The following is a 286,270-nucleotide window of genomic DNA, read 5'->3' as shown; positions in this document are numbered from 1 at the left end:
GAGGCGGCGGATCCCTGGAAGCCTTGGGGTCCGCGGTGCAGCCGTTGTGCACGTGGTTCCCGGGAAGCAGCGCCGCCTGAGGAGGAGCGAAGGGGCCAGCGAGTGAGAGGCGAGCGGCCCCGCCCGGGCACAGGCGGCCGGCGGGTGCGGGCTGGCGGGCACGCACCTCCTCGCTGTGCGCCATGCCCGGGCGTGCGGCCGGCGACTCCCCGGGACAGCGGCCCAGCTGGCGGTAGTAGTCCCCCGTGCTGGGCTGCTTGCTGAAGGCGCGGGGCTTGCGGCCGGAGTTCTGCCTCCGCAGCTCGTCGGAGCCGGCCCGGGAGCTCAGCTGCGGGGGTGTTGGGGGGGAGACAGCGGGAGGGGAAAGCCTAAGTTTCTTTCTCTCTTAGGCTTCCAGCGTGCAGCCCCCTCCCACCTTCCCAAGGGGTCGTGGCCCATCGCCTTCCTAAACCTTGTGTTCTCACAGCTGGGTCGTGGGGTGGGGATGGGGGTTCCTGGTTGCAGGACGAACTCCCTCGGCCATGCAGGGAGGGGTCCTGGGCACCAGCCAAGGGGCGCAGGGGCCCTCCACAAAGGTCAGAAGGGGCGGGCCCAGGGGCGGAGTGGCCCAGTCCGGACGCCAGGGGGAGCCGGAGAAGGAAGGGGCAGCTCCCAGTTCTGCCAGCCTCGATCTCACCCTACTCCCTCCGCTGAACCGTCCCCAACGCTCCAAGCACCCTCTTCGGCGGGGGTCCCAGTCCCCAGGGAGCCCTCTGGAAGCCTGCGTCCTTGGGGACTCCTGCTTGCCCAGAGCCCTCAGCCGCCCGACCCGGGGCCGCTCCTACCTGCAGCCGTGCTGGTGGCCCCCCGCTGTGCACCTGGCAGCGGGGGCGACAGGGACTCGACACCTGCGTTACCTGATCCTTCCTCTCAGGTTACAGCCCAGCCCGTGCGCGCCCGAGCCTATGAGCTCCACTGGCCTGACATCACGCAGGGCCCACCAATCCCGGCCGCCCCCCCCCCCAGCAGAGATGCTACTGGGACGCTGAGCCCTCCCCCACATCTGACCGCAATGCCAGGCCCGCCCTGTCGGCCAGATGTGTCTCCGCCCCCTGCACCTCTCCTAGTGGATCTTCACTGGGCCTGTATCCCACCCCACTGGTCCCCTGCTTCTCCCGCCCCGACGGCGGGCAGCGAACCCCTCATGTTTGTCCAGCCTGGGTTCCGGGTCACGCCCCCACCCTTACCCTCCAGCATCTGGAAGCCATCCGCGAAAGCGACACCGACACCCGCGCCCCAGGTTCAGGTTTCAGGCAGGCTCAGGTGACAGCGATGGTCCGCCCTGTCGCAGCTGCCCCCCCACCCCCACGCGAAGGCCAGCCCCAGGAAGACTGGAGGCGGAGGGGCCAAAGGCCGAGTGCGGAGGCCGGCCCCTCTGCCACCCCTGTCCCCGTGGTGGCCCGGACCCCCCAGGCCCCACCTGACCCGGCTCACGTTGCAGGAAACGCGACACTGCAGGATTTGTTTTCTGGGCCATCTCGTCCCCTCCGCGCCCCCTGCACCCCTCCCCTCCCTCTGCGCTGACGCCAAGACCCGGCTCCCCACGATGGTCAGACCAAATGCCCAGTCCGGGCAGGGGGTGCAGCAGGCACATAAAGGACCCTTTGTGTAGCGACCCAGTGCCTGTGGCCCTGCACGCACACACCTTGAGGGGCGGTGCAATCTCTATGCTCTGTCTGAGGGGAGGGGTGCTGGCCCAGCCACCTGCCCTGTGGCTAGGGCTGGCCCTGGGCTCCCCTCAGGCCTCCTCTGGGCTCCTTCACCTCCTTGAGATTGAAAGGTTGGTCTAAGGTGGCATGGAGGGGATGGGGCTGCGTGTGAGTCAGTAGGAAGCCCGTGTCCCTTCCCTTCCAGACCCAATGGTCTTGAGCCCTGGGCCCCAGTGTCCCAGGCTTGGGAGAGGACTGCATATGACCAGGGTTCCCACGAGGGTGGGGTGGGGGGTGGCAGTAGGGGTGTGGCTCTAGGCAGCATTCAGTCACCTATAGTCTCAAGCTGCTCCTTCAGCTTTTCCAACATGGTTCTGTCCCTGGGCCTGTGCCCCAGGGTCCTGCCTCAGCCCTCCTGCAGGACTTTGCTCCATAATCTGACACAATCCTAGGAGCAACCAGTGTGTCCAGTTCAGACTTATCACTGCTTATGAACCAGCCTATCCCCAGGCTTTGCCTCACTGCAGTGCACCCCCTAACACACACCCCATACCCAGCTTTCACCCCTAAGAGGGCAAGCCCTAATCTGGGAACTGGCCCCTACTTCACCCCAACCCACTCCCCATCTCCTACTGCCAATCGTACCAAGTTTATTTAGTTCTCCCTCAACTTGCCTCCCACTTCTCCTGGTCCCCCAGCATCACAGCCACACTGCCTGGAGGCCATCTCTCTTGGGGAGCTAGAATTCCCAGCCAAGCCTAGGCAGTGGGCATATGTGTGCTTGTGGAGAGGCAGTTTATATAGTTTATGCTCCACCAACAGTGGAGCTCCACCCTGTGCCCTTCCACTTTGTGAAAGAAGTGTGTGTGGGTGGGGGGACTCAGCTTCCAGAGATGCAAGGCAATCTAACCAGATGTTCCTTCAACCATCTCCCCCCCCCCCAAAGGAGGGTGGCTTTATCCCCAAGGCCTGAACCTCAGTCCCCATGGAGCTAGTTGTTGGTCCGGTGACCCCCCCCCCCCCACAGGCCTCATCTGCAGCCCATCAGCCTAGTCCCAGCGCTGGGAAGTGGGAGAGCTCGGAGAGGAGAGGATTCACTACCTCCTTCTTGAAGGTCTCCACGTGGCGGAGTTTGTTCTTGGTCTCCATGTAGATGTCAGCTGCTTGAAGCCCCCTGGGGGGCTTGGGAGCTGGGTACCCTGGTGGGGGTGGAGGTACTTGGGTGCCTGGAGGTGGGGGTGGTGGAGGGAAGCTGGGTGGTGGTGGTGGAGTGGTTCTCTCTGCCTTGCTCCAGGGCAGGCCTAGCTCCGGGCTCAGCATGTCCATGTAGCTCTGTATATCTGTAGCTCTTGCGCTGGACAGCCCTGGGCAGGGAGGGAAGATTGGGTGGGGGAGCTTGCAGGGAGACTGAAACTCTTTACCCCCTGGAACCAACTTGCCAAGGGGCAAGGTAGGCTCAGGAGCACACCATAGGCCTTGGCAGAGGAGCCACCTTCTCCGCTGCCTTGTATGAGATAGGGGAAAGTCTATGTACTCAGGTTTGGAGGGGAGGCCTGGGTGCTCCAAGGGGGTATCTGCAGAGCAGGGACACCTGGAGGGCAGAGGGACAGTCTCTCAGGGCAGACCTGGTTGGGCAAGGTGACAACAGCAGGCCTGACCACACCCAGTCATTTTAGTGCACCCTGCCAATTCTGCAGGCCACCACCTACTGGCCAGAAACAACTACCACAGGCGATGGACATCTGTCTTTGGGGTACACTCCGTGCACACACACACATGCATGCCTAGCCCCTGCCTGAGCCTCTGTGCCCTCATATGTGTTTGTGGCATGTACAGATGCTTGTGTATGAGTGTGTTTGCATTAGTCTGTGGGTGCATTTTGTAGATGTATACATATTTCTGCATATGTTTGCACACATGGAGCTTGGAAATAGAGGACTGTGTGTGGTGTACCTTTATCTGCATAGTTCAGGATGTGTGGTCATGCAGTATTATCTAGACACTGTGTATACATGTGTGCAAATGTGCACTTTTTTTTTGTCCTCAATGGGATGCTTTTTTCAGATGTAGAAGAGACAGAGAGAGTCCACAGCACTGAAATTTCCTCCAATGTAGTGGGGTGGGAGGCTCAAACCTAGGTCACACACATGGCAAAGTAGTGTGCTATCCAGAAGAGCTATACTGCCAGCCCATGTAAATGTGCACCTTTTGCATGGCAGCCCAGGAGGTGGCAGAACGGATAGAATTTAGACCCTCATGTATAAGGTACTGAGTTTTACTCCCGGCATGAGATGCTCTGGCTATTTCTCTCCCTGTTCACTAATAAATTAATCTCTAAAACCATGTATGTGAGGGGTTGGGTAGATAGCATAATGGTTATGCAAAAAAAGACTTTCATGTTTTGAGGTCCCAAATTCAATCCCCAGCACCACCATAAGTCAGAGCTGAGCAGTGCTCTGGTCTCTGTGTATCTATTCCCTTCCCTCTCAAATTAAAATAAAAAATAAAAACTTGTATAAAATGGAAAAAACAAGGGGGCTGGGTGGTGGTACATGAGGTTAAGCACACATAGTCCTATACTCAGGGACCAGTGCAAATATTCAGGTTTGAGCCCCCACTCCTCACCTGTGAGGGGAGGGGTTAAGCAGGTCTGCAGGTATCTACCTTTCTCCCTCTATCTCCCCCTGCCCTCTCAATTTCTCTCTGTCCTATTGAACAAAATGGGAAAAAGAAAAAAAAATAACCACTAGGAGCAGTGGATTTATAGTGCTGGCACCATGCCCCAGTGATAACCCTGTAGGCAAAAATAAATAAATAAATAAATAAATAAATAAACACATTTGTGTGTGAGGGAGAAACCAGAGTACTGCCCTGCCATTCATGATGTTCTATTTGATTTTTCAACTTTCTTGTTTTTATGTGGTGCCAGAGACCAGCTCAAACCCAGGTCCTCACAATTGTAAGGTCTGTACTCTACCACCTCCCCAGCCCCAAGTGTGCACTGAGATTTGGTAGGTGTGGGAGTGCTTCCAGGAAGATGCTGTGTATATGCATGTGAAGACAAAGAACTGTGTGTGAGTACTTCTGGGCTTCAACGGGGAGAGTGCATGCGGCGGTGCAGGCATGTGTGTGATGAACTCATGAGGGTCACCTGTCCTTCCCATCATCAGCATCTACATCTGGGGACCTGGGTAGCTCCAGTGTCACATGTGGGTAGAGAGGCCCATGTCTGTTCTCTGGCCCTCCTCCTTGTCCCTTGCCCACTCACCATGCAGGGGGTGCCGGCCCTTGATGCTGGAGTGGCTGGAAGAGCAGGAGTCGTAGTTTGAGAGAGTGCTGGCGGGTGAGCTGAGGTCAAAGTTGGGCGGCTGGACAGACATGGTGGTGTTGGGTGAGGACATGCCCGAGTCAGGCTGCTTGGTCTCCAGCTCTGCTGATGGATCTCGGGACAGCACACGGTGCTCCACGCTCTAAACAGAAGAAGGGGGAGCCCCTGAGGACCACCCCCACCACCCCAGCATCCTGGGCAGTTGCCCCCCTCACTATGTGATCTCAGCTAACCGACTACCCTTTCTGATTTCCCTGTCCCACTGAGAGAAAATGTCTTTCAGGGTCTCTCTAGACTAAGGTTCTTATCAATCTCACCCTTTGGTGGCAAGACAACCCTCCCCATCCCTCCTTCCTCAGGGTAGCAGGGACCCTGTGCATCCTCAAGGGAAGAAAGTTGTGATCCCAGCATTCCTTCCTTTTTTTCTTTTTTTGACCATCATGCTTTCACTATGAATCCACTGCTCCCAGCGGCCATTTTTTTTCTTTTTTTCCCCTCTATTTTTATTTGATAGGACAGAAAGAAATTGAGGGGGGGAGGGGAGAGAGAGAAAGTGAGACACCTGCAGACCTGCTTCACTACTCATGAAGCTTCCCTCCTGCAGGTGGGGAGTGGGGGGGGGGTGCTCCAACTTGGGTCCTTGCGCCTGGAAATGTGTGTACCACCACCTCACTCTCGGCTCCTCCACCCAACCCCAGCATTCCTTCATTGGGCACAGAACCTACAGTCCAGGGGACCTGGGAGAAAAGTGGATCAGGTGTTGTGGCTGGGAATAGGGAAGGGTTACCGAGCCCTCCAACATGCATGTAAGACTGCTCCCCTTAACCTGGCCACCAACAACCCCTCTTTGCTCTTTGCCTGAATTTGGCAAATCCCAGCAGCACTCCAACCCTTTCTCCTAGTGGGGTTCAGGGAAAAAAGTGGGGCTCAGGGTGGCCCAGCAGAACTGGGGTGGGCAGCCCAATCTCAGCTGCCCTCTCTCACCACTGTCAGAGTCCCTGCCCAAAGGCTGACCCTCCTGGCGTGGGAGTGGGCCGGGGGGTGCTTACGTTGCCCATGTTGGCCCTGCTGCCGCCAGCCCGCCTGCTTGCTGTCTCCTGCCCAGGTCTTTGCTTCCCTGCCCCGTGCCCCCTCCCTGCTCGAAAAGTGTCACAGCCCCCTTGGGAGCATGAGGCAGGCCTGGCGCCAGGTAACCGCTCAGCAGCCATGCTCATTGGCCCTGTAATTAGGGGCTCTGTGGGAGTGTTTGCCTTTTCTGGGCCAGCGTCCTGGCTTGAAGTTGTCACGGCTGCAGCTGGGCCTGCATGTGTGTGTGTGTGTGTGTGTGTGTGTGTGTGTGTGTGTGTGTGGTGTGTGGTGATGTGTGGTGATGTGTGGTGTTGTGTGGTGTGGAGGGGGAGGTGGGGCAGGGTACCTGTATAGCACCCACTTCAGTGGGGCTAGACTAGGCTACTTACCCTCTGAGACAAGAAAAGCCTTAGGAATTGAATTGGAAGGATCAGCTAAAGATAAGCTTTTTCTGGCTGGTCCCCTACCCAGGACACTACCCAGGACACTGTATGTCCAGCTGAACCCCAGGACAGATTTTACCCAAGAAAGGACTATTGGGTGGTGAGCACCCTGTCACCAGAGTATACAAGCAGGGCTCTTTCCAGCCAGGACTCTGTGATATGAGGTAGTATATAGAATTAGCTCCCACTTCATCTCCTGTGAACTGCTGCTGCTGGCAAGAAATAAATGGTAAACTCTATCCCTTGACTTCAGATGCCAGCAGGTTCCCACCCAGTGCCTTATGATCTTGATCTCTCTTGATCATCACAGTAAACTGTTATCAATAGCTGTCACATGTGGCAGTTATGCAGCCCCACCCTGTCACCTCACTAACTGGTGGAGGGGGCAGTGGTGCCCTGGTTGAGAGCACACCTGTGTACAAGGACCCAGGTTCAAATGCCCAGTCCCCACATGCAGAGGGGGAGCTTCACAAGAAGTGAAGCAGCAGTGCCACAGGTATCTCTCTTTCTCTTTCTCTCTCTCTTTCCCCCACTCAATTTCTCTCTGTCCTATCAAATAAAATTAATTAAAAACTAAAATGTATTCCATAACTGAGGAAATAGTACAATGGTTGTGCAAAAAGAGTTTCATGCCTGAGGCATCGAAGTTCCCAGGTTCAATCCCCACACCACCATAAGCCAGAGTTGAGCAGTGTTCTGGTTAAAAATGATGATGATGATGATGATACTATGTAATAAAATAAAATCTATTTCACACCCTAATTGGAAAGGTAGTACTGCTTCCCCCACTTACAGATGAAAAAACTCAGGAGCATAAAGTAAAAGTGACTCATTCAAGATCACACACATAGCTGGTACCTAGGGGAAGTGACCTTTAAAAGCATCATCTAGGGAGCTGGGCGGTAGCGCAGCGGGTTAAGCGCACATGGTGCAAAGTGCAAGGACCGGAGTAAGGATCCCGGTTAGAGCCCCTGGCTCCCCACCTGCAGAGGAGTCACTTCACAGGCGGTGAAACAGGTCTGCAGGTGTCTATCTTTCTCTTCCCCTCTCTGTCTTCCCCTCCTCTCTCAATTTCTCTCTGTCCTATCCAACAACGACACCACCGATAAACAACAAGGGCAACAAAAGGGAAAAAATGGCCTCCAGGAGCAGTGGATTCCTAGTGCAGGCACCAAGTCCCAGCAATAACCCTGGAGGCAAAAAGAAAAAAAAGCATCATCTTAGCTACAGAGTTTGTGCCTCTGACTTTTGTTAGCTCTAAGGTCAGGGATAGGCATCCCAATGCTTCTGCCCCTGGAGCTGATCTACAGCCTTCTGAGAGGGCACCTGTGAGATCCATTCCTTCTTCCACTCCTGCCCCATAGCAGGCATAGAGTCAGCAAGGTGACGCCCTGGACTCCAAGCCACACACAACTGGGTTTAAGTCCCAGGTGGGTACAGGAGGCTGTGTAACTGTAATAAAACAATTTTAAAAGAATAACACAAGTTTTCAGTTATGAAGCAACTATAAGCAAACACAGCTTCCAGGCCCCACTAATAGTTCTGTACCCTTGGGCCTCCTTGAGACCCAATTTGCTCATCTGTGAAATGGGGACACTGAGAGTTCAATAAGTTAGTCAGAATGAGTGGTTGGGGGCCAGGTGGTTATGCATTCAGAAGAGCACATATCATGGTCCAGAAGGTGGCGCAGTGGATAAAGTGTTTGTATAACCTCAAGCAGTGGATAAAGCATTTGTATAACTCTCAAGCATAAGTTCCTGAGTTCAATCCCTGGCAGCACATGTACCAGAGTGATAGCTGGTTCTTTCTCTCTCCTCCTTTCTCATCAATCAATAAATTAATAAATCTTTAAAAAACAAGAGTGGGGGTAGATAGCATAATGGTTATGCAAACAGACTGTCATGCCTGAGGCTCCGGAGTCACAGGTTCAATCCCCAGCACCACCATAAACCAGAGCTGATCAGTGCTCTGGTAAAAAAAAAAAAAAAAAAAAAGAGGAGCACACATCACTATGCCTGAGGATTTGGGCGCAGGCACCAGGTCCCCACCTTTCTTTTTAAGATCTGTTTAGAGGCTCATCTGAAAGAGCACACATGTTATCAAGCCCAACAACCCAGCTTCAAATGCCCTTTCTCCACCTGCTTCTCTCTCTCTCCCTCTCTATCAAAAACAGAATGAAAAAAACAACAGTATTTATTTATATGGTATGCTTGTTTTGTTATGTATACAACTGAGGTTCAGGTCTGCCCCACTGTACTAAAGGAAGCTTTGGTGCTGTGGTGTCTTTCTGTCTGTTTCAGTCTTTTTATCTGAAAAAGTTGGCCTGGAATGGTGAGGCCATAGTGACAGAGAAAAAAAAATTTTTTTTAAACTAGAGAACTCAGTTCTGGCTTATGGTGATTTGGGTGGGTTGAACCTGGGACTTTGGAGCCTCAGGCATGAGAGTCCATTATGTTATCTCCCCCTGCCCCACTCTAAATTAGAGTGTAGAGCTAGTATAATGGTTAAGCAAAAACAACAACAACAACAACAACAAAAAACAACCTCATGCTTGGAGCTCTAAAGTCGGTTCAACCCTCAGGCACCACAGTATGCCAGAGCTGAGCAGTGCTGATAAAATAAAATAAAATAGGGCTGGGGAGATAGCATAATGGTTATACAAATAAGTTTAATGCTTAAGGCTCCAAGGTCCCAAGTTCAATATCCAGCACCACCATAAATCAGAGCTGAGCAGTACTCTAGTAAAATAAATAAATAGAGACCAGGCAGTAGCGAAGCGGGTTAAGCACACATGCATGAAGTTCACAACTGGTGCAAGGATCCCGGTTTGAGTCCCCCGGCTCTCCATTTGCAGGGGGGTCGCTTCACAAGTGGTGAAGCAGGTCTACAGGTTTCTATCTTTCTTTCCCCTCTCTGTCTTCCCCTACTCTTTGTCCTATCCAACAATAACAATAATAATAATAACAACAGGGGCAAAAAAAAAGGGAAAAAATGGTCTCCAGGAGCAGTGTATTCGTAGTGCAGGCATAGAACCCCAGGGATAACTCTAGAAGCAAAATAAATAAATAATAAATAAAATGATGAAAGAGAGACTAAAGCATGCAATTGGACTCAGGACCTCATACTTAAAAGTGCAAAGTCCTAGCCACTGCTCCACCTTGAGGCAGTAGTATGTAAATGATTTGTGATTTCTCCCCACCTTTATTCTTATTAGGTGGACACTAGTCCTCTTTCCCATCACTCTTCTCTTCCACCTCCTCCCTCCTCAGTAGTTCTGGGTTAATAAATCTCCTAGACTAGTGGTTTCGGAGAGGGGGCTTGCTTTTAAAAAAAATATTTGTTTATTTATTTATTCCCTTTTGTTGCCCTTGTTTTATTGTTGTAGTTATTATTGTTGTTGTTGGATAGGACAGAGAAATGGAGAGAGGAGGGGAAGACAGAGAAGGGGAGAGAAAGACGCCTGCAGACCTGCTTCACCGCCTGTGAAGCGATTCCCCTGCAGGTGGGGAGCCGGGGGCTGGAACTGGGATCCTTACAGCGGGTTAAACGCACGTGGCACCAAAGGCAAGGACTAGAGTAAGGATCCCGGTTCGAGCCCCTGGCTCCCCACCTGCAGGGGAGTCGCTTTACAGGCCGTGACGCAGGTCTGCAGGTGTCTTTCTCTCCCCCTCTCTGTCTTCCCCTCCTCTCTCCATTTCTCTCTGTCCTATCTAACAACGACGACATCAATAACAACAATAATAATAACTACAACAATAAAACAAGAGCAACAAAAGGGAAAATAAAAAAACAAAGATCCAGATGGGTACAGATGCGGGCGGGGTCGTACCAAGTTCTCCACAGTGCGCAAGTAGCGGGTGCAGTGGCTGTGGCCATTGTAGTCCGAGAGGTCCGCAGCGGTGTAGCCGTCGCGGTCACGCACGTCCAGCTCGGCGCCGTTCACTACCAGAATCTGGCAGCACTGCGAGGCATCGGGTGAAGATCATAGGCCCCAGCGGGGAGCCACCCCCACCTGACCCCTGCCGCAGCACCATCGGGGGCTCGCTAGGCCGGCTCCTGCCCCTCCCACCCTCACCTCCAACTCCCCGTTTTCGGCGGCGTCATGCAGCGGGGTCCCTCCCCACAGGTCAGCCGAAATCTCGCCGCCGTGTAGTAGGAGCCAGCTGAGCACTTTGGCGTGGCCGCGGCTGGCCGCGAAGTGCATGGCTGTGGCGCCGTCCTTGTCCTGCTCTGACAAGCTCACGTCGGTGCAGCTCACCTGGACCCGCCCGGCGGGAAAGAGAGGCGGGGGCTGGGCAGCAGGCACTTCCAGCCCCGCCCCCACAGACAAGACCACGCCCACTATAAGTACCGCCCCCGCGGTCTCCGCCCCGCCCAGTCCCCCAGTTTACCAGCCACACTATGACCGGGCAGTGGCCCATCTGCGCCGCGGCGTGCAGTGGAGTCATGCCGTCGTGGGCGCAAGTGTGCGGGTCCGCGCCGCACTCCTGCACCAGGTACTGTGTCGCCTCCAGGTGGCCTTCCTGGCACGCCAGGTACAGAGGTGTGGCACCATTCTTGGTTTGGGCATTCACTCCCCTGCGGAGACAGCACACCCAATTTGGACTCTCAGTGCCCAGCCCTCTAAATCCTTCTTAAGCCCCTCGCCCCAAACCTCAGAGGGCTGAAAGAGTGGGTCACAGTAGGTCTAGTCATTGGTTCCGACTGTCCCCACTCCTGAACTCTTAGTCCCACGTCAACCTCCCTCAGCTCCCCAGCCTCTCTCTCTGGGCTACTCCACCCCACCCAAACCTCTACAACTTCCTTCCTACATGTACTTGAGAGCTGGCCCATCCTCAGTTTTACAACTTTTTTTTGGGGGGGGTTGGGACGGGCGGGCAGCGGTGCACCAGGTTAAGGGCACATGTTGCTGTAAGCAAGGGCCCGTGCAGCCAGCTTCACAAATAAGTGAAGCAAATACTGCAGGTTTCTCTCGGTCTCTCTTCTTTCTCAATTTGTGTGCTATCAAATAAAGGGGAAAAAGAGGTCTTTTGTTGTTGTTGTTTTAATTAATTTATTTTCCCTTTTGCTGCCCTTGTTTTTTTATTGTTGTTGTAGTTATTGTTGCTGTGATTGATGTCGTCGTTGTTAGATAGGTCAGAGAGAAATGGAGAGAGGAGGGAAAGACAGAGAGGGGGAGAGAAAGATACCTCAGACCTGCTTCATCACCTGTGAAGTGACTCCCCTGCAGGTGTGGAGCCGGGTCAAATGGGGATCCTTGCGCGGGTCCTTGCTCTATGCTACCACTGGATTTCCTGCGTGTTGTTTTTTAATTGGAGGAAGAGAGAGAACTTGAGCATCACATGCTATGCTGAGAATGGGACTCTGGACCTTATGTTTTAGGGTCTAAAACTTCATCCACTGTGCCACCTTCTGGCCACTACTCCACCTTTTAACCAAGCTAATGAGGATGCAGTGATCTAGCCTTCCTCTCTCTCCCTCTCTCTCAGTTTTATTATATTTATTTATTGAATAGAGACAGCCAGAAATTGAGAGGGGAGGGGGGATAGAGACAGAGAGACACCTATAACATTGGTTCACCACTGGCAAAGCTTTCCTCCTACAGGTGAGGGCCGGGAGCTTGAACCCAGGTCCTTGCTCACTGTAACTTACGCTCTCAACCAGGCGTGCCACCACCTGGCCCCTGGCCTCTCTCTACTTTTTCAGTCACACTGACCTATTGACCTACAGCTTTCAGGTGCTATACTAATGTCAGCAGGCAGTTCATACTGAAGGTACTAACTTGGGTCCTGTCAGCATCCCCATTTTGGAAGGACAGTGAGGCTCTGACTTGCTGAAGATCACAAGCTAGTAAGTGGCTTCTGGGCCCCCCTCTCAGTAAAGCTGGGGCTGGTGCACAGTAGGCACACTGGGAGTGGAGCATGGAATGGGAAAGAGACTATCCATCTCTCCTCTGCTTTGGGTTGCCCTGGGGCCCAAGTGGAAGTTGTCATTGCTCTTCAGCTCCCACAGTTTTCCAGAAAAATGGCCAGGCCAGTTTCCCTGCTGCCCCACCCCAGGGGTTGGGTCTCAGTCCCCAGTTTAGACCCCTCTGTGGGAGCTGAGGGGCAAGGTGCAGTAACCTCTGATGGGCACCAGGTAGCACCACAGTGCAGGTCCAGACCCATGAGGCTCCCAGCGACCTCTCCAGTCCATCAGATATAAGGGGGTGGGAACCAACCTCAGCAGCCTCCCTCTCCCTGAAAGTGCAATCCATGCCATATCACCTCCTCCTGCCCAGCTCTGCCTACCTAGCCTGTTCAGGTTTATCTTCTTCACCCCCAACCAGCCACTCCTTGCCTCATCAACTCCGCTACTGGCTTGTACATCAACAAAGTTGCCAGGTCACAACCCCCCCCTCCACAAACCTGCTCACCCATCCTCTTGTCACCTCCCGTGTGATTTGGTCTCTCACTCTTACAGCTTCCTGGGACCCTCTCAGCTTACTTCTTTCTCTATCCCTAAATTCTGGTGTCTCTCTTAATATTTATCAGAGAGACAGAGAAGCCAATGTATCACTGGCACATGTGATACCATGTGGGATTAAACATGTGATACAGTAGGCTTAAACTCAAGACTTCTTGCTTGAGAGTCTAATGCTTAACCCACTGTGTCACCTCTAGGGCTGCAAACTCTGGTCTTAGTCTACACCCTGATCCCTGAACACCTGCAGGCTTAGCCTGTCCTTGGGGCAGGTACCCCTTCCCAGACACAAAGCTGTCATTTGCCAGGCTTGGTGGCAAGCCTGGCCCTTCATGTGTTCAGAGATGAGCAGGGACATCCATACCATGCTGCACCCCCCCACTCCCCGCCCACACTACTCACCCGTGTCAGGGCCTGAGCAGCACAAAGCCTCCCAGTCCACTGTGCTTAGGCAGGACATGCTGGCCCCAGGCCACTGGCCTCCACGCCTCAGTGCCACCATCACTCCCACACATCCATTCACATGCTGCTGCGTCAGTAACGGCCTATTTAATATTTCATGGCCAACACTCAGTGGCCTAAATTATTCACCCTGTAACCAAGGTGCAGCAAGTGTTGGGGTTCTGAGGGCTGAAGGCTGGAGGGGGCCATCATCCAGGGCCCCCTGGACTCCCTGTGGGGAGGCCCAAGGTAAGGTGCTCAAGTTGGGGCCCCAGATCCACTCGGAGCCTTGGCCTCCCAGCAACAGCCATTGGCAGGTATCCATGACCCAGGGGTGCCAGGTCAGCCTGAGGTCTGAAGAGCTGGCACAGAGTGGGGCCCAAGTGGGAGGGACAGTAAGGCCCGCCAGGCCACTTACTAGCACTCCCAACTGGGGACACTGGTTCAGGGTCAGTGCTCAGTATGCCCTAGTTCAAGTTCTAATTTGTCACCATTATTAGTAGCATTTTAGCCTCTGCATCCTGGGTTGCAAACCCCAGGACAGGGGTGAGAAATGCTGATGTGCCAGGAAGAAAACAGTTGCTAGGCTGTTCTACCTTGGCTTGAGGGTGAAGGTGGGTGGGTACCCTCCTCATGCTTACTGGAGGATTATACAAATAGCCTTGAGCATAAGAAAAGAAACACACTAACGTGATACAGATGAAGAAATGAATGTGAAAGCAACAGTAGTAGTGGATACTAAAGACAGCAGGTATCATTTAGTGGACATTATTCCCTTCCAAGCACATTCTCCCACCTGATCCTTGTGATGACCTCAGGAGAGGTGTTACCACTGTTCCCCTTTCACAGATGAGGAGACTGAGGCCTCAAGGGCCAATGTCAGCTGATGGGAGAGTGGCAGGTTCACATTTGGGGCCTGAGGCTTTGGCTGCAGAACCTGCTCTTCACCCAGCCCATGTGTGTGCACACCCTTCCTAATTTCTGTCTGTCTGTCCTTGCCACCCTGCCCCATGCTCACTACACAACTTCTCTAGAGGTCTGCCGGGGTAACCTGCTGAGGACACAGTCAGCTGCTTTGCCTACCTGCTCAGCTCTCCTGGGACTGGGGACAGCCAGGCAGCTCTGTGGGTGAAGAACTAATGCCCTGGGTCAGATGAACATGGGTGTGGGCTGGCAAAATAGCTCACTCGGCTAGTGTGCTGCTTTGCTATGTGTGTGAAGTCTAACCTCCACCTCATTGAAGAAAGCTTCAGTGCTGTGGTGTGCATATTCCTCTCCCCCCCTTTCTCTCTCTCCTTCTCTATCTCTTATCTTTTTCAGCTTACAGTGGTGAAGCCTTGGAAATGAGAAAAAAAAATGGATGAGAACTCCCCCAACTTGACTTTGCCTCTTGTCTTTATTCTTAAAGGTACCCAGACTGGGAGATGGCTCAGCAGGTAAAGTTCACACTTCAGTATGAAGTTGGGGCTTTGATCCCTGGTACCACATCGCACCAAAAAGGAGCAGCATTTAATTCTCTCTTTCACCTCCTTATAAAAAAATATATATGGGACTGGGTGGTGGCGCACCTGGTTTTAAGTGCACCTGCAGGAAGAAAGCTTTGCAAGTGGTGAAGCAGTGCTGCAGGTATCTCTCTGTCTCTCTCCCTCTCTATCTCCCCTTTCCCTCTTGATATCTGGCTGTCTCTATCCAATAAATAAATATAATAAAAATGTGTGTGTGTGTGTGTGTGTGTGTGTGTGTGTGTGTGTGTGTGTGTGTGTAATAAGGGCGTCAGGCTGTGGCACACCTAGTTAAATGCACAAGGACCCAGGTTCAAGCCCTATTCCCCACCTGCAGAGGGAAAGTTTCATGAATGGTGAAATAGTGCTGTAGGTCTCTCTCACTCCCTCTTTCCCTGTCTGTTTCTCTCTTGCCCCTCAAGTCCTCTATGTCCTATCAAATAAAATAAAGTTTAAACTTTTTAAAAGAAGATGGTTAAATCAAACCTAGAAAAAGAAATAATAATAATAATGAGTCGGGCAGTAGCATAGCAGGTTAAGCGCAGGTGGCGCAAAGCTCAAGGACCGGCGTAAGGATCCTGGTTCGAGCCCCCGGCTCCCCACCTGCAGGGGAGTCGCAAGCTGTGATGCAGGTCTGCAGGTGTCTTTCTCTTTCCCCCTCTCTGTCTTCCCCTCCTCTCTCCATTTCTTTTTGTCCTATCCGACAACAACAACAACAATAATAACTACAACAATAAAACAATAAGGGCAACAAAAGGGAATAAAAAAAGAAATAATAATAATAATAATAGCCACTGGGCCATGTGGTAAAGTCACCTTGCAGAAAATGAGCCCCAGCAATAATCATGGCAGGAAAAGAAAAAAAAATGAAATTAAGAGAGTAATAAGGGGGCTGGGCAGTAATGCAGTGGGTTAAGCAAACATGGTGCAAAGCGCAAGGACTGGTGTTAAGGATCCTGGTTTGAGCCCCTTGCGGCAGTTCGCTTTGCAAGCAGTGAAGCAGGTCTTCAGGTGTCTGTCTTTCTTTCCCCCTCTCTGTCTTCCCCTCCTCTCTCCATTTCTCTCTGTCTTATCCAACAACAGTGACAGCAATGACAACAACAACAATAAATAACAAGGGCAACAAAAGGGAAAAAACAACCTCCAGGAGTAGTGGATTTGTAGTGCAGACACCGAGTCCCAGCAATAACCCTGGAGGCAAAATGTGTGTGTGTGTGTGTGTGTGTGTGTGTGTGTGTGTGTGTGTGTGTATGTGTGTGTGTGTGTGTGTGTGAGAGAGAGAGAGAGAGAGAGAGAGAGAGAAAGAGATAAAAGGAGATAGCATAATGGTTATGTAAAGGTCCCAGGTTCAATCCCCAGCAGTGCTCTGGAAAATAAAGAAAAAAGGAACAAATAAATAAAAGCCAGGGCCAGAGAGATAGCTAGCTCACTGAGAAGGACCCATGGTTAGACTCAAGCCTGACACCAGATGAGAGCTACTATGGGGGACGCCCAGATGCTATGGTGTCTCCCTCAGTCTCTCAAACTGAAAGAAAAAGCATTCACGAGGTGGTGCAGTGGATAGTGCACCAGATATGTAAGCCCGAATTCTCAAGTTCAATCCCTCATACCACAGCTGGAGAAATGGCTCAACTAGGAGAGCATCTGACTCTTAGGCCTGAGGTTCCTGGTTTAATCCCTGGAAGTAGATGTACCAGAGTGATGTTCTGGCTTGTCTCACTCTCTCTCTTCCTCTCTGTCTCATGTAAATAAATTTCATGTAAAAAAAAAAAACCCTCTTTCTTTCATATGTAAGAAAATAAAAATTATTTTAAGTGATATATCTACATCACCTTTTTAAAAAACATTTTATTTTGGGAATCGGGAGGTAGCGCAGTGGGCTAAGGCACATGGCGCAAAGCACAATGACCGGCATAATGATCCCTGTTCGAGTCCCCGGCTCCCCACCTGCAGGGGAGTCACTTCACAGGCAGTGAAGCAGGTCTGAGGTGTCTATCTTTCTCTCCCCTCTCTCTGTCTTCCCCTCCTCTCTACATTTCTCTCTGTCCTATCCAACAACAAAGCAACGTCAACAATGGCAATAATAACCGCAAGGAGGCTGCAACAACTAGGGCAACAAAAAGGGGGAAAAATGACCTCCAGGAGAGGTGGATTCATGGTGCAGGCACCGAGCCCAGCAATAACCCTGGAGGAGAAAAAATAAAATAAAATAAAATAAATCCCCCCTGCTTAACACTGCATTCTATTTACATAACCACTGTATTCTATTTACATAACCACTGCCGTCTATTTACATAAATCACTTTTACATTTACATAAAGCACCACCTTCCCTCCAGGGCATTGGTGGTTAAGTGGTAGAATTCTCACCTGCTCCACCCCCTCTCCTTGTCACACCCTGATCCTCTCCTTGTCACACCCTGATTTTCACCAGTCACTTTTCTCTCCACCCTCTCTGCCTCACATCCTGTTCACACCCTACTTGGGAAGTATATATAAAGACAACATTGTTCGTTTTAGTTAGTTGTTAGTTTAGTCTAGCTTGGTATAGATTGCGCTGCATCCTGCATGAATAAAGAGATACTGTGTACAGCTCAACCATGAGTCCCTGGTCGTCTGTCTCCCATCAGTGAAGCTCAGCCCGACAGTTTTGATGCTCTTGTTGTTGGATAGGACAGAGAGAAATGGAGAGAGAAGGGGAAGACAGAGAGAGGGAGAGAAAGACAGACACCTGCAGACCTGCTTCACCGCCTGTGAAGCAACTCCCCTGCAGGTGGGGAGCCAGGGGCTCGAACCAGGATCCTCACGCTGGTCCTTGCGCTTGGCACCACCTGCGCTTAACCCGCTGCGCTACCGCCGACTCCCTAAAAAATAAATCTTAAAAAAAAAAATTCCTCATATAACATATACAAGAGTAATGCTCTAGCTCTTTTTCTTGTTAATTAATAAATAAATCCAGAAAAAAAAAAAAAGGTAGAGCACCAAATCTGTGAGCTGAATGAAAAAGAAGTCTGGAGCAGAGAAATTGTACATGTAAAAGTCTCCAGATATGAAAGAAGTAGGAGAAAGTAGAGGAGGAAATAGAGAAGGAGGAGGATCAAAGCTGGGCCTAGGATTTCATTCACACATGTTATTATGTGCAGAGACCTGGGTTTGAATCCCCACAACCACATGGAAGTACATGGGTGGTATGTTATAACTGGTGGGGAGGGTACAGTGTTGTCTCTTCTCTTTGTCTTTCTTTCTTCCTTCCTTCCTTTCTTTCTCTTAAGATTTTATTTATTAATAAGAAAGATAGGAAGAGACAGAGATATATATATAGAGAGAGAGAAAGAGAGAGAGAACCAGACATCACTCTGATACAAGTGCTAGCAGGGATTGAGCTCAGAACCTCATGACTGAGAGTCCAACACTTTATCCATTGTGCCATCTCCCGGGTCACTCTCTTTGTCTTTCTATTCTTCTCTCTCTGTCTCTTGTCCTCTTTCTAAAAAACAATGGCTGGGGCTGGGTGGTAAGGCACCCAGTAAAGTGCACACATTACCATGTTCAAAGACAAGGGATCAAGGACAAGTGGAGAAGCTTCACTAGTGATGAAGCAGTGCTGCAAGTGTCTCTCATTATCCATTTCTGTCTCCTCCTTTCCTTTTAATTTCTCTCTGCAGGCACTGAGCCCAAATGATAACCCTGGCAAAAACAAAATAACATAAAATAAATTTAGCTAACCAAGTGGGGCAATAATGGTTTTATTGACCATGACACATCTGGAGAGCCATTAGGCTATGCCTACCGCCAGGCTGTATTTAAGGAGCTGTTTCCTGTGCCTGTGTGAGGGCCCACTGGCCTGGGGGTGTCCAGATTCTGGAATTAGAATGAGTAGAGCCCAGCACCATTTCCTTGAGGAGACCAGACTCAAGCCCATGAATTCTAACACTTGTGATGGGTTGTGAAATGGTGCTAGTCTCAACCATGTCCCTTGCCATGGCCTCTGTTCACCACCCAACTTTTTGTAGCTCTCTGTGTAGGACCCCAGAGAGCCCCTTATCCTCTAGTCTTAGTTTCCACATATGGCCAATGGGCATCATAACTATCCAGCTTCTTGGTGCACTAAGAGACTGGAAATTTGTACATTTTGACCCCTGCTGGACATCCAAATGTTGGGGCACCACAAAGCCTCCTAAAATATACCCCCCAGGATCAAAGCCCACCTGTGGGATGGGTGCTAGTGCACCCAGTTGAAAATGCACATTATTATGTGCAAGGACTCAGGTTCAAGCCCCTGGTCCTCACCTGCAGGAGGGAGAAATTGAGAAATAGGGAGACATAAAGAGAGACACCTGCAACATTGTTTCATTTCTCCCTATCTCTCATTTTCTCTCTGTCCTATCAAATAAAAGAAAGAAAAAGAAAAAAATGGCCATGAGAAGTGTTAGATTTATAATACAGGCACCCTGCCCCTTGGTGGCAAACTAAAGAAATAAACAAACTTTTAAAAAATGTCCACCTGTACCAGGAGCTGGTCAGCTCTCTTCCTGGGACCTGGATTTCTGCATCCCACTGCCACCCAAGCCTTCTGGCTCATTTGTGCTCTGGGGTATTTCACACCTATAGCTCAACTCTCTAGCTCCTCCCTCTCACCTTCCCTATCACAGTCCATGCTCCAAGCCATCTGCCCACCTCCTTCCTGAGCCCAAGTTCTAGGGATCTTTGAAGACTAAAAGATGATGTGGACAAACTGTAACTATTAAGCAAGCCACCCTCCAACCACACAAAAGAAACACTGCATACCTGTAAAGGTTTGTGGGAAATTTCCGTCCAAGCCAGGTGCTAGCTGACATTGCCACAGGGAACAGAGAGTGATCCACCCTCGGGGCCAGACTCAGGTCACCAGCCTCCCCACTGCCAGTAATTTTTACCCCCAGGAAGGAGAGGACAAGTGAATGATCCCCACCAAGATTAGGGCTCCTTGTGGGGTCAGACTGCCCTGAATAGAATATCCTGGGACCCGCAGTGAATCCACCTCTGTGTCCTCTAACTACACTCTAGCTTGCCTTGTTTGAAAAGGTCCTACACAAGGCCTGGCTCAGGAAAAAAAAATGCAGCTCTGCTTTGAGGACAGTTGAAGCACCAAACCTTCCTCCAGGGCAGTAGGGAACCAAGCCTGAACCTGGGTTGCATGTGTGACAAATTGGGCACACTATCCTGATATGCTATCTTACCAGCTTCCTCTTCCCTGATTTTATTCAGAGATTCAGAGATATATCCTGCCACAAGATGCCATGTGTCATGATAGGTAGAGCAAGGAAGACAAAGGGGTCTGGTCCATAGGAACCAGCACACATAAAAAGTTAAGGGAAGGTGAGTAAGGTGGTAGTGCAACGGGTTAAGTGCTCGTGACGCAAAGCAAGGATCCCGGTTCGAGTCCCCGGCTCCCTACCTGCAGGGGGGTCGCTTCACAGGTGGTGAAGCAGGTCTGCAGGTGTCTGTCTTTCTCTCCCCCTCTCTGTCTTCCCCTCCTCTCTCCATTTCTCTCTGTCCTATCCAACAACAACAGAACAATAATAACTACAACAATAAAACAAGGCAACAAAAGGGAAAATAAATATATAAATTAATTAATTTTTTAAAAAAGTTAAGGGAGGGAGGCAGGTGGTAGCACAGTGGGTTAAGCACATGTGGCACAAAGTGCAAGGACCGGCCTAAAGATCCCAATTTGAGCCCCCGGCTCCCTGCTTGTAGGGGAGTCACTTCACCAGCAGTGAAGCAGGTTTGCAGGTGTCTATCTTTCTCTCCCCCTCTCTGTATTCCCCTCCTCTCTCCATTTCTCTCTGTCCTATCCAACAACGACGACATCAATAACAACAAAAATAATAACTACAACAATAAAACAACAAGGGCAAGAAAAGAGAATAAATAAATACATATTTTAAAAAAATGTTAAGAGAGTGTGGTCTGGGAGGTGGTGCAGTGGATAAAGCACTGGACTCTCAAGCATGAGCTTCTGAGTTCAATCCCTGGCAGCACATGTACCAGAGTAATGTCTAATGTTCTCTCTCTCTCTCCCTCTCTCTCTCCTCCTATCTTTCTCATTAATAAATAAATAAGATATTAAAAAAAAAAGTTAAGAGAGCCAGGTGGTTCACCTGGTAGAATGAATACATTACTATACTTCAGGACCTGGGTTTAAGCCTGCAGGATGGAAGATATATATATACATACATACATACATACATACATACATACATATATATATATATTTCCCCTTTTGTTGCCCTTGTTGTTTTTCATTGTTGTTGTAGTTATTATTGTTATTGATGTTATCATTGTTAGATAAGAAATAGATAAATGGAGAGAGGAGGGGAAGACAGAGAGGGGGAGAGAAAGACAGACACCTGAAGACTTGCTTCACCGCTTGTGAAGCGACTGGGATTCTTAAGCCAGTCCTTGCGCTTTGCGCCACGTGCACTACCGCCGGACTCCCTAGCATGGAAGCTTTATGAGCAGTGGAGCAATGTTATAGATGCTTCCCCTTGGCTCTGTCTCTCCCTCCCTATCTCTGTCTCTCAATGTGAAAAAATTATTGGGGGGAGTCGGGTGGTAGCACAGTGGGTTAAGTGCATGTGGTGCAAAGCACAAGGACTGGTGTAAGGATCCCAGTTCGAGCCCCCAGCTCCCCACCTGCAGGGGAATCGATTCACAGGCAGTGAAGCAGGTCCGCAGGTGTCTGTCTTTCTCTTCCCATCTCTGTCTTCCCCTCCTCTCTCCATTTCTCTCTGTCTTATCCAACAACAATGACAGCAATGACAACAACAATAAAGGGAAAATAAAATAAAATTTAAAAAAATCAAAAATAAATTATTGGGAATGGTGGAGTTCTATAGGCACTGAGTCCCAACAATAACCCTAGTGGCAAAAGAGAAGAGTCAGAAAAGGAAAAGACAAGCAAAAATGTCACCTGTGGCACATGCTTCCCATCTGCTCCAGACTGGCTTCACAAAATCTTGAGGGCTCCCAGCATCCTGATGCTGGCAGGGCTGGCCAGTCAGAGTGCCCCATTGCTAACTGCTGAGTGAGTGGACATGTGAGTCAGTGAGAAAGCCCATGGGCTCTGCGATTTTCCCTCACACACAGCTCTGGCTGCCAGAGTGGGGTAAGGCCACATGCCAGATGGATATATAGCCTCATGAAGGGCAGAGGAGACCTAGAAAGGAGTCTATCGAAGGTTACATTAGTGATTAGAAGCCAGGAGGGAAAGAACAGGGGTTCCAGATTCCTCATTCATTTAAAACATGTACACCACAAGGGTAGCACTGAGCAGTCAGAGTAGGGAAAACAGTGGAGGAGACAAATAATTAGATGCACACAGACTGTGCCACCACCTACTGAGAAGCCAGTGAGACGAGTGTGTGCATGTACTGGGAAAAAGTTTGCAATCTGAAGGACAGCAAGCTAGGGGAGCTAGAGCGATGACTTGAAGAAGGAGAGGTAGAAGCCATCTGGTTTCCTTTTTAATATTCATTTACTTATGATAGAAGAGTGAGACAGAACCAGGACATTGCTTTTTTACATGTGATGTCAGGGATAAAACGTGGGACCTCGTGCTTGTAAGTCTAGCAGTCTAGTCACTGTGGCATCTCCTGGGCTGCTGTTTTTTAAATATATTTTTAAATTTATTTTACTGGGACCAAGTGGTGGTCAACTGGATTGAGCACACATGTTACCATGTACAAGGGTCCAGGTTCTACCTGCAGGGAGAAAGCTTCACGGTGACTGCAAAGGAAGAGAGAGACCATATCACTGAAACCGGTGGGGGTTGTGGTCTCTCTGTCTGGAAGGAGAGAAGGAAGGAAGAAAGGAAGGAAGGAAGGAGGGAAGGAAAGAAAGAAGGGAAGGAGGGAGGGGGGAAGGATCTGGGGGATGGGAGATAGCTCACCTAGTGGAGCTCACTTTTTATCATGAGGCCCATAGATGGGGGCCAGGGTCTTGAACCTGGGTCCTTGCACATTACCATGTGCGCTGTACTGAATGTGCCACCACCACCTGACCCTGAGACATTGCTTCTGAATCAGTGAGGCAAGGCCATTTGCCAGTTGTTGTTTTCTTATTTGTTTGTTTTAAGATTTTTATTTACTTATTCATGAAGAAGATAGAAGGAGAGAGAGAGAAAGAACCAGACATCATTCTAGTACATGTGCTGCTGGAGATTGAACTCAGAACCTCACACTTGAGAATCTAATATTTTATCCACTGTGCCACCTCCCAGACCACTGATGTGTCCATCCCCATGCTAAGAAGACTGCCTGGCTCAGCGTGATGCTCAGCAGGAGGAGTACAGAGTCACTCTGTACAGGTGCTAACTCTAGCACCACTGCTTAGGTTAGGTGTGAGACTCAGTCAGCACTGAGTTGCCAGACACTCACCCACCCCCCAAGATTCCCCCCCAGCATTCATCAGGAAGGAGCTGTCCCCATTTCATCCTGACCCTGATTTGGCACTTTCTAATTTCTGTCCTCCATAAGGAAAGGCCAGAGGTAGAAGGAGGCACCTACAAGGAGCTGATACAGATATCTAAGCAGAGGGTCAGGGAGCTAGCTAGCATCGTCCATAGTGCCTGAGGCACGGGAGGCCCAGCACTACCATAAATCAGTGCTTTTTTTGTTGTTGTTGTTATTTTGATATGATAAAAAGAAATCAAGAGGGGTAGGGGAGAGAGACAGGGAGAGAGACAACTGCAGCACTGCTTCACCACTAGTGAAGCTTCCCCCCACTGGTGGGGACTGGGGGCTTGAACTCAGGTCCTCTGAATATTGTACTTTGTGTGCTCAACCAGGTGTGCCAGTACCAGTGTACTTCCCAGTACCAGTGTTCTAATTTAAAATATAAAAACCTGAACTGGAGAGAAAACATAATGGTTATACAAGAAAACTTTCATACCTGACACTCCCAAGTTCAATCCCCTGCACCACCATAAGCCAGAGCTGAGCAGTCGTCCTCTCTCTCTTATTTTTTAATAAAACAACTAAAAATAAAATAAATAAATAACATCTGGGCAAAGCTGTCTTCCAGTTGGCTATACAGGAGGCTATACAGAGACTCCTCCCTCCCCCTTCCCAAAATTCAAGCCCCACTTCAGCCACTTAGACACCCCCCCCCCCCCCCAGTGAATGACAGAGGCAGAGTCAGTGACAAGTAGATTCTGAACCTCAGGGCCCTGAGGCAGGGTGGGCAGGGGTTCCTCATTTCTTCTCAGTTTACCCCAACTGGGGACCAGGACACTGGTGTCTTCTCCCCCCAGTGAAAATGGACCTCACCTCCCTATTTCACCTTCTCAGTATCCAGGTACAGCCTTAGCCCAGCTCCTTCCAGCCTATTGCCAACTTGGACCCTCTATCCATGGGGTGCTCACAGGGCACTGTGTCTCAAGGTCACTGTGGCAACCTCCCTGCTTCTGGGACAATCTATCTCAGTGGCCTGGGATTGTAGCAGGAGCTGGATGTAGGGTTCTCCTGCCATTCCCAGACTCTTCTAACACTCTAAAGTGCAGTCAGCATTTGCTGGACCCTTCTCCAAAGTGTTCATCCTGTTTGTTTGTTTGTAGAAACCCAGGAGTGTGTGTGTGTGTATGTGTGTGTATGAGAGAGAGAGAGGGAATGACCCTGAAACTTCCTTCATTGCAATGGGGGCCAGGTCAAACCTGGATTATACACATGACAAAGCATTACACTGTCCAAGGGAACTATTCCACCAGCTCATGCCCAGCACTCTTGCTCTTCTGAAGCTGTCATTACCATGGCCCTATGGGTGCCCACTGTCTCCCAGGGCGGGATCAAGTTTCCTGCTAGTAGGCAGGGAGTCCTTCCTCCCTCACCTGCTGCCAGAGAGAGCTGAACCCTTGTGAATAATTCAGGGCCATTCACAGCAGGCCAGGCAGACTCACAGGAGAGCGAGGAACATAGGAGATGGGCTGCCCCATCCTGTGATTAGGCGCTGCAGCCTGGGGCAGTCTGAGCCTCTTCCCTCCCCAACTTCTATCCCAGGGACCTCAGTCTAGAGAGCAGGCATCTCAGCCTCCAAGGAAAGAGGCTAAGTGAGCATGGCATCTACCCTCTTGCTCCTGCAAGCAGGGCCCACTCCAGTTACCAGTCTCCCCCTTCAACTCCTGCCAGCCTGGCAACTACACAAAAGTGCTTTCTTATCAGCCTTGTCACAGGACTAGTCCTCTGTCCACCTCCCTGAGATTCATGGTGTTCCTGGGATTGGGGTGGGGGGAGAGGGCTGGTAGCTCATCAGCCCAGACCATCTGGCCACAAAGTGGCTTCTATGCCCAATCACAGTCAGCATCTGCCATGGCCCAGAAGGTACAGTGTACCCAAGGGCCTATGGGAGTGTCCCCAGCCATCTTCCTAAAGCTAGCATCTCAGTCCACAGAAAAATATGTATTAACATGAGATAGGCTGGGCTGTGGCACAACTGGTTACCATGAGCAGGGACCCAGATTCCAGCCCTCGGTCCCCATCTGTAGGGACGAAGCTTCAAGACCAGTGAAGCAGGTCTGCAAGTGTGTGTGTGTGTGTGTGTGTGTGTGTGTGTCTCCCTCTCTATCTCCTCCTCATCTATCTTTCTTTCTTTTTTTTTTTATTATTTATTTATTCCCTTTTGTTGCCCTTGCTGTTTTATTGTTGTAGTCACCATTGATGTCATTGTTGTTGGATAGGACAGAGAGAAATGGAGAGAGGAGGGGAAGACAGAGAAGGGAGAGACAGACAGACACCTGCAGACCTGCTTCACCGCCTGTGAAGCGACTTGCCTGCAGGTGGGGAGCTGGGGGCTTGAACCAGGATCTAAGCTTACGCTGGTCCCTGCGCTTTGCACCACCTGCGCTTAACCCGCTGCGCTACAGCCCACTCCCCTTTTTCTTTCTTTCTTTCTCTCTTTCTCTCTTTCTTTCTTTCTTCTTTTTGCCTCCAGGGTTATTGCTGGGGCTCAGTGCCTGCACCAAAGTCCACTGCTCCTGGAGGCCATCTTACCCCTTTTTTGTTGCCCCCCTTTTTATTGTTGTTGTGGTTATTATTGTTATTGTTGGGTAGGATAGAGAGAAATAGAGAGGGGAAGGGAAGACAGAGGGGGGAGAGAAAGACAGACACCCGCAGACCTGCTTCACCACCTGTGAAGGGACCCCCCAACCCTGCAGGTGGGGAGCTGGGGACTGGAACTGGGATCCTTACGCCAGTCCTTGCACTTTACACCATGTGCGCTTAACCCACTGTGCTACCACCAGACCCCCTACCTCCTCACCTTTCAATTTCTCTCTGTCCTATCAAATAAATAAGGAAAATGGCCTCTAGAAGTGATGGATTTGTTGTGCAGGCACTGAACTTCAGTGATAACCCTGGTAACAATTTGAAAAAAAAAAAAAAAAAAAAGAGAGATAGAGGGGGCTGGGCAGTGGCCACACCAGGGTAAGCATACATATTATTATGCACAAGGACCTGGGTTCAAGCCCCTGCCTCCCACTTGTGGGAGGAATGCTTCATGAACAGTTGAAGCAGGTCTGCAGGTGTCTATCTTTCTCTCTCCCTCTTTATTTCCCCTTCCTCTCTCAATTTCTCTCTGTTCTATTCAATAAAACAGAAAGAGATTTAAAAAAAAAAAAAGGAAAAATGACTGCTGGGAGTAGTAGATTTATAATGCCAGCACCGAACCCCAGTGATAGCCCTGGTGGCAGAAAGAAAAAAATAGGAGGAAGGAGGAGACAGTATAATGGTTACACTGTAGACTGAGACTGCAAAGTCCCAAGTTCAATTCTCCACACTACCAGAAGCTAGGGTACCAGTGCTTTGCTAATTAATTTAAAAATAAGCACAAGGATCAGCTTAAGAATCTGGGTTCGAGCCCCCGGCTCCCCACCTGCAGGGAGTTCATTCATTTCACAGGTGGTGAAGCAGGTCTGCAGGTGTCTATCTTTCTCTCCCCCTCTGTCTTCCCCTCCTCTCTCCATTTCTTTCTGTCTTATCCAACAATGACGACATCAATAACTACAGCAATAAAACAACAAGGGCAACAAAAGGGAATAAGTAAATATTAAAAAGAAAAAGAAATAAATTTAAAAATAATAATAAATCTTGTCACCTATTATTAATCACAAATAAAAATTAAAGGGAGAGAGAGAAGCAGAGCATCACTCAGACACATGCAATGCTAGGAATTATCCTCATGCTTGAGAGTCCAGTGCTTGATCCACTGCACAACTTCCCAGCTGGACCTAGTAGCTCATTCCTCAGGTGACTCAGAGGTTTTTTCCTGAACACTTCTAGAGGCCCTGAGGCCCTCTGAGTTCATCCAGTTGGGACTGCATTGACCTTGCCCTCAATCTGACTTTCTGGGCCACGTCATGTAGGAAGGGCCTGCTGGGCAGGAAGGGGACAGGAAGGTGATGGCAGCCCTGTCCTCCCCTCTCAAGACCTCAGTGACCTCTGCAGGACAGGATAATCAGATACAATGTGGTGGCAGTGTGTGTGGGGGGGTGGTATTTGTGAGGGTGTCACAAGTGTGGCTTCCCAACTCAGAAAGTAGAACTGGAAGTGTGGGAGTAGTCTCCCAAAAGTGCTAATGGAACAAGCTCCGGAGGGTCTTTTGGGCTCTCTGGCTCTAAATCCCACTGACATTGGTGTGACCAACCTTTGCTTGTTGGGAAGCAGGGAATACATGGCAAGGAAGCAGAACCTGGTTCGCTCTGCCTGGCCCGGTCTGCAGGGTGTCTGCAGCTTGGCCTGCCACCTTAGGGCCACCTTACAACCAGCCAGTGTGTCCCAACCCAACACTGCTGCCACGAAGTCATGATGCCTGATGGGCTTCCTGCCTCCTGCTTTCTGGGGACAAAGAGCCCCACAGGCCCCTCAGGAGTGAAGTCACTAGATGAAGCCTCTTGCCTCTAAGCTGCTATACTCCTTAGGCCAGGTACTCTGGGACTACAATGCCTGAGGCCCCCACTCAGACTGACAAAGGTCAGAGCACCCATCTGTCAGGTTGGGGGCGGTGCTCAGTGGGATTCCCTTCCTTCAGACAGTGACTGGGTAGCTTTTCCTCAGGTACATCTCAGCCCTGACTCTCTTCTTTCTCCCAGGACACTCCCACAACGCTTTGTTCTGCTCTGAACTCCAACTTTCCTCTAGTGTTCACTCCATTTGGGGTGCTCCCAGCTCACCGCTCAGCTTCTCTGTCAGTCACTTAGCCCCCTACTTCTGGCAATGGAGGAGAGCCTCTGGGGGTTTGAACAGGCAGCCTTCTCCCTTTATTGTTCATGTGGGATGTGGCACACCCCCCTTTAAAAAAATTTTTTGGCATCACTGGGACCTTGCATGTGTATGGTTCATCTCTCTGAGTTGACTTTTCAGACAGAGACAGAGATGGGGAGAGAAATGGCAGTACAGAAGCGTCCCTCAGTGCATAGTGCTTCCATGCAGGGCCAGGACTAGGCTGTACACACGGCAGGGCACAGACCCTACCTAGTGAGCTCTTGCTCCAGCCCCTTCCCTCTGCTTTTTTGATGTGGGGCACATGGAGTGTTCCTTCTCTTCATTCCCATTTAGGAAAACCTTTTAAAAATATTTATCTAGGAACCAGTTGGTGGTGAACCTGGTTAAGCACAAACATTACAGTGTACAAGGACCAGGGTTCGAGCCCCCAGTCCCCACCTGCAGAGGGAAAGCTTCAAAAAGTGGTGAAGCAGGGCTGCAGGTGTCTCTCTGTCTGTCTATCTGTCTCTCTCTCTCTCTCTCTCTCTATCACTCTCCCTTTCTTCTTGATTTCTGGCTGTCTCTATCAAACAAATAAAGGTGATAAAAAATTAAAAAATTATCTATTAGTGAGAGGAAGAGAGAGAACCAGAGGATCACTCTGGCACAGGTGATGCCGAAGCTTGAACTCAAGACTTCATGCTTGAGGAGAGTCCAATGCTTTATTCACTCTGCCACCTCCCAAGAAACTCATTGTAAAGTCTTGTCAACCAGCACAGACCCAGACAGAGAGGCCTGTTGCAGGCTGGCTGGCATCCTGGAAAGGGCGTGTGCTCTTGGCCTGTGAGGCTGGCTCTCCAAGTCTACTCACAAGCAGATAGGGGTGCTGAGGGGGCTGTGGGCATCAGGTGGCCACAGGCAGTGTGCTCCTGGAGGGGAGAAATTTCATACGGGGTAGGAGCTGCCTTGGGCTTGGTGCTCTGGCCCCTGGGATAGCCGATGATTGCCTTGGAGTGTCCCAGAGCAGTCTGAACCCCAACATACCCTATCCAGAAACCCTCCCACAAAGATGAATGGCCTTACTTAGGGTAATGCTCGACGAGAAGCCTCAGGGAGGGGAAGTCTCCTTTGGCGGCGGCATAGTGGACAGGCAGGGCGCCTGTGTCGGTGGTCACAGTGGGGTCCCCTCTGCCGTGACGCAGCAGCCAATCTACCACCTCAGGGTGGCCAAAACGGGCAGCCAGGTGCAGGACTGTGGCACCAGAACTGTCTTTGTCCTGTGGGAGGAGAGAATGTTCAAGTCCTGGAGACTTAATCCACCCATCCCCAGCTCAGACTCAGCCCCCTCCCTGCCCACCACATGGAAAGTGCCCCCCCCCATCTTGATCTATGAGTGGCCCCACCATGCTACCCTTGCTGGCTTTCTGCAGTCCACAGGCCCTGCTAACATGGCCACACACAGAAAGCACTGGAGACATGGCACCCAGATCGTCCTCAGAGCATGAGCCCTGGGTCCCATCTGAGAGTTACCCTACTTGTCACCAGGGTACTCAGGTTATGCCTGAATGAGTGAGCAAGAGCTGATGGGCCAGGAAGGGTGGGCTTCTGAGGCTGCACCAGGTTGGCATCAGGATTGTGGGGGCACCCCCTGAACCCTTGCTCTCCTTCTTTGTCACCCCAGGTTTTGTGTGTGGGAAAAATAATCTTCAGTCTGATGACCCCACCAATGTGTCCTGGAGCCCCAATTCCCCAGAGACCCACCCTACTAGGGAAAGAGAGAGGCAGACTGGGAGTATGGATCGACCTCTCAATGCCCATGTTCAGCGAGGAAGCAACTACAGAAGCCAGACCTTCCACCTTCTGCAACCCACAATGACCCTGGGTCCATGCTCCCAGAGGGATAGAGAATGGGAAAGCTATCAGGGGAGGGGATGGGATATGGAGATCAGGTGATGGGAATTGTGTGGAGTTGAACCCCTCCTATCCTACTGTTTTGTTAATGTTTCCTTTCTTAAATTAAAAAAGAAAAAAAAAAAAACTTCAGCCTGGGGCACCTCCAATATCCAACTCAAGATTGAAAACAGCCCTACCCCCACCCCCAGCAGACTCTCTGCTCCTGGCCTTGAGAACAATCTGTCTTCTTGCCCCATGTTCTTTCCCTGTAGATGAGGAAGCTTCCAGATACTGGCAGATAGGGTCTGTGCAGCCAACCAAGGGTGGTAGGTGTGGGCTGGAGGCAGATCCACCTCCCAGACACCCTCCCTCAACCCAGGTACCGTGTCAATGATTTGGGGCCCAGAGCCAGTGGCTGTGTCACTGATGACCAACCAAGTGTGTGTGTTTTAGGAGGAGGGGTGACAAGAGCTGCTTAATAGGACCAGAAGAGGCATCAAGAGCCCAGAGGTCTTGACTAAGAGGCTGACAGGTTTGGGAAAGTGGCCCCAGATTCTCAGGTAGAACAAACTCCTAGCACCAAGCATGTTGGACAAGTGACCTGGAGGGCAGATGGGGGCACCAGTGAGAGGTGGGCATGGTTTACTATGATTAGGTAAGTGAAGTTTCTCTGGCCAATGAGAGCAAATGAGGGGACAGGGATGACCAAGGGCCAGAAGAAGGTAAATAGGCAGGAAAACACCTGACGCTCCTGCAAAATATTTATTTAATTTTTTTTTTTTTCTCTTTCTTTTTTGAAAAGACAGAGAGAAACTGAGAGGGAATGGGGAGATCAAGAGGGATGGAGAGACATACCTCCAACATGGCTTCCATGTTTCTGAAGCCTCTTCCCTGCAAGTAGGGACTGGGGGGCTTGAAACGGAATCCAGTGCATGATAATGTGTGTGCTCTATCAGCTGTGCTACCACCCGGCCCCTCTTGCAAGATATTTGAAAGGAAAGGGGGCCAGAGGGAATGGGGACAGAGTATGGGGCACTTGACAAGATGTCTGTCAAGTATGTGAGTTAAGGAGAAAACAGACTAGTGAGCACACACATTATAGATGTGAAGCAGTGCTGCTTTTATATTTTATTTATTCATTTATTTATTTGACAGAGACAGAGAGAAATTGAGAGGGGATGAAGAAGTAGAGAGGGAAAGAGACAGAGAGAGACACTTGCAGCCCTGTTTCACCACTTGCGAAGCTTTCCCCCTGCAGGTGGGGACCAGGGGCTTGAACCTGGGCCCTTGTGCACTATAGTGTGTGCACTTAACCAGGTGGCCACTGCCTGGCCCCTAAATTTTTAAAAAAGAAACATCAAAGAGAGAGAAAACAGACTGGTTGCCCCACCAGCAAGGAGGCAGAAAAGTGATAAGTCCTAAGACTTATAATGACCATATGTTTACTGAAAGACTCAAAGTTTGATTCAGATTATCTCAAGCCCAGGGCCTGCTAGAGATGACTTAAATAGGACCATAGTGAAATATGCCCTGAACCTCAAATCCTGAGAAAGGCCTTGATTCTTTGGCTATGGATCTTTGGCACCAGGGGTCCTGCTGGGTTTTGGTCTGCAGGTGCGGTGGCAGTGAAGAGGGGACAACAGGCAGGCTTGGCCTGCCCAAAGATCTTACAGCTCAGTTGGCCCCAGTCTCCTGCTCTGTGGCCTCTACCTTAAAGCTGCTTATCTCCCTAGGATGAGCAGGGTTGGGGATCCAGGTCATCCTCTCTCTCTCTCTCTTTACACACACACACACACACACACACACACACACACACACACACACACACACACTTCTGCCCCCATGCCTGCTGGGGCTGGGGGGTGGGGCCCTGATAAGCTGGGCACAAGGCTGCCTGTTCTTCCAACTCCCCTGCAGTGGCCAGGGAGGCTTCCGGCCAACCCTAGATAGTAGATCAGAGAGGCATGCCACCTCCCAAAAGAGTGGGCATGGGACTCCTGACACAGGGCTAGCCAGAAGATGAGGGGCTGAGACTCCTTCCAGACAGGATAGGAAAGAGGGAGAACCGCTATTCTGAGTCACCCAGAGCACAGGGAATGATATCTGGCCACGCTTTGAGCATAAACAGCTCCTGCCTCCTATTTTACTTAGAGTCAACCCAGTGCTCTTGCTAAGTGAAGACTCAGTTGTGTTCCTTCTCCACCGGTACTGTCCTGCAACCAGAATACCACCCAGGCTCCTGCCCCAGTCTGCAGGACTGGCCCTTGTAGCTACCCCCACCCTTACCCCATCTAAACTCTCCCTGCTGTTCTGGCAATAAGACAGGAATGTGCATGCTCCAGGGCTTTGCACTGTTCGTTCCTGGTGTTCAGAACTCTCTGATTGTGCCCTAGTCACTTCCCTGATGTTCCCCACTGCATGTCCCCACAGCACCAACTGTTACCCAGTGGATGTTTCGGCCCATAGGTTTGCATCTGACCATCGCACCCCTAAGACCGCAGCTCCTGGAAAGTGGGAGCACAGCTGAGTCCTCAGGCCTGATATCTGCAGGATACTTTAATTGGGTCAGCAGCAAGCAGGAGGGATACTATGGTACCTGAGTTGTTTCTGTCTCCAGCTCAGACCAGCCTGGGGGCCACTGAGTTACCCACCAAGAAGACTCTGCTTGGACTAGAGAGGCAACCCAGAGCTGGGAGGGCAGAAGGTGCTCACGGTTCTGGGGTCAGCTCAGCTCTTGGAGAGGCCCTTATCTTCCAGGCCAACTGTCCCTCCCCATGTCCTGGCCTTATCTATATCACAGTTTTATTATTTATTTATTTATTTATTTATGGTAGGGGTGGGGTCGGGCGGGAACCTGCAGGGCTTTTCCCACCCTCTTCCATACCCCATCCCGGAAGGTGTAGACTTCTGATTCTGTTCCACTCACTCTCTCGGACTCCCCATTACTACCGGGGGAAGCGGGGGTGGGTGAGTAGCTTAAACACCAGCTTAGTTAAGCCCAGTTTCCCTCTGGTTTTCCCCATCACCAGGGTGCTTTAAACAAGTTGCTGTAACATCTCCTCTGGCGCCTTTTAACCCGGAACCCCCGCCTCAGCCCAAGCCCCTCTGGCAGCAGTTTTGAAATGGACTCAGTTTAGAGATGCCCAACCGCACTGCCCTCGAGCCACAGGTGAAAGCGGCTCCACTGAGCTGTGTGAGGGTTGAGTCTGGGGAGCTCCAGGTCAGAACTCTTTGCCGGAGGGGAAGCCCCGGGACACCCCGTGAGCCCGCGAACCCACCTGCACTCCGCAGCCACCGTGCGAGAGCAGCCACTGCAGGCAGGCGAGGTGGCCGGTGGCGGCGGCGTCGTGGGCCGCAGTGGCGCCGTTGCGGGCGCAGGCGGCGGCGGACAGGCCGGCCTCCTCCACCAGGAAGCGCAGGCAATGTAGCTTGCCAGCGCGGGCCGCGTGATGCACGGGCAGCGCATCGAGCGGGTCGCGCAGTGAGGGCACCAGCTGGCCGGCCGCGTGCAGGGACTTGAGCACGTCCAGCTCTCCCTGCCGCGCCGCCTGCAGAGCCTGCTCCAGGGCCATGGTGCCGCCCGTGGCGCCGCGACCCGTACTCAGCGCGAACCTTAGAGCGCCATGCGTGCGCGCTGCCGCCCCAGAGGGAGCGGCCGTCGAGGAGGGGCCTGCGCGGCAGGGAGGCGGAGTGGCTGCAGGTCTGGCTTCTGCTCCGCACCGCCGACCAGAGTGAGCTTGGTCTCTGTCGCTCTCGGGTGCCGGGGCTCCGCCCCCGCCCCCCGCCCCCCGCCGCCTCCGCCCCCCGCCGCCTCCGCCCCGCCCCGCCCCGCTCAGCCGCGATGTCCGCCCCCGCCCCGCACCTCCCCCCTTTGGCTGGATGAAAGGGCGAGCTAAGAACTTCATTCCAGGTTCACCCCCTCTGAAAACTGAGACCCAGAGGGCGGCCACACTGTGTTTGAATTCAAGCCGTCCAGGTGCTGGTGAACCGAGACCCTAGACGAATTGCTCACCAACCCATGCCCACTATGTTGCTCCAGTTGGTTGCCACATTTCCAGAGCATTAACTAGCACCATCAGAGCAGGAAAATGGGGTGATGGGAACAGAGTGGAAGGGGGCTAAGTAAGTGGTCAGTAAAGGAGAGAGGTGCATATGATTGTTCTGAGTGATTGGGAGGGACATTCCAGGCAACAGGCACTAGGAGGGCAAAGATCATGTGTAGGAAGAGCTCTAACAAGTCCTGGGGCGGGGGGGGGGGGGGGGGGGTGAGGTTTTTCTGTGCCCCAGTGCGTTCCAAGGGTGTTGGGCCCTCAGTACTCCAGGGACATTCCAGATTCCAAGAATTACCTTCAGAGACCGAAGGTGTGTGTGGGGGGGAACAGGGGCGTTCACTTATAAAGCACCCAGAGTGCTTATTTGGAATGAGGAAAGTTGACCATGAGCTTCATGGCCTGGAGCTGTAGAAGTGAGAGAAAAGAAAGCAGAGATGTGTATATAGCCTGGGAGGTGGTGCAGTGGGTAACATTTGGACCCTCAGACATGAGACTCTGAGTTCAGTCCCAGATATTACATGTGCCAGAGTGATACTCTAGTTCTCTCTCATAGACTAATAAATAAATTTTTTTAAAGATTTTTTTTTTTTAATTAATGAGAAAGATAGGAGAGGGTTATCACCATGGTACATGTGCTGCTGGGGCTTGAACTCAGGACCTTATGCTTGAGAGTTCAGTGCTTTATCCACTGAGCCATCTCCCAGACCACATAAATAAATTTATTAAAAGGAATTGGCGTATCACACCAAAGTAAAAGTGGGGGTGCATGGGTGGGGAGAATACAGGTCCAAGACCTAGTGGGGGTTGTATTGTTATATGGGAAACTGGGGAATGTTATGCATGTACAAACTATTGTATTTACTGTTGAATGTAAAACATTAATTCCCCAATAAAGAAAAAAAATGGTAGAGAAATGTTCTAACCTCTGAAGGGAGGCTAGACAATATACTCTATGCTACACCTGAAGAAGATGGGTCCTGATATTGGGGCAGCTTGGAACGTTCCTACTTATGACCACAGAATGTGAGCTCAGATCTACAGGGATGCAGAGGTTACAAAGGCTCCTAAGCTGAATATGGGCCGAGATCAGATCAAATCGATGGGGTTTACAGTCAACAATTTTTATACCCCTTTCCCATATTTGGGAGCTACTGTCTTCCCTCATCCAGCTTTCTGCTCCTTTTTCCAGCCATGACATCATCTCCCCAAACAATAACTTGGATCCACCTGCATATCATATTTCAGGCTCAGGGAAAAACAACAACAACAACAACAACAAAAATAAACTAGTATTGTCACAGGCCCTTTGGAATAGAACTAAAATATGCCTACTAGCTATCTACAAAAAGGAGGGCCTCCCAACTCTTCATCTGCACAATTCCAGCCTTCAGGTTCATGATTAATCAACAACTTGTTTGGCTTTGTATGTTAATTTTCTTATCAGCCACCAGGTTCCAGATGCTAGCATGATGCCAACCAGATTTCCCTGGACAGACAACCCCACCAGTGTGTCCTAGAACCCCACTTCCCCAGAGCCCTTCCCCACTAGGGAAAGAGAGAGACAGGCTGGGAGTATGGATCGACCTGTCAACACCCATGTTCAGTGGGGAAGCTACTACAGAAGCCAGACCTTCCTCCTTCTGCATCCCACAATGACCTTGGGTCCATACTCCCAGAGGGTTAAAGAATAGGAATGCTATCAGGGGAGGTGATGGGATACAGAGCTATGATGGGTCCATACTCCCAGAGGGTTAAAGAATAGGAATGCTATCAGGGGAGGGGATGGGATACAGAGCTATGATGGTGGGAACTGTGTGGAGTTGTCCCCCTCTTATCCTTATACTGGTCCTTGTGCTTCACGCCACATGTGATTAACATGTTGTGCTACCTCCCCACCCCGGTACCTCTCTTATCCTATGGCTTTGTCAGTTTCCTTCTTATAAATAAAAAAAATGGAGGGAAAAAAAGGGGGGAGGGAGAAAACACATCACACACACACACACACACACACACACACACACACACACACACACCCTGAGAAGTGGTTCAGTGGATAAAGCTTGGACTCTCAAGCCTGACGTCCTGAGTTCAATCCCCAGCATCAAGTGTGCCAGAGTGATGCTCTGGTTTTCTCTTCTCTCCATTTTCTCTAGAAATAAGTAAATAAAAAATTTAAGAGAAAGTATAGGGCCAGGTGGTGGCACGCCTGATTAAGTGCACATATTACAGTGCCCAAGGACCCAGGTTCAAGCTCCCGGTTCCCACCAAGGGGGTTCCAGCAAGGGGAAAGCTTCACAAGTGGTGAAGCAGGGCTGCAGGTGTCCCTCTGTCTCTCTCCATCTCTCTCTCCACCCCCTCCTTTCAATTTCTGGCTGTCTTTAATAAATAAATAAAGATAATAGAGAGGGGGGAGAGAGAGAGAGAGAGGGAGAGAGAGAGGAAGTAGGGATGCAAGGGCAGAGGGTAGTTGGCAGAGCCCCAGAGTCACCAGGAGAGTAGGGCCAAGATTCCTCAGGAGGGCGGGGGCTCGGAAGTACCTGTGCCCTAACTACCTGCTTTCATGGTCAGGAACTCATTGTAGGAGCTGGAGAGCAACAGAGCTTGTTAGACAACAGGAAGAGGTGGAGGCTGCGTAGCTGTGGGAGCACAGCACATCCAGAGACCTTGAAAGAGCCCTGTTCTTTCTTTCCCACGCCCATTCTTCCACTGAAGCTGTGTGAGGGCTGAGTCTGGATTGTTTCATCCAGCGCCTAGCCAGTAGAGCAGAGCTGCACTGGAAATGCAGAATGAAGCAGCTTCTAAGCATAGGTCTAGAACTGAACTGTGGATTGGCCATAGGTAACATTCCTTGGGGCCACCACCTGGTGGTGCCTTATGCAGGGGTCTCTTCCCCCCTCAGGCACTGCCTAAATGGCTGAATGGCTGAGAATGGCTGAGCCCATACCTGGGCTCATATCCAAGACACTCCCATCCACCCACATCAGCCTCCCTCCCTCCATTGGACCTGTGGGCTTTGGGCTCTGGGGCCCCTACCTATAGGTGTTGAGACAAAGTGGGGGGAGTCATCCTGGCATGCCTTGTATTTCTATCTCTTGCTGCAGGGTAGAGCAAACCTACTCCTCAACAAGGATTTACTCTAGCCCTGCCTAGTGTAGGAGTGTGCTGTGCGGGGACAAAGTACTAAAATGACTTCTCTGCAGTGCCCTTCCTCTGTGTCTTCTCCATGATGGAAAAATATCTTGCAGTTAATGTCTTTCCCAGGGAGGCTCCTCTGGTCATCTGTCACGTGGATTTGCCACTTGTCATTCGCAGGACTGGGTGGAAGTGATGTCCCGTTGCTATGGTAGTGGACAAGGCAGATATCCTGTTCTCCATTTCCACTGGGGATATTTAGACTCATGTGAGCTTTCAGTCCATTTCACACTTCTCTCAGGCCACAACTCAAACTCAGGCTGACACTCTCAGTGCCCTCATCATACCCCCAGATCCAGGACACCAGCTATATTGGTCAGTGTATTGGAGGGCATGTAGAACATCAACTAATGAAGCACAAAATCCTTTTTTTTTATTGGAAGGATTAATGGTAAATGAAGTTGTTATTACATGGAAATGGTGGAATTGCACAGGCATGAAGACCCAGAGAAGCCTTAGGATCAAAAAATTATAATAAATAAAATAAAGTGCAGGAGTCAGGTAGTGGTTCACCTGGTAAAGTCCACATGTTACCTTGCAGAAGGACCTGGGTTCAACCCCCTAATATCCATTTGCAAGGGCAAAGCTTCATGAGTGGTAGAGTAGTGATGCTGGTGTCTCTCACTCTCTTTCCTTTATTTATTTATTTATTTTTATATTACTGAATTACATGTTGACAGGGGTTTGAATCCATACCATTCCCACCACCAGAGTTCTGAGTCTTCATCCCCCCCACTGCAGTCCACCACAATTTCCCTAAAGTTGTAGACATGGGCCAACCATCATCTATACATCTATCTGTCCACATTTATACAGAGTTGCTCCCCTTTTTTTTTCTGATTCAATCTTCTCTTCCCCTCCATGCCACTTGTGACAACATAACTACCTCCACATGTCCCTCTCCTTTTCCTTCTCTCTCTCTGGGTACTGATGGAGCTGGAGTTCAGAGCCCTCTTATCTTCATCCTATCACTTTTCCCCCACTGGGGGTATCTTCCTACCTTTTTAAAAAATTTTATTTTATTATAAGATTTTATTTATTATTTATGAGAAAGATAGGAGAAGAGAGAAAGAACCAGACATCACTCTGGCACATGTGCTGCTGGGGATTGAACTCAGGACCTCATGCTTGAGAGTCCAAAGCTTTACCACTGTGCCATCTCCTGGACCACTCTTCCTTTCTTTCTGTTGCTCTGTTTTTCAACCTCTAGCAAGAAACAAAGAAAAAGAAAAAAATCACTATAGGGAATGGTGGAGTCATGTAGGCACTGAGTTCCAGTGATAACTCTGATGGCAAAAAAAGAAAGAAGTGTAGAGGGGGCTGGGTAGTAGTGCAGTGGGTTAAGCACACATGGCATGAAGCACAAGGCAAGGATCCCGGTTCAAGTCCCCGGCTCCCCACCTGCAGGTGGGTCATTTCATAAGCAGTGAAGCAGGTCTACAGGTGTCTATCTTTATTTCCCCCTTTCTGCCTTCCCCTCCTCTCTTCATTTCTCAATGACAGCAATAACAACAATAATAACAATGACAATAATAAACAATAAGGGTAACAAAAGAGGGTGAAAAAGCCTCCAGGAGCAGTGGATTTGTAGTGCAGGCACCAAACCCCAGTGATAACGTTGGAGGCAAAAAAAAAAAAGAAGAAGAAGAAGAAATGTAGGGTAGCTGGAGTTCAAAGGGAGATCCACTGGCATGGAAGGGGAGTGTTCTAGGAGAAAGCCTGGGAGCTAATGATGGGGTCTCTTGGCAAGGATGCAGATGTTGGAGGCCTGCTGGTTGACACATACAGAGAGCTATACTGTATTGAAGGGCATGTGGAGCATCAACTAGTGAGACACGATACTCTTTTTTATTGGCGGGATTAATGGTAAATACAGTTGTTGATATATGTGTAAAATTTCTGAGTTTTCTGCAAAACACTCTCGCCTAGGTCCTCCTCCATCATCATGTACTAGGACCTGAAAGTCCCCGTCCCTTCAGGGTCCTTTACTTGGTGCAATACACTAACACAAAATCCTTTTGTGAACTTGGTGTCAGAGTTCATAGTGCCCGTTGACTGGCTAGCTTCACGGCGGTAGACAGATGACCAGGGACACACGGCTGAGTGGAGAAGCTGTATTTTTTTATTCACGAGCCAATGATTCAAAAAGCTAATCTAATCTAATCTAATCACCACACCATTCCATCCTCCATCTTACTTCTCCAGCGGCAGCGTCAGGAACCCAGGAAGTACCTAGGGTAGGGGGTGGGGAGAAGGAAGAAGCGTGAAACTAGCAAGGGCTAAACCAAATCTCCCGGAAGCGGGGGGAGTGAGACCAAACCAATGTAACAGAATGATCATGTAAATAGACCACAATGTCAAGCAATGTAACAGAAGGGATCCCAGAAGCAGAACTAGAAGCATACCAACAATTCCCCCTTTTCTTTTTAACTAATTGACCATAGTATCAGGAATGTGGGGTGAACAGAAACCTATATCGTACAGGCATTTTTTTTTAAAAAAAGAAACTGGCACAAACATGGAGGAACAAGTAAGTGAGCAACAAGAACCAGTGTGATACCAAGAGAAGGCCTTAGGGGGGTGTTTCTTGCCTCTGTGGGCAAGGCTTTATCAAGCTAAAGGACATTTTCTTGCCTCTGTGGGCTTCTCTTGCCTCAACTGGCGTTTCCTACCTCTGTGGACATTATCTAGCATGAGGGGGGGTATGGCCTGTAGAGTCCCAAGGCAGCTGGCTGTAGTCAGACTTTGAGAAACCCAGCAGCATAAAGGAAAGCTACTGTAGAGTTGTGTACCAGTAAGTCCAATAGAAGTGCCAGTTCAAAGCAGGTGTCCACGGAAGAATTGCCAGGGAGTGAAGTGTTGCATGAGGAAGGTCTGCCGCTGGAATTCTGCTTTTCTGTAAAGAACTTGACAGCTGCAATTCACTTATGAAACAAAACTTGTAGCAGGTTAGAAGTTTACCACAATTGATTACTCGATGATTGGTTTAAGTATCTTTATAAATTTGGAAGGTCTTTCTCGGTTCATTTTAAGGCTCCTTAACCAATCTAAGCGCAATAAAATGTGGTGAGGCAAAGAACCACTGCTAGAGCCTCAGGCATGAGAGTCATGAACATAACCATGTGCAGTCTATCTTACACCTGGGCTGGTTCTAACTCTTAATGAGAAGGTATTTGAGAGTTTCACATATCAATAACGTCTTATTTAACCTTTTGTTACACCCACTCAAGATGGAGACACACTCTAGATGTGCGCAGGTTTTTTGGATCAACTTAGTTAAAATATATTGATTTTTAACTAATTTTTACCTCAGACTTTAAATGTAAGTTAATTTTACCTTTATGAGAATTATGTTGAAAACCTTTTTCATTTAACTTTGCCTGGTAAGAATGTAGCCTTAAAGTTACATTTTAACCTTAAAGTTAATGTTTACCAAACTTCAAACACACACATAAACATGGTCTTCAATACACAGGGAGAAAAACTTTTGTTACGAAGACATGTCATTTTAAACACGAATCTAGATCTGCACTGTCCCAGCCATTGGGGGGGGGGGGGTGCCATCCGGAGGTGGCCTCCCGCAGCTCCACTTCTAGGAATTGTAGGTTGTCATCACTGCACAGATTTCTGCATATTCTAGCTCCTCTGCCTTCAGAGCCAAGCTGGGGATCTCGGCCAGGGGGCCCAGTCGCGGCAGGGAGCCCGTGGTCTCTGGGTGGTCTGGGATCTGACCAGACTTCATAGCAGGAGGGCGGGCTGGCAGTGCAGAAGGCACGGGCCGAGGTGCTCCAGGGCAATGGTCAAGGTGAGCTGCAGCTCTGCCTGCCATGTCTGCCGCCCTGTTCTCAGTGGCCGAGCAGTGTGGAGGGAGCCTGCGGCAAACGCCCCATATCCCGTGGAGGCGAGTAGGCTCCGGCAGGCCAGCGGTGGGCTGAAACCAAAGTGTGGCCCAAAACCAAAGTGTGGCCCAGAGCGAAATGTCCCAGAAACAGAGAAACAGTCTCATGAAGAAAGGGCAGAGGCCTCTGGAGACCTCTTCACAAGCAGAAAAGCAGCCCATAGTGGATAGTAGCCAAACATTTTGACTTATCTGGGGGATGGGCAGGTCAGGTCCCACGTTGGTGCGCCATATGTCGTCAGAGTTCAAGGCACCAGTATGCTGGGCTAGCTTCGCAGGCGGGAGACAGAGACCAGGGACACACGGCTGAGTGGAGAAGCTGTATTTCTTTATTCATGAGTGAATGATTCAAAAAACTAATCTAATCTAATCTAATCATAACCCAAATCTGTCCTGCATCCTTCTCCTCCGGAGGCAGCGTCAGGAACCCAGGAAGTACCTAGGGTAGGGGGCGGGGAGAGGGAAGAAGCCCAGAATTAGCAAGGGCTAAACCAAATCTCCTAGGGGCGGGGGGAGTGAGACCAAACCAATGTAACAGAAAGATCATGTAAATAGTCAAGCACAACGTCAAGCAATGTAATAGAAGGGATCCCAGAAGCAGAGCCAGAAGCATACCAACATGAACTCTTTTTAAAAATTGTATTTATTTATTTTAATATTATTTATTTATTTATTTATTATTGGATAGAGACAGAGAGAAATTGAGAGGGAAAATAGAGGAGAGAGGCAGAGAGACACCTGCAGCCCTGATTCACTACTTGTGAAGCTTTCCTTTGCAGGTGGGGACCAGGATTTTGAACGTGGGTCCTTCTGCACTGTAATGTGAGCACATAACCAGGTGTGCCACAGCCTGGCTCCCCCTTTTATGAACTCTTAACAAATGACTGCATCAGACGGGGCCAGCCCACAAGTGCTGTGGGCTCAGCATTGCAAGAGGAGCTTGCACCTATTGCACAGGTGCTCAAGCACCCCCAGGCTTTGCCAAGTTAAATGTGTGATACTGCTTATTCTTTTAAAAAATATATATATTTATTTATTATTGGATAGAGACATTGAGAAATTGAGATAGGAGGGGTGAGATAGGAAAAAAGACAGACACCTGCAACCCTGCTTCACCACTCATGAAGCTTTTCCTCTGCAGGTGGGGATCAGGGGCTTGAAACTTGGACCTTGCACACTGTAATGTGTATGCTTACCCAGTGTGTCACCTCTTGGCCCCTGGGACTACTTATTTTTTTTTTTTTTTTGCCTCTTTTGCCTCCAGGGTTATCACTGGCACTCGGTGCCTGTACTAGGAACCCACTGCTCCTGGAGGCTATTTTTTTCCCTTTTGTTGCCCTTGCTGTTTATCATTGTTGTTGTTATTGCTGTCCTTGTTGTTGGACAGGATAAAGAGAAATCAAGACAGGAGGGGAAGACCTGAAGACCTGCTTCACTGCCTGTGAAGTGACACCCCCCCACCCCCCAACCCCTACTGTAGGTGGGGACCCAGGGGCTCAAACCGAGATCCTTACTCCGGTCCTTGCTCTTTGTTCCATATGCGCTTAACCCGCTGTGCCACCACCCAGCCCCGGGACTACTTATTCTTATAGTCAGGACTGTAGTGAGGGCTAATGGAGGTGAGGACCACATTTTGCTTATTGTTCATCAAAATCAAAAGTAACTGGCACCAGAAAAAACGTTTTCAGGAGGTGTTCTTAAGTGAAGTCAGTTTGTCTTATGAGTGACATGGCAGGTACATGTGGCCAGAGTTCTCCTTGCCTAGGCTTTCCTGGCCTCTTCCTGTTGGGCAGGCTGATCTTTGGAGGGCTGCTGGAAGAGCAAGAGCCAGGGGACTTGGGGAGAGCTGCAGAACGTGGGGAGCTGGAAATGGGGTTTGTGTAAGGTGGGTAGGTTCCAGGACCCTGGACAGTGCTCGTGGGCTCTTAGCCAAGTTTCCTCCTCCCGGCCTGGGTGGGTCCAGGCTTCCATCCATCTGTGGGTCCTGGTGGCCAGTGGCCGTTGTTCAGCCAGCCAGCCGGCTGAGGAAGAACAGATGGGCCGGGGACGCTTTGCCAGTTTGCTGCAGCAACGGCCATGCAGCACTGAGGCGGGCCCAGAGGGCCCCAGGGGCAGGCAGGCAGCCCCCCCTCCATTCACCTATACTACTATGGACCTCCCACTTGTCACTTGAGCTGTCCCATGGTTGAGTGGTGGAACCAGGAGCCAGTTAAAATGAAAATGAGCCCAGAGGGCTCTTGAATTGCATTATTATCTCTAAGTCTCAGTTTCCTTATCCAAAATGGCAGAGGTGGGAGTGGGGATGCGGGTGGTGGGGTACCTGGCTGAGCACACATTTAAATGCATGAGGATCTGGGTTCAGCTCTTTGGTCCTCAACTAGCAGGGGATTAGCTCCGTTGGTGGTGAAACAGATTTGCAGGTGTCTCTTTCTCCCTCTCTATCTCCCTCTTTCTGTCTCAGCTTCTCTCAGTCTCTATCCAAAATAGCATAGTATAAATATAGATATATAGGGGGAAGCAATTACAGAAGCCAGACCTCCCACCTTCTGCAACCCACAACGACCCTGGGTCCATGCTCCCAGAGGGATAGAGAATGGGAAAGCTATTGGGGAGGGGATGGGATATGGTGGCGGGAATTGTGTGGAGTTGTACCCCCCCATCCTATGATTTTGTTAATGTCTCCGGTCTCAAATAAATAAATAAATAATATATAGATATTAAAACGGGAATGGGGGAAGATAGCATAATGGTAATGCAAAAAGACTGCCATGCCTGAGGCATTGAGGTCCCAAATTCAATCCCTCACCCCATTATAAGTCAGAGCTGAGCAGTGCTCTGGTAAAATAAATAAATAAACGCGAGTCAGGAAACCAGATGTCCCCTAATTTGATAACAGTTAGAAAGTTCTTTGGATTTCTCCCAGCAGGTCCTTGTGCTGCGTTAGTCAGTTCCCCCAGTGAGTAGGGCCTGAGTAAGCTGAGCCCAGGGAGACTGCCTCAGTTTCCCTTTCTAATTAATGCCTTCAGTCTGCAGAGCAACTGGTGGGAAAGGACCCCCTAGTGAACCCCTGTGGGAGGACACTGTAATCTCACCTGGGCGGTCCTGTGGGCCACTGGGTGACTCACCCCGGCCTAGTGTGGGATCCTGAAGGGCAGCTCTAGAAAGGAGAGGTCGGCGCTTTACTGCTGCCCCTCAGGCCTGCAAGTTCAGGGCAGGGAGTACTTCTACCCTGGCAGGTACTGGGGCGGGGGTGCTCCCGGGGCCAGGGACCCCGCCACTGGAGGGTCGCGAAGACCCAGAACGAATCCCTAGGGTTCCCCCCACACACCCAATGCGCCCACACTCTGTGCAGGAACAAAGGCGGGAGGAGGAACCTGCTGGCTGGCTGACTCCAGGAGGCGGGGTGGGGCGGGGCGGTCTACACCGCCTCGGAGGAGCGGAGCTGTGGTCTTGGCGCGCACTTCTAATGAGCCAGCGGGGACTGCGCACCCGCCCTCCCTCCCTGCATCACGCCACCAGTCAGATCATGGGGCTGCCCGGGAGAGCAGGGCACCCCGCGGAGCTGCGAAAGGTAGGCGCTTGAGACGAGAGGCGGGGTGGCCAGGTCGAGGGCTTGGACTGGGACCCGAGTAACCGCGGCCTCTGCATCCGTCCACAGAGCCTGAAGCCGCTGCTGGAGAAGCGCCGCCGAGCGCGCATGAACCAGAGTCTGAGCCAGCTCAAGGGGCTTATCCTGCCGCTGTTGGGCTGCGACGTGAGTGCTCTGGATGTGGGGGCTGGGCTCTGAGCTAGGAGGACGGGGGAGGAGGGTCGGTGTGAGCCTGCCTACACCGACCTTCATGCTCCTGGCACCCAATTTCTGGCGATAAATTAAAGTTATTTATTTGTGTGTGTGTGTGTGTGTGTGTGTGTGTGAGAGAGAGAGAGAGAGAGAGAGAGAGCGAGCCAGCCATGCGATCCCAGGAATCGAACTCAGAACATCATGCTTGAAGAGCACATCACTTTATCCACTGTGCCATCTTCCAGGTCCCCGATGGCATTTTCAAAACGAATTATTGGGAATCCGGCGGTAGCGCAGCGGGTTAAGCGCAAAGAGCACAGACCTGCGTAAGGATCCGGGTTTCAGTCCCCGCTCCCCACCCGCATGGGAGTCGCTTCACAGGCGGTGAAGCAGGTCTGCAGGTGTCTATCTCTCCCCCTCTCTGTCTTCCCCTCCTCTCTCCATTTCTTTCTGTCCTAACAACGACCACATCAATAACAACAATAATTACAACAACAATAAAAGGGCAACAAAAGGGAAAATAAATACATATAAAAATGAATTATCTATAAAGCTTACATATGAGAGAAAGTTTCACAGGAGAAAGAGAGAAAGGACGGAGAAGAGAAAGGAGGCAGAGTACACTCTGGTACTTGCGGTGCTAGGGACTGAACCAGGAACTTCTAGCACACAAGCCCAATACTCTATCAGCTGAACTATTACTCTTGTCTGTCGATTTCTCTGTCTCACCCAATGGTGCGCAGAACTCCCGCTGCTCAAAGCTGGAGAAGGCGGATATCCTGGAAATGACCGTGCGCTTCCTGCAGGAGTTGTCAGCCTCCTCCTGTCTGGCTGCAGAGCCCAGTGAGTCACCCCGCCCCGCCCAAGCCCAGCCTGACCCCCTAGCCCCACGTGTGACCTCACAGCCCCTCTCTGCCCACAGCACTCGCTGACAGCTACCTGGAGGGCTACAAGGCCTGCCTGTCGCGCCTGGGCCGAGTGCTGCCCGCCTGCCGGGTCCTGGAGCCCGCGGTGAGCACCCGCCTGCTGGAACACCTGCGGCAGAGAGCAGACGCCACCACCCTCGAAGGCCCACGAGCTGAGGGCCCCTGTCTGCCGCCGGCGACTTCCTCTCCACCTGCGCCCACGCCTCCCCACCGCCCTGGCCTCTGGCGACCGTGGTAGACCTCTGGCCTACGGACCCCCGCTAACTGTGAGGGACCAGCGATCAGCCCAGCACCCTGTATCAGACCGGAACCAGGATGTTTGTGTTAGGTGTGGCATACTAGAGAGCCAGGGCATCTGGAAGGAATAAGGACAGAGGCCCGCCTTGCTGCCAGGCAGGGAGGGAGAAGAAGAAAGGGCAGGAGGTTGTAGAAGGAGGAAGAAGTCTCTCTCCAGTTCTCCTCACCCCCTCCACCACATCTGGTGACTCTAGGACTGCGCCTGCCACACTTGCCCAGTGCTGGCACCAGACGTGCTTGGAAACCTCTGGACACATGCAGCAGCAATGGTCTGAAGATTCTGTAGCCTGTGAAGCTGTCACCTTCATCCTGGGTTCTTCTGCACTGCTGTCACCCACTACAGGAACAGAAGACACTCTGTGCTGCCAGGGCGTAGTACTCTGGTAGGTATCCCTGAGAAGGATCTTGTGGTACCTACATACCACACACCAGAGGCACAAAGAGGGGTGGAATGAAAACAAGGGTGCCTCTTTGCAAGCTTACCACTTTGGGGAACCTGGGCCCAGTAGACAGTGTAGGGAACAGGCCCAATGACCCAGCAAAACCCAAGAGCTACCAGCTGGTTAAGGTTTTCTCCTGCATGGGCTACTGGGACCAACTTGCTCTTCAGACCTTGCTTTCTTCCCCACAGGAGCCAGGAGAGCCTGTAGACTCCAGTAGTCGGTGCCCAAAGCTGCTGTTGGTTTTGTCCCCCACCCCATTTCATGGGAATTTGTTGAGCATTTGTGGCAGGTTGGGAGTATCTCCACCCTCCACTCCCTACCAGTTTTCAGTCCAGCAGCATGGGGTATGAGGGGTAAGAAGACAGAGCTGATCAGAGCTGGGGGTGCTATGCCACATAAACTTACTGTGTCCTGTGTACAGAGCTGGGTAGCAGGATGTGGGTAGCAGCTGCTAACGTTATTGAAGAAGTTATTAGCGTGGCCCAGAAGGTAGCCCAGTGGCTGGAGCTTCAGATTTTCCAGCATGAGGTCCCAAGTTTGATCCCTGGCAACACATGTGCCACAATGGTGCTCTGATTCTTTTTTTCCCCTCTCTCATGAATAAATGAATAAATTTTAAAAGAGTATTTATTTATTTGCTTCCAGGGTTATTGCTGGCATTCGGTGCCTGCACTACAAATCCACAGCTCCTGGCGGCTATTTTCCCCATTATGTTGCCCTTGTCATTATTATTATTGTTGCCATTGCTGTTGTTGTTGGATAGGACAGAGAGAAATCAAGAGAGGAGGGGAGATGGGGAGAGAAGGACAGACACCTCCAGATCTGCTTCACCACCCATGAAGCAACCCCCCTGTAGGTGGGGAGCCAGGGGCTTGAACTGGGATCTCTACGCTGGTCCATGTGCTTTGTTTCATGTGCACTTAACTCACTGTGCTACCGCTCGACCCCCAATAATTTTTTTAAATTAATGTTTTTTAATTTTTTTTCTTTTTTAAAAAATGTTATTTATTTATTAACGAGAATGATAGGAGAAGAGAGAGAAAGAACCAGACATCACACCGATATATGTGTTGCTGGGGGTTGAACTCGGGACCTCATGCTTGAGAGTTCAGTGCTTTATCCATTGCGCCACCTCCTGGATCACAATGTTTTTTAAATTTTTTAAAAAATATTTATTTATTCCTTTTTGTTGCCCTTGTAGTTATTATTGTTATTATTGATGTCGTTGTTGTTGGATAGGACAGAGAGAGATGGAGAGAGGAAAGGAAGATAGAGAGGGAGAGAGAAAGATAGACACCTGCAGACCTGCTTCACTGCTTGTGAGTGACTCCCCTGCAGGTGGGGAACTGGGGGCTTGAACCAGGATCCTTATGCCAGTCCTTGCGCTTTGCGCCATGTATGCTTAACCCGCTGCACTACCACCTGACTCCCCTCAATAATTTTTTTTTATATTTATTTATTTATTCCCCTTTGTTGCCCTTGTTTTACTGTTGTAGTTATTGATGTTGTTGTTGGACAGGACAGAGAGAAATGGAGAGAGGAGGGGAAGACAGAGAGGGTGAGAGAAAGATAGACACCTGCAGACCTGCTTCACTGCCTGTGAAGCGATTCCCCTGCAGGTGGGGAGCCGGGGGCTCAACCCGGGATCCTTACACCAGTCTTTGCACTTTGTGCCACCTGCGCTTAACCCGCTGTGCTACCGCCCGACTTCCTTCAATAAATTTTTTTAAAGAAGAAGAAATCAGGGTTGGTCTGGGAGTTAGTGTATTGGTAGATCTTTGGGCTTCTAAGCATGAAGTCTCAAGTTTAATTTCCAAACATCACACATGCCAGAGCACTGCTCTGACCTCTCCTGTCTCTCTACCTATCTCTATCTTATGAAGTAAATAAAACAAATTTTTATATTAAAAGATTTATGGGAGGCTGGGTAGTAACTTAGCAGGTTAAGAGGACAAGGCACGAAGTGCAAGGACTGTCTTAAGGACCCTGGTTCGAGCCCCTGGCTCCCCATCTGCAGGGGGAAGTTGCTTCACATGCAGTGAAGCAGGTCTGCAGGTGTCTGTCACTCTCTCCCCCTCTCTGTCTTCTCCTCCTCTCTCAGTTTCTCTCTGTCCTAACAACAACAACAACAGCAATAACGACAGCAACAAGGGCAACAACAAGAGCAACAAAGTGGGAAAAGTGGCATCCAGGAGCAGTGGATTCATAGTGCAGGCACCAAGCCCCAGTGATAACCCTGAAGACAAAAAATATATATATGTAAAGGAGTAGGCAGTGGTATACCCAATAGAGAGCACACATCACCTTGTGCAAGGACCCAGGTTCAAGTCCCGTCTCTACCTACAAGAAGTGGTAGAGCAGTGCTGCAGGTTTCTCTCCTCCTTTTTTTTTAAAAAGTATTATTTATGTGGTCCGGGAGGTGGTGAGGTAGCTAAGGCACTAGACTCTCAAGCATGAGGTCCTGAGCTCAATCCCTGGCACCACATATACCAGAGTGATATCTGGTTCTTTCTCTCTCTCTCTCTCCTGTCTTTCTCATTAATAAGTAAATAAAATCTAAAAAAAACCAAATAAAGATAATTAAAAATATATTATTTATTTATTTATTTATTTATTTATTAGATAGAGACAGAAATTGAGAGGGGAGGGAGAGATAAAGAGAGAGACCTGCAGCACTGCTCCACACTTATGAGTCTTCTCCCCACATACACACAGATGGGGACTGGGAGCTTGAGCCTAGGTCTTTGTGCTTTGTTGCCCGCACTCCCGTGTGGTGAAGCCCAGCAGGAAGGCAAACTGACTGGTTCTCCCTCGCTCGCTTAAGAGACGATGCGAAATAGAGACAAGAGAAACCAGGGAGAATGGAGGCACTCTCATTTAATGGCAGAAAAACGTGGGTTTAAATAGGAATTCAGACAAAGAACATATTTCAAACATGTCAGAAATTACAGGTTTCTTAAAGGTCAGCTTGCCCCTATGGTAGGGGGCTGTATGACAGGAATTGATGCGATACATAAAGGTCAAGACAATTATTCTCTGTGATGCAAGCAACTTAATTATCCAAAGGTATTTGAGAGAAACATAGGGGTTAAGTCAGCAGGGTGAGATTGGGTAAAGATAAACAGAGCATGGTAGGTATCAAAGCTATAAGGAAATAAAGTTTGGTGCTTCACTGACTGTTGTCAGAGCCGTGTGTGATGGAGTATGCTTTCTCTAGTGAACAAAAGTGAGGTGGTTGTGTGAACTCTGGGTGACTATGTGAACTTTGAATGAACCTTAAGGCAGGCAGCCATGTGGCCTGTGGTTAATGGAGAGAGGCAGTGAGGTCTCTGTGGGCTTGAGAGTCTGGAAGGGAAGAACTAAGTCTGAGAGACGGTTTCTCCCCTTTGCTCACCTTGGCAAGAGACTTATAAGAGGGTATCTTCTCAGACCTTCATTCAAGGATGGGGGGAATTCTCCCTAAGCTCTATCAAGCTTACAGATATCCCAACACTTTGTAACATGTGTGCTCAACCAGGCATGCCATCACTGGGCCCCAATGTCTCTCCTTTCTGTCTGTCTGTCTGTCTGTTTCTCTATCAAAATAAAAAAGGGGGACAAATAAGTTGATGTAAGATACTAGGGTAAATCCTCAGCAAGATGTATCCTGTCACCTCTGAGGTTTCACCTGACCAGACTGTGAGCCCCCTGAGAGCAGGGCTGAGACTGAGTACCTCTCCAAGCCCAGGGCACTGGGCGTACATGGACACTCAATGTATATCACAGGTAAATGAACTGACAATGTGATGGAACTTTGCTGTGCTAAGGCCTGGACTCTGCTGAAAGCCTGGCTATGCCTCAGCTCCCTAATGTTACTTGGAAGGCCTGCGAACCTAATAATAAGTTTGGGGAGTATTTGAAGAGCAGGGTGACCAATTCTCTTTGCTCTCTCTGGTTCCTGTAGATCCATGCTCAATGGTGCAAAGGGAGAGGCAGGGAATCCACAAATCCATGGCTGCCTTGTGAGCTGTAGCTTCTTCCTTGGGGCAAGGAAGCCTCATAGGCACAGGGGCACATACTGTGTAGGCACTTAGCCCTGTATTACTTATATTATATTATATATATATTACTTATATTATAGCCTCCCCACATTTTTTTTTTTTGTCACTGCTTGGCCTTCAACACTCTGGACCAACATCTTCAGACAGAAAAAGAAAGAGGGAGAGAGGGAAAGATACCACATCTCTGAAGTTTCCTCTCGTGCAGTGCGGACCAGGCTCAAACCTGGGTCAAGAGCCTGACAAAGTAAGAGCACTATCCAGGTGAGTTATTTTTGCCAGCCCAACTTTTCTTATTTTAAACTAAAATTTTTGTTTATTCTCTGCCAGCTGGCATCTTATTTGTTTATTTTTAAATACATATTTTAATTTTTTTAAATTTATTTTCCCTTGTTTTTTACTGTTGTCATTATTATTGTTTTTGTTATTGATGTTGTCATTGTTAGATAGAAGAGAGAGAAATGGAGAGAGAAGGGGGAGAGAAAGATAGACACCTGCAGACCTGCTTTACCACCTGTGAAGCGATTCTCCTGCAGGTGGGGATGTTTATTTATTTTATTTTTAATTTTTTATTTGCTTTTATCTATTATTGGATAGAGACAGAGACAAATTGAAAGGATAGGGGAAGACAGAGAAGGAGAGAGACAGAGATACACCTGCTGCCCTGCTTCACCATTCATGAAGCTTTCCCCTACAGATGGGGACCAGGGGCTTGAACCTGGATCCTTGTGCACTGTGATGTGAGTGTTTAACCAGGTGCTCCACCACCTGCCCCTCTAACATCTCTTTTGTTCTCTTTTTTTCAGATTGGGTGAGAGATGGGGGGAGAGAGAGAGGATGGATACCTCAGTGCAGATCCACCACTCATGAAACTCTCTTTTTTATTATTTATTTATATGCAAAGAGACAGTGAAAGAGATCACAAAACTGAAACTTCCTTCATTGCACTGGGGTCTAGGTTTGAGCCTGAACCTTGCACATGGCAAAGGAACACACTATCCAAATGAGCTATTTTGTTGGCTTCCTCCCTTTCTTTCTTTCTTCCTTTCTTTCTTTTCCCCAACAAGGTTTTTGCTCTCTAGAGTTTTTTTTTAAAAAAAATTAATTTGGTTTATTTTTTAATTTTTTAAATCTTTATCTGATAGAGACATCCAGAAATTGGGAGGAAGGGGGAGATAGAGAGAGAAGGATATGGAGAAACACCTGAAGCACTGCTTCACTTCTTGTGAAGCTTTCCTCTGCAGGTGGGGATGGGGGGCTCCAATCTGGGTCCTTGTGCACTATAATATGAGCACTCAACCAGGTGTACCACTACCTGGCCCCACTCTCTAAGGTTTTTGTTTGTTGGTTGGTTGGTTGCGATTTTGTTTGTTTTGTTTTTGGATGAAGACAGAGGGAGAAGAGAAAGAGACACACATACAGAGAAGCAAAAACAACTTGCTTGGTACTCCCATGTGGTGGCTGGGGGCTCGAACCTGGGTGCTCATGCCTGGTTAAGTGTGTGCTCTATGGGATGAGCTTTCTTCCTGCCTCTAAACTGTTAAAATGAACTACCAGGGGTTTGTCTTATCCTTCGAGCCTTGTCTACCACCTCTTGCTCCAAGCCCTATCTTGGACTCAGCTATGACTCTCCTGCAGGGCCTGTGTGAAGGCAATGCCTCACAGGGTCAGGTGGTCTGAGGAGTTAGCTGACAGTCAGCCAGTGCCTACGCAATGAGGTTCAAGGTTCATGGTGAGAAGCCAGTTTTCCAGACCTGCTTTGCCAGGGCTGCTGAAAGGACCCACTGGTCCTCTGAACTGGGCTTGTGAAATAGGGACATTAATATCCTCCTTCAAGGGGCTGGGTGGTGGCGCACCTGGTTAAGTGCACACATGATAGTGCGGCAAGGACCTGGGTTCGAGCCTCTGTCCCCACCTGCAGGGGGAAAGCTTTGCAAGTGATGAAAGAGGGCTGCAGGTGTCTGTCTGTCTCTCTCCCTCTTTACTGCCCCCTTCCCTCTTGATTTCTGGCTTTCTCTATCTGTTTCCGACTTGCCACTTCCCGGTCTGCCTTTTAAAAAGCCTGGGCTCTCTGATGACTAAATACATTGCATTGCCTTGCTGCCGCCACAAGCTTGGTTCATGAGTCATCACCCTTGCGTTGCTGAGTGAGTAGCAGCCCAGGTTGGCTCTGGTCATGTTCTCTCCAACCCAGAGAGTGCTTTTTCCCAGAGAGCCTGGGAAGAAGAGTCGGGCTGAGCTTCACTGACGGGAAACAGACGACCCGGGACTCATGGCTGGGTTGTACGCAGTATCTCTTTATTCATGCAGGACGCAGCACAATCAAAGCTGAGCTAGACTAAAACTAAAACTAACAATGCTGTCCTTCTTCTTCTTCTTCTAGCGTTTGCCCTTCTTCCGTAGCCAGTCAACAGCATTAGGTTGAAAGCTGTCAGGAGCTGCTTGTTGCTGGCTTTGAAAGTGACTGGGATCCATGTGGATTCAGTCGGCTAGGAAGGGTCGTCAGTTTCCCCAATGAATGCTGTCCTTATATATACTTTCCAAGTAGGGTGTGAACAGGATGTGACGTAGAGAGGGTGGAGAGAAAAGTGACTGGTGAAAATCAGGGTGTGACAAGGAGAGGGCGCGGTGGAGGTGAGAATTCTACCACTGAACCACCAATGCCCTGGAGGGAGGGTGGTGCTTTATGTAAATCTAAAAGTGATTTATGTAAATATACCGCAGCTTTGAGTGGGACCAAACCAATCCCATACAGGCATGCTGGTGCTTAGTTATGTAAATAGAATAGTGTTAAGCAGGGGGGATTAAACCAAATGAAACAGAAGGGGTTTTTAGAAGCAGAATTAGAAGCATACCAACAAGAAGCACCCCCACGCTGGCATTATTGGGGGCTGGGCAGTATAGCACAGCAGGTTAAGTGCCCATGGTGCAAGGACTGGCCATAAGGATCACGGTTCTAGCCCCCCAACTCCCCACCTGAAGGGGGGGGTCGCTTCACGAGCAGTGAAGCAGGTCTGTAGGTGTCTTTCTCTCTGTCTTCCCCTCCTCTCTTGATTTCTCTCTGTCCTATCCAACAGCAATAACAATGGCAAAAAACAATAAAAGGCTTCCAGGAATACTGGGTTCATAGTGCAGGCACTCAGCTCCAGTAATAACCCTGGAGGCAAAAAAGAAAAAATAAAGAAATACATTTTTATTATTTATTTCAAGGGAAATAGAAACTAGAGTATTGTTAGGTTATATGTGGAAAAGAGAATCAAACTAAGGGTTTCATGCATGTTCTTCATGTGTCTTTTACTGAGTCATCTCCCCAGCTGTGTTTGTCCACAGAAGAACTAAGATAGCACAGTGGTTATATAAAAAGACTTTCATGCCCATCACAGCTAATGAAATTGAAACAATTATCAAAAATCTTCCAAAAATAAAAGTCCTGGACCAGATGGTTTTACAAATGAATTCTACAAAACCTTCAAAGAAGAACTAATACCTCTACTTTTAAAAGTCTTCCAGAAGATTGAAGACACTGGAATACTCCCTTCCAGTTTCTATGAAGCCAACATCACTCTGATACCAAAAGCAGACAGGGACACAACCAAAAAAGAAAACTACAGACCAATATCTCTGATGAACATAGATGCGAAAATATTGAACAAAATTCTAGCCAACTGGACACAGCAGTATATCAAAAAGATTGTTCATCATGACCAAGTGGGGTTTATCCCAGGCACGCAAGATTGGTTTAATATACATAAATCAGTCAACGTGATCTACCACATCAACAAAAGCAAGACCAAAAACCACATCGTCATATCAATAGATGCGGAGAAAGCCTTTGACAAAATACAACATCCCTTTATGATCAAAACACTACAAAAAATGGGAATAGATGAAAAATTCCTGAAGATAGTGGAGTCTATATATAGCAAACCTACAGCCAACATCATACTCAATGGTGAAAAACTGGAAGCATTTCCCCTCAGATCAGGTACTAGACAGGGCTGCCCACTATCACCATTACTATTCAACATAGTGTTGGAAGTTCTTGCCATAGCAATCAGGCAGGAGCAAGGAATTAAAGGGATACAGATTGGAAGAGAAGAAATCAAACTCTCACTATTTGCAGATGACATGATAGTCTACATAGGAAAACCTAAGGAATCCAGCAAGAAGCTTTTGGATATCATCAGGCAATACAGTAAGGTGTCAGCTTACAAAATTAACATTCAAAAGTCAGTGGCATTCCTCTATGCAAACACTTAAGTCAGAAGAAATTGAAATCCAGAAATCAATTCCTTTTACTATAGCAACAAAAACAATAAAATATCTAGGAGTAAACCTAACCAAAGAAGTGAAAGATTTGTATACTGAAAATTATGAGTCACTACTCAAGGAAACTGAAAAAGACACAAAGAAGTGGAAAGATATTCCATGTTCATAGGTTGGTAGAATTAACATCATCAAAATGAATATACTACCCAGAGCCATCTACAAATTTAATGCTATCCCCATCAAGATCCCAAGCACATTTTTTAGGAGAATAGAACAAATGCTACAAATGTTTATTTGGAACCAGGAAAGACCTAGAATTGCCAAAACAATCTTGAGAAAAAAGAACAGAACCGGAGGCATCACACTCCCATATCTAAAATTGCATTATAGGGCCATTGTCATCAAAACTGCTTGGTACTGGAACATGAATAGACATACTGACCAGTAGAATAGAATTGAGAGCCCAGAAGTAAGCCCCCACACCTATGGACATCTAATCTTTGACAAAGGGGCCCAGACTATTAAATGGGGAAAGCAGAGTCTCTTCAACAAATGGTGTTGGAAACAATGGGTTGAAACATGCAGAAGAATGAAACCGAACCACTGTATTTCACCAAATACAAAAGTAAATTCCAAGTGGATCAAGGACTTGGATGTTAGACCACAAACTATCAGATACTTAGAGGAAAATATTGGCAGAACTCTTTTCCGCATAAATTTTAAAGACATCTTCAATGAAGCGAATCCAATTACAAAGAAGACTAAGACAAGCATAAACCTATGGGATTACATAAAATTAAAAAGCTTCTGCACAGCTAAAGAAACTACTACCCAAACCAAGAGACCCCTCACAGAATGGGAGAAGGTCTTGGCATGCCATACATCAGACAAGAGGCTAATAACCAGAATATATAAAGAACTTGCAAATTTCAACAACAAGACAACAAATAACCCCATCCACAAATGGGGGAGGACATGGACAGAATACTCACCACAGAAGAGATCCAAAAGGCCGAGAAACACATGAAAAAATACTCCGAGTCTCTGATTGTCAGAGAAATGCAAATAAAGACAAGGAGATACCACTTCACTCCTGTGAGAATGTCATATCAGAAAAGGTAACAGCAGCAAATGTTGGAGAGATTGTGGAGTCAAAGGAACCCTCCTACACTGCTGGTGGGAATGCAAATTGGTCCAACCTCTGTGGAGAACAGTCTGGAGAACTCTCAAAAGGCTAGAAATGGACCTAACCTATGATCATGCAATTCCTCTCCTGGGGATAGATCCTAAGGAACCCAACACACCCTTCCAAAAAGATCTGTGTACACATATGTTCTTGGCAGCACAATTTGTAATAGCCAAAACCTGGAAGCAACCCAGGTGTCCAACAACAGATGAGTGGCTGAGCAAGTTGTGGTATATATATACAATGGAATATTATTCAGCTATAAAAAATGGTGACTTCACCATTTTCAGCTGTTCTTGGATGGACCTTGAAAAATTCATGTTAAGTGAAATAAGTCAGAAACAGAAGGATGAGTATGGGATAATCTCACTCTCAGGCAGAAGTTGAAAAATAAGATCAGAAAAGAAAACACAAGTAGAACCTGAACTGCAATTGGCGTATTACACCAAAGTAAAAGACTGGGGTGGGGGGGGGAATACAGATCCAAGAAGGATGACAGAGGACCTAGTGGGGGTTGTATTGTTATATGGAAAACTGGGAAATGTTATGCATGTACAAACTATTGTATTTACTTACTGTTGAATGTAAAACATTAATTCCTCAATAAAGAAATTTAAAAAAAAAAGAATTTCATGTGGTCCGGGAGGTGGTGCAGTGGATAAAGCCTTTGACTCCTGAGCATAAGGTCCTGTGTTCGATCCCTGGCAGTGCATGTACCAGAGTAATGTCTGGTTATTTCTCTCTCTTCCTATCTTCTTCACAAATAAATAAAATTAACAATAAATAAATAAAAAGACTTTCACTTTCATGACTGAGGCTCCAACATCCCAGGTTTAATCACTAAAAGCCAGAGAAAAGCAGTGCTATAGCAAAAGAGAGAGAGAGACAGTCAGCCATCCAGCCAGTGTTACTATTGGCTTTTTTTTCTTTCTTTCCCACATTCCCTTTCTCCTACTCCTCATTTTTCTCCTTCTTCTTTGTAATTTTTATTAGTGATTTGACAGTGCTTTACAAAATTGTATAATTGTACAATTTACAAAACTGTATAATTGTATACACTATAGTGCACAAAAAAAAGCTTCTCAGGGAAAGCTTCTTGAGTGGTGAGGCAGGGCTGCAAGTGTCTCCCTCTCTACCTCCTCCCCCTCTCTCAATTTCTCTCTATATAATAATATATAAATACATCAAATATAATTCAAAATTGTAACATTTCATGGGAGTAGTTTCACTTCAATGTGTGTGTAACTGCACCTACCACCAAAGTCCTATGCCCTCCCCCTATAACCACTATAGTTGTCACAAAATCTGAGGCAGTTTGAATACTACTTTTTTGCAAATTATTTTGCTTTAGTTATCTATATTTCTCATATAAGTTAAACCATCTGATAGTTATCCTTTTTTTAATATTTATTTTATTTATTTATCCCTTTTTTGCCCTTGTTGTTTTCTTGTTGTAGTTATTGTTGTTGTCGTCGTTGTTGAATAGGACAGAGAGAAATGGAGAGAGATGGGGGAAGACAGAGAGAGGGAGAGAAAGATAGACACCTGCAGACCTGCTTCACCACTTGTGAAGTGACTCCCCTGCAGGTGGGGAGCTGGGGGCTCGAACCGGGATCCTTATGCCGGTCCTTGTGCTTTGCGCCACCTGCGCTTAACCCGCTGCGCTACATCCTGACTCCCTGATAGTTATCTTTTATTTCTTTACTTATTTCACTAAGAATAATCACCTTCATTTTGTCATAAGGATACAATGTCATCTTTTTAATTTGTAGAGTAGTATTCCATGGAATATATATATTCTCATAACTTTTTTCTTTCTAATTTATTGGGTAGGATAGAGAAAGAAATTGAGATAGGAGGGGAAGATAGATAGAAGGAGAGAGGGTGGAGGTAGATAGCTTAATGGTTATTCAAACAGACTTTCATGCCTGAAGCTCTGAAGTCCCAGGCTCAGTCCCACATACCACCATAAACCAGAGCTGATCAGTGCTTTAGTGTAAAAAAAAAAAAAAAAAAGAGGGAGAGAGAGATTGACACCTGCAGACCTGCCTCGTCACTAGTGAAGCAGACCCCCTGCAAGCAGGGAGCTGGGCCTCGAACCTGAGTCTTTGAACTTGGAAATATATGTGCTTAACCAGGTGTGCCCCCCAGCCTCACTATCCCATAACTTCTTTGATTTATTTATTTATGAGAGGGATAGGAGGAGAAAGGACCAGACATCACTCTGGTACATGTTCTGCCAAGAATGGAACTCAGGACCTCATGCTTGAGAGTCCAACCCTTGAGAGTCCACTGTGCCACCTCCCGGACCACTCCCATAACTTCTTTATCTAGTCATCTGTTGAACATGTAGGCTGCTTCCTTATTTTGGCTATTGTGAATAATATAGCTACTGAGCACAGGGGCACATATGTCCCTTTGAATTCCCTTTTTAAATTAATGCTGTCATGTCCTTTGGGCATATACCTAGTAGTGGTATTGCTGGATCATAGAGAATATTTCCATATTGCATCCCCACCCCCTGACTTCACCTCTTGTCTTGGCTCTTACCATTGTGGCCAGGCTCTGGGTGCTGAGAGAGTGAGCATGTGTGTCACAGTGCAGCTGGGTTGCCACCTTGTAGAGAGTTGCCTGGGCATGAGATGTTGGGAATCATCCACACACTGATGATTCTCAGTGAGCAGCTAGTTTCACTTTGAGTTTTGGAGGCCTTGGCAAAGCCACAGACACTTGAAACGGTTACAATAACACTTTGAATAGTTTTATGAGTGTGAGAAAAAGTGAGAGGGTCTAGTGGCAACTTCTCCCAGCACAGTATTGTTCCTGAGGCCCACTGGGGGGCAGCAGAGAGCCAGGCAGGTAGACTGCGCCCCCCCCCCCCACCAAACCCCCCAGCCCTGCACTGAGCCTGGGGGATGTGAACCAGGTGTTATAAACTGAATGTGTGCTGGCTTTATTGGAGAGGAGGCCTGAGACAGCTCTTGGCAACTGCTATATAAAAAACCTTGGAGCACAAAACAGAGTTTCTTTTTTCTTTCTTTTTTCTTACCTTTATTTATTTATTGAATAGAGACAGCCAGAAATCAAGAGGGAAGGAGGTGATAGAGAGGGAGAGAGACACCTGCAACACTGCTTCACCACCTGCAAAGCTTTCCCCCTGCAGGTGGAGACCAGGGGCTTGACCAGGGTCTTTGAGCATTGTTACGTGTGCACTCAACCAGGTGTGCCACCACCTCTTCCCCTCACAAGACAAGAGTTTCTAAAGAACAAAAAGAAAAAAGAAAAAAAAAACTCTTAGACCTCATGGATCAGAAGCAGATTCAGAATTTGTGGCACTGCACTCAGAGATCTTCTGTAAGGAAGCTAAAAAGTGGGGCTGGGTGGTGGTGCACCTGGCTAAGTGCTCATGTTACAGTGCACAAGAACCTGGGTTCAAGCCTTTGGTCCCCACCTGCAGGGGGAAGCTTCACAAGTGGTGAAACAGGGCTGTAGGTGTTTCTCTGTCTCTCTTTTCTTATTCTTATTCTTATTCTTATTCTTATTCTTATTCTTATTCTTATTCTTATTCTTATTCTTCTCCTTCTTCCTCCTCCTCCTCCTTCTCCTCCTCCTCCTCCTCCTTCTCCTCCTCCTCCTCCTCCTTCTTCTCCTCCTCCTCCTTCTCCTCCTCCTCCTCCTCCTTCTTCTTCTCCTCCTCCTCCTTCTTCTCCCCCCTTCCACCTCCTTCCCCTCCCTCAGTCCCCCCCTCTTCCCCCTTCTTCTTTTTAACCAGAGCACTGTTCCGCTCTGGATTATGATAGTGCAGGGGACTGAACCTGGTGCCCGGATAGTGTGGGGGTGCCTCTTCTCGGGCGCGTACTCTCTGGGTTGGAGAGATCATGACTGGAGCCAGCCTGGGCTGCTACTCAGTGACGCAAGAGAGATGACCCAGGAACAGAGTTGGTGGTGGTGAGGCAATTCAATTCTTTATTGATCAGAGAGCCAAGGCGTTTAAGTGTTGGACCCGGAAGTGGCAAGTTGGAAATGGAAGTAGCTTGACATGGTTTGGAAAGGGGCGGAGAAAGGCAAAAGGGGCTTGGAAAGGTAGAGACTTCCTTAGCAACTGTTTTGAGGGTTTTAACTAGTAGGATTAATAATACCCTGCAGGCAGGGAGGGTCTTGAGGGTAGAAAGAAGATAGATCAAAGGGTGGGGATCTTTCAGGCAAAACAATGATTATGTAGATAATAAGTAAGCAGACCATAGTATCAGGAATGCAGGGTGCTTTGTGAGACAGGGAGTCTGATAAGATGAGGCAAACCTTGGGGGGTTGTGTCCCTCCTCACTCGACCTCTCAGTAGAGAGAGACTGACAGGATGGATGTCCCTTCAAGTCAAGCCCTGCCAAGCTCAACCACATCCTCACAATTTCCCTACAACCTAGGACTTCAGAGCCTCAGGCATGAGAGTTTGTTTGCATAACCATTATGCTATCTACCCTCCACCCTGGTTTCTCTCTGTCTCTCTCCCTCCCTCCCTTCCTCTTCTCTCTGAATTTCCCAGTCTTATCAAATAAAATAAAGTTTAAAAAATAAATTATAAAAAATAACAAATCCTTTATTTAAAAAAGGAGGCTAAAAAGTAAATACAAAATGATGATTGGCTTAAGCACAACATTGAAAATTTTTTAAATTATTTATTTATTTATTCATAAGAAAGATAGGAGGAGAGAAAGAACCAGACATCATTCTGGTACATGTGCTGCCAGGGATTGAACTAGGGACCTCATAGTTGAGAATCCAATGCTTTATCCACTGAGCTACCTCCTGGACCACTGATTTTTTTCTTTTTTTTTCTTTTTTTAAATTTTAATTTATTTATAAAAAGGAAACATTGACAAAACCATAGGATAAGAGGGGTACAACTCTACACAATTCCCACCACCAGAACTCCATTGTTTTTTTTTTTTTAAGAGTGAAGAAATTAAACCACATTGGGGGCCGGGTGGAGGCTCACCTGATTGAGTGCACATGTTATAGTGCACAGGGACCCAAGTTTGAGCCCCTTGTCCCCACCTGCAGGGGGAAGTTTCATAATTGGTGAAGAGTGCTGCACGTGTCTTTCTGTCTCTCTATCACCCCCTCCCCTCTCAATTTCTGCTGTGTCTATCCAATAAATAAAGACAATTTGAAAACTTAAAAAAAAAAAAAAAGAAAAAGAAATTAAGCCACATCATACCACATCATACTTGTGGTGATGTCCCTTTTAGTTAATTTTGTTTCTCTATTTATTTATTTTGCTTTTTCCCCCTTTTGTTGCCCTTGCTTCTTTTTTTATCGTTGTTGTTATTGATGTCGTCGTTATTGGATAGGACAGAAAGAAATGGAGAGAGGAGGGGAAGACAGAGAGGGGGAGAGAAAGATAGACAGACATCTACAGACTTGCTTCACCGCCTGTGAAGCGATTCTCCTGCAGGTGTGGAGCTGGGGGCTCAACTGGAATTCTCATGCTGGTCCTTGAGCTTCGCACCATGTATGCTTAACCCACTGCACTACCGCCTGACCCCCTTTGTTTCTCTATTTAAACAATTGTAAATAATCACTGAATCTGGAAAGACAGCTTCCAGGGGAGGGTGCCTGCTTTACCATTCACACTTCAAGATCACCCAGTCTCCTTTATATGAAGGTGGTATGGTGAGAAAGCAAGCTTCAGCACTATGTTGTCTCAGTCTCTCTCTGAATGAAAAAAAAAAGTGAGACTAGTATTTCCTTGACCCCCACCTTCTACCTGTAAGGAAAAAAAAAAGGAGTAGTCTGGGAAGCTATGTAGTGGAAAATACACTGGGCACTCAATCATGAGCTCCTGATTTTAATCCCCAGTAAGTCATACATGTGCCAGAGTAATGCTTTGGTTGTTCCATCTCTCTCTCTCTCTTCTTATCTATCTCATTTTAAAGGAGGAGTAGCAAGACAGTTTACTTTCATAGAGCACTTGCTTTATCATAGGCACAAGCCAGACAGAGATTCAAGCTCAGCTCTCACTGCACTGAGGGAAGCTTTGGTGCTGTACTGTCTTTCTTTATGTCTTTTTATCTCTGTCTCAGTTTTTTTATTTGAAAATGTCAGCCTAGAGTGATGAAGCCTCAGTTATGACAACAATAACTAATAATAATAACCCACAGGGAGTGGTGGAATAGTGCAGGTATAAAACCCCCTTGAAAATGTCTACATTTAACAAAAGAGAAATAATTTTGCTCCTTTTTGGACCACTCTGACCCCATTATTGGGAGTGTATCATTTCCTAAATAAACTTATCCGTAACTCTTTTCTAATAAATTTTATATTAACATGTAAGAGAAAAGAAGGTAAGAAGGAAGGAAGGGGGAGTCGGGCTGTAGTGCAGCGGGCTAAAGGCAGGTGGCGCAAAGCACAAGGACCGGCATAAGGATCCCGGTTCGAACCCCAGCTCCCCACCTGCAGGGGAGTCGCTTCACAGGCGGTGAAGCAGGTCTGCAGGTGTCTATCTTTCTCTCCTCCTCTCTGTCTTCCCCTCCCTCTCTCCATTTCTCTCTGTCCTATCCAACAATGACAACAACAATAATAACTACAACAATAAAACAACAAGGGCAACAAAAGGGAATAAATAAATAAAATAAAATAAAAATAATAATAATAATAAATTTAAAAAAAAAAGAAGGAAGGAAGAAGATTTGAGAAAAGGAGGCCGAGTAGTGGCGCATCTGGTTGAATGCGCATGTGCAATGTGCAAGGACCCAGGTATAAGCCCCCAGTTCCCACCTGCAGGAGGAGAGCTTCACAAGTGGTGAAGCAGGGCTATAGGTATCTCTCTGTCTCTCTTCCTCTCTATCTCCCTCTTCCCTCTTAATTCCTGTCTCTATCCAATAAATAAATAAAGAGGAGGGGGAAAAGAGAAAAGTAGCTGGGAGCAGTGAAATCGAACACTGGCAGCCAAGTTCCACCTCTCAATTTCAAGAGTCACTAACTGTGCTTTACAGAAATGCTTCTTGATAGCAACCTATCTCTTGTCCCAGAACATTTTTTTAATCACTGGGGTTGCACCACTCTGGATGACTTTTTCAGATAGAGATAAGAGTTAGAGAAGGTCGGGCGGGATCGCAGGGGGTTAAGCGCATGTGGCGCAAAGCGCAAGGACCAGCGGAAGGATCCCAGTTCAAGCCCCCGGCTCCCCACCTGCAGGGGCGTCGCTTCATAGGCGGTGAAGCAGGTCTGCAGGTGTCTGTCTTTCTCCCTCTCTGTCTTCCCCTTCTTTCTCCATTTCTCTCTGTCCTATCCAACAACAAAGACATCAATAATAACTACAACAATGGTAAAAACAACCGGGGTAACAAAAGGGAATAAATGGCCCCCCAGAAGCAGTGGATCCGTGGTGCAGGCACCGAGCCCTGGCAATAACTCTGGAGGAAAAAAAAGAGAGAGAAAAGTCAGAGAGAGGGGCCAGGCAGCGGGTTAAGCGCACATGGTGCAAAATGCAAGGATCGGCATAATGATCCCGGTTGGAGCCCCGACTCCCCACCTGCAGGGGGGCCGTTTCACAGGCAGAGAAGCAGGTCTTCAGGTGTCTATCTTTCTCTCCCCCTCTGTGTCTTCCTCTCCTCTCTCCATTTCTCTCTGTCCTATGCAGCAACAACAACATCAATAACAACAGTAATAATAACCACAACAACAATAAAACAACAAAGGCAGCAAAAGGAAAAAAAATGGCCTCCAGGAGCAGTGGATTCGTGGTGCAGGCACCGAGCCCCAGCAATAACCCTGGAGGGGAAAAAAATAATAATGAAGAAAAAGAAAAAGAGAGAGAGGAGAGATCTCAGTACTAAAGCTTCCTTCAGTGTTGTGGGGGCTGAATCGCATACCTGGCACCACATTGCACTAAGTGAACTATTTTGCTGGCCCAACACTTTTTTTTTTTTTAATCCCAAAGCATTGTGACTCTATGTCCTTGCTTGTGGGTTAACTTACATCAGACCTCTTGAGTCCCATGGTAAGCCCATCTCTGCCCAGAGTGAACCCCAGCTCAGCTACAGTGACACAAAACTTCCTATAGTTACATAAAAATTGGCACCATTTATGGCACACACACACCCTCCTTATGCCTCTCTGGGAAGCCTGTAAAATGCAGATTCTAAGGTCCGCTTCTGAGGGTTTTGATTTCGAGTGTTAGCCAGCAGTCCATGTACCTGAGAATAGTTTGATCAGTTCTGAGAGACTCATGTCTGAAACAGGCAGGTGCCAGGGGCTAGGGAAGAGGGAGTTGGTGAGCTAGTGTTTAATGGGGACAGTTTCAGCTTTGCAAGATAAAAGAGTCCAGAACAGGCAAGGGGTGGTGCATGGGCTAGAGTGAAGACTTGCAGGTTTGAGGCCCTGAGTTTGATCCATGGTACTGCATGTACCAGAATGATTCTCTGATCCTCTCTCTTTAACAAATAAAATATAGAGTGGCTGGGAAGTGGCACACCAGATTAAGTGCACATAGTATGAAGTGCAAGAACTCACACAAGGATACAGGTTCAAGTCCCAGGCTCCTCACCTGCAGGGGGCACTTCATGAAGCACAGTGAAGCAGGTCTGCAGGTGTCTGTCTATCTTTCTGTCTCCCTCTCTCTTCCCCTCCTCTTTCAATTTCTTTCTGTCTTATCCAATGAAATGAAAAAAAAAATGGCCGTCAGGAGTAGTGGGTTCATAGTGCCAACACTGAGCCCCAGCAACAACCCTAGAGGCAATAAATAAATGAATAAATAAATAAAATATAAAATATGGTGGCAGTCTCCCTAATAGGGTGTACTTGCTATAAGGTGAAAGGACCTAAGTTCAAGTCCCCACCCCAATGTCCCTTCCTTCATGGGGAAAGCTTCATAAATGTTGACACAGTGTTATAGGTTTATCTTTCTTTTTCGCTCTCTAACTTCCTCTCCTCTATCCATTCCTTTCCATTTCTCCTCAAAATAAATAAAATAGGGCCAGGTAGATAGCATAATGATTATACAAAGAGATTCTCATGCCTGAGGTTCCAAAGTCCCAGGTTCGATCCCCCACACCAACATAAGCCAGAGCTGAGCAGTGCTCTGGTTAAAAAATAAGAGGGAGGGGAAGTCGGTTTAAAAAATAAGGGGAGGGGGGTCGGGCGGTGGTGCAGTGGGTTAAGCGCATATGGCGCAAAGCGCAGGGGGCGTAAGGATCCCGGTTCGAGCCCCCGGCTCCCCACCTGCAGGGAAGTCGCTTCACGGGTGGTGAAGCAGGTCTGCAGGTGTCTATCTTTCTCTCCCCTTCTCTGTCTTCCCCTCCTCTCTCCTTTTCTCTCTGTCCTATCCAACAACGAACATCAACAATGGCAATAATAATAATAACCATAACAAGGGCAACAAAAAAGGGGGGAAAATGGCCTCCAGGAGCGGTGGATTCATGGTGCAGGCACCGAGCTCAGCAATAACCCTGGAGGAAAATAAATAAATAAATAAAAAGCATTAAAAAAAAAAAAATAAATAAGGGGAGGGGTAGTCGGGCGGTAGCGCAGCAGGTTAAGCGCACATGGTGCAAAGCGCAAGGAACAGCATAAGAAGCACGGGTTCGAGCCCCTGGCTCTCTACCTGCAGGGGAGTCGCTTCACAGGCGGTGAAGCAGGTCTGCAGGTTTCTATCTTTCTCTCCCCCTCTCTGTCTCCCCCTTCTCTCTACATTTCTCTCTGTCCTATCCAGCAACGACATCAACAACAACAATAATAACTACAACAATAAAAAAACAAGGGAAACAAAAGGGAAAATATATAAACAAGTATTTTTTTTAAATAAGGGGGTGGGGGGAGAGGTAGCGCAGATAGCACATAGCACGAAACACAAGGACCCCGCGCATGGATCGGGTTTGGGTTGGAGGCCCGCTACCCAGCTGCAGGGAGCGACAGAGGACACTTCAGGACTGCGAAGCGCAGGTCTGCAGGAGTCTATCTTACTCTCTCCCTCTCCAGGAACAGTGAGTTTGTAGCGCTAGCATGCCCCAGCGATAACCCTGGAGGCAAAAACAAAAAACAAATAAAAACAAAACAAACAAACCCCACACCCAGCCAAACCTCAATGCAGTGGGGGCTAGGCTTGCGTATATAATACACCAAACCAGCACACTATTCAAATGAGCTGTTGTGCAGATCACAGACATGAAAATCTTTGTGACTTAATATTTACAAATTTTTAACAGGGGTGTAATTCCACACCATCCCTACCACCAGGGTTCTGTATCCCCATTCTCTCCATTGGAAGCTACAGTAGTCCTCCCAAGGTCACAGATGATTATTTCTATAACTGGGTGTTGTATCACCAACCCTCTAAGTTGTTTTGAGTTACTATCTTGGTGAAGGGTAGTGTAGAGTTTTGCACTTAAATGTGTTAGTGGGGCTGGGCGATAGTGCAGCAGGTTAAGCGCAAATGGCGCAAAGCACAAGGACCAGCGCAAGGATTGGATTTGAGCCCCAGCCTCCACCTGCAGGGGGGTGGCTTCACGGACAGTGAAGCAGATCTGCAGGTGTCTATCTTTCTCTCCCCCCTCTCTGTCTTCTTCTCCTCTCTCGATTTCTCTCTGTCCTATCCAACAACAATGACAGCAATAGCAATAATAATAACAACAATGATAACAACAAGGGCAACAAAGAGGGAAAAATCTTTTTAAAAAATGTGTTAGCATTACAGGGCGCGAGGACCTGGGTTCAAGCCTCTGGTCCGCACCTGCAGGGGCAAAGTTTCACGATTGGTGAAGCAGGGCTGCAGGTATCTGTCTCTCTCCCTCTTTATCTCCCCCCTTTTTTTTTAGTGTTTTTATTTATAAAAAGGAAACACTGACTAAATCATAGGATAAGAGGGGTACAACTTCACACAATTCCCACCACCAGAACTCCATATCCCATCCCCTCCCCTGATAGCTTTCCTATTCTTTATCCCTCTGGGAGTATGGACCCAAGGTCATTGTGAGATGCAGAAGGTGGAAGGTCTGGCTTCAGTAATTGCTTCCCCGCTGAACATGGGCGTTGACAGATCCATTCATACTCCCAGCCTGCCTCTTTTTTTCCATAGTAGGGTGGGGCTCTGGGGAAACAGAGCTCCAGGACACATTGGTGGGGTTGTCTGTCCAGGGAAGTCTGGTCGCATCCTGCTAGCATCTGGAACCTGGTGGCTGAAAAGAGAGTTAATATACAAAGCCAAACAAATTGTTGGACAATTATGGACCTAAAGGCTGGAATAGTGCAGGTGAAGCGTTGGGGGGAGGGGTCCCTCCATTTTGTAGATAGCTATTTTAGTTACCTAAAATAGCTATCTGGTTAGGCATATTTTAGTTATATTTCAAAGGGCCTGTGGCTATACTAGTGTTTTTTTTTTTTTTTTTTTTCTGCCTGAGTCTGAAATCTGATATGCAGGTAGATCCTAATTATTGTCTGGGGAGGTGATGTCATGGCTGGCAGAAGGACCAGAAAGCTGGATCAGGGAAGAGAGTAGCTCCCTAATATGGGAAAGGTGTATAAAAATTGTTGACTGTAAACCCCATCAATTTGATCTGATGTGGGGCCCAAATTCAGCTTAGGAGCCTCTGTGACTTCTGCATCCCTGTAGATCTGAGCTCATATTCTGTGGTCAAAAGTAGGAATGTTCCAAGCTGCCCCAATAACAGGACTCACCTTCCTCAGGTGTAGCATAGAGTATATTGTCCAGCCTCCCTTCGGAGGAACATTCTCTACCGTTGTTGATCCAAGTTGAGGGTAAGGTCCTATTGGGGCCCACAAAGGGGGCCTTGTGTTGTTCCTGATAGGAATGACGGTAACAATGGAGAGAGGAATTTATTTGAAGTCTAGGCCCATCACGTCTGTTTGGGAATCTCAGGACTCCCTGAATAGGGCCCCAGCCTCCCCCTTCTTTTTTAAAACATTTTTTATGTTTATTTATTTTCCCTTTTGTTGCCCTTGTTTTTTCTTTTTTCTTTTTAAATTGTTGTTGTAGTTATTATTGTTGTTGTTATTGATGTCGTCGTTGTTAGATAGGACAGAGAGAAATGGAGAGAAGAGGGGAAGACAGAGAGGGGGGAAAGAAAGATAGACACCGGGAGTTGGGCAGTAACGCAGTGAAGCAGGTCTGCAGGTGTCTATCTTTCTCTCCCCCTCTCTATCTTCCCCTCCTGTCTCCATTTCTCTTTGTCCTATCCAACAACAACATCAATCATAACTACAATAATAAGACAACAAGGGCAACAAAAGGGAATAAATAATAAATAATTTTTTTAAAAAAGATATAAACCTGCAGACCTGCTTCACCGCCTGTGAAGCAACTCCCCTGCAGGTGGGGAGCCGGAAGCTTGAACTGGGATCCTTACACCGTTCTTTGTGCTTCTTGCCACATGCGCTTAACCCACTGTGCTACAGCCTGACTCCCTCTATCTCCTCCTTCTTCCCGATTTCTGTCTCTATCCAATAATAAATTATATATATGTTATATAATATATATATAATGTGTTAGTAGGGGCCAGGTGGTGGTGCACCTGGTTGAGTGTACATGTTACACTGCACAAGGACCGAGGTTGAGCCCCCCCCCCATCCCACCTGCAGGGGGAAAACTTTGCAATTGGCAAAACAGTATTGCATGTGTCTCTCTGTCTCTCTCCCTCCCTATCACCCCTTTCCTCTCAATTTCTGGCTGTCTCTATCCAATAAATAAAGATAATAATTTTTTTTAATGTGTTAGTAATTTAACAGCTCTAAAAACCTGTTAATAGGGTCAGGCAGTAGGTCTCTCTTCCTCTCTATCACCCCTTCTCTCTCAATTTCTCTCTGTCTCTCTCCAATAACTAAAATAAAATAAAATAAAAAAGAAGGCATTAAAATAAATAAATAAAATAAATTTTAAAAAACAACCTGGTAATAGGGGCTGGGCAGTGGCACACCTGGTTGAGCGCACATGTTGCAATGTGCAAGGACCTGGAATTCGAGCCCCCAGTCCCCACCTACACGGGGAAAGCTTTGCGAGTGGTGAAACAGGGCTGCAGGTATCTCTCTATCTCTTGCCTTCTCTATCGCCTCTTTCCCTCTAGATTTCTGGCTGTCTCTATCCAATAAATAAATAAAGATTTAAAAATTATTTTAAAAAACCTGCTAATATACATGCTGTTAATTTGATAGATGCAAATTTCCCCCTTTCATTCCAAAATTAACACTGACTTGAAATTAATAGATGTTAGCATAGTAATAATGTAGTTAATCATTAAATATTGAGTATCATTATTACACATAAAATTATCAATAATCACTTTAATAGACATTCATGATAGTGCTCCACTACAAAGGGAAAATAAAAATTATTTTGTCAGAGCATACAAGACTCCATGGCTCCCAGCTGCTTTTTCATTCAGATAGAGAGAAAAGAGCAGGCCAGTCAGTGGCACACCTGGTTAAGTGCACACACACTCCACTGAGCAAGGACCCAGATTTTATCCCCTGCTCCTCATCTGGTAGGTCGAAGCTTCATGAGAAGTAAAGCAAGTATTACAGGTGTCTCTCTGCCTTTCTCCTTCTGTCTCCCACTCCCCTCTCAATTTCTCTCTGTCCTGTCAAATAAAGATGGGGGGAATAAAGAAGGAAAAAAATGGCTGTCAGAAATGATAGGTTTGTCATGCAGGCGCCAAGCTGCTGGGAAATTATGCAGATGCAGTCACAGCCACCATGTTGTCCCCTCAGGGCATTGTCAATTCCCCTCCATAGTTAGAGTGCCTTGTTTACTCCTCCCCCTTCCCATCCCTGCAAGAGCTATTATCCTATCCTGGAGTGTTTTGTTTACTCCTACCCCTTCCCATCCCTACGAGAGCTGTTATTCCATCCTGGAGTGCTTTGTTTACTCCTCCCCCTTCCCATTATACTATCCCCAAGTGCCTTGTTTCCTAGCCAATCATGTCCCGACTTTCTCCCATAAAAGCCCTTCTTCTTCTGCCCCTTGCTCTCTTGCCCACTATTCACCTTGGTGAACAGAAGGGTGCTGTGCGTAGCAGGAGGCAGACATTTTTGCTAGCTCCACGTGGCCCGAACTGCTGCGCTCTCACCCAACTCTGAGGTGCCCATGAGAATAAAGAATTGTGTTCCCTCTCCGCTCTGGATCTCCTCTCTCCTCCATGTCGCAGCCTGACATCTGGCACCGAACAGGGACTTGACCTGCCCAGACGCAGGTAAGTATACAGCCGCTTGACTCTCTGTGGCCTCGTCTTCCTCTGCACCATGGGAGACCTCTATGAAGAGGCTTCCCAAACCCTCTACTCTTTTCTCATGAGACAGGTTTTCTATCTCGGAGACGTTTTACTCGGGGCTGCACCATGGATCCTCTTGACCATGTTCGCAGCTTTCGGGGTACATATAGGGCGCCCTCCCAAAAAGTTAAGGGAACTTGAGGCTGAGATACAAGAGTTAAGGGATATTGTCTGGCTCTTACCCACCCTAGGCCCTCTGCATTTTGCCCCAAGAATTCCATTTTGGCAGACATGCATTCAGCTTCTCTGGCTGCTGTTGCTGCTCCTCGTGCGGCTTCTACTTCCATGACTCCTCCCCCCACTGCTACCTCGCTATCAAAGCAAGTCCACACCTTCCTGGTTAAATGTGGCCCCCAATAGACAAAACCCTCAGGCATGGCATCCATACTCCTCCAAAGATCTCTCTAAGCACTTTGTCAGGTAGTGAAGGAGGACGGAATTCATGCCCCATGGACCAAGTCCATTTTACGAGGCTTTCTCCAGCACCTTAATACCCCCCAAGATTGGAGGGATATAGCTCGTGCTACGCTCCCAGGCCCTCTCTTCCTGCAATGGGAGGCATTTTTTCGTGATGAATGCTTACAGCAATCCCAGAGAAATAGTCAGAATCAGCTGGAGTGGAATTTCGATGCACTGTTTGGAGCGGAAGATTTTGAAACCGGAATTCAGCAGGCAGAGGCCAAGTTTTCAGCCTGTTATTTTGAACAGGTATGCATCTGCGCATCCCAAGCATTGGGAGAGGTTAACACCACCCAAGGGAGTGGCCTCAGGCCCCATTCTCTCCCTTCACCAAGAACGCGATGAATACCTAGCTAACTTCATTACTAGGGTCCAGTCAAGCTTAGAGAGAAAGATTTATAATCCTGATGCCCATTTTCTCCTCCTGCGTTCTATTGTCTGGGATGGCATGATTCAGGAATTCCATCAGGGATGCCTCAGTCTTAAACACAAACACCCAGATGCCTGGATCTTAGACCAGGCTCTTATGAGTCACCCACTATGACACAGGCCTATGCAGATACCCCACATAAGCAAAAGGGGGCTTGCTTTCAGTGCAGTCACCAAGGGCATTGGCGTAACCAATGTCCAGAAAATAATCCACGACCCTGCCTCCAGTCAGGGCAACCTTGCCTCCAGTCAGGGAGCCAGAGACCACGAACACCTTGTCCTAGATGCCAGAAAGGTTTTCATTGGAAGAGAGATTGGTGGCCCAAATTTCATAAAAATGGCATGCCCCTGAATGGCACTAATTCAGAACCTGAGATTTTGTGGACCACTCCTGTTTTAGAATGAGGTCACCCTACTATGACAGTAAGGATTGGTAATATTCCTTTTAAGTGTTTGATTGACATGGGGGCAGAAAAGACGATTTTAAGGCAAGCAGAGTTTCCCCTGAGTTGGGAACTCCTCCCAGGACCCCATTTACACAGTGCTGGAGGGTTGACCCAAGTATTTCTCACATGAGATTCACTTATGTGGGAAGACCCGGAAGGGACTACCAGACACTTTCATCCTTTGGTAGCTGACATTAGCACCAACCTACTGGGGAGAGATCTGCTGGAATCTCTTGATGTTATAATATCCACAGATGCCTCTGCAGAGCACAACACCCACTCCTGTGAGACTTCTAGATCTAGCCAGCACCCCCAATACTAACTGCCACTGTTCATAACCAAACTCCCTGCTTAGATTGGCTTTCTAGTAACATACTATAGAAATGATCCCTGAAAGTATAGTCTTTAGAGTGGCTTTCTAAAGAGCCTGTCTGGGTAGAACAGTGGCCTTTGCCTAGGGAGAAGCTGGAAATTTTAAAAGAGCTCATCTGAGAGCAGTTGTCCTTGGGACACATTTGTCATTCCTGGAGCCCATGGAATCCTGTCTTTGTGATTAAAAAGCACTCAGGAAAATGGCACCTCCTCCAAGATCTCCGTGTGGTTAATAAAACCATGCAGGTCTGGGGCTCCCCCCAAAGGGGTTTGCCTCTTGCTTCTGCAATTACCACAGGAATTACAGTCACAGCTATTGATATACAGGATTGTTTTTTCTCTATTCCCTAGCACCCACAAGATTGTAAACATTTTGCCTTCTCTATTCCTTCTATTAATAATGCCAGCCCTGCCGATAGATATGAATGGGTGGTACTGCCCCAGGGCATGGCCAATAGTCCTACATGGAAAGACCCACTCGATAAAATTTGGAAAGGGCCTGACCTCCTATTGACTATGGGGAGGGGTTTTGCATGCGTCTTTCCACAGAATTACTCCAAACCTGTCTGGGTTCCTGCCCGCCATGTCCAGCAATACCCACGTGATGGAGCTGCTATCCCTGAGGAACAAGAAATACTGCAAGAGGACTAGATGCAGGATGCACCCCAGGACACATAATATGACATGGCAGAATCTGAAAAATATGGTTCACAGAGCCCTCTCTCTTACCCCTTCTCTGAGTATCTTATGCTATGACTGGCCAGTTGTGTTTTGTGAGTGAGTGTATTAGATGACCAAAAATTTTTGTATGACCCATTTTGCTCAGAGTACTCTGAAACTTAATTGACTTTATATAAAAATGCTGGACACAGCCAAGGTTTCTAGAGACGTCCAGAAACATTCCAAAAAATTTGTTTTTTTCCCTCTTTTGATTTTTTATATATAAGTCTTGGTATAAATGTAAAGTACTTAGTCTTAAATGCGTGAGTAAAGACAGATCTAAATTTGTTTTTAAAATGATATGCTTTCATAACAAAAGTTTTTCTCCTCCTGTGTGTTATAACTAAATGTTTATGGGTATGTTTCAAGTTTGGTAAACATTAACTTAATCGTTAAAAGTGTAACCTTGAAGCTACATTATTACCAGGCAAGGTAAAATTAATTTGCTAAAAGTAACTAACTATTTAAGGCAAAAGTCTAAATATTTAACGTGACAATACATCCCCAAAACTAAAAATACAAATTCTCTATACAGGATATTTTTGGAGGGCCCCCAAAAGTGCCCTGTAAACTAATCTTGTGGAAATTAATCCACAACAGATCTGGCATCAGTCTGACACGGTAAATGTTAAAAATCATTGTCACTAACATGCATTAACTCTCTAAGTAACCTGAGTCTGTTTATAGTCCAAAGTAAAAATAGTTGAAAAAATCAATATATATTTTAACTAAAATTGGTCTGAAGATCCTGCTGTAGAGACTGCCACAGGAGGTCACATTAGATGATTTTTAAACAAAATTATAAAGAGACTTAAACCAATTATAATCATTGAATTATCAATTATAGTAAACTTCTAACTTGTTCAAAGTTTTTTTTTCACAAGTAATTGACTACAACTATGTCAAAGCCTTCATATGAAGAAGCATCTGCTTATATGGTAAGGCATTAAACTATAAGAAGTTCCTCCATATACAACTTATGTAAATTAACAACATTCACATATTTTTCTACACTTAATTGGTGTATCTTGTTTTGCCACTATACGCCTGCCTTTATCAGCCAACAATTTAAAGATGTTTCCCTTTCATAACATCACCCATGCCACAGACATCCCTTAATACCCCCAAAGACAAATGGTTGTTGAGAAGGCCCGCCAAATGTCTAGGCTCAATTAAGGAAAGAAAGAAATAAGGGGAGATACATCCCCCCAATATTCAGTTGGCTAAGGCACCAAACCTCTTTTTCTATAAAAAATTCAAATCAGATACCCTGCTAACCACAGGAAGCAGATTGTTTGTGTTTCTTTCACAGGAATACTGAGAAAAAACATCTGGACCCCTGCACACTCTGACATCACCCCACTAGATGGCACAACTACAGTGGCACACCCCGTGAAACCCATGATATGACCTGGCACGACCTGAAGAAATTGATTCATAGACTCCAAAGCTTACTCTACAGAAAAGCAGAATTCTGGTGGCTGACCTTCCCCATTGAGACAGACGTGCAGCTTTTCATCCCCTGGCATTTCTCCCCTAGTCGCCTACTTTGGACTGACACTTCTATTGGACTTACTGGTATATCTCTTGGACACTTTACACAACTTTACAGCAGTTTCCCTTTACGCTGCTGGGTTTCTCAAAGACTGACCACAACAGTCCATGCACAACATTGTAGCCAGCTGCCTTGGGACTCTATAGGGAATGACCCCTCACCTGCAGGTCCTGCACCCAGAGGCAGGAAGCCCCCCCTTAATAGGTCCTGCTCCCAGAGGCAGGAAACGCCCTTTGAGGCATGACACACTCCCAGAGGCAAGAGATGCCCCCAGAGGCAAGAAATGCCCCCGGAGACAGGAAACGCCCCCCTGCCTAACATCCTTCCCTTGGCATCACACTGGCTCTTACTGCTCCCCTACTTGTCCCTTCCTGTTTTGTTATAGCATTCAGGTTTATTCCCAAAAGGTTTCTGCTCACCCCTACACTACTATTCCTCTGTTACAGATGGAGTCTTTTACAGACATTGACCCATCTTAATGCGATGACCAGAGAAAAAGATAGGGAAAGATGTAGAAATGTTGTGAGGAGATGGTGGAGCCTGGCAGAGCTTAACCTATGAGATGAGTCCCTCCAGGTAAGTCTCTCTCTCTCTACAGAGGGGTTGAGCACACAGGGGACACATAAATCTCACAAGGTTGGCGGCCATGTAAGTCTTCTCTCCCCCACAAAAACATCCTACATCTTCCCATCTGAGCATGGCACTCCTTAAAAAACATTTAAGCCTGTTCCACTCTAAATTTCCTATACTGTGGCCATTAGGTAAAAGGAAAGGGGGAGATGCTGGGAAATTGTGCAGATGCGGTCACAGCCGCCATGTTGTCCCCTCAGGGCATTGTCAGTTCCCCTCCATAGTTAGAGTGCCTTGTTTACTCCTCCCCCTTCCCATCCCTGCAAGAGCTATTATCCTATCCAGGAGTGCTTTGTTTACTCCTCCCCTTTCCTATCCCTGCGAGAGCTGTTATCCCATCCTGGAGTGCTTTGTTTACTCCTCCCCCTTCCCATTATACTATCCCCGAGTGCCTTGTTTCCTAGCCAATCATGTCCTGACTTTCTCCCATAAAAGCCCTTCTTCTTCTGCCCCTTGCTCTCTTGCCCACTTTTCACCTTGGTGAATGGAAGGGTGCTGTGCGTAGCGGGAGGCAGCCAATTTTGCTAGCTCCACGTGGCCTGAACTGCTGTGCTCTCACCCAACTCTGAAGTGCCCACGCGAATAAAGAATCGTGTTCCCTCTCTACGCCGGATCTCCTCTCTCTCTCCTCTGCATCACAGCCTGACACCAAGCTCCAGCAATAACCAGGGTGTCAAAAAAGAAAAGATAGAGAAAGAGAGAGAGGAGAGACATCATAGCAATGATGTTTCTTCTAGTGCTATAGTACTTCCCACATGGTGCTGGGGATCAAACTCAGGACTTCATGCTTCCAATTTTAGAGGCCTACTCACTGCACCACCTCCTCCCAGTTCTGGACTCCTGCATGACCTCTCTTTCGTCCTCATCTTCTCCTATTTCACATAAGTCATGTTAATTATTCTTATGCATATGGACTCAAGTCCTCTATCCTCTTGTTCTACTCCATCTATATCTAGCTAGCTAGCTATTTATGCAAGAGAGAGAGAGCTCCAGTACGCCAGATCATCATTCTGTGAGTGATTCCTCAGAAACCTCATGTTGAGGGTCCAAGACTTTATCACTGCACCACCTCCTAGGCCTCTTTGTACCTGTGTGAATGAGAAACCACAGCCCTGGTTAAATCAAATGTAAGCCCCTCTTGATCTCTGTAACCATGAAGTTGAATCTCTCTGGAGAAAAAACTGCATGGACCAGGTGGTGGCACACCTAGTTGAGTGCACATGTTACAATGTGCAAGGACCCAGGTTTGAGTCCCCAGTCTCCACCTGCAGGGAGAAAGCTTCACAAGTGGTGAAGCAGTGCTGCAGGTGTCTCTCTCTCTCTCTCCCCCCCTCACTTTAAAACATATTTTTATTTATTTTATCTTAATGAGAAAGAGTAGAGTGGTCTGGGAGGTGGCACAGTGGATAAGCATGAGGTGGATAAGCATGAGGTCCCAAGTTTAGGCTCCGGCAGCACGTGTACCAGAGTGATGTATGGTTCTTTCTCTCTCCTCCTATCTTTCTCATTAATAAATAAATAAAATATTTTAAAAAATAAAGAAAAAGAAAGAGTAGATACAGTAGGAAAGATACTGAGAGAGAAAAAGAGACCAGAACACTGCTCAGTTCTGGCTTATAGTGGTGCTGGGGATTGAACCTGGAACCTCAGAGTCTCAGACTTGAAAGGCTTTTGCATAGCCATTATACTGTCTCCCCATCCCTCTATCTCTCCTTCCCTCTCAATTTCTGGCTCTCCATCCAATAAATAAAGATACATATTTTTTAAAGTACTTCATCCTGCTTTGAAAAAACACACAGATGAGCCTAATTTTTTATATTTATGTAGCATCAAGGAATGACCTTGCACATTCTACAGAGAGGCCTCCCCAGGGCAACTCCTCCATTTTTGAGAGAGAGCTCAGAGAGAGGAAGACAGAAAAAGACCACAGAACCCTTTCACCATGTATGGCTTTTCTTAGCTCTGACTTGGCTGTGGAACACAGTGTATCACAGTGTGATACACAGCAAGTAATCTCTATGTATCTCTAGCTCTTCGAAGAGCAATGACTTGATGTGTGTGAAACCAACATTGTTTTTCTCCAGGACTTCTGAGAAACATATAATTACACTCTGGTTTTTATTATCATATGTGAGAAAAATAGAATTGCTGTGACTCTAAGGTTTTGTTTCAATTACAGAGTTCTTGCTACCTGTTTGAGCAAAAGAAACTTTATACTGATTTTTAGCATGTTAAGGGAAATAGTGGAACCCAACTCAGGCCTTGCAGAGTGGATGAAGTTTTTGGGAACTCATATGACCACAAGATGGAGAAACATAGCTTCAGACTCAGAGACCAGAGGAGACAGGGAGATAAGTGAAAAAGAGGAATTGGACCCCTTCCTGTTCCGGAGGCGGAGCTACGAGCAGCAGATCACTTTCTCTCCTCTCTTCTCCTCTCCTGGATCAACTAGGAATACAAAGGAGACCACCCGGACCGAAACAAGACAGGACTAGAATGACCACAGGAACCCAGTAAATCACCCGTGAGTACAAACACACATAGCTGGTGACAAAGAGGAGAAAGGGGCCTAAGGAGAGATTAAGTGACTGCTAACAGTTCAACAGTTTATCAGTGGAGACATCACCTCCAGTCTGCTCCACAACAAGGGGACAGCTGAAGGGAGGAAAGGACTCCCCAGAGACTCACCAAGTGCAACTCTGAGTCTCCATTGCTACTACCCTCAGAATCTGGAGCAGCAACAGGGAGGGACACCAGGGGACAGAGATCTAACCAGGAGACTCAGGAGAAGACCTATACCTCGGTGGCATAGCTGAGGGGCTGTGAAAGTCTCTTTGCATAACCACTGGATTATCTCTGCCACACCCTGCTTTATCTCTTGGTCAGGAGTCAGTGATTAAGCTAAGAAGCCTATTGACAGTTTAAAAGCCCTCAGGCTCCCATAGCCTACAGGGAAGAAAAAAAAAGAGGCTTTTACACCACTGAGCTCCAACTCAGGGATTGAAAAAACTGTTAACTTCCACCACGGTAAACCCTTTAATTAAATTACTTAGACACAAGTCAATCCAGGCAATAGTGATCAATAATTTGAAAAGTACTGATAAAGGGAACTCATAACATAATATATAAAATGGTTAAAACAACAAGAAAAAATATTGGAGACTCGAACCAGGACAAGAGACCAGCAAAAAGTCCTCCAGAGGGTGAAGCACAAAACGAGTTCAACATCCAAACATTAGCTAAGGAAATAATAACAGGAGTGAGTAAAGAATTTGAAAAAATTGTAATCAGAAATGCAGGAACAACAAATGAGAATATGGAAGAAAATTCTAATTATCTCATGGTTATTAGAGAGCTGAAAGCTGAAATCGCTGAGCTAAGAAGGCAACTAGCTGAACAAGCTAAAACAGTATCAGAGCAGGGCAACAAAATAGATGAACTCCAGAAAGCAGTAGAGAGCAGAGAGAATAGAATCTATGAGGCTGAAGACAGAATTAGCAAGATTGAGGATGAATTAGAGACAACTAAAAAAGAACTAAGAGATCTCAAAAAGAGATTAAGAGATGCTGAAAACAACAACAGAGTCCTATGGGATGACTTCAAAAGAAACAATATACGCATTATTGGCTTACCAGAGGAAGAAAGAGAAGGAGAGGAAGAAAGCATTCTCCAGGCCATAATAGCTGAAAATTTCTCTAGTCTAGACAACACCAAAGACATAAATATTCAAGAAGCCCAGAGGGTCCCAAACAGAATTAACCCAGACCTAAAGACACCAAGACATATCATACTTAGAATGGAAAGGAATAAGGATAAAGAAAGGATCCTGAAGGCTGCAAGAGAAAAACCAAGAGTCACCTACAAAGGAAAACCCATAAGATTAGCAGCAGACTTCTCCATACAAACACTACAGGCCAGAAGAGAATGGCAAGATATCTATCGAGTGCTCAATGAGAAAGGCTTTCAGCCAAGAATACTATATCCTGCTAGACTGTCATTCAGACTAGATGGAAGCATCAAAACCTTCTCAGACAAGCAACAGTTGGAGGAAGCAACCATCACCAAGCCTGCCCTGAAAGAAGTTCTGAAAGGTCTCCTATAAACAACCAGACCACCACAAATAGGACATATATCAAAACACTCTAAAACTCTACAAGAATGGCGTTAAAATATCTTCAATCTTTGATATCAATAAATGTCAATGGCCTGAATTCACGTATTAAAAGACACAGAGTAGGAAGATGGATCAGAAAACACAACCCAACAATATGTTGTCTACAGGAAACTCACCTAACTCAACAAGACAAACACAGACTTAAAGTGAAAAGATGGAAAACTATCATACAAGCCAATGGCCCACAAAAAAGGGCAGGAACAGCTATTCTCATATCTGACATGATAGACTTTAAAATAGATAAGATTACAAAAGATAGGAATGGACACTATTTAATGCTCAGAGGATCAGTCAATCAAGAGGACTTAACAATTATTAATATCTATGCACCCAATGAGAAGCCATCTAAATACATCAAACGTCTACTGAAAGAGCTACAGCAATATATTAACAGTAACACAATCATAGTAGGGGACTTCAACACCCCACTATCTCGACTTGACAGATCATCCAGGAAGAAAATCAGTAAAGACATAAGGGAGCTAAATGAAGAGATAGATAAACTAGAACTATTGGACATTTTCAGTCATTCATCCCAAGAAACTGGAATACACATTTTATTCAAATCCACATGGATCATTCTCAAGGATAGACCATATGTTAGGCCACAAAAACAGCATCAGCCAATTCAAGAGCGCTGAAATCATCCCAAGCATCTTCTCAGACCACAGTGGAATTAAACTAATACTTAACAAGCAACAAAAGATTAGTAACAGTCCCGAAATGTGGAAGCTCAACAGTACACTTCTTAACAACTTCTGGGTCAAAGAGGAAATCAAGGAAGAAATCAAAATGTTTCGAGAGTTCAATGAAAATGAAGACACAAGCTATCAAAATATTTGGGACACAGCTAAAGCAGTCCTAAGAGGGAAGTTCATAGCTATACAAGCACACATTAGGAAACAAGAAAAGGCACAAATAAATAGCCTGATTGCACATCTTAAAGACCTAGAAGAAGAACAACAAAGGAACCCTAAAGCAACCAGAAGGACAGAAATCACTAAAGTTAGGGCAGAAATAAATAACATTGAGAATAGGAAAACCATACAAAAGATCAATGAAAGTAAATGTTGGTTCTTCGAAAGAGTGAACAAAATCGACAAACCTTTAGCCAGACTCACAAAACAAAAAAATAAATCGGATAGTAAATGAAAGAGGAGATATCACAACAGACATTGCAGAAATTCAACATATCATGCGAGGCTTCTATGAACAACTATATGCCACCAAGCTAGAGAACCTGGAAGAAATGAATGATTTCCTAGATACCTACCAACTTCCAAAACTAAGTAAAGAGGAAGTGGATAACATGAACAGGCCCATCACAGCTAATGAAATTGAAACAGTTATAAAAAATCTTCCCAAAAATAAAAGTCCTGGACCAGATGGTTTTACAAATGAATTCTACAAAACTTTCAAAGAAGAACTAATACCTCTACTTTTAAAAGTCTTCCAGAAGATTGAAGACACTGGAATACTCCCTGCCAGCTTCTATGAAGCCAACATCACCCTGATACCAAAAGCAGACAGGGACACAACTAAAAAAGAAAACTACAGACCAATATCTCTGATGAACATAGATGCGAACATATTGAACAAAATTCTAGCCAACCGGATACAGCAGTGTATCAAAAAGATTGTTCATCATGACCATGTGGGGTTTATCCCAGGCATGCAAGCTTGGTTTAATATACGTAAGTCAATCAATGTGATCCACCACATCAACAAAAGCAAGACCAAAAACCACATGGTCATATCAATAGATGCAGAGAAAGCCTTTGACAAAATACAACATCCCTTTATGACCAAAACACTACAAAAAATGGGAATAGATGAAAAATTCCTGAAGATAGTGGAGTCTATATATAGCAAACCTACAGCCAACATCATACTCAATGGTGAAAAAGTGGAAACATTTCCCCTCAGATCAGATACTAGACAGGGCTGCCCACTATCACCATTACTATTCAACACAGTGTTGGAAGTTCTTGCCATAGCAATCAGGCAGGATCAAGGAATTAAAGGGATACAGATTGGAAGAGAAGAAGTCAAACTCTCCTTATTTGCAGATGACATGATAGTATACATGGAAAAACCTAAGGAATCCAGCAAGAAGCTTTTGGAAATCATCAGGCAATACAGTAATGTGTCAGGCTATAAAATTAACATTCAAAAGTCAGTGGCATTCCTCTATGCAAACACTAAGTTAGAAGAAATTGAAATCCAGAAATCAGTTCCTTTTTCTATAGCAACAAAAACAATAAAATATCTAGGAGTAAACCTAACCAAAGAAGTGAAAGACTTGTATACTGAAAATTATGAGTCACTACTCAAAGAAATTGAAAAAGACACAAAGAAGTGGAAAGATATTCCATGTTCATGGGTTGGAAGAATTAACATCATCAAAATGAATATATCACCCAGAGCCATCTACAAATTTAATGCTATCCCCATCAAGATCCCAAGCACATTTTTTAGGAGAATAGAACAAATGCTACAAATGTTTATCTGGAACCAGAAAAGACCTAGAATTGCCAAAACAATCTTGAGAAAAAAGAACAGAACCGGAGGCATCACACTCCCAGATCTCAAACTGTATTATAGGGCCATTGTCATCAAAACTGCTTGGTACTGGAACATGAACAGACACACTGACCAGTGGAATAGAATTGAGAGCCCAGAAATGAGGCCCCATACCTATGGACATCTAATCTTTGACAAAGGGGCCCAGACTATTACATGGGGAAAGCAGAGTCTCTTCAACAAATGGTGTTGGAAAACAATGGGTTGAAACATGCAGAAGAATGAAACTGAATCACTGTATTTTACCAAATACGAAAGTAAATTCCAAGTGGATCAAGGACTTGGATGTTAGACCAGAAACAATCAGATACTTAGGGGAAAATATTAGCAGAACTCTTTTCCGCATAAATTTTAAAGACATTTTCAATGAAACGAATCCAATTACAAGGAAGACTAAGGCAAGTATAATCCTATGGGACTACATCAAATTAAAAAGCTTCTTCACAGCAAAAGAAACCACTACCCAAACCAAGAGACCCCTCACAGAATGGGAGAAGATCTTTATATGCCATACATCAGATAAGAGTTTAATAACCAACATATATAAAGTGCTTGCCAGACTCAACAACAAGACAACAAATAACCCCATCCAAAAATGGCGGGAGGACTTGGACAGAATATTCACCACAGAAGAGATCCAAAAGGCCTAGAAACACATGAAAAAATGCTCCAAGTCTCTGATTGTCAGAGAAATGCAAATCAAGACAACATTCACTCCTGTGAGAATGTCATATCAGAAAAGGTAACAGCAGCAAATGCTGGAAAGGGTGTGGGGTCAAAGGAACCCTCCTGCACTGCTGGTGGGAATGTCAATTGGTCCAACCTCTGTGGAGAACAGTCTGGAGAACTCTCAGAAGGTTAGAAATGGACCTACCCTATGACCCTGCAATTCCTCTCCTGGGGATATATCCTAAGAAACCCAACACATCCATCCAAAAAGATCTGTGTACACATATGTTCTTAGCAGCACAATTTGTAATAGCCAAAACCTGGAAGCAAACCAGGTGTCCAACAACAGATGAGTGGCTGAGCAAGTTGTGGTCTATATACACAATGGAATACTACTCAGCTGTAAAAAATGGTGACTTCACCGTTTTCAGCCGATCTTGGATGGACCTTGAAAAAGTCATGTTGAGTGAAATAAGTCAGAAACAGAAGGATGAATATGGGATGATCTCACTCTCAGCCCGAAGTTGAGAAACAAGATTAGAAAAGAAAACACAAGTCGAACCAAAGTAAAAGACTCTGGGGTGGGTGGGTGTGTGGGGAGAATACAGGTCCATGAAAGATGATGAATGACATAGTGGGGGTTGTATTGTTAAATGGGAATCTGGGGAATGTTATGCATGTACAAACTATTGTATTTACTGTTGAATGTAAAACATTAATTCCCCAATAAAGAAATAAATTATTTAAAAAAAAGAAAAAGAGGAATTGAATCTGGTGCTTTGGAACTCAGATGTGAACGTCTTTTTGCATAACTATTATGCATTTATTACATAAGAGAGAGTTTCACAATAGGCAGAGATAGACAAGGCAGAGCACCACTGTGAAACATGTGGTACTGGTGTTCACGGTGGGACTCTCAAGCATGAAAGTGTAATGCTTGAGCTAAGACTTTAAAGTCTAATAGTTGAGCTAACTTCCCAGTTGCAAGAGTCTATGCATTTCTTTCTTTCTTTTTTTATTGGGGGGATTAATGTTTATAGTCAACAATAAAATACAGTAGTTTGTACATACATAAAATTTCTCAGTTTTCCAGAAAACAATTCGACCCTCTCTAGGTCCTCTGCCATCATGTTATAGGACCTGAACCCTCCCCCCAACCCCAGAGTCCTTTGTTTGGTGCAATACACCAAACCCAGTCCAAGTTCTGCTTTGTGTTTTCTTATTTTTCAACTTCTTTTTTAAAATTTATCATTGGTGACTTAATGATCGAAAAGATTGTGGGATAAGAGGGGTATAGTTTATGCATTTATTTTTCTTTCTTTTTGTATTTATCTTCCTTTTGTTGTCCTTGTTGTTTTTATAATTGTTGTGGTTATTATTGTTGTTGTCATTGCTGTCATTGCTGTTGGACAGGACAGAGAGAAATAGAGAGAGGAGGGAAGACAGAGAGGAGGAGAGAAAGATAAGACACCGGCAGACTTGCTTCATGGCTTGTGAAGAGACACCCCTCGCAGGTGGGGAGCCTGTGGATTGAACTGGTAGCCTTACACTGGTCCTCAAGTTTCATGCCATGTGTGCTTAACCCTCTGAGCTGCAGCCCAACCCTCCTATGTATTTCTCAAGAGGGAAGACTGGACTAGATAGCTCCATTTATTGATATTAGAGCAGCAACTTGCATATCTCAGACACCCCCCACCACCACCAGAAGCTTCAGGTTCAACTCCTGGCTCTACCACCATATGCCAGAGTTGAATAGTGTTTTGGTCGCTCTCCTAAAAAAAAAAAAAATCATCATTTTAGGGCCTGAGTGGTGGTGCACAAGGTTGAGTGCACCCTTTACCATGTGCAAGGAACCAACTTCAAATCTCCAATGTCAGGGTAGAAGCTTAGTGAGCCTTGAAGCAATACTGAAGATGTCTCTCTTTCCCGTTTTCTATCTTCCCCTTCTCCATTTCTCTGTTGTGTTATTTATTTATTTTAACTTTTAATTTTTTTACTAGAGCACCGATCAGCTCTGGCTTATAGCAATGTCCTGGATTGAAACTGGGACTTTGAAACCTCAGGCATGAAAGCCGTTTTACATTACTATTGTGCTATCTCCTGCATCCCATCTCTATCAAATATCAAACTATTTACATCAAATAAATAGATAAATAAATACAATATTCAAAATTTTTCATCACCCGCCCCCTTTTTCTTAAAGGAAAAGCCATAAGTCTTTAGTAAAACAGCTAAATACTACTTATGCTGAAAAACAGTTCTCTGGTTAAAAATAAATAAATAAAAAGGCACCCAGGAAGACACTGGACTTGGAAGCTTGAGGTCCAGAGTGATTATACATCCCATATGCTAGAGTGATGCTCTGGCTCTGGTTTATCTGGCGCCATCTCTCTCTCTCTCTTCCTGCCTTCCTTCTCTATCTTTTGTTAACAAAGAAAATCCATAGTGGTCTGGGTGGTGGCACAGTGGATAAAGCATTGGACTTTCAAGCATGAAGTCCTGAGTTTGATCCCCACTAGCACATGTATCAGGGTGATGTCCGGTTCTTTCTCTCTCCTCCTACCCCTCCCATTAATAAATAAATAAAATACTTAAAATTTTTTTAAATATATTTATTTATTTTCCCTTTTGTTGCCCTTGATTATTGTTGTAGTTATTATTGTTGTTGTTATTGATGTCGTCATTGTTAGGACAGAGAGAAATGGAGAGAGGAGGGGAAGACAGAGAGAGGGAGAGAAAGATAGATTCCTGCAGACCTGCTTCACCACCTGTGAAGCGATTCCCCTGTACGTGGGGGGGGGGGGGACTTAAACTGGGATCCTTACACCGATCCTTGCACTTCACGCCACATGCTGCGCTGCTACCCACTGCGCTACCGCCTGACTCCCAATAAATAAAATATTTTTTAAAAAAGTAAAGAAAATATGTAAAGAAAAAATAAAATTTGGGTGGTCCGGGATGTCTGGTTCTTTCTCTCTCTTCTCCTATTTTTCTCAACAATAAATAAATAAATAAAATCTTTTAAAAAATAAAGATAAAAGGGGGCCGGGTGGTGGCACACCTGGTTGAGTGACATGTTACAGTGCAAAAGGACCCAGGTTCGAGTCCCCGGTCCCCACCTGCAGGGGGAAAGCTTTGTGAGTGGTGAAGTAGGGCTGCAGGTGTCTCTCTGTCTATCTCCTCCTGTCTCAATTTCTGGCTGTTTATGTCCAATAAATAAAGGTAATAAAAAAAAATTAAGGGAGTCGGGTGGTAGCTCAGTGGGTTAAGTGCACGTGGCGTGAAGTGCAAGGACTGTTGAAAGGACCCCAGTTCGAGTCCCTGGCTCCCCACCTGCAGGTGAAGCAGGCCTGCGGGTATTTGTCTTTCTCCCTCCCTTCAGTCTTCCCCTCCTCTCTCCATTTCTCTCTGTTCTATCTAACAACAACAATAACAACTACAACAACAATGAAAAACAACAAGGGCAACAAAAAGGAAAATAAATTTAAAAAAATTTTTTAAATTAAAAAATAAAATAAAGATAAAATTTGAACTGGTGAAATAGCATCATGGTTATGCAAAAACACTTTCATGCCTAAGACATCAAGAGTCCCAGGTTTAATCCCCCGCACCATGACAAACCAGAACTGAACAGTGCTCTGGGATGGGGCCAGGTGGTGACACACTGAGCTAAGCGCACAAAGTACGAAGCAAAAGGACCCGTGCAAAGATCCAGGCTGAGGATCTGGCTCCGCACCTGCAGGGGGGTCGCCCCACCAGTGATGAAGCAGGTCTGTAGGTATCTACCTCTCCCCCTTCAATTTCTGTTCCATCCAAAAAATTAAAAAAAAAAAAAAGGTCACTGGAGCAGTGGTCTCACTGTGCCCCATCAATAACCCTGGAGGCAAAAAGAAAAAAAAAAAACCTCTGGAAAGTAATAATAAAACAATAAAGTAAAATCCTCTAATCTTTTTCTCCAAAAGTTACCAGTGTCAGCAATTTCTTTTTTTTTTAATTTATTTTTTAAATGTCTTTATTGGGGGATTAATGGTTTACAGTCAACAGTAAAAAGCAATTTCTTTAGTATCTTTCCATAAACATTAGATAGAATTATTTAAAGACTATGTTTTTTTTATATTTATTTGATAGAGATAGTCAGAAATTGAGAGGACAAGAAATAGAGAAAGAAGGAGACAGAGAGATATCTGCAGCACTACTTCGCCACTTGTGAAACTTTCCCCCTGCAGGTGAGGACTGGGGGCTCAAACCTGGGTCTTTGTGCCCTGTAACATGTGCGCTCAACCTGGTGTGCCACCGCCCGGACACCACAGACTATGTTTTGATGACATTTTGTGATTAGCATTTGTAATCTAAATAAGGATTTATTTATAGTGTTATAAATCAATAGTTAATTAACAAATCTTATTTTTATAAGTTGTGCACATTAAATAAAATGAGTTAACTATCTGCTGTCTTTATCTACCAATATGTTGCAATATGACAGAAAATGTAAAATATGTATTGAGCATAGGAGCTCAGAACACAGCAATGAACAGAACTATCAAAAGTTGGGGGGGGAGGGTCAGGCAGTAGTGTACCCAGTTAAATGCACATAGTATGAAGCGCAAGGACCCAGGTTTGAGCCCCTGGTTTCCCACCTGCGGGGGGGGGGGGGTGTCACTTCACAAGTGGTGAAGCAGGCCTGCAGGTGTCTATCTTTCTCTCTCCCTTTCTATCTCCCCCTCCTCTCTCAATTTCTCTCTGTCCTATCCAATAAAATGGGGAAAAGATGGCCACCAGAAGCAGTGAGTTTGTAGTGCCAGCACTGATCCCCAGTGATAACCCTGGAGGAAAAAAAAAATTCCTCCCTGTCTTTCTGGCAGTGAAAGCCATAAGAGCATGCCTCTGGTGAAGGACTGCTTCTGTTCTTCTCTGGAAGGAGAGAAGTGGAAACACAAGAAGAAGTGCCTGGTGCAGATCCCCAACTGCTGCTTCATGGACATAACGTGCCAAGGATGCTATAAAATCACCACTGTCTTTGGGTCTCAAGTGGTGGTCCCAATGGTTGAGTGAGCACATTACAATGACCAAAGATCTAGATTCAAAGCACTGGTCCCCACCGGCAGAGGGAATGCTTCATGAGTGATGTTGCAGTGTTGCTAGTATCTTTCTTTTTCATTCCTGCTGTACATCCCCCTTCCCTCTCAGTTTCTGTCTCTATCCAAAAAGTGAATAAATAAAATAATTTTAAAACATTTTTTATATTTATTTTCCCTTTTGTTTCCCCCCCTTTAAGTTATTGTTGTTGTTATTGATGTCGTTGTTGTTAGACAGAGAGAAAAGGAGAGAGGAGGGGAAGACAAAGGGGGAAAGATATACACCAGCAGACCTGCTTCACCTCCTGTGGGGAACCCGAATCTCAGAACAGGGATCCTTAAGCCAGTCCTTGCGCTTCATGCCACGTGGGCTTAACCCACTGCACTACTGCCTGACTCCCTAAATTAATGAAAAAAAAAATCGCAGGAGTTGGGCGGTAGTGCAGCGGGTTAAGCGCATGTGGCTCAAAGCACAAGGACCAGCGTAAGGTACCAGTTCGAGCCGGCTCCCCACCTGCAGGGGAGTCGCTTCACAAGCTGTGAACCAGGTCTACAGGTGTCTCTTTCTCTCCCCCTCTCTGTCTTTCCCTCCTCTCTCCATTTCTCTCTGTCTTATCCAACAACTACAACAATAAACCAAGGGCAACAAAAGGGAATAAATAAATTTAAAAAAAAAATCACCGGTCCGGGTGGTAGCGCACCTAGTTGAGCGCACGTGTTTCAGTGCACAAGGACCCAAGTTCGAGCCCCCGTCCCCACCTGCAGGGGGAAAGCTTCACGAGTGGTGAAGCAGGGCTGCAGGTGTCTCTCCGTCCCTCTCCTTCTCTATCTCCTCTTCTCGATTTCTGGCTGTTTCTACCCAAAAAATAAAGATAAAAAAAATTTTTTTTTTTAAATCACCATTGCAGGGTAGCGCAGCCAGTTAAGCGCACGAGGCACGAAGCGCAAGGACCGGTTTAAGGATGGGTTTAAGGATCCCAGTTCGAAACCCCAGCTCCCCACCTGGGGGGAGGGTGTCACTTCACAAGCGGTGAAGCAGGTCTGCAGGTGTCTATCTTTCTCTACCCCTCTCTGTCTTACCCTCCTCTCTCGATTTCTCTCTGTCCTATCCAAAATGACAGCAATGACAACAGTAATAATAACAACAACAATGATAAAACAAAAAGTGCAACAAAAGGGAAAAAGTAGCCATCAGGATCAGTGGATTTGTAGTGCAGTCACTGAGCCCCAGTGATAACCCTGGAGGCAAAAAAAAAAAATCACCATTGCCTTTAGCTATGCAGTTGCTTCACTGTCCTCTGCCAGCCTACTGGAGGAAAACCAAAGCTTACAGAAGGATGCTCCTTCAGATGGAAGCAGCACTAAAAGCTCTCTGAATTAAGATGAATGGGGAAACATACCAGTGAACACATCCTGGATTAAAAAAAAAAATTCTGTCCTTGCTGGGAGTATGGATTGACCAGTCGACGTCCAGGTTCAGCGGGGAAGCAATTACAGAAGCCAGACCTCCCACCTTCCGCATCCAGCAATGACCTTGGGTTCATACTCCCAGAGGGATAAAGAATAGGAAAGCTATCAGGGGAGGGGATGAGATACGGAGAACTGTGTGGAGTTGTACCCCTCTTATCCTATGGTTTTGTTAATGTCTCCTTTTTTAAATAAATAAAAAAATTTAAAAAATCCTACCCTCATGGGAGGTGGGGTCCCCACATGGGTTTTGAACCCAGGCTAGATGTTCCTTCACTTTATCTGGATTCTCTGGTCTCCCATGTAAAGGCAGCAATGAATCCAGGTAGACTAGAAAAAAGGTTCCAGGTAGCTCAAGCTAAGATTCATATAAGTGATGGGCCCTGCAAAGTTCTCCTGGGCCTACTGTGTTGCACTGGGGCCAGGACGGAGTGAGAGGGAACGTTCATCCATATGCCTGGAAGATCTCTGGGCACAAGACCTGTGTTCAGGCAGCCTCTCCTACTTTGAAAAGATTTATTATTACTTTCACATGGGCTTAAGAGAGAGTTGCACAAGAGAAAGAGGAGGAGGAGCCCAATACAGCACCACTCTGACAGATGCAGTGCTGTGGATTTGGCTGGGAGCCTCAGGCATCAGGGCTGGTGTTCTATCAGTTGAGCTAGCCCACACATGCTCACATACTCATGGGGCATTTATCTTTAATAGCTGAGTTTGAGATTCAAGATTTACAAGGACTATCCCTTTGCTCTGCAAATGGATATGCATTGTGCTTGATAGAGCGAAGTATACAAATGTTTGTGAATTGCTTAGCCTCCCTTATCTGTTCTATCCTCACCCCACTCTGATTACACAAGCACACCAATAATTTGCATAAGGAAGAAGAAACTGGGGCACAGAGTGCGTATATGACACACCCAAGGGAGTCCACCTAGTAAATAGGTGGCTCACGCAGGGTATGAGTGCTGGGTCTGACTATACCTGCTATGCCCACACCACATAAAAAGGGAGAGACAAAGTTCCTTAGCCTCCCTTCCCAGACACTCACTATCCTTTTTTTTTCCTTATTTATTTTATTTTATTTTTTTGCCTCCAGGGTTATTGCTGGGGCTCAGTGCCTGCACCATGAATCCACTGCTCCTGGAGGCCTTTTTTTTTTCCTTTTGTTACCCTGGTTGTTTTTATGGTTGTTGTGGTTATTATTATCATTGCTATTGATGTCATTGTTGTTGGATAGGACAGAGAGAAATGGAGAGAGGAGGGGAAGACAGAGAGGGGGAGAGAAAGAGCGACACCTGCAGACCTGCTTCACTGCCTGTGAAGGGACTCCCCCTGCAGGTGGGGAGCCGGGGGCTCGAACCGGGATCCTTATGCCAGTCCTTGCACTTTGTGCCACGTGCGCTTAACCTCCTGCGCTACCGTCCAACCCCCTCACTATTTTTTTTAAGTACATATAGGGTGTCAAGTAGTGGTACACTTGGCAGAATTCACATGTTATAATGTGCAAGGACCCAGGTTCAAGCCCCTCCACCCCGTAGCAGTGGGGAGAAACTTCATGAATGGTGGAGCAGTGCTGCAGGTCTCTCTTTCTCTCTTCCTCTTTATCTTCCCCCTTCCTTGTCAATTTTTGTCTACCAATAGCCAATAAATAAACATTTTAAAACATGATTTAACAATAGGACATATAGTGGTGAAGAGAAGGTGTGTCTTATCAGATGTGAGACCCTAGGCTTAGCTCTTGCTTGAATGTGGAAGCACAATGCGCAACATCTGTTCCTGATGTACTGAGAAGTTAGGCTAAGAGAGAGTTGGAGATATTTCCCAGGTTTCTGACTTACCTGACCTAGTGAATTAGTACAGATTTGAATCTCATCCCTATAAGTTCTCAGCAGAGTAACCTTTGACAACTCATTTCATTTTTTGGAACTTGCTTACATTGCCTGAAAAATGGTAGTGGTAGATAATGGCTGTGTCAGGGCCAGACGATAAGCACCTGCTTGAGCACATGTGCTGCCATGTGCAAGGAGCTGGGATTAAGGCCCCAGGCCCCTCCTGCAGGGGGGAACTTCATTCATACAAGTCTTGTATTTTACATGTAGACCCACCTCCAGGGCTGATATAGGCTTATTCTGAATGTTCAACTTGCAGGAGTTGCTGATGGGCCCATGAAGGTGGGAGAGAAAAAGAGAGTCAGCATTGACTTTTTGGTTGCTAACCTCAGCAATGGGTATGAAGGGGTTGGGAATTTATTTATTTATTATTTATTTATTTATTTACATTATCACCACAGTTATCACTGGGACTTGGTGCTGGCGCTATAAATATTCACCATTCCTGGTGGTCATTTTTTCCATTTTAAAACTTTTTTAAAAAAGACTCTGGAGTAGGCAGGGGGGAGAGTACAGATCCAAAAAGGATGACAGAGGAACTAGTGGGGATTGTATTGCTAAGCAGAAAGCTGAGAAATGTTATGTATGTACAAACTATTGTATTTACTGTGGAATATAAGACATTAATCCCCCAATAAAGAAAAAAAATTATCATTATTTATTTAGTGGATAGAGGCAGTCAGAAATCGAGCGGGAAAGGGGTGACAGAGACAGAGAGATACCTGCAACACTGCTTCACCACTCACAAAGCTTTCACCTGCATGTGGGGACCAGGGGCTTGAACCCAGATCCCCGCTGCAGACTGGGAGTAGGGGGCTTGAGCCTGGGTTTTTGCACATGATAATATGTGTACTTAACTGGCAGTGTACTTGATTTGTTGGGTGTTTCTCATGTGCAGGGCAGCCTTGTGCCTGTGCTCCCAGGCTTCAGACCTGTCAGTTCAGTTCAGGGTATGAGTGACACACAGCAACTCAAGGATCTTAAAAGGGAGAGGGTTGCTGAGTTTTGTTTGTTTTCTTGTTTACTTTATGCTCAAGTATAATTTAATCAAGATGGGGAGTTGTTTGGACCCAAGACACCAATTTCTGGCATTACAAGCATAATACCATTCCTGTGGGTAGCTCTTCCCTCCCCTACTTTCTGGGACTTATTTTTGAAGTGAGGTGAGGACTGGGTAAGTGTGAAAGCCTAAACTTTAGAAGAGAGCTCTGAACCTCAGAAGTTCTTTGCGTTTAGCTTTTGTTTATTAATTAATGAGAGAGAGACAGAGAGAGAAGAAGAGTGAGAAAGAGAACCAGTCATCACTCTGGCACATGTGCTGCTGGGGATCAAATTCTGGACATTATGCTTGAGAGTCCAACACTTTACCTACTATACCACTTACTTCCCAGACTGCCATAGAGTGGTTAAGTAGATGGAATTTAATTTTATGGGATAAATGGCAAGACTAGGTGAGGGAATGGAGGAAAAGGAACCTATGCACTGTTGGTGGGAACTTAAACTAGTACAAACATTTTGGGAAAAAGCGTGCAAACACCTCGAAAAAACTGAAAATAGAACTACCTATCCTTAATGTAGAAAGTACATCAGTACAGTTATATCTGATGTACCTTTTTTTAAAAATTTATTTATTTATTCATGAGAAAGATAGGAGAGAAAGAACCAGACATCACTCTGGCTCATGTGCTGCCGGGGATCGAACTCGAGACCTCATGCTTGAGAGTCCAAAGCTTTATTATCACTGTGCCACCTCCCGGACCACCATTATGCTACTCTTTGCCCTCTGTCATTTTATTTTATTTTAACCAGACCACTAATCAGCCTTGGTTTATGGTAATGAGAGAAATTGAACCTGGGTCACCAAAAACTCTGGCATGAAAAGTCTTTTTGCATAACCAGGCCCTCTATCTCTATTTGGAAAAAAAAAAAGCAGTGAAGTCCACTGGTAAAATAAATAAATAGGGCTGGGGAGACAGCACAATGGTTATGCAAAAGATGTGTGTCTGAGGCTCTGGTGTCTCAGGTTCTATCTACAGCACTGCCATAGACCAGAGAAGTGCCGTGCTGTCTCTTTCTCTCTCTCTCTCTCTCCTTTCTTCAGTCTTTCTGTCCGTGTTTCTCTAATTTAAAAAAAAGGGGGGGCAGGTGATGGTGTACCCGGTTAAGTGCTTACATTACAATGCACAAGGACCCAGGCTGAAGCCCCCGGTCCCCACCAGTAGGGGGAAAGCTTCAAGCAAGTGTCTCTTGTGTCTTTCCCTCTCTACCTCTCCCTCCTCTCTCAATTTCTCTGTCTTTATCCAATAATGAATAAATAAATAACGATTAAAAAAAGTAACCACAAGAGAAGAGCACAAGGGGTGGGGGGTGGGGGGTGGGAGATAAAAGTGAGGGGTATAGTGGGTGGCAGTGCAAGTTTAAAAATAAAAACAACTCGGGGCTGGGCGGTAGCACAGCGGGTTAAGCACACATGGTGCTAAGGGCACATACCTGCTTAAGGATCCCAGTTCTAGTCACTTGCAGGGGAGTTGCTTCACAGGCGGTGAAACAGGTTTGCAGGTATCTATCTTTTTCTCCCCCTGTCTTCCCCTCCTCTCTCAATTTCTCTCTGACCTCTCCAGCAACAACAATGATAAACAACAAGGGCAACAAAAAGGGAAAATATAGCCTCCAGGAGCAGTGGATTCATAGTGCAGGCACTGAGCTCCAGCAATAACCCTGGAGGAAAAAAAACAACTCAATAAAACAAACAACTCTAGTAGCCAGGCAGGGTGGTGATCCAGCAAGTAGAATGCAGAAATTAGCTATGAATGTGCCAGAGCAATGTTCTGGTCACTTTCTCTCTTTCTCATAAAGTAAATCTCAAACAAACCACAAAGAAATAAAACTAATTTATCAATTAAAAATTAACACACTAGGCAGCCTGGGAGGTGGTGCAGTGGATGAAGCACTGGACTCTTAAGCATAATGACCTAATTCAATCCCCAGCATTACTATGTGCCAGAGTGATGTCTGGTCCTTTCTATCTCCTATCTTTTTATTTCCCTCTCATTATGATATAAGTAAGGGGAGACAACAGGATAGTTAGGCAGAGAACTTTCATGCCTGAGGCTCTTAAATTCCAGGTTCAATTCCTAGCACCACCATAAACCACAGCTGAGCAGTACTCTGGTAAAAACAAACAAATAAATAAATGGGGGGGGGCAGGCGGTGGTGCATCTGGTTGAGAGCACACATTACAGTGTGCAAGGACCCAGGTTCAAGTCCCTTGTCTCCACCTGCAGGGGGAAAGCTTCATGAATGGTGAAGCAGGGCTGCAGATGTCTCTCTGTTTCTCCCCCTTTCCATCTCCCCGTCCCCTCTCAATTTCTGGCTATCTCTATTTAATAAATAAATAAAGATTAAAACCATTTAAAATAAATAAATAAACAAATGGGGCAAGTGGTGGTGCACCTAGCTGAGTGCACACATTACAGTGCAAAAGAACCCAGGTTCAAGCCCTGATCCCCACCTGCAGAAGGAAGCTTCAGTAACAGAGAAGTAGTGATACAGGTGTCTTTCTCTCTCCCTATCTCCACCTGCCCCTCTCAATTTCTCTTTGTCCCTATCTAAGACAAAACAGAACAAATCAGAGTATTAGGGCTTTAGAAATAGCTTAATTATCAAAATTATCAAATTTTATTAAGATGATAGAGACAGAGAAAAATAAGGTGAGAGAGGAGGAGAGAGGCAGAGACATCTGCAGCCTGATACACTGCATATAAAGCTTCCCTCTTGCAGTTGGAGACTGGGGGTGGGTTAGAATCTGAGTCCTTGAGCATGGCAACTTGTGCATTTTACCAGTTGTGCCATCATCAGGCCCTGGAATAAACATTTTAAGAGAGGTGGAATAAACTCAGGAGGTGGCACAGTGGATAAGGTGTTGTACTTTCAAGTGTGAGGTCCCAAGTTCAACCCCCTGTATTTCATGTGCCAGAGTAATGCTTTGATTCTCACTGTTCCCCATTAAATAAATAAATAAATAAATATCTTTTAAAAAGGGGGGGCGGGGTAGATAACATAATGGTTATGCAAAAAGACTCTCATGCCTGAGGCTCCACAAAGTCCCACATTCAATCCTGCACCGCCATAAGCCAGAACTGAGAAGTGCTCTGGTTAAAAAAAAAAGGGGGGGGGGAGGACACACCTGTTCAGGGTTGGTAAAAAGGTCAGGTCAGGTGACTTCCAACATCAGATTATTGGATTTGAAGGAATCTACTTGGAAGGAATTAGTGACCTTGATAAATGGAGTAGTAGATATAACACCCAAAACTAAATAAGTTCAAAAGAAAATAGATTTCTGTGGTGGGAAGGGCAGTGGAGGAGAGGAGAGGAGAGAAGAGGGAGAGATGTATACTTTTTTTTTTTTTTGAGTTTTGCTGAAAGGAGGGCTAGAAATGGTCGAGTAGCTTAAAGGGAAAACCTAAACATGGGAAGCAGAAAACTGTAAAACCAGTAACACTAAGCAAGACAATTCATGATGTTCTTGTTAAGGAACCAGGCATTTCTATTGCTTTCCTTGATTTTTAAAAAAAAATTATTATCTTTATTTATTTGATAGAGACAGCTAGAAATTGAGACAGAAGGGAGAAATAGAGAGGTAGAGATACAGAGACACCTGCAGCAAAACTTTACACCTGCAGGTGGGGACTGAAGGCTTGAACCTGTGTCCTTGTGCACTGTAATACATATGCTCAACCAGGCGCCTAATTAAAAAAAATTTATTATCTTTATTTATTGGATAGAGACAGCCAGAAATCAAGGGGAGGGTGACAAAGAGGGAGAGAGACAGAGAGACACCTGCAGTCCTGCTTCACCACTCGTAAAGCTTTCCCCCTGCAGGTGGGGACCGGGGACTAGAACCCTTGCCCTTGAGCATTGTAATACATGCGCTCAACCAGGTGTGCCACCACCTGGCCCAGTTTTTTTTTTTTTTTTTAATTTATTAATGAGAAAGGAGAGAAAAACAAAGAACCAGACATCACTCCGGTACATGTGCTGCCAGGGACTGAATGCAGGACTTCAAGCTTTAGTGTCTAATGCTTCATCCACTGTGCCATCTCCTAGACCTCAATATATCCATGTTATTTATTAGGGAGAAGAGGAGAGAAAGAGAACTAGAGCACCACTTTGGCACATATGATGCAGTGATTTGATTCATGCTGAAAAAAAAAACATTGTATAGTAACTTTGACATCATAGATATGTGGTTTGGGGGAGGGTGTTCCTTTAAAGATCATTAGCTGGGGAGTTGGGCAGTAGCGCAGCGGGTTAAGTGCAGATGGCGCAAAGCGCAAGGTCCCAGTTCAAGCCCCTCCCGCAGGGGCGTCGCTTCACAGGTGAAGCAGGTCTGCAGGTGTCTGTCTTTCTCTCCCCCTCTGTCTTCCCCTCCTCTCTCCATTTCTCTCTGTCCTATCCAACAACGACGACATCAGTAATAACAATGAAAAACAACAAAGGCAACAAAAAAGGGAGTAAATATTTAAAAAGATAATTAGCTGAACAATAGATGGTTTTAAATTGCTCAGTAGAGTAGGTTTTGGGGGGAGTGGCTTTACTTTATTAAACTGAATTCAATAACTCATGTCCATTGCACAAAAGCTGAAAAAGTGGTATCTTTAGCGCAGCACTCTTGCCCACTCCCCAACCAACAGTCTAGCATTCCTCAAAAGACTGTTTTTGTTTTTTTTTTTTTAAATAGAGACCGAGAGAGAAGGAAAGAGACCATAGAGCATCCTTCCAGTCAGTGGGGGTTCAGCTGGAGTCTTGGGTGCTGCACATGGTATAGTACAGTAGGGCTGGGGAGGCAATACAGTTATAACACGATTTTCATGCCTGAGGCTCTGAGCTCCCAGGTTCAATCCCCAGCACCACCATATACCTCAGTTGAGCAATGTTCTGCTAAAAAAAAAAAAAAAAAAAAAAAAAGGTGGAGAATGAGAAGAAAGAAAAAGGGCAACTCATTATACAAGTGAGTTGTTTTGCAAGCCCAATAAAAAGTCTTTTTGGGAATAATCCAGACTTTTACGGTTGAGGGTGCAAACAAATTCCCATCTCTTGCATCTCTTCAGCCGCCAGGTGCGTCCCTGAGAGAGGCACTTGCCAGGCATGGCGGCTGCGGGCTCCGGACCCACGTGTCTCCCAGCTGCCGGGTCATCAGTGCTCCCATAGCGGAAGCTGCCTTCACTTTCCTCTCGCAGCAGCCACTGGGGAGGGCAGGCCCGAGCCCTGCGTCTGGAGCAAGAGCGCGAGCCGGCCGCCGGCCTTTCCGCCACAGGCCTTCAGCGTCCGGCCGCCAGGCCGAAAGGGCGCGCCCTGGAGCCTGCGCACTGCGCCGTGGCTCGTGCCCCCAAACGTGCGCGGCGCGCGGCGAGGGGGGCCCGCGCGGCAGCTCAGAGGCGCTGGGAGGCGGCTCTCCCCCGCCCCCCACCGCGCCGGCGCAGCCCAACCGATCGCGAAGCTTCTGGAAGCGGCGCCCCGCCGCGGAACTCACAGGAGCTGCGACCCGACGCCGAGGAGCTGGCGGGGCCCGAGGGCGGGAGCCCAAGGGTGGGGCCTGAGCTGGAGCTCGCTTCTGATTTGTCGCCCTCGCGCAGGCCTCGCCTCTCGGACGCTATGGCTCCACCCCCGCGCTCCTCCTCCATGGCGCCGCCGGTGCTCATTCATTCAGCGCCTGGCCTGCCGGACACCTGCGCGCTCCTTCAGTCGCCCGCCGCCGCCGCCAGCATGTCAGGCCCCGCTGCCGAGTCGCCGGCCGCCATCCAGATCTGCCGGTAAGACGCAGCCCCGCTCGGCCTGCCCGCGCCCCCCGGCGCCCGCCCCTCCCTGCCGCGGCGCCGGCCGCCGCCCTCCCGGACCCCGCCCTCCCGCTGCGGCTGGGATGCGCTCGGGCGCCGCAGACCCGCGGCCGGCTGACCGGTTCCCGGCGGCGCCGCGCGGCGGGTGCGCAGGCCGTACGGGTGAGGAGCCCCGGGCTTGACCTCCGCGCGCTGACCCGCCGCCGGGCCCGAGGACGCTCCAAACTGGGGTCGTTACTGCGGCGGTGGCGGCCAGCGCACCGGCTTCCCGGAGACTGGCGTCGTGCGCCGGCGGTCGAGGCCGGGCGTGTCCCGCCGGATGACCCGAGTGGGAAGGGGCTGCAGATGGCCGGTCTCTGCTGGGCCCCGCCGCTGCGAACAGGGAGAGCAGCAGATACCCTTCCTCTCGGGGATGGTCCAGTGGGTTTGGAGGCCTCTTGCACAATGAGGGCTAAGGGGTTGTCCTTCGCGGTGGCCCACGCCTGCCGTTCTCTGCGCCGCCGGGAGGATGTAGAGGCAGGCCCGCCTGGTAAGCGGGAGGTCTCAGCCGCCTCCTTTCGCGCAGTGGGGGGAGGACAGCTTCAAGGTTACGCTGCTGCATCGCTCAGACTCGGAAGCAGGTGGCTGGTTCTCCTGGAGCCCCAGTTGAATGAGGGCGAGCGTTCTGTTCTACGGATGCACCACTAAAACCTAGAAACCGAAAGCTGCGTCTTGTTGGGGGGCAGGTTGCGCAGTTAGGAGATTGGGCATCACACTGACCTTGGGTCTCAGCCAAGTTGGTCATCTTCCGAATCAGCATCCTGACAAAGTAGGAACTGGGCTTACACTCAGTGCTGGGTCCAAGAAGAGGCCCGACTTCATTCCTTCATTCCCCTCTACAGGTCTGGAGGTTTTTTGTTTGTTTGTTTTTTCCCATAACCTCAAGGTCAGTTTTGGCTTCTCTGGGAGGAAGGAAAATCTGAGGGAGACTTACTTCATAGCTTTACTTTTGCCTGCCTGACTTGGCATCACCCATTCCAAATTCCCAAAGCAAAAAAAAATTGAAGTAACTGACAGTGGGAGCCCGATGGAATGAAAACCTTAGGCAGGCTCTGCCTCTTGGCCACATAACCTTGGGACTTTCCTTTACTAAGGGCTTGTGCATGCCTCCTGGTTTGCCCAGCTTCCCAGAAGGGGGGTGATGGTGGCAGCAGTAGTGATCTCCAGCTGCTGCTATGTGAAGGAGGACATTGGGATTCCTTTGTATTGCCACCATCCAGCAAGGGACAGCTCCTGTCACTGCTCTCCTAATATAAAGAAGAGACAGGCTAGTTGTTTATTTGCTTCCCCAGAATGATGATGATGAATATTTTATAGATAAATTTCTTTCTCTTTCTCTTACTTTCATACCAGCTTCTAACAGTCTCTAGATTTGGGGAGAGCTCTGGACACTTTCACATGTGTACATGAGCATATAGTGTATACCTTTTCTTACCCTGTGCATACCAGGCTGGCTTCTTCATGATCACAATTGCATATTGTTTCTAAGTGATGGTCTTGGCACAGGATGCCTGACCTAGGGGAGCCTCAGGTGTCCAGGAGGACTGCCAGAGCTGGAGGAGGAGCTGTGTGAGCACCTCAGTCATCAGGGTTTGGCCCAGAGAAGCACCAGGGCACTATGGACACAACAAAGATGGGGAGCCCTTTAAGGACATCTGAGCTGACACCTTATGCTGAAAGAGAAGCTTCCTGGCCTAGTACTGTCAAGCCCATGAATTTAGTAAGTTTCACCAGATACATCCAAGAAACAAAAAACTAATGGATGAGACAGTGCCAAAGCAGACAATTCAGTTCGTCTTCCTTCCTTCCTTCTTTCCTTTTTTCCTTTTTATGCTTTATTTTATTTTAATGAATGAAAGAAACAGAGAAAGAAACAAAGGCCAAAGCACTCCTCAGCTCTGGCTTATTGCGGTTCAGGGGACTGAACCTGGGACCTTGAAGCCTCAGGCATAAAGGTTATTTGCATAATATAACCATTATGCTGTTTCCCCTGCCAACTTTTTTTTTCTTTTTCTTTTTCCCAGCTCAGCTCTAGTATATGGTGGTGCAGGGGATTGAACCTGGCACTTGGGAGCCTCAGGCATGAGAGTCTCTTTGCATAACCATTATGCCATCTAACCCTGCTCACTTTAAAAAATATTCTATGTATTATTTTTTTTCATTTTTTAAAAATTTATAAAAAGGGAACAATAAAGGGAACATTGACAAAACCATAGGATGGGGGGGGGTACAACTCCACACATTTCCCACCACCAGATCTCCATATCCCATCCCCTCCCCTGATAACTTTCCTATACTTTAACCCTCTGGGAGTATGGACCCAAAGTCATTATGAGATGCAGGAGGTGGAAGGTCTGGCTTCTGTAATTGCTTCCCCGCTGATTATGGACGTTGACAGTTTGATCCATATTCCCAGCCTGCCTCTTTCTTTCCCTAGTGGGTTGGGGCTCTGGGGAAGCGGAGCTCCAGGACATATTGGCGGGATTGTCTGTCCAGGGAAGTCTGGTTGGCATCATGCTAGCATCTGGAACCTGGTGGCTGAAAGAGTTAACATACAAAGCCAAACAAACTGTTGACCAATCATGAACCTAAAGGCTGGAATAGTGCAGATGAAGAGTTGGGGGGGGGTGTCCTCCATTTTGTAGATAGCTAGTAGGCATATTTTAGTTATATTCCAAAGGGCCTGTGGCTATACTAGTTTTTTTTTTCCTGAACCTAAAATCTGATATGCAGGTGGATCCAAGTTATTATCTGGGGAGATGTTGCCATAGCTGGAAAAAGGACCAGAAATCTGGATCAGGGAAGATCCTAATTAGGAAGATTCCCTAATATGAGAAAGGGGTATAAATATTGTTGACTGTAAACCCCACCGATTTGATCTGATCTATTCGGCTTAGGAGCCTATGTGACCTCTGCGTCCCTGTAGATCTGAGCTCACATTCTGTGGTCATGAGTAGGAACATTCCAGGCTGCCCCAATATTGACCCATCTTCCTCAGGTGTAGCATAGAGTATGTTGTCCATCCTCTAAAAGGACATTCTCTACCACTGTTAATCCAAGTTGAGGGCAAAGTCCTATAAGGACCCACAAAGAGGTTTATTTTGTTGTTCCTGATAGAGATGACCAGTAACAGTGGAGGGAGGGATTTATTTGAGGTCTAGGCCCATCATGTCTGTTTGGGAATCACAGGACTCCCTGATAAGGCCCCAGCTGATGGGGTGACCTTATAGTGACTAAAGAGTCATTGTCAAAGTATGCCAGTCTCTTGCCTTATTCAGTCCTTGCTTTGATGAGGTTAGCTTTGGAGTGAGTGAGAGAACTGTAATAGGAGGTAGGTGAGGAGCATATCTAAGTTTAAGTAGACACTATTTCATTATGAACTTTATACTGATTCACTACAGACTATTGTGTACTTTTGCTTTTAGGTATATATTTTGCCCTAATTTATGGATACATATGAACATATGCTCTATCTCACGGGACCTGGTCTATATCTAGGTTTTTGGACTTTGTTAGGAAGTGAACCACCTGGGAATGGAATTAGAGAATACTATGAAAGGAAAGGTCTCACCCGAGTAATGAGGCTGAAGGGTTGACATTCCACGCCTGACATCTCTGGACACAGTCTAAAGTGAAGCATGCTGAGGTGGTACTCGTGTTGATTAGGTTGGGATCAGCAGATGCAATATCAACTTGGTATGAATTTAGAGAAGCATGCAGGAAAGTGAGCCACACCCTAGAGGTTCCAGGACTGGGGGAAATATAGGTTCCATAGAGGAAGCAGGAGGATCCTGCTGTCTTAGGGTTTAAGAAGACAATAGATAGTTACTGCTATAATCACATTATTTGGCAATTGGGTTAACTTTGAAATATCCCTTTGTTAGAATTTGCTGTATCATACACGACATCACCATAATTTATGTCCTTTGACATTATTCGTATATAGCTGTGCCACCAGTTGCTTCTGTTCTCCCTGGTCTAGGCTTTTAAGAGAGTCAACATATCAAAGACTCAGCCTATGTATTAAAAAGACTCAGTCTGTGCTTTAAAAAGTTTGAGGCATTCAATCAATTTTTCCTCTCTCATATTAATTAAATAGTGATTTATAAGTCTATAATTAATAGTGTACTTAAACACCATTCCTACCACAGAAAAGACTGTGTCCCGGGGAGTTGGGCTGTAGAGCAGAGGGTTAAGCGCAGGTGGCGCAAAGCACAAGGACCGGCATAAGGATCCCGGTTCGAGCCCCGGCTCCCCACCTGTAGGGGAGTTGCTTCACAGGTGGTGAAGCAGGTCTGCAGGTGTCTATCTTTCTCTCCTCCTCTCTGTCTTCCCCTCCTCTCTCCATTTCTCTCTGTCCTCTCCAACAACGACAACAACAATAATAACTACAACAATAAAACAACAAGGGCAACAAAAGGAATAAATAAATAAAATAAATATTTAAAAAAAAAAAAGACTGTGTCCCATCCCACCTACCCCCACCCCTGCTGCCCTGTGAAGCTGAACATCCACCCTCACCCTCAACCCAGGGTTTTTACTTTGGTGCCCTACTCCAGTATTATTATTTTTAATGAGAGAGATACAGAAGGACCAGAGCACTGCATAGTTCTGACTAATAGTAGTGCTGGAGATTGAACCTGGGACCTCAGACATGATAGGCTTTTGCATAATCATTATGCTGTCTCCTCAGCCCCCTAACAATTCAGTTTCTACCTTAGGATAAAAGATACCAAGGCCCCCACCATGTTCAGTGGGGAAGCAATTACAGAAGCCAGACCTTCCACCTCCTGCATCTCACAATGACCTTGGGTCCATACTCCCAGAGGGTTAAAGAATAGGAAAGCTATCAGGGGAGGGGATGGGATATGGAGATCTGGTGGTGGGAAATGTGTGGAGTTGTACCCCCTCTTATCCTGACATCATTCTGGTACAAGTAGTGCTGGGGATCACAGGACCTCATGCTTGAAGTTCCAGTTTGTTTGTTTTTTTTAACCAGAGTACTCTGGTTTATGGTGGTTGGGGGAGTTGAACCTGGGAGCTTCGGGCATGAGAGTCTCTCTGTGTAACCATTATGTGATCTTCCTCTGACATGAATTTTCAGATTTTTCGTTGTTGTTGTTTTGCCTCCAGCACTACAATCCACTGCTCCTGGAGGCCATTTTACCCATTTTGTTCCCTTTGTGTGGTTGTTATTGTTGTTGGATAGGACAGAAAGAAATCGAGAGAGGAGGGGAAGACAGAGAGGAAGAGAGAAGGATAGATACCTGCAGACCTGCTTCACCAGTTGCAAGGTGACCCCCTTTCAGGTGGGGAGCTGGGGGCTCGAACTGGGGTCCTTATGTCAGTCCTTGCACTTTACTCCATGTGTGCTTAATCTGCTAGGCTATCGCCCAGTGCCCTAGAATTCCTAGATTTTTGAAAAAATAGCTTATTCGTTTACTTACTATAAAAGAAGAAGGAGGAAGAAAGACACCAGAGCACTGCCTAACTCTGGCATAAAATGGTACTGAGTATTAGATCTGTGGACTTTGAGGGCCTTAGGTATACAAGTCAACGACTGCCACCTTTCCAGATTCAAAGGAGGTCTCGAAACTTTACATCAGGCTCATCCTGACGCTGTTGACTGGCTACGGAAGAAGGGCAAACGCTAGAAGAAGAAGAAGGTATACAAGTTCTGGCTATCTCAGATTGAGCTAACTTCCCAGCACTATTTTTTTTTTAACTGTTCTATTTGTGATTAATAATAGGTCACAAGATTGTATGATTACAGTTTATAGTTCTTCAGCACACTCATCACCAAAGTTCTTTATTTCTACCCTCCCATCTCCCAAAAATAACCACTGTAGTTCTCACAAGTCTTAAAAACAGTTTGTGGGGTCAGGCAGTAGCACAGCGGGTTAAGCGCACGTGGTGGGAAGTGGCTCGAAGCACAAGGACTGGCCTAAGGATCCCAGTTTGAGCCCTGGCTCCCCACCTGCAGGGAGATCACTTCACAGTTGGTGAAGCAGGTCTGCAGGAGTCTGTCTTTCCCTGTCTTCCCCTCCTATACAACAATGACGACATTGTCCTATACAACAATGACGACATTGTCAACAACAATAATAATAACTACAACAATAATAAAAGAACGAGGGCAACAAAAGGGAAAATAAATAAAAATAAAAATAATAATAAAAAGAAAAGAAAACCAGTTTGCTTGCACATGTACCAGAGTGATATCTGGTTCTCTCTCTCCTTATCCTTCTCATGAATAAATAAATACTTTTAAAGAAAAGTTTGCTTGCTTCTGGTTTGTTTTTTTCTTTCTTTCAAGTTAATGTGTACCACTTCTCTATTTTTTGTTTGTTTAATTTAATTTTATTTATTATTAGATAGAGACAGAGAGGAATATTTTATTTTTTTACCAGAGCACTGCTCAGCTCTGGTTTATGGTGGTGTGGATGATTGAACCTGGGATTTGGGAGCCTCAGGCATGAAAGTATGTTTGCATCACCATTATGCTATCTGCCCTCCACCCAAATATAACTTCTTTAGCCAGTCATCTGATGATGGACATTTAGGTTGCATAAACTCTTTGGCTATTGTAAATAATGCAGCTCTGAGCATAGGGGCATATGTCCCTTCTAATGAGTATTTGAGTGTCTATTGGATAAATGCCTAGGAGTCGTATTGCTGGATCATAAGGTAATTCTATTTTTATTTGTTTAAGGACTCTTCATGCAGCCTTTCAAAGGTTTTTTTTTCTTAGAATTAAAAAAAATATTTTTCCTTTTTTGTTGCCCTTTTTTATTGTTGTTGTAGTTATTGTTGTTGTTGTTATTGATTTTGTTGTTAGATAGGACAGATAGAAATGGAGAGAGGGGGAAAGAAAGACAGATAGATACCTGCAGACCTGCTTCACTGCTTGTAAAGTGACTCCCCTGCAGGTGGAGAGCCAGGGGCTGGAACTGGGATCCTTATGCTGGTCCTTGCGCTTTGCGCCACCTGTGCTTAACCTGCTGCACTACCGCCTGACTCCCTAGATTTTTTTTTTTTTTAAGATTTTATTATTAATGAGAAAGATAGGAGAAGAGAGAGAAAGAATCAGACATCATTCTGGTATATGTGCTCCCGGGGATTGAACTCAGTATCTTGTGCTTGAAAGTTTAGTGCTTTATCCACTGCTCCACCTCCCAGACCACCCTGGTTTGTTGATGTGTAAGCCATTCTCTCAGGTTTGAGATGGTATCTCTGTGGACCATGTATGTTTCTTCTCTAGAAAACTATTTAGTTCTTTGGCCCACTTTTTTTTATTGGGTTGTTCTTGCTTTTTTTTTTTTTTTTTTTGTAGATCTGTACCAATTCTGTATACATGTTCAATATCAGTCACTTGTTAGATATATGGTGTGCAGATATCTTCTCCCATTTACTGGGTAGCCTGATTACTCTTGTTTAGTTTGCTTTCAATGTATAGAAGCTTTTTAGTTTCATGCAATCCTATTTCTTTACCCTTGTTTCATTTCCCATGCCCAGGGGATTGAGTCTCCAAATACATCTGTATGCCACATCCTGGATCACAGGATTAAAAAAAAAAATTAAATGATTTGCTAGTGAAAGAGAAGGAGGAGGAGAGAGAAAGAGAACCAGACCACCACTTTGACATTGTATAATGCTGTGGATTGAACTCAGGATTTCATGCTATAGGGTCTAATGCTTTATCCACTGTACACCCCCCATGCCATGATTTATTTATATCCCCCACAAAACTTTAAAAAAGCATGTTAATAATATATTTGTCTTATTATTTTTTTAAAATAGAACCATCAACATACATTAACATTAAGTAAAAATAGCTTCAAGACCTAGATATTAGACCAGAAGCTCTAAAATTTATAGAAGAATGTCAGTGAAACCTTGCATACCTTCACATTAAAGATGATAAAGCAAGTACACTGAGTTATTTTGCCAAACCTAAACACACCTATTTTAAATGTATAACTTACTGAGTGTCTACAGAGCCTCTGACCTATGCAGTATGTCCACAACTGTGACATTTCTATCAACTGATGTGAAGGAAAGTTTGCCCCCAACCCCTGGTCTTTATATTTCCCAGCAGGCAAAAATCTGTTTTATTTTTCCCTCCCTCTTTCCCTCCTGTCCAGAATACTCAGCTCTGGTTATGGTGATTTGGGCGATTAAGCCTGGGACTTTGGAGCCTGAGGCATGAAAGCCTTTTTGCATAGCCATTATGCTATCTACACTGCCCCAGTCTGCTTTCTGTCTTTGTTTTGTTTTTTTCACTTTTTCTAGTTTGGTATATATACTTTAGAACACACAAAGCTTGTGATTCTCACTCTTAGGCTTCATTGCTGTCTTCTGGAGTGCCTGGACTCACCCATCACAGGCCCAAATTTGCTTATTTCTCAACCAGTCTATTTCTCTAGCTTCCAGTAGTTAGGAATACTGTTTAGTGCAATGGTCATATACCAGACTTGCAGAGGCCCCAGAGGTCTTGGGTTCAATCCACAGCACCAATGTGTGCCAAAACTGATCATTTCTCTGATTTTCCTTTTCTCATGAAATAGTCTTTTTAGGGCTGGTGAAATAGCTCATTTAGTGCACTGCTTGCCATGTGTGTGACCCTGGTTTAAGCCCAGCCTCCACAGCATTGAAGGAAGCTTTGGTGCTGTGTTTTCTTTCACTCTTTTTATCTTAAAAAAATAAAGGGGGAGTTGAGCGGTAGCACAGTTAAGTGCATGCAGCGTGAAGCCAAGGACGGGCATAAGGATCCCGGTTTCAGCTCCCACCTGCAGGGGAGTCACTTCACAAGTGGTGAAGCAGTTCTGCAGGTATCTGCCTTTCTCTCCCCCTCTCTATCTTCCCCTCCTCTCTCCATTTCTCTCTCTCCTACCTAACAATGACAACAACAATAATAACTACAACAACAATAAAAAACAACAAGGGCAACAAAAAGGAAAATTAATATTAAAAAAAATTTTAAAAATAATACACACACACATGCTCACACCAGGTGGTAGTGTACCAAGTTAAGCACACATGGCACAAGGACTAGCATAAGGATCCACTTTTGAGCCCCTGGCTCCCCACCTGCAGGGATGCAGGTCTGCAGATGTCTATCTTTCTCTCTGTCCTGTCCAACAATGACAACAACAATAACAACAACAAATGAAGAAAATGGCCTCTAGGAGCAGTGGATTCGTAGTGCAGCCACCAAGCCCCAGCAATAAACCTAGAGGCAACACACACCTACACATTCATGCACACATTTATTTTTACCAGTGCACTGTTCAGCACTGGGCTATGGGGGGTGGGCAGTAAATCTGGAACTTAGGAGCCTCAGGCATGAGAGGAGTCTATTTGCATAACCATTATGCTATCTACCCTCTGCTATATATATATATATTTTTTCCCATTTTTTTATTGACCACCAGGTTTTTCACTGGGGCTCAGTGCTGGCACTATAAATTCACTGCTCCTGGCAGCCAACCCCCCCCCCCCGCCCCATTTTATTGGATATGACAGAAATTGATAGGTGGAGGGGGAGATAAAGAGGGAGAAAGAATACCTGCAGACCTTCATCACTCATGAAGCATTCCCCCTGCAGGTGGGGATCGGGACTTGAACCCAGGTCTGTCGTCAGAGTTCGGGGCGCCAGTATGCCTGGCTAGCTTCGCGGGGCAGGAGACAGAGACCAGGGACCACGGCTGAGCAGAGAAGCAGTATTTCTTTATTCACGAGCAAACGATTCAAAAAACTAATCTAATCTAATCACCACAGAGTTCTGTCCTGCATCTTTCTCCTCCGGCAGGAACCCAGGAAGTACCTAGGGTAGGGGACCCGGAGAAGGATGAAGCAAGGGCTAAACCAAATCTGGAGGTGGGGGGAGTGAGACCAAACCAATGTAACAAAAAGATCATGTAAATAGACTACAACATCAAGCAATATAACAGAAGAGATCCCAGAAGCAGAACCAGAAGCATACCAACACAGGTCCTTGCATATGGTAATGTGTGCATTTAACTGGGTGTGCCACTGTCTGGCCCCCAAAATAATGTGTTTTAAAATATGCACATTGCAAAACATTTAGGACATACTGACTAAATTTGAATACCCATTTGATAATTTAATGATTGTTATTCTATTTAGGTGGGACACTTGTTTTATGGCTGTTTTTAAAAGGAGTTTTTCTCTTTCAGTGAGTATGCTGAGTTCTTTCCTAATGCCAGACCCTGCTGTCTGGGGTTTGTTTCTGATTTACTTGAAGTGGGAGAGGGAGCAGAAGCCTGGTGGAACCAGAGGAGAAGATGGAGCTGTTTGGTGGAGATTTTTGGTGACCCATTTCCTTCTTCTCTCCACTCTTAATTTAAGTCTTTGATGTTTTCTACAATAAAGAATGAAAATGAAAACAGGCTTCTGAGTCTCACCTCAGACTTGAGGTTTATATGTTGAGGATGGTGTACCTAGGAATTCAAGACTTCTATGCTCTGCCCTTGAACCCTAAAGCCTGTCTAGTAGGACAGGGACTTTGTCCTGTGCCAGCAACTTCTCTCCATGGGAACTTTGTGCTAGTTGGCATCCCTCCCCACCTATGCAGAGGCCTTTCCAGGCTGGGCAGAGCTGCTCTTCCCTGGTCTCCAGCTTGATTAGACTGCTAAGAGAGGTTTCCCTGTTCTGGGAATCCTGGTGGTTTTGCTCATATCCCCTCCCATTTCGCTGGGATGGCTCTGGATGGTTGGCTGCTTTCCTCTTTCATTTGTTTATGACTTCAGGCAGAGTCATGAATTGCTTGCTTCTCAGACTTGCCTAGAAGCGTTCTGTGAGAGCAGCTGGAAGCAGAATTGCTTATAGTTGCTGGGAGGTGAGGCGGTCCCTTCCTCTGGAGCCCCAGACTCACTGCATGCATACTAAGAGGGCAGGGTGCTTAGCTAAGCTGAAACTACCGCGTTTATCCCAGCAGGATGAAGCTCCTTGCCTGGGCTCTCTCCCTTCCGCAGCTGGGCAGGCTGGCAATCTCCCGGGGCCTGGTCACAGCCTGGGAGTGTCTGCATCCCCTCTATTACAGAGGGGTTGGGGACAGAGGTTGGGATTCTAGCTGGACTGTTGGAACCAGCTCTTATCGGCTGTCTGGATCCTGTGCCACTGCAAGGTAAGAGGGAGGCAATGCTTCTGTGCCCACAGCAATCCCATAAGCCCTTGGCATCCAGTGTCTGTGCCCCACCTTCCTTGGGGCACCTTGGCCAGTGACTCAGGGTTATGGGAAATTGGTTAGACAGTGGTCCTGGATATCAGGTCAGCATGCTCACTTAATGTCTATGCTTAGTGGGGAAACTGGCACCTTTCTTATTTGAGTCAAACTCCTTATTGGAGAAGGTGGGCTGCCAGGACTTCATGAGCCTGGGTACCTTTGGAGGACTGAGGTGAATTTTTGGGGCTCAGAGCACCCACTATGCCAAGAGCTCTGATGTGGATTGCTCTATATTCACATGCTTGTGCTTGAACACTGTTAGGGGATACAATGAGTGGGGGTGTCTGCTCTCTCCTAGGCTGTGGGGCTGAGTTGAGATTTTTAACTTGGACCTGGGGCGAGGGAGGATGGGGGAGCAGAGGGAGCTGTTGTCATGTGATCTCTCCCCCAGCTTCCGGATTGTCTATTTCCTACCAGTATGTGCTGCTTGTAGTGACTTTCCACTTTTATTCTAAACTACAAAAACTTCTTTAGTGGGTGTTTTCACCCTCTTTTTGTTCCAACTTTATGGAAACAGAATTTGCATCCCATGTAATTCATCCATTGAAGTGTACAATTGAGTGGCCTAAACCTTAAAAAAATTTTTTTTTAGTATATCTTAAAGTTGTGCAGCTGTCATTGCAGTACATTTTAGTTACTTTTATTTTACTTAATTTTTTTTTTTTTTTTTGGTAGAGCACTACTCAGCTCTGGTTTATGGGGGATTGAACCTGGGATCACAGCCTCAGGCATGAGAGTCTCATTGCATATCCATTATGCTATCCACCTCTCTCCTAGTTATTTTTATTTTAAAATACTACTTTTTAATTTCATAGCCTTTTACTGGTTTTTAACAAATCTTTCTTTAAGCATCACATGAACCAATTGGAGAAGAAAAGTTTGCTGAATGGCTCCTTTGGGTTGTGCTTTAACTGCCTCTGATGACTATACTTGAGTTTTATTTATTTATTTAACTTAGTGGTTCTTATTTTTGTTGTTAATTTCTTTCTTGTTCTTTTTTTCCTTTAAGATAAGATAAGAGCCACACTACCAAAACTTCTGTGAGTTACCTGCATGCGAAAGCAGCATCCTAGTGAGCTAGTTCACTGGCCCTGCCCTTGTCTTGTCTTTTTTGTACTGGAGCACTGTCTAGCTCTGGTTTATGGTGGTGCCGGGGTTGAACCTGGGACTTGGGAGCCTCTGAGAGTCTCTTTGCATAACCATTATGCTATCTACCCCCACCCATATCCTTTTATTTTTCCAAATTCAGTTTTATCTGCAGTCTGCACCTCTGGGTTAGCTCTCAGCCCTGGGACAGTGGAGTTACCTGTTTTACAGGTTGTTGAGATAATAGCAGGAGGGAGTGGGGGTGGGTGGGTAGCGCAGTGGGTTAAGCACACTCACATGGTGCGAAGCACAAAGAAGTGTAAGGATCCCGGTTCGAGCCCCTGGCTCCCCACCTGCAGGGGAGTCACTTCACAGGTGATGAAGCAGGTCTGCAGGTGTCTATCTTTCTCTCCCCCTCTCTGTCTTCCCCTCCTCTCTCCATTTCTCTCTCTGTCCTATCTAACAACAATGACAACAATAATAGCTACAACAAAAATTAAAAAAAAAGGGCAACAAAAGGAAAATAAATAGATAAATATTTTAAAAATTAAAAAAAAAAGAGAGACTTTTACAAGGTCACCTGCACAGTAGGCACAAGGACACTTCTGTGAACTCCATTGCCTGCTCTGACCTCAGCAAATGGAGTGGGTTGACCAGCTGTCTAGAATGGCCTTTTGCTTACTTGGTGAATAATGAGGTTAAAAATGTAAGGTAGTAGGGAGCTGAGCAGTGGTGTTCCCAGTTGACAGCGCACATATTATGTGCAAGGACCCAGATTCAAGCCCTTACTCCCACCTGCAGGTGTCTTTCTCTGTCCTTCTTTCCCCATCCCCTCTCAATTTTTCTCTGTCCTATCAAATAAAATTTAAAAAAAAAATAGAAAGGAAAACAAGTGACCACATGGAATGGTGGATTCATAATGCTGCCACCAAGCCTCAGTGATAACCCTGTTGGCAATTTAAAAAAAAGAATCTAAAGTGGGAGCAATAGAGTGCACATTTTCTCATGTGCTAGGACTGAGGTTCAAGCAGTTGGCTACCACATGCTGGGAGCATCATGCAAAGAAGGGGGAAAATTCATGAGTGATGGAGCCATGCCATGCCTGTTGTCTTTCTTTTTTTTTTTTTTTCTCTCTCTCAAAGCACTGATCAGCTCTGGCTTATGGTAGGTGGGAGATTGAACCTGGGACTTTGGAGCCTTAGGCATGAAACTTTCTTTGCATAACCATTCTGCTATCCATCCCCACCCATCTGTCTTGTTTCTCTGTCTCTCCCTTTGTTTCTTACCTTCTATCTGGAAAAAATAAAATAAAAAAAGCTCACTATGAGTCATGGAGTTGTAGGAGGATCATGAGGCCCCAGCAGAGAGCTGGTGGGAAAAATAAAGGCCTAAGGTGAGGCTGAGAGCTCTAGGTACCTGGAGTGCCCTTGTGTTCCACAGAAAGCCAAGCCATGACTTTTGCTGGGCATGTGTCCATAAGCTTGGCCCCCAGCTGAGAGAAGACCTGGTCGTCTCCATTAGTAGCTGTTTACTGTTTTTTGGAAGAGTGCATAGTATGTGTGCCATGCTGCTCTTCACTCCTGGCCTGGCTTGGCCTAGCCTAGCATACCTTTGCATGTTGGAGATACACTTGAAAGTCTCCAGCCTGCTGAGCTAGCTGCATATTCCATTACCTTCTGGGCATTTAGCAGATGAGAACCTGAGCCTTGGAACTTGAGGACTCAGAAGGGTAGGCAGCCATCACTTTCAGTAGATGGCACACTTTATTATTATTTTCTTTTCTTGTGTTTCTCTGCTGTTCTGATGCTGTGTTCCTCAGGTGTGATGTGATATTATGATTTATAAGAAAGCATATTTGTCCTTTGAGTTCCCATTTTTGGCATACAGTTAACGTCTGTGGGGCTTCTTGTATGGTTAAGGGTCATTCAGGTGTTGCAATATTCATGACAGCTCCCTTTTAAAAAATTTTTTAAAAACATTTATTTCCCCTTTTATTGCCCTTGTTTTTTATTGTTGCTGTAGTTATTGTTGTTGTTATTGATGTTGTTGTTGTTAGATAGGACAGAGAGAAATGGAGAGAGGAGGGGAAGACAGAAAGAGAGGGGGATAGAAAGATAGACACCTGCAGATCTGCTTCATTGCCTGTGAAGCGACTCCCCTGTAGGTGGGGAGCTGGGGGCTTGAACCGGGATCCTTATGCCAGTCCTTGCACTTCGTGCCACCTGCGCTTAACCCTGACTCCCCGACAGCTCATAATTTTTTAAATTTATTTAAAAAAGGAGACATTAACAAAACCATAGGATAAGAGGGGTACAACTCCACACAGTTCCCACCACCAGATCTCTGTATCCCATCCCCTCCCCTGATAGCTTTCCTATTCTTTTTTTTTTTTACATTTATTTATTTATTTTCCTTTTTGTTGCCCTTGTTTATCGTTGTTGTTGTTATTGCTGTCATTGTTGTTGGATAGGACAGAGAAAAATGGAGAGAGGAGGGAAAGACAGAGAGGGGGTGAGAAAGGCAACTGCAGACCGCCTGTGAAGCGACTCCCCTGCAGGTGGGGAGCTGGGGGCTTGAACCGGGATCCTTATGGCGGTCCTTGCGCTTTGTTCCACCTGCGCTTAACCAGCTGAGCTACTCCCGACTCCCAGCTTTCCTATTCTTTAACCCTCTGGGAGTATGGACCCAAGGTCATTGTGAAATGCAGAAGGTGGAAGGTCTGGCTTCTGTAATTGCTTCCCCGCTGAACATGGGCATTGACGGGTGAATCCATACTCCCAGCCTACCTCTCTCTTTCCCTAGTAGGGTGGGGCTCTGGGGAAGTGGAGCTCCAGGACACATTAGTGGGGTCATCTGTCCAGGGAAGTCTGGTCGACATCATGGGAGCATCTGGAATCTGGTGGCTGAAAAGAGAGTTAACATACAAAACCAAACAAATTGTTGAGCAATCATGGACCTAAGGCTGGAATTGTGAAGATGAAGTGTTGGGGGGTACTCACTGCAGACTATTGTATACTTTGCTTTCAGGCATATATTTTGCCCTAGTTTATGGGTATGTGTGAACATATGCTTTATCTCACGGACCTGGTCTATATCTAGGTTTTGGGACTTTGTTAGGAAGTGAACCACTTGGAATGGAATTAGAGAATACTATGAAAGGAAAAGTGTCACCCAAGTAATGAAGCTGAAGGGTTGTCATTCCACACCTGAAATCTCTGGACACAGTCTGAAGCGAAGCATGCTGAGGTGATTAAGTTGGGATTGGTGGATGCAATATTATTTGGTATGAATTGAGAGAAGCATGCAGGAAAGTGAGCCCCATCCTAAGGTTCCAGGTCTGGGGAAAATATAGGCTCTATAGTGGAAATGTGAGGTTCCTGCTCAACAGCTCCCTTTTAACCACACTTGGGTTTATGTAAATAGGGTGACATTGAGGCCATACATTTGATGGCCAAAAGAATCAAGCATGTGATTGGAGGGTTGGAATTATCAGTTCTAGTCAGTCACCTTACCTCAGGGGGAGGGGAATGGACTGAAAGTTAAAATCCTCTTCAAAGAGCAATGATGTAATCAACCGTGCCATTTAATGAGGTCCAATAAATACTCAAAGGTTCAGAGAACATCCAGGTTGTTAAATATGAAGCACTGGTATTCTATACCCCTCCCCACATACTCCACCCTATGCAGAGCTCTCATATGACTGATTTATATTCTTTAACAAGCTGTACCATAAATGAGCCCCATGAGTCACGGACCAAATTGAAACCCAGTCTGGAGCCATGGGAATATCCTATAGCTGGCTGATCAGAAGCCTAGGTGACTTCTGATCTTGGAATTGGTGCTACTGTAATGCAAGTAGGGCCTGCCTTGTCTTGTAGGACTGAGCCTTTAACCTGTGGGATCTGACATGATGATCTCTGGGTAGATAGTATGAGAATGGAGTTGAATTGTAAAATACCCTGCAGGTGGCTTGGTAGTAGGGGACCTGAGTTGTGATTGGTGAATATCATATAGATTATTATTATTATTATTATTATTATTATTATTATTATTATTATGAGAGAGGGAGATGAAGAGGAGAGAGGGAAACTTTCACATGAAGTACAGAGAGGGAGAGAGAGAAGCTAGAACATCACTCTGGTACCTGCAATTCCAGGGACTAAACTGGAAACTTTAGGCATGCAAGTCTGATGCTCTGCCATTTGAGCTATTTCCTCAGCTACTGTCTTAAAATTTTTAGGCTTGTGTTTGTACTTAGAGCTTTAACACCAAAACTGCTTTTTGATACCCCTTGATGTTTCAGGAAACTGGATCCTGTTTGATATTTTGTGCTTTTATGACAGCTTGGTTGCACCTTGTATTATTACCTGTAGAAGTCAGCCTCGTAAGGGGGCCGGGTGGTAGCGCAGCTGGTTAAGTGTACATGGTGTGAAGCGCAAGGAGCAAGGACTGGAGTAAGGAATTAAAGAACAAGTTTAGTGTCATAGAAAATTTTTTTTCTTCCCTCCCTCCCTCCTTCTCTCCCTCCCTCTCTTCCTTCCTTCCTTCCTTCCTTCCTTCCTTCCTTCCTTCCTTCCTTCCTTCCTCCTCTCTTTCTTTTTAATCTTTAAAAAAAAATTTCATTTCTTTTGGGTAGAGACAGAAGATGATGAGGGAAGGAGAGAGAGAGACTTGCAACACTGCTTCACTACTTATGAAGTTTCCCCCTGAAAGTGGGGCCTGGGGGCTTGAACCTGGGTTCTTTTACACTATAATGTGTATGCTGACCAGGTGCGCCACCACCCAGCTTGCCTACCTCCCATTCTCTTATGCAGAGAAGCAGGAAGGGAGTGAGAGACCACAGCATTGAAGCTTCCTTCAATGTGGTGGGGGCTGCTTTCAAGCCTGGGTCGTGCACATTGCAAAGCAGTGTACTATCCAGGTGAGCTGTTCCACCAGTCCCCAGCTGTCTTTCAAGGTGGTTGCACCACTTTGAAATTAGGTGTTTCCATCAGCCATGAGTGGGCATTGTTGCTCCACATCCTCCCCAGCATTTGGTATTGTCGGTGCTCTGGATTATGTCTATTCTTATAGGTGTGCTGTTTTAATTAATTTGCATTTCCCGGTGACTTATTTGTTATCTGTTTGTCTTCTTGCAAATCTTTAATCCTTTTTCCTAATGGATTGTCTGCTGTAGTTTTAAGAGTTCTTATTTTGGCTACAAATCCTTTATCAGATAGGGATTTTCTCCTAGTCTGTGGCTTGTCTCTAGTCTCTTACCTTTCTCTCAGTTGGTTCCTTCAGTGGCCTATCCCCTTGCTCATTGTAAGAGGCTTTTCCTAGGTCTTGGTGGGGGATGGGGTGAGGGTTGGTGGGAGGATGGGGGAGACACAGGAGCAGTGGAAGGCAAGGCAGCAGCAGGGAACTCACCTCTGCATTGAGGTAAAGTAACCCTCAGAGGTGCAGGGACTGCCTTAAGGACATGTGGAAACCAGATGGTGAAACTCTTGCCATCAGACTGTCTACCCTGTCTGGCACCACCTGCAGTCTTCAAGGGCAGATGCCCTGTTCCTTGCCCCCACCCCCTGCAGTGTAGAGATGCCAAGGGTAAATTGGCCTAGGAGACACATGTCCTTAAGTCAGCTTGTCTGCATCCAGCTATGGCTTTTTAATAAGGTTCTGGGACTGCATGTATGTGCAATACCACTGCTTAATGGCTTTTTCTGGACCAATTTTTGTCATCTATTTTAGAGACAGAGAGAGGGAGAGACAGAAAAGGAAGACACCATAACACTGCTCTGCCATTCATGGAGCGTGCTTAGTTTTGTCAGTGGGGCTCCCATGTGGTGCTGGGGCTTGAGCCCAGGGACCAGCCTGTACCTGGCCTTCAGCTGGGGTGTGTGTGTGTGTGTGTGTGTGTGTGTGTGTGTGTGTGTACAGCTCCATAATTTTATATTTATAAGGTTGTGTAACCCTCACTGTTTTTTAATTCCAGACCATTTTCATCAACCTTGAAATAATCTCTGTACCCATTAGTTAGATACTATTGTCTTACCCACAACCACAGTCTACCCTCTGTTACAAGGGATGCCCCCACCATTCCTGATCAGTGAAATCATACAATATATGACCTCTGTATCTGGCTACTTTCATTCCACATAATGTGTCATCCACATTTTAACATTTTATTAGGTAGCAGTACTTCACTCCTGTTAATGGTCAGTTATTATACCAGGAATGGGTAGGCCAGCTTTTATTTGTCCTTTCATCTGTGAGGGATATTCTGGCGATTGAGAATACTATTGATCTATTTTTAGACCACTAATTTTTATCATTTAGAATGGTTCTTGGTTGTGTCCTAGGAGGTGGCTCAGAAGATGGATAAAGCATTGGAATCTCAAGCATTAGGTCCTGAGTTTGATCCCTGGCCTCACATGTTCCATAGTGATACTCTGGTGATCTATCCTCTCCTTCTGTCCTCTCCCTCTCTTCTATTATTAATAAGAAATAAGAAAGAAAGAAAGATGGGGAATGTTATGCATGTACAAACTATTGTACTTACTGTTGAATGTAAAACATTAATTCCCCAATTAAAAAATAAATTAAAAAAAAGAAAGAGAAAAAAATAGCATGGTAATACCAATGAAATAGCTCACTTGGATAGTGTGCTGCTTTGCCATGTGTGTAACCCAAGTTTGACCCTGACCCTGCCACACAGAAGGAAGCTTCCTCCCCTGCAAATGGGGACTAGGAGCTTGAACCTGGATTCTTGCATATGGTAACATATGTACCCTACTGGGTAGGTAAGACACCACCTAGCCCCTCTAAACTTTTTTTTTAAAATATATTCTTGGTTGTAAACTCAGGGCATAGTACAGATAGACGTGGTAGATCATTAACTCCACTTTTAGCAGATTCTCCTTTTGCAGAGCAGAAGGTGCAGCTGGAGAATCCCCAGTTTTGGATCATAACTTGGCCTTTCTGGGAATCAGTGATCCCTCCCCTCCCACACTCCTCACCTTATTGGAACAAAAGTTGCTTCCATTACCCAGGAAATGGCAGGATTTTCAGGAACCTATATCAGGACAATATGTATTTCCTTCTTGCCAATATATGCCAATATGCATTTCCTTCTTGCCAAACCTGGCATATATGGTGGTGTGACCCTGAGGTACAGAGACCTAGACTTGCTTAGTGACATAGTGATACCCACAGGCACAGCTGGGCTAAGTGTGAGAGCTCAGTGTGAGTCCTGCCACAGCTTTGTGGAGGAACCCTCTAATGCTATGTTCTTCCCTAGGAGACACCTATCTCTGAAAGTCTTGAAGAACAGAACTGGAGGGGCCTGTTCTCAGGAGATGACCAAGCTGTGAGTGGGAGCTGTGAGGAGGTCATGGGGTGGTGGGGACGACAGTGTCTAGGGGAGACTCTGGTCTTGTGTACTAACGTGCCTGGAGCCTCTGGGATATCCTGGGCTGGAGTAAGTGTACATGATCTTGGGAGCCTTTCCTCTGACCTGAGGTAGGAGAGGATTGTGACCTGACCTGCCCCAGCACATATCCTTCTCAGAATGGAGGAAGGGATGATGCAAGACTTGACTGGGCAAGAGGGACAGGAGGGAGGTGTGGTTGCTTGCTTTGCCTTTGGCCAGGCCAGGTACATGAAAGCTCTGTCACCCAGCTCACCTGAGACCCCAGAACCTGGATGTGATGACCTCTGCCTACTCTTGGATTTGTCCTATGCTCTGGGCTTCAGTGGCTGGATAACTCTTCCATCTGCCACAGGACCAGGTTGGGCTGCCTGGGTAAGGAAGGCTTTTGGGAACATCTTATACCCAGACTCACCCCTGACTTCTCCTAGGTAAATCTCTTGTGAACCCCCTCCCCTGTCAGGCAGACCCGGCCAGGCCAGGGCAGTTTCAGGCCCCTGCAGAAGCAAAGCCTATGCTACTGGGCAGTCTGGACTTACCTTTCATTAGGGGGAAAGGTGGGGTCATTTAGGGCAACAGCACTCTTCTTAGGAGAATGGGTGGTTGTGGTTTGGGAGGTGGTGCAGTGGATAAAGCATTGGACTCTCAAGCATGAGTTTCTGAGTTCAAACCCCAACAACACATGTGCCAGAGTGATGTCTGGTTCTTTTTCTGTCTCCTCCTTTCTTTTAAATGAATGAATGAATGAATGAATAAAATAAAATCTCTCTTTTTAAGTATTTTATTTTTGAGAGAGATGCAGAGAGAGAAAGACATAGAGAGAAACACCAGATCACTGCTCAGCTGTGGCTTACGGTGGTGCGGGAAATTGAACCTAGGATTTTGGAGCCTCATGCATGAGAGTCTCTTTGCATAACCATTATGCTATCTACCTCTGCCCAATAAATAAAATCTTTAAAAAAGAGAGAGAGAGAGAAAGAATGGGTGGTTTAGGGATGCCTGCAAGACTGGTGGCTGACCAGAGGAAGTAGCTAGCTTTGATAAAGAAAAGGGTCTGTGACAACTGCACCTGTGAAAGCCAACCCTTGATTAAAGTATGTCCCCGCTGCGGGACCTTCAACGTGGGTTAACCTAGGAGAGAGAGTGAGGACAAGGAAAGAAGGGAGAGGGAAGGGGACAAGACACGCGAGAGAAATGAGACAAGTCAAGATTCTGATCAAGTTTGTTTATTAGCACCAAAGGTGCTGTTTTTAAGGCCAGGGCAAGGGGGGAGTTAGCATTTGGGGACTGTTGATTGAAGTGGTGTGTTGCCATGGTGATCAGCATTATCTGGAAGGTCCTGGGTGATTCATGGGGAAGTGGAGTTGGGAGACAGAAACTTATCTTTTAGGCAAGGCCGGCTGTGAACAAAGACTTTAAGGAGTAGAGAAGCAGGGACTTATCTTTTAAGCAAGGCCTTCTGTGAACAGAGACTCTGTGGCCATACCAATAGCAACCTTGAGGGCACATGTGGCTCCCCACAAAAGTACACCCTGGCTCTGCAGTCAAGCCTGGGCTTCTGCTTTAGGAAGGACACAACAGTGGCTCTCTGCTAATTTATTCATACCTTGGCCCGCAGCCTTGCCTCAATGATAGGTCCCCTGTGCACCTTACTGGGGAGTTTCAGTTTCAGCTGCTGGAGGTAAGATTCCCAGGAAAACAGCTCCTGTGCTGTTGCTTTCCTTAGGGGCACGATTGCATTACCCTGTCCCTGCTCTCAGACTCCATGAAGGGCCTATACCTCCATTACTGGGCTGTTCTGCTGTTTGACTTTCTTCTTGGCTCAAGGAAGGAGGGGAGGCACAGAAGGAAAAGGGGCCTGCCTGGTAGATGGGGAGGCCCCAGAGGGACTCCTAAGGTGGGGGTATCTGCCACAGGAGAGCAGAAGCTGCACTGGTCCATTTCCCCTAAGAGGCTCACCAGCCCTGAGCTTAGGAGGTGGCCTTGGGTTTCAGATGCCAGCTCCTGAGAGGACTTCCTCCTATGGTCTTCCTCTTTTTTTTTTTTTTATCTCATTTTTTAAATTAATTAATTTATTTTTGAAGATTTATTTATTAGAGAGAAACCAGAGCACTGCTTAATTTTGGTAGATGTTGGTATTGGGGGAATCAAACCTGGTACCTATGGGGGCCACAGGCATCCAAGTCTGGTGCACATTCCCCTGACCTCTTTTTAAAAGCATTTTTTTAAAAAATTGATTTATAAAAGGAAACACTGACAAGACCATAGGATAAGAAAGGTGCAATTCCACACAATTTCCACCACCAGATCTCCATACCCCATTCCCTCCCTTGATAGCTTTTCTACTCTATCCCTCTAGGAGTATGGATCCAGGGTCATTATGGGATGCAGAAGGTGGAAGGTCTGGCTTCTGTAATTGCTTCTCTGCTGAACATGGGTGTTGACAGGTCGATCCATACTCCCAGCCTGTCTCTCTCTTTTCCTAGTGGGGCAGGGCTCTAGGGAAGTGGGACTCCAGGACACATTGGTGGGGTTATCCGTCTAGGGAAGTCTGGTTGGCATTATGGTAGCATCTGGAACCTGGTGGCTGAAAAAAAGAGTTAACATATAAGGCCAAACGAATTGTTGATTAATCATGAACCTAAAGGCTGGAATACTGCAGATAAAGATTTGGGGTCTCCATTTTGGAAATAGCTATTAGGTCTATTTTAGGTATATTCCAAAGGGACTTTACTAGATTTTGCCTGAGCCTGACATCTGATATTCAGGTGTATCCAAGTTATTGTCTGGAGAGATGCTCTCACGGCTAGAAAAAGGGCTAGAAATCTGGATCAGGGAAGAGAGTAGCTCCCAAATATGGGAAAGATGTATAAATATTGTTGACTGTAAACCCCATCAATTTGATCTGGTGCCCATATTCAGCACAGGAGCCTATGTAACCTCTGCATCCCTGGGATTAGAAGATGCAGTATCAGTTGGTATGAATTGAGAGAAGCATGCAGGAAAGTGAGCCCCACCCTAGAGGTTCCAGTACTGGGGGAAATATGGGCTTTATAGAGGAAGTGGGAGGTTCCTATAGAAAGGTCCGAGCTCATATTCTGTGCTCATGAGTAGGAACATTCCAAGTTGCACCAATTTCAGGACCTATCTTCCTCAGGTGGTAGATAGAGTATGTTATCCAACTCCCCTTCGGAGGATGGAACAATCCCTACCATTGTTGATCCACATTAAGGGCAAGGTCCTGTGGGGACCCCCAAGGAGGTCCCTTATGTTGTTCCTGATGGAGATGACCAGTGACAATGGAGAGAGGGATCTATTTGAGGTCTTGGCCCATCATGTCTATGTGGGAATCCCAGGACTCCCCGACTAGGGCCCCAGTTGATGGGGTGGCCTGACAGTGACTAAAGAGTCATCATTAAAGTATGCCAGTCTCTTGCCCTTATTCAGCTTTTGTAGTCCTTACTTTGATAAGGTTCACTTTGGAGTGACTGAAGGAAGTGTAATAGGAAGTAGGTGAGGAGGGTATCTAGCTCTAAGTGGAAACTTTTTATTAGGTACTTTCTGGTGTCTTTTTTAAAAAATATTTTTATTTTTAAAAATTATTTTTATCTGGATAGAGACAGCCAGAAATCAAGAAGGAAGGGGGTGATAGAGAGGGAAAGAGACAGAGAGACACCTGCAGCCCTACTTCACCGCTCATGAAGCTTTCCCCCTGCAGGTGGGGGCTGGGGGCTCGAACCTGGGTCCTTGCGCACTGTAACATGTGCACCACCATCCAGCCCCTCTTTATAATGTCTTTTTTTTAGGTCTTTCTGCTTGCTCGCTGCATTTATTGACTCACTGCAAACTACTGTGCACTTTTGTTTTCAGGTATATATTTTTGCCGTAATTTATGGATACAGGTGTACATATGCCCTACCTCATGGGACCTGGTCTATATCTAGGTTTGGGGGCTTTGTTAGGAAGTGAACTACCAGAAATGGAATTAGAGAATCCTATGAGAAAGGAAAGGTCTCACCCAAGTAATGAGGCTGAAGTGTTGACATTCCATGCCTAACATCTCTGGACATAATCCTAAGTGAAGCATGCTGAGGTGGTACTTGTTGCATTGATTAGGTTGGGATCAGAAGATGCAGTATCAGTTGGTATGAATTGAGAGAAGCATGCAAGAAAGTGAGCCACACCCTAGAGGTTCCAGTACTGGGTAAAATATGGGCTTTATAGAGGAAGTGGGAGGTTCCTGCTGTTTTAGGGTTTAAGAAGGCAATAGATAGTTATTGCTGTAATCAAATTATTTGGCAATTGGGTTAACTTTGAATATCCCATTGTTAAGATTTGCCGTATCTACCATACATGACCTCACCATGATTTATGTCCTTTGACATTATTTATATATAGCTGTATCTTATAAAGTAATGCTGCCAGTTGCTTCTGTTCTCCCTGGTCTAAGCTTTTAGGAGACTTAATATTTCAAAGAACAAGTCATATTAGAAATGTATTAGTAATTTGAACCCACAGTTAAAATTCATTCTGATTACCAATTTGTAATCTTTTTATTTATTTATTTATTTATTTATTTAAGAAAGGCGACATTAACAAAACCGTAGGGTAAGAGGGGTACAGGTCCATATAATTCCCACAACCCATATCTCATATTCTCCATATCCCATCCCCTCCCCTGATAGCTTTCCCATTCTCTATCTCTCTGGGAGCATGGACCCAGGGTCATTGTGGGTTGCTGAAGGTGCACGGTTTGGCTTCAGTAATTGCTTCCCCGCTGAACATGGGTGTTGACTGGTTGACCCATACTCCCAGTCTACCTCTCTCTTTCCCTAGTAGGGTAGGGCTCTGGGGAAGTGGAGCTCCAGGACACATTGATGGGGTCGTCAGTCCAGGGAAGTCTAGTCGGCATCATGCTGGCATCCAGAACCTGGTGGCTGAAAAGAGAGTTAACATACAAAGCCAAACAAATTGTTGAATAATCATGGACCTAAAGGCTGGAATAGTGCAGATGAAGTGTTGGGGGGTTATTCCTTGCAGATTCTTGTGTACTTCTGCTTTTAGGTATATGTTTTTCCCTGGTTTATGGGCACGTGTGAACATATACTCTGTCTAGGGGACCTGTTCTATATCTAGGTTTGGGGACTTTATTGGGGAGTGGACCACCTGGAATGGAATTAGAGAATACTATGAAAGGAAAGGTCTAACCCGAGTGATGAAACTGAAGGGTTGTCATTCCACACCTGAAGTCTCTGGACACAGTCTGAAGTGAAGCATGTTGGGGTGGCACTTGTTGCATTTATTAGGTTGTGATCCGCAGGTGCAATATTATTTTATTTGAATTGAGAGAAGCATGCAGGAAAGTGGGCCCCACCCTAAGGTTCCAGGACTGGGGGAAATATAGGCTCTATAGTGGAAATGTGAGGTTCCTGCTGTCTTAGGGTTCAAGAAGACAATGGTTAATTATTGTTATCCTCTCATCATTTGGTAATTGGGTTAACTTTGAAAAGTCCCTTTGTTAGGGTTTGCTGTATAATACCCAGCATCTTGTATATAGCCGTGCTACCTGTTGCTTCTGTTCTCCCTGGTCTAAGCTTTTGAGAGAGTCAACATATCAAAGATTCAGCCTATGTATTAAAAAGACTCAGTCTGTGTTTTAAAAAGTTTGAGACATATGATCAATTTTTCCCCTCTCATATTAATTAAATAGTGGTTTATATGACTATACTTTAATAGGAGTGTACATAAACACCATTCCCATCACCAAAAGACTGTGTCCCAACCCACACACCCAGCCTCCCCCCCCCCCCCCCCGGGAAGTCTAATGTCTACCCTCCCCCTTTTTACTTTAGTGCCCTGCTCTCCAATTTGAAATCTTAAGTGCTTAGTTGAAGGAACATATACTCAGCCTATGGTCTCTGCATTAAAAAGTTTGAGACATTCAACCAATTTTCCCCTTCTCATATTAATCAAATAGTGACTTATGAGATTACAAGTTATTAGGAGTATACATCAATACCATTCCCACCACCAAAGGAGTGTGTCCCCCCCCCCCCCCCAAAGTGAAGCTGAACTTCTACTCTCACCATCCACCCAGAGATTTTTACTTTGCTACTGTACTCCAAACTCAGTCATATTCTGCTTTGAGTTTCCTTTTGTGTTCTTCTTCCTCAGCTTCTATTTATGAGTGGGATCATCCCATACTCATCTTTGTCTTTCTTGTCTTTTAGCAGCAGAATTTGTAATAGTCAAAACCTGGAAGCAGCCCAGGTGTCCAACAACAGATGAGTGGCTGAGCAAGTTGTGGTATATATACACAACGGAATACTACTCAGCTATAAAAAATGGTGACTTTACTGTTTTCAGCCGATCTTGGATGGACCTTGAAAAATGCATGTTAAGTGAAATAAGTCAGAAACAGAAGGATGAATATGGGATGATCACTCTCAGGCAGAAGTTGAGAAACAAGATCAGAGGAGAAAACACAAGTAGAACCTGAACTGGAATTGGTGTATTGCACCAAAGTAAAAGACTCTGGAGTGGGTGGGGAGAAAAATACAAGTCCAAGAAGGATGACAGAGGACCTAGTGGAGGTTGTATTGTTATATGGAAAACTGGGAAATGTTATGCATGTACAAACTATTGTATTTACTTTTTAATTGAAAACATTAATTCCCCAATAAAGAAATTAAAAAAAATTACTTTTACGTATTAGTGGGGGAGAGAGAAAGAACAGCACCTCACTCTGGCAGGCACACGTGACACCTAGGAACTTTATAATTTCAAGTCCTGTTGGTATGCTTCTAAATTCTGTTTCTAAGACCCCTTCTGTTTCATTGGTTTAATCCCCCTGCTTAACACTGTATTCTATTTACATAACCACTGTTAACTAAGCACCACCCTGCCTCCAGGGCATTGGTTTAATCCTCACTATTTTGCACGCTTTTTCCTTCTCCCCACCCCCTATCCTATGTACATCCTCTTCGGACCTGACTCTTCTGCCTCAGGATATATAAGGACAAGATTGTGATTAGAGATAGCTTAGATTGCACTGCGTTCCACATGAATAAAGACTGAACTGCTTACCACTCAGCCATGAGTCCCTGGTCGTCTCTCTCCTGCCTGCGACGCTAGCCCGGCAAAGTCCAAATGCTCCCAGCCCACAAGAAGTATTTATATTTATGGGGGGGGCGGGGAGGAGAAGACCAAAACATGGCTCATCTCTGGTATATGTCATTCCTGAGATCAAACCTGTAGCCTCAGACCTGCAAGTGCTGTGCTCAACCTCTGAAATGTTTCCCAGGCTGATGCTCTTCCTCTTATGTCTGCAGGCTTTCGGTGTGGCAAGGCTGGGACCTGGAGTGGTTGTAGCCTTCTGCTGACTTCCCTAAGGCCCCTTCAGAGACAGTCCCGTGACTTTTTGATCTCCTGGCTTGTCAGCAGTACAAGGACTCTTAGATTTACTTCTGTAATTATTTGAAAAACCACGTTTCCATGACAACTGGCTTCTGGTCAACTTCCTGAGTTAGTGAGGCAGTGTCTTCCGTTTAGACTGGGAGCTCTGGATCCTGTGTGACAGGAGTTGGGAAGGACCTTACAGGAGGGGAAGATGGTTGACTCATTTAGCCATGCTGGCAGCAGCTGTCCCCCATGCCTCCCACATGACCTGTGATGTTGTGGACTACATGACATTCAGGCTGAGCAGGCACCACTAGTCTTTGGTTTGTGTGGGAGCAGGTTGATTGGTCTGAAGTGTCAGACATCCACTGGGTTGCCTGACCCCACAGGCCTGGCTCAGCTCTTGCTTACCCCATAATTTATCTGGTTTCCTGAGGTTGAAACAGGGTGTCAAGTTATGGGTGACCCTCAGGGCCCTTGGTGAGATCAGATTAGGGGTACATGGAGGAGACAGGCAATGAGGATTGAGATACGTCCCCCCATTTGAACACCACCACTTCTTCCTCGTCTTCCCTCTCCTGCTGTTTTTGTTTCTCCCACCAGTGACCTGGTTCTGCAGTTGGGTCAGTGCTGATGTTCTTCCTGCCCTCTGTACCCCAAAGCATTCTGGGTTTGAGATTCAGAGGGTTCCTACCCACCTGTTGCTGGAGTCTGGGATGAACAGTCAAATCCTCCACAGGGGATTTTATTCTGGCCCAGCTATTCCCACCCCCACTTTGAGGGGCACTGTGGGGTCTCACTAGATTGAGAGGACTTTGCTGGAATTTTTTTACATAGCAAGTTGAAATGCAGTGCCCTGGGGCTTCCATTCTACATTCTCCCATAGAAAGATGAGAGGTCCATGTGTGCCTGCCCTTGGAGGCCTCTGATCAGGGCTGTTCAATGTGGTCCACAGCCCTGGAACATGCCCACCTCCAGGGAAGCTCTCTTCCCATTAGGAGGAGCAACACTTGTATCTCTTCCATCCCTTTTCTTTTTTTTTCCTTTTTAAAATTTTTTTAACATTATCTTTATTTATTTATTGGATAGAGACAGGTAGAAATTGAGAGGGAGGGGGGAGGTAGGGAGGGAGATAGACAGAGAGACACCTGCAGCCCTACTTCACCACTTGTGAAGCTTTCCCCCTGCAGGTGGGAACCAGGGGATCGAACCTGGGTCCTTTCGCATTGTAACGTGTGTGCTCAACCAGGTGCGCCACCACCTGCCCCCCCCCCCATCCCTTTGAATCAAATTCAGTAGCCACAGCACCTTCTGTAAGGTGTCCTTCCAGCTGGCTGCGCTGTAGCCCTACTGGTCTTTGGGTACAAGCAAGAAACCCCCAGGCTTTATCTGTCATGGAAACCTAGCATTGGGTGCTGCCACTTTCTAGTTGAGTTATTTTAGCTTTCACTGTTGTAGAAAAGAAATGAGCTCCCGCCCCCTATGGTTACCATGGAACTCAGCGGGTGTTTAATTTTAGTGCTGACATTTTCTTGTCAGAGATGTTGGCTTGTGCTGGGGCTCTGGGAGAGGGACAAGGGTCAGCTCTCTCTGGGGGGCTGGTGTCTGGGAGCAGGAGCTGAGCCAGGCTCAGGCTGCAATCATGCCTTGGGTTCACCTGAATCATTCTGCTACCTCGACAGGAGAAGTGAAACCTCAGCCTGTATGAGTATCCCAGGGTCACTGGAATAGATTAATACAAACTGGAGCCTTAAAACAAAAAGCATTTATCTGCTAACAGTTCTTTCTGGAAGCAACCAGTCCAAAATCTAGTAAATCTAGGCTCCAACCAGACATCAATCTGTACCTCCCCATTCCTCCAGAGGCTCTAGAATCCTTCCTTCCTGTCCTAGCCTTTGAGAGCTGCCTGCGACTCAGTTTTTGCCTACACTGTCATGGGACCCTTTCTTCTGTGTGCCCAGATTTCCCTCTTCTTACTAGGGCAGCAGTCATGTTGGATAGTGCCCACCTTAGTGACCTCACCTTATTGTAATAAGTTCTGCAAAGACCCTATTTCTTTTTCTTTTTTTTTTTAATTCTTTATTGGGGAATTAATGTTTTACATTCAACAGTAAATACAATAGTTTGTACATGCATAACATTCCCCAGTTTCCCATACAACGCCCACTAGGTCCTCTGTCATCCTTCTTGGACCTGTATTCTACCCCCCACCCAGAGTCTTTTACTTTGGTGCGATACGCCAATTCCATTTCAAGTTCTTTTTTTTTTGTTTATGTATTTTTTTTTAATTGGGGAATTAATGTTTTACATTCAACAGTAAGTACAATAGTTTGTACATGCCTAACATTCCCCAGTTTCCCATATAATAATACAACCCCCACTAGGTCCTCTGTCATCCTTCTTGGACCTGTATTCTCCCCACCCCACCCCAGAGTCTTTTACTTTGGTGTGATACGCCAATTCCATTTCAGGTTCTACTTGTTTTTTTTTTTTTTCCTTTTCTCTTTTTTTTCCCTTTATTTGTAAAACAGAAAGTATCAACAAAACCATAGAATAAAAGGAGTGAAATTCCACACATTTCCCACCACCAAAGATCCATATCCCACTCCCCTCCATTGGAAGCTTTCCTATTCTTTATCTCTATGGGAACATAGACCCAGGGTCATTATGGGGTGCAGGAGGTGGGAGGTCTGGTTTCTGTAATTGCTTTGCCGATGGACGTGGGCATTGACAGGTTGATCCATACTTCCAGCCTGTCTCTATCTTTCCCTGCTGGTTCAAGGGTTCTGGAGAGGTGGGGCTCCAGGGTACATTGGGGAGGTCGTCTGTCCAGGCGTGGTTTTTTTTTTTTCTGATCTTGTTTTTCAACTTCTGCCTGAGAGTGAGATCACCCCACATTCATCCTTCTGTTTCTGACTTATTTCACTTAACATGCATTTTTCAAGGTCCATCCAAGATCAGCTGAAAATAGTGAAGTCACCATTTTTTACAGCTGAGTAGTATTCCATTGTGTGTGTGTGTGTGTGTGTGTGTGTGTGTATACCACAACTTGCTCAGCCACTCATCTGTTGTTGGACACCTGGGCTGCTTCCAGGTTTTGGCTATTACAAATTGTGCTGCTAAGAACATATGTGTACACAGATCTTTTTGGATGGATATGTTGGGTTCCTTAGGATATATCCCCAGGAGAGGAATTGCAGGATCATACTGTTCTTCACAGAGGTTGGACCAATTGACATTCACACCAGCAGTGTAGGAGGATTCCTTTGACCCCACACCCTCTCCAGCATTTGCTGCTGTTACCTTTTCTGATGTATGACATTCTCACAGGAGTGAAGTGGTATCTCGTTGTTGTCTTTATTTGCATTTCTCTGACAATCAGAGACTTGGAGCATTTTTTCATGTGTTTCATGTGTTTCTCATTTTTTCATTTGGATCTCTTCTGTGGTGAATATTCTGTCCATGTCCTCCCTCCATTTTTGGATGGGATTATTTGTTGTCTTGTTGTTGAGTCTGGCAAGCTCTTTATATATGTTGGTTATTAAATTCTTATCTGATGTATGGCATGTAAAGATCTCCCATTCTGTGAGGGGTCTCTTGGTTTGGGTAGTGGTTTCTTTTGCTGTGCAGAAGCTTTTTAATTTTATGTAGTCCCATAGGTTTATACTTGCCTTAGTCTTCTTTGTAATTGGATTCGTTTCATTGAAGATGTCTTTAAAATTTATGCGGAAAAGAGTTCTGCCAATATTTTCCTCTAAGTATCTGATAGTTTGTGATTTAACATCCAAGTCCTTGATCCACTTGGAATTGACTTTTGTATTTGGTGAAATACAGTGGTTCAGTTTCATTCTTCTGCATGTTTCAACCCATTGCTTCCAACACCATTTGTTGAAGAGACTCTGCTTTCCCCATTTAATAGTCTGGGCCCCTTTGTCAAAGATTAGATGTCCATAGGTGTGGGGGCTAGACCCTATTTCTGAATAAAGTCACATTCATGGTTTTAGGTTAGAACTTGCATCTCTCTCTCTCTCTCCACTCCCCCCCCCCCAACTTATTTACTGCTCAGCTCTGGCTTATGCTGGTTCTGGGGACTGAGCCGGGACCTTCAGTACCTCAAGCACTTTTTGCACAACTATTATGCCTTTTGCTCAGCCCTTACAGCTGTCATTTTTGGGGACACAGTTCACCCAGTACAAAGGTTCCTGAGGAGCATATGCAGGCTAGGCCTTGGAATGACTTTGAAGGGCAGGAGAACAGGGTTAGACCATGGGGTATCTGCTATGAGTCTGTGCATAAAATACACAGGGGTGGCCCCTTCTGGTTTCTTGTTCCTTGCCCTGTACTTTTCACTCCTGGAATGTGGTCTTCCACTCTTTTCCTCCTCAGGAGTAGGGTCAGTGCTGTCTCAAAGAGAAAAACTGCTGCTGTAGGGCCTCCCAAGACTGAATGTTGGTGGTCCGGGAGGTGGTGCAGTGATAAAGCTTTGGACTCTCAAGCATGAGGTCCTGAGTTGGATCCTCAGCAGCACATGTGCCAGAGTGATGTCTGGTTCTTTCTCTCTCCTATCTTTCTCATAAATAAATGAAATCTTAAAAAAAAAAAAAAAAAAAAAGACTGAATGTCAGCCAGACCAGGGGCCAGTAGTTCTATCTGATGTGATGTGATGATATCCAGAAAGGCCATGCTGAGGACATGCATCTGAACTATACCTAACCCCCCCTTTTATTCTTCCTTTCTCTCACCCCCCCCCCCCTTGGAGCTGGGACCTTATGCACAATTCCACTACTTTGGGCTACTTTTTGTTGTTGTTGTCTCTGGAATTTAACTTTTCCAGGCTGACTTTTTCAGACAGGGAGAAAGAGAAGGAAAGTTAACACAGCACCAAAGCTTATTTTAATGCAGTAAGGACCCAGGCTAGAACCTGGGTTGTGCACATGGCAAAGCAGGACACCATCTGAATAGGTTATTTTGCTCCCCTCTGGACCAATTCTTTTCATATACATATCTGTGGAGAGAAAGAGTATGTACAGTACAACACTGAGACATCCTCTGATGTCCCATGTAGTACTGGGTCAAAAACTGGACTGTGTACATGGCACTACAGTCCACTGCCTGCTGAGCTACCTCTTCATCCTTGAGTTAGGCTTGGAAGAAATTTTATTTGTTTATGGATTTTGCCAGAGCACTGCTTAGCTCTGGTATGTGCTGGTGCTTCAGATTGAACCTGGGGTCTTGTAGCTTCTGGTATGCTTCCACTATGCTAGCTCCCACCCAAAGAAATTTTAAAGATGGTTGATTTATTTGAACAGGTTTATGTGGTTTAAAATTCAGAAGACTCTGAAGCTTCTCAGTGAAAGAGTTTTCCTCCCTTACCTGGATAGTGCGCCTGCTTTGTCACATGCACGACCCAGGTTCAAGCCCAGTCCCCACTGCTTTGGAGGAAGTTTTGACTGTGGTCTCTTTCCTTCTGTCTCTACCTAAAGTCATCCTGGTGAGGTAAAGTCCCCAAGATGACAAGAAAGAAAGGGAAAGAAAATGAGGGAGAAAGGACCAAGGAAAGAAAGGGAGAGGATAGTTGTAGAGAAGATGGTTGGCCCATTAGGGGAACTGTGGTGGATTACAGTGGGGAGAGTGAAGATTGAGAATTCTGGTGGTGGGAATGGTGTGGATTCAAACCCCTGTTGACATGTCATTCTGTAATGTAAAAATAAAAATAAATAAATAAATAAAATTAATTTAATAAAAGAAAGAGAGAGGGGAAGGAAGAACAAAGAATGAATATAAGTCTCCTTCTGAAGTCCCTGTCCTAGTGCTCAGTCCTCCAACTGTGTCTATTGGACCTGCAGGTCTAGCCACCTGATGATTTCATGTTTTTCTCCTGCCTGTATCTGGAGAACACTGTTCGTGCTCAAGGCTCTGCCTGTCACCTTGTGTGGGCATCACTTATTCTAACTGGCCTTTTCAGGTGAACATTTAGGACACTGGCCAGTCTTCCATATAAACAGCTTTGGGGGGGAGGGGGACGGTAGTACAATGGGTAAAGTGCACATGGTGCAAAGTGCATGGACCGGTGTAAGGGTGTAAGTGTCCCAGTTTGAGCCTATGGCTTCCTACCTGCAGGGGGGCGGGTCCCTTCACAAGTGGTGAAGCAGGTCTGCGAGTGTCTATCTTTCTCTCCCCCTTTCTGTGTTCCCCATCTTGCTCAATTTCTCTCTGTCCTATCCAACAACAATAACTGGGTCAGAAACTAGACTGTCTACATGGCACTACATGGTAGTCCACTACCTCCTGAGCTACCTCTCCATCCTTGAGTTAGGCTTGGAAGAAATTTTATTTATTTAATTATTTATGTAATTATTTATTTATTTTCCCTTTTGTTGCCCTTGTTGTCTTTTTATTGTTGTTGTAGTAGAAATTTTATTTATTTAAACAGCTTTGTAGCAAGTGATTCTGAAGGCATCTGATGTAGTCATGTGTGGAAGTGCCTGTGGAATGAATCCTGTTGGTGCCTCTGGAGAGTGACAATCTTGCATCACTGGGATAGCTGGGAAAGGGGAGGGGGGAAGGACTAGTTGTGCCAGGCCTGCAGTACCAACCAGTGCAGGTGTCACTTATTGCCCTAAAGGTCAGTGGGAGACAAGGGCAGAAAATTCCAGATCCCTGAGGTCTTTACCTGCCTCACCAGGGAGTTGAATCTTTATTCCATTGAGAGTTGTTCCTTCTTTAATAAGGGTGGCTGTTGTGGCGGAGGTGTGAGTGGGAATTAGGGGGCCCCAGGCAGGTGTCAGAGCCCACTCCCTGCTCCTAGCTGGAGACAGAGCTCCAGCACACCAATGTGGCTCTTGGCTTCTGGAGCCTGTCCCAGGACCAGTCTATTCTTGTACCCAGATCTGATCTGCTCGACAGGCACTGGGCACTGTGCTCCTGCCTACCTCTTCACTACTCACAGACCACTGGCCCCTCCCTGTGCAGGGGTTTTCTTTTCCTGCCTCTGCTGGGAATACCCCACCCCTACCTCCTGACTCACCCTGCTGCCTATGTGGCTCTGGCCAGGTACCACTTCCTTTGGTGGTTTCCTTTTCTGGGAGTGACTCTGTGACACTATATGGACTGCCTCTTCAAAGCTCTGGTCACCCACCCAGTGCAAGTGCCAGCTTCTGAGGACAAGGTGGGATGCTGTCTGCTTTCATGGACCTAGGGAATATATGGCCTGCTCAGCCTGTGAGCTGGGACAGGGAGCTGTGGGTGACAGACACAGTGACATTCTGTGTTGGCAGGGAGAGTGGAAGAGCTGGGGTGAGAACTTGGGGAGTGCTCCTTGTGAAGGATCACCACACAGGGGATTGGCAGGATTTCGTAGGTACAGGAAAGTCTCCTGTTCCTGCAGGTTCTGGGATAGAAGAGGTTGTGGAATGCAGCTGGGGTCTGGAGAGGGGCAGAGAGAAGGGGCCAGAAACAGGCCCCCACCTGCTCTACCTCTTCAGCTGGTCTGTGTGTGTTGTGGAAACTCCTTACAGCTATCAGGAGATCTTACCCTAAACTCAGTCTCTTGGGCCTGACTTCCTGGAGGTCTGTGGCCACTGGCCCACCTCTGTCTCCTCGCTTGCTTTGCAGGGCTTGGTTTTCTTTCTTTTTAATAGCAAAGGGGGAAGTGAGCACGCCTCACTCTCCTGTGTTCATTGAAGGTGGGAACAAGGCCAGGCCTCCCCCAGCAGTCTGAGTCCCTATTCTGTCTAGGAGTGACTAGCCTTGGTCACCGGGATGGGGCACTGGGACAGGTTGTAGAGCAGGGCCTGGGAAGGAAGGAAAGAAGAAGTACAAGGTGAGGCCCCAGGGAGGCATCGACTTGGGGCTCAGGAGTGATGGCAAGAGTACTTGTAGGTATTTGGGGTAACTGCACACTGCTTGTTCAAGATGAGGTCCTGCACCACATGCCTGGGTTGCCTAAGAAGTTAGGATTGTCTTGGATGTAGGATGAGCACATGAATTCTGGATTTTCTGACATTTATTCCCAAGTGCCCAGGCAAAGTGAGTGAGGGTCCATTACCCAGTGCTACAGAAAGTTAACCTATCACAACAGCTTTAATGTGAAGAGAAATTGCCTTTAAAATAAAATAAAATATTCATTTATTAGTGGTGTGTGTGTGTGTGTGTGTGTGTATGTGTGTGTAACCAAAGCATTACTTTGGCATTTGTAACACTAGAGATCAAACTTGAGACCTCATGCTTGCTTTTACAATCAGAGGCTGCAGTATATAACTCAAATCAACCTTTGGCTTCCCCAGGAGTTGTTTTTATTTTATTTTAATTTAATTTTTTTATTATCTTTATTGGATAGAGACAGCCAGAAATTGAGAGGGAATGGGGAGATAGAGGGAGAAAGACAGAGACACCTGCAGCACTGCTTCACCACTTGCAAAGCTTACCCCTTGCAGGTGGGGGTGGAGGGGCTTGATGCTGGGTCCTTGCACACTGTAACATGGCCCCCACCTGGCCCCCATTTGTTTTTCTCATAGAGACAGGCAGAGAGTTAGAGTAAAAGAGACCACAGTGCTGAAGTTTCTTTCAATGTGATGGATCTCAGACTCAAAGAATGGAAGTGAAGAGGGAAAGCCTGGAGCTGGATTTGAGAGCAATCAGAGAAGGGTGGAAAGGACCCCAAATCTCCCTGCCTCCAGCACTAACCTGGGGCTCCTCACATTTTCTCGTAGGACAAAGCCAATTATGGATCATCTATGCCATTTGAAAGGGGGTGGGGATTTGAGTCCCCAAGGCTGTTGCCCTTTTTGTTTCCAGATTTAGCTTTAGCATGTTGACTGCCAATTAAAGTGTGTTATCTATCTCTGGCAATCTCCTCCCCCAGGACCTTAACTAACAGTCCAAACCCAGTCCTATGGGAAAATGTTTTCTTTCTTTCTTTTTTTTTTTCTTTTCCCTCCAGGGTTATTGCTGGGCTCGGTGCCTGCACCATGAATCCACTGCTCCTGGAGGTCATTTTTTCCCCCCTTTTGTTGCCCTTGCTGTTGTAGCCTCGCTGTGGCCATCATTATTGCCATTGTTGATGTTGTTCGTTGTTGGATAGGACAGAGAGAAATGAAGAGAGGAGGGGAAGACAGAGAGGGGGAGAGAAAGATAGACACCTGCAGACCTGCTTCACTGCCTTTGAAGCGACTCCCCTGCAGTGGGGAGCCAGGGGCCCGAACCTGGATCGCCACGCCGGTCCCTGCGCTTTGTGCCACATGCGCCCAACCCACTGCACCACCGCCCGACCCCCTGTTTTCTTTCTTTTAAAATTTTATTGACAGCAGGGTTACCATTGGGGCTCACAAATGCCAATACTATAAATCTACTAACCCTGGATCCCCCTCCTTTTTTTTTTTTTTTTAAGATTTTGTTTATTAATGAGAAAAATAGGAGGAGAGGGAAAGAACCAGATATCACCCTGGTACCTGTGCTGCTGGGGCTTGAACTCAGGACTTCATACTTGAGGGTTCAGTGCTTTATCCACTGAGCCATCTATCCCAGACCACTTTTTTCCTTTTTTTTTTTTAATAGGACAAAGAAATTGAGAGGGGAAGGGGCTAGAGAGAGAAAGATAGACACCTGCAGACCATCTTCACCTCTTGTGAAGCTTCCTCCCTACCAGTGGGGAGCAGAGGGCTTGAACTTGGGTCCTTGCACATGGAAATGTATGTGTTCGGGTGGGGGTAGACAGCATAATGGTTATGCAAAGAGACTCTCATGCCTGAGACTCCAAAGTCCCAGGTTCAATCCCCTGCACCACAATAAGCCAGAGCTATGCAGGGTTCCGGTGTTTCTCTCTGTGTCTTTCTCAGCATCTCTCTCAGAAATAAAATAAATAATTTTTAAAAAAGAATTAAAAAAATGTATGTATTCAACCAGATGCACCACCACCTGCTCCCCTCCCCCAAATTGTTTGCAGTTCCTGTTACTAGGTATTTCATGACCTATTTTGGGCTTTTTGTGTTCTTATGTTAGGCAGGATTTAACCAACCACAAGAATGGCTAGTGAGTACAGGAGCCATTAGTGTGCTAAAATTTCTTAGAAGATGACCTCAGGGTAAGTTTATGTAGTAAATGGTACCCCCCCCCCATTAGATATCAGGCTTTGATTTTCTTGATCCTATTCCCTCTTCAATTCATGGCCTTTATTCATACCCTCTCGTCACTTGTAATTGATTAGTTGTATAGTAGTTTGATGGGACAATGAGAATAAGTCCGCAGATAAGGTTAAGGGTGAGGGTTGGAGTACATTTATTAGGGTTTAGTCAATTGAGACATAGAGTAGACAGGTCAGGGAGGGAGGCTAGACTCCAAGAAGGAAGCAGCTGAAGTCAGGGTCTTTTACGTAAGCAGAAAGATTAAGAGAAATGGGGGAGAAATGACCTTACCAGTCCCTCTCCCCCAGCAGGTGATACAGCCATAGATATGTTCCCGGAGAGGAAGGGAGGGAGGGAGAGAGAAAAAAAGAGGAGAGAGTAGTTATTTAATTGAGCCTGGGACTTTAGAGCCTCAAGCATGAGAGTCCCTTTGAATAACCATAATCATTATGCTATCTACGTACACACACACACACACACACACACACACACACACACACACACACACACACACACACACCATTTAGTTTAAATGTGATTGGCCAATTCACATTTAAGTGCAGCTCTTTGTGATTCATGTAAGTGAAAGTTGTTGTGATAGGCCATGTTGAGGTTCTTAGATTCTCTGGTTAGTCAGCCAACCAAAGAGTCATCACTACTAATTTGTTTTTAATTTATGCCCTAAAGATTATGTTAGTGCTTTTGACTTGCCTAGAAACCTCATGGTTTTCTCCAAGTGGCTGGACTGGTTTTTCTGGCTGAGGCAAGCTAATTTGCAAGTCTCTTTCTATATTAATTTCTGAGGGGTTGGGTGGTGGCATACCTGGTTAAGTGCACACATTACAGTGCCCAAGGTCCTGGGTTCAAGCCCCTGTCCCCACCTGCAGGGGGAAAAATTTCCTAGTGGTGAAATAGGCTACTTATCTCTTTCCCTCTCTATTACCTCCTCCCCTCTCAATTCTTCTCTGTCTCTATCCAATAATAATAAAAAGGTGCTACAATAAATTTGTGTAATGCCCAGTACCTGAGGTACTTGTCTGCCACCTTTCTGACACTGTCTCTAACTGGTCCAGTTTGTAATGGAGTTGTGTGTGTTTTGATAATGGATTGTACAAGTTCCTTCTATTTTTTAAAATGTATTTATTTATTTATTCCCTTTTGTTGCCCTTGTTGTTGTAGTTATTGATGTTGTCATTGTTGGATAAGACAGAGCGAAATGGAGAGAGGAGGGGAAGACAGAGGGAGAGAGAAAGATAGACACCTGCAGACTTGCTTCACCGATCCTGAGTTGACTCCCCTGTAAGTGGGGAGCCGGGGGCTCGAACCGGGAACCTTACTCCAATCCTTAACGCTTCGCACGATGTGTGCTTAACCCGCTGAGCCACCGCCTGACCCCTGAGTTCCTTCTATTTTTAATATTAATCCTTTATCAGATATATCACTTGCAAATATTGTCTCCAGGCCTATAGATGGCCTTTGATTTTTGTCAGTGGTTTCCTTTGCTGTTCAGAAGCTCCTTAGTTGGATTTCATCCCCCTTGTTTATTTTTGCCTTTGTTTTTGTCAAGTCCAAAAAAAAAATTACAAAACAAATTATGGGGTTTACTGCTTCTTTTCCTCCAGGAGTTTCTTGGCTTCAGGTCTTACTGTGTAAGTGGTTTTCCCCTGTTGTGTGTTGATGCACAAAGTTTTTAAATGATTGTTGGAGGAGCAAGTGAAGCTTCCTTCCCATGTTTTCATGTCACAGTTGGGCCAGTGGTGCCATGATGGGAGCTGCAGCCCTTACAGCTGAATTCCCCAGAATTAAGGGGTAATGTTTGGGGGTAGGCAACATCTACAGGCAACAGCAAGCCACTGCAGGATGTTGGTGCTCATTTGCCGAGAAAATGGCACGTTCTGGCTCACCCTTGCAGCAGGTTGAAGACTTTAAGGAGAGAGAGGAATCTCCCCTTTAGCATTTGTCCATAGTAGCTACCCATGTGCCCCGTGGTGCACTGAGCTCATCTGTGTTATTGTATGTCACAATCATCTCACCAGTCCAGTTTGAGGAGTGGGTACATGGGTGGTGTGCCCAGATCACCCAATAAGGAAGAGCTGGTGCTTAGAACCTGGAGGGTAGTGGGCATCATGGACTCCCAGGGGACTGATCTGGGGCCTATATTGGCCAGGATCCAGAGCAGGCTGGGAGAGACCAGTGCAGGCCAGTTTCATTCTCCGACAGTTTGCAAAAGTCCCCAGCTTTGCTGGGATCACCCACAGAAGCAGATTCTAGAGATTTCCTGGAGCTTCCCCTACCAAGACGGTCTGGTCTACACAAGTCATACTTTTCCTCTTTGGGGAAATAGGGTGACAATTTAGTTCTCCTGGATGTTTGAGGGCTCCCAGCTCTCAGTCCCTGGGAATCACTTCATTGGGTGGCTGTGGGGTGCTCAGCACATCATGTCGTTCTTGGAGTGGGTTACAATGCTACATAGACCAGGACAGAGGTCTTAAAGCTGGGGCAAGTCACCAGTACACAACAGCGGAGGTGTTTGTGGTGAGTCTCTTCAGGGAGTCCCAGTTCCCTTGAGGTCATTTAGCTCAACTATTAACCTTTGGACCTGGGAACCCCAAAATTTGTGCCTCCACTTTGCTTTGTGTAGTCTTTGCTGAGAATCTCTATCATCATCCCTTGCCAGCTGGAGGTGGGGGCTCCCTATGAGGTGGCACCCCTCCTCTGCCCATCTCTCTCCTATAGAAACAGAACCCCAAATTCCCTTCTGTGACCTCTCAGGTCAGCACCCCATCTTCACCACAGATCTTCAGAGTTCAGGAAGCCACCCTGCCCTTTGTAGGGAGGACATATTCCTCTCTTGGGCTGTCACTGTTCACAAGTAATTTCTCCCTCCCAGACTTCATCTTGCTTCTCTCTTCTCCCTAGGATTATGCGGCCAGATGATGCCAATGTGGCCGGAAACGTCCATGGAGGAACCATCCTGAAGATGATCGAGGAGGCAGGGGCCATCATTAGCACCCGGCACTGTAACAGCCAGAATGGGGTGAGGATCTGCGGACCAGTCACCTGGGACTTGGCCCTCTATGATAGCATCACACTTCTGTTGGGTCTAAAAAGAGGTGTGGATGGAACCCGGGCCTGGAGCACCCTCAACCCCCTTGCCTTAGGGGGCTTCTGATAGCTCAGACCCACTCAGGTCTGGTCTGGTCAGTACTCCTTAGAATTCGACTTGAATGTGGTTTTAGCAAGGAAGGGTGGGAGCCACTCACCAGCAGACAGGTGACCTTTTAGCACCTTCCTTTCCTTTAGAACCTTCCTCTCTAGAAGAGTCCCATCATCCTGAATCCCCTGGGGACACATTGCACAAAGACTGTCCCAGCTTACAGCAACTCATTGTGGGTGTCCGATGGCCCTGGGCCCAGATCCCTCTGCTGACCCAGGCAGAGGCTGGTGTTCTCTTGTCTGTGAGCACAGCAGGCCCTGCACCAGTGCCCATTGCCAGGGACAAAGGCCAGGTGTTCTGATTTTAAGACTTCAGAGACTGATAGGGTGCTACTAGGGTGGCTGCTTCCCCATGTCCCTCAGGACCTGGCATTTTCTCTGAGGGCCAGCCGGAGAGAGCACCTGGCCTGCCTTTTATCACTGCTGCCAGCCGGGGACAGAAATGGCTTCTGTGTCCCTGTGGACAAGCCACCTGCTGTGTCCTCAGAGAAGGAAGATTCCATGCCTGTATAGGTTGTGTGTGTGTGTGTGTATGCAAGCACATATGTGCACATGTACCTTGTGTGTGCATGCATGAGTGTATAGAATGAGACAAGCCAGGTTGAGTGTGTATGGGTGAATGTGAATATGAAGGCTTTGGCTGGTGGGTTGGGCTGGGTGTACACTGTGAAGAAGGGGCTTCACAGATATCTCACCATTTATTTGGATTTGCTCAGATGGCCTTTCATGTCTGGGGAGAGGCTGGCTGCTTTCTGAGATTGCCCTCTGGTGGCAGTGGGAGGCATAGGCTTGAGCTGGAGAGGCTAGAGGTTCAGGGAAAGAAGGGAGGGTTCCCTCTAGAGAAACTGAATGTCCAAGGCAGGCCTGGTAAGAGAGACTGGACTTGGGAAAGAAAAGCCCAGAGATGGATGTGAGGGAAGAAGAGGACTTAGTGGACTCAGCCATCATAAATGACACCACCATCTAAGTGCTTTGCCATATGACCCCACCCAACAGCCTGAATTAGGGGCTTTAGTATCCTCGTTATACAGTGAGAGTACTGAGGTACAAAGAGGGGCTTTTTGGCCCACCTGTCCTTGAACCTGTACATTGAGCTCCTGCTCCTTTTTTCTCTTTCATCTCTTCTCCTCTCTTTTTTTTCCTTCCTCCTTTCTTTTTTTTAACAATTTTAAAAAAATTTCTTATCTTTATTTATTGGATAGAAACAGAAATTGAGAGGGAAGGAGTAAATAGAAAGGAAGAGAGACAGAGAGACACCTGAAGCCCTGCTTCACCACTTGTGAAGCTTTCCCCCTGCAGGTGGGGACTAGGGGCTCAAACCTGGATCCTTGTGCATTGTAATATGTACATTCAACCAGGTGTGCCACCATCTAGCCCCACTTCTTTCTTATTTATTTTTTTTATTTGCCACTAGGGTTATCACCAGGGCTCAGTGCCTGCACTACGAATCCACTGCTCCTAGAGGCCATTTTTTCCCCTGTTTTTATTTGATGGGCCAGAAAGAAATTGAGAGGGCTGGGAAGATAGAGAGAGCAAGAAAGATAGACACCTGCAGATCTGTTCACCATTCTTGAAGTGTTCCCTCTGCAGGTGGGGAGTGGAGGCTCAAACCTAGGTCCTTGTGCTTGGTGATATGTGCACTTAACTGGACGTGCCACCACCCAGCCTACCTGCCTTCCTTCCTTCCTTCCTTCCTTCCTTCATATATATATATATATATATATATATATATATATATACTTTTTTTCATTATTGGAAAGAGACAGAGAGAAATTGAGAGAGGGAAGGGGAGATAGAGAGAGGGAAAAAGACAGACACCTGCAACCCTGCTTCACCACCTGTGAAGGGAAGCTATCTCCCTGCAGGTGGGGACCAGGGGCTTGAACCCAGCTCCTCATGTACAGTAATATATGCACTTAACCAGGTGCTCCACCACCTGGCTTGCTTGCTTTCCCCTTTCCCCATTCCCATTCCCTTCCTGCTGGGAAATTGTGCAGATGCGGTCACATCCACCATGTTGTCCCCTCAGGGTATTATCAATTCCCATGAGAAAACCTTATTCCCGAAGCACCTTGTTCCACCATATTGTCCCCTCAGGGTATTGTCAATTCCCACGAGAAAACCTTATTCCCAGAGTGCCTTGTTTCCTAGCCAGTCCTGTCCAGACTTGTCACTTCCGGAATTTCTCCCATAAAAGCCCTTCTTCCGACCCTCCTCTCTCTTGCTCGCTTTTCACGCAGGGAAGGGTTGTTGTGAGTAGCGGGAGGTGGCCATTTTTGCTAGCTCCACGTGGCCTGAATTGGTGCGCTCTCACACAACTCTGAGGTGCCTGCACGAATAAAGATTTGTGTTCCCTCTCCGCTCCAGATCTCCTCTCTCTCCTCTGCATCGCAGCCCGACACCTTCCCTTCCCAGGTTCTAGGCCCCACTCCCCACCTGCAGAGATTCTGTTTCATGAGTGTTGAGCAGGTCTGTAGGTGCCTATATTTTTCTCCCTCTCTCTATCTCCTCATCCTCTATGAATTTCTCTCTGTACTATAGAACAAAAAACAAACAGGTGGGGCAGAAATGGCTATTGGAAATGGCGGATTCATAGTGCTGACACCGAGCCCCAGCTATAACCCTGGTGGCAATAAGAAAGGAAAGAAAAGACAGGCCTGGGATTAGCCCCATGCCCAGCCAAGACTAGGGTGTCAGCAGCTCACAATTGGAGACTCCTGTGCTGACTATACCCCCCCCCCCCAATACACACTCTACCTGCAAAATAGTAAAAACTTCTCTCCATGCTTTTTTAATATAAAGTGAGCATGTGGGACACCTCCCAGGATGCTGCCCAGTAAATATTCTTTCTTTTAGAATTTGAGCTGAGAGAAGAGCAAGCCCCAGATCCATAAGCCTGGAAAGAACAGACCTGAGGTGGCTGCCTCGTATCCCATCCAGGCCCTCCTGTCTATGTAGGCTGTCACTTGGATGTCACAGGAAGGCCACTGTGTCTTCATCTCTCCTGTCATTCTTGGTGTTCTTGGACTATTACTAGTGGATCTCTCTGTGGGTAGACGGGAGGGCTACCCTCTCCCCGAATAGACAGAGATATAAGGAGTGGGGAAGAGAGAGAGAATTAAGCAAAGAGACACCTGTAGCTCTGCTTCACCATTTGTGAAGCTTCACTCCTGAAGGTGAGGGCTAGGGACTTGAACCTGGGTTCTTGCACATGGTAAAGTGTGCACTCTACTGGGCGTACCACAGTGTGGCCCCAGGAGGGGTTGTTGTGTTCCCCATGGAAAGAAAGTCCAGAGAGTCAGGCAGTAGCACAGCAGGTTAAGCGCAGGTGGTGCAAAGCTCAAGGACCGGCAGCATAAGGATCCCGGTTCGAGCCCCTGACTCCCCACCTGCAGGGGGGGTCACTTTACAGTCTGCAGGTGTCTATCTTCTCCCCCCCCATCTTCCCCTCCTCTCTCCATTTCTCTCTGTCCAACAACAACGACAACAATAAAACAAGGGCAACAAAAGGGAATAAATAAATAAATAAATAAATGTTAAAAAAAAAAAAAGAAGAAGAAGAAGAAAGAAAGTCCAGGGGTTACAGTGCTAGTTAGGAAATAAAATGTGTTAGAAAGAAAGTGGAACTAAGATGAATGTGTTCTCTGTGCAAACTCCAGAAAGGGAGCTTGAATAGGTAAAAGTTTCTCTTTTTGTTTTTGTAGAGCTAGTGCCTAATGTATATATGATTCCACCATTCTAGGCCACTTTTTCATTCAGATAGACAGATACCACAGCACTGGAGCTTCCTCCAGTGCCACAGCTCCTCACATATGGTATGGAACTCAAAGCTGGTCCATGAGCATAACAAGGCACCTGCCCTGCCCACTCAGCTATTTCTGATCCACAAAAAGTAGAGTTTCGTTTTCTTTTTCTGTTTTTTTTTAGTATTTCTTTCTTTCTTTCTTTTTGTTGTAGTTATGATTGTCGTTGTTATTGATGTCATCGTTGTTGGATAGGACAGAGAGAAATGGAGAGAGGAGGGGAAGACAGAGAGGGGGAGAGAAAGATAGACACCTGCAGACCTGCTTCACCACTTGTGAAGCGACTCCCCTGCAGGTGGGGAGCCTGGCACTCTAACTGGGATCCTTGAGCCATTCCTTGCACTTTGCGCCACCTGCGCTTAACCCACTGCACTACCACCAGACCCCCTAAAGTAGAGTTTCTTAAAGGGAAGGTATGATCCTTGACAAACCAAGAAGCACGCAGGAGAGAGTTGCCCCATATTAAGAGAGAATGAAAGTATATTTCCTACAGAATGGGAAGTGGTCAAAGTCCAGAGAAAGAACTGCATTGTTTCCTCCCAAGCTAGGGAGTTTTATGGGGTTCTTTTTCCAGCTCCCCATTGTTCTCCTAAAGTCTGATTTGATGTGTTAGCTGAGTCGGCATGCTTGGGTTGGTCTGATCCTATGCCAGATGGTGTGGTACCAAGTGATGGCAGGTCCTGCAGAGGTGATGTGCCCATGGCTTTAATGTGGCCAGAAACAGAATGATTGGACCAGTCAAGGCATCCTCTCTGGTTCTAGTCTTTCAGACTGAGGGGAGGGGTATCCTGCTGTGGACCCAGACTTGTACAATCTCAGAAGCTTTCCCATCTACCTTGGGCCTGACTGGTATGCCCACTTTCTGCCTAGACCCTAACATTTAGACTGTGACTGAATCACATGCCCTGACTGGGAAATTGTGTAACACCCAAGCTTGTGAACGTAAAGTGAGCAAGTTTGCTTTTGTGTCTTTCTGATACCCCTTCCCCCAGAGGCTCTTGTCTGGTATAAGTCTCACTGTTTGTAGCCCACACAGTCCATACTTTAGCTCCCCTCAGGGGCAGTCCTGCTCTCTCCTCTGTCCAGCCTAGCCACATCCCTGTCCTTTCCCAGTGGGCGCTTTGCCATCCAGGTCTCAGTCTGGATGCTTCCCCATCCCACACCGTGATCACCATAGTCCCTGATGCTGTGTGGTATCATACTCCACCAACCCCCATCAGAACCCAGCCCTAGGGCAGGTGCTTTGACTAATGTTTTCACTTAGCCAAATAGAATCCATTTATTTACTTATTTATTTATAGAACAATTTACCAATAGTTAGGATTCACTGATCTTTATTTTTTATTTGATTTCATTTGATAAGACAGAGAGAAATTTGAGAGAGGAGAAGATAGGGAGAGAAAAAGGGACACCGGTAGACCTGCTTCACTGCTAAGCTTCCTCCCTGCAGGTGGGGAGCACTGGCTTGGACCCAGATCCTTATAAATAGTAATGTGTGTTCTCAACTGGGTGTGCCTCTGCCTGGTCCCAGTAAGAATCCTTGTGTAGCTAGTAAAAAGATGCAAGCCTATCCAATGCCAGGTGCATAGAAATATAAGAAACTAGCTGTATTGCCCTTAAAAAATAGAAATATGCGTAAAGATCCCGGTTTGAGCCCCTGGTTCCCACCTGCAGGGGAGTCGCTTCACAGGCGGTGAAGCAGGTCTGTAGGTGTCTATCTTTCTCTCCCCCTCTGTTTTCCCCTCCTCCATTTCTCTCTGTCCTATCCAACAACAATGACATCAATAACAACAGCAATAATAATTACAACAATAAAACAACAAGGGCAACAAAAGGGAATAAATAAATAAATATTTTTAAAATCTTTAAAAAAAAAAGAAGAAGATGGGGGCCAGGTGGTAGCACAACAGATTAAATGCACATGGCTGCCTAAGGATTCTGGTTTAAGTCTCTGGCTCCCTACCTGCCGGGCAGTTGCTTCACAAGTGGTGAAGCAGGTCTGCAGGTGTCTATCTTTCCCTCTGTCTTCCCTTCCTCTCTCGATTTCTCTTTGTCCTATCCAACAATAATGACAGCAATAACAACAACAATAATAACAACAACAATAAAAAACAAGGGCAACAAAAGGGGAAAAATACCCTCCAGGAGCAGTGGATTCGTAGTGCAGGCACCGAGCCCCAGTGATAAACCTGGAAAAAAAAATAGAAACATGCACATATGTTGTTGGTATGTGAGCATATCTGCTTACAACTAATTTCTCTAGTAGAGATGCCTTATTTAATTCTGTTTTCAGTCTTTCTGGCAGTGTTTAAATAATTATAATAAACCCAAAGCTTTATCTTTGTCTGTCTCTGAGTAGTGTCTGGCTTTTCAGTTTTCTGCCACTGAGTGGTGCAGTGTTCACATACATTTACGTAGAGCTTAAAGGCCCGATTGCTGACTTGTTGAAGAGAGAGAGAGAGGCAGAGAGAAGTGTGTATGTAATTGGAAGGGACAAACCCACATGAACCAAGGTGGGGAAAACACATGCTGCACTTGCCTGTGAGAATTAGAGCTTACCCTAGTCATCCACACTCCTGTCTTATTGAGAGCTGACTCTGGGAAGTTTTTAAGAACAGAAACAGTCATAGAACCCCCAATTCCATGTGCCCGAGAGTCACGGGGGTGGGGGGAGGGAAGGCGGGGGGGGGGGGGAAGTACTAAGCTAGAGGTTCTGCTGCTATCCCTACAGAGAGGCAGATTCTGACCCGGAATAATAGCTCCTAGGTCAGGGTGCTTGCATTGCCATGTGTGTGTTCCAGGTTTAGGCCCTGACACCGTATGGTGGATGCAATAGCAACAAAGGATGTTTCTCTACTATGGGGTGTTCCTCCCCCCACACACCTCATTTTCTTTTTTTTCTTTCTTTTGTTTTTTTATTATCTTTATTTATTGCATAGAGAGAGCCAGAAATCTAGAGGGAAAGGGGTGATAGGGAAGGAGAGAGACACATGCAACACTTGTGAAGCTTTCCCTCTGCAGGTGGCGACTAGGTTTGCCCACTACCTGGCCCCCTGTCTAACTTTCTATATGAAAAAGGTGGCCTGGAGTGGTGAAAGTAGGTATACATAAGGTTCACCACACCCCCAAAAATAAAGAAGTGAGTTCTGTTGGTTTGAGGTGGGTCCAATAACTTGCCTGTTTGCCAGGTACCAGGAAAATTCTTGTGCAGGTGGGAGAGATCTGAGTGTTGGTGCAGGTGACTTGTGGAAAGAGCACTGACTCACCACCATGGAACTAGCCACCATATATAAAGGTGTTACCCTAGTTGGGCTCTAAGCATCTCCAGCACAAGGGTGCAGGGAAAGTGGACCAGGAAGGTGGATACCAGAGTCATGCAGGTTATGGAGACAGGCCTTCAGAAGTGACTCTTGTCTCCTTCACTCCCAGGGAGTATCTCAGACCAGTGTGTTTCAACATCCTATAAACAATAGTTTCTGGTGGAAAATGCTCCATTTTACAATGAAGAGAGACCCACAGTCCCTCCTCTCAAACCCAAGACTGTGTGTGTTGTGTCAAAGATGAAAAGTAAGCTAGTTCTCTGTGAGGCCATGTCCTGCCCTGCCTTACTGTCCTCTTAAGCAGTGCCGAGGGGGAGACATGTCAAAGTATTTGTCCTTTCAGCCCAAGAGACAACTCCCTAATACTTGTTTGTGGTAAGTTGTGTACTCTACCAGCTGAGCCATATCTTGGAGTGATTCAGAGTGGTGAAACCCCAGTGATTACAAAAAAAGTAAAAAGAAATGAACAATGATTTCAAAGAATTTGTTATAACACAGGTAATTGTTTTGATAGCCAAGATCCTATGTGTGGGAGCCATCACTGAGGGGGCCCCTGTCTAGTCAGGGGAAATGACCAGAGGCAGACTAAGGGATGTACCCTTTCATTCCTTTTGGATTCTGAGGCGTGAGCCTGGCCTCATCACCATTGTCTGTCTGGAGGACACATGTATTTTTTAATCAGGCTATTGATTTATCATTCTAAAAAAAAAATCCTGGAGTACATCACAATTTTATGTATACAATAAAATTTTTTTTTTGGGGGGGTGGGAGGAAAAACAATGAATCCAGCACAGTCATTTCTTTTTATTTTAAGTTTAAATTTTTTTTTTTCATGCTCAGATCTCATTTATTAGCAGGTGGGCAAAAGTTTCAATAGAAAACCAAACAAATTACATATTTCAAACATGTCAGAAATTACAGGTTTCTTAAAGGTCAGCTTGCCCCTATGGTAGGAAGCTGGTATGATAGGAATTGATGAGATACAAGACAGTTATTCTCCATAACACAAGCAACTTAATTATCCAAGGGTATTTGAAAGAAGCATAGGGGTTAACCCAGTAGGGTGAGACAGAGAGAAGATGGATATCAAAAGACCATATAGGGTGGAATTTCTCTTGTCCGGGGTCTGAGGTGTATGATGGAGTGTGTGATAAGGTGTGTTCTCCTCTGTGATCAGAAGGTGAGGTGAACTGTGAGTAAGTGAATCTTAAAGTAGGCGGCCATGTGGCCTGCAGTTAATGGAGAGAAGTATTGAGGTTTCTGTGGGCTTGAGAGTCAAGAAGGGAAGAACTTAGTCTGAGAGACGTTTTCTCCCCTTTGCTCGCCTGGGTTGAGAGACTAACAAGAGGGTATCTTCTCAGACCTCCATCCAAGGATGGGGGGAGTTCTCCCTAAGCTCTATCAAGCTTACACATAGCCCCAACACCCCTGCAGAAGAGGACCAGGGACTTGAACACAGGTCCTTGCGCACTGTAATATACTTTTAATTTAACCAGATGAGCTACTGCCAGGCCTTCTTTACTGCAAATTATTAATGCAGCATTTTAGTAAATAGGCTGCAATGACTTATAAGTTTGCTTACCAAAGCACTACTCAGCTCTGGTTCATGGTGGTACTGGGAACTGAATCTGGGATCTGGAGGACTTAGTCTCACCAGTAGGCTGTCTCCTCAGCCCACTGCATTCATTTTATATAACATGAATACAGATGTGCACAGGTCCACATTATCCCTCTGCATTTTCATAGATTCCTTTCAGTTCTTAAAATGTTGTCATTCTTTCTATGTACACACACAGAGAACAGAAACTTGGTGCCTGTTTTCCTAAGTTTTTTTTTTTTTGTATCAGCATTTTATTATTCTTTTTTTTTTTTAAGAAAGGATTAATTAACAAAACCATAGGGTAGGAGGGGTACAACTCCACACAATTCCCACCACCCAATCTCCATATCCCACCCCCTCCCCCGATAGCTTTCCCATTCTCTATTCTAAAAAAAAAATCCTGGAGTACATCACAATTTTATGTATACAATAAAATTTTTAAAAATAAATAATTTCACCACAAGATAGCTCACTTGTGAGGATGTCTTCTTTGCCATGCCAGTGACTCAGGTTAAAGTCCACACTAGAAGAAGCTTCAGTGCTGTGATAGCTTCCTTCCTTCCTTCCACCCTCCCTCCTTCCCTCTCCTGTCTTTGCTGGGGCTTCACTACTCCAGGATGATTTTTTAAAGATATTTTTATTTATTTTATTTATTATTGGATAAATTTAGAGAGAAATTGAGAGAGGAGAGGAAGATAGAGAGGGAAAGAGACAGAGAGACACCCTGCAGGTGGGGACCAGGAGCTTGAACTTAGGATCTGCCTGCCCCCCCTACTTTTTTTTTTTTTTTTAGATAGACAAATACACAAAGAAAGGGAAAGTGAAAGAGATCATAGCTTCAAAGCTTTCTCCAATGCAGTGGGGCTTGGACTTGAACCTGAGTTGCATATAAAGGAAAGCCGCACACTATCCAAGTGAGCCCCCCTTTCTTTTTAGATTTATTTACTTACTAATGAGAGGGGAAAATACCAGAGCACATATAATGCTGGGGACTGAACTTTGTGACCTCATGTCCAAGATTGTATCCACTGTACAGTGTCCTGGGCTGTAACTCTCTCTAGCTGAAAAAAATTAACCCTTTTATTGAATACCAAAAAAAAAAAAAAGAAAGAAAAGAAAAAGAAAGAAATAATAATTGCAAAGAGCTTGTCACAACACAAGCAGTTTGTTTTTTCCTCCTATTGAATGAATGGGCTAATTGTGCATGTATATTTTTATACAATTCTTTAAGACTAACGCTGCCATATGAACAAATTAATCAGTAAAACCTCTATTCTTAGGAGGGAAAACCTGAGGAGAAAGATTCCAAAACAGAAACCTGTTATCTGTAAGTGGGAGGAGTGATTTCTATCTTTTGGTTACTTTTCTATATGTCCCAGTTTTTCTGTAATGAGTACTTTTGTTTTCCCTTTCCATTATTGCAAGTGATAACTTGTCTTTTTGTGGAGAACAGAGAGAAGCTGATTGGCATCTACTGTGACCTTCACAGATGTTGCATCACCTGTGGTTTTCATTTAGGGGAAAGCAGGGCAGTTGGGGATGACTGTCTGTCCAGGGTGGGGCACATTAGGCTGTGCTGACGTGGAGTCTGGTCTCTGCAGGAGCGCTGTGTGGCTGCCCTGGCCCGGGTGGAGCGTACTGACTTCCTGTCACCCATGTGCATCGGTGAGGTTGCACATGTCAGTGCCGAGATCACCTACACTTCGAAGCACTCTGTGGAAGTCCAGGTCAACGTGATGTCTGAAAACATCCTCACAGGTAACCTACTCTACACCTCACAAGCTAGCCTCATCAAGAACCACAGGAAAGGCAACTGTGGCTACAGTAAGACCACAGTCAGAGCCCATGCCTGCCTAGGGCCCTTCTGCTCCCAGGCCTGGTCTTCCCCCTCCCTGAACCATCTCCCCATAGTCTCCACGTCTGTGTGAGCAGGTGCCTTTATTTTGACACAGGGAAACAAGGATGCAGGAATGCTAAACAGAGTCCCAAGAGTCTAAGGTCCTAGCAGGCCAGCACTGGAGACTGGTGTCCCTGATCTCAGCCACTGCCTGGCCTGCCTTCCTGGTTATGTGACCTGGTGATCAGCCGTTTGCTTGCAGGGCCCTGCTGCTGACTCTCCCCACCTTCTGTGTCCTTCCCTGCATGTGAGATGTCAGTCCCTGGGAAAAGGCTGCACTGCTAGTGGGACCTGCCCTGGTCTTTACTGCACACCAGACCTGGGTGTCAGTCACTGGGTTAACCTTTGATTCTGGCTTGATTGGAATATTCTCTTCTCAGTGGTAACCATGGAAACACTTTCCATCCTCCCACTGGGCTCTGCAGGGGAGAGTGACTTGACTGCATGCTTCTTTTTATAACCCAGCCGCTAGTGAGAAGCGGGCCTCTCATGTCTCTGCCACTGCCTCCCTGTCCAGGTTGCTGTGTTCCCCTTAGAGGAGCATCTGTACTGGCTTCTGGAGGGGACTGTTTCTCCTGACGCTCTTTCCTTAGCAAAGATAACTAGCCAGGAGCATAGTTATCCACCTGGTATGTTCTGATGACCTCAGCAGACCCAGCCACAGCATAGTGAATGATTAGCTGAATAAGGAAGGACCTGGGGCAGGGATAATATGCCACTGTGCCCCAAGTCTATGACCTAAGCTCTGTACTCATCAGGTGGTTCTGGCATGACAGGAACCTTTGGGTTCCTAGCCTCTGGCTAGAGCACAGAAAGGCATATGTAGGTATTGTTTTCTCATATGAAAAGGATGACACACATGACTGAGGACCCTGTCATCTCTCTTTCCACCTGTAGGCTCCCCTACCATATCCCCCCCCCCACACACACACACACTGCTTTTCTGGACCTTGTGTGTATAAGTGTGTGTTGGGGTGTGAGGGAGCTCGCCTCTGATGATAGGGGACTTCACTGTCTCTTCTGCTTCTCTCCCACTAATCACTGGGCATAGTGATTTCATCAGTGTTTTCTCATCCTGGTTTTTAAATGCCAGGAAATCAGTAACATCAGAGATGGAGGAGGGTGTTCCCCTCAGAATGATGCAGCTTGAGAGGAAGCATATAATAGCAGGGTAATGGACTGCTTGTGAATGGGAATGAGGCCAGGGGAGAGGAAGGCCCTTTTGGGTTTTCAGAGCAGAGTTTCACATGGACACAGGGGGGTCTCACTCCATTTGCTGCCAGGGGTACTTCCTTTACCTTCCATGCATGGGGCATTCCCACTGGCTTCAGCCCTGAATTGTGAACTTGCTGGGAAAGAATCAGCTCTTCCTTCTATAGGCTTCTTTTGGCTCATCAGAACTGAGTTAATGAATGGAAGAATGAATAGAGATCATCATGTTAGGAAGACTTCAGCTTCTATGCTGAAACAGGAGAATGGCATAGGGATTTACCCAGAACTGTGTACTCTAACTCATCAGATACAGGGGGTGGTGTGGACATGGGCAGGAAGGCCTGACCCTGAGCCTGTGGTATAGTGATGACAGCCCCTAATCTACTAGATTGGTGGTCCCAACAGCCCCAGCCTGTCCGAGCCACTAAGCCCTTGGCTGTGTCCCTTCCCTGCCAAGAGGGTAAACTTTTGTGAGTGCACTGCTCAATGTCCTCCTTCATGAGACCATAGGCAGGCATTATTGTGCTATTGTGCAGATAGAAAAAAACAGGTTCATAGAAAGTGGACAGGCCACCACTGCTCAGCATTTCCAGATGGGGATCAATCGTCTGGGTAATGGGATGGAGACAGTTTGGTCTGAGAACAAGGACTGTGACTTTCCTAAATGTTATAGGCTCCCAAGGAAGGGCCAGAAACTCCCTTTCTTTATGACTGGTATGTCTCTGGTCTCTAGGTTTCTCTCACCACCACCTCTGCATGCAGATCTCTCTTTAGTCCCTTTCTGTCTTCCCATGCTTGAGTCCCTGTGAATCTCTTCTTTGGGGACCCTGTCTGTTGGCACCTTCTTGTTTTGGTGTCTCTCTATTAAAAAATTATATTAAAAATATATATATATATATTTGTGTGTTTGTGTGTGTGTGTGTGTGTGTGTGTGTGAGAGAGAGAGAGAGAGAGAGAGAGAAACACATCACTCTGGCACCAGTGATGCTGGCTGTCAAAAACACTTGAGTCCAATGCTTCAATCACTGCACCTCCTGGACTGTGTCTTGTCTTTTTCTGCCCACATATCCACTAGAGTGTGAGTCCCATATGGGCAAGGCTGTGACTGCCTTGCCCACTGCAGTGCCCTCAATGCCTGCAGCTGTGCCCAGCTCAGGGTACTTGGTGACCCTGACAGGTCAGGAAACAAGTGGATGCACATGTGGCACCCAGGGACACTGACCCAGACAAAGCTGAATGGGGAAGCTGTGTGACAGCACTGTGTTTCTAGATCCCAGGAGATGAGGGGTCCTCTGCTAGGTATGTCTCCCTTGATTGGGGCTGTGCCCATCAAGAGTTAGTCAAGCAAGCAAGCAAGCAAGCACACACTCAAGCAAATAAACCAGTAAACTTTTGCCTTCCAGTTGGCACATTCATCTTCAACAACTGTCAAAATATTAAGCCAACTAGCATGGGATTGCTGCAAACGCTCCAGAAAATCGTTGGGAGCTCTTGAGATTCCAAAATAGTTATTTTTAATGCTGCCGTTTTCTTTTGAAGGTTTTATTAAATGATGGAGGAAGCACAATTAGCATGCTTTGCCTCATTTGCTCCATGGTGTTTGCTTGGGTCTAGAGGAGGGACACTCCAGTTGCCATGGAAACTAGCTTGTCAGGCTGGCTCTAGCTGAGTCAAACAGGAAATCTTTATTCCCCAAAGCAGCTTGTCAAATTCACTCTCAGTCAAAGTGCAGTGAAAATATTTTCCCACATTACTTGCCTATAGTTCCCAAACTCAGAGAATCTCCTTCTGATGATGCCATCATACAAGATGCTCTGGCCTGGGTGCAGGCCTGGACAATTATTAACCCTCTGGGGTATGGCTTGGTGCTTGGGAACTGTGTTCAAGTTTTGGCAAAGGCAAGTTAGAGGAACGTGAAAAGAGATATCTAGCTTTCCTACCACCATCATTCCACATCCTCTTATTTTCCTCCAGTTAACTGTTCTCTGTATCAGTATCCTTGCAAATATTTCCTAAGCCTCTGGGATCCTGGAGACCTGGCTCTCTTCTCAGAATGGAATTGAGTTGCTATATGATTTGAGATAACTTTTTTTTTTTTTTTGCCTCCAGGGTTATTGCTGGAGCTGGGTGCCTGCACAGGAATCCACTGCTCCTGGAGGTCATTTTTTTCCTATTTTGTTGCCCCTGTTGCTATTGTTGTTGCTGGATAGGACAGAGAGAAATTGAGAGAGGAGAAGACAGAGAGGGAGAGAGAAAGATAGACACCTGCAGACCTACTTCACTGCTTGTGAAGTGACCCCCCTGCAGGTGGGGAACTGGGGACTTGAACTGGGGTCCTTACACTGGTCCTTGAGCTTTGCGCTATGTGCACTTAACCTGCTGTGCTACCACGAAACCCAGAGATAACTCTTTGCATGTCTTTGGGCTGTAGCTTTTCTTCTACCATTGAGGGGTGTGGCTGAAGCAGTTTCAGGCTCTCAGTCCCTGCTTTTTAGCCCAGATGGTCCTTCCCACCTTCACAACCCCCTTCTGCTCTGAGGCCAGAACTAGGAGACACTCTTCTTATTTATTTACTTATTTTTTTATATGTAAATGTTTTTATATTTATTTATTCCCTTTTGTTGCCCTTGTTTTATTGTTGTTATTGATGTCTTTGTTGTTGGATAGAACAGAGAGAAATGGAGATAGGAGGGGAAGACAGAGGGGGAGAGAATGAGAGACACCTGCAGACCTGCTTCACCCGCTTGTGAAGTGACAACCCCGCAGGTGGGGAGCCGGGGACTCGAACCAGGATCCTTACGCCAGTCTTTGCACTTTGCTTTGTGCCACCTATCTTAACCCGCTGTGCTACTGCCGGACTCCCTTATTTACTTATTTTTAATTAAATCATTCCAGGGACTTCCTGACTCCCAGTTTACTTTTCAGAAATGGAGGTGGGGAGGGGGTGCGTCTCAGGTCCTGGAGCATGATAGTGGAGGAGGATCTAGGTAGGGGTTTGAGGTTTTTGCAGAAAACTGAGAAATTTCACACATGTACCAACAACTACATTTACTATCAACTGTAAACCATTAATCCTCCCAATAAAAATAAATAAAAGAAATATAGACAGAGGGAGAGAAGTGAAAGATACAACAGCACTGAAGCCTCCTCTAGTGTAGTAGGGGAACTTGTCCTGACGTATGTCATGCATATGAGAATAGGCTCACTGGTGAGCTTTCTTGCCATTTCTATGGGGACATTCTCTCTTTTGTTCTTGCCTTCTGAAAGTAAACACCAGCATCAAGTCCAAGTTTCTGGTACTAGAAATTCCCACCTTGAAAGAAGCCACAATGAGAAGTTCTTGGCAGAGATAGGCCCCAAGGGGCTGACTGCACAGCTGGGCTATGTACTGTGGGCTGTCTGCCTCCCTTTCCTGGGCCACTTGCATGGTTTCTACTTCCAAATGTGTCGGGGTCTCTGGCGGGGTGATCTCCGGGGAAAGGTAATGGACCGGTTCTTTCTCGCTCGCGACGGGACGACACGAAGTAAAAGACACCAGGGAGACCTGCAGTGTGCTCAGACCTCAGATCTCAAGTCTCAGGTCTCAGGTCTCCTTTATTAGCAGGTGGGCAAGGTTTAAGTAGAAAACCAAACAAAGAACATTATTCAAATTTGTCAGGAATTACAGGTTTCTTAATGGTGGGCTTTAGGGGGCTGGTATGACAAGAATTGATGCAGATACATAAAGGTCAAGATAATTAGTCTCCTGATGCAGGCATTTAATTACCAAATGTGTTTGAGGGGAGGAGAGGGGTTGAACCAGTTAAGGCAAGATAGAGAGAAGATAAGCAAATTAAGGGCATCAAAGGGCACTGCTAGGAGTGTGTGATAAGGTGTCTTCTCCTCTGTGAACTTTGAGTAAGTGAATCTTAAGGTAGGCGGCCATGTGGCCTGCAGTTAATGGAGGGAAGTATTGGGGTTTCTGTGGGCTTGAGAGACTAACAAGGCAAGCTTAGTCTGGGAGACTTTTTCCCTCTTGGCTCACCTCTATGACGAGAGAGACTTACCAGCGGGGTGTCTATCCAGACCTCCATCCAAGGATGGGAGAGCTCCCCTGTGCTCTGCCAAGCTATCACATAGTCCCAACACAGATGTGCCCCCATCCTCCCACCCTATGTACTGTTATCTGTGCTGTTATCCTTGCAAACCTATCTGATATGCATCCAGCAGAAGACTTTCCCTTTCTTTTTTTTCACCTTCAGGGTTATCACAGGGGCTCAGTTCCAGCACTATGAATCCACTGCTCCTGGCAGGCAATTTTTTTTTTCCATTTTATTGGATAGGACAAAGAGAAATTGAGAGAGGAGGGGGCTATACAGAAGGAGAGAGACACCTACAGACCTGCTTCATGGCTTGTGAAACTTCCCCCCCTGCAGGTGGGGAGCCGGGGATTCATACCAGGATCCTTGAACTTCATACTATGTATGAATACCTTCCATTTCTGAGAAACAGGACAACACATACTCAGTTGGAAACTCTCAAGTTTGAAATTTTCTGACAGCCAGGGTCTATTGGAGACTCAGTTGAGTTTGGTGTATTCCAGCTCTGTAGTCTCTTCCCTGTAAGTGTGAAGTCAGGGATGTGTCAAGCTGGAGCCAGCACTGTATGTTAGAAAGTACCAGCGAGGGGGGCCAGGTGGTAGCGCAGTGGGTTAAGCACACAAAGCGCAAGGACCGGCATAGGGATCCTGGTTCAAGCCGCTGGTTCTCCACCTGCAGGGGAGTCACTTCACAAGCGGTGAAGCAGGTCTGCAGGTGTCTATCTTTCTCTTCCCCTCTCTGTCTTCCCCTCCATTTCTTTCTGTCCTATCCAACAATGACAACAATAACAACAACAAAATTAATAACCACAACAATTATAAACAATAAGGGCAACAAAAGGGAAAAAATGGCCTCCAGGACCAGTGGATACATAGCACAGGCATGAGCCCCAGCAATAACCCTAGAGGTGAAAGAAAGAAAGAAAGAAAGAAAGAAAGAAAGAATCAGCAAAGAGGAAAATGGCCACTAGGAGTGGTGGATTCATAGTGCCATCATCTAACCTCAGTAAAAACCCTGGTGGCAGTAAATAAGGTATTGATATTAGCAATGTATTTAGGTTATTTTACCCTCTCTCTTGGTACTAGGGAATGATAAACTAGGAGCCTGCCATCCAGAGAGCTGTTTTTTTCACTGTGTTGTCTCAAAGTTTCATAAAGGGCAAGATCATCAGACTCCAGGTGAATCATTTCCATGTGACTGGATCCTTTTCAGCTGCTGGAAATTGATGTGAAAGATCTACTGACTCAGTCAGATGATATGACTAGACCCCTTCTACCCTGTTGAACCACTACTCCACCTGAGAGGAAGACAGTTTTTTGAGACATGAGTCTGCTGTCTTCTCAGGTCTTGCTAGCACCTGATTAAAATTTGTTTTCCAAGCCTTTGCCTCTTGACTAATTGAATTTCCAAACAGCAAGTACCAAACACCTTCCTGGAGTGAATGTCCACTTTTCCCAGTTGTATTCAACATAGTTCTAGAAATCCTAGCCAGGGTAATAAGACAAAACAAAGAAATAAAACATTGAAAAGGAAGAAACAAAACAACCTTTATGTGTAGATAACATAATATTACACATGGAAAAATCCAACAAAGAACTTAGAACAAATTATCGGTTAAGTTTCAGGATATAAAATCAATATAGAATCCAACCCTTGGACATCAAAGGTTTTATACAGTCTGTTTATTCAAATCTGCCTATAGTGGGGGCTGGGCAGTGGTGAACCCAATTAAGTGCACATAGTACTAAGCGCAAGGACCCACTTAAGAATCTCAAAGCAGGGAGTCGGGCGGTGGCGCAGTGGGTTAAGCGCACGTGGCGCAAAGCACAGGGACCGGCGTAAGGATCCCGGTTCGAGCCCCCGGCTCCCCACCTGGAGGGGAGTCGCTTCACGGGCGGTGAAGCAGGTCTGCAGGTGTCTATCTTTCTCTCCCCTCTCTCTCTGTCTTCCCCTCCTCTCTCCATTTCTCTCTGTCCTATCCAACAACAAAGCAACGTCAACAATGGCAATAATAACCGCAACGAGGCTGCAACAACTAGGGCAACAAAAAGGGGGAAAAATGGCCTCCAGGAGCGGTGGATTCATGGTGCAGGCACCGAGCCCAGCAATAACCCTGGAGGGAAAAAAAAAAAAAAGAATCTCAAAGCAGTTCTGCGGGTGTCTTTCTCCCCCCTCACTCTCTTCCCCTTTCAATTTCTCTCTGTTCTGTTCAATAAAAATGAAAGGATGGGGAGTCGGGTGGTAGCACAGCGGGTTAAGCGCAGGTGACACAAAGTGCAAGGACCAGCGTAACGATCCTGGTTCAAGCCCCTGGCTCCCCACCTGCAGGGGAGTCGCTTCACAGACAGTGAAGCAGGTCTGTAGGTGTCTCACTTTCTCTCCCCCTCTCTGTCTTCCCCTCCTCTCTTCATTTCTCTCTGTCCTATCCAACAACGATGACATCAACAAGGGCAACAAAAGGGAATAAATAAATAAATATATTTTTTTAAAAAATGGAGAGGATGACTGCCAGGAGCATTGGATTTGTAGTGTCCCAGCGATAATCCCAGAGGCAAAAAAAGAAAAAAAAAATCCTATATTCATTTCAGCCATCTTAAATAAAAGTTAACCTTGAAAAAAATGTAATAAAGAAGAAGAAAGTAACTGAGGGATAAGAGACTCAGGACTCTCCTCCCCTAGTCAGTGTGGGGTTAGGGAGGGAGTGCTTCATGGTGGGAGGTTGTGCACCTACACTTCTTCCCAGGTCACCACTTAATACATGTTTCTCCTTTGAAGGGATCAAGAAGCTGACCAATAAGGCCACCCTGTGGTATGTGCCACTGTCACTTAAGAATGTGGACAAGGTCCTGGAGGTGCCTCCATTTGTGGTAAGGAGTCTCCCCTTCACTCCTCTAGACCAGGTGCCAGAAGTGTGCTTAGTGGCTGTTGAGGCCAGTGTTGGGGGGAAAGGCCTCCATACATGTCTTCTCTTGGTGCAATCTTAGTTTTTGTGCTCAGTGTAGACTATCCCATAGATACCCTTCCTGGGGCCTTGGTTACACAGTCTGGCCAGCACAAAGGCTGGTGATAGATTCAGACCCTTTCCTGGAAGTCCCCTGTTCCATTTTCCAGGTGTTCTCTCCTGAGGAAGGGGATGCTAAGACAGCTCTACTTCTGCTTCTTTACCCTCCCTGGCCTCCCACTGCAAGCATCCTCCTTTCTAAGGCTCTCCAGTTTGGGTTTTATGGGGATAGAAGCAGCTTTTCCTTCTCAGGCTTAGGCATGGTTAGACTTACTGAGCAGGAGAGTAATGGATGATAGATGATGGGGGAAAGTTCCTTTCCTAACTGGGCTCCTCCCAGAAGTCCCTCAAGGTCCTAAGGATATGTGAACAGCTCCTTCTGGGCACTCTTCTGCTCTCTTGCTCACACCTGCTAGGGGAAAGCAGTTCTTAGAGGGATGCAGAGTATGGCTCCACCAGCTTCTGTCTCTGTGGGGAGCTTTTTCCTATGATTGATATATATATGGAAAGAGGGGGTGGGGAGAGAACATGTTTCACAAATAATAAAACTGAGGCAGTAATAGCAGGAACTGATAGTGTCTGAGAGCCTGTGGAGAAGCTATGTGCCTGGCATCATGTCCCGTCTTCCTGCTCCTGCCCTGACCTCTGACCCTGACCCCCCAGGGCAACCTCATCTTAATTTTACCTGCACAGACAGAACCACACCAGGTCCCATGTAGATAGGAACTCCAGTAGGACAATGTTCAGCCCACAACCCTGTCTTTCTGCACCACAGCCCTGCCCCCCTCCCTCCCTGTGGTACTTGCTTTTATTGCTGCCATTTGGGGAGATGGAATGCCTCATTTTCAAGCAGTACTAGCTGAAGAGTTCAAGAGCCAAGATTCTGTCAAGCCTAAGACAGTGTGTGTCCCTCTGGAAATTGCTTATATCCCAGGTTAATAATGCCCATTCATACCACCCAGGTTCCTGTTCCTGGTACACTGGACAGTACTGTGACATTTCCCCCTCTTTGTCTCTTTTATTTTAAAAATATATATTATTTATTTATTTATTGGACAAAGATATAAATTGAGAGGAGAGGGGGAGATAGGAAGAGGGACAGAGAGACATCTGTAGCACTGCTTCACCACTCATAAAACTTTCCCCCTACAGGTGGGGATCAGGAACTTGAACCTGGGTCCTTGTGCACTTTAATGTGTGCACTTAACCAGGTATACCACCGACTCCCCCCTTGTCTCTTTATCTGAAAAAGTCATCCCATAGTGGTGAAACCCTGGAAACAACAACAAATAAAGAGTTAATTTAAAAATAATTAAAATAAAACTACTGCTGCTGCCTGGGGGGTGATGGTATGAGTGAAAACACTGGACTCACACATACAACGTCCTGAGTTTGAGTTCCAGCATCTCATATGCCAGTGATGCTTTGGTTCATGTTTTCTTTCTCCCTCTCATTAATAATAAATATTTTATTTGTTTGTTTTTTTTCCAGAGCACTACTCAGCTCTAGCTTTTGGTGATTTGGGGGGTTGAACATGGGACAGAACCTCAGGCATGAGAGTCTCTTTGCATAACCATTATGTTGGCACCCCCCATAGTAAGTTTTTTAAAAAGGGCCTGCGGCTAGAATCACATCCTAACGTATCTATTGCCCTGGTGGTCTTAATTCACTGTTGAGGGCACTCAGTGCTTTTGCCAGTGCCTAGGTCAGACCATACCCTAGATGAGGCAGGCATTTTTTCCCCTACATAGACATCAGGGATTTGATCATTATAATGGTATATGTTTATTTAAAAAAAAAAAAAAGGAAAGGAAAGAAATTACTCAATCTCCTTGAATCTTTTTTTTTATATTCTTAAATAAACAAAAGCCAAGAATAAGATTGTTATAATAGCATTATGCTAAAGATCCTATCCAGAATAAGATATGAAAAAAACTTTTTATTTGAAAATATGACTATTTATATAGGTAAGCCCAAATAATCTATAGAAAAACTATTGAAATTGTTCAAACCCATAGTCCCCACTTGCAGGGAAGAAACTTCACAAGCAGTAGAGCAATGCTGCAGGTTATCTTCCCCCTCCTTGTCTCTATTTTTTAAAATATTTCATTTTATTTATTATTGAATAGAGACAGAGAGAAATTGAGAGGGAAGGAGAGAGACAAAGAGGAAGAGAGACAACTGCAGCCCTGCTTTACCACTTGTGAAGGTTTTCCCCTGCAGGTGGGTACCAGGGGGATGAACCTGTGTTTTTGTGCACTGTAACATGAGTACTTAACAAGGTGTGCCACTGCCTGGTCCCTACCCTCTCTTATCTTATCTCTCTTTCTCTGTCTCTATCAGAAAAAGAAGAAAGAGAGGGAGGGAGAGAGAAAGAAAAAGAGGGAGGGAGAGAAGGAAGGAAAATTGGGTGCTGGAAGCAAGGAGGTCATTATGCAAACATGATACCCCTGGTGAAAACAAATACTTATGACTTCTTTTACAAAATATAGGAATTTGTATAAGAGAAATATTTGTAAGAAACAATCACAAAATTTTATCTTGACTTCCACAACTATTTTCTCTTAAATTTAATAATATATTGTTAGAATTTTAAGAGTTCAAATTAACTAATTATATCTATGATAAACTCTTAATTATGTTTAGTAGTCTAGTTTTTTTTTAATAATTTATTTCTTTATTGGGGAATTAATGTTTTACATTCAACAGTAAATACAATAGTTTGTACATGCATAACATTCCCCAGATTCCCATTTAACAATACAACCTCCACTATGTCATTCATCATCTTTCATGGACCTGTATTCTCCCCACCCACCTACCCCAGAGTCTTTTACTTTGGTGTAATACTCCAATTCCATTTCAGGTTCGACTTGTGTTTTCTTTTCTAATCTTGTTTTTCAACTTCGGCCTGAGAGTGAGATCATCCCATAGTCATCCTTCTGTTTCTGACTTATTTCACTCAACATGATTTTTTCAAGGTCCATCCAAGATCGGCTGAAAACGGTGAAGTCACCATTTTTTACAGCTGAGTAGTATTCCATTGTGTATATAGACCACAACTTGCTCAGCCACTCATCTGTTGTTGGACACCTGGTTTGCTTCCAGGTTTTGGCTATTACAAATTGTGCTGCCAAGAACATATGTGTACACAGATCTTTTTGGATGGATGTGTTGGGTTCCTTAGGATATATCCCCAGGAGGGGAATTGCAGGGTCATAGGGTAGGTCCATTTCTAGCCTTCTGAGAGTTCTCCAGACTGTTCTCCACAGAGGTTGGACCAATTGACATTCCCACCAGCAGTGCAGGAGGGTTCCTTTGACCCCACACCCTTTCCAGCATTTGCTGCTGTTACCTTTTCTGATGTATGACATTCTCACGGGAGTGAAGTGATATCTCATTGTTGTCTTGATTTGCATTTCTCTGACAACCAGAGACTTGGAGCATTTTTTCATGTGTTTCTCGGCCTTTTGGATCTTTTCTGTGGTGAATATTCTGTCCAAGTCCTCCCCCCATTTTTGGATGGGGTTATTTGTTGTCTTGTTGTTGAGTCTGGCAAGCACTTTATATATGTTGGTTATTAAACTCTTATCTGATGTATGGCATGTAAAGATCTTCTCCCATTCTGTGAGGGGTCTCTTGGTTTGGGTAGTGGTTTCTTTTGCTGTGAAGAAGCTTTTTTTTTTTTAATTTTTTAAAAATATTTATTTTATTTATTTATTCCCTTTTGTTGCCCTTGTTGTTTTATTGTTGTAGTTATTATTGTTGTTGTCATTGTTGGATAGGACAGAGAGAAATGGAGAGAGGGAGGGCAAGACAGAGAGGAGGAGAGAAAGATAGACACCTGCAGACCTGCTTCACCGCCTGTGAAGCGACTCCCCTGCAGGTGGGGAGCCGGGGTTCGAACTGGGATCCTTATGCCGGTCCTTGTGCTTTGCACCACCTGCGCTTAGCCCGCTGCACTACAGCCCGACTCCCGAAGAAGCTTTTTAATTTGGTGTAGTCCCATAGGTTTATACTTGCCTTAGTCTTCTTTGTAATTGGATTCGTTTCATTGAAAATGTCTTTAAAATTTATGCGGAAAAAAGTTCTGCCAATATTTTCCTCTAAGTATCTGATAGTTTCTGGTCTAACATCCAAGTCCTTGATCCACTTGGAATTGACTTTTGTATTTGGTGAAATACAGTGATTCAGTTTCATTCTTCTGCATGTTTCAACCCATTGTTTCCAACACCATTTGTTGAAGAGACTCTGCTTTCCCCATGTAATAGTCTGGGCACCTTTGTCAAAGATTAGATGTCCATAGGTGTGGGGCCTCATTTCTGGGCTCTCAATTCTATTCCACTGGTCAGTGTGTCTGTTCATGTTCCAGTACCAAGCAGTTTTGATGACAATGGCCCTATAATACAGTTTGAGATCTGGGAGTGTGATGCCTCCGGTTCTGTTCTTTTTTCTCAAGATTGTTTTGGCAATTCTAGGTCTTTCCTGGTTCCAGATAAACATTTGTAGCATTTTTTCTATTCTCCTAAAAAATGTGCTTGGGATCTTGATGGGGATAGCATTAAATTTGTAGATGGCTCTGGGTAATATATTCATTTTGATGATGTTAATTCTTCCAACCCATGAACATGGAATATCTTTCCACTTCTTTGTGTCTTTTTCAATTTCTTTGAGTAGTGACTCATAATTTTCAGTATACAAGTCTTTCACTTATTTGGTTAGGTTTACTCATAGATATTTTATTGTTTTTGTTGCTATAGTAAAAGGAATTGATTTCTGGATTTCAATTTCTTCTAACTTAGTGTTTGCATAGAGGAATGCCACTGACTTTTGAATGTTAATTTTATAGCCTGACACCTTACTGTATTGCCTGATGATTTCCAAAAGCTTCTTGCTGGATTCCTTAGGTTTTTCCATGTATACTATCATGTCATCTGCAAATAAGGAGAGTTTGACTTCTTCTCTTCCAATCTGTATGCCTTTAATTCCTTGATCCTGCCTGATTGCTATGGCAAGAACTTCCAACACTATGTTGAATAGTAATGGTGATAGTGGGCAGCCCTGTCTAGTACCTGATCTGAGTGGAAATGCTTCCAGTTTTTCACCATTGAGTATATGATGTTGGCTGTAGGTTTGCTATATATAGACTCCACTATCTTCAGGAATTTTCCATCTATTCCCATTTTTTGTAGTGTTTTGATCATAAAGGGATGTTGTATTTTGTCAAAGGCTTTCTCTGCATCTATTGATATGACCATGTGGTTTTTGATCTTGCTTTTGTTGATGTGGTGGATCACATTGATTGATTTACATATATTAAACCAACCTTGCATGCCTGGGATAAACCCCACTTGGTCATGATGAACAATCTTTTGATATACTGCTGTATCCGGTTGGCTAGAATTTTGTTCAATATTTTCACATCTATGTTCATCAGAGATATTGGTCTGTAGTTTTCTTTTTTGGTTGTGTCCCTGTCTGCTTTTGGTATCAGGGTGATGTTGGCTTCATTGAAGCTGGCAGGGAATCTCCTTGAATCTTAACACACCAAGCATACCAGTCACATTATATGTAGATCCTCGAACTCAGTTCTTTTTCTGCCTTAATTTTCAGATGCTGCAAAATTTAGATCTTTCTAACAAGGCTGGGGTTATTGCTGAGGTTCAGTGCTGGCACGACGAATCCACTGCTCCTGGCAGCCATTTATTTTTCTTTTTATTGGATAGGACAAAGAGAAATTGAGAGAGGAGGAGAAGATAGAGAAAGAAAAACACCTGTAGATCTGCTTTACCACTTGTGAAGTCACCCCCCTTGCTGGGGGCTCGAACCTGTATCCTTGCTTAGGTCCTTGCACTTTATAATATGTGTGCTTAACCAGGTGTACCACTACCTAGCCCCCTCATATAATACATCTTACATCTCCATATTGAAGGAATATTTCTGCACAGAATGTTGGATTTTGCTTCCTTCTAGCTCTGGTAGAGCTCAAGGCCCATGGGGAAGGGACAGGTAGCTCCTACCACCCCCCCCATACACACATACACACACCCACACTGAGACTGGGCAGCTGTGCCCCACCCCCATGACTGCTCTTCCCCCATATACACAGTAGCAGGGTAACTCTTCATCCACCCTCATCATCTGCTTACTCCTGCCTCCCCCACCCCCCCATACCCAATAGGCTCCCCTGTCTCCTTGCTTAGTTGGGTTTGATAGGATATTAGCATTAATTTTGTCCTGTGGGAGAGGGTGTGGTGTATTGAAACTGTTCCACCAAGTGGAACTGGACTGAAACAGAGGGACTCTGGCTGGAAGAAGCCACCTAACTCCCAGCTACAAAACTGGTGACATTAGTTTGTACTGCCTATCCCCCATCCCCAACTCCCATGCTGGGTCCAAAGACAGGTCTTCAGTGGACCAGAAATAGAGGTTTCTGTTCCCATGGAGAGGTCATCTGGGTAGGCTCCTTCCTCCCCTCAGCACTGACCACGTTGCCCTCCATCCTACAAACTACCTCTTGTGTCCCCTGCACAAAGCTTTGCTCCTTACTGAGGACCACAGGTCTCTGTACCTGCTGTGTCTCACACATTTCACATCCTGTGTACACATGGGCATGTGTCTTCACTGCACGTAGAGACACCTACTGCCAGCTCTGCCCAGGTCTGTTTGGTACAGGACTTGGTCTCTGCTCCACCTTAGTCTTCTTGGGAACAGGGACCTCACTGGTCCTGTGATGGGAACAGGAGGCGAGCCCGTGGACAGGTAGGGGCAGTGACACCTAGACACAGGCTTTCTTGATGTGAAACTGTGTGCTGCTCTGTCTCAGCTGTTGGGGCTTCTTTGTCCACTGTATTTGATGAGCCTTATGCATGTGCAGGTGGTGACTGTTGGGTGCCAGGATGCTCATTAACGTATCCTAGAGATTTTGCCCTAGATTTAAAGCCAGCAGGGAAGACTTTATGGGGAAACTGCTTTCTTTGTCTTGGGTCCACAATGGGGCTTCTGTCCAACTGCAGAGGTTGGGATCTCTTGTCTGACATTGATTACAAGGGCTTGTTAGCCCAAGAAGATTGGCTCTTTTTGGGGGGAAATCTCTTTCAAAATCAGTGAAATCCAGCTGTCAGTTTTATTAGGTCTGCCCAGCACAGGCTCTGTTCTTCCACTCCATGCTCTGCTGGCAGAACACTAGGAAGCAGTTTATTTATGGAGGAAAAGGTTAAGTTAGCTTCTTCAGCTGAAAACACCAGCATGGTTTGTGATCTCACCTTGGATCACATCACTAATCAGCAGAGGCTATCTGATACTAGAACAGTGCCATGAGCAGGAAAATCAGGATGCTTCAAAGTGACTTTTAAAAGCAGGTCTGAAATTGGCATCTGTGATGAATTTGTTGAAGGTAGAAAGGCAAAGGGGAATGGAGAAGGCCATGAATTGCCCCAAGTTTTGTGGCTTCCTTGCCATGATGGCCAGTAGAGTGGATTCAGTAGAGGAGAGCAGGCTGCAGCTAATGGAAGAAGCAAGCCAGCTGGTCAGCCAGAGGCTGCCATGTGGAAATGGGGCAGCTCAGGGAAGGCTGGAATATGATGGAACCTGGGTGATGTGGATCACTAGATTCCCTTCAAGGGTCCAGGGTGGGAAGACACTGTAGAGTGTGGCTGACATCTTAGGGAAGTTCATCATCTCCACATGCCTCTTGGACTCAGGAGCCCAGTGTTGGTGCCAAATTTTATGTTCATATTTGTTTTTAACTTCTTGGGTCAAATCCCTTGTGGTTCATTTGGGACAAGTCAGAGTCTGTCTTAGCTTAGGTCATGTGAACCTTTAGCTCATTCATCCAGTCGTGGTTAGAAGTGGAGAGAGAATACTTAGGGACCTGCGAGTGGATAATTAAGATACTTAGGGCCCTGCCCTAAGGACTCCCTGATTTTTTAGTTCTCTGTCCAGGAATGAGCCTCAGGCAGCATAGGGTGCGAAGTGGAAATGAGGGCTGAGTGTGTGGTGTGAAATTGTTGAATAGTAAGACACTGATTGTGGGGTACCATGGAGCAGCTCTATCACAGACTGTTAGATCATGAGGTCAGAGAATTTTTTTTAAAAATCACCCCCCCTTTTTTATACAATATGTGCAGCATATTTTACATATATTGTAGCATTATATCATTGTGAAGCCATTTTTGGTCCCTATGTGTTCCCACTCTGATAACTGTCGTGCTCACATTCTCACATTGGATGGCAGTCTACTGGTCCATAAATAAAGCCAGTTTTTGGATTTTCTTTTTTAAAAACATTTTATTTACTTTTAATGAGAAAGATAGGAAGAGAGAACGAACCAGACATCACTCTGGTACATGTACTGCTGGGGATTGAACTCGGGACCTCGTGCTTGAGTCCAGTGTTTTATCTACTGCACCATCCTCAAAAAAAAAGTTAACTTCAGGAGGGATATAACATTTGAACTGGGTTTTTATTACTCTTTTATTATTATTACTATTTATGGGGGGAGGGTTGGAGCTACAAGAGATTTCCCCTTCTCTGTGTTGGATATACATGATCAAAAGAATAAATGGGTTCTGTCTCTTTTTTTTGTAATTTTTTAATATTCATTTATTCCCTTATTGCCCTTGTTTTATTGTTGTAGTTATTGTTGTTATTGATGTTGTCACTGTTGCATAAGATAGAGAGAAATGGAGAGAGATGGAGAAGACAGAGGGGGAGATAAAGATAGACACCTGCAGACCTGCATCACTGCTTGTGAAGCGACTCCCCTGCAGGTGGGGAGCCAGGGGCTCAAACCAGGGTCCTTAAACCAGTCCTTGCACTTTGCACCAGCTGCAGTTAACCCACTGCACTACCGCCCGACTCCTGGGTTCTGTTTCTATAAAGGTCTGCCACCCAAAATGCAGAGAGTATAGGTCTGAGGGGTGAGTAGGCCCAGGAGGGTGAGGAGAGTGACCTAAGCCCTCTGTATTCTGCAGTACTCCCGGCAGGAGCAGGAGGAGGAGGGCCGCAAGCGATACGAGGCCCAGAAATTGGAGCGCATGGAGACCAAGTGGAAGAATGGGGACATTGTCCAGCCTGTTCCGAACCCAGGTGAGCCAGGATGTGGGGATGGAGCTCTGGTGGGACATGGATGATAAGCTAATCAGTGTGGGTGGAGATTGACGAGTATGGTTGGGGTTGGTGAGATGTGCTGACAGGTTGATGATTGGATGAGGGCAGGATGCTGGTAGAGTATGAAGAGGTTGGGGGGGATATAGGATACTGCTATCCATGGGGTGGCATCAGCTTCCTACCGTTCACCCTCTGCCTTCAAGCTTGACATTAGTTAATTAATTAATTATTCTTCATTTACCACTGCAGAGTGAACCCAAGGCTCTGCAAATGAACCTTAAGGTGTGTGCTGTGCTGGGTGAGCTGTCTCTTGGTCCCCAGACTCGTGCCTTTATAGTTTTTGTCAACTGACACTGAGAAAAAGTTACCTGTCAATGAACATAAAAAAAAAAATGTACTGCTATGATGAAACCCAACAAAGTGGTGTCTTTAGAAGCTAAAATTAAACTGACAGCTTATAACTGAAGACAGGCCTGGGCTCTTTGGTGGTGAGTGGAGTTGCTCCAGGCCCAGGGGCCTTTGATATAATGGTAGGGTGGTGGAGTGGGGGCAAAGAGCTACTCCAGACCCAGGCCAGGCAGGGAGGGACACAGAGGCCTGAGGAGTTCAGGGCTTTGCAAAAGTGAGGTTTGATCTCAGCCTATTTATTGAGTTGATTGTCTGGAAAAAGAAAATTACTTAAATTTTCAGTCAGTGTAAATTCATTCACTGGGCGGGGCTAGATAGCATAATGGTGATGCAAAGAGATTTTCACGCCTGCAGCCCCAAGGTCCCAGGTTCAATCACCTGCATTATCATAAGCCAGAGCTGAACAGTGCTCTGGTTAAAGAAATAATAATAATAATAGGGGGCCAGGAGGTAGTGCAGCGGGTTAAATGCACATGACGCAAAGTGCAAGGGCCGGCGTAAGGATCCCGGTTTGAGCCTCCGGTTCCCCACCTGCAGGGGGGTTGTTTCACAAGCGATGAAGCAGGTCTGCAGATATCTATCTTTCTCTCTGAATAAATATATAAATAAATAATAAAATTTTAAAATAATAAATAATAAAAATAGGTTTGTTCACTCATGAAATTATTTTTCATTTTCCTTTGTCAGAGTAAAGGGGAATATTCCCCACCTTTCCCTTTGTCTCTTTTGAGACTGGATGAGCAAATAAGCAACCCAGATTAGTTTTAAGAAAATGAAGTAACCTAATAAGTAAATGGAATAAACCAGGGGTTTATATCCCTGTGCTAAGGAACCTGGACCCTTTAGAAGGGAGGAGGAAGATGGCATTCTAACCCTTAAGATTTCTTGATAGATTTTTCCACACATTTATTTGTATGTGTGCAGATGTTTTCAAAGGTGAAGTGACATGAATAATAGAACAGGGCTATGGTGTCTCTTCTCTATCTCCATCTCTTCCTCTCATCTCTTATCTTCTGTCTAAGAGTCCTCTAGGAATGGTGGAATGATGTAGGTGCAAGATCCTAGCAATAGGAAGTCAGGTGGTAGCTCAGTGGGTTAAGCGCAGGTGGCACAAAGTGCAAGGAGCGGCACAAGGATCCCCGTTCGAGCCCCCAACTCCCCACCTGCAGAGGAGTCACTTCACAGGCAGTGAAGCAGGTCTGCAGGTGTTTTTCTCTCCCCCTCTGTCTTCCCCTCTTCTCTCCGTTTCTCTCTGTCCTATCCAACAATGATGACATCAATAACAACAATAATAACTACAACAGTAAAACAAGGGCAACAAAAGGGAATATATATATGATAACTTTAGAGAAAGAAAAAAGATCCTAAAAATAACTCTGGTGACAAAATAAGCAAATATCTCTTAGGTAAGTAACATGTCTCTATGGAGGCAATCTTCACAAGAAGTAGCAATGTTGTGTTATCTTTCCTTAATGCTCTCTCTCTCTCTCTCTCTCTCTCTTAAGTTATTTATTGGATATATACAGAGAGAAATTGACATGAAGGGGGAGAGACACCTACAGCACTTACTTCACCACTTGTGAAGCTTGCCCCCTGCAGGTGGGGACCAGGGGTTTGAACCTGGGTCATTGTAATATGTGTGCTCAACCAGGTGCACCATGCTTGCCCCCTCCCCTTTGCTTACACCCTTTCTGTCTCTCACTTTCTTATCCGGGGTAGAAAAAGTCCGCCAGGAGCGGTGGATTGTGCAGGTGCAAAAAGCTTGGCAAGAACAAACAGGACAGCAGCTCAGAGGGAAGAGGGCAGAAGTTTGCTCAGCATGGGGGTCTCTTCCTGAGAGAAGCCCTTCCTCCCTGTCCTGATGAGGCAGGCTGGGACCTACACTAGGCACCTACTGATCCTTGTCCCCCTTCCTGTACATTCTCAAGCCCCTGTGTGTCTATAACTCTATCACTTTGGAAACCAGAACTGGTTTTCAGCTGTTGCCTAGCAACCTCCAAGAGGCCCCAACCCTATCCTGCAAGTGTCTTCCAGAGCCTGAGAGTTCCTTCAAACCTAGTTTTTGTTGTTTTCTCCACTTGGCAAGAGAAAATACAATTACCTTGAACTGTTCAACCTGTAACCATCAATTGTCCAGCTTAAACCACAAAGGAAGCATTTGGCCCTATAACTGATCATCCATTTGTGCAGCTGTCAGGCTTATGACAGAATCAGTCCTGCCTCCAGTGAATGAAGATACCTGCCCTGTCCTGGCCTTTGCATATAAGTAATGTTCACCTCTAAGTCTGCTCAAGGCCTGCCAGTACAGCTAGAGGCAGACCCACCCCTAGCTCCCAGTGTGAGCCAGTTTTGCTTCCCTGAGGGGAGCCCAGATCCCCCCATTGGCAGATCTATACCACATCATCCTCAGAGCTCTCTCTGGGTGAGAATAGCTTCTCCCCAGGGTCTCTAACCTTGCTGCACTCCCTTCTGCACTCATTCTGGTAGAGTGGCTGGGGTCAGACTGCCATAGCTAAATCCCAACCCTATCTGCAGTCCTCCCCAGGGGATTTGGTCCATGAGCACCTCAGTTTCTTCAGCTGCAGAAGTCAGATTTCAGGTTCATTATGGTCATGTTCAGTCTCTTTTGACTGACCTGGGGTCCTAACCCAGTTCTCTGATCACTTGGAATTTGTAGTTTCAATGATTAGGTACTATTATCAAAGTCATGGTGCTAAATCCTGGAATCCTAGTGCATACTTCAGTAGAGGTTTTATCTCAAGTAAAATCCAATTGGGGGCTGCAGTGAGGGAGGGAGCTTGACTTATTGGTACAGTGTATGTCTTCCATGGGGCCCTGGAATCTATACTTAGTACTTACATGAGAGAGGAAAAGAAGAAGAAGAAGGAGAAAGAGGAGAAGAAGAAGAAGAAGGAGAAGGGGAAGAAGGAGGAGGAGGAGGAGAAGGAGAAGGAGAAAAAGAGTCCCACAGAAGTAATAAAACTTTTCAGGCAGGAAGCTCCAATGGGGAAATTAAGAAATAGATAAAGCCCAATTTGGGCCATCCTAATGGGGAGGTTTCCTCCAGATGGTGGAGATTCAGGCTTTGATGTTGAGGCCCCAAGTGGTTGCATAATTTCACAGCTCCGGCCAGCATTTTACTTCAGATAGAGAAGGGCAAGAGGGAGACACCACTGCACTGGAGCTTCCTCTGGTGCCGTAGCACCTACTATGTAGTTCTATAACTCCAGCCTAGGCCAAGTGCATGCAAGGTGTGCACTCTACCTGGTGGACTGTCTCTCCAACCCAGCATATCCTTAACAGGTAGCTTTGGGGGCTGCCTTGGAAGAGAAAAGTGTAGGTACCTGGGGTTTCCTTGCTTGTTTTGCTTGCTTCCTATTGTTCAATGTCCTGTGGAGTGACAGTTATCAGCCTAGGCTTGGGCGACTTGGAGCTAGTTTGGGGGCATGGAGGTGTGTGTATTAATTAGACACAGCTTAATTAGTCTTTCTGAATATCATCATAGAACTGTAGAGGCATCACTTTGCCTGAGTTCTTTTTTTCTTTTCTTTTTTAATTTCTTTATTGGGGAATTAATGTTTTACACTCGACAGTAAATACAATAGTTTGTACATGCATAACATTTCTCAGTTTTCCATATAACAATACAACCTCCACTAGGTCCTCTGTCATCCTTCTTGGACTGGCATTCTCCCCCCCAACCCACTCACCCAAGAGTCTTTTACATTGGTGCAAAACGCCAATTCTAGTTCAGGTTCTATTTGTGTTTTCTCTTCTGATCTTGTTTCTCAACTTCTGCCTGAGAGTGAGATCATCCCATAGTCATCCTTCTGTTTCTGACTTATTTCGCTTAACATGAATTTTTCAAGGTCCATCCAAGATTGGCTGAAAACGGTGAAGTCACCATTTTTTATAGCTGAGTAATATTCCATTGTGTATATATACCACAACTTGCTCAGCTACTCATCTGTTGTTGGACACCTGGGTTGCTTCCAGGTTTTGGCTATTACAAATTGTGCTGCTAAGAACATATGTGTACACAGATCTTTTTGGATGGGTGTGTTGGGTTCCTTAGTATATATGGGAATTGCATGATCATAGGTTAGGTCCATTTCTAGCCTTCTGAGAGTGCTCCAGACTGTTCTCTACAGGGTGTAGACCAATTTACATTCCCACCAGCAGTGTAGGAGGGTTCCTTTGACCCCACAACCTCTCCAGCATTTGTTGCTGCTACCTTTTCTGATGTGTGACATTCTCACAGGCGTGAAGTGGTATCTCATTGTTGTCTTTATTTGCATTTCTCTGACAATCAAAGACTTGGAACATTCTTTCATGTGTTTCTGCCTGAGTTCTTCTAGTTACTTCACATGACTTGTTGAATAAGTAGATATTTAACATGACATCTATTTTTGTGTGCAGTTTTCATTGTCTGGAATTAAAAAAAAAAATATATATATATATATATTGTGTGTGTGTGTGTGTACTGTCCACACATATGTCTATGATCTGGTCAAAGCAGTTCCTGAGACTGGTCCAAATTTGGGGCTGTTTGTTTCCATTCATATGCTATAAAACTGTTACTTTCATGTCTTTGAGGGGAATACAAAGCAAACAAAAGCACTGTGGAGTGTTCTTGGATGTGGCAGTCATTCTCTATGTCTGCTTTGCAGATAGACAAGGGGTGATGTGGGCTGGGCAGCTCTGATGGAGGCTGGGGGTTGGTCTCTGGTGCCTGTAATTAGCAGAGGGACTTTGTCTTTGTCCCTCAGTATTTCTCTCTCTTTTTTTCTTTTTTTTTTTGCCAGAGCACTGCTCAGCTCTGGCTTATGCGGTGTGGGGGATTGAACCTGGGACTTGAGAGCCTTAGGCATGAAAGTCTCTTTGCATAACCATTATGCTATACCCCCACCCTGTCCCTCAGTATTTCTAACTGTGCCCCTATACTCCAGCTCCCTATTCAAGGCCTGAGCATCTGAAGACACTCCTGCAGGGTATATATTAATAAGCAGTGACTGTTAACCATGCCTCCTGTATCACATAAGGGTTAGAGGTACATTTTCTCCACTTCCAACTCACATTTGGAACTAGAAAGATTAGAGTACTAACTTCTGCATCCCTGCTTTCTCCCAGCAGCAGCTGAGAGCATGCTCTGTTCCCCTGAAGTCCAACATGGTTTCAGCAATCAACACTGTTCTAGAGCCTCCCTCTCCTGTCCTGGGTCAAATCATGGAATCTCTGCAATGACCAGTCTCATGTTTCACCAGGGGGAATTCTGCAGCCTTTTCTATGAGCCTTTGGTGTGACCTTCTGCCCCCTGACTGAGAATCAGCAGTGTTTATGGTTTGATTTTAGTTGGTGTCCTTGTGCTCCAGCCCCCAGAAGGGTCAACACAAGACCCTCATCCAGGTGGGTGGGTTGGTGACAATGTCTCCAAAATGTGGCTGGCCAGTAGGGATTTTCCCACTCTGCTGCTGACTACCAGCTGTGGAGTACAGAGCTGTTGCTTCCCAATCCCAGTCCCTGACTGTGCCACCCCCACACTACCACCCCCACATAGACACCCCAAGGCAGGCAGAACCTAGGTGGGCACTGGTGCCTTCTCACCTGGCACCCAGACCTACTCCCACAGTCACACTTGTGAGCTAGGAGCCAAGATGAAGGAATAGTGGCCAGGCTCCTAGAACAAGAGCTGCCCAATAAAGTAAGATTTGCAGTTGTATCAGAGTCCTGGACTCAAAAATGGCATGGGAGTGGAAAGGGGCTGAAAGAAAATGGGGGACCCGGTAGAGGAAGACGTCTTTTTATTATTATTTCTTTATTCGGGGATTAGTGTTTTACAGTTGACAGTAAATACAATAGTTTGTACATGTTTTCTCATGTTTTCCACCCAATAATACAATCCCCACTAGGTCCTCTGCCATCCTATTCCAGGATCTGAACTCTCCCCCCACCCCCACCCCAGTCTTTTACTTTGGTGCAATACACCAACTGGAAGACTTACGTTGATGGTGGGACACACCTACCATAGAGAGGTGAGAGCTTCGAGGAGTGGGGAGGAAAAAGGGATCACAAAGGGGCACTGGGGGCCCAGTGCACTACACCGGAGGTGGTGAGAACGGTGTGCAGGCACCTATGTCAGAAACATGACCACATGACAACTGTCTCATAAATCATTTAATTAATCTCTAATAAAACAGTGAAAAATAGATATTAAAAACATAGTCTCTTCTCCAGAGTCAAAGCTACTACAAAGCCTTTGTAGACCCTCTGACTGCAGTCTTGCCAAGACACTCCAGTAATGCTCCTCTCCTCCCTCCCATTCTCTCCCTTCTTCCTTCCGCTTCCTTTTTTTTTCCTTCCACTGCCCTTCCCTCCCCCTCTTCTCTTCTTTTCTCTCCTCCCTTCTGTTCCCCTCCAGAGGCTTTTCTGAGCAGATGGCACTTCATATACACTTGAGACTACATCACTCATATACACTTGAGTCTACATCACTCTAAATTGTGAGACTCACAAACAAATAGAACCTGTCTGCCTTTGGGAGTAAATACTTCAGGTTGCAGTTCACTTGAACTGCACTTTTTCTGCCATGTGAGCCTTGCAAGCAGCCATAAGGTTTGACAGCCATGTGGAAGAGCATCAGACAAAGTCTTAGTGGGCGGAGATACTCAAGAAACCCGTTTGACTTCTGGGTCAGGCGCACCCACCTGAACTCGCTTTGTTCTAAGCAGCATCACTTGTTACCTGCATAGGGTACTGCATTGTCCCTTGTGGCCGGTAGGCTGACTTTCTCAATACTGGTCTTGCTGGGGTAGCCCCAGGCAGCCCTTTCCAATCACCCCATGTCTATCCCAGGCTGAAAATAAATGAGTGTCATCCTGCCCACTTCAGGAAAGTGGGCATGTGCAGGATGTTGGGGTCACTCAGGAAACCCTACCTGGGTATTACACATATCTTTTGGTATAGAGTTGGTGTTGCTTCTTGAAACAGCACTTGATTTCCCTCAATACACACATCACTGTTATTGCTGGGGCTTGGTTGCTCAACTGCTCTAGGCACTTTTCCCTCCTCTCAGATACATGAGATACAGAAGGGAAGAGAGAAACGTCAGAACCACTCCATTGCACCCCGTTCCCACTTGCAGGGGGTCCTCTTCATGATCAGTGAAGCAAGTCTGCAGGTGTCTTTCTCTCCCTCTGTCTCCCCATCCTCCTTCAATTTCTCTCTATCCTATCTAGTAAAAATTAGAAGGGGGGGAAATATATATATATTTATTTATATTTATATATATATATAGCCCCTGGGAGCAGTAGATTTGTAGTGCCAGCACTGAGTCCCAGCAATAACTGATAGCAATTAAAAAAAAAAAAAGAACAATGTATTGCACCAAAATAAAAGACACTGGGGTGGGTGGGGGGAGAGTTCAAGTCCTAGTACATGATGGCAGAGGACCTAGTGGGGGCTGTATTGTTATGTGGAAAACTGAGAAATGTTATGCATGTACAGCTATTGTATTTACTGCTGACTATAAAACATTAATCCCCAAATAAAGAAAAAATAAATTTAATTTAAAAAAAAGAAGAACAAGCACTCCACTACTCATGAAGTATTGTCCCTGCAGACATCTTCATGTGGTGGCCCAGTATTTGAACCCAGGTCCGTGTGTGTGTGTGTGTGTGTGTGTGTGTGTGTGTGTGTGTGTGTGTGTGTGTGTGTGTGTGTACCACCTAGATAGTATGAGCCACATACTTTCATCTGTCAAGTGTAGCCTCTTAAGATACTATAGCAGTGGTAGAAAGGGGTACCTGAGGGATTTGCTACCTTCATAAAGTATATGAGAGGGCAGGCTGGTATCAGGGAAAAGTCAGGGCACGTTGGTGTGCTGTTTCCTGGGGCCTGATCAGAGACTCATGCAAGCTGGCCAGATCTCAGTGGATGCTGATCATTGGTACCCACATCTGGTTCCAAGTCTCCATCTACCAAAAGCTATTTCTTACAGTTTTGGAGCTGAGTCAGAAAGACAGCTCACCAGGTTGGGGCCATGACTTATCTTGTTTTTAAACTTACTAGCTTGCAGGCATTGATATCAAACATCTATAAAGAACTCATAGTGCTTTGGGAGGTGGCACAGTGAATAAAGCATTGGACTCTCAAACATGAGGTTCTGAGTCTGATCCTTGACAGCACATGTACCAGAGTGATGTCTGGTTCTCTCTCTCTCCCCCCCCCCATCTTTCTTATTAATAAAGAACAACTCAGGGGAGCTGGATAGTGGCACAGCGAGTTAAGCGCACATGGCATGAAACGCAAGGACCGGCATAAGGATCCCACTTCAAGCCCCCGGCTCCCCACCTACAGGGGGTTCGCTTCACAGGTCTGCAAGTGTCTATCTTTCTCTCCCCTTCTCTGTCTCCCCTCCTCTCTCCATTTCTTTCTGTCCTATCCAACAATAATGACAGCAATAACGATGATAAAATAAAGAGGGGGTCGGGCGGTAGCACAGCAGGTTAAGTGCACATGGCGTGAAGCACAAGGACCAGCATAATGATCCCAGTTCAAGCCCCTGGCTCCCCACCTGCAGGGGAGTGACTTCACAAGCAGTGAAGCAGGTCTGCAGGTGTCTTTCCTCTCCTCCTCTCAGTCATATCCTCCTCTCTCGATTTCTCTCTGTCCTATCCAACAACAATGACATTAGTAACAACAATAATAATAACCACACCAACAATAAAACAACCAGGGAAACAAAAGGAAATAAATAAGTATTGAAAAAAAATTTAAAAAAAGAACAACTCATATAGCTCAACAAAAGAAAAAGCCAATTTAAAAAAAGTAAATAAAAGATATGAATAGACAGTTCTCTAAAGAAGAGATACATATAGCCCATGGACATGTGAAGAAATGCTCCACTTCACTCATCATTAGAAAAATGCAAATTACCCCCACCTGCAGGGCAGTTACTTCACAGGCGGTGAAGCAGGTCTGCAGGTATCTCTCTTTCTCTCCCCCTCTGCCTTCCCCTCCTCTTTCCATTTCTCTCTGTCCTATCCAACAACAACAATAATAACTACAACAATAAAAAATAACAAGGGCAACCAAAGGGAAAATAAATAAATAAATATTAAAAAAAGAAAAATGCAAATTAAAACCACATTTTAAAATATATTTTATTTATTTATTTGAGAGGAATAGGAGAGAGAGGAAGAACCAGACATCACTCTGGTACATGTGCTGCCGGGGATTGAATTCAGGACCTCATGCTTTAGGGTCCAGTGCTTTATCCACTGTGCCACCTCCTGGACCACTCAAAATTTTTTTCAAATCTTCATTTATTTATTGGATAGAGACAGCCAGAAATAGAGGGAATGAGGAGATAGGGAGAGAGACAGACACCTGAAGCACTGCTTCACCACTCATAAAGTTTTCTCCCTGCAAGTGAAGATTGGAGGCTTGAACCTGAGTCCTTGTGTACTATAACATGTATGCTCAATCATGTGCACCACCACCCAGCCCCTAAAACCACATTTTGAGTCTACCTCATACCCATGAAACTAGCCTTCACCAAAAAAAAAAAAAAGAAAAAGAAAATGGCCTTTATCAACAAAATACGTATAATAATTGTTGCAGAGGATATAGAGAAAGAGGAACTTTTTTTTTTAAAGAGGAACTCTTACACTGCTGGTGGCAATGCAAGCTGGTGCAGCCATTATGGAGAATAGTATAGAGAACTCTTAAGCAAATATAAATGGAAATAAGAGACATATGCATCCCCATGTTTATAGCAGCATTATTCACAATAGCCAAAACATGGAAGCAAACTAAATGCCCATTGGCAGAAGTTATGGGACATGTATTCAGTAGAGTACTATTCATCAATTTGTAAAGCTGATATTGTGTCCTTTGGAACAAAATGGATAGAACTAGAGGTGATTATGCTTAGCGGAGTAAGTAAGGAGGTGAAGGACAACTACCAGAATATAGAGAATTGAAACACATCATCAACTTGAAAAAGTAGTCAGTCCATATCTACGACCTTAAAGGAGGTGAAGGACAACTACCAGAATATAGAGAATTGAAACACATCATCAACTTGAAAAAGAAGTAGTCAGTCCATATCTACGACCTTAGGGTAGCGTAGGAGACAGTGGTAGGGAACGGTACCCCTCTTACAATTTTGTAAATCACTGTTAAATTACTAATAAAAACTAAAAATAGTCAGTTTGCATAATCAACAGATGAAATACAAATACTGTTGGGATGAAAGTTGTGTGGGTGGCTATAGCCCAGTCCCAATGGATAGTTGCCACAAATCCTAGAGGCTTAGTGCCCCACGTGTTTTAAGTGGCTGACGTCTAAGGCCATACTACCCTGAACACACTCAGACTTGTCTGATCTCAGAAGTAAGTGGCTGACATAATTAGAGGCAGAAGCCTCTGGGGGTGACTGTTGTCCCCAGGAGTGGTGTGAAAAAAATTCTGTCTGGGGAGTTGAGTGGTAGCGCAGTGGGTTAAGCACACATGGCGCAAAGTGCAAGGGCCAGTGTAAGGATCCCAGTTCAAGCCCCCGGCTCCCCACCTGCAGGGGGGGTCACTTCACAAGTGGTGAAGCAGGTCTGCAGGTGTCTATCTCTCTCTCCTCTGTCTTCCCCTCCTCTCTCCATTTCTCTGTCCTACCCAACAACAACAACTATAACAACTACAACAAGGACAACAAAATGGGAAAAAATGGCCTCCAGGAGCAGTGGATTCATAGTGTAGGCACCAAACCCCAGCAATAACCCTGGTGGCAAAAAAATAAAATAAAATCCCCCCAAAATAATTTAAAGAAGAAAAAATTCTGTCTAATAGGATACTTTCCTATCTAATAGTAGCCAATGTGATGCCTTCAACCTAATCTATCTACTTTTGCAATTCCAGAGCCCAACACGGTCAGCTACAGCCAGTCCAGCCTGATCCACCTGGTGGGGCCTTCTGACTGTACACTACATGGCTTTGTGCATGGAGGTAAGAATATGGGTGGCCCTGTAGGTGGCACAGTGAATAAAGCATTACATTCAAGCATAAGGTCCTGAGTTCGATCCCCGACAGCACATGTGCCAGAGTGATGTTTGGGTCTTCTAACTTTCTCGTGAATAAATAAATAAATAAAATCTTTTAAAAAAGAAATGGTAAGAATATGGGACTTGTGCACCCTGCCTACTAGATGGATTCTGCTAATCCTCCAGGAAGCCACACTGCTGTCTGACCTATTTTAGGCTCTTGTGTTTAATAAAGTACAGATTTAAGCTTTTAAAAAGTTTCATCATAAATTACCCAAATACTGTGAGTGGCTTTTCTTTTAATTGGAAAATAAAGTCATATGTTGACTCTCCTAATGAGAGAGGCATGAACCTGGAGATGTTTGCTGACTGCTCCTAGTTCCAGTCAGGTCTTTGAGGAGGACACTGACATCCCCTGGGAGTAACTGTGTGATCCACAAAGAGTGGCAGACTGACAGTAGTGTTGCCTCTAACGTGTGCTTATGTCTTCCTTTGGTCAGATTCCACCTCAAGCAACACAGTCCTTGATGTTCTTAGTTTGGGGAGTGTGACAGGAATATAAGATGACTTCACCTCTGGTTCTTAGAGGAACACTTTTTATTGCAATTATGTGGTTGTGTGTGTGTGTGTGTGTGTGTGTATAATTTAGGGAAAATGTTGGTAGAAATGCAAGCCATCATTTGATACTATTATTTGGGTTGAGGCTAAGCTTTGAAAAAGCCAGCCATGGCCGGCAGAGCTCACCTGGAAGTGTGCCCACTTTGTCGTGGCCAGTAACTCAGGTTCTAGCCTGACCCCCAACACAATGGAAGAAGATTTTGCTGTGGTGTCTTTCCCACTCTCCCTCTGTTACTCTTTCTGTCTGAAAAAGTTGGTTTAGAGTGGTGAAGCCCCAGCAGTGACAAAAATAATAAATTAATTGTCAAGGAACTATCTTAGCTGACAGAGCACAGGATTTGCTGGTTCTTATTTTGATCCCTGGCTCATATACTAGAGTGGCACTCTGGTGTGTGAGTGAGTGAGTGAGAGAGTGTGTGTGTGTGTGTGTGTGTGTGTGTGTGTGTGTGTGTGTGTGGTCTCTGTCTCTCCATGAAACTATCCTAAAAATGAAAGCATGCCATGGTACACCTGATAGAACACATATGTAACTATGAGTGAGGACTCAGGTTCAGATTTCCAGTTCTTACCTTTAGTGGTAGAACAGTGCTGCAGGTGTCTTTCCTTTCTCTCTCTTTCTGTAGTTACTAGAAAAAGAAAGGAAAAGGAAAAAAGGAAATGTCATCAGGAGAGGTAGATGATGGTGCCTGCACTGAGTCCCAGTGGTAACCCTGGTGGCAGGAAAAAAAAAAAATCTTAAAGAGAAAAAAACAATACAAAGCAAAACATAAGGGAAAAAATGGTGTAGGTGATGGAAGTGTGACTGGAAGTTTTGGCATTCATGATCTGCGGGTACTGAACTATTATTATTCACTGTGCCCCAGACCTAAGAGCTATCTGTACAGACATTCATTTATGTCCCCATTTCTTCTTTTTTTTTTTTTTTAAGGTTTTAAAAAAATATTTATTCCCCTTTTTTGTTGCCCTTGTTTTTTTTATTTTTGTAGTTATTATTGTTGTTGATGCCATTGTTATTGGATAGGACAGAGAGAAATGGAGAGAAGAGGGGAAGACATGGAGAGAAAGATAGACACCTGCAGACCTGCTTCACCACTTGTGAAACAAATCCCCTGCAGGCGGGGAGCTGGGGGCTCGAACAGGGATCCTTATGCCAGTCCTTGCGCTTTGCACCACGTGCACTTCACCTACTGCACTAGCGCCCAACTCCTTAGTCCCCATTTCTAGTTGCCTGGAATGCCAAGCTCTCTTCAAGTATTCCTCCTTCAAAAACCATCTCAAGCAGAACCCCTCTATGAAGGATTATGCCTCAGGGGACAGAGGGACACTTTGCAGACCCCCATTGCATAAATGAGGGACACAGAACTGACTCAGGTTGAGAAGTTGGGGGATATTGGTCCCTGTACCTATCAAAAAAAAAAAAAAAGAGAGAGAGGTGGTAGGACTGGGCAGTGGTGCACCTGGTTGAGCATACACATTACGTTGTACAATGTTCTAGGTTCAAGCCCCCAGCTCCCATCTACTGGGGAGAACCTTCACAAGTAGTGAAAAAGTACTGCTGGTCTCCTTTCTTCTCCTTCTTTTCCTTCTTCTCCTTCTCCTTCTCCTTCTCCTTTTCCTTCTTACCTCCCTCTGTATCTTTTTAAAATTTTTTAAATTTATTTCTTTATTGGGGAATTAATGTTTTACATTCAACAGTAAATACAATAGTTTGTACATGCATAACATTCCCCAGTTTCCCATTTAACAATACAACCCCCACTATGTCATTTATCATCCTTCATGGACCTGTATTCTCCCCACCCACCCACCCCAGAGTCTTTTACTTTGGTGCAATACGCCAATTCCATTTCAGGTTCTACTTTTTTTTTTTTTTTTTTCTGATCTTGTTTTTCAACTTCAGCCTGAGAGTGAGATCATCCCATAGTTATCCTCCTGTTGCTGACTTATTTCACTCAACATGATTTTTTCAAGGTCCATCCAAGATTGGCTGAAAACGGTAAAGTCATCATTTTTTACAGCTGAGTAGTATTCCATTGTGTATATATACCATAACTTGCTCAGCCACTCATCTGTTGTTGGACACCTGGGTTGCTTCCAGGTTTTGGCTATTACAAACTGTGCTGCCAAAAAAATATGTGTACACAGATCTTTTTGGATGGATGTGTTGGGTTCCTTAGGATCTATCCCCAGGAGAGGAATTGCAGGGTCATAGGGTAGGTCCATTTCTAGCCTTCTGAGAGTTCTCCAGACTGTTCTCCACAGAGGTTGGACCAATATGCATTCCCACCAGCAGTGTAGGAGGGTTCCTTTGACCCCACACCCTCTCCAGCATTTGCTGCTATTACCTTTTCTGATGTATGACATTCTCACAGGAGTGAAGTGATATCTCATTGTTGTCTTGATTTGCATTTCTCTGACAATCAGAGACTTGGAGCATTTTTTCATGTGTTTCTCGGCCTTTTGGATCTTTTCTGTGGTGAATAGTCTGTCCAAGTCCTCCCCCCATTTTTGGATGGGGTTATTTGTTGTCTTGTTGTTGAGTCTGGCAAGCTCTTTATATATGTTGGTTATTAAACACTTATCTGATGTATGGCATGTAAAGATCTTCTCCCATTCTGTGAGGGGTCTCTTGGTTTGGGTAGTGGTTTCTTTTGCTGTGCAGAAGCTTTTTAATTTGATGTAGTCCCATAGGTTTACACTTGCCTTAGTCTTCTTTGTAATTGGATTCGTTTCATTGAAAATGTCTTTAAAATTTATGTGGAAAACAGTTTGCCAATATTTTCCTCTAAGTATTTGATAGTTTGTGGTCTAACATCCAAGTCCTTGATCCACTTGGATTTACTTTTGTATTTGGTGAAATATAGTGATTCAGTTTCATTCTTCTGCATGTTTCAACCCATTGTTTCCAACACCATTTGTTGAAGAGACTCTGCTTTCCCCATTTAATAGTCTGGGCACCTTTGTCAAAGATTAGATGTCCATAGGTGTGGGGCCTCACTTCTGGGCTCTCAATTCTATTCCACTGGTCAGTGTGTCTATTCATGTTCCAGTACCAAGCAGTTTTGATGACAGCGGCCCTATAATATAGTTTGAGATCTGGGAGTGTGATGCCTCCGGTTCTGTTCTTTTTTCTCAAGATTGTTTTGGCAATTCTAGGTCTTTTCTGGTTCCAGATAAACATTTGTAGCATTTGTTCTATTCTCCTAAAAAATGTGCTTGGGATCTTGATGGGGATAGCATTAAATTTGTAGATGGCTCTGGGTAATATATTCATTTTGATGATGTTAATTCTTCCAACCCATGAACATGGAATATCTTTCCACTTCTTTGTGTCTTTTTCAATTTCTTTGAGTAGTGACTCATAATTTTCAGTATACAAGTCTTTCACTTATTTGGTTAGGTTTACTCATAGATATTTTATTGTTTTTGTTGCTATAGTAAAAGGAATTGATTTCTGGATTTCAATTTCTTCTAACTTAGTGTTTGTATAGAGGAATGCCACTGACTTTTGAATGTTAATTTTATAGCCTGACACCTTACTGTATTGCCTGATGATTTCCAAAAGCTTCTTGCTGGATTCCTTAGGTTTTTCTATGTATACTATCATGTCATCTGCAAATAAGGAGAGTTTGACTTCTTCTCTTCCAATCTGTATGCCTTTAATTCCTTGCTCCTGCCTGATTGCTATAGCAAGAACTTCCAACACTATGTTGAATAGTAATGATGATAGTGGGCAGCCCTGTCTAGTACCTGATTGGAGTGGAAATGCTTCCAGTTTTTCACCATTGGGTATGATGTTGGCTGTAGGTTTGCTCTATATAGACTCCACTATCTTCAGGAATTTTCCATCTATTCCCATTTTTTGTAGTGTTTTGATCATAAAGGGATGTTGGATTTTGTCAAAGGCTTTCTCTGCATCTATTGATATGACCATGTGGTTTTTGGTCTGCTTTTGTTGATGTGGTGGATCACATTGATTGATTTACGTATATTAAACCAACCTTGCATGCCTGGGATAAACCCCACTTGGTCATGATGAACAATCTTTTTGATATACTGCTGTATCTGGTTGGGTAGAATTTTGTTTAATATTTTCACATCTATGTTCATCAGAGATATTGGTCTGTAGTTTTCTTTTTTTGGTTGTGTCCCTGTCTGCTTTTGGTATCAGGGTGATGTTGGCTTCATAGAAGCTGGCAGGGAGTATTCCAGTGTCTTCAATCTTCTGGAATATTTTTAAAAGTAGAGGTATTAGTTCTTCTTTGAAGGTTTTGTAGAATTCATTTGTAAAATCATCTGGTCCAGGACTTTTATTTTTGGGGAGATTTTTGATAACTATTTCAATTTCATTAGCTGTGATGGGCCTGTTCATGTTATCCACTTCCTCTTTACTTAGTTTTGGAAGTTGGTAGGTATCTAGGAAATCGTCCATTTCTTCCAGGTTCTCTAGCTTGGTGGCATATAGTTGTTTATAGAAGCCTCGCATGATATGTTGAATTTCTGCGGTGTCTGTTGTGATATCTCCTCTTTCATTTACTATCTGATTTATTTGGGTCTTCTCCCTTTTTTGTTTTGTGAGTCTGGCTAAAGGTTTGTCGATTTTGTTTACTCTTTCGAAGAACCAACATTTACTTTTGTTGATCTTTTGTATGGTTTTCCTATTCTCAATGTTATTTATTTCTGCCCTAACTTTAGTGATTTCTGACCTTCTCGTTGCTTTAGGGTTCCTTTGTTGTTCTTCTTCTAGGTCTTTAAGATGTGCAATTAGGCTGTTTATTTGTGCTTTTTCTTGTTTCCTAATGTGTGCTTGTATAGCTATGAACTTCCCTCTTAGGACTGCTTAGCTGTGTCCCAAATATTTTGATAGCTTGTGTCTTCATTTTCATTGAACTCTTGAAACATTTTGATTTCTTCCTTGATTTCCTCTTTGACCCAGAAGTTGTTAAGAAGTGTACTGTTGAGCTTCCACATTTTGGGACTGTTACTAATCTTTTGTTGATTGTTAAGTGTTAGTTTAATTCCACTGTGGTCTGAGAAGATGCTTGGGATGATTTCAATGCTCTTGAATTGGCTGATGCTGTCTTTGTGGCCTAACATATGGTCTATCCTTGAGAATGACCCTTGTGGACTTGAGTAAAATGTGTATTCCAGTTTCTTGGGATGAATGACTCTGAAAATGTCCAACAGTTCTAGTTTATCTATCTCTTCATTTAGCTCCCTTATGTCTTTATTGATTTTCTGCCTGGATGATCTGTCAAGTTGAGATAGTGGGGTGTTGAAGTCCCCTACTATGACTGTCTTGCTGTGAATATATTGCTGTAGCTCTTTCAGTAGACATTTGATGTATTTAGATGGCTTCTCATTGGGTGCATAGATGTTAATAATTGTTAAGTCCTCTTGATTGACTGATCCTCTGAGCATTAAGTAGTGTCCACTCCTATCTTGTTTAATCTTATCTATTTTAAAGTCTATCATGTCAGATATGAGAATAGCTGTTCCTGCCCTTTTTTGTGGGCCATTGGGTTGTATGATAGTTTTCCATCCTTTCACTTTAAGTCTGTGTTTGTCTTGTTGAGTTAGGTGGGTTTCCTGTAGACAGCATATTATTGGGTTGTGTTTTCTGATCCATCTTCCTACTCTGTGTCTTTTAATACGTGAATTCAGGCCATTGACATTTATTGATATCAAAGATTGAAGATATTTTAACGCCATTCTTGTAGAGTTTTAGAGTGTTTTGATATATGTCCTATTTGTGGTGGTCTGGTTGTTTATAGGAGACCTTTCAGAACTTCTTTCAGGGCAGGCTTGGTGATGGTTGCTTCCTCCAACTGTTGCTTGTCTGAGAAGGTTTTGATGCTTCCATCTAGTCTGAATGACAGTCTAGCAGGATATAGTATTCTTGGCTGAAAGCCTTTCTCATTGAGCACTCGATAGATATCTTGCCATTCTCTTCTGGCCTGTAGTGTTTGTATGGAGAAGTCTGCTGCTAATCTTATGGGTTTTCCTTTGTAGGTGACTCTTTGTTTTTCTCTTGCAGCCTTCAGGATCCTTTCTTTATCCTTATTCCTTTCCATTCTAAGTATGATATGTCTTGGTGTCTTTAGGTCTGGGTTAATTCTGTTTGGGACCCTCTGGACTTCTTGAATCTTTATGTCTTTGATGTTGTCTAGACTAGAGAAATTTTCAGCTATTATGGCCTGGAAAATGCTTTCTTCCTCTCCTTCTCTTTTTTCCTCTGGTATGCCCATAATGTGTATATTGTTTCTTTTGAAGTCATCCCATAGGACTCTGTTGTTGTTTTCAGCATCTCTTAATCTCTTTTTGAGATCTCTTAGTTCTTTTTTAGTTGTCTCTAATTCATCCTCAATCTTGTTAATTCTGTCTTCAGCCTCATAGATTCTATTCTCTCTGCCCTCTACTGTTTTCTGGAGTTCATCTATTTTGTTGCCCTGCTCTGATACTGTTTTAGCTTGTTCAGTAGGTTGCATTCTTAGCTCAGAGATTTCAGCTTTCAGCTCTCTAATAACCATGAGATAATTAGTATTTTCTTCCATATTCTCATTTGTTGTTCCTGTATTTCTGATTATAATTTTTTCAAATTCTTTACTCACTCCTGTTATTACTTCCTTAGCTAATGTTTGGATGTTGAACTCGTTATTTTGTGCTTCACCCTCTGGAGGACTTTTAGCTGGACTCTTGTCCTTGTTCGATTCTCCAATATTTCTTCTTGTTGTTTTAACCATTTTATATATTATGTTATGAGTTCCCTTTATCAGTACTTTTCAAATTATTGATCACTATTGCCTGGATTGACTTGTGTCTAAGTAAGTTAATTAAAGGATTCACAGTGGCGGAAGTTAACAGTTGTTTCAATAGTATTTAAATCTCTGAGTTGGAGCTCAGTGGTTTAAAAGCCTCTTTTTTTCTCTTCCCTGTAGGCTATGGGAGCCTGAGGGCTTTTAAACTATCAGTAGGCTTCAGCTTAATCACTGACTCATGACCAAGAGATAAAGCAGGGTGTGGCAGAGATAATCCAGTGGTTATGTAAAGAGACTTTCATAGCCCCTCAGCTATGCCACCGAGGTATAGGTCTTCTCCTGAGTTTCCTGGTTAGAACTCTGTTCCTTGGTGTCCCTCCCTGTCGCTGCTCTAGATTCTGAGGGTAGTAGCAATGAAGACTCAGAGTTGCACTTAGTGAGTCTCTGGGAAGTCCTACTCCTCCCTTAAGCTGTCCCCTTGTTGGTGGAGCAGACTGGAGGTGGTGTCTCAACTGATAAACTGCTGGACTGTTAGCAGTCACTTAATCTCTCCTTAGGCTCCTCTCTCCTCTCTGTCACCAGCCACACGTGTTTGTACTCACCGGTGATTTAGTGGGTTCCTGTGGTCATTCTAGTCCTGTCTTGTTTTTGATCCCGGGTGGTCTCCTTTGGTATTCCTAGTTGATCCAGGAGAGGAGAGGAGAGGAGAGGAGAGGAGAGGAGAGGAGAGGAGAGGAGAGGAGAGGAGAGGAGAGGAAGTGATCTGCTGCTCGTAGCTCCACCTCCAGAAGTGGAATCCTGTATCTTTTTTAAAAATATTTATTTATTCCCTTTTGTTGCCCTTGTTGTTTTATTATTGTAGTAATTATTGTTGTTATTGATGTCATCATTGTTGTATAGGACAGAGAGAAATGGAGAGAAGAGGGGAAGACAGGAGAGGGGGAGAGAAAGATAGACATCTGCAGACCTGCTTCACTACCTGTGAAGCCGACTCCCCTGCAGGTGGGGAACCGGGGGCTTGAACCGGGATTCTTAAGCCAGTCCTTGTGCTTTGCATTGCCTGCACTTAACCCGCTGCACTACCGCCCGACTCCCCTTCCCTCCCTATCTATATCCCCTTCTCAACTATTTTTTTAAATTTATTTTATTTTCCCTTTTGTTTCCCTTGTTTTTTTTTTTTTATTGTAGTTGTAGTTATTATTGTTGTTGTTGTTGCTGTCATTGTTGTTGGATAGGACAGACAGAGAAATGTAGACGGGGCAGGGGTGGAGAGAAAGATAGACACCTGCAGGTGGGAGCCAGGGCTCAAACTGGATCCTTAGGCTGGTCCTTGTGCTTTGCGCCATGCGCGCTTCTCAACTTTTTTTGTCTCTACCAAAATAAACAAACAAACAGAGGCAGCCTTATTGGGGGCCCATTTCCTTTTTCAGTTAATCCTCGTGTGTGTGTGTGTGTTTTCAATTTTTTGTTTTCATCTTCCACCTAAATGTGGACTTCACTGCCCTTAGATATGATTAACTAGATCCTATAAAGGGAAGCTGTACTTTATAACTAAGGGCACTTTCCAAGGTTTTTGACTATTGTGATCCAAATACCCCAAAACCAGCTGTGGCCTGTGCAATATAGAATCATCAGCTTTCTTGTGTCCACTTCCTTCCTGGCCCCTGTCAGCCTCTGTTTGCTATATGAAAGGTTGGGAACAGCTCTCCTAGAAATGAGATGAAGTTCTTGCCTTCTGAGCCTAACCATGCAAAACCCAGGCTTCAGTGCCTATTGAGAATTATCTGTGAGCCTCAGGAAGATCCTTCTACTTGGTATGTGTGAAATCATGCTAGAAAATTTTATTTCATCTACTACTTAAAGTTCACTAATAGTGGCACTATCATCATCACTAACTTTCTGGTGAAAAGGGCACACTCTTCACATGAATTCCAGTTTTCTTTGCTCATGTGCTGAAAAGCAACACAGGAAGAGAATACTAAGGATCCCCTGAAATCTACAGTGGGTTAACTGCTTTGATTATCACCAATACTTTTAAAAATGTGTTTTCAATGACTTTACATTATTTATTTAATGTTTTAATAGAGGTTTTATGACCCCAGTTTATTTATTTATTTATTTATTCCCTTTTGTTGCTCTTGCTGTTTTATTGTTTTAGTTATTGTTGTTATTGATGTCGTCATTGTTGGATAGGACAGGGAGAATTGGAGAGAGAAGGGGAAGACAGAGAGGGGGAGAGAAAGATAGACACCTACAGACCTGCTTCACCACCTGGGAAGTGACACCCCTGCAGGTAGGGAGCCGGGGGCTCGAACCGGGATCCTTACTCCGGTCCTTGTGCTTTGTGCCACCTGCGCTTAACCCGCTGCGCTACCACCCGACTCCCAACCCTTTTTTTTTTTTTTTTGCCTCCAGCGTTATTGCTGGGGCTAAGTGCCTGCACCATGTAGCCACTACTCCTAGAGGTCATTATTTTTTCCCTGTTGTTGATGTTGTTCATTGTTGGATAGGATAGAGAGAAATCAAGAGGGGAGGGAAAGACAGAGGGGGGAGAGAAAGATAGACACCCGCAGACCTGCTTCACCGCCTGTGGAGTGACTCCCCTGCAAGTGGGGAGCTGGGGGCTTGAACTGGGATCCTTAAGCCGGTCCTTGTGCTTTGCGCCACATGTGCTTAACCCGTTGCGCTTAGTTTTTTAAAGATGTGCCTAAGGAGTATACCAAACCCAATCATCTTTTGTAGCACCTAGTAACTTGGCAGGAGCAAATGAACAGAATTGAGTACTATGCTGAAAATAACTGAGAACTGTGGTTTTATTAGATATTCCCTAGGGAGAGAATACTGTCACCAAGCATGAGATCTGAAATCAAGTGAGTCAGAGTCTTCACTGAACTGTAATTCAGTAGATGCCAATCACAGACGGAAATGGTGAACTGAAGTGAGTGCTAATTTGGCTTTTGTTTAGTAATTCTAGACTACACATGTCATTGAAAAAACTATTCTTCTGTCTTATTTTCTGTGTTTTTCAAACATGGGGTACTTTTGGTTTTGAGTATTAACTCTAACCGTGCCACTTAAACACACACACACACCAGTGCTAAAATATATGAGATGTTTGGGGTAGGGCTGACAATCACAGATGGTCTGTGCCCTTTTCCTAAGTGTGTGCATAATCAGCTGAAGGAGTAGGGGAGAGCGAGGTGACCTAGAGGGTGCAGAGGCCGATACCTGATGTGCCTGAAATGAGGATTTATTGTGTCCTGTGGTTCAAGCTTATAGGGCTCTTGGGAGAAGTGCCAGCTGACTTTTGGATTCTGCCTTTCCTGAGTCCTAAGTCAAGACCTCTTGAAAGTGCTACAGATGAATCCCCAACAGAAGGCTCCTTTCCTCCCTAACTTTTCCCCTATTGTTGGTAGCATAGCCTGAATGATGAACTGGGTGGGGGGGGGGGGAGTGTAGGGAGGCAGGTTTTTGGAATAGTCAAAACCTTTTCATGAGCTCACCTAGAAAGCCAGCCTTGATTAAAGTCAGGCGCTAATGCTAATTCCTGAATTTAGTAAAGCAAAAGTACTGGAACCGAACATCTTACTAAGTAGGAGCTAGGAGGGCGCTCTCCTCAGGTCAAGAATTAGCAAAGGCATCCACTGAGGGCCATTGTTTTGGACATTGTATCTGGTGTAACTGACCTGCAGGAATAATCAGAGCCCAGGAAGTGGGAGAAGATACGCAAAGCTGTCTTGTCTTTATAGGTGGTGTACAAGGTACCTGTGTAACCCAAGAGATTTAGTGATAAAAGTAGCTCAAAGAACTCACTTATGTAACAGCATGTAAAATGGATAATACTAATAATTTAAAAACCCAAAATAGAAAAGTTACTTTTCAATGTTTTTGTTTGCAAGTGTGTGTGCATATTTTCAAAGACTTTTTTTTAATCTATGAATTTTAGCTATCATGAATCACATTTTAGTAATTTGGTAAGCAGGTAAGATATTAAGTTTGGTTTTGTGTCATTTCACTTGATGCATCTTTATGGTGATGTTCCCTCAAGGGGGGTTTCACCCTAGTTTCTCCTTGAGCCACTCTGCATGGAGCTCTGGACATGTGGGTCACCTAGCTCGGAGTCTCGTGGCAGCCAAATGGGGAAAGGAAACATGCTCCCTCATCTGGAAAACAGGCTCCCAAGTTAGGGGAAGTTGCTCAGAAAGCTGGGGTACTGTGACCAGACCTTGGTGAAAGCAACTTCTAGAGTTACCTGTTATCCCGCAACCCCTTAGGACAGACCCCAGTGGAATCATTTTGGATTCTTTTTTGGCCTTTCACTCTTTTTTATCAATGGAGTTTCACTTTTCTGAGCCAATTCACCTTTAGTGAAAAAGGAGGAGAGAAGGAAAGACAGCACAGCATCAAAGCAGTATTAAATTTGTCAGTGCAGCACTTCTTGCCAGGTGCTGGCTTTCCAATCTGGACTGTTTCCTGCACCAGCCCTTAACTTCCCTCCTGGGACATGCCTTTGCCTCTTACCTGGGTTCAAGACCTTGACTGACAGCATTCTGTCTTCCTCATGCTAATTTTGATAGAAGGTGCACTCTAGTACCTCCCACCAGACAGATGTTCCCTGAATAGGAGTGCTGTTCTAAGAGTCTGTGTGTGGTGGTGGTAGTGGTGGGGGAGGGTACAAGATCCCTCTGCCTTGATCTTCCAGTGAGCTTCTCTTTGCTTGTATTTTTCTGAATACAGTGGTTTATAGTTTCTCAACAGATCTTACTTATGATGTCACATCCAGTATTGTATTCCCCCACACTACCCCTGCCCTCTCCCCCACGCTGGTGCTTGATACCGTGGTTAGCAAGCCTTCCCTACAGGTCTGCTGTTAGCTATCAGTTGACACAACCATTGGTTTAGAGCCCTAATTCCCCATGTGTGTGGTGTGGTGGAGGTGAGGTGGGGTGGAGAACCTGCAGTTTCACCTTGTGTCTGTTTGATGCTGATACTAGGGCCCTGTGCCCATACTGGGGTATCTACAGCTCCTGACTCCTACCCATCCAGGCAGTGTTATTGGTGGTATTATGGCCCTAAAATTCAAGTTTTGGGTATGAAAGGTAATTCAGTTGACAGTGCATGAACTTTAAAATGCACAAGAGCTGGCTTCAAATCCTTGGCCAACACATGGGAACACCATGGAAAGGGGGAACCTTCATGAAAGGCGCTGTGGTATATATATATCTCCTTTTCTCTGTTGCGGCAGGGTAGGGGTGGGGTTACAAGGAGCAGTGAAATTGCACAAGTGTGAAACCTCAGTAAAGACCTGATAGGAAAGGGAAAAATGAAGGGAGGGTGTGAGAGAGAGATTGATTCTAGTCATGTCAATGACCATGTTCTGAGATTTCCTCTCTGTCCTGGGCCCTCCCTCTGCTGCTGGCTTATGTCCCTCCTTTTTCTTGGATGCAACTCTGACTGGATTTTGGACCCTCTCACAAACCATCAAAGAGCTTTTGCCACTTTGAGCAGCTCCTTTACACCATGTCAAGGTCATGGCGATTCTTTTTTCCTGAGAGGTTGTCCTCCTGTGGGCTCATCATTGCTGTTGTTAGGGCCGCCTGCAGCACTTGAAAACTCATATTTTCAGACTGAACCCATCCGACCAACAGGAACCACAATGGGGCTTCCTAAATTTGGGGGTGCTGGTGGAGACAGTGCTCTCACTGTCTGGTTTGAGGAGAGGATACAATGTGAACAACAAACTTGACTTTTTTAGATTCTCTTTATTGTGAGAGTTAGTGGAGTACCACTCTGCCACTTAAAATGTTCTGCTTGTTTTTGCCTCCAGTCGCTGGGGCTCATTGTAGACACTATGAAAAATAGCAGCCTTTTTTTGTCTTTTTTTTTTTTCCTTTCCCATTTTATTCGATAGGATGTGAGGGCGATCTGACTGCGACATCTGTCACCCATTGATTGCCATGGTTGATTCGGCCGATCTAGCTGTCTAGGATGATGTCCCCCTTCCTCCCTCACTGCTCCGTGTGCATCCCTCCAAAGCTGCACCTTTGGTCGAAGAGGACAGCCTTCCCCGAATAGAGACAAACTGGTCTTCGGTCGAGAGTATATGAATAGATGCACTCCTCTGCTAGAACATCCAAACAAGCTCTCAAGGTCCCATTTTATTCAATAGGACATAGAAAAATTGATAAGGGAGGGGGGAATAGAGAGGGAGAAAGACACCTGCAGACCTGATTCACCACTTGTAAAGTGTCCCACCTGCACATGGGGAGAAGGGGCTCAAACCCAGATCTTTGTGCTTAGTAATATGTGCGCTTAACTGAGTGCAACAGCCCCCTGATTTGTTTTTATGAGTGCTATTGGTATTAGCCAGGCTGTACACATCTGATGTGACTGAGTATAGCCAGCTCTCCCCAGCTTGATAACTTTGCTTGACTGTAGTACACCATGATGCATTTCCCTTCTTCCACAAATCTGGGGACAGCACAGTAGGCTTTCTATGTTAACTATTAAAGAAGGAACTTTGTAGTCTAGGAAGTGGCACAGTGCATAAGGCATTGGACTCTCAAGCATGAGGTTCTAAATTAAATTACTAGCAGCACATGTACCAGAGTGGTATCTGGTTCTTTCTCTCTTTCTCTTCCCATCTTTCTAATAAATAAATAAAACCTTTAAAAAATAATAAGGAACTTTGGTCCTGCAGATAGTAGTCACCCTCTTTTTTATTTATTTTTTAGTGCTGTAGCTGATTTTTAAAAATAATGTTTGCTAGTAGTCTATAACATTAGGTGGTGGCGCACCTAGTTAAGTGCCCACATTACAGTGCACAAGGGCCCAGGTTCAGGCTGCAGGTGTCTCTCTCTCTTTCCCTCTCTATTTCCGCCCCCCCTTAATTTCTCTCTGACTCTATCCAATAATAAAAAAATAATAATAAAGGGAGGGTTTGGGTGGTGGCATATCTGGTTGAGCACACGTTACAATGCACAAGGACCCAGGTTTGAACCCCCAGTCCCCACCTGTGGGAGGAAAGCTTTGCAAGTGGTGACGCAATGTTGCAGGTGTCTCTCTGTCTCTTTCCCTCTCTGTCTCCCCTTCCTTCTTGACTTCTGGCTGTCTCTATCCAATAAATAAAGATAATTAAAAAAATAAAAAAGAGATAAGAATAAATAAATAAATAAATGGATTAAAAAAATACATGGCAAAGTTCCACACCACATCCACCACCAGAGTTCTATACTTCACCCCACCTCACCCTCAAACACCATAGTTCTCACAAAGTCTTAGAGATAGTTTGTAGTCTGGTTACTTTTTTTTTTCTTTTTTCTTTCATGGTCAGGTGTTTCTATTGTATTCTACATAAGATCAAAACCATTTGGAAGTTAGTTGTCTTTCACCACAAATTTTTAGGTTCCATCTGTTCTGTCCTGGTGGACACCATTATCATCTTTTTAAATTGTATAGTTATATTCCATTGAATATGTCCCACAGCTTCTTTATCTTATCCTTTGTTGATGGACATTTAGGCTGCTTCTACTCTTTTTTTTTTTATTATTATTTTAAAAAGGAGACATTAACAAAACCGTAGGATAGGAGGGGTACAGGATACAACTCCACACATTTCCCACCACCAGATCTCTATATCCCATTCCCTCCCCTAATAGCTTTCCCATTCTCTATCCTTCTGGGAGTATGGACCCAAGATCATTGTGGGTTGCAGAAGGTGGAAGGTCTGGTCGATCCGTACTCTCAGAAGGTGGAAGACTGGTCGATCCATACTCCCAGTCTGCCTCTCTCTTTTCCTAGTATGGTGGGTCTCTGGGGAAGCGGAGCTCCAGGACACATTGGTGAGGTAGTCTGTCCAGAGAAGTCTGGTCGGCATCATGCTGGCATCTGGAACCTGGTGGCTGAAAAGAGAGTTAACATACAAAGCCAAATTGTTGAACCATTATGGACCTGAAGGCTGGAATAGTAGAGATGAAGAGTTGGGGAGGTCCTCCATTTTTTAGATAGCTAATAGGCAAATTTTAGTTATATTCCAAAGGGCCTGTGGCTATACTAGTTTGTTTGTTTGTTTGTTTGTTTTCCCCTGAGCCTGAAATCTGATATGCAGGTGGATCTGAGTTATTGTCTGGGGAGATGATGTCATGGCTGGGGGGTACTCACAGCAGACTCTAGTGTACTTCTGCTTTTAGGTATATATGTTTTTTGCCCTAGTTTATGGATACGTGTGAACATATGCTCTATCTCAGGGGACCTGGTCTATATCTAGGTTTTGGGACTTTGTTACGAAGTGAACCACCTGGAAATGGAATTAGAGAATACTATGAAAGGAAAGGTCTCACCCGAGTAATGAAGCTGAAGGGTTGTCATTCCACACCTGAAGTCTGTGGACACAGTCTGAAGTGAAGCATGCTGGGGTGACACTCATTGCATTGATTAGGTTGCGATCAGTGGATGCAATATTATTTGATATGAATTGAAAGAAGCATGCAGGAAAATGCACCCCACCCCAAGGTTCTAGGACTGGGGGAAATATAGGCTCTATAGTAGAAATGTGAGGTTCCTGCTGTCTTAGGGTTCAAGAAGACAATGGATAGTTATTGTTATCATCACATTATTTGGTAATTGGGTTAACTTTGAAAGGTCCCTTTGTTAGGGTTTGCTGTATACCTAGCATCTTGTATATAGCTGTGCCACTGGTTGCTTCTGTTCTACCTGGTCTAGGCTTTTGAGAGAGTCAACATATCAAAGGCTCACTATGTATTAAAAAGACTCAGTCTGTGTTTTTAAAAGTTTGAGACATACAATCAATTTTTCCCTCTCATATTAATTAAATAATGATTTATATGACTGCAATTTAATATGAGTGTACATACACACTGTTCCCACCACCAAAAGACTGTGTCCCATCTCACCCACACCCCCACACCCCCGCACCCCCACCACCCCGGGAAGCCGAATGTCCACCCTCCCCCTCACCACAGGGTTTTTACTTTGGTGCCCTACTCTCAGTTTAGTCAGATCCTGATTTTAGTTTCCCTTTCTGTTCTTCTTTCTCAACTTCTGTTGATGAGTGGGATTATCCCATACTCATCTTTATCTTTCTGACTTATTCCACTTAACATAATTCCTTCTAGCTCTGTCCAAGATGGGTCAGAGAAGGTGGGTTCATTGTTCTTAATAGCTGCATAGTATTCCATATACCACAGTTTTCTCAGCCACTCATCTGTTGTTGGGCACCTGGGTTGCTTCCAGGTTTTAGCTATTATGAATTGTGCTGCTATGAACATAGATGTACACATATCTTTTTGATTGGATATTATGGAATCCTTAGTCAACGACTGCCACCTCTCCAGATTCAAAGGAGGTCTCGAAACTTTACATCAGGCTCAACCTGACGCTGTTGACTGGCTACGGAAGAAGGGCAAACACTAGAAGAAGAATGGAATCCTTGGAGTATATCCCCAGGAGAGGAATTACTGGGTCATATGGAAAGTTCATGTCCAGCCTTGTGAGAGTTCTCCAGACTGCTCTCCAGAGAGGCTGGACCAATTTACATTCCCACCAGCAGTGCAGAAGGGTTCCTCTGTCCCCACAACCTCTCCAGCATTTGTTTCTGCTGTCCTTTTTGATGTATGCCATTCTCATAGGAGTGAGGTGGTATCTCAATGTTCTTTATTTGCATTTCTCTGACAATCAGCGACCTGGAGCAGTTTTTCATGTGTTTGTTAGCCTTTTGGATCTCTTCTGTAGTGAATGTTCTGTTCATATCCTCTGCCCATTTTTAGATGGGGTCATTTGCTTTTTTGGTGCTAAGTTTGCTGAGCTCTTTGTATATTTTGGTGATTAGTCTCTTGTCTGATGTATGGCATGTGAAGATCTTCTCCCATTCTGTGAGGGGTCTCTTTGTTTGTGTGATAGTTTCTTTGGCTGTGCAGAAGCTTTTCAGTTTGATGTAGTCCCATTGATTTGTTTTTGCTTTAGTTTTCCTTGCAATTGGGTTTGAGTCATCAACAATATCCTTGAGGTTTAGATGGGAAAGTGTTCCACCAATATTTTCCTCTAAGTATTTGATAGTTTCTGGTCTAACATCCATGCCCTTGATCCATTTGGAGTTGATTTTTGTTTCTGGTGAGATAATGTGGTTCAGTTTCATTCATCTGCATGTTTCAACCCAGTTTTCCCAGCACCATTTATTGAAGAGAGCCTCCTTCTTCCATTTAATACGTTGGGCCCCCCTTATCAAAGATTAGATGTCCATAGGTGTGGGGGTTTAGTTCTGGGCTTTCAATTCTATTCCACTGGTCTGTGTACCTATTTTTGTTGTTTTGATGATGATGGCCTTATAATATAGTTTGAGATCTGGGAGTGTGATGCCTCCATTTCTGTTTCTTTTCCTCAAGATGGTTTTGGCAATTCTAGGTGTTTTCTGATAAATGACTGTAGTTTTTGTTCTATTCTCTTTAAAAAGCTTGGTGGAACTTTGATGGGTATTGCATTAAATTTGTATATGGCTCTGGGGAGAATATTCATTTTGATGATATGTATTCTTCCAATCCATGAGCATGGGATGTCTTTCCACTTCTTGGTATCAGTTTCTATTTCCTTGACTAGTGACTCATAGTTTTCAGTATACAAGTCTTTCACTTCTTTGGGCTGCCTCTACTCTTTGGCTATTGTGAATAATGCAGCTGTGTACACAGAGGTGCATCTGTTCCTTTTATATATCCTTTGCCTATAAGTGGTACTGCCTCCTATAAGGTGTTTTATTTTATGTGAGAAGTCTCCATACTGCTTTATATAAGGGCTTCACCAGTTTACATTCCCCCCAACAGTTTATCAAGAGTTCGTTTTTCTCCACATCAAAGCCAGCACTTGATTTGTTGATGTGAACCATTCTTACACATGAAAGGTGGTACTTCATGGTGGCTTTAATTTGCTTTTCTCAAAAGATAAGTGGTACTTTTTTAAAGAATTTTTTTATTTTTTAAATATTTTTCAAGTTTTTTAAGATTTATTTATTTGATAGAGACTGCCAGAAATTGAGAGGGGAGGGAGGAGATAAAGGAGAGAGACGGAGACACCTGCACCCCTGCTTCACCACTCGTGAAGGTTTCCCCCTGCAGGTGGGGACTAGGGACTTGAACCTGGGTCCTTGTGCACTGTAACATGTATGCTCAACCAGGTACACCACTACCACCTGGCCACTGTCCATACCTTCTTTGTCTTCTTCTTTTTTTTTTTAGATTTTATTTATTTATTTATGAGAAAGATAGCAGAAGAGAAAGAACCAGGCACATGTGCTTCTGGGGACTGAACTTGGTACCTCATGCTTGAGGGTTCAATACTTTATCCACTGTGCCACCTCCCGCACCACTGTCCATACCTTTTTTTTTTTAATATTTATTTTATTTATTTATTCCCTTTTGTTGCCATTGTTGTTTTATTGTTGTAGTTATTATTGTTGTTGTCATTGTTGGATAGGACAGAGAGAAATGGAGAGAGGAGGGGAAGACAGAGAGGAGGAGAGAAAGATAGACACCTGCAGACCTGCTTCACTGCCTGTGAAGAGACCCCTGCAGGTGGGGAGCCGGGGTTCGAACCGGGATCCTTATGCCGGTCCTTGTGCTTTGCGCCACCTGCGCTTAACCCTCTGTGCTACAGCCCGACTCCCCCATACCTTCTTTAGAGGACAGTCTATTCAGATATTTTGCCCACTTTTTTATTGAATTTTTGTTGTTGAGTTATGTGAGTTCTTTATAGATATTTGATATCAATCCTTTATCAGATGTGTGATGTGCAAGTATCTTCTCCTAATTGCTTGTGAAATTTTCTTTTGATATGTAAAAGCTTTTCAATTTGCTATAGTTCCATTTATCTAATCTTGTTTTCATTTCACTTGCCTGTGAGGTGAGTGCTTTCATGGTACAATCCCTTCTTCCCCAATTCTGGAATCTCTCCTTCCTTCCTATACAGCCCAGTTCCCTTTTCATGTTAACTATTAAAGAAGGAAACTTGTTGCCACAGTTGATCTTCATCCGAATTGAGATTTATTTATTTGTTTATTTATTTTTGTGATTATAGTAGGTTACCAGATTCTAAGATTACTGCATGCACCCTCAAAATCCTGTGCCTCAAAGATAACTGCCATAGTTCTCACAAGTCTTTTTTTTTAATTTACTTATTTATTCCCTTTTGTTGCCCTTGTAGTTATTATTGTTGTTGTTATTGATGTCATCATTGTTGGATAGGACAGAGAGAAAATGGAGAGGGGGGGAGAAAGAGAGATACCTGCAGACCTACTTCACTGCCTGTGCAGCAACACCCCTGCAGGTGGGGAGCCAGGGGCTTGAACTGGGATCCTCACACTGGTCCTTGTGCTTTGCGCTACCTGCGCTTAACCCGCTGCGCTACTGCCCTACTCCCAGTTCTCACAAGTTTTAGAAACATTTTTTCCCTCAAGTTGATGTGTTTCAGTTCTCTAGAGTCCACATATGAGTGAAACCATCTTTTTACTTTGCTAAGCATAATCACCTCCAGTTCCATCCATTCTTTCCCAAAGGAGACAATATCACCTTTTTTGATTGCAAGGTAATACTCTATGGAATATATATCTCATAACTTTTTAGCCAGTCATCTGTTTATGAACATTTAGACTGCTTTCACTCTTTGGCAACTGTGAATAATGCGTCTGTGAATGTGGGGGTACATGTATCCCTTTGAATGAGTGTTTGTGTGTCCTTTGATTAATGCTTGCAAGTGGTATTGTCAGATCATATGGAAATTTCATTTTTTATTTGTTTAAAGACTCTCCATATTGCCTTCCAAGGGGCTGTACCAGTTTGCATTTCCACAAGTAGTGTAGAATAATCCCCTTTTTTCCACAACCTTGTCAGCACCTGTTGTTTCCTGCCTTGTTGATGTAGGCCATTCTCACAGGTGTGAGATAGAATCTGTGTACTTTTGATTTGTATTCTCTAATGATAAGTGAAGTGGAACATTTCTTCATATGTCTGTGGGCCATGTGTATCTGTTCTTTGGAGAACTGACTGTTTAGTTCTTTGTTTTACTCTGGGGCTGGGTCAAGCAGGGGTGCCTGTCAGGTCATGAGTTGCTATGGGAGGGTCTGAGACTCAGTGGCTTCAGAAACTTGTGGCTCTGGTGTGCTCAGCCGTGCCTGCATACACTGTTTCCCCATTCCATTGCTCAAGAGCATTAGACAGCACTGATCCCACACACACACATACAGGTTACATGTCTCCACACTCTTGAGTCCACAGTTCTCTCATGCTATTTGGCATCTAGTGACTTGGTAGATGCACAGTGTTACTCCAGGGAAGCTACTGGGTGAATGGCCCTAGATGGTTCTCCCTACAATGAGAGAGAGGACTTGCAAATTGTTCCTTCCACCTGTATCATTGTACCCCCGACGACTTCTTTTTTTTTTCTATTTATTTATTTATTTATTTTCCTTTTTGTTGCCCTTGTTTAACATTGTTGTGGTTATTAATGTCGTTGTTGTTGGATAGGACAGAGAGAAATGGAGAGAGGAGGGGAAGACAGAGAGGAGGAGAGAAAGACAGACACCTGCAGACCTGCTTCACCGCTTATGAAGCGACTCCCCTGCAGGTGGGGAGCCGGGGGCTCGAACTGGGATCCTGATGCTGGTCCTTGCAATTTGCGCCACATGCGCTTAACCCACTGCACCACCGCCCAACTCCCACCCCCTGACTTCTTATTCCTTTAGTTCTGACCTCAACATCTCCTTCCTGACTCCATCTTGTTTCCTAAGAGCTCATCAAGTCTCATGGGCTCTGTGACCTGTCCTCTGAGGTCCTGCCCAATTCCAGTAGCCAGGGCCCAGAGACCTGAGCTTTTTCTTGATGTCCTCATTTGCCCACTCATACTTCTGATACAGCTGGGAGTGGTACCCCCTGGAATAGTGCTCTGTGGCTAGTCTACTCCCCCCTGCTGTTCCCTCCTCCCCCTCCTCATTCTGTGAGGAGGTGTGGAGGTATGAAATGGGAAGTATTTAGTGATAGTTCATTTTATTATTACAATGGAGAAAGAGAAAAATGTTCTTTTCCACAAAAAACTAGTGCTTTTCTTCCCTCATGTCCAGTAGGGCTTTTATAAAATATGCTTGTGTATGTGGCCATGGAGGACATTTTAATTACTGATGCTCCATCTTGGGCCCATTAAGCCCAAGCCTTCATAGATAACACTTAACCACCCGGAAGTTAAGTTGCTCTTCTCCAAATAACTCCCAGCCAAAGAAAATGCAAAACCTGGCCTCCAGATTGTAGAGAAAATAATGAAAAGGAGAATGCTTCTCTCAACATCAGGGGGCATGGCTAAAGATATTTTCAGAAAAAGTGGGTAACTTGGAGCCGAGATACTTAAAAGGAAAAGTTAAAAATACCGAAGTGCTGAAACTAGAAAAAGAGTAACAGAATCCACCCACAGAAAGGAGGGAGGAGGGCTTGGCAGAAGCAGGCCTGCTCCTTTGGTTTCTGTCTGTGGAGTCTGCCCACCTCCTCAGTCTCTGGACACCCCCATTTACCCTGATCCACAGGTCAAATCCTCCCCAGCAGAGAAACCTCTGGGTTTCCATATCACCCTCCTATGCCTGCCCTACTGCCAAGTCCTAGGGTTCTCCAACCCCCTGACATCCTGTTATTCTTCACCTACCTATCATCTTGGTTGGGGCTGGTTCCCACTCATTTGCAGGGAGGACCCCCTACCTCTGGGGTTTCCCCTTCCTGACCTGCCCCAGACAACTACACCGGGTTTAGTCAAGTGCCACACTCTCTGGTTCTCTAACCTCATACTTGTCTACCAGCTCCCCAGCCTGGTGGCTCTCTAGCACTCCTCCACCCACTTTACGATTATCCTCCTGGCCTGCCTAAACCCTGACTTCTCTGTGCTTCTCAGAACCTCTACCCACCCTCTAGGCTGTAGCACATACCCTACCCCAATTTCTCTGTTCCTAGAGTCTAGAGCACACTTTTCTGTGTGCTTGCTCTTGTCTCACCTCCTACCTTGGTGGTAGTTGATGCACCCGAATGTTTGCTGGACAAGTGGGATTTTATCTTTAGGAAAGATGAATTAGTGGATATCACCAGCTTTTCTCTGTTAGAAATCCAGGGAACAAATGAAATGGGGCATGTGGTCCTGTGTCCTCACATCAGTCGGCTGACCTGGGCTGGGCTCAGGCTGATAAGCACCACCTTTCTTACTCCTGGCAGAAGTCACATTTTATTTGTTCCCATCTTACTGGTGCCTCCTGGTTTCTTCCTGTCATCTTACTCCTGCTCCTCAGTGTCCTGGAGACAAAGAGCACTCTGACGCCAGCTATTCTTTACCCTGCAGCCCAGGTGCAGTACCCAGACCACTGCACAGCTGCCTTCTTGTCTTCAGGCCCCTGGAGAAAAGGAGAGGCCCGACCATGCTGTATAAAACAGACTCCCTCCCTTTGACCTGCTCATTGCTACATAGCACTCACCACCCTCAGACAGATGGTTTCTCTGGATTCCTGACCACTCCCAGCCCCCACCAGGGTGGAGACCTCCCTGGCTGCTGCATCTCCCAGGGCTGGCATGGAGGACTGTCCCTGTCAGCCATCCCCAGGGGAGTGTGGAGGCTATGGGTGTGCCTGGTATGGGAAGCTGGGAAGCCCACCTACTGAGCATCCTGTGTGACAAAGCTCCACCTGTAAAGGCAGGGGAAAGCCTCCAACACATTCTCCCAGGCCACTGAAGTAGTTATTTGAACAATATGCTGTTTTTGTCATGTGTACAGCCCAGGTTCAAGTCCAGTTCCCACAGCATTTAAGGAAGCTTCATGCTTTCATCTCTTTCACTTAAAGGTTAGGAAAAAACACATCTTGCTTTCAGCATCCAGCAGGTGAGGGGACCAACAGGGATGGCATTGAGTAGCTGGGAGCAGAAGAGAGGGAGGCAAAAGCTAAGCCTAGTGGCCCCAGCAGAAGATGTCTGGAGGCTTCCCACCTAGACACTCTTTGGTGTGGCTTTCGTGGGCCGTTTGTGAGAAATCAGTGTTTGTATTCGTGGGAGGAACTGAACTCGCTGAAAAACAGAAGCAGGCACAGCTGCTCTTTCCCAGCTTTGTGACCTCATTTCACTGAAGCCCCCACCTGTGACAGACAGCCCATCAGCCCATGTTCAGGGAGACAAAAGAAGGGCTGAAGCACATCTCTGTTTGGGGAACGTTTGTTGTGGTGGGTGAGAAGTGAGGCACACACTGGCTTGGGGTGCTGGGTCTCTGTCAGGAAGCTGAGCTGTGTTAGGTGATAGCTGACTCCTAGCTCTCACTTTCTAAGAATCTTAATTTCTGAAAATTGGTTCCATGATGCTGATGTGCCAAAGAGAAGTGTCTATTTAGAGAGCTCCCGGGAGTGGGGGAAAAAAGGTGGTTCTTGTCCCCCAAACCTGGCTATAGATAGACCTCTTCCCTGGCCAGACTGCCCTTCTGACTCTCACAGTAGGAATGGGGTTCTTGCAGCCACATAGGAGCCTGTCGGCAGCCTTCTCCAGAAATGCAGTGTTTTGTCAGAGCTCCCTAGTCATGAGAGTCTGCCGGGCTAGCATCGCAGGAGAGAGACCAGGAACTTGTGGCAGAGTGGGAACACAATGTGTCTTTATTGATCAGAGACAGCACTTTTATATATTAGAACCAGAGGTGGCAAGTCGGAAAAAGAAATGGCTAGGAAAGGGGGTGGAGAAAAGGAAAGAGCGGGCTAAGGTAGAAACTCCCTTAGCAACTGTTGTGAAGTTTTAACTGGTGGGATTAATTAATACCCTGCAGGCAGGGCGGGTCTCGAGGTAGAAAGAAGATAGATCAAAAGTGGGGATCTTTCAGGCAAAACAATGATTAAGTAAATAAGCCATAGTATCAACAATGGAGCATGGAGGGGGGTGGGCTGGCTTAAGGCCCGACAAGAGTGGCCTCCATGACATCCTAGGCTTTTCAGGTTTAGTGCCACATTAATTAGTATTTACTTCCTCTTTACTATATTTGCTCATTAGTGTGCACTTGGCCAGTATCCTCTCAGTCCTTTTCCTGTTCAGCATCACAAAATATAATTCTCACTGCAGTTTAGACTTCTGGGAAGATACTGGCTTCTACTGCAGTGGTTCTTGGACTGGAAGCACCCAGTCCACCCTGGCCAAGGCTACATCTTCCCAGGGGAGGGAGTAGGAAGTAGGGGGAGATGTTAAATGCACCTGTCCTTGGGCTTCCTGGGCAGTGAGGGCAGGAATCTGTCTTGCCTTACTTTGCCCACTGCATTGTTGAAAGCAGGCAAAGCATGGGTCATCACACAGCAGGCAGAAATTGAATTGCAGCCTTCTCTGACATAGACCAAGAAGACAGTTCAGCCAGGCATCCCTTTGGCACATGGCAGCCCCAATTTAGCTATGCTCAGCCTCCACCAGAGTTTCTTTTTGCAGCATCTGAACTCATAGTCCTAGGGATTGACCAGTAACTCCCCTTATAGAGGGCACACCACACTGTAAGGACCCCAGTGTGAACACCATGCAAAGAGGAAACCTAATGAGTGTTGGAGTAGTGCTGTGGTATCTCTCTACTTCTCTCTCCCTCTCTGTCTCATCCTCTATCTGGAAAAAAGTGGGGGGAAAATGGAAGCAGTGGGATCATGTAGGCATACTGCAAAGACATGGTGGCAACAGAAAAGAAACTCATGGGGGCGGGTCAATAGCACAGCAGATTAAACACACATGGTGATAAGCACAATGACTGGCACAAGTATCCTGATTTGAGCCCCCAGATCCCCACCTGCAAGGGGGTTGCTTCACAAGCAGTAAAGCAGGTCTGCAGGTGTCTACTTTTCTCTCCTCCTCTTTGTCTTCCCCCCCTCAGTTTCTCTGTCCTATCCTACAACAATGACAGCAATAGCAATAAAAACAAGCACAACAAAATGGAAAAATGGCCTCCAGGAGCAGTGAACTCGCAGTGCAGGCTGGAGGCAAAAATACATAAATAATAGAAAGAAACTCATTTTTTTTTTTTTTTTAGCTCAGGGATTGTCTCCAGGGCCTCATACATGCAAAGCATGTATTCTGAGCTACACTCATGCCCTCAAAAACCACCATCTTTACTACATCCCATTAATTGCCAAAAATAATCCTTTTTAATTGCTCAGTCCTGAGTTCTATTTCACAGAGATGCCTGCTTTTAGAAGCTGGGAGGGAGTCATCTACCTCAGGAGGCTCTCAGTCAACTGTCTCTCAGAATAGCCCCTTGTAATTACCAAGGGGTAGGCCAGTTAAAATAAGATTAACTTACTATCATTTTCTTAATAGAGGAGGCTGGCACCCACGCTCCATCAGCTGTGATTAAATATAGAAATGGGGGCATCTCATCACCACCCACAGTGCAGTCAGCGGCACTGAGCTTCTCGCTACTTGCTTTGAGTTTGTAGGCAAGCATGACCCAGGCAGCCAGCCTGGCCCAGGGAAATAAAAGTCTTTATTTTTTTTAAATATTTTTTAATATTTTATTTATTTATTCCCTCTTGTTGCCCATGTTGTTTCATTGTTGTAGTTATTGATGTTATCGTTGTTGGATAGGACAGAGAAATGGAGAGAGATTGGGGAAGATAGAGAGGGAGAAAGACACCTGCAGACCTGCTTCACCACCTGTGAAGTGACTCCACTACAGGTGGGGAGCCAGGGGTTTGAACCAGGATCCTTACGCGGGTCCTTGTGCTTTGTACCGCATGCACTTTAAAAGAGAGAGAGAGAGAGAGAGAGAAGAGAAGAAAAGAAAAGAAAAGAAAAAAAGCAAACAAGCAAACCCATAAGTTGTTAAATGTTAGATTCAGAAGCTCTTTGGAACCCAGTGTTTATATATATATATTCAATGGGCAAGCAAATCGCTCCTCCCCCTGCACCCCCCCCATAGTTCCTGAAATGAGTGCTGTATCTACTAACAGCAAGTCCTTCAATTTTATTGTCATCTTTTCAATGGCCTGAGTTATAAGGACTGTAGGGTGGACTGGGTTTGCCATTTTCTCCATAGTCATTGGCATACCTGTTAACACCTTAAATGAGGAAAAAATTAAAACATTTTCAGTCAGAACCTGGGAAAAGACATTTCTGGGAACACTTGAGTACTTAATAAAGTGCATAAAAGTGAAGGAGACTGGGTCAGGCGGTGGCGCACTGGGTTAAACACACATAGTATGAAGCACAAGGACCCATAAAGGATCCCGGTTCGAACTCCCACTGCCCATCTGCAAGGGTTGTTTCACAAGCAGTAAAGCAGGTCTATAGGTGTCTTTCTCTCTCCTTCTCTGTCTTCCTCTCCTCTCTGTTTTTCTTTGTTCTATCCAATAAAATGGGGAAAAATGGCCACCAGGAGCACCAAGCCCCAGTGATAACCCTGGAGGCCAATTAACTAAAAAATGATGGGGAGGCAGCAGGTGGTGGCACACCCAGTTGAGCACTCCCCACCTACAGAGAGGAAGCTTCATGAGCAGTAAAGCACGTCTACAGGTGTCTCTTTCTCCCTCTATGTCTCCCCATCCCCTCTCCATTTCTGTCTGTTCTATCAAGAAAGGAAAAATGGTTACAGGGAGCTGTGAATTTGTTGTGCAGTCACCAAGTCCCAGCAATCACCCGGGTGGTAATAAAAAGGAAAAGTAAAAAGGGAAGGGGAGCTGGTGACCACCAGTGTCAGGCAGGTGGCTTTCTCTATGAACTAGCTTTGAAAGATGAGGGTAAAGGTGGCTACAGGTGGTTTTCTTATCCCAGAGAAGGGAGTAGGGGGAGGGTGGGGATAGAAAAGAGTGCCTGGGAATCAAATGCCAGGCTTCATACATACAGACTTAGCTTTATCCTTAGCCCCTGTGCTTGTTTTTTAATTGAGATAATGTTAGTTTCCTGGACTGTTGTTGTTTACATGTCAATGCTGATATAGAAGAGTGTGCAATTTCATCTCTCTTCAAATTGTGTGCTGCTTTGCCATGTGTGCAACCCAGGTTTGAGCCCAGCCTCCACCTCATTGAAGGAAGCTTTGGTGCTGTGGTGATTGATTTCTGCCACAGCACTGCAGTTCTAGTGTATGGTGGTGCAGGGGATTGAGCTTGAGACTTCAGACCCTCAGACAGAAAAGTCTTTTAAATTGTGTTTTGTGGGGGCCAGGCAGTGGTTCACCTGGTTAAACACACATAGTACAAGTGCAAGGACCCACGCAAGGATCCTGGTTCAAGCCCCACTCCCCACCTGTAGGGGGGAGGCTTTGCATGTGACAAAGCAGGTCTGCAGGTGTCTTTCTTTCTCTTTCCCTCTCTATCTCCCCTCCTTTCTCAATTTATCTCTGTCTTATCCAATAAATGGGAAAAAATGGCCACTAGGAGCCATGGATTCATAGTGCTAGCACTGAACCCCAGCAATAACCCTGGAGGAAATAAAAATAAAAATTGTGTGTTGCCATACCACATCCACCACCAAAGTCTTGATTTCCCTCCCCTATAATGCTTTAGACACCCTCTCTCCCTCTTTGGCAACTTTAGCTCTACATCAGTCTCCCAGTTTGTTATTGACTTATTTTTTCCTTTGCTTTGCTTCTTTTTTTTTTTCTTCTTTTCTTTCTTTCTTTCTTTCTTTTTTTTTTTTTTTTTTTTTTGCAGACCTGCTTCACTGGCTATGAAGTGACTCCCCTGCTGGTGGGGAGCTGGGGGGCTCAAACTGGGATCCTTATACCAGTCCTTGCGCTTCACATGTGCTTAACCCGCTGGCTTAACCCATTGAGCTACTACCCCACCCCTGCTTTGCTTCTTTCTACTCTATACATTTGGGTCAGATCATCCACTATGTAACCTGCTCCCTCTAACTTGTTCTCTGAGCTTGATCCTCTCCAATTCCATCTGTGTTGCAGCAGAAGATGAGGTTTCATCTTTTCTTGTAGCTGAGCAGTATTCCAGTGTGTATGTAGATCATACTTACTGGTCTGTCAGTGGGCACCTGCTATGATTGTTTCTGTATCTGGGCTATTATGAATAATGCTGCAGTGAGCATACATATGTGTCTGATTTCTTGCTTTGTTTTGTTTATTTACTTATTTTGGATAGAGACAGAAAAAAACCAAAAGGGAAGATGGGAGGGTAGGGGTAGTGAATAGAGCACTGGATTCTCAAGCATGAGGCCCTAAGTTCAATCTCTCACAGCCCATGCACCAGAATGATGTTTGGTTCTTTCTTTCTCTCCTCCTGTATTTCTCATTACTAAATAAATGAAATATTTTAAAAATAAAACAGAGGACTCTTTAGAGAGACACACTTGCACAGCTCCATCACCACTCATGAAGCTTCCCTCCTGCAGGTGAGGACCAGAGCTTGAACCCAGACCATTGTGCACTATAATATGTGTGCTCTACCAGATACACCGCCACCTGGCCCCCTTGCTTCGTTTTAATATGATACTAAGGACTGAACTCGAGGTCTTATACCTGTGTAACAGCACCAAGTGTCCTCCTAGACCCAATTCTTTCTTTCTCTTTTTTTCAGTTTAGAGAAAAAGAACCTTCCCTGGCTCAGAGCCCATCCACTCCCTTGGTCCCTCTCCTGTAGACTAGATAATTTTTTTGTTTGTTTTTGTTTGTATTTTTTACTAGAGCGCTGCTCAGCTCTGGCTTATGACGGTATGGGGGATAGAACCTGGGACTGTGGAGCCTCAGGCATGAGATTCTCTTTGCATAACCATTATGCTATCAACCCCGGCCCCCAGATAAGATTCTCTTCAAAACTTCAGGTTCCCACAGAGTAGAGTGTTGAGGATCCTTTTTCTGTTCTGGGTATATACTTTAATTTGGGGTATAATCAAACAATAGGTTTGCACTGTGGCAACATGCCTCACACACACACATGCATATGTTGGGTACTAGAGACCTGTGAACTAACTTTATGCATCATTTCTGTGTCTCCTTTTCCTGTCAGATAAACCACAATATCACAGTCCTCTCCCTATAAACTCATTAGTATACTGGCACTTAGGTTTGGAAAAGGCTGTCAGTTTAAGCATCAGATTCATCAGACAGAGCAAGTTAAATTTGGATATTGGTTTACTTGACAAGTCACCTGGCTCAGGGTTTCTGTAGATTGGGTAAGTGTGCCTAGACTGCCTCCCCATGACTAACTGTGAACCAGATTGCTGTGCCCACTTCGACTGGGGGGTTTTCTTGAATGGACTGCGGTCTGCATACTAGTAGATATGCAGAATTTTCATTGATTCATTTGTCCAGTCTCTGTTATTGAGTGTTCTCTTTAGGTTCCATGTTGGGCAGGGTTAATAAAGCACATCCCCACTTGGTGTGAGCTCCATGCCATATGGGATGCTGGGGTGTTGCACTGGGCAGAAAGGAGCATCTGTGTGTCAGGAGCTCACCCAGTGCTCATGTGTTTCCCATATCTGCTCTAGGCTTAGGACACATTCTGGTAACACATGCTCTGCACCCCAAGGTATTTTTAGTAGTGGTAAAGTCCCTGAGGAATTTCTACCCGTAGGCAGCATTTTGGACAAATGGGACAAAACCTCCCCTTTGAAGGAGCTGATAACAATTTGTTCCATTTTTAGTCCTGCTTTTCAGGACCTACAAGAAAAACTCTCCTCCCCCCAGGTAGCTATGCCAACATGATAGCACTTCCTGTTAACCCTCTCTGGGGGCTCTGGGTTTGTGATCTAATACCCATCCACACTAACTTTACCATCCCCGCCCTCCTGGGCTGGGTTAGTTTTGTTTTGTTTTGTATTTTGTTTATTTATTCCCTTTTGTTGCTTTTGTTGTTTTTTTTTTAATTGTTGTTGTTATTGATGTCATTGTTGGATAGGACAGAGAGAAATGGAAAGAGGAGGGGAAGACAGAGAGGGAGAGAGAAAGATAGACACCTGAAGACCTGCTTCACCACTTGTGAAGCAACTCCACTGCAGGTGGGGAGCCGGGGGCTTGAACCGGGATCTTTATGCTGGTTGTTGTGCTTTGCGCCACTTGCGCTTAACCCACTGTGCTACGCCCGACTCCCGATTTGTTTTGTTTTGTTTTAACCAGAGCACTGCTCAGCTCTTTTTTTTTTTTTTTTTTTTTTTTTATGGTGGTGCAAGGAACTAAACCTGAAACTTCCTGTGTCTCAAGCATGAAAGTCTGTTGCATTACTGTTGCTGTCTTCCCTACCCACCTTCTCCTTATCTGTGCACTCTCTATCATGTTTTGGTTGACAATTTTATGTGCCCTGGGAAGTTACTGAGCTGGTAGAGCTTATGCCTTCTACCTATGCAACCCTAGTAGAACTCCAGGGATTACAAAGCTTTGTCCTCTCATAAAAGAATGAGGTAGTTGACTCCAAGAAGGCTGCTCAGCAGTGATATTTTCATACATAAGGCCTTGGGTTTGACACCCTAGTACTTGCAGAAGAAAAGAAAGAGTTCCATGTCAAGACTTAATGTAAGAGGGCTGGAAGGACACTGTGTTCTCTGTACTCCAGGCAAGGGTGTCTCCAGACACAGACCTCTCTTCTTCTCACAAGGCTGCTGCATTCATTCATTCCTGCTTTCAGTCTGGGTTGAGCTGCTGATCCTGTATGTTTCTTTCTCTCCTCTCCCCGCACCCCCCGCTTATAGTTCATTGTCTCCTTTTTTTTCATGAAGTTTCATGTTTGTCTGAGAAGGAAGAGTCTTGATTTGGCAGATGTTGCTGTATCTTCCTCCTATAAAGGGACAATTGTGTACTAACACACCCACCCATAAACCTAAAAATCTCAGAGTTCACTCTCCCCCAACCACACACACACTAGAGCCTTGGCTGTCTTGTCAGCATCCTCATGCTCCACTGTGTCTACACTCAGGATAGGCACTTTCCAGATGTAAAAGTCACCAACACTATGAGTTTCAGAAAATCGGGAAAGAACAGGTACCATGTGTTTAAGTATCTTCACTTCCTGGAGTTGTGGCTCAGGCCTCTCTATACTGCCAAGCCCAGGTTGAGGCCCCTCCATGTGGGTAGAAGGAGGGCCTTGTGATGGATGTGGGGTCTATTTCCAGTTACAACTTGATACAAACTCCTAGAAAAGGAAAATATAAGGACTTCATATTGGACCTTTGAGCCTGAGCTCCTGGAGGCCTTAAGGATTCCTGACCCCAGTCCTGTGGGATTAGAACTAGAAACTCAATTCTTCCCTGTTTAAAAGAGCAGTTTTCCAGTGTTTGATGTGTGTCTTTCTTTAAAGATGGGCTCTGTGTGATTGACTTTGAAATCTCTTGTGTCAGTGAAAAGGCAGGGCTGCTCACACTTGCTGCACAGGCTAAGCAGAATAGACGTGCTAACGTCAGTAAAGGTGCTTTTAAAATGGTAGGTGCTGACCAGACACTTGGGTGTTTCCTACTCATCAGTGTAATTGTTCGTCAATAAGAAAAAGTCATAGGAAGAGGGAGAGAGAAATAAGGACTCCTGCAGGAGTCTTTAACTTCGTATGTAGCTTTTCCCCTACAAGTGGGAACCTGGGTCCTTAGGATTATAACCAGGTATACACTGCCAGGTAACCTGGTTACCAGGTATACCAGGTAACCAGGTATACACTGCCCAGCCCACTTGTGTTTATTTTCTAAGGTTTAATTTATTTCATATGGGACTGGGGTTTCATATGAGACACAGAGGGAGACTGAACCAGAATAACATTCTGGTATATGCAGTGCTGCATAATCAAACTTAGAACTTCAGACATGTATGTTCAGTGTTCTACTAGTTATCCCACCAGCAGCTCATTTTTAATTTTTTTTTTTTCACCACTCTCATCATCAAAAGTCTGTGTCCCCATCCCCACGCCCATAGATAACCAACTATAATTCTTGAAAATACAGTCTTGAAAATAGGTTGATATTTTTTCTACATTTGTATATTCAATTGTCTATATTCTGCATATGAATGAAATTATTCTGTAGTTGTCCTTCATCTCCTTTCTTGCTTCATTGAGCATCATCTTCTCCAATCCTATCCACTTTATCCCAAAGGACAATGTCATCCCTTTTTATCGCTACATAATACTCTATTCTCGTCTATTGAAAGGCATTTTGGTTGCTTCCAGGTTTGTTTGGGGTTTTTTTTTTTTTGCCTCCAGGGTTATTGCTGGGGCTCAGTGCCTGCACCATGAATCCACTGCTTCTGGAGGCCATTTCCCCCCCTTTTGTTGCCCTTGTTGTTGTAGCCTTGTTGTGGTTATTATTGTTGTTGTTGGATAGGAAAGAGAGAAATGGAGAGAGGGGGAGAGAAAGATAGACACCTGTAGACATGCTTCACCGTCTGTGAAGCTACCCCCCTGCAGGTGGGGAGCCGGGGGCTCGAACTGGGATCCTTACACCGGTCCTTGTGCTTTGTGCCACGTGCACTTAACCCACTGCTCTACAGCCCAACCCCCTGCTTCCAGGTTTTTGCTATTGTGAATAATAGCAAACTGAATGACTGGATAAAGTGTGTGTGTCTGTGTGTGTCTCTGTGTGTGTGTGGTGTTATTATATCTTTTGGGTATATGCCTTGCAGTGAAATTGCTGGGTCTTACGACATTTCCATTAGTATTTGTTCAAGGATTCTCTATACTGTTCTCCAGAGTTGTTGCATTAGTTTACATTCCCACAGCAATGCAGTAGTGTTCCTCTCTCTCTCTCTCCACATTCTCTCCAACACATATCTTCTATTTTTACTGGAGCCCATTCTTGTGAGGTGTGAGGTAGAATCTCAGTGTAGTTTTAATCTGCATTCTTCTGGTAATGAGTGAATTAGAACATTTCCGCTTATGTCTGCAGGTCATATGCATCTTTTCTTTAGAGAATTTATTTTCCCTTTTGTTGCCCTTGTTCTTTTTTGTTGTTGTTGTTGTAGTTATTGCTGTTATTGATATCTTCGTTGTTGGATAGGACAGAGAGAAATGGAGAGAGGAGGGGAAGACAGAGAGGGGGAGAGAAAGACAGACACCTGTAGACCTGCTTCACCACCTGTGAGGCAACTCCCCTGCAGGTGGGGAGCCGGGGGCTCGAACCGGGATCCTTACTCCGGTCGTAGAGCTTCGCATCACATGTGCTTAACCTGCTGTGCTACCGCTGGACTCCCAATTTTTAATTTATTTTAATGATAGATACAGAAAGAGGGAGACCAAAGTACTGCTCAGCTTTGGATTATGGTAGTGCTAATAAAAGAAAAAAAGAAAAGTAGTTGACTATGGCAATGCCATACAGTTCATTCAGCCTATTAAAGAAAAAATGAAATAAGAAGTATATTGTATGTGTTGTATTGGGGAGCCAAAATTTGGGGTGTGGGACCGCAGATGTGCAATCAACATCTTATCAAATAATAGGAGTGAGCAAAAGTCTACAGCCTGGGATTTATTTTACCTTTCGCATTTTGTTAGGAGGTTAATGCCTTACAGTATGGTTGTTGACACATGGCAACCTAGGATTTTAAAGATGCTTTAGCTTTAAAACCTTCCAGTGAGCCTGTTTGGTTTCAAACTATACTCACTGGCAGTCACTCCCCATTTGTTCCTAATCCCCTACCCTAGGCAGCCACCAGTCTTTCTGTCAGTATAGGTTTACCTACTTTAGATATTTCTTATGTGTGGAACCATGCATTACTCCTTGTATCTGATTTTTTTTTCTCTCATTGTGCATCATGTTTTCAAGAATCATTATGTTTAATGCTTCATTTTCTTCTTATTACTGAATAATACTCTACCATGTGAGTTGGCCACATTTGCCTACCTATTCAACAGTCAGTGGACATTGGGTTATTTTTGGTTTTTGGCTGTTGTGGTAAGAGTAATACTGTTAAAAAACACATACAAAATTTTGTGAGGATGGTTTCCTTTCTCTTGGCTCTAAACCTAGTAGTTGAATTACTGAGTCTTATGGCACTTCTATGTGTAGCCAAACCATTTGCAACATAGCTGCACCATTTTCCATCTCCACCAGTGCTGTTTAAGGACCTGATTTTCCACATTTTGGCCAACACTTAATATCTGACTTTTTCATTGCCACCATCCTAGTAGATACTGGAATGAAATTTTCCTAGCAAGATAAGGTAGCAGTTGACACGCTGGGAGATGTCACAGTGGGCAAGCTTTGGACTTGCACAAGGTCTAGAATTTGATCCCTGGCACTGCATATGTGAGAGTGCTGCTCTGCCTCCTCCCTTTATCTTATGAAATAAAGTAAAACCTTTTTTAAAATTTTATTTATTTATTTTTCCCTTTGGTTGTCCTTTTATTGTTGTTGTAGTTATTATTGTTATTGTTACTGATGTCGTTGTTACATAGGACAGAGAGAAATGGAGAGAGGAGGGGAAGACAGAGAGGGGGAGAGAAAGACACCTGCAGACCTGCTTCACCATCCATGAAGCGACTCCCCTGCAGGTGAGGAGCCAGGGCTCAAACCGGGATCCTTATGCCGGTCCTTGCGCTTTGCGCCACATGCGCTTAACCCACTGCGCTACAGCCCGACTCCCCAAAGTAAAACCTCTTTAAAATTATTAGATAAGTGAACTGTTGTGATTATTGAAAAAGACTGACATTTTGTGAGCACCCTAGAACATCAGCCATGGTCCTTTTCAGAAGCTCTCAAGGAAGCAAAGTTTGGAACATGTGCCCCATCTCATACCCACCTTCAATGCTGTCTGTGGCACCTACCGGTGGGTGGTGGGAGGACTCTGTTCTGGGGAGTTACTTCCAGGATAGAAACAGTCCCAGCTAGCTCCCCCATGTCTGATCTGCCTTGCCCCCTTTCAACACAGGTGTCACCATGAAACTTATGGATGAGGTTGCTGGGATTGTGGCTGCGCGTCACTGCAAAACCAACATCGTCACAGCCTCTGTGGATGCCATCAACTTCCATGACAAGATCAGAAAAGGTAACTGAGTCCTATTGGCAAAAGAAGAGGCGTGGCCTCTGAGCTCCCTGGGTCCCTGATACCAGTTGTTTTGTGTTTCACACCCAGCATTACCTGAGCCTAGTGTCTGACATTTGCTATAAGACACATGAAGCCAGAGCTCGTGCCTGTCCACACTAATGTATCTGAATCTAGATGGTGGTCTGATTGTTCACTTCTATAACTCAGATACACTCAGGCCTTTATCCCACTAAAGGACAATGTAAGCTCATCCTCTTCAAACAACCAGTGGACCCCTGGGAAGAATTCATGTGCAGTTGGACACATGGTTGCCATCATATTTTATGACAGCACATTTTGTCTGGTAGAAGAGTAATCATTGATTGAGTGCTGGGAAGATTTGGTACAACATGTTCACTTGCCTACCTGCAAACACCTCCACCCCCAGCCACCACCACCAGTTAGTGTTTGGTGGTTTTTCCTGACATTAATCCAGTCCCCCTCCTCCCTTCATAAGGTACTTATTGAGTCTGGGTACACTTGCCGATGGGGGAACAGGGCTTCTGCAGTGTGTGCAGTACAAATGCTCAGTTCATCACACTTTGCTCATTGAGAATGAAGTGGCCTCTCTCATCATGTGGTGATTTCTGTTTGTGCTGTGTCTTCTGAGATGAAGCATGCTTTCCTGTGGGGCTGTACTGATGAGGGCCAAGAGAGCCTGGTACTGTTTCTGAGGAAGCTGTTGGCAAAAGCTGTCATGTCAGAGCAGTCCCTAGCCATGGAAGGTGATAAAGTAGACAATATGAAGAGGTGACTCATTGGGTTGAGCATAAGACTTGTATGTGTGTGTTGGAGCTATGATCTGGCTCTTCTCTCAGTCATAAATTTTTTTTTTTAATTTTTTTTTTAAGTTTAGGGGAAAAGGTGCTAGGCAGTGACATACCTATAGAATTTACCACATTACCATGAACAAGAACCCAGGTTCAAGCCCCCAGGTCCCCCCACTTGTGGGGTTGACGAGAGATTCACTAGTGGTGAAGTGCATGTGTCTCTCCTCCTCTATCTGCCCCTTCCCTTTCAATTTTCTTCTGTCTCTATATAAAATAAATAGTAAATTAATTTAGTAAGTAGTGTTTAGGGGGTAAAAAAAAAATCCTGTAAGCAGCCAGGAATGGGGGAGTACTGGACTTGCATGCATGAGGTCCCACCTTCAGTCCCTGGATCTGAATACTCTAAAGCAGTGGTCTAGTTTTTTTTCTCTTTCTTCCTCTTCTGCTCATAAAATTAATAGGGCCAGGAGCCAGACAGTGGTGCAGTTAGTTAAGCACACACAGCGTGAAGTGCAAGGACTGGTGTAAGGATCCCGGTTCAAGCCCCCAGCTCCCCACCTGCAGGGAGGGTCGCTTCACAAGCGGTGAAGCAGGTCTGCAGGTATCTGTCTTTCTCAACCCACCTCTGTCTTCCTCTCCTCTCTCGATTTCTCTCTGTCCTATCCAACAACAATGATAGCAATAACAACAAAAATAAATAACAACAATAATAAACAATAAGGGCAACAAAAGGGGAAAATTTAAAAAAAAATTAATAGGGCCAGGGCTACAGCACTGTTTCACTAACCAATGGGCTCGGTGTCTGGGCTTTGCAGATGGTGGCATTACTATCTGGATTGGTTCTTTGACTTTTTTTTTTTTTAAGTATGTATTTACTAATGAAAGGAATAGGTGGAAAGAGAGAAAGAACCAGACATCAGTCTAGTACATGTGCTGCCGGAGACTGAACTCAGGACCTCATGCTTGAGAATTCAACACTTTATCCATTGCACCACCTCCCAGACCACCGGTTCTTTGACATTTACTCTAGAAAAGAATTCAAGGACAAATTACAGATAAAGGAATTAATACATGTTTGTTTGGGGAGAGGGTGGGAAAGAACTACACTCCCCAAAGACTGACAGTGGATTACTCAGAGAAGTGAGCAGCCCCACTTTGAGATATATTCTTGTTTCTGTTGAGCTTACTTCTTATGGAGGTGAGGGGTGTCATTACATAGATTCTTGGGAGAAATGATGGAATAGTAATAACTGATATGTAAGAGCAAGCATCAGCAATTTCAGTTGTTGTCCTTGAGTCCAAAACTCTTACAGGTCAATAAGTAAACATGCTCACAGATTAATTACAAAAGCAAATAATTTATGCTAAAATATAAAGGAAGAAGAAAACTAATTTTCACTGAGTTTTGACAAGAAAGAACAGTGGATCTGAGCAAGGTGCCTGTTTGCTGACATCTTCAGAAGGAAGTAATTTCCTCCTATGGTGACTTCAGAGGTAGAATACCTTAAACAGTTGGCAGGGCTCTGAGATTAGATGTGTTTCAGGGTGCAGAGAGAACAATTATAGACAGTCACCATACAGTTGATTAGAAAGGGTCAGATGGAACACATACAAGACATTCCGAGCTGGGGCAGTGTCAAGTGTGTGCCCCAGCCCCAAGTTTCCAAGAATATATATTGGTAAAATTATGCATTATATCAAAAAGGAATGAGGAAGATTAAAGTTTTTTTTTTTAAGTGAAACATATCAGGAGTTTATGTCAAGACCTAAGTAGCAGGTAGTTATACATCACATAGATAAAGATAAGAATACATTTCTAAGGGGCAAAACATTAGAGTAAGGTTAAAGCTGCCATTGTCTAAATATTATTATATCAGATATATTCTTGTGATGCCATAAGATATTGAGTATAGGGAGCTGGGTGTTAATGCAGTGGGTTGAGCACACGTGGCACAAAGTGCAGGAGCCAGCATAAGGACCCCGGTTTGAGCCCCCAGCTCCCTACCTGCATGGGGCCACTTCACAGGTGATGAAGCAGGTCTGCAGATATCTGTCTTTCTCTCCCCTTCTCTGTCATCCCTTCCTCTCTCAATTTCTCTCTGTCCTATCCAACAACAATAGCTCTGGCAACAATAACAACTACAAGAGCAACAAAAATGGGAAAAATAGCCTCTAGGAGCAGTAGATTCATGGTGCTGGCACCAAGCCCCAGCAATAACTCTGGAGGCAAAAAAAAAAAAAAAAAAAAAAAAGATATTGAGTATATTCCAGTTATCCTATGTACAATCTCCCTATCCTCAGAGCAGCAGCCAGACATCAGGGTTATTGGCCATTGCATGTGTCAATGAACCACTAGCCTGTGGGCCAAAAGAATCTCTGACATATCCAAACTTTGCCCTAGAGCAGGATTTTTGTAGTAAGGGACATAGCCTGAAAAACAGGTCTCATGGTATTATTAAACAAAGGGATGTACCTGACAGACAAACAACATATGTTCTACAAACATAGAGGCAAAGATAACAGTAAGATCTCTAATAACAGGTATCAGGAAGCTTAGGGTAAGAAAACTTCTTCAACATCTTCCATATTTTGTTGTCTTTTTAAAAAACAAACGGGACTGGGTGGTGGCTCACCAGGTTAAGTGCACATAATACAAAGCACGAGGACCCACACAAGGCTCCCTACCTGGAGGGGGGTCACTTTACAAGCTGTGAAGCAAGTCTGCAGGTGTCTTTCTCTCCTCTACTTTCCCCTCCCCTCTCAATTTCTCTCTGTCCTATCTAATAAAATGGGGGGTGGGAAATGGCCACCAGGAGCAGTGGATTTATAGTGCAGGCATTAAATCCCAGTGATAACCCTGGTGGGGGAAAAAATTGTTTAAAAAATAAACAAAAAATGGGGCCAGGTGGTGGCGCACCTGGTAGAGTGCACATGTTACAATGCACTAAGATCCAGATTCAAGCCCCTAGTCCTCACCTGCAGGGGGAAAGCTTCACAAGTGGTGAAGCGGGGCTACAGGTATCTCTTTGTCTCTCTCCCTCTCTATCATTCCCTTCCCTCTCAATTTCTGACTGTCTCTACCCAACAAATAAATAAATATTAAAATTAATAAATTAATTAAATAAACAAAAAAGCTTTATTCATTTATGAGATAAAGAAAACTAGAAGATCACTCTGGCACATGCAATGCTGGGAGTTGAACTATGTCTTAAAGATGGGGTGATGGGAGGGCCAGGCCATGGCACATGTATTACCATAGGCAAGGATCCAGGTTCAAGTCCCTGTTCCCCACCTGTAAGGGGGTAGGAGGTGGGGAGGGCTTCACAAGAGGTGAATCAGTGCTACAGGAATTTCAGTTTCTCTCTGTCTTATAAAATAAAAAAAAGTAAAAAGGAATAAATGGCCACTATGATTCATCATGCAGGCACTGAGCTCCAGCAATAACCCTGTTGGCAATTAAAAATAAAATAGTGGGGAAGTGAGGTGATTCTATTGCTTCTTCTTCTAGCATTTGCCCTTCTTCCGTAGCCAGTCAACAGCGTCAGGTTGAGCCTGATGTAAAGTTTCGAGACCTCCTTTGAATCTGGAGAGGTGGCAGTCATTGACTATGTGGGTCATAGTCTGTCTGTAGCCGTAGGGGCAATTCGGGTCGTCTCTGGCTCCCCAGCGATGGAACATAGCTGCGCACCGGCCATGGCCTGTTCGATAGCGATTGAGGAGGGCCCAATCATAACGTGCTAGGTCAAAGCCGGGTTGACACTTGCAGGGGTCTGTGATGAGGTGTTTGTTTTTTATCTCAGCTGACTGCTAACTCTATTTCCAAGAGACTGGAACAGAGAAGTTCAGTGTAGGCATAGGGGACCAGATTGGGTGAGGAGATGTCAAGCGTTGGACAGGGTGGGCGAAGATATCTGCGTATATTGCATTGCTTAGTGCTTCTGTCTCTTAAGAAACTTGAGTGTGCTCTTGTTAAAACTCAAACTTTGGAGCTAGAAAGCTCCAAAGTTTGAGTTTGTCTGTCTCAGTCTGGTTGAACTTGAACCACAGGTTGCCCAATCAAACAATGGCTGAGCCTCATAGAAGATTGAGGAGAGGTACTGATGAAAAATAATTGACATGGAGATTTTTTTTTTAATTCTTTTATTTTTTTTATATTTATTATTTATTCCCTTTTGTTGCCCTTGTTGTTTTATTGTTGTAGTTATTATTGTTGTTATCGTTGTTGGATAGGACAGAGAGAAATGGAGAGAGGAGGGGAAGACAGAGAGGAGGAGAGAAAGATAGACACCTGCAGACCTGCTTCACCGCCTGTGAAGCGACTCCCCTGCAGGTGGGGAGCCGGGGGTTCGAACCAGGATCCTTATGTTGGTCCTTGTGCTTTGCGCCACCTGCGCTTAACCCGCTGCGCTACAGCCCAACTCCCCCCACCTGCGCTTAACCCGCTGCGCTACAGCCCGACTCCCCGACATGGAGATTTTAAAATACAGGCTTTTCCTCAGCTCTCCCTTTGCCGCTTTTGGTAAATTTTCATTTCTTTTTTTGTTTGTTGTTTTTTGCCTCCAGGGTTTTCGATGGGGCTTGGTACAGGCACTATGAATCCATTGCTCCTGGGGGACATTTTTTCCATTTTTAATGGATAGAACATGTAGGTAGTGACAGCATTCATGCTGTGAGAATTGTGTCTGCATGTCATGAGCTGCTAAATGCAGGCTAGAGACTTCTAAAAGCAGACCTCTATATCTTCCCTGAGTTCTGGAAAAGGCCAAGTACAAAATGTAGGCATAACGAGGGCTGCATGTCTTCCTAAGTCTCTGAAGAGGACCCTTCCCTGCCTCCGCTGGGGACAGCATATGTCCCATGACTTATGACCTTATCCTCCCAACTTTGTACATCCATCTTCCCTTCTCACCCATCCCTTTTAAGTACACATATGCCGGGACTTAGGACCCACGTGAACAGTCCAGGAGGATCTAACATCACAATCCTTGATCCAGTGGCATCTGCAAAGACCTTGTTCCAGATTAGGTCACATCCTGAGGTTTTGAATGGACACATATTTTGTGGGGGCCACAGTTTAACTCAGGATAAATATTTTTCCTCCTATGATTTTATTCATTTTTTTAATATTTATGTATTTATTTATTCCCTTTTGTTGCCCTTGTTGTTTTATAGTTGTAATTATTGTTGATGTTGTCATTGTTGGATAGGACAGAGAAATTGAGAGAGATGGGGAAGACAGAGAGGGGGAGAGAAAGACAGACACCTGCAGACCTTGTGAAGCAACTCCCCTGCAGGTGGGGGTTGGGGGGGCTCGAACCAGGATCCTTACGCTGGTCCTTGCACTTTGCGCCACCTGCGCTTACCCTACTGCACTACCTCCCGACTCCCGATTTTATTCATTTTTAATTAGATTTATTTTTAAATTTTTATTTCTTTTTATTTTTTAATTAACTTATTTGGGTCTGGGGCAGATGATATAATGGCTATGGAAAAAGACTCTCATGCCTTAGGCTCTGAAGTCCCAGGTTCAATCCCGTGCACCACCATAAGCCAAAGCTGACAAGTGCTCTGGTGTAAAAAAAAAAAAAAAAAAAACTTTTTAAATTAATCTGTTTATTGAACAGAGACCGACATCAAGATAGAGATAGAAAATGAGGGGCTGTAGTAGGTATCAAAGAGACTGTCAGTGCTAGGTGTGGTGCAACTGGTTTAGCGCATGTTACAGTGCACAGGACCCAAGTTAGACCACCACCCCCAATCCCTGCTTGCAGGGGGAAAACAAAAAGATGGAAAGAGACACACCTGCAGTCCCGCTTCACTGCTTGTGAAGCTTTCCCCCTGTAAGTGGGGACAAGGATTTGATCATGGGTCCTTGTGCACTGTAACATTGTAACATGTGTGCCACTACCCATCATATTTTTATCACCTATTTTAATTTTTGTTATATCTGATAGGACAGCAAGAACTTGAGAAGGAAGGGGGAAATGAGGTGGGGAGAGACACCTACAGCACTGCTTCACTGATCAGGAAGCTTCCTCTTCCCCCCCCCACCCTACCCCCACTCCTCATCTCTCCCCTCTCTCCCCCAAAAATAAGCACTGGGGGCCTTGAACCTGGGTCCTTGAGCAGGGTATTATGTGCACTTAATCAGATGTGCCACCACCCAGCTCCTTCATAGCTTTATTCTTACAAAACATACTATGTGTCTCAGCTTGTGAGAGTCATTGATAAAGTCATCAAGCAGAGAATGAGTAGCTCAGGGGTATAGAAGGAGGAGCTCCAGTCACACAGCTGGATGAGAGTGGAGGTGGTGGTGACCAGAATGACCAGGACCTGATTGCAGAGAACAACCACACAGAGTAAAACTGAGATTCTGTGCTTCCTGGCATGATAACACTGAAGAACTTTTATCTGAATGGCAAGAAGCAGAGATATGGGCCTGGAAGTCACTAATTAGTGATGACAGGATGGCCAAGTGGCACAGACCTTGAATTATGTATCTTTCTGTGGGGGCACAGAGTTGACTTGTTCCTGAAGATTAGGAGATAGCCCATCTGGGAGAGTCACACTTTATCATGCACGGTGATCTCATTTCAGTCACCTGGCCATCACATGGGAGCATCATGCAAAGGGGAAGCTTACAAGCAATGGGGCAGTACTGTGATGTCTCTCCTCAAAGATTTAATTAGTAGGGGTGTTGTATGCTTTACATTGGGTTGTTCTAGCTCTCCCCCGCCAAGAAAATTGGATCAGTCCTGCTAATTTCGCGGGCCTGCTTGGCCCCACCCCTAGGAACCCCGAGAGGGTTCCAGAGTTCCAGAGTTTGAGAGTTGGAGAGTGGCAGAGTTAGAGAGTGCTTGGTGCCACCACGGGGGAAAGAGGCAGCAGAGTTCTGTTTGGTGATTAGTTTGTCTTAGTTTATAAATCGTTGTTCCTGAATAAAGAAATACAGCTTCCCTGCCCAGCCGTATGTCTCTGGTCGTCTCTGTTACCCGCCCGTGAAGCTAGCCCAGCCAGCTAGAGCCACCGAATTTTAACAACATAGGGGGACTTTTGAAAAAAAATTGAGGTGGTGAAATAGCTTATTTGGATAATATAGTGTTTTGCCATGTGTACAATCCAAGTATAAGCCCCTCTCCCCCACTACACTGAAGGAGACTTTGGTGCTCTAATTGGTGTCTCTCTCTTTCTCTAAAAATAAGTAAGAGACTGGGTGGTGGTGCATCTGTTTGAATACACATGTTACAATGTTCAAGGACCCAGCTTTGAGTCCCCAGTACCCAACTGCAGAGGGAAAGCTGCAGCAGGACTCTCTCTCTCTCTCTCTCTCTCTCTCTCTCTCTCCAGAGTGCATTGCTCAACTCTGTTTGTGGTGGTGCAGGGGATTGAACCTGGGACTTTGGAAGCATGAGAGTCTCTTTTTGTAACCATTATGCTATCTACCCCCCACCTGTCTCTCTGTCTCTGTCACTGCTTTCCCTCTTGATTTCTGGCTGTCTCTCTTTGATAAGTAAAGATAATTTTAAATAAGTAAAGTGGTGATATTTTTACCACAGTGGTCAACTGGCAAGAGGTCATGGACATGTGTGGACTGATGAAGGCTGGCAGACATCCTGGACTGTGACCACACAGTAGTCATCCACAGTCAATGCCCAGCCTGAGGGCTGTGCCCACACCACCTTGACAACATCTAGTGTCGGACAGGGTCCAGGGGGTTCTTCAACCTTCCCCACCCCCACTTGTGAGCAGCCTCCTCCTTCATGGCTGATCTGACGCAATAGGGAAAGCCCACCAGTCCCAGCAGCGTGCCCTATGGGTGTGGCTTCCTGACTGCTGCCTTATCAAATCCTACCATGAAATTGAGTCATGTAGGGGACCCCTCCCCCCACTGGCAGATGAGCCCACGTACCTTGCAGAGCTGGCCTTACAGAGGTGTCAGGGTGCCTTATGCTGTCTGGGGTCTGGAGGCCCTGACAGCATACTAGTAGCCAGAGTGCAGCAGCATTCACAGCTGACAAGCCTTAAAAATGTGGGCTTGCTTTTTAAAGGTCACCGGCTGCATTTCTGACTTTGTGTTTTGTTGAGATGTTGAAATGCCAAGGAAATAATTAAGTTAAAGGAAAAACGGTCCCCATTGATGTAGTGGCTTGGGGAGTCTTGAGTAAGAAAACCTACTCCTGGGAGTTGGGCTGTAGCGCAGCAGGTTAAGCACAAGTGGCGCAAAGAGCAAGGACCGGCATAAGGATCCCAGTTCCAGTCCCTGGCTCCCCACCTGCAGGGGAGTCGCTTCACAGGCAGTGAAGCAGCTCTGCAGGTGTCTGTCTTTCTCTCCCCCTCTCTGTCTTCCCCTCCTCTCTCCATTTCTCTCTGTCCTATCCACAATGACGACAACATAAAAGAAATATTTTTTAAAAAAAGAAAGAAAACCTACTCCTGGTGGGCTGGGTAGTAGTGCACCTATTTGAGCACATATGTTACAGTGCACAAGGACTTGGGTTCGAGCTCCCAGTCCTCACCTGCAGGGGAGAGTTTCATAGGTGGTGAAGCAGAGCTGCAGGTGTCTCTCTGTCTCTCTCCCTCTCTATCACTCCCTTCCCTCTCAGTTTCTAGCCGTCTCTATCCAATACATAAATAAAGATAATACAAAAATTTAAAAAATAATAAAACCTACTCCTGAAGTTTTCTTATAAAGTGCCATACCCAGACTATTAAGAGAGAAAGAGAGAACAAACCAGAGCATCACTATGGAACATGTACTGCCTGGAGAGTCAGGCGGTAGCACAGCGGGTTAAGCGCACATGGAGTGAAGCACAGGGATGGGCGTAAGGATCCCCCCCCCCGCCCCCCCGCATCTCCCCACCTGCAGGGAGATCACTTCACAAGTGATGAAACAGATCTGCAGGTATCTATCTTTCTCTCCCCCCCTCTGTCTCTCCCTCCTCTCTCCATTTCTCTCTGTCCTATCCAACAGCAAAGATAACAATAATAATAACAATAAACAAGGGCAACAAAAGGGAAAGAATAGCCTCCAGGAGCAGTGGATTCATAGTGCCTGCACTGAGCCCTAGCGATAATCCTAGAAGCAAAAAAAAAAAAAAAAAAAACATGTATTGCCTGGGATTGAATTTGGAACCAATGCTCTAGCCATTGTGCCATTCCCCTGGGCTACTTCCTATGCTTTTTAAAAGAAAGTTCACTATCACAGGGAAGATAGCATAATGGTTATGCAAAAATACTTTCATGCTTGAGGCTCCAAGGATCAGTCCCAGACACCACCACAAACTAGAGTTTAGCAGTGCTCTGGTTTAAAAAGGCAAGGGGAGGGGGGTGCCGAGCAATGGTGTACCTATTTGCGTGCACACTTATCATGAGTAAGGGTCTGGGTTTGAGCCCCCAATCCCTACCTGCAGGGGTGAAACTGCATGAGTAGTGAAGCAGTGGTGCAAGCATCCCTCTTTCCCTATCACCTATTCCCCTCTCAATTTCTGTCTGTCCTATCCACTAGGATTGGTGGGCTCTATGTATAGGCACCAAGTCCTGGCAGTAACCCTGGAGGGAAAGGAAAGGAAAGGTTGTCATATCTCTTAGAGCATACACACTGAGCTGTTTTTTAAGTTTGAAATTAACTTTTCAACCTTTGAGCAAATTTTTATTATCTTCTCTGTTCCAAATCCTTGGCACATTGCTGAATACATCCCCCTTTCTCTCCCCACAAATAAACCCCTACCCCCCAGGGAGGAGGTAAGTACTGCCTGCCCTCCTAGTATGTACCCCTGGGAGAGTCAGCAGTTAAACATAGAGTTGAGCTCTCACTTACAGCTCAGACACTTGATCCTCTTAATCTAATTTTACTCATTTTCTAATTTTAATCTAATTTTACTTACTTTCAAGAGCTAAACATATTGCTGAGGTGCTTTATAAGATATATCCCTCATGCAGTCACTGAGGCAAGGGACCCCCTATCACCTCCATTTTGTCACAACAAATGACATCTCTCCTTGTACAATTATAAAGAACCTTGTGCCTGGATTGGGCCACCTGGGTGATCCAGGCTAATTTCCGTAACCCAGTCAACCTGTTTATCTCTTTGCTGTACGAGGTGATGCTTTTTGAAGATTCCAGGGGTGGGGCCACATGTTTCTTTGGGGGACATTGTCTCACATGCTGTAGTCTGTGAGATCATTCCCCCTGATACAGGCAGAAAAATTTTGGATTAATCTACTTGAAAGAGAAGGTGGTAAGTAATTTTGATAAGCTTGCATGTTGGAGACAGATAGAAGTGGGAATATCCAAATTATGTTTTGAGTGTTTGTAAACCTGTTTCTACTTAACATTTTCCCAATGGATATAAACAGCTCTCTTACTAGGAAATTGTATTATATAGGGACCCAGGGTCAAGTCTTTGGCCACCACATGGGGACAGTTTCATAAGCAGTGGGGAGGGTGTGTGTGTGTGTGTGTGTGTGTGTGTGTGTGTGTGTGTGTGTGTCCTCTCCTTTTCTCTCTGGGAAAAAGGGGTTTAAAAAAAAGGAAGAGCTTATAAGGAGAGGTAGAAATATCTGTTCCTGCTTGTTTCTGAGCTCTGCTCTTCCCCCATTGTGACTTCCTATGAAACCTGTGGCCAGGACACAGCAGAGGACCCAGAAGAGCAAAAGAGATTCCCTAATCTGGTGGCATCTGTCAGGTATGCTAGCCCGGCAGGCATCAGGGCAGCATGAGGAACAACCTGACTCAGCTTCCTAAACCTCTGAGAATAGACTATTAATGACAAGGGGACAGCAGCAGCCAAGCCTTCTGCTTTATTTCAGCCTTAATGTCTGCTGAGGAATTCAGATTAAAGGGAACCTTGGGTATTGGGGGACAATTGTATCCCCTTCTTAAGCCATGCTCAGATACTAGGGATGCCAACATCTGAAATACCCAAGCTGTGCTATATCATTTCAGCATCAGAGTTGTCAGAATCCCTGTGTCCTTCAGGAAGGATGAGGACCTGCATAGCTTCGTTGCCTCATGATTTGCATATACTGATAAGTGAACCTCACCCCTCCTCGCCAATCCATTGCCAGCAGCTTTTTGCCCAGTGTAAATGCACTTCCTACAGAGTAAGAGGGGACATCTGACTAAGCTATTTTAAATGTCACTTGCTCTTACTTCATTGCTGGTTATAATTCTTTTCACCTCTTCAAGACCCAACAGAGCTGTCTATAGGCACATTCTCTTCCTCGGCTCAGAGGTTTCCTGGAGGCTATTATTACAGACGTCATCGTTCCCGTCTTATGTCCATGGGGTGTAATTAGCACAGGGCATTGACCTTACCAGCTTCTGTGCCCACTGCAGAATTGGAAACTGAGGTCCAGTGAAATGGTTTTTCTTCTTCTCAGTGACTAAGTCAGAATTCAAACCCAAGCACCTCAGACCCAAAACCCACAGAACCAATGGTTCCTTCACTGTATCTGGAGTTAATCCAGGCCTGGGAGATCCTGTCTTTCATGGGGACACTTCACAGGGATCTTCAGGGAGTAGCCCCACAATTGTCCTAGGTGAATATGCTATGCCCTGTTCTTTTGGCCTGTTTCCCCCTTGAGCTGTCCACACCCACTTTTCTGTGGGTAGATTTTTTTAAAATTTATTTTCCCTTTTGTTGCCCTTGTTTTTTATTGTTATTGTAGTTATTGTTGTTATTGATGTCATCATTGTTGGATAGGACAGAGAAATGGAGAGAGGAGGGGAAGACAGGGAGGGGGAGAGAAAGACAGACACCTACAGAACTGCTTCACCACCTGTGAAGTGACTCCCCTGCAGGTGGGGAGCCGGGGGCTTGAACCAGGGTCCTTACAACGGTCCTTGTGCTTTGCACCACGTGTGCTTAAGCCGCTGCGCTACCGCCCAACTCCCCTGTGGGTAGATTTGATGTGTACCTTGGTGGAGATCTGCCAGTCATACCAGCCAGGGCTAATGGCAGCTTCAATACCCCACCAAGAGTGGCTTTTGTTTTTAGTTCTTAAAGGTTTTTTTAAAACTTTTATTTAATTTGATAAGACAGAGATTGAGAGGGAGATAGGGAGAGACAAAGAGACCTGCAGCACTGCTTCCAAAACTTGCAAACTTTTTCCCCTGCAGGTAGGGGTTGGGGACTAACCCCTCAGGTCTTTAAGCATGGTAACATATACACTTAACCAGGTGTGCCACTGCCTGGCCCCAGAAGTGGTCTTCAGCATACAGTCCCCTGACCCTGATACTTGCCCTGGTCGTTGCTGAGACAGCTGAATTGAACTGAAACACTGATTGGACTCAGCCTGGGGTTCTTTCTCCCTCTCATTTGGACCCTTAGTGCCCAGAGCTGAGTTTAGCTGTGACTGAAATTTCTCTGGCTTGGAGGGGCCTTCCTTGTATTCTGGACCATGAGTGGAATACCCAGAGACTATTGTTGCTGTGGCTCTTACTCATGATAAACCTACATAGTGCTTGAAATTTCTTTTAGTCAGTTTGCTCTTTCATTGAGTTTCTAACCAAGACTTGAAACATGAGCAGTCATGAATCTGGAAAGCAGTTGACAGACACTTCTGTGGGAGAGACTACAAGGCCAATTTTCCAGTTCTTCCCCAGCATACAATTAAAAGCCCCAGAGGTAGCATTGCGTCTGCACCTCTTGGTCTTGGAGTTGTTGCCTCTTTCTTCTTGTGGACAGGCTTGTTCCTGCTTCCTAGCTTATGCTCCCTGAGCCTTCTCTGTAATCATGAATGTTAGGGTCATTGACTTTGGGGCTGCCCTGATCTGAGGAGAGGTGCTGTGAAGACCTTTAGGGGACCATCTGCTGAGAGGGAATCCACTTCTTGACTCACTACTTGGAAACAAGCCTTGTAGACTCCCCTGGGTGCTTTGCATGCTACTCAGAAGTCACATGGCGCCCCTTGTTTCTGACCACATGGCCTTCCTTCCCCCAGAAATGGCTTCATCTGAAATGCTCCCTGTAAGTATGAAGTTGAATGTGGCATGGAATGCCCTTTTACTTTATAACATAGAATAACCTTTCCTGCTTTTGGCCTGCCCAGACACTCATCCCTAACAGTCACCACAAACCTCTCTGACTTGTCTGCTTCCCAGGTCTCTAACATGTCTTGTGGGCCTGTCTCCATGGAGCTAGGACACCAGGACTCCCCCAAGGCAGCCCTGGTTTCCAGGGAGCAGGTCCTAGCATCATGTGTTAGTTATTAGTAGAATTTCCATGAGGCTATATCTAGGACATGGAAACCGGTCTGTCCACATGTCATTTGCAAGCCCTGAGAACTAGTGCTGCCTCCTGGGATTGAGGACATTGATAATGACCGTACCCAGCACTCCTGTCCAGGCATGAGGCTCAGAACCACAGTCACCAGGAGAAAAACCAGACTCCATGGGATTAAGAGATGGCAGTGTAGGCCAAGTCAGGCTGTGGCTCCAAGTGTATTATTGCATTACCAAGAGTGAGGGGCAGCAAGAGGCTCTGGATTAACAAACAGCTGCCCCGTTGGATCCTTGATGTTCCTGAGCTCAAAGGTTGAACAGGCACCAGGAGGCCGGGTGGTGGTGCCCTAGTTTAAGCACCCATAGTACAAAGTGCAGGTACTCGCACAAAATCCCAGTTCAAGCCCCCTGGCTCCCCACATGCAGGGCGGTCACTTTACAAGCAATGAAGTGGGTCTGTTTTTCTCTCCCCCTCTCTATCTTTCCCTCCCCTCTCAATCTCTGTCCTAGTCAATAAAATAGAAAGAAAAAAAAAAAGGCCTCCTGGATCTGTGAATTTGTAATGCCAACACCAAGCCCCCCAGAGATAAATCCTGGAGGCAAAAAAAGAAAGAAAGAAAGAAAGAAAGAAAGAAAGAAAGAAAGAAAGAAAGAAAGAAAGAGAAACAAGGTACAGTGTTATGGGGATGGTGGACTTATTTTTTTTTAAGTTTTTTTTTTTATTATTACTGGACAGAGACAGAGAGAAATAGATAGGAAGAGGAGATGGAGAGAGGGAAAGAGACAGAGAGACACCATCCAAAAATGGGGGGAGGACTTGGACAGAATAGTCACCACAGAAGAGATCCAAAAGGCTAAGAAACACATGAAAAAATGCTCCAAGTCTCTGATTGTCAGAGAAATGCAAATCAAGACAACAATGAGATACCACTTCACTCCTGTGAGAATGTCATACATCAGAAAAGGTAACAGCAGCAAACGCTGGAGAGGGTGTGGGGTCAAAGGAACCCTCCTGCACTGCTGGTGGGAATGTCAATTGGTCCAACCTCTGTGGAGAACAGTCTGGAGAACTCTCAGAAGGCTAGAAATGGACCTACCCTATAATCCTGCAATTCCTCTCCTGGGGATATATCCTAAGGAACCCAACACATCCATCCAAAAAGATCTGTGTACACATATGTTCTTGGCAGCACAATTTGTAATAGCCAAAACCTGGAAGCAACCCAGGTGTCCAACAACAGATGAGTGGCTGAGCAAGTTGTGGTCTATATACACAATGGAATACTACTCAGCTGTAAAAAATGGTGACTTCACCGTTTTCAGCCGATCTTGGATGGACCTTGAAAAAATCATGTTGAGTGAAATAAGTCAGAAACAGAAGGATGACTATGGGATGATCTCACTCTCAGGCCGAAGTTGAAAAACAAGATTAGAAAAGAAAACACAAGTAGAACCTGAACTGGAATTTGCGTATTGCACCAAAGTAAAAGACTCTGGGGTGGGTGGGTGGGTGGGGAGAATACAGGTCCATGAAAGATGATGAATGACATAGTGGAGTTGTAATTTTAAATGGGAATCTGGGGAATGTTATGCATGTACAAACTATTTTTTAAATTTTTTTTTATTACTGGACAGAGACAGAGAGAAATAGATAGGAAGAGGAGATAGAGAGAGGGAAAGAGACAGAGAGATACCTGCAGCCCAGCTTCACCACTCATGAAGCTTTCCTCCTGCAGGTGGAGACCAGGGGGCTTGAACCTGGGCCCTTGCACACTGTGATGTGTGCACTTAACCAGATGTGTCACCACCTGGTCCAGGGATGGTGGATTTTTGAACTTCATCACAATCCACAAGGTATTGTGGTGCAGAGAGGTGATAAGTATCTGGGCAGCTGACCAGCATAGATCACAGGAAGGCATGTGTCCTCAGCTGAGAGGGGAGCTCTGGTCCAGGACAAAAGCATCGGAGGAAAAGACACACAGCCCCTCAACCTAGGACAGATGAGGCAGTGTTGGGGATTGGTGCACATGGGGTTGTATGGGCTAAAACGATGCAGGCTTTAGCTCAGGAGTCATAAAGTCATAGTCAACATGGCAGGTTGGCCCAACCAAGCATCTGCTGTTGCTATCAGACCAGAACTGGGAATGTGGGGTAGCCAAGGAACAGGGAGCCAAGAGAAGTTTCTGTAGTGGTACTCAGAGCAACATGGCGGGCAGCTGCATGGCTCAGTAGCACAGCAAGGCCAAGGTATGCACAGCACACTGTCAAGTTTGCCCTCAGCTTTAAAGTTTATGTACATGGTGAAGTGTTTGTCTGTTCACCAGAAATATAAGCCTTCATGGACTTCTAATGAGGCATTTTAATATGTTGTTGCTTTCATGTCCCAGTAGCTGGTAGGGTGATCCGTGCCATCTAACCAGGTGTCATTAACATCCTGAGTACCTTCGGTATCTGTGCCTTCCCGCCCTCCCTGACCTGCCGTCTGTGCTCTGTAGGGTGTGTCATCACCATCTCTGGGCGCATGACCTTCACCAGCAACAAGTCCATGGAAATTGAAGTTCTGGTAGACGCTGACCCCGTAGTGGACGACTCACAGAAGCGCTACCGGGCTGCCAGTGCCTTCTTCACCTATGTGTCCCTGAGCCAGGAGGGCAAATCACTGCCTGTGCCCCAACTCGTGGTGAGTAACCACCTCCATTTCACCTGTCTCATGGTACTGATGGCCTTCAATACTCTGCTCCTGGGAGAAAAACAATCATGTGAACCTGTCCTGGGTGGTGGTCTCAGCTGAGGTGCAGGGCAAATGCAAGGGTCTTTCTTCACAAGGTTAGTGTTCCCTCTCATGGGGCTTATGTATTGCGGTGTGTGTGAGTGTTAGAGGGGTAGGGCCCAGCTGCAGGGGTGAGTTCTTGAGGTTCCCTTTGCCTTTGTCTTCTGCATGATATGGACCAAGACTCAACCCTGCATTGCCAGGCTGGGTGTCTGGGTCTCCTGGCCTTTTCCTGCCTCAGCCTCATACCAAGGTGATTCAGACAGAGACAGTGAGCATGTGGAGTTGGGGGCTCTGGCCCAGGCACACTCTGTGGAGCGTCACAGCCACCAGCATTCTATCAGCCAAGTCTTGGACCTCCACACCCTGAATTGAGATTCCAGAGATTGCTGTTATCCCGGGTTGGAGACACCAAGATAACTAGGGGTGTGGCTTCAATAACATTTTCTTAATTTGGTAAAGAAAATGTTGGGTCCATGGAACATTTTGTGATTTTCCTCTTCCTGGCCTCCCCAGCCCATTCTTCAGCTCTTGGCACCTTTGATTCCCCAGTGTTTAAAGCTACAATCCCAGGAGACTTCTAGGTTCCCACTGACATCTACCCTGTCCTTCCCTCTCTCACTTGCATAACCTCCATTTCTCATAATACCAAAGTCAAGTCTTTGTCACATGTCCAGATCTTGTCACTTTCTGGTGTACTTAGAAGAAACGCCAAGTTTTCACCTGCACCTTGAGGCTCTGCCACCCCAGCCCACTCCATGGGACCCCCCCTTGGGACCTTCTGATTATACCTCCACCACTCTGCACAAGCATCCTGCCTCCTTCAGGGCTGAGTCCTAATCACCTGACCCAATATCACCTCCTGGGAGGAGTCCTCCCTGACCATCTCCGGCAAGTGTTGTAGTCATTGACCTCTGTCTGAGTGCCGGGTCACACCCTACTTCCATGTCCACCTGTCTCTGTACCCCTGTATCCCCTAGTTTGGGTTCATGGTCATTGGTCTGTCTTTGCCACTGGGCAGAGGACAGGGTCACAGGACCTAGGACAGTCTTGATACTGACATTTCCTTTCTGAAAAATGCATAAATCCTTTTATAAACACAGCCCAATCCAAATTGGCCATCTAGATGCTCAGAGGAATAAAGGAATGTGCCAGACTTGTGGCTTTGGGCTAGGGTCCTGGAGTGGGCAGGAATCCTCAGGAAGGCCTGAGGGGCCTGTGCAATGTGGTGAAGCCCATTTGCTGGAATCTGACAACTTTGCAAATGCTGCACTGAGGGTCAGAATTCCAGGGGGCTGAAGAGTCAGAGCAGCAATAGGGAAAGTGGTTAATGGTGAGGACAGACACATCTGACTAGAGTGCTTAGTGGTTATAGTGAAGAACACATAAGTGAGCAACTTCATTTCTGAACTGGGGGACTGGTAAAATAGTTCATTTGGATAGAGCGCTGCTTTGCCATGTACATAGCCCAGGTACAGCCTGGTCCCCACCACATTAGTAGACAAAGCTTTGTTACTATGATCTCTTTTACTCTCTCCATTTTTGTCTGTCTTGGAACAGCGAAGCCTCCCTCGGTGATGACCAAAAAATAGCACACAACCCTGGTCAGAGCCCAAGACCACCAAGAATGAACACCTTCAAGAGCCTCCCAGCTTTGGCTGGATTCACAGGGTCTCACTTAGGCCGGAGCACCCCTGACTCAGGGTTCTGTCATGTACAGGTGCCCCTCAGATGGGTCCCAATCAGTGCCTACCCCTCCTCAAGTAGTTCCAGACCACAAGCCTCAGGCATCATCTGTGCCTGTGGTTTGCTCCCAAATTGACCTTGCCAGCTTGACGTTTCCCAGGTTTCCTGCAGCACCTTAGGCACAGTTTATCCATTTGCCCTTTCACTTGTCATCTCCACCATCATCTGCTGGTCCTTGATCCCACATGGAAACAGCAAGAACCCTCCTATAGTGGAATGGTGCTTTGTCCTCACTGTGTCTCTGCAGTTTCACACTCTCTCTCCTAAAAATGGGGGAAAAGTTGGGCTGGTGAGGTGATGTATATGCCAGCAGCCCTGAGTCCCATCTCCAGTACCATACCAAAAAGAAATTAATTATTAAAAAGTTTCAAGGTGGGAGTTGAGCGGTAGCGCAGCGGGTTAAGCGCAGGTGGCACAATGGTGAAGCAGGCCTGCAGGTGTCTGTCTTTCTCTCCCCATCTCTGTCTTCCCATCCTTTCTCCATTTCTCTGTCCTAACAATGACATCAGTAACAATAGGGAGTTGGTCGGTAGCTCAGTGGGTTAAGCGCACAGTGGCGCAAAGCACAAGGACCAGCAGAAGGATCCCAGTTCAAGCCCCTGGCTCCCCACTTGCAAGGGAGTAGCTTCACAGGTGGTGAAGCAGATCTGCAGGTGTCTGTCTTTCTCTCCCCCTCTCTGTCCTCCCCTCCTCTCTCCATTTCTCTCCGTCCTATCCAACAACAACATCAATAACAACAATAATAACTACAACAATAAAACAAGGGCAACAAAAGGGAATAAATAAATAAATATTTAAATAATTTTTAAAATAACAACAATAACTACAACAACAATAAGACAAAAAGGAAAATAAATAAATAAATATTTTTTAAAAATTTTTTTAAAAAAAGTGGTCCAGGAGGTGGCACAGTGAATAAAGCATTGGATTCTCAACCATGAGGTCCTGAGTTTGATTCCTGGCAGCACATGTACCAGAGTGATGTCTGGTTCTTCCTCTCTTCCTATCTTTCTCATGAATAAATAGATTATTTAAAAAAAAATAATTTAAAAAGGTTCCAAGGACAAACTCCATGCAAGAGCTCCTTTCTTTTTTTTTATTTTTTTTTTTAATATTTATTTTCCCTTTTGTTGCCCTTGTTGTTTTTTATTGTTGTTGTAGTTATTGTTGTTACTGATGTCATCATTGTTGGATAGGACAGAGAGAGATGGAGAGTGGAGGGGAAGACAGAGAGGGGGAGAGAAAGATAGACACCTGCAGACCTCCTTCACTGCTTGTGAAGTAACTCCCCTGCAGGTGGGGAGCCAGGGTCTTGAGCCAGGATCCTTACGCCAGTCCTTGCGCTTTGCACCATGTGCGCTTAACCCACTGCACTACCACCCGACTCCCACAAGAACTGCTTTCAAAGGAACCTAGAGAGGCCAGGTGGTGGCACTTGATTGAGTGCACATCTTACAGTGCATAAGGACCCAGGTTCAATCCTCCCGTCCCCACCTGTAGAGAGAAAGCATTTTGAGTAGTGAAGCAGGTCTGTAAGTGTCTCTCTCCCTCTCCCTCCCTATCTCCCACTACCTTCTCAGTTTCAGGCTGTCTCCATAATTTATTTATAATAAATAAAGATAATAAAAAATTTAAAAAATCAAAGGAGCCTAGAGTTGGGGAGAAAAAGGAGCCATTTCTCTAGCACCTTCTTTGGGAATAGAACCAGAAACTTAGAGAGAGGGGATGAGGCATACCAAGACCTGCCAGGGCCCAAGAACCAACCTCCTTTCCTCCCAGAACTTTTTTCTCAAGTCTGGCAAGGGGCCAGGCCCTGTAGGACTTCACAAGTGGGAATGAGACTAAGAGTCCAATGGGCCATCTTCCATTCTGAACAACTTCAGCTTAAGTAAATGCACACTGACAAGGTATTCTGGTAGATCCACAGTTGGAAGCCCCACTACTCAGGTGCCTACCATCCCAGAGCTCATCCAGCCAGGGAGGTCAGTGCTACTAGTCTCAGATGAGGGCACCCTGTGGTCAAGGGAGTCCCCAGGGGACACCTGTGACTGAGAGCCTTCCTAGGACTGGGCCCAGTCTATGTGTCCACAAAGCTCTTTGAGATCTACCCAGAAATATGTAGCAGGAGATAGTGACTGCTCCCCTGTGTTTCCGGGGTCCAAAGTTGGTGAGCTTCCTGTCAAACCAGCTAGTATTCCTCATTAACTAGAGATGGCCTTGGATTTCTCACTGAGGTGTCCTGGGGTCCAGCCTCAGTCCAAGAGGTTGAACAGTCCACGTTCCAAGCTAGCTTTCACCCTTGGCCTTGAGGACACCAGTACTGTTTTCTGTCTCCCCGAGCACACATATGCACCTTGAGGCCAGGAGTATGTGCCACGATGCTCCCCCCCCCCCCCCACATCTTTAGCACTTCCTCAACCTCCATCCTATTTTAGCTGCATCCCCAGGGCCTGGCTGACATGAAGACTGAGCCTCAGAGCCTCACTATTTGGAGGTACTTCTTGATGAATGTTTTATGTCAGGGAAGGCCAGTGCACTAGTTCAGCAGCTGCTTACACTCTATCAGAGGAGGTAGACAAGTGTGAACCCCGCTGCCAATCTGGACCCTAGCCGCCACTAGGCTAGGGTCTTGCCAGCCGCCCTGTCTCCTTGCCCACCTCCCGCCAGGTGGGGGACAAGTGAGCCCCAATGACTGTGTAGGGAGACACAGAGGAATTCTCAGTGGCTCCCTGGGGACTTGACACCTCCAATTAGTGATTTGCATACAGGCTTGGGCATAGAAAGCACTTTCAGCCTTCTGAAAGATGTGAAGCAAAGTACCTTCATTCCTATGGCTCAGATGTAAGTGCTGTAATCCTGAGGGCTCTAGTGAAGACAGAGCCACCTGTCTCCATTTAAGGACATGGGAGTGAGGGGACATCCTATTGCCTTTGACAAAGGATTCTTCCTTAGGGAGATGGGGAGCCTGATCCATCTCAAGTGGAATGTCAGAGCTGCTTCTGGATGAGCACTATAATCCATCTATTTCCATGGATCTTCTGGAAGATGGAAGTTTCTTCTAATCAGCCATGGCCCAGCTGCACAGCCATGTCATGTGGGACACCAGGAAAAGTCATCAAAGCAGGATGGCTTTGCTCCCAGAAAGGCCAAAACACAGAACACACTGCACTGGCACAGAGGGTCTTGGCTATTGCTCACAGACCTCCAGTTTACCATGGAGAGTTGACACATGGCGAACAGAGGCAAAGACCAGAGTCCCTGTTGACAGCCACTGAAATAACAAAAATATTTTCTAGATCAAAGCAGGAGGCCATGAAGAAATCAGGTCTCTTGGTCTCTCTTCCTTGGAGAGGAGATTCACTCAATGGCAGAGATCCACCAAGAAGGCACTAAAAATGTGTACTTGGTTGCTTTGTTGGCAGTCAGATTCTTCCACCCAAGGTCCCCAGTATCATATTCAGCTCTTTTGTCTCCTGGGAGGGACAGATATGAGCATCCTAGGTACCCCTGAAGACAAGTCTAGTTCTGGGATGACTGTCCTGTGCTGTAGTGTCCAGTCTAGGGATTTAGGTCGAGTATACTCCCTCTCAGTCAAAAGACTCTGACACCAACACCAGATATGACCTGCTGAGGTCACAAGGCCCATGCTGAGAGTGGACTGTTGCTACCAGAAGCTACCCATCAAGATACCTGATGGCTGTTTCTCTGGGACAAGTGCCTTGTGGGGGGTGGGGAATACACTTGAGGGTCAGGCTGGGCCAGTCCACTGTTCCTGTTCCTTCCAAAGACCATTAATCTTCAGTGAGTTCAGTCATTGTCACAGGAGATTGCAGAAGCCACCCAACTGCTCCTGGGCTACCCTGCTAACCCAGCAAGTCATTTCTGTCTGTGGACCTCAAGGAAGGGCATCAGGGAAGGAGGCATTTGTTTGTTTGTTTGTTTATTTATTTATTTTTGTGGCCTCCAGGGTTATTGCTGGGGCTCAGTGCCTGCACCACAAATCCACTGCTCCTGGGGGCTCTTGTTATTGTTGTTGTTGTTGTTATTGATGTCATTGTTGTTGGCTAGGACAGAGAGAAATGGAGAGAGGAGGAGAGAAAGACATCTGCAAATCTGCTTCACCACTTATGAAGTGAACCCCCTGCAGGTGGGGAGCCCAGGGCTCCTTACACCAGTCCTTGGCTTCGTGCCATGTATGCTTAACCCACTGCACCCACATGGCCCCCGGAAGGAGGCACTTTTAAGCTCAAAGGTTTGACTCTCCAGCTTGATTATTTTGTCTTCAGGCTCTTACCTGTTGCAGCAGCCCTATCACAGACCCTTGTGCATATAGCTTCAAGAGCATCAACCTGGGTTTTTTTTCTGAGAGGGTACACACAGGCCTCACCCTGGTAATGTCACTGCTAGACCCTGCTCTCATCACTTGGCCTACCAGTTTTGGTTCACATTATCTGCTGAATAGGCAGTGCATCCGGCTGGTCCAACCTGCAGCCAGCTCAACAGCCTCCCCTGCCTTCCTGGATGCCACCTGGGAGACTACTCAAGAGCCAACAGTACCCACTGGCCAGCAGGATCATGATTTCTTGTTGCCCTCATATGGAGTAAAGGCAGGGCAGGGGGCTGTACCTTGTTGGTGGCTGACCTCTTCTCAATCATCACTGAGTTTTGGTCTATTATATCCATCCCAGCCTAGATTAACAAGTCCCTGGAGTCCTTTTTCCTGTAGTGTCCATGATGGCCTAGTACAGGGCCAGGCTTTGAGCACAGTCAGCTCCGTTACACAGGACCAACTTCTCCTCAAGCACCTGGCAGCAGGGGCCAGGGTGCCTCTCTGAGCCTTATTCCTCAAACCTAAGCAGCAGCAGGGGAGGCCACTGCCACTACTCCTGGCCAAAGCAAGGCTTCTACATAGCCAACCAAGTCAAGAGGAACACAAGAGGCACCCCAAGAATGAAGGAAAGAGGGTCCCCATGAATGATGATTGTGAAATGGGATCTGAGGGGCCCCAAGCCCTGCAGTTGGGGGGGGGTCACAAGTCTCAGAGAATCTCATGACCCAAAGAACCTCTAAGGCCTCCTGTGACCCCTGCATGGAGCCCCTGTGGGCATGTTTGGAGTTGGCCTGGTCACTACCTCATCACTCCATTTCCAACCACAGCTCTCTCTTTATGTCTGCTTCTTGCGATGTGTTTAGCCCAAGTGGAAGTACTAGGAGTGATTTTTAATTGCTCTCTGATTTAGGGAATTCAGATATGCTGAGTAAAAACAGCTTATTAAAACATGTGTTCCTGGAAAGGTCTGGGGAGCTACATCAATGCCCCCACTATTGCCCTCCTCCCTGGCTCCAGCCCATAAGAGTGAGTCAGGGACCAGAATATTCCTGAAGCTTCTGGCAGGGCACTGCTCTGTCCCTTGGATCTGAATGTCTATCTAGCAGGCTTTTTGCCTTGTGGTGGGAAAAATGCCAGAATACTGACTCTTTGTATGGCTTGTGTTTGGGAACCCACAAATCCTCTTCTCCTAGCAGCAGGGCTGGGGGTGTCATGGGGAGGGGTAGATGAGAGTGTATGGCCTCCATCAGCCTGGCCCTCCTTCCCTCCTGCATTGAGCTGTCTCTTGCTGTGAGCATCTAAACTTGTCTAGCCTGCAAGCGTCCTTTGAAATGCTTTGTCTCTGACAGCTCAGTCCCAGCCTCTGCTAGAACAGCCAGTACTTTGGACCCAATTATCAGTCCACAGCCAGGGCTCCAGAAGAAAAGGGCCCCTTTCACCTTTTCTCCTTAGAACACCAATAGGTCTAATGCATGAAATATCAGTTTCTAATTGATTCTTTGCTCTGTCTTCAAATTCAGAAGACATCCTCTCCCTCCCCCCCATTTTTTGTTTTGTTTTGTTTTGTTTTTTGTTTTTTTCTGTATGATACCAAGGAATAAACTAAGGATCTAATGCATGCACAGCCAATCCAGTCTCCCCACACCAAAGCACTGACATACTATCCATGGAGCTCCCTTTGGTGTGGACCCGGGAATTGAACCCAGGGCTTCACACATGGTAAACATGCTCTCTGCCCACTGAGCCATGTTCTGTCTTGCCCCCACTTGCTATTTTGAATTCCATAGACCATGAATATGTGGCTAAGTTCTCAAGGAACTTGACCCCATGTGGTGCTGTAGAGGCAGCTACTTGAGGGGAATCCTACAGGCAGGGTTTGTAGAGGGAATAATAGGAAAAGTAGCCTTTTTCAGATTCTGCTGGGAACCCCTTGAAAGGTGGATTGGGGTGAGGCAGAGGCTTAGGAGGTCAGTGGACAAGGGTCACAGAAACAGAGTTTTCTGGTGTCTGCTGTGTCCTTAGCTGGAATAAGGACTACCAGGGGACTTGTAAGAACTGGCTGCTCTGGGCAGGGGAAACAGCATAATGGTTATGCAAACAGACTCTTATGCCTGAGGCTCCTAAGTCCCAGGTTCAATCCCCCGCACCACCATAAGCCAGAGCTGAGCAGTGCTCTGGTGTTTCTCTCTCTGTGTGTGTCTCTTTCTGCATCTCTCTCAAAAAAAAAAGAAAAAGAAAAAAAGAACTGGCTGCTCTGGGTGAACCTATCCTTCCATTGTCAGGACAATGGCCAGGGCAAAGGTTCCAAGGATGATACTCAAAAACACAAGAGGTCCCCCTCTTATCCTATGGTCTTGTCAGTGTTTCTTTTTTAAATATTTTTTAAATTTTATTTATTCCCTTTTGTTGCCCTTGTTTTATTGTTGTAGTTGTTGTTGGACAGGACAGAGAGAAATAGAGAGAGGAAGAGAAGACAGAGGGGGAGAGAAAGATAGACACCTGCAGACCTGCTTCACTGCCTGTGAAGCGACTCCCCTGCAGGTGGGGAGCCGGGGGCTCAACCGGGATCCTTATGCCAGTCCTTGGGCTTTGTGCCACCTGCGTGTAACCCGCTGTGCTACTGCCTGACTCCCCATTTTTATTTATTTATTTTTTTTATAAAAAGGAAACACTGACAAAACCATAGGATAAGAAGGGTACAACTCCACACAGTTCCTACCACCAGAACTCCGTATCCCATCCCCTCCACTGATAACTTCCCTATTCTTTATCCCTCGGAGAGTATGAACCCAAGGTCATTATGGGTTGCAGAAGGTGGAAGGCTTGGCTACTGTAATTGCTTCCCCACTGAACATGGGCGTTGACAGGTCAATCCATACTCCCAGCCTGTCTCTCTCCCTAGTGGGGTGGCACTCTGGGGAATCGGGGCTCCAGGACACATTGGTGGGATTTCGTCGAGGGAAGTCAGGTTGGCATCATGGTAGCATCTGGAACCTGGTGGCTGAAAAGAGAGTCCACATACAAAGCCAAACAAAGTGTTGACTAATCTGAACCTAAAGACTGGAATAGTGCAGATGAAGAGTTGGGGTGGGGGGCGGGTCTCTGTTTTGTAGATAGCTAGTAGGCCTATTTTAGTTATATTCCAAAGGGCCCGTGACTATATTAGTTTCTTCCCCCCACCCCAGCCTGAAACCTGATGTGTAGGTGAATCCAAGTTATTGTCTGTGGTGAAGATATCATGGCTGAAAAAAGGACCAGAAAGCTGCATCAGGGAAGAGAGTAGCTACCAAATATGGGAAAGGTGTATAAATATTGTTGACTGTAAACCCCATCGATTTGCTCTGATCTGGGGCCCATATTCAGCTTAGGAACCTATGTGACCTCTGCATCCCTGTAGATCTGAGCTCACATTCTGTGGTCATGAGTAGGAATGTTCCAAGCTGCCCCAATTTCAGGACCCATCTTCCTCAGGTGGAGCATAGAGTATGTTATCCAGTCTCCCTTTGGAGGATGGAACATTCTCTACCGTTGTTTATACAAGTTGAGGGCAAGGTCCTATTGGGGCCCACAAAGAGGTCTATTATGTTGTTCCTGATAGAGATGACTGGTAACATTGGGAGAGGGATTTATTTGAGGTCTAGGCCCTTCATGTCTGTTTGGGAATCTCAGGACTCCCCGACTAGGGCCCCACAGTGTTTCCATTTTATAAATAAATAAATAAATAAATAAAATACAAGAGGTCAGAGAGACAACTCACTGTGTAGGGCACGTGCCTTGCATTCAGCCCTGACAACCACGTGAGGTGCTGTGACACCATAGGAAACTCTAGTGGTGACTCTATCTGCTTCTCTGAATGGAAAAGCAGTCTAGAAAGAAGAAATTGTGTGCATGCAGTCTTGGCTCTGAAAAAAAAGAATAATATAGAAAATAAATAGGTCCTGGGAATCCTATATTACTAATAAGGCTACAGAAAGCACTGCCCCCACTCACACAAGTCTGCCCAACCTGGTGGTTGTGGGCATTGCTGTTGTGTTCTATGGGGACAATCATGTCACATAGCTGGAGCAGGAACATGTGCTAAGAGAAGCTATCAGGAAGACTTCTAGACAGAACCAAGAGACAGTGATATTTTCCAGGGGTGATATCACCTCACCTTGCCTTGCTTTTGCCAGTCTCTGCTTTTTTTTTTTCCTGCAGTATTATCACTGGGGTTCAGTGCCTACACCACAAATCCACTGTTCCTGGCAGCCATCTTTTTTCCTTTTTGTTGTTAGATATCACAGAGAGAAATTGAGAGGGGAGGGGAAGATAGGAGAAAAAGGTAGATACCTGCAGACCTGCTTCACCACTTGTGAAGCAACCCCCCTGCAGGTAGGGAGCTGGGGGCTCAAACCAGGATCCTTGCTCTGGTCCTTGTGCTTTGTACAACGTGCACTTAACCCAGTGCACTGCCACCCGGCCCCCATCTATCTGCTTCTCTAACCTGCTGTTGGCCCCTCAAACATCAAAACTTGACAGCTGGGGGTTGGGCGGTGGCGCAGTGGGTTAAGCGCATGTGGCGCAAAGCGCAGGGACCGGCGTAAGGATCCCGGTTCGAGCCCCCGGCTCCCCACCTGCAGGGGGAGTCCCTTCACAGGCGGTGAAGCAGGTCTGCAGGTGTCTATCTTTCTCTCCCCTTCTCTGTCTTCCCCTCCTCTCTCCATTTCTCTCTGTCCTATCCAACAACGAATTGCGTCAACAAGGGCAATAATAATAACCACAACGAAGCTACAAGGGCAACAAAAGGGGGGGAAAAATGGCCTCCAGGAGCGGTGGATTCATGGTGCAGGCACCGAGCCCAGCAATAACCCTGGAGGAGGAAAAAAAAAAAAAACTTGACAGCTGCACATACAGAGGTTATTGGAGGGTGGGCGTGGGGGAGATGGTATTGTGGGGTGATGGGGGCCCCACTTTGAAGATGTAGCCACCTATTGGGCTGATAGTTCCCAGATGCTGCCTAGCCCAAGGAACCTCTTCTTCTGGTATAGTGCCCCTCTCCAGGCTGCTGAGTGGTCCCTATAGGACCACCATTGCCTAGGTGATTGTTCCAAGACTCCTTCCCGTGCTCCATTATGAAGACCCGGAGCGGGTGCCCTGCAATGCTTCCTGACTGAAGCCTATGTCTCTAGGACTCACAGGAAGTTATTGGACTCACAGGAAGTTGTCCTCTCACACTGGAAACCCTCTTGGCACCAGCCAGTCCTTACTTACCAAAAGGACAAGCTATTGATTTTATAGAGGGTGGAGCTTTGTCACTCCCATTCTATGCCGAGTTCCAAATGCATGGTCTTGAAGCACTGAAAAAGCAAAATGGAAAACATTTGGTTTGCACTGTTGGCTCTGAAAGCCACAGGCTTCCCCTCCAGTGGAAGAGTGCCCAGGAGACAGCAGTTGGCAGGAAGAACAGGGAGGAGGAGGGAGAAGATGCAGACCAGGGCTGCCAGCCAACAGGCTGAGAGCCAGACTTGCTTCCAGAGCCAAGGGACCTCATGCTTTTGACCTGTCTCCCTGGGACCCTCCCTCTTGCTCTCTTGCTGCATTTCCTGCCACCTTAACCTTGTTCCTGGGGCACCACCTGCCTCCCAGGGCAGTGCAGTGGGTGTTCAGACAGTATCCAGCAGCACAGGTGGCCTAAAGTCCTTTGTGGCAACAGAGTTGTTCCAGGATGCACACTCATGTATGACTTCCACAAGCACTTTGCAGCCTCACCTCCAAATCACCACTTGCTAGGTGGGAGAACCAAGCCCTGGATGACCAATATTGCCTCTTGACACTGCCCCTGGGTCTTTCTGCACCCCTGCTAAACTGTCTCCTTTGTAGACACTTCATTCCTCCCTACTTTGTGCGTGGAGGCCACCCCAAGACTATGGACACTCAGACACCCCTTGCTGCTAGTCCATTGGCCCCTCTCCCTGTTGACAGCTTCTGGTACTTGGCCAAAATGTCACTTCCCACAGAGAAACATGTTCCCTTTCCCCTCCACTCCTAGCCCTCCATTAAAAACAGCAACAGCCAACAACTTATGTATTTATTTACTTTGCCGGATGGAGGGAGATGGCTGCAAGGAGGCAGCAGCTGGGTGGTGGGTGAGGGCTGTGTGCAAGAGCCATCTGTCTCGGGCTGTCAGCTCTACTCCCCACAGGGTGGTGGTGGCCTCTCTTAGTCACTTGTCAAGGAGTGTTGTTTATCAGGGCTCACAGTCTGGGGAGGTGGAAAAGGAACCAGCTAGAGGGCAGGGGCTTCTGTCACCACCAAGGCTGGTGTGCTTGGTCCCTCTCCTCCCACCCCCATATCCCCTCCAGGTGGCTTTGAGGGGTGTCACTGCCCAGACTGTCTTTCTAAGCATATGCCCTGAAGGAACCCTTCCAGAGCAGCCATGTGGGATGTTCAGCATGGAATTGGCCACACTTCCATGCCCCAGTGTCAACCTGGGCTCCTTAGAGCCTGGGACAGTAATATACCTGCCATCCCAGAGACAGCCCTTAACTGGCTCCTTCCTGCCACATATCTTAGTTTTATTCTATGATGATATGAAAATATGCTGGATACCATTTCAGTCTTTGAGACTTGTGTTGTCTCGCAAAATGTGGTGTATCCTTAAGGACATCCCATGAGCACTTAATGCATATTTAGGGAGTCGGGCGGTAGCGCAACAACAACAATAATAACTACAACAATAAAATAAGGGCAACAGAAGGTAATAAATAATTTTTTTAATTTTTTAAAAAAGAATGCATATTCAACTTTTTTTCTTTTCTTTTTTTTTTTTTTTTTGGCGTCAGTGATCCATGTAAATGTCTATTAAATCCAAGTCTATCAATAGGCAGTACGCAGTGCTGAAGGCAGGTGCTATCATCTGAGTTAGCTGTGGAATAGTTTCTGTCAGAGCTGCTGGGGACCCACTGCCTAGCTTCCCTGCTACTCACCAGACACTGGATTGAACCATGTCTGGCACTAGTCATAGTAAGAATCACCTGCAGGCTGGTCTCTCGATCTCTTTCACCCAGTGAGTAGACTAGAATCCTGAGTCCACATGCATATTCTGGACACTTGATCAGTGGCAGACAGGTTCCAGAAAGCCCTGCTAGACTAAATGAGCACCTCCAGACCTGGCTATGAACACTGCAAGTTCCCCCAAATGTTTCAGGAGTTTTGTTCATTTCTCTGGAGTCCAATGACAGTTCCTACACTAGCACCCTTGGCTCCATTTGCTACCCCTCCCAGTTCCCTTTCAGGCATGAAAGTCTGGTAAATTACCATTGCACCCCTGTTCTCATATATTTATTTTCATTAAAAAGAACAACCAGGGGAGTCGGGCAGTAGTGCAGCATGTTAAGTGCACATGGCGCAAAGCAAAAGGACTGGCATAAGAATCCCCGTTCGAGCCCTGGCTCCCCACCTGCAGGGGAGTTGCTTCACAAGCGGTGAAGCAGATCTGCAGGTGTCTATCTTTCTCTCCCCCTCTGTCATCCCCTCTCTCCATTCCTCTCTGTCCTATCCTACAACAACAACATCAATCATAACTACAACAAAAAAACAAGGGCAACAAAAGGGAATAGATAATATTTGGAAAAAAAGCTTTAAAAAAAAAAACAGGAGAATAGCTCAGCTGAGATTAGAACTTGCATACCTGCGACTCACAGTTCAATCCCTAGCATTGAGGGGAATCGAATCGTGTTTTAGCTTCTGTCATATGAAACACTTTCTCACATAATTTTCTTTCCCACCCCCCTTTTATTTTCTATAGGAGAGAGAGGTCTGCAATATTGCTTTATCACTCATGATGCTTCCCCTCTGGAGGAGGGTCCCCCACATAACATTTGTGCTTTACCAGGTGCTACTACCTGGCCTCTTTCTCATATAACTTTCATAGTAAAATAAGTCATTTTCTATAGTGTATGTGCTTGAGTGTACAGATTACCATGCATAGTGACCCAGATTTGAGTCCTCACTCCCCACCTGCAGGAGGGATGCTTCACAAATAGTTAAATAGGCCTGCAGGTGTGTGTCTCTCTCTCCCTTTATCTCCTCTCCCCCTCTTAACTTCTGTCCTATCAAATAAAATAGAAAAGGGAAAAAAAATGACCACCAGGAGCTGTGGATTTATAGTGTTGGCACCAGGCCCCAGCAATAAGCTGGGTAACAAAAAAAAAAAAAAAAAAGGAAAACAGCCAGAGTGGCTGGAGGGCTCTCTTCATCAAGTGTCCGCAAAGCTGCTATTCTTTGTGCATGCCACACTCCTCAAACCTAAAGCAGACCGCTGCAGGAAGCCAGGCTGGTTCTCTAAACACCCCGGATGTGCACTAACCAAGCCACAAGATTTTCACAGTTTATACCTGGTGACATTTAAAAAATTTCTGAGAAGACCAAAAAGGAGGAAATATTTGCTGTAACCTGACATTCCATTCTTGGCTGATTGTTGTCTTTTGCCAATATACCATTTGTCTGTAAAACACTTGAGCCTAAAAATAGCTGTTTGGACTTGATGTTTCGTGGATGAAGGGCACCTGGCCCATTTACTTGGCTTTCAGACACCCTCAAAGTGTCACAAGGAAATGTCATCCCAGAGGAGTTGGTACAGCCTATAAAATCTAAATCCCCAGCCACGGCCAGGCACGAGAACTGTGAGGTTGAACTTGGGACAGACAAATCTCAGAAAGTAAATGTCTGGTGCAGCTGTGGTGGGTGACCTTAGTAGCATCTAGTGCACTCTTGAAAATGATAGAGGACACCATTTACAACCCTATCAGGTGTGTGGGTATAAACCAGGACACACCTACCTTAGGCCTTTGGCCATATCCCAGCTGGTCAGTTGTCTCTGACCTTTAAATTAGACCCAGCTTCTAAAGTTACTCAGGAGGCAGCAGCAGAGGAGGAGTGATAAGGACTCAAAAGTGGCACTTCCTGGGCACCTGTGCTGTCCAGAGCTCCCTATCCATGAGGTGGTCACTATTAGTCCTTTTATGATAAAGTAGTCCTTTTAAGGCCTCCCATTTCCCCTGAAGTTCGTAACTAAAGAGACACTGGAGGGATAACTTTATTTTGTTTAATGGGACAGAGAAGTTTAGAGGGAAGAGGAAGAAAGGGAAGGAGAGAGGCATAGACACCTAGAGACCTGCTTACCACTTGTGAAGCTTTCTCCCTACAAGTGGGGACCAGAGGCACTTAACCAGGTGTGCCACCACAACTCCTGGTACACACCATAGAGTACACACATTACCATCTATGAGGAACCTGGGGTGTAGTTTTTCATGAGCAGTGATGCGTCTCCCTACTCCCTTATCAGGAAAATAAAAAAACAGCACTGGGAGGTGGCTCAGGAGGTAGAGCAATAGATCTCGAGAGTTCAGTCCTGAGTCTGGGTGTTGGCTCACCCAGTAAAACACACATGTTATAGTGCACAAGAACCCAGGTTCAAACCCCCGATGTCACATATGCCAGAGTGATGCTCTGGTCTCTGTCTCCCCCACCCCCAGTATAAAATGAATAAATTTAAGTAACATGGGAAGTGGCTCCACTGGTGGAGCATTGGGCTTGCATGCCTGGGGTTCCCAGTTGAATCCCTGGCAGCACACAAGTCAGAGTGGTGCGTGGTGCTCCAGCTTCTCTCTCTCCTTGTGTGTCTCATGTGAAACTCTTATGTAATAAAATCTTTAAAATTTCAAACAAAAAGGTACTGGGTATAAAGTCCCACTGCTCTGGATGTGAGAGTACCCACAGGACTCAGCTGTGAATTCCCACAGCACTCTTGGCCCCCGAGGGATTCCTTCCTGGCATTCGATTGACAGAGATCTGTCATGTGAGGCTCCACAGCCTCTCATGGCATCTTGGCCAAGCATCCAGGTCTGGCATACTTGCTCACATAGACATGTCTACCAGGAAGAGGGAGCCTGGGCCCTATTCTGGTACCAAGGCAGTCTTAGACCAGTGGAGACAGGCGGTGGAGGGGTACCACCAAGTCCATGGAGCTAGAGCTTCTCTAACTTTGTTTTTGTGTGGTTTACAGCCCGAGACCGAGGATGAGAAGAAGCGCTTCGAGGAGGGCAAAGGGCGGTACCTGCAGATGAAGGCCAAGCGACAGGGCTCACAGGGCCAGGAGCCTCAACCCTAGATGCCTGCCTTCCCTCCTTCCCTTTCTCCTTCCCTTTCTCTCTGAGGCCTGGGGCCTGAGCCACCTGTGCAGCTATCCCAGGCTCATTACACAGAAGTTACCCCCTTGGCCAAAACCCCCTTCACATTGAGAGCTGGTGTTGTGTGAAGTATTTGTCTCTCAGTATTATAACCTTTCCTCCTGAAAAACCTACACACCAAAGTGTTATTTATATCATTCCAGTGTAATGCTACATGGTATTTCCCCTGATGCCTAGAGGCAGTCTCAAAGCCCTGGGGACTACTCACGCTGTCCAGTATGTAAAGAACCCAGCGTCACTAATAAAGCTGCTGTTTGACTGGACCTCCATCGTTCTCGGCTGTTCACTTGGGAGGTGCTTATCTTTCTCCTTGACCTTCTTCCACTGCCTATCCCTTTGTGTGCTTTGGGGCACAGCAGCCGCTCCTGTTTGCCTGCTGGCTTGCCAACTGGAGAGAAGGCCCCTTCCTACCCGCTACTCCCACCAGGCCCTGACTCCAAGTTGGCTTTGTGTCCTACTTGCTTTCCTGTTCAGCTTATATAAGAGGCCATCTCTGAGTATGGTTTAAGGGCTTGGGGGTAAATACAGCAAGAGTTGATTTCTGCATGTGGAAACTACACCCTCCCTGACCCCTTCTCAAGTTAGTTCCTTCCTCTAGAAGTAGTCCCATCCATGTCTCATACCAGGCCCCAGGAGTAAAAGGTCAGGTTTCTGCTGGAAAACTTCCCCAGCTGCTCCAGCAAGGAGGGGTTGTTGAAATGGCTTATGGAGTCTGGGAAGCTCTGCATGTGTGCATCTGTCCCTGCCTGTGCACATGTGTATACAGCTGTCCCTGTCTGCAGTGTGTATGTGTGTGTCTTGCCCAGCAGCCTTGAGACAGATGAACTGCAAGGTTACTGCAGGCGCCCATCACTCTTCTCCCCCACCCCACCCACCCAAGCTGAGAAGGACACCTCTCTCCACCTAGCACACCCAGTAAGGCCCCTGGGAGAAAATACCCCATTTCAGATTGGTCCCCAGAAGCTGAAGCTAAGATTGACTGCCCACAGCTGCAGCCTTGCATGGGGCTCCCTTGAGTCCAGGGAGAAAGAACACAGTTCCAAATGTGCAGAAACAACTGCCAAGAACTTCGGAATCTGTCTGGGGCCTGGTCCCATCTGACGGGGTTATTTCCTGTCTTGGAGCTAGGGGAGGGAACAATGTTCACCACTAAAGACCACAGCCACCCCACTACACCCCCTTGCTTCCAGGTTCCACACATGCCTTGTGCCAACCTCCTGAAGGTTCCAGGTGGTGCCCTGGGAGTGGGGCTGCAGTGTTGTGGGGATGGAAATCTCCCATCTATGCAAATGTGGTTTGGGTGATCCAAGGGTCTAAAACCCTCCTTCAAAGGAGACTAGGAGGTACAAATACTATCAAAGCGCTTAGCATGAGGCCCCCAACCAGCTACCAGAGGTTAATGTCCTACTCCACCCGCCCCCACCAGCCTCGAGTGACCAGAGCAGGGGACTAGTATAGGAAGTAGTAGGTGGGGCTGGGGAGATAGCATAATGGTTCTGGAAAATATTTTCATGTCTGTGGCTCTGAGGTCCCAGGTTCAATCTCCAGCACCATAAGCCAGAGCTGAGCAGTGGTCTGGTCTTTCTTCCTTTTGGAGGGAGTCGGGCAGTAGCGCAGTGGGTTAAGCACAGGTGGTGCAAAGCGCAAGGACCGGCCTAAGGATCCTAAGAATCCTTATGGAAAAGCTTTAGAAGTATGGGTACTGTTTCCTGAAGGTTTTGTAGAATTTGTTTGTGAAGCCATCTGGTCCAGGACTTTTGTTGTTGGGGAGATTCTTTTCCAGTTCAAGCCCCCGGCTCCCCACCTGCAGGGGAGACACTTCACAGGTGGTGAAGCAGGTCTGCAGGTGTCTTTCTCTCTCTCCCTCTGTGTCTCCCCTCCTCTCTCCATTTCTCTCTGTCCTATCCAACAACATCAACAATAATAACTACAATAAAACAAGGGCAACAAAATAAAATAGAAAAATTTAAAGTAGTAGTGAGTAAACTGGGCCACTGGAGTGTGCTTGAGAACACAGGGGTGGGTCAGTTGACTCCTTACCAATTGGTCAGCAGTATAAACCAAACCCTGAATGGGTTGCATTTGCCTTAGAAATGCCACATTTGGGGAGTCGGGTGTTAGCACAGCAAGATAAGCGCAGGTGGTGCAAAGCACAAGGACCAGCATAAGGATCCCAGTTCGAGCCCCTGGCTCCCCACCTGCAGAGGAGTCACTTCACAGGCAGTGAAGCAGGTCTGCAGGTGTCTATCTTTCCTTCCTCCCCCCCCCCCCCCCGTCTTCCCCTCCTCTATTTCTCCCTGTCCTATCCAACAGCAGCAATAACAATAAGGGCAACAAAAATGGGAAAAGTGGTCTCCGGAAGCAGTGGATTCATGGTGCAGGCACCAAGCCTCAGTGATAACCCTGGAGACAAAAAGGAAAAAAAATGCCACATTTGATCTCCCAACTACCATGTGCCAACTTGCCATTCTTAGTGGCCTATTTTAATTTTTATAGAGGCAGAAAAAGTGAAAGCTGGGCTCAAACCTGAGTTGTGCACATAGCAAAGCAAAGCACTGTCCAAGAGAGCTATTTTGCTGGCCCTCTAGTAGTCTATATATAACCAGGGCTACCTGGGCAGGGAGCCGGCTTAACCACAGAGGGCTCACAATAGGTGCTGAGGATCCTGATGCCACACAAGGAAGTCATCCTCTGTCACCAGTCCCATCTTTCACTGTGGAGCCTTTCTACGCAGGCACCTCCCCTTTTGTCTTATATCACTAACACCAGGCTCCTGAGGTGCAGAGATGATAGAGGCAGGTGTTGAGCCTATGAGTGGGATAGGCAGTTTCACTTCCATTTTTGCTGGATCTGGACCTGGCCCAGAGTGACTCCTGAGGTCTTGTGTACAGAATGTGTTGAGGTCATGGGCTTCTAGAAGGGCAGGAAGAATCCTTTGGCCACTCTACCTACTGGAGGAGTCTCCAGAAACTCCCACCAAGTGGACTAACACATCCCAGTTGTCTCCCTCTCTATGTCAGATAGCCAAAACCACAAACAAGAGTGATGGGGTGGGGCACAGGTGATAGTGTGCACTGTGCTAAACACAGGGACTAGCCTAAGGATTCAGCTCCAGTGGGGGGGGGGGGGGTCACTTCACAAGGGGTGAAGTGCCTATCCCTCTCCCCCCATCTTCTCAGTTTCTCTCTGTCCTATTCAGCAACAATAGAAAAAATAGCCACAGGAGCAATAGATTCCTTGTGCAGGCACTGTTCCAGGGATAACCCTAGAGGCAAAAAAAAAAAAAAAAAAAGACAAGGGGTTGTTGAGGGACAGAGTCCTGGACTCCTCAGCTTAGCATTTGCTCCTGGTTCCAGTTTCAGGGGCCCAGGGGACAACTCAGCCACCTGGCAGCCCTATGGTGCATTCACTCATGATCGCTTTGGTAAACCCCCCAAGACCTGACGGTAGGGTGTTTTGTTTTGCTTTTTCACCAGAGCACTGCTCAGCTCTGGTTTATAGTGCTGAGGGTTGAACCTGTGTCTTTGCAGCCTCAGACATGAGAAAGTCTCTGTGTATGCTATCTCCCCGCCCTTGAGGGTAGCTTTCAATCTTTATCTAGGTCAGTCTTGCCTCCCAGAACCTAACTAAGAAAGGCTCCCGACTTCCTAGAAGTCATTGGTCCGCACCCCCACGCTCACACGACACTCCTCCCGGAATGTTCAGTGTGGACGTGGCTTCCTTCGGGAAGGATTCCCTGAGTCTCCCAAGTCCTCTGTTGCCCTTTGACCTGCAAATCGGGGCCTCAGTCTTTCCCCCAGGAAGCTCGGGAGTGGCATCCAAGGTGTGGACCGACCCAGACAGCAGAGATAGGGTGCGGGCATCCCCTAAGGAGCTTCAGCCGGGCGGCGGGAGGTGGCAGAGGGGTGTGCAGTGGCCAGTCCAACTACCAACACAGCGGCCGGCCGCGCCTCCAGGAGTGGGGGGCGGGGCGAGGGGCGGCGCGGAGGCGCGGGTGGAGGCACGCGCCCCGCTCCGCCCCCCACCCCGGCAGCCAGGGCGCAGCCTGTACAGCGGAGGGAACCGAACGCGGTGGCTGCGGCTAGAGGGGCAGGAGGGAGGGGCGGCGGGTCGAGCCGAACCCAGCGGAACGCGCCGGCCCCTGGTGGCCGCCGCCAAGATGCCCCGGCCCGCGGGCCGCTCCGCCGCCAACCATCCCCGCGGCCTCCGGCGGCGCGTGCTCAGCCCGGGGGCGCGGGAGCCGCAGCTGGAGCCAGAGGCGGGAGCAGCGAGCGGGAGCCCCGGGCGCCCAAACGCAGGGTGAGCGCCGCCGCCCGGACTTGGGGGCAGCAGAGCTAGAGGACCCGCTGTGGGAGGGCCCTGGGCGGGAGGGCTCGTCCGCGATCTGGCGGGCGCGGGACCGCGGGCAACACTTGGGATTGCGGACCTCCCCCCCAACTTGGGAACCTTGGGGTAGCTTCCCTGCTCCTGGCCCCCTCCTCCACGCCAGCAGCGCCACCCTGACTGGATCGCTTTCAGGGGCGGTGTTGGTTGATCTGGGGGTCCCAGGCCCACCCCGGTCCATCGTAGCCCGGGAACCTCATCCTGCCAGCGTCCGATTGTCCAAACCTCCACGCAGATGTGCCTTCGGGGCTAGGCAAGGCTGAGGGGGCACCATTCAGGGACCGACAGGCTGGGTCGCTCTGGGTCGGGTTGGGGATCAGAATCCCCAGAAGCTCAGAGCGCAGGGATGGGGGCGGGCGTGGCGGGCAGGGGGCGTGCCGGGGCAGCAGAGGCTCCGAGCTGCCAGCCCCGCCCAGGGCGGTGGCTGGGGCCCGAGTGCAGCAGCAACAGCGCGGTCCTAGAGCTGCGGCCGCCTGGGGAGGCGCGATCCTGTGCGAGCCCAGCGGTGCAGCCCGAGCCCGGGGAATCCTTTCAAGTTCTGCGTTCTCTTTGTTGCGCAATAGAGCCCCGGGGCCGCGCGGCCTCATTGGTTCGTTGTGGTGGCGTCATGTAGGCCCCGCCCCCAGGCCCCGCGGAGAGGGAGCCCGCTGGCCGCAGTACACCCCCATCACTTTTGTGAAGTTCTAAAGGGAGAGGGAAAGGGCTGGCTCTCCGGGAAGTGGAGAGAAGATGGGGAGCCCCATCCTGAAGTGCTTACAGGACAGTTTGAGTGCGATGAGAACAGACTTCTCTGCAGAGGACGATGACACCCCCTCTCAGTGTGGACCGCACTGAACAGAGCCCAGCCAGAATTCACTGCCCGCAGGGAAGAATGAACAGGGCGGGAGTAGATAGCATAATGATTATTCAAAGAGACTCCTTCCTGAGGCTCCAAAGTCCCAGCCAGGGTCAGTCCCCAGCATCACCATTAGCCAGAGCTAAACAGTACTCTGGTTTTAGAAAAAGGAGAAGGAGAATAAGGAGAAGAAAAAGAAGGAAAGAATGAACAGCAAGTCATTGATGGGAGGACCCCTGGTCACCAGTTAGGAGGACTGGGAACTGCTCTTCCTGGGCAGCCAGCCCTGCCTCACTGCATCAGAGACTTTGGTAACATTTCGTGCACCATATCTGGAGCACCAAACTCAGGGAGTCCTAAGCCCCCAACTCAGCCTTTGCTTCCTCCCTGGGTTGCACAGGACAACTTCAGTGTTATCTGCAGTTTGGAGGGAGAAGGGGAAGGACTACACACACACACACACAGAGAAAGAAAGAGCATGAGCAGGGGGCTCAAAAAGACAACTATGGCCAAGGAACAAAAAAAATGCCTGTTCCCTGGCTTTGGAAGATTTGAGAGGCAAAGATTGTAAAATCAGACAAGCAAGCAAATAATTGCTGAGGCAAGTTATTTTACAGCTGCTTGACCATATTTTTAAAAATATATATTTTATATTTTTTGTACTTATTTATTTATTCCCTTTTGTTGTCCTTGTTGTTTTATTGTTGTAGTTGTTATTGATGTCGTTGTTATTGCATATGACAGAGAGAAATTGGGAGAGGTGGGGAAGACAGAGGGGGGAGAGAAAGGTAGACACCTGCAGACCTGCTCCACCACCTGTGAAGTGACTCCTCTGCAGGTGGGGAGCCAGGGGCTCAAACCGGGATCCTTACGCTGGTCCTTCATGCACTTAACCTGCTGCACTACCGCCCGACTTCCAAAAATATATTTATTTACCAGTAAGATGAAAGAAAAAAGAATCAGTGCATCACTCTGGCACATGCAATGCCAAGGATCAAAATCAAGACCTCATGCTTGAGAGTCTTAACACTTTGCCACCTCCGGGGCTGCTGCTTGAACATCTTTAAACTGAGGATGAATAGCAGAATCACTGTGGAAGCTGGAAGGTGTGCCTGTTTGCAGAAATTCACCCTTCCTCTCCCAGAGATCCATTCACCTTCTCCACTCTGCCTTGCACAGTTATCAGTGGGTGGGCCAGGTGGATTGGTTTGGGGGACAAAAGGGTCTGACAATACCTGCTTTGGCTCATGAAGATCAGTCTACCAACCTGAAGACCAGGGCAGTCAGATGCTGGTAGAAACACATACCTGCCCATTGTACCCATCCTCAGTTCAGTGTCCTCTTTGATCTTGTGTTAAGTCTGCAGCCTCCAGAGTGGCACCCACATTCTTTCTGCTCCAGGTCCTTGCTGTCAGGCTCACCTTACCTCTCAGCTCAATGTCATGGTTCCTAAGAGATAGCAGCTCAGTGCAGTGAATTGGGAGGGCAGACACTGGCATGGCACACATTTCCTGGCTGCTTACTGTGTGCCTGGATTCATTCACAGTACCAGCTGGAGTCTAGCAGCTCATTGCCACATGGTCTCTTTGTGCAGTTAGAGAAGTTTGCTGGACAGCTGCTGGAATGTACAGTGAAGTTACCATGTCCCCATGCTGCAAACAGCAGTCAGATTTTGGGAAGGAATCTCTCTGGCCTCATAGGAGGCTGTTAGGAGGCATTGACATGATGTTCTGGGAGGTGGCACAATAACTATATTGTTAGACTTGAAAGTATGGGGTCCTGAGTGCATCCCCAGTATATCCCCAGGTGCCAGTGTGACACACATACACACACACACACACACAATTTTCTCTCCCTCCTTCTGTTCTCTCCCTTTCCTCTACTTTTCTCTCCTCCCCCTCTTTCTCCCCACCCCTCTCCTTTATAAATAAATAATGGATTGACAAAACAGCCCTCCTGAAGAACAGTGCCTGCTTTGTCATGCACACTAACCAGGTTTGGGCCTGGCTCCCACTGCATTGGAGGAAGCTCCTGTGCTATGGTGTCTTTCTCTCTGTCTCTGTCTTTATCTGTCTGAAAAAGTAGACATGGAGCAGTGAAGCTCCAAGTGACAACAAAAATAGACACTTTGGTATATGTGCTGCCAAGGACTTAACTCCAGACATCATGCTTGAGTCCACTGCTTTATTCACTCCGCCACCTCCCAGGTCTTGTCTTTTCTTTAGCTCTCCTCTCTCCTACCTCTATCATTAATAAATAAAATCTTAGGAGTTGGGCGGTAGCACAGTAGGTTAAGTGCACATGGTGCAAAGTGCAAGGACTGGCATAAGGATTCCAGTTCAAGCCCTCGGCTTCCTACCTGCCGGGGAGTTGCTTCGCAAGTGGTGAAGCAGGTCTGCGGGTGTCTATCTTTCTCTCCTTCTCTCTGTCTTGCCCTCCTCTCTCCATTTCTTTCTGTCCTATCTAACAATGACATCAATAATAACAACAATAATAACTACAACAGTAAAAAACAAGGGCAACAAAAGGGAAAATTTTTTTAAATTTTTTTAATTTAAATAAATAAATAGGGGGTCGGGCGGTAGCACAGTGGGTTAAGTGCACGTGGCGAGAAGCCCAAGGACCAGAGTAGGGATCCCGGTTCGAGCCCCCAGCTCCCCACCTGTAGGGGAGTTGCTTCACAGGTGGTGAAGCAGGTCTGCAGGTATCTATCTTTCTCTCCCCCTCTCTGTCTTCCCCTCCTCTCTCCATTTCTCTCTGTCCTATCCAACAATGAACGACACCAACAACAATAATAACCACAATAAGGCTACAACAACAAAGGCAACAAAAGTGGGGGGAATGGCCTCCAGGAGCAGTGGATTCATGGTGCAGGCACCCAGCCTCAGCAATAACCCTGTAGGCAAATAAATAAATAAAATCTTTTAAAAAAATAAGTTCAAGGGAGTTGGGCGGTAGCACAACAGGTTAAGTGAAGGTGGTGCATAGCGTAATGACTGGCATTAAGGATACTGGTTCGAACCCCCGGCTCCCCACCTGCAGGGGAATCGCTTCACAGGCAGTGAAGCAGGTCTGCAGATGTTTATCTTTCTCTCCCCCCTCTGTCTTCCCCTCCTCTCTCCATTTCTCTCTGTTCTACCCAACAACAAATGACATCAATAACAACAACTACAACAATAAAAAAGGGCAACAAAAGTGAATAAATAAAATATAAAATATAATAGTAAGTTCAAATATAAAAGTAAAGCAGAAGTGACTAGCTAGCAGCAGACCAGCCATTTTTCCTGCCCTGGCCCTCAGAGGCCTCTCCATCCCGAGCTAGAAATAGCTCCTGGGGGATCAGGCGGCTGTGGCCAGACAGTAGGTGCCCACTAGTATTGACAGCAAAAGAACTGCAGCTAATGAGGCTAAATCAACTCTGAGGTGAGAAGGGCTGAGAGCAGGCAGAACACACTATGTTTTGCTCTTCCCCACAGTGTGCTCTTAGCTGTAACCATAGGGGCCTGTTGTGAGGGGCCTCACCTCACAGGGACACACTAGGGCTCAGCACAGGGTGTGGGGGCAGCAGAGGATTGCCAGTCTGGGAGAGGGGAGAGAGGAATTCACTGTCCAGTTCTCTGGCAGACAGAGCACCTTCATGACAGTGCCTTTGTCCCCTGGCTCATGTGCACAACTGTCAGCACTTCCTCGTCAGGGATTGGGTCCACCCCTGGACTATCTCCAGATCCAGGCTGCCCTTGCCCACAGTGGGCAGGGGAGAACAGAGGGCGAGTCCTCCTAAGCCCTCTGTTGGTGAGAGGGCTTGCTCTGGGGAATGGACAGGATGTCTGGACCCAGCCTGCCTCATTCCCCAAGGCTGCAAGTGGCCTGGAAGAGAGCCTAGACTACGTACCTTGACCAAGAGAGGGTAGAAGTGACAGAACAGGAATACCCCTGCTAGGTGCTAGGGGAATGTGACTTAGAAACAAGACAGGTGGGAGCCAGCACAAGCCAGGATCAGAGAGGGAATGGCACACTGAGGGACCTGCTCCATCTCCCTCTCCTAAGAGCCTAAGAGCTTCAGTGCTATGGCCAGAGGGAGAGTTGCTGAGCACTTGTTTTTCCCCCACTCTTTTCAGGTGCTCATGGTCCCTGGGTTGCCATATATGAGGCTTGGCTCCAAGGAGGATGCCTCGGCTACCAGCCAGCTCCTGTCGGCACCATGAGTGATGAGCGACGGTTGCCTGGCAGTGCAGTGGGCTGGCTGGCATGCGGTGGCCTCTCTCTACTGGCCAATGCCTGGGGCATCCTCAGTGTGGGTGCCAAGCAGAAGAAGTGGAAGCCACTGGAGTTCCTGCTATGCACGCTGGCAGCCACTCACATGCTCAACGTGGCGGTGCCCATCACCACCTATGCTGTGGTGCAGCTGCGGCGCCAGCGGCCTGACTACGAGTGGAACGAGGGTCTCTGCAAAGTGTTTGTGTCCACCTTCTACACCCTCACCCTGGCCACCTGCTTTTCCGTCACCTCCCTGTCCTATCATCGGATGTGGATGGTCCGCTGGCCTGTCAACTACCGGTGAGCTTTCTAGTCAATGTCTATGTTCTTAGAGGGAGGGATATGTGGGCAGAAGATATATCTGAGGTACCTGCATTGGGGGTGGCAGAATACATGTCTTTCATATATTAGACCCTTGGTTCAATTTCCAGCACCACATGGGAGCACTCTGCACCATCACCAAGGGCCAAAATGGATGGAGCTCCATGAATGATGAAATGGTGCTTTGGTTCCTCTCCCTACATCTTTATCTCAAAGTATAAAATTGACAAAAGAGGCAAGGGGTGGTCTGGGAGGTGTTTCAGTGGATAAAGCATTGGACTCTCAAGCATGAGGTCCTGAGTTCAGTTCCTGGCAGCACATGTAGCAGGGTGATGTCTGGTTCTTTCTCTCCTCCTATCATTCTCATTAATAAATAAAATCTTTAGGGGAAAAAGGGGAGGAGTCTGGCAGCGCAGCAGGTTAAGTGCACATGGTGCAAAGTGCAAGGACCGGCGTATAAGGATCCCAGTTTGAGCCCCTGGTTCCCCACCTGCAGGGGAGTTGCTTCACAAGCGGTGAAACAGATCTGCAGGTATCTCTGTTTCACTCCCCCTGTCTTCCACTCCTCTCTCCATTTCTCTCTGTCCTATCCAACAACGATGACATCAATAACAACAATAATAACTACAACAATAAAACAAGAGCAACAAAAGGGAATAAATAAATAAATATAAAAAAGGGGGCAGGGGATCGGGAGCAGGGGGCAGGGGTGGCACACCTGGTTGAATGCACACATTACAATGTGCAAGGACCTTGGTTCAAGCCTCCAGTCCCCACCTGCAGGGGGAAAGACTTCACAAACAGTGAAGCAGTACTGTGTCTCTCTTTCTTTCTCCCCTTTATTTCCCTTTCCCTTCTCAATTTCTGTCTCCATCAAATAGATAGACAGATAGATAGATAGCAAGCCAGGTGGTGGCACACTTGAGAGAATGCACATGTTACCATGTAGGACAGCCCAGGTTCAAGCCCCTGGCCCCCACCTGTGGGAGGGAAGCTCAGTGCTGCAGATGTCTTTTTCTTCATCTCTCTCTCTCTACATCTGTCTCTCGCCCTCTATCAAAAAAAAAAGACTGCCAGAAGCAATGGAGTCATGCAGGCACAAAAGTCCAGCAATAAGTGTGGTGGCAAAAAAAAAAGTAAAAATATGGAACAAGGCCTGAGTGGTGGTGCACTCAGTTGAGCAAACATGTTACCATGCACAAGGACCCAGGTTCAAGCCCTTAGTCCCCACATGCAAGGAGGAAGCTTCACAAGTAGTGAAGCAAGGCTGCAAATGTCTCTTTCTCAGTCCCTTAATTATTTATTTATTTTGCCTCCAAGGTTATTGCTAGGGCTCAGTGCCAGCACTACGAATGCACTGTTCCTGACAGCCTTTTTCCCCCTTCATTCGATAGGACAGAGAGAAATTGAAAGAGGAGAGGAAGATAGAAAGGGAGAAATACAGGCGGTAGTGCAGCAGGTTAAGCACACGTAGCGCAAAGTGCAAGGACCTGCATAAGGATCCCAGTTCAAGACCCCGGCTCCTCACCTGCAGGGGAGTTGCTTCACAGGTGGTGAAGCAACTGGTCTTCAGGTGTCTATCTTTCTATCCCCCTCTCTGTCTCCCCCCCTCCATTTCTCTCTGTCCTAACAACGACATCAACAACAACAATAATAACTACAACAACAATAAAAAACAACAAGGGCAACAAAAGGGAAAATAAATCAGTATAAAAAAAAAGAAAGGGAGAAAGACAGAACATCTGCAGACCTGCTTCACCGCTCATGAAGCATCCCCACTGCAGGCGAGCAGGGGTTAGAATCCCCGTCCTTGCACGGATCCTGTGCTTACCACTGTGTGCACCTACGCAGGTACACCACCACCTGGCCCTCTCCCTCTTTATCTCCCCCCCACAATTTCCCAGTCCTATCAAAATATATATGTAAATAAATAAATAAATAAAGGAACTGGGTCGTGGTGCATCTGGCTGAGTGCACATGTTCCAATATGCAAGCACCTAGGCTTGAGCCCCTGGTCCCCACCTACAGGAGGAAAGTTTTTTGTTTTTTTTTTAAATTTATTTATTGGGGAATTAATGTTTTACATTCAACAGTAAATACAATAGTTTGTACATGCATAACATTCTCCAGTTTCCCATTTAACAATACAACCCCCACTAGGTCATTTATCATCCTTCATGGACCTGTATTCTCCCCACCCACCCACCCCAGAGTCTTTTACTTTGGTGCCATATGCCAATTCCATTTCGGGTTCTACTTCTGTTTTCTTTTCTGCTCTTGTTTTTCAACTTCTGCAGGAGGAAAGTTTTATGAGTGGTGAAACAGTGTTGCAGTTGTCTCTCTGTCAACCCTTCCCTCTAGATTTCTGACTGTCTCTATCCAATACATAAATAAAGATAATTAAAAATAATAAAAAACCAAAAAATTTTTTAAATGGGACAGAGTTCACTCAACTATATCATGGATGCATAAGGACCTGGTGCTGCTTTGAAATAAAAACAAAAACAAGGGCTGGGGAGACAGTATAATGGTTCTGCAAAAAGACTTACATGCCTGAGACTCCAAAATCCCAGGTTCAATCCCCAGCACCACCATTAGCCAGAGTGGAACAGTGCTTTGGTAGCTTTCTATATGTATCTTTCTGTAATTAAGGGGGGGCAGGCAGTAGCACAGTGGGTTAAGAGCACATGGTGTGAAGCACAAGGACTGGTTTAAGGATCCCAGTTTGAGCCCCCAGCTCCCCATCTGCGGGGGGCGGGGAGGGTCACTTCACAGGCAGTGAAGCAGGTCTGCAGGTGTCTATCTTTCTCTCCCCCTCTCTCAATTTATCTCTGTCCTATCCAACAATGACATCAATAACAATAATAATAACCACAACAATGATAAAACAACAAGGGCAACAAAAGAGGGGAAAAATAACCTCCAGGAGTAGTGGATTCATGGTGCAGGCACCAAGCCCCAGCAATAACCCTGAAGGGAAAAAAAAAAAACACCTGGGTAAGGTGTTAGTGCCCATGTGATCTTCCACTCCATGGTGTACTGAGGGCAGGCTGGGCTACTTAGGACTGTGGGTCATACACATATACAGTCCATGGCTGTCCACTATGGAATGTGCTTGGAGAAGGACATGTGACAAGCGCATGAGTATACAAGGGACAAAGCCATCCTGTGGTGGTTGTGCCACAAGTGTGACACTGGGACTTGGGGTAGGTATCTTGGGGAGACTCTGTGAATGACACTGGGTTCCTCTGCCCCACCCCTTGCCAGGCTGAGCAACGCCAAGAAGCAGGCTGTGCACACAGTCATGGGCATCTGGATGGTGTCCTTCATCCTGTCAGCCCTGCCCGCTGTCGGCTGGCATGACACCAGCGAACGTTTCTACACCCATGGCTGCCGCTTCATCGTGGCTGAGATAGGCCTGGGCTTCGGAGTCTGCTTCCTGCTGCTGGTGGGTGGTAGCGTGGCCATGGGCGTGGTCTGCACAGCCATTGCCCTCTTCCAGACTCTGGCAGTACAAGTAGGGCGCCGGGCAGACCACCGCACCTTCACAGTGCCCACTATTGTGGTGGAGGATGCCCAGGGCAAGCGCCGCTCCTCCATTGATGGCTCTGAGCCCGCCAAGACCTCGCTGCAGATCACAGGCCTGGTGGCCGCCATCGTCATTATCTACGACTGCCTGATGGGTTTCCCCGTGCTGGTGGGTGAGACTGTCAGGGGACATGGACTCAGGGGGAGCCTTGGGGCTAGACACACTTCAGGCATTAGGCATTTGAGTCCTTACACCTTTGCAGGGGAGGCATTGCAAACCCCATTTTATAGATTTGGAGATTAAAGTCAGGACAGTTGTGTTTAAATTTGAACCCACACGGGTGACTGTAGAGCTAAGGTTCTGTCATGCTATAGAGAATTTCCTCTCCTCCCCTACCCCTTTCTTTTCTTTTCTTTTCTCTTCTTTTTTTTTTTCTCAAAGGACAGAGAGAAATTGAGAAGGAAAGAGGAAAAAAAGGCATCTGCTACACTACTTCACCACTTAGGAAGCTTCCCCCCTGCAGGTGGAGATCGGGGGCTTGAACCTAGGTCTTTGTGTGCATTCAACCCAGTACACCACTGGGCCATGAAGGAGGCCCACATGATGCAAAGGGCAGAGTAGGCTGGGTGAGCCTATTCAGACCCCAGAATGGACAGAGGAAGAATTTGATGTGGCAGAACTGCTGTGGTTCTGAATTGGGAGGCAGGGCCAGCCTTGAATTCTACTGCATGGTTGGACTTGAGTCCAGGTACTGTGAAAGGCCATGCTAACAAGGGTCCAAGGTCCAGGGGGAACTGCCTAGGGTTCTGTCTGTGAAGCTGAACCTGCACCTGACCCAAAACTAAAGTCTGGACTCAGTAATGAAGGGTTGCTACCCATAGAGCTCCAGTATAGCCTAGAGGGGTCCAAAGCAGGACAGGGGAGGCTCAGGGGGCAAAGACTGGCTGGAGAATGCATCTGAGCAGCTGGCCAGGGCTGTGTCCCTGAGCCAATACAGGACACAAGTTCCTCATAATCAGGGGACCTACTGCAGATGCAGCCCCCAGTAACCTACTGCCCCACCCAAAGTAGAGTCTAACACTCAAGTCTGGAGTCCTCCTTTGAGAATGGGACCCTGTGTCTCCAGCCCCTGTGCCAGAGGAGGGAGAGAATGTGTATGGAATTTCAGGGGACAAGGCCCCAGCTTCTCTCAGGCAGGGAAGGGAATATCTTTTATGGAGCCTACTCTGTGCTGCAACTCTGGTACTGTGCCTGGAATCTTAGTTTCACCTGTGGTATTGACCCATTTCACTGATGATGAGAATGAGTGCAGGGGGACTTAGCACATGTCTGGGGTTACTTTTCATACAGAAAAGCCACCATGATGTCTGCCTCATTCCCTGCTCTACTCCGTTAGGAGGACAGTTGGTACTGGGTGGAGAAGTACACTCTCCTGGCAGAGAAGGAATGATGGGCCCCTGGGCAGTGACCCTAAGCCACCTGGCTGGATGTTCTGCTCCTCCAAAATTGCCCTTGTATTCTTTCCCAGGACCACTGGCTGTGGAAGAGCAGGGGTGGGGGAACAAGGATGGCAGAAAGTTCCAGAACCATGGGGTTTGAATTCTCCAAGCCTCCCTTTCCCAAAAAGAAAGTGGTGATCTAGTCCCCATGTCTCCCAGGCAATGGTGAAGAAGATGGGAGGGAAGCTGAGCTGCCCTGTAAACTGTGAAGGGCTTTGCACCAGGGTTATGAGTGTTGTCTATGGCAACCAGACTCCTTACCCTTATGCTCTGGCTCCTTCCTGTCCAGAGTCTGGGGCCCTGATACCTCCTCTCTGGCAGAGGGCAGGGCTGGGGCTGGGAGAGCTGTGTGGCAGGTCCTTCAGGTGCCAGGCATGACTTGTGCCTACAGGTGGTGAGCTTCAGCAGCCTGCGGGCAGATGCCTCAGCACCCTGGATGGCACTGTGTGTGCTGTGGTGCTCGGTGACCCAGGCCCTTCTGCTGCCTTTGTTCCTCTGGGCCTGCGACCGCTACCGTGCTGACCTCAAGGCTGTCTGGGAGAAGTGCCTGGCTCTCATGGCCAATGATGAGGACTCAGATGATGGTGAGCACAGCTTGACAGTGACCCAGGGAGAGAAGGCTCTGGGTGAGGCCACAGGATTGGTGGGATAACAACTGTCATGTGCAAAGGTGACTCCATTTCTAAACCAGATGCCTCCTGTACCCTCCCAAAATATACTGAGCCCCTAAGGGACCCAAGTCTGGTGTCCCACAGAGCATTCTTTTATGCCTTGATCACTCCAGGCAGGAGTCATGGACACAGACTGAATGTTCCCCCTAACTTTCTGGCCTTTGGGGTCCCTAATATACTGCCCCATGTGTTCTTGATATACACCCTGTCTGCCTCAGCAATAATGTCACCACAGATTGATCTCTTCCTTATCTGCTAGGGACCATCTTACCCAAAGGTGACCAAATGCCCCAGTCCCATAGCTGAGGAAACTGACTCAGTGTGTTTCCCCTGTCCCCTCCACTACAAAGTGGACAGAGTCAGGATTTGAATCCACAGCCCTGTGCTTCCCCTTTCCCATTAATCAGTCCCCTTGCTTTGTGTCTTGGGGGAAAGGAGGCTGGGGCTAACTCTGAGATGTCTCCATGTTTCTTTCCATGGCCCTCAATTTCTACCCCCATCCCCTACAGATACCAGCCTGGAGGGTGGTGCTCCCTCAGACCTGGTGTTGGAGCGCTCCCCTGACTACAGCTATGGGGGTGACTTTGTGGCCCTGGACAGGATGGCCAAGTATGAGCTGTCTGCCCTGGAAAGGGGCCTGCCACAGTTTTACCCTCTGCAAGCCATGCAGGAAGACAGGATGCAGTATCTACAGGTAGGGATAAAGGAGAACTCTGGACCAAACATGGGAGGGGGTTCCTAACTGTCCTCTCTGAACTTGCCACAGCCCTGGGAGAGGGTGGACATTCACCTCCTTTGACAGGCTGGGCACTCCAGCCCCTGTACCCATGTCCCCTTATGTTTTGAGAAAGAAGCCTGCCTAGGGTCTGAGTGTGAAAGGACCTAGTGGCTTTAGTCCCCTAAAATGTGGAAGCTTCATTAGTAGTGTAGTCTGCAGGTGTCTCTACTCTAGGTTTTGATCCTTAGTCCCTCACCCTCTATCAAAAAGATTGAAAAGGGAGAGACCAAGTGCTTAAGTGCACGTTACCATGCACAAGAGCCTGGGTTCAAGCCCCCTTCCCCACCTGCAGGGGGAAAGCTTCACAAATGGTGAAGCAGTTCTGCAAGTGTCTCTGTTTCCTTCTCTTAAAATATACATATATAGGGAGTCGGGCGATAGCGCAGCAGGTTAAGCGCACATGGCGCAAAGCGCAAGGACCAGCATAAGGATCCTGGTTCGAGCCCCCAGCTCCCCACCTGCAGGGGAGTCCCTTTTAGGCGGTGAAGCAGGTCTGCAGGTGTCTGTCTTTCTCTCCCCCTCTGTCTTGCCCTCCTCTCTCCATTTCTTTCTGTCCTATCTAACAACGACGACATCATCAACTACAACAATGAAAAACAACAATGGCAACAAAAAGGGAAAATAAATATTAAAAAATTAATATATATATATATATATATATATAATTTATTTATTTTTACCAGAGCACTGATCAGCTCTGGCTTATGGTTGATGTATGGGACTTGAATTGGGTTGAATTTGGGACTTCAGTGTCTCAGGCATAAGAGTCTCTTTGCTATCTAACCCTGCCCTATTTATTTATTATTGGATAGAGACAGTAATTGATGAGAGGAGAGGGGGGAGATAGAGGGGAAGAAACAGAGGGGACACCTTCAGCCCTGCTTTACCACTCATGAAGCTTTCCCCCTGCAGGTGGGGACCAAGGGCTTTGAACTGGGGTCCTTGCACACTGTAATATGTTTGCTTAGCAGGTGTGCCACCGACTGGTCCCTCTTTGTTTCCTTCTATTTATTTTTTCTTTATTGGGGAATTAATGTTTTACATTCAACAGTAAATACAATAGTTTGTACATGCCTAACATTCCCCAGTTTCCCATTTAACAATAAACCCCCACTATGTCATTTATCATCCTTTATGGACCTGTTCCCCACCCACCCACCCCCACCCCAGAGTCTTTTACTTTGGTGCGATACCCCAATTCCATTTCAGGTTCTACTTGTTTTTTTTTTTCTGATCTTGTTTTTCAGCTTCTGCCTGAGAGTGAGATCATCCCATAGTCATCCTTCTGTTTCTGACTTATTTTACTTAACATGAATTTTTCAAGGTCCATCCAAGATCGGCTGAAAATGGTGAAGTCACCATTTTTTACAGCTGAGTAGTATTCCATTGTGTATATAGACCACAACTTGCTCAGCCACTCATCTGTTGTTGGACACCTGGGTTGCTTCCAGGTTTTGGCTATTACAAATTGTGCTGCCAAGAACATATCTGTACACAGATCTTTTTGGATGGATGTGTTGGGTTCCTTAGGATATATCCCCAGGAGAGGAATTGCAGGATCATAGGGTAGGTCCATTTCTAGCCTTCTGAGAGTTCTCCAGACTGTTCTCCACAGAGGTTGGACCAATTGACATTCCCACCAGCAGTGTAGGAGGGTTCCTTTGACCCCACACCCTCTCCAGCATTTGCTGCTGTTACCTTTTCTGATGTAGGACATTCTCACGGCAGTGAAGTGGTTTTGTTTCCTTCTCTATCTACCCCCTTCCCTCTCAATTTCTCTTGTCTCTATCCTAAAGAAATAATTCAAGGGAGGCAGAGACAGCATAATAGTTATGCAAAGAGACTCTTAATGTGCGAGGATCCAAAAAGTCCCAGGTTCAATCCCCTGTAGTGCTCTGGTAAAAAAAAAAAAAAGTAAAATAATTCAAGGGGCTGGGTGGTGGCACACCCAGTTAAGTGCACTTATCACCGGGTTCAAAACCCCACTCCTCACCTGCAGGGTAAACACTTCCTGAGCAGTGAAGTAGAGCTGCAAGCTTCTATCTTTCTCTGTCTCTCCTCCCTTCTCAATTTCAAATAAAAATAGAAATAAAAAGGAAAAAATGGCCACCAGGAGTGGTAGATTTGTAGTGCAAAATAAATAATTCAAAAATTAAAAAAAAAAAAAAGGGAAAAACTGGCCACCATGAATGGTGGAGCCATGTAGGCACTGAACCCCAGAAATAACCCTGGTGGCAAAAAAAAAAAAAATCTGCCTGGTGCCTGTTATTTCCTGGGTGGTCAGCTTCTCCCCAAAGTACGTAAGTCCTTGGGCTGCTGAAATAGCTCCCTTGGATGGTGACCCGCGTCGCCACTGTGACCCAGGCTGGAGCCAGCCCCTCACTGCAGGGTGGAAGCTTAGGTATTGTGGTTTCCTTCACTGTCTTTCTGCTTCTACCTTTTCTATCCAGAAAGAAAGCTGGGGGAGGGGGGGTGAGAGGAGGAAGGAGGGAGGAAGAAAGAAAGAGAGAAAGGAAGAAGGAAAACCAGTATCTCCTGTCACCCCTTCCAAGTTTTACAGTGGTACTCAGACACTCATTTGCCCAGTGTCCCAACTGCCAAGCAGGGTGCCATCGCCCTGGCCCTCGCCCTCGCCCTGGTCCTCGCCCTCGCCCTGGTCCTCGCTCTCGCCTTCGCCCTCGCCCTCGGCCTCGCCCTGGCCCTCACCCTGGTTCCCCACTGCAGGGGCGGGGAGCCGGGGCAGCCGAGCTAATGCCGCCCCCTGCCCGCAGGTCCCGGCCACGCGGCGCTTCTCGCACGACGACGCCGACGTGTGGGCGGCCGTCCCGCTGGCCACCTTCCTGCCGCGCTGGGGCTCCGGCGACGACCTGGCCGCCTTGGTGCTGCCCGGCGGGCCCGGGTCCGAGCGACGCCGCAGCAGCCTGCTGGCCTTTGCGGAGGACGCGCCCCCCTTCCACCCGCGCCGCCGCTCGGTCGAGAGCCTGCTGTCGCTGCGCCCCGCGACCCTGGACGCCGGGCCCCGCCGGGCCCCCGACTCGCCCTCCGGCAGCCCGCGCCGGTGTCCGCCCGGGCCTAGCGCCCGCTCCGCTTCCGTCTCTCTGCTGCCCGACGCCTTCGCGCTCACGGCCTTCGAGCGGGAGCCACAGGCCCTGCGGCGTCCCTCGGCCCCACGGGGTCATTTCCCCACCCGCGCCCCCGAAAACGCCCAGCTCAAGCGTGACGCGGCGCCCCCCAGCGGCGGCGTACAAATGAGCCGCGGGGCCGCGCATGCGCACGCCGGGCCCCTGCGGACCGGCCTCAGCTTGTCTTGGGGTGAGCCCGGGGGGCTGCGCTCGGTGGGCGGCGACGGCAGCACCAGTAGCTTCCTGAGCTCGCCCTCCGAGTCATCAGGCTACGTCACTCTGCACTCGGACTCGCTGGGCTCCGCGTCCTAGGACCGACCACCTGCCCCTCCTCCCCAGGGTCGCCAGGCAGGCCAGGCCGCCCAATGAAGAGGAGGAGGGTCAGTGCACCAAAGATGCTGCAGCACCCCAACCTGGGCTGGGGCAGGGCTGCACTGAGCAGGCCAAAGCCGTCCGGACATGTGCTTGTCCTCCCGGAGGTGATGAGGCAATAGTTCTCTGCCGGTCCAGGAAATGAGCATTGCCTCATGGAGCCGCAGCTGCCCTGGATGAGAAAGCTGGGCCGCTGCATCTCCTGTCAGTCCAGGCTGGGATGAAGGCGGCCTTGGCACGTCCAGTGCCTGCTCTGAGTGCTGCTGGGCTAGGGCCAGGGATACCACGGATAAGTCTGACCCTGGAGAAGCCGAAGCACCAGGCAGCACCCAGATTTTCACTCTGCACTGTAATTCACACTTCAGCCTGGTGTGGCACAAAGGGTCTCCAAGCACATGGGTCTTCAGAGACCTAACAAACTCTGAGGTCTGCCTCACTTTCTCCCATTCGATAAGCAAGTGACCATGTTGACTCAGGTCTGTGCCAGGAAGTCTTCTGGGCGGGAGTGAGAGTTGATTTAGGGTTCTTGGTGGGGCCTTTGAGCCAGGCTCAATGTCTGCCAGTCAGTGCTCCTGGTCCCCATGGGCATGCACTCCCGGCCCCAGCCTAAGCACAATACTTTTGCACCTTCACTGTTGACCCTAATCCTAACTTTAGTTTCACCGCCCACATCACTATGCCATCATTGTATATCCCTCTGAGATGGCCACCTCTGACCCTCATCAGGCAGCATGTGGGTACATAGACTGTACTGAAGCAAATGGGGAATTGTTTCCTTCTTTCTTTTTCTTTTTTTCTTTTTTAGATAGTGACAGTGAAAGACCACAGCATCAAAACTTCCTGCAGCACAGTGGGGACCACTCTCAAACATGGGTCACACACACATAGCAGAACAGCACAACTACAAAATGAGCTATTTTGCCAGCCCAGGAGTGGCTGTCTTATGCTGATACCAGTCTCCAGCTTTATGGTACAGAGATGCCAAGAAGGGAAGCCGAGTTAGAGGGGTTTAAGATCTGGTTCACAGTCATGGTCCTCTCCCATTGTGAGCCAGGATTCTCTACTCTCACCCTTGGGAAGACCCCTTGCAAAGCTGGGGTTTTGCCAAGAGCACTGGTAGAACAGCTGTAATCTTGAGCTAGAGGTACCATAGTCAATTCAGAGACTTATCATTCTGGTGTCAGCTTGGAGCTAACCATCTTTCCCCTCTTCCCACCTGCCCTACAGCAATGCCTCGGCCCTGCTTTCCTCACCCTCCAGGGAGGATCCCAACCCCAGGAAAGGGCAGAAGGTGGGACCAACAGGGTCTAACTCACTCAGCATGAGAGACCTTCTAGGCCCTTGGCTGAGCAGTAACTTGTGATGAGATAACCCACAGGTGAGCTAGGCAAGTGGCTGCCCTCCAGTCCTGCCACTGCTGTTGTGCCTTTGAGGACTGGCATGCCACATAGAGGCAGAGGTGATAGCTAGCCACCATCACCCCGGATCAGGCTAGCCCATTTGTCACCTTGATTTTTTATACCCAGTGACAATACTTGTAGAGACAGTCATGGTTCCCCAGTATTCCCTCCAGTTCTTCCTTCCCCCACAAAGTTAAATAAGCATAAAAACCTAAACCTGGGGTCCTGGGCTCCCTCTTATACTTTGTCCAGCCCCCACCTCAGGCCTGTTTGCCAAGTAAGAAAGCAGCTTGATTCTGGCCTCATTAGGGAGAGAGTTCTGTCTTCATGTTACCACCCTTTCCAGGGATCCGTTTATAGCTTTTTTGACAATTGAGTTTTTCTCTTCTGTACAGAATCCAATAAAAAAAAAAATAAGAAAAAAAAACCTTCCTAATGATATGCACCTGGCATTCCCAGGCTAGATTTATGAAACACCTCTCCAAAAACCCAACAGTACATTGGTTAACTGTGCCACCAAATATCTCAACTTCTGTCTGGATCTTCTAGAGTACCTTTCCTTTACCTCAGGCCTCCTTCCTGATCTCAAGTGCTTTATCCAAGGAGTAAGATGAGGGTGGAACAGGGAGGGGCAGGAAAGTTACACACTAAGAGTTACCAACCAGAAGGAGAAACCCTACAAGGACAGGTGATAGATAGCCCTTGCCCCAGGCTGGCTTCAGAAGGCGAACCTGATTAAGCAGTGAGAGGGACAGGGAATTTGGAAAAAGACCAACTTCCCTACACCACCCATTGAAATTAGGAACTGCGCCTTAGATCTGTGATACAAGATCGCCACCTGGTGGCCCGCGGAGTGATCAATGCAGCTAAAAGCTTGAGACCTGCACATTCGGGACTTCTGCCGCTGTCCTCACGCAGGAGACACCTACCTCTTGGTGGGGTGCGGGAACTGGGTCGCGGAACCACAGTGAGTCTCTCTCCTCACGACCTGACCAGGACAAGTTTAACACACGGACACGAGAGGGACAGACCTAAGGAGCATGGTTCCTATAGGAACTTCCTATCTGTAGCTCAAAATCGTGCACCTAAGAAATCAGTGAGACCGAGAGCTTGTAGACAATAGTGGTGCTGTGGAATGCCCAGCTAGCTAAGAATTACAAAGGAAGATGCTTCAATAAAGTATTATTTGAAATTCTTAAAAAAAAAAAAAGAAAGAAAAAAGAAATCACAGTGGGAGAATCGTGGGATCTTTAAGCCCATTCTCACAGGCCCATACTCTTTATTCTGAATTCCAACGGGAAAGTGCAAGGGCCCCATCCCGTACTCTCAAGCTGCACCATCAGAGTTGGGACTCCCAGGGGGGGAAAGCTGACGAATGTCTCCCATCACTGAAGACCAAACACAACAATGACTCCCACTTTCCCCACACACATTCCCCAATAAACAACCCCAGAGCACTCTGAGAACTGCAGATGGTCCTGGGCTCCCTGGCGGCCTCAGAGATTTGGAGGCAGGGGCTCTACTGGTCAGGGACTGAGCTCCCCAAGGCTGAACTGTGGGTCAGAGGTCTTCTAAGAGGGAATGGGGAGACCCTGATACACCCCTGCTGCCCGTAAACTGACGGTATCCTGCTCTGGGCTCCTCCCAGGACCGGGCATCCAGAGGGTAGGACAGTGGGTGGAGCGCGGTGAGGGCGGGGCTTCTGAGAGGGTGGACCCGGCTGCTAGAGGAGGGGGGTAGAAGCGGTGGAAGCTGAATGTCCGAGGTGGGGGTGGGGTGGGGTGGGCCGGGGGCCCTGAGCCCGCGGGGCGGAGCTGGCGCGCTTTGTACCGGTGGGAACCCGGCGTCCTCCACCGGTTGAATGGGCTGGGGCGGGGCAGCGATTCTCCTCGCTGCCAGGGGTCCGCTCTGTGCGGCTGCAGACGGCGACCTTCCCACAGCGGTGCTGCGGAGGGCGGGGTGGGGGGTGAGGGTGGGCGTGCAGCCCGGGCCCCTGGGAAAAGCGATCAGTCCCGATACCCCTTCCCAATCCCATTATAAGTTGGGAGGAGGAAAGGGAGTGGAATGGGGGCTGACTTAGACCGAGACGCACAGACCCGGGTCCACGCGTGGTTCGGTATGTTTCCCCGCATTCTGCAGTACAAGACACCCTCCCGGTTTGGGACCAAAATGGGAGACTGGGGTCCTGGCCACTACACGCTCACAACAGTCTCTCGGTCCCTGGAGAGGAGGGAGGTGGGGCACTCAATCCGGGGACATATCTGGGTCTCACCAGGGCCGCCACACGCGCAGCCCTAGCCCCGGGCTTTCGGCGCCGAGGCGAGACGCCGATGGCAGCTCCGGGATGCTGGTAGAAGGACCGGAGAGGAGGGGTGGTGGGGACCGGACGCCGCCGGCGGCCGGAGCAGGTGCCCAAACCGGTGGGCCGCAGGGGCTGCGGCGCTCCAACATTTCTGGGGCGGGACCGGCGCTGTCCATGGTGCTGCCACCCGCGCGCTCTTGCGCCAGGGGGCAGCGCAGGCCGCCGCCACCCTCCTCTCCGCCCCGCAGAGGCTGGCTACCGCCAGGCAGGCAGCCACGAAAGGATAACGGGTACTCGGCTCCAGTGGGGACAGGCCAGTGCCCTGTGGGGAGGGAACACACAGGAGACGTGTGGAAGGGTGGGGAGGAGGAATGAAGAGGTAGAAAAATGACAAAGGAAAAGTGGGGAAAGGAAGAGAAGGAAGTTTAGAAGAGAGCAGAAGGGAGGCAACCCCAACGTCTCCTCCTGCATCCAAATTAAAACTCTAGTTAGCATCTCTTCTCCATCCTTCTCCTACATAGTCTCTAAAAAATACATTTTAGGGGGAGTCAAGCGGTAGTGCAGTTGGTTAAGTGCATGTGGCGCAAAGTGCAAGGAACCCCTGACTCCCCACCTGCCGGGGAGTCGCTTTACAGGCGGTAAAGCAGGTCTGCAGGTGTCTATCTTTCTCTCCCCTTCTCTGTCTTCCCCTTCTCTCTCCATTTCTCTCTGTCCTATCTAACAACAATGACATCAATAAAAACAATAACTACAATAACAATAAAAAGGGCAACTAAAAGGAAAATTTTAAATCCTTAAAAAGTAATAATACGGGAGTCGGGCTGTAGCGCAGCGGGTTAAACGCAGGTGGCGCTAAGCACAAGGACCCGCATAAGGATCCTGGTTCAAGCCCTGGCTCCCCACCTGCAGGGGTGTCGCTTCACAAGCGGTGAAACAGGTCTGCAGGTGTCTATCTTTCTCTCCTCCTCTCTGTCTTCCCCCTCCCCTCTCCATTTCTCTCTGTCCTATCCAACAACAATGACAACAATAATAACTACAACAATAATAAAACAACAAGGGCAACAAAAGGGAATAAATAAATAAATAAATAAATTTTTTAAAAAGTAATAATACATTTAAGGGGCCGAGCCAGAGATGAAGCACTTAGATAGGGGTTCAAGCCTCTGGTCTGGGGGTGGTGGAGGTTTGGGGGTGGAATGTTTCACAAGTGGTGAAGTAGTGCTGCGGTATCTCTCTGCATGTGTGTATATATTTCTCTTTTTAAAAAAAAAAAAAAGACATTTATGGGAGTCGGGCAGTAGCGCAGCAGGTTAAGCACACATGGTGCAAAGCCCAAGGACTGGCATAAGGATCCCGGTTCCAGCCCCTAGCTCCCCACCTGCAGGGGAGTCACTTCACAGGCGGTGAAGCAAGTCTACAGGTGTCTATCTTTCTCTCCCCCTCTCTGTCTTCCCCTCCTCTCTCCATTTCTCTCTGTCCTATCCAACAGTGATGACATCAATAACAACAACAATAAAAAACCAAGGGCAACAGCAGGATAAATAAATATAAAAAAAATTTTAAAGATATTTATTGGACAGAGGAGACAGCATAATGGTTATGCAAAAAGACTCTCTTGCCTGAGGTCCCCAGATCTCAGCCAGGTTTAATCTCCCAACCTACCATAAGCCAGAGCTGAACAGTGCTCTGGTAAGGAAAAATAAAATTTATTAGCAATGGGGCAGGGCTGGGGTTTAGAAGGAAGACCAGAGCATCCCTCTGGCACACATGATGCCAGGGATCAAACTGGGAAGCTCATGCTTGTAAATTCAGTGCTCTGACCACTGTAAAACCTCCCAGACCTCCCTATCCGATCTTATACACAGAACTCTGCCTTTTTCATCCCCTCACATCAAATCCACCCATTAAATCCCCTCACACACACCCCCAAACTCCCTGCTCCACCCTTGCCAGAACCTTCCCCTCTACCTTGCACCAAGTACTGGAGGCTTTTCATATACTTGACGCTCAGCTCCAGTATGTCAGCCTTCTCCAACTTGCGTTTCCGGATCTGGGGATCCGTGCAAAAGATTCTTAGCCAGTCAGTATGGGTTGGAGGGAATGAAGGTTGGTACTACATTGTCCCTACCTCTCCCTGTCCCCTGGGTCTCACCTGATGTGAGTAGTGTTTCTCCAGTAAAGACTTGAGCTGCTCCAGGGACACATTGATGCGTGCCCTTCGCTTCTTCTCCATCAGTGGCTTGGAGATCTGTGGATGAGCATCCATTCAGCCCTCTCACCCTCTGCTGCCCTCCTCAGAAGAAAAACTCTGGAAAAATCCCCACCCAACACCCCTCTAGATGCTATACCTTTCTGAAGTTTCCAGTGGTGCCATCGGAGCTGTCCTGGGCCTTGGGCTCAGTTCCCATGTTGTGGTATCAATGCCTGAAGGAGACCATAGATGCCTTTATAGGGGCCCCTCGTTTACATGTCAATGAGGCATTCCAGGACTGAGGAACCCTAAGGGAGAAAGGATGGGGGGGTGTACAGAGATGTTTCCCTCCTCCCCAGCCCTCCTAAAGCCAGACTGACTACAGCCTCCCTTTTAAAACCCCTCCTTGAGAGGCTTCTAGACCCCTTTCTCAGTTTTCCCTTTATCCCTGTAACCCCTCTGCCACCTCCCATCCCATCCTGTCCATTCCCTGTCCCATCCCAGTGTCCCTCACCAGGCCCACATACATAGTCTTTGTTACCCCTTGTTTGTTCTGAACACCTCAGCAGAGCACCCAAGGGGTTTGGTCTATGGGCACAGCCATCCAACAGTCCCACTAATGACTGTGACAGCACAGGACCTCCCTGGGCTTGATGAAGATGCTGAAGCAGGAAGCACTCTCCATCCAAGCCTTTCCGTGGGCTTCATGCTCTGGCCACGCTGGCAATGCCGCATTAGTTGCCCTAATGTCGGGACAATGAAGCGATTTTCTGCCTATGGTTGGTCAAAGCCTGGCGCAGGCAAGGCCCGCGGGGGCCACACAGAGACATGTGTCCCATTAAAGCGTGCAGGCCACCCTCGGGGCCACAACTAGTCTCTGTCGGGGCTTGGAGCTAGGATTGCTTCTGTACTGAGCCGTAGTCTGGTTTCAAGCACCGTCTGGTCTGGCCTTGTTTTAACCGAGCTGCTCTTCCAGTTGAGGAACTGGGAGCTGCTTAAGTTGAAAGTCAAAAGGGTTTTCCCCATCCCCATTTCTGGGTTTTTAAGCTAGAGACCTCAGGCTCTTCAGACATTCTCTCTCACAGGAAAGGTGAGCGGTTCATTCCTGCAGGTTTTCAAAAGTGGGAAAAAGGGAAGACCAGTAATCATATGGGATAAACACTATTTTGCACTTTCGAAGGTCTAGTTTTGAAGGTCTAGATTTATTTTATGTTATCTTATTTTATTGCTACCAGGGTTATTGCTAAGTCGTGTTGCCTGCCAGCTGAATTCAACCAGATTTCCAGCTGCAATTTTTTTCTTTCTTTCTTTTTTATTTTCCGGTTAGAGGGTAAAAGATGGGGTGGTGGTATAGAGAGAGACCCAAAGCACTGCTCCACCACACATGGAATTTTGCCCCTGCAGGTGGCATCAGGAGCTTCAATAGGGTCTTTGCATATGATAGCATGTGCGCTGTACAGGGTGCATCACCACCTGACCCTTCCACCACCTCTTATAATTCAGGCTGTGACTGAAGACCCATGGGCTTCAGTGAAAGGGAGGCTTGCTGTGGACAAAGGAAGTCTGCAGTGGAACCCTGGTGGGGCTCCCCGGGTGACAGAAATCCAGTAGACATGCCCTTTGGGAAGAGTAACTTGCACTGCAGTGGAGTCTCTGATATAGGTTCTCAAGGATTTGTTTCAAGGTTTGCATTGGACCGCGTTGGGGAAGTTGCACGCAGTTCTACAGATGAATCCTATGACAGAGGGATGAGCAGATTTTGGGAGGAAGAATCTCTGCATGAAACGGAGGGGAAGCTGTCGGGCCCTGGCTGCCACCCACCCACCCCCAATCAGGGCGTCTTCCTCCACCCCCACCCGGTGTGCTGACAGGCCCTACCCAAGGTGGCGGTTCCCAGGCTCCGAGCAGCGTGGAGAATCGCGCCCCGCCCTCCGTTCTGGCTCGATTGTGGAGGTAATAGCTCCAGGGATGATTCCCTTTGGCCCTGGCCTCTAGATCCCGCGCGGCAGATCCGGGCCGGGTCGGACCCGGGGCCGGGCGGCGGGGCAGAGGCCTAATGGCGGGAGCTGGCACGCGCCTGGCAGCTTTGAAGCGCCGGGGCCGACGAGGCTTGAGCGCCCCCCTCAAGGCGAGCGCCGGTGACGAGGCGCTACAAAGGCGCCGCGGGGAGGCAGGGCGGCGCGGTGGGCACAAAGGGGGCAGCCGAGTGTTAAGGGCATTGTAGCAACCCCACAAAGCCGCGCCCGCCCCCTCGGGGCCAAACTGCGGGCACCCCGCCGCGCTCGGACTTCCAGCTGCTGCACATCTGCAGGAAGGTTGGGCGCACGGCCCGCTCCGCGGCTCTCCCCCACCTCCAAACCCCCCAAACCCAGTGGTGCGGGTAGCGGGGCAATTTGTCCTCTAATTACAGTGCCTCCCCCCCATAAACAGGCCGCCCGCACCTTTCAACCCTGGCGCATTAACAAACCAATGGCCCGGGGAGAGGCTCTCAGCGGCCCCCAGCGGGGGTCCCTGGCCCGCCCCCTCTCAAGGCTTGGAGGAGGTCCTAAAGAGGCCCGCCCGCGGCCGAGGCCCAAACTCTGGCGCCGCAGCCCCGGGGGCAACCTCCCTTTGACATCCCGTGCCAAGGAATTCTGGTAGTGCTGGGTGGGGCTGCTCACGTGGGTGGCGCAGTATTCCTTAAGCAGTAGAAAATTTACCACAAAATGCTCTAATTCGTAATTTTCTGCTCTGGCTGAGGGAGGTGAAGCCTGCCTGGGCGGGATTCCTCAGCGGTCAGTCTCCGCCCCGGACCAGTAATAGACCTCAGCCTCCCACCCCAACCTGGGCACAGCTTTCCGGCTCTTCCTCCTTGGCACTTCCTGGGACTGGAGACTGCCCACTGATTGTCCTCCACTTGCCCGGCTCCCTCCCCTCCTCACTAAGCTCCCCCGCCACACACACCCCCTCAGCCTATTCCTCGGCTGTAGGAGCGGGCTGAAGGTCACAGAGGACCCGGTGCACCTCCTACCCTCCCCCTTTTCTGCTGCTCCTAGATTGCTCCATCTATTTTACCTCCCCCCTCTCCTTCGGACCTCTTCTTCTTCTTCTTTTTTTTTTTTTTTTAGGAGATTTGTTTATTGATTAATGAGAGGGAGGGAGGGAGAGAGAAAGAGAGAGAACAAGGGAACCAGAGCATCACTCTTACACATGTAGTGTCAGGAATCAAACTCAGAACCTCATTCTTGAAAGTCCAATGCTTTATCTACTGTGCCACCTCCCAGGTCACATAAATGAGGGATCTCTCTCTCTCTCCCTCCCTTCCCCATAGCCCCCTTCCCCCTTCCAGAGCACTGCTTAGCTCTGGCTACTGGTGATGCAGGGATTGGGACTTGGGACCTCTCCCATGCAAGTCCTTGGTGCTGCTACTGCATTTCTCTTGGTCCTAATGGGGAATTTCTATTTCTTTATTTATTTTTTATTTCTTTATTGGGGAATTAATGTTTTACATTCAACAGTAAATACAATAGTTTGTACATGCATAACATTCCCCAGTTTCCCATTTAACAATACAACCCCCACTCGGACCTCTTCTAGATACTCTATTTTCCTCGAATTTAAAGTTAGGTTTCTGTATCCGACTACGTCATCGGAAAAGTTAGTAGATTCAAACCCAAAATACCTTCCACTCCACCATAGCACCCCCTCCCGTTGTGTTTGCCAGTCCCACGACAGGGTGCGGGCTGCACACTCTCCTGTGCGCGCCAAAGCTGGTGAGGCCTTTTCCGAGGTGGAGGCGAGCCACGAGGGTCACCCGCCTCCTCTCCCAGGGCAAGCAGGACGGAGCAGAGCGCTCCGGGGCTGCGGGAACGGCGCGGACCAATTTAGAAGCCTGGTTTATGCAAGCTAGGATTTAGGCCACTGACTCCCTTTCCATCTTTAGCAGTTGGGGTCCCCAGGGGGCCAGAAAAAGAGCACAAGTCCGGGCAGTGCAGCAGGGAGACCCAGCATGCCCTCTGCTTAGTCAAGTAAAAAATCCTTTCTGTAACTCGCCAGGACTCTGGGGGCCTTCGGGGCTGACTGGGGCCTTCTGCTTCTCTGAAATGGGGAGTTTAAGGTGCAGAGTGACCTTCTCTCCTACCAACGTGGTTTTCCTTGACTTTGACAAAAATAGACTTTATAGAATGAATTCAGGTCTGAAAACAAAGTGGGGAAGTGTATCAGCAAACCCCAGAACAAGCGCCCTACTAGATGTAACACCACATATCCCAGGCTGAAGTCCCTGGTGGGAACTCTTCCCTTCTGATAAACCCCCCACCCCCACCCCCATTTAAAGCCGGCCAACTGGTGAAGAAGACTGCTGCTGGCCTGGATTACTGGAGGGAGGGGACGAGGGAGGGAGGAGATGCATAGTACCCCTCACAGATGCATTTCAAGTGGAATGAAGTGATCGCTCCATGTAATTAACTATTGGGACACAGCTAAAGCACTGAAACGACTCAGACAATTGTCTACAGATGGGGTTGGAGAGGCTGCAATTGTTTAACTCTCTTTAACTGTGTTGGGGTTCCAAATAGCCTGGCAGCCAAGGGCCCTTCAAGGGACAAAGGCTGGGACTCTGGTGAGTGCATCAACACTGAACTCGGCTGGCCCAGCTTGGGGAGAATGAATTCAGAGAGACCCCCATTGTCCCCACCTTTTGTGTTTCTTCCCAGCTGGCTCTAATCTTTAAATATTTACCCGGCCTCTTTGTGTAACATATGACTTATGCACTTTGGACTGCTGTGCTCATAAATTACACATCATTTACTTGTTTCCAGACTAGAGAGAGGGGACCTTCTTGCCTGGAGCTCAGAATGAGCAGAGAAGTGAAAAGAAAACTTTTACCTCCTGCAGAGAGTTGCAGCCACACCGGACAGACACTTCCCAACCTCCACGTGGAAACTGAACTGGGCAAGGACTAGTGAGTGACAAGAAGCCTCAGGAGGCTACTCTGACTGCAACTAACTGGGGATATGGTAATGCAACAGTAGATGGGGGGGGGGGGGGTCCCTGGGGAAGTTTTTCTTTCTAGGTATCAGGCTTTAACTGCAGCAAAACTTTCATCTTTGGAAGCTGTTATAAGTTGTGACTGCTTGGTTGTTCACCATGGAGAATCGAGATTACTTCATGCTACTTTTCTTCAATTAAAATAAAAGAAGAAGAAATAAAGATTGAGGGGCCAGGCCGGTTAAGCACACATATTACCAAGCTCAAGGATCTGGGTTAAGTCCCAGACCTGACACCCCCCCCCCACAGTGAAGCAGGTCTGCAGGTGTCTATTTCTCTCTATCTCTCTGTCTTCTCTCAACCTCTCTCTGTCTTGTCTAATAAAAAATAGGAAAAAAAAAAAAAAAAAAAAGGCTGCCAGGAGCAGTGGATTCATTTGATAGTGCTGGCACTGAGCCCCAACAATAACCTTGCTGGAAATAAATAAATAAATAATTGATTTAGGGCCTGAAAAATAGTTCACCAAGATAGCGAACCTGCTTTTGTCATGAGTGTTTAATCCAGGTTTTGAGCATGGGCTCCATTCCACTGGAGGAAGCTTCAGTGTTGTGCTATATTTTTCTCCCCCACCTCTCTTTCAGATGTATTTATATATTAACATGTGAGAGAAACAGGTAATTACTCTGGAGAGAAAAAGAACCAGAGCATCTCTCCAGTATATGATGCCAGGGATCAAACTCAGAACTTCATGTTTTAAAGTCCAAAGTTTTAACCACTGTACCACATCTCTGGCCTCTCTCTTTGGGAAAAAAAAAAAAAAGTCAACTCGGAGCAGCAAAGCCCGGTGACAACAGTAAAAAAATTATTTATGAACGAAAGAGAGCCAAGCTAGAACATCACTGTAGTTGGAGGTCAAACTCAGGACCTCTTACATATAAATCCAATACTTTAGCCACTGTGCCATCAACCCACAAGGCTATTTCTTTTTTTTTTTTTTTTAGATTTTTAAAAATATTTATTTATTTATTCCCTTTTGGTGCTCTTTTTGTAGTTATTATTGTTGTTATTGATGTCGTCATTGTTGGATAGGACACAGAGAAATGGAGAGAGGAGGGGAAAACAGAGAGTGGGAGAGAAAGATAGATACCTGCAGACCTGCTTCACCCCAAGGCTATTTCTATTTTTTTAATTTTTAATTTTAATTTTTTTTTACCAGAGCAATGTTCAGCTCTGGTTTATGGTGGTGTAGGGGATTGAACCTGGGACTTTGGAGCCTCAGGCATGAGAGTCTCTTTGCATAACCATTATGCTACCTACCACTGCCCTTTCAATTTATTTATTTTTTTCTTTTTATATATATATTTTTTATTTATTCATGAGGAAGATAGGGGAGAGAGAGAAAGAACCAGACATCACTCTGGTACATGTGTTGCCGGGGATTGAACTCAAGACCTCATGGTTGAGAATCCAATGTTTTATCCACTGCGCCACCTCCTGGACCACTCAATTTATTTTCTCAAAGGATTCTTATTTTGGTTACATTTACTTATTTGGGACCAGATAGATAGTTCACCAGCAAGGCACATATCTTCCCATGCATACACATGGGAGCACAAGGGCTTGTATTGTGATGCTGTGTTGCCCCTCTCATTATTTTTTTCTCCCTCTCTCATTTTTATGCGAGAGATTGAACCCAGGGCCTCACACATACAAGGTAAGTATTTTTTAAAATATTTTTTCCTTTTTATTTTATTTATTTATTTACTAATGATAGATATACACTGAGAAAGACCAGAGCACTGCTCAGCTCTGGCTTATCGTGGTGCTGGGGATTGAACCTGGGAGCTCAGAGCCTCAAGGATGAAAGTCTTTTCCACAACCATAATGCTGTCTCTCCAGCCCCACTCAAAGTAAGTTTTTTTTTTCTCTGATTTGGTGGATCTAACTGATTATTTGCAAAATGTCAATTTTTTTTTTTGCCTCCAGGGTTATTGCTGGGGCTTGGTGGGCCTGCACTATGAATCCACTGCTCCTGGAGGCCATTTTCCCCATTTTGTTGCCCTTGTAGTTTTTATTGTTATTGTTGTTATAGCTGTTATTGTTTTTAGATAAGACAGAAAGAAATCAAGAGAGAAGACACAGAAAGAGAGATAGACACCTGCAGACCTGATTCACCCTCCCAGGCAGGTGGGAGCTTGGGTTTCCAAAGGGATCCTACTTTGGGCCATGTGTGCTCAACCCGCTGTGCTACTGCCCAGCCTCCAAGGTAAATATTCTAGCTACAGTGAAAGTGAAGTCACCCGTTAGGTCTAAGAACTCCCCATTTTGCCCCTGCCTCCCTCTTGGTCTGAATGGCACCACCACCACCCCCATGTTCTCAGAGCTTGTTCAATAAAGCACTCCAATTTAAGAAAGAAAAATAAACCTAACTTCATTTCAGAATTCAGTTAAACTTGAAAATGGCAAAGTGGCTCTTTAAGGGAAAGATCTGTGCTTGAGCTCAGGGTGAAAAGCTAGCTTAATTGGGGGGGGGGGTGAAAGGGAGCAGAGAGGCCCTTCAGAAGTATCTTTCTGGAAGAAGAAAAGGGCTCCCTTTGTGCTGGTCTGGCAGCTTAGAACAAAAGACATTCAAATGCTTATTTACAAAAAGAAAAAAAAAAGCAAAAAAAAAAGCCACTTTGGTATCTGGGATGAGTAGTTTTCTTTCATTTATTTATTTATCTGTCTGTTTATCTAGCTAGCTAGCTATATCTGTTTATCTATCTATATTTTTGTAGCTTGTTTGAGTCTGAAGGGACCAGATTAACCAGGATGTTACTGGGTAGAGCTGGGTGAAGAGTGTATTTCTCTGATGAGATTGCTCTTCTCTCTGTTGGGGAAGCCGGGCTGTGTGTATTTCTTCCTTCTATTTTTTTATGTGTTTTATTTATTTGTTTGTTTATTTTGCCTCCAGGGTTATCCCGGGGCCCTGCAGGTGGGGAGCCAGGGCCTAGAACCAGGACCTTATGCCGGTCCTTGTGCTTCGCACCGCCTGTGCTTAGTCCAACTCCCTGCTTTTTTTTTTCAATCGTTGTTGTGGTTATTATTATTGTTTTTGTTGATGATGTCATTGTTCTTGGATAGGACAGATAGAAATGGAGAAAGGAGGGGAAGACAGAGGGGGACAGAAAGACAGACACCTGCAGACCTGCCTCACTGCTTGTGAAGCGTCCCCCTGTAGGTGGGGAGCCGGCTGCTGGAACTGGGATCCTTAAGCCAGTCCTTGTGCTTCCCACCATGTGCGCCACCACCTGACCCCCCTAATTTTTATTTTATTTTATTTTTTTTAGTATTTTATTTTCCCTTTTGTTGACCTTGTTGTTTTTTATTGTTGTTGTAGTTATTACTGTAGTTGTTATTGATGTTTTTGTTGTTCTATTGGACAGAGAGAAATGGAGAGAGGAGGGGAAGACAGGGCGAGAGAAAGATAGACACCTGCAGACCTGCTTCATCACTTGTGAAGCGACTCCCCTGCTGGTAGGGAGTTGGGGCTCGAACCCCGGATCCTTACCATGGTCCTTGCACTTAGCTCCAGGTGCACTTAACCTGCTGCACTACTGCCCGACTCCCATATTTATTTTTAACAAGAGAGAGTGACTGACACCAAAGCACTGCTCAGCTCTGGCTTATGGTGTTGTTTTAACCGAGCTGGCTTCACGGGCGGGTAACAGAGATGACCAGAGACACGCGGCTGGGCCGGGAAGCTGTATTTCTTTATTCACGAACAACGATTCATAAACTAACCCAAACTAATCACCAAACAGAACTCTCCTGCATCCTTCTCACATGGCGCAGCCAAGCAGTCTCTAACTCTGTCGGGGTTCTTTTGGGGCGGGGACAAGCAGGCCGCGAAACTAGCAGGACTAAACCAATTTTCCTGGCAGGGGGAGAGCTAGACCAAACCAATGTAAAGCATACAACGTTATGGTGCTAGGGATTGTACCTGGGAGCCTCAGGCATGAAAGTCTTTTGCATAGACACTATACTATCTCCCAGTCCAACATTTTCTTAATATAATTTTATTTATTTATTTATTTATTTCCCCTTTGTTTTAAATATAATTTTATTTATTTATTTTCCTTTTTGTTTTTTTAATGTAATTTTATTTATTTATTTTCCCTTTTGTTGACCCTGTTTTTTATTGTTGTTGTAGTTATTCTCGTTGTTGTTGATGTCATTGTTGTTGGACAGGACAGAGAGAAATGGAGAGAGGAGGGGAAGACACAGAGGGGGAGAGAAAGATAGACACCTGCAGACTTGCTTCACTACTTGTGAAGCAACTCCCCTGCAGGTGGGTGTTGGGATATGTGTAAGCTTGATAGAGCTTAGGGAGAACTCCCCCCATCCTTGGATGGAGGTCTGAGAAGATACCTTCTTGTTAGTCTCTCTTAACCGAGGTGAGCAAAGGGGAGAAACCGTCTCTCAGACTTAGTCCTTACCTTCCTGACTCTCAAGCCCACAGAAACCTGACTGCCTCTCTCCATTAACCGCAGGCCACATGGGTGCCTGCCTTAAGGTTCATTTACTCAAAGTTCACCTCACCTTCTGATCACAGAGGAGAACACACCTTATCACACACTCCATCATACGCCTCAGACCCCAGACAAGAGAAATCCCAAACTCTATGGCCTTTGATATCCATCTTCTCTCTGTCTCACCCTACTGGTTTAACCCCTATATTTCTCTCAAATACCTTTGGATAATTAAGTTGCTTGCATCATGGAGAATAACTGTCTTGTATCTCATCCATTCCTGTCATACCAGCCCCCTACCATAGGGGCAAGCTGACTTTTTAGAAACCTATAATTTCTGACATCTTTGAAATATGTTCTTTGTCTGAATTCCTATTTAAGCCCACGTTTTTCTGCCATTAAATGAGAGTGCCTCCATTTTCCCCGGTGTCTTTTGTCTGTCTTCACATTGTCCCTTGAATGAGCGAGAGAGAGGTTTGCCTTCCAGCTGCACCCCACCTCACGAGAGTGCCAGCAGGTGGGGAGCCGGGGACTCGAACTGGGATCCTTACGACAGCTGGCCCTTGTGCTTCTTGCCACGTGAGCTTAAGCGGGTGGGTTACTGCCCGACTTCCTCTCTCTCTTTTTCTACTGCCACAAAGGTTATTGCTGGGACTCAGTGCAAACAGTATGAATCCTCGGCTCCTGACAACCTTTTTTTTTCTACTTTATTTAACTGGACAGAGAGAAATTGAGAGGGGTGGGGAGGTAGGGAGAGAGGTAAGGAACGACCCGGGTCCCCCACCCACCCACCAGGGAAACCTTCATGCATGGTGAAACAGAGCTGCAGATCTCTCTCTCTCTCTTTTATTTATATTATTGGATAGAGACAGAAATTGAGGGGGTGGGGGAGATAGATAAGGATATGTGTGCTTAACCCAGTGCACCACTGTTCTCTTCTCTATCTCCCCATGCCCTCTCATTTCCTGTCTCTCCAAAGTAAAATAAATAAATAAATAAAAATAAAATGCTGGGGATTGAACCCAGAATCCATGCTTGAGGGTTCAATGCTCTAGTCACTGCTCTATTTCCCAGGCTGCTGGAGTATTTATTTATTTATTTAAGAGAGAGAGACAGAGACAGACACCAGAGTCTGCTCAGCTCTGGCTTATGATGATCTGAGGAACTGAACCTGTGACCTCAAGACTCAAGCCCCAAGCAACTGTGCTACCACTTCCCTACCTCCACCTCTAGTTTTTTCTTTTGTTGTTGTTTTCTTGTCCACTAGTGTTATTATGGAGGCTCTGTGACTACATGACTGCATAGCTCCTGATGGTCACTCCTCCCTTTTTTTTTTTTCAGGTAACTTAAACTTAAATTTTTTTTTTAATTTATAAAATAGAAATATTGGCAAGACTATAGGATAAGAGGGATACATTTCCACACATTGTCTACCTCCAGAGCTCTATATCCAATCCCTTGATAGCCTCCCTATTCTTTTTTTTTTTTTGCCTCTAGGGTTATTGCTGGGGCTCCGTGCCTGCACTACAAGTCCACTGCTCCTGGAGGCCATTTTTTCACTTTTGTTGCCCTTGTTTTATCATTGTTGTTGTTGTTGTTATTGCTGTTGTTGGGGATAGGAAATCGAGAGAGAAGGGGAAGACAGAGAGGAGAGAAAGATAGACACCTGCAGACCTGCTTCACTGCCAATGAAGTGACCTTCCTGAAGGTGGGGAGCCGCTGATCTTTACACCAGTCCGTGATCCTTACACCAGTCCTTGCGCCTTGTGCGCTTAACCTGCTGCGCTACCTCCTGCCCCCCAGCTTTCCTATTCTTTATCCCTCTGCGAGTATGGACCCAGGATCATTGTGGGTTAAGGAAGATGGAAGGTCTGGCTTCTGTAACTGCTTCTCCACTGAACATGGACGTTGGCAGGGCAATCCATACTCCCAACTTAACTTTTATTGAAAATAAAACATGTTGGGGCCGGGTGGTGGTGCACCTGGTTGAGCACACGTATTACAATGTGCAAGGACCCGGGTTTGAGCCCCCGGTCCCCACCTGCAGGAGGAAAGCCTTGTGAGTGGTGAAGTACTGCTGCAGGTGTCTCTCTGTCTCTCTCCCTCTCCATCACGCACTTGATTTCTGGCTGTCTCTATCCAGTAAATAAAAAGATAATAAAAAAAATTTAAAAAAAAGAAAGCATGTTAGAAAGAATTAGAGAGATAAAGAACAAGAGAAAGGGGACTGAGAACTGACTTACATATTGCTCACATGGTAGTCCCAGGAAGGAGAGCCTCCTCCTTTTTTGTTGTTATTATTATTATTATTATTTTGACAGAGGGTGAGTGACAGAGAGAAATGGAGAGGGGGATTGAGAGACAGAGAGGAGAGATGCCTGCAGGAGGGGACCAGAGACTTGAACCCAGGTCTTCATGCATGATAAAATGTATGCTCTTCTAGGTGCGCTATCACCTGTCCCCTTTGCAGTAACTTCTAAATATTCCCTTTCTGCGACCCAGGAGTTTGTACAGTGGCAGAGCCTTGGCCTTGCAGCATGAATTTCTGAGTGGAATCCTATTTCCCCACTCACTATCATATGAAAGTGCTGTTCTAGCCTCTCTCCTCCCTCCCTTTTTTCACCTGACAACTCATGAAATTAATATAATAAAAATCTAGATAAATAAATGAATATATCCTTTCCCTCCAATTTTACCCTTCCTGGGAGGTGACTATCTCTGATTTCTTTCTCCAAGATGGAGCTGGTGAAAATGTACAGTAGAAGAGGGATGGCAGAGGAGACAGGATTGCTGTAGTTCTCCAGTCTAAATTACATGCTTCTTGATACCACTCCTCATCCCCTGCCCCTTACGGAGAGATAGTCCCTGAGAGTAAAGCAAAACTAAGTCATTGTGCAAAGAAAGTGCCCCAGAACCAGGCTCTCTCTCAAAGGGAAAATGCAATGAGTGCCCTCTAGTGGAATTCAGGAGTCTAGTCATAGAGTTAGGTCTTGAGTTTGGGGAGACACCCTTAAAAACTGGCCCCCCAGATGGCCTCAGAGATGGTGCAGTGGATAAAACATTAGACTCTCAAGCACGAGGTCCTGAGTTCAACCCCTGGCAGCACATGTACCAGAGTGATGGTTAGTTCTTTTTTTCTCTCCTTTTTTTTTTTTTTTTCTTTTTTAACCAGAGCACTGCTCAGCTCTGGCTTATGGTGGTGCAGGGGATTGAACCTGGGACTTCAGATGCCTCGGGCATGACAGTCTGTTTGCATAACCATTATGCTATTTACCCCTGCCTTCTCTCTTCCTTTCTCATTAGTAAATAATTTTTTTTTTGCCTCCAGGGTAATTGCTGGGGCTCAGTGCCTGCACCATGAATTTGCTGCTCCTGGAGGCCATTTTTCCCCTTTTGTTGCCCTTGTTGCTTTATCATGGTTGTGGTTATTATTGTTGTTGTTGGTGTCGTTGTTGTTGGATAGGACAGAGAGAAATAGAGAGAGGAGGGGAAGACGGAGAAGGGGAGAGAAAGATAGAGACCTGCAGACCTATTTCACCACTTGTGAAGCGACTCCCCTGCAGGGGGGGAGCCGGGGCTCGAACCGGGATCCTTACAGTGGTCCTTGCGCTTTGTGCCATGTGTACTTAGCCTATTGCACTACCACCTGACCCCCCAAATAAAATCTTTTTTTAATATTTATTTATTCCCTTTTGTTGCCCTTGTTGTTTTATTGTTGTAGTTATTATTGTTGTTATTGATGTTGTCGTTGTTGGATAGGACAGAGAGAAATGAAGGAGGGAAAGACAGAGAGGGGAAGAGAAAGATAGACATCTGCAGACCTGCTTTATCGCTTGTGAAATGACTCCCCTGCAGAGGGGAGGGGGGCTCGAACCAGGATCCTTATGCTGGTCCTTGTGCTTTGCACCACATGCGCTTAACCCAATGCGCTACCGCCCGACTCCCCCAAATAAACTCTTTTAAAAAATATGTTAAAAAATAAAAGGGCAGGGGTAGATAGCATAATGGTTATGCAAACAGACTCTCAAGCCTGAGGCTCTGTCAAGTCCCAGGTTCAATCCCCTGCACCACCATAAGGCACCATAAGCAGTGCTCTGGTAAAAAAAAAAAAAAAAAAAAGAGAGAAAGAAAGAAAAGAAAAGAAGTTGGTCCCCATTAAGATCCAGGTCTCCAGCTCACATGGTACTGCAACCAGATGATTTTGGGTTTTAAAATGTTAAATCTCTGGGGTGGGGGGGAATGTTCAGGTCCTGGAACTGATAGAGGAGAACTTAGAGGGGAATGAACTGAGAAAATGTTACACATGTACAAACTACTATATTTACTGTTGACTGTAAACCACTATACTCCCCCCCCCCAATAAAAAATATTAAATCTCTGGAGCCAGACGATGGCACACCTGGTTAAGGGCACACATTAGTGTTCAAGGACCTGGGTTCAAGCTCCTGGTCCCACATGCAGGGGTTAAGTTTCATGAGTAGTAAAGCAGGGCTGCTGGGTCTGTCTCTTTCCATGTCTCCCCTTCCCTTCTCAATTTCTGTCTCCATCTAATAAATAAATAAAATTTTAAATTAAAAAAATGTTAAATTTCCTTTCAAGTCTCCCTTCAGTCTAGATGAGCAAATGTCTTCTGAGCATCATTTGAACATGCAGTCTTTCCAGAACGTTCTCAAGTGTGAAGTGTGAAGCCAGGATCTCCATGATACAATGTGACTCATCTAGATCACACAACCAAATGCTAGCTCCAACCCGTTATCTTTGTCCAGTTGCAGGCTCTGCCACATCCTGTTGGAGGTGTTGAGATGCAAGACTTGGCTGAAGGCAGCTCACAGCCTGCCTCACTGCCCTGTCTCACTACTGCTCCAGCCTCCAGCTTCCCCTGGGGGCTGTCCCCCATCCTACCTCAGGCTTTCTCCCATCAGCCTTTGTGTCTTTGCAGACTTGATGTCCTTCCTTCCATTCCTGTTGATGCCCTTGCCCTCATTTCTAGTGGCAGGTGAGCAGTGTCCCTAAAGGCTCCAAGC

General features: G+C 46.4%; 6 protein-coding genes and 1 pseudogene across 17 annotated transcripts in view; 4 read left to right on the top strand and 3 right to left on the bottom strand.

Annotated features, from left to right (window-relative positions):
* The window catches only part of ESPN (espin), a 47,656-nt gene extending 13,834 nt beyond the window's left edge, over window positions 1-33,822 (bottom strand). The window contains exons 1-9 of one of the 7 annotated variants that reach the window (XM_060201344.1): window positions 33,338-33,821; window positions 29,250-29,443; window positions 10,919-11,105; window positions 10,603-10,785; window positions 10,357-10,488; window positions 4,957-5,158; window positions 2,790-3,052; window positions 167-328; window positions 1-76 (exon numbers count right to left, since the gene is read on the bottom strand). The exon at window positions 1-76 is cut by the window's left edge and continues 114 nt beyond it. In XM_060201344.1, the coding sequence (XP_060057327.1) occupies window positions 1-76; window positions 167-328; window positions 2,790-3,052; window positions 4,957-5,158; window positions 10,357-10,488; window positions 10,603-10,785; window positions 10,919-11,105; window positions 29,250-29,443; window positions 33,338-33,631 (1,693 nt within the window). In that variant the 5' untranslated portion in view covers window positions 33,632-33,821. Of the gene's footprint in view, window positions 329-824; window positions 1,571-2,789; window positions 3,053-4,956; window positions 5,159-10,356; window positions 10,489-10,602; window positions 10,786-10,918; window positions 11,106-29,249; window positions 29,444-33,337 lie in introns of those variants that run through there. The other 6 variants (XM_016192402.2, XM_060201343.1, XM_060201346.1 and 3 more) reach the window with 6 other exon arrangements.
* Window positions 33,823-44,647: 10,825 nt separating this feature from the next.
* Window positions 44,648-48,155, top strand: HES2 (hes family bHLH transcription factor 2). Its single transcript, XM_007532773.2, has 4 exons — window positions 44,648-44,772; window positions 44,860-44,955; window positions 45,726-45,825; window positions 45,905-48,155. Exons 1-4 carry the CDS (start codon window positions 44,668-44,670, stop codon window positions 46,144-46,146), a joined length of 543 nt encoding a protein of 180 aa, XP_007532835.2. The 5' UTR covers window positions 44,648-44,667; the 3' UTR covers window positions 46,147-48,155.
* A 23,916-nt stretch (window positions 48,156-72,071) lies between these two features.
* On the bottom strand, window positions 72,072-72,156 carry LOC132541525 (small nucleolar RNA U3; annotated as a pseudogene).
* A 15,175-nt stretch (window positions 72,157-87,331) lies between these two features.
* LOC103122162 (small ribosomal subunit protein eS27-like) lies at window positions 87,332-89,025 on the top strand. Its single transcript, XM_007532754.2, has 2 exons — window positions 87,332-87,501; window positions 88,812-89,025. Exons 1-2 carry the CDS (start codon window positions 87,332-87,334, stop codon window positions 88,891-88,893), a joined length of 252 nt encoding a protein of 83 aa, XP_007532816.1. The 3' UTR covers window positions 88,894-89,025.
* An 8,080-nt stretch (window positions 89,026-97,105) lies between these two features.
* On the top strand, window positions 97,106-246,370 carry ACOT7 (acyl-CoA thioesterase 7). Of its 6 annotated transcripts, none has more exons than XM_007532755.3 (9): window positions 97,106-97,696; window positions 137,940-138,057; window positions 148,561-148,717; window positions 156,923-157,014; window positions 166,124-166,238; window positions 177,578-177,664; window positions 212,883-212,999; window positions 229,528-229,712; window positions 245,924-246,370. In XM_007532755.3, the coding sequence occupies exons 1-9, from the start codon at window positions 97,539-97,541 to the stop codon at window positions 246,026-246,028; spliced, it is 1,134 nt and encodes a 377-aa protein (XP_007532817.1). In that variant the 5' UTR covers window positions 97,106-97,538; the 3' UTR covers window positions 246,029-246,370. The 6 variants fall into 6 exon arrangements, with proteins under 6 accessions (XP_007532817.1, XP_016047884.1, XP_060057349.1 ...); XM_016192398.2 differs by lacking the exon at window positions 97,106-97,696 and adding an exon at window positions 108,542-108,908; XM_060201366.1 differs by lacking the exon at window positions 97,106-97,696 and adding an exon at window positions 113,250-113,339.
* Window positions 246,371-250,285: 3,915 nt separating this feature from the next.
* Window positions 250,286-266,345, top strand: GPR153 (G protein-coupled receptor 153). Its single transcript, XM_007532757.3, has 6 exons — window positions 250,286-250,406; window positions 255,444-255,882; window positions 259,171-259,600; window positions 261,323-261,515; window positions 262,112-262,296; window positions 265,152-266,345. The coding sequence occupies exons 2-6, from the start codon at window positions 255,527-255,529 to the stop codon at window positions 265,812-265,814; spliced, it is 1,827 nt and encodes a 608-aa protein (XP_007532819.1). The 5' UTR covers window positions 250,286-250,406; window positions 255,444-255,526; the 3' UTR covers window positions 265,815-266,345.
* A 2,848-nt stretch (window positions 266,346-269,193) lies between these two features.
* Window positions 269,194-271,817, bottom strand: HES3 (hes family bHLH transcription factor 3). Its single transcript, XM_007532758.2, has 3 exons — window positions 271,729-271,817; window positions 271,545-271,626; window positions 269,194-269,898 (listed from the first exon to the last, which is right to left on the bottom strand). The coding sequence occupies exons 1-3, from the start codon at window positions 271,807-271,809 to the stop codon at window positions 269,543-269,545; spliced, it is 519 nt and encodes a 172-aa protein (XP_007532820.1). The 5' UTR covers window positions 271,810-271,817; the 3' UTR covers window positions 269,194-269,542.
* Between the last annotated feature and the right edge of the window lie 14,453 nt (window positions 271,818-286,270).

This window comes from Erinaceus europaeus, chromosome 11 (assembly GCF_950295315.1).
Source record: "Erinaceus europaeus chromosome 11, mEriEur2.1, whole genome shotgun sequence".
Lineage (NCBI taxonomy): Eukaryota > Metazoa > Chordata > Mammalia > Eulipotyphla > Erinaceidae > Erinaceus > Erinaceus europaeus.
This window is presented reverse-complemented; position numbering and strand designations above follow the sequence as displayed.

Excerpts from the sequence above, each read along its gene's own strand:
- ACOT7 (XM_016192398.2), top strand. The coding sequence starts at position 108,721 with ATGAAGCTCCTTGCCTGGGCTCTCTCCCTTCCGCAGCTGGGCAGGCTG. Across the intron at positions 138,058-148,560 it reads ACTGTAACAGCCAGAATGGG|GAGCGCTGTGTGGCTGCCCT; the intron begins GTGAGGATCTGC and ends TGGTCTCTGCAG. Across the intron at positions 229,713-245,923 it reads TGCCTGTGCCCCAACTCGTG|CCCGAGACCGAGGATGAGAA; the intron begins GTGAGTAACCAC and ends TGTGGTTTACAG.
- HES3 (XM_007532758.2), bottom strand. The coding sequence starts at position 271,809 with ATGGAGAAGAAGCGAAGGGCACGCATCAATGTGTCCCTGGAGCAGCTC. Across the intron at positions 271,627-271,728 it reads AGAAACACTACTCACATCAG|ATCCGGAAACGCAAGTTGGA; the intron begins GTGAGACCCAGG and ends ACGGATCCCCAG. Across the intron at positions 269,899-271,544 it reads CCTCCAGTACTTGGTGCAAG|GGCACTGGCCTGTCCCCACT; the intron begins GTAGAGGGGAAG and ends CCCTCCCCACAG.
- LOC103122162 (XM_007532754.2), top strand. The coding sequence starts at position 87,332 with ATGCCTCTGGTGAAGGACTGCTTCTGTTCTTCTCTGGAAGGAGAGAAG. Across the intron at positions 87,502-88,811 it reads GTGGTGGTCCCAATGGTTGA|TTGCTTCACTGTCCTCTGCC; the intron begins GTGAGCACATTA and ends TTAGCTATGCAG.
- GPR153 (XM_007532757.3), top strand. The coding sequence starts at position 255,527 with ATGAGTGATGAGCGACGGTTGCCTGGCAGTGCAGTGGGCTGGCTGGCA. Across the intron at positions 261,516-262,111 it reads TGATGAGGACTCAGATGATG|ATACCAGCCTGGAGGGTGGT; the intron begins GTGAGCACAGCT and ends CATCCCCTACAG. Across the intron at positions 262,297-265,151 it reads ACAGGATGCAGTATCTACAG|GTCCCGGCCACGCGGCGCTT; the intron begins GTAGGGATAAAG and ends CCCTGCCCGCAG.
- HES2 (XM_007532773.2), top strand. The coding sequence starts at position 44,668 with ATGAGCCAGCGGGGACTGCGCACCCGCCCTCCCTCCCTGCATCACGCC. Across the intron at positions 44,956-45,725 it reads TGCCGCTGTTGGGCTGCGAC|AACTCCCGCTGCTCAAAGCT; the intron begins GTGAGTGCTCTG and ends AATGGTGCGCAG. Across the intron at positions 45,826-45,904 it reads CTGTCTGGCTGCAGAGCCCA|CACTCGCTGACAGCTACCTG; the intron begins GTGAGTCACCCC and ends CTCTGCCCACAG.